At 41.6% G+C, this 232,041-nt stretch overlaps 2 protein-coding genes across 5 annotated transcripts; both read left to right on the top strand.

Annotated features, from left to right (window-relative positions):
* Positions 1 to 3,532: 3,532 nt before the first annotated feature.
* EEFSEC (eukaryotic elongation factor, selenocysteine-tRNA specific) lies at positions 3,533 to 163,382 on the top strand. Of its 4 annotated transcripts, none has more exons than XM_083727174.1 (8): positions 3,533 to 3,660; positions 5,187 to 5,599; positions 53,615 to 53,822; positions 60,901 to 60,997; positions 64,463 to 64,627; positions 98,724 to 99,365; positions 111,869 to 112,025; positions 162,505 to 163,382. In XM_083727174.1, exons 2-8 carry the CDS (start codon positions 5,290 to 5,292, stop codon positions 162,687 to 162,689), a joined length of 1,764 nt encoding a protein of 587 aa, XP_083583300.1. In that variant the 5' UTR covers positions 3,533 to 3,660; positions 5,187 to 5,289; the 3' UTR covers positions 162,690 to 163,382. The 4 variants fall into 4 exon arrangements, with proteins under 4 accessions (XP_083583300.1, XP_083583301.1, XP_083583302.1 ...); XM_083727175.1 differs by lacking the exon at positions 162,505 to 163,382 and adding an exon at positions 160,622 to 160,680 and having other exon boundaries at positions 3,556 to 3,660; XM_083727176.1 differs by lacking the exon at positions 162,505 to 163,382 and adding an exon at positions 115,387 to 115,462 and having other exon boundaries at positions 3,556 to 3,660.
* A 27,589-nt stretch (positions 163,383 to 190,971) lies between these two features.
* LOC310835697 (uncharacterized protein) lies at positions 190,972 to 210,184 on the top strand (the record flags this gene model as incomplete). Its single annotated transcript, XM_083720619.1, has 8 exons — positions 190,972 to 191,102; positions 191,902 to 192,023; positions 192,805 to 192,893; positions 195,147 to 195,262; positions 195,819 to 196,010; positions 201,390 to 201,594; positions 202,659 to 202,816; positions 210,109 to 210,184. Exons 3-8 carry the CDS (start codon positions 192,837 to 192,839, stop codon positions 210,182 to 210,184), a joined length of 804 nt encoding a protein of 267 aa, XP_083576745.1. The 5' UTR covers positions 190,972 to 191,102; positions 191,902 to 192,023; positions 192,805 to 192,836.
* Positions 210,185 to 232,041: the final 21,857 nt, after the last annotated feature.

The following is a 232,041-nucleotide window of genomic DNA, read 5'->3' as shown; positions in this document are numbered from 1 at the left end:
TATTCCACTAACCAGAAAAATAATACGACTATGAAAATTTGACTTATTGGTCTTCAGGTTTAATCAACTAACTTTGCCAACTTCTCGTATGCGTACCAACCCATGGGGTGGAGGGGAAGGAAAAGTTGTCTGAACAGCCAGTCTGCTTTTTAGCACAGACGTCATGTGATACCCAAGGAGGGAGCTGGAGACTTCAGAGTAGTTTTTTTTTAAATAGACTAAACGTTTGAGATTACAGGACGTAGCCTAGTTTCACATAAGCTTCCAAATTTCAGTGGGACATGCTGAACCCTGAAATTGTCAAATAGTATATTATTTTTGGAGAGAGGAAAATGTGCAAGTCTGTGAATGACCTTTACATTTTTAACCCATCCCAAAGGTCTGACTTCCTGCCCTTGCTCCCATGAGGTTTTGTAAACTCTAGCAATTAATAGCAACATTTTGTGAAGGAGCAGTTTAATGTATAGAAAAGGAAATTGGAGCAATGGGTGTTACATCTAATTAACAAAAGAGGGGGAAAATGTTTTTGTGCCCTCTTCTGTTTCTTTATTTATGAAGTGCAAAGGGTTGTATTTTTGTAACCTTACCAATAGCAAGTTGGGGGTTATTCCCCACCCCACATGCAGGGGTATCTTTCCTGGAGGTCCAAGAAAATTAACTGGAATGTTCCCAGCCTTCTTAAAATAGGAATGTGGTATGTGTAATACATATATCTTTACTTCCAATTCAGCAACAACAATAACAGTACAAAAAAGGTACATTATCAATTTAATTTATTCACATTTACTAACTGCCTTAAGTTCCAGTTTAATTTTTTGAATTCAGAATGCACTTTTCATGTTCATGGGCCCTCATACTATTGATACAATTGTGCATTTGTTTCATTTTGGCAATGTTCACCAGAGTTTCAGACAAAGTTTTCCAAACCTTACAGAAAATAAATCATAGGCCCCTGGGCCAAACCACAGGGGCCTGCCTTTTCCCAAACACAGGGTAATATAGGTCCCAGGATATGGTCTGAAGGTACATGAACCAACTATTTTTCTGGAGCTAAACAGCACCTAAGTTAGCAACTGCCTGGGGATGCACATGTACACCACCTTGGCTTCCATGGTAGAAGACTGCATATAAATGAAAGAAAATGTAAAAATAAATAAATATATAAAGTCCCCTTAGTTGGTAATTATTTGGCTTACTTGCCAGCAAATGAAAGGTTGTGAATTCATACAAATCCACTAAAGAACTGAGGTAACAAACCTCTTATTTTCCTTTAGGCTGGCTTCTTTACCACTACTGAGCTGTTAATTTAGATATTGGCATTTTATGGATTGTTTTTCCCAGCAGTCCTTTAATGATTACTGAATTTCTTACAAATGCATGTAGCTATCCATATCTATCATCTATCTATCTATCTATCTATCTATCTATCATCTATCTGTCTGCTAATGTAAAGAGGGGCCTATGTTCATAGGAAGGAGTACTGTTTTTGTGTTGAACCTCAATATTCACTCTGTGGGAATTAAATGTGGTATTAATGTTTCTAGGACAGCTAGTGGCCTAATGATTGGATAGAGGAAGGGGAGCCACTCCAGGAAGCATGGCAAGCAGCAGCCACTCTTCAGCTTATTGCAACGTGGAAAACCCTTCTACAAAGCAGAAAAGATAGACTACAGCATGAGCCACCTTTTTCAAACATAACAAAATAAGGTAAGCAGCAGGCAGCCCCTGCCCAACATACATGCATATGCACAGTGTGGAAAAAACCCTGCCTTTACCCTAACCTTTCTTAAGAACTTTTATAGAGGTTGGCACAGACCTCTATAAAAAGCCTTTATGGATTCCATGATCTCTCTCTTCTCCTACCATCTGTAGCCTCTTCCTTTGGACCCCACGCATCAGTCCCCACATAACAGCACTGTCATTATGCATGACAGCGGGAAACTCCTGACTATGCCTAATATACTCTTTTAATGCAAGCATTGCATCCTTTCTGGTTTGTGCTCTGGTAAGAGGACTGTATTCTCTGCCTTGTTCCATCACAGTAAACGGAACAGCCCCCTCTAACATTGCACATGCAAAGTTGTTCAAGGTGAACAGCAGGTGCGAGAGTTGCTGCAGACTTCAGAACGGCTGGGTCTGTGAGGAGGAAGAAATACATACTTTGTTTTATCAACAAGTTTTTTATTTTACTGAATTTTCCAAAATGAAGCAAAAGCGTACAGTCAAACGATACAAACTAAATCAAGATGTGTTCTATGCATACAATCAAGTGGGAGAAGGGGAAGGCAGGGGAATGTCTAGATCTATATGAGTCCACGCATCAGGGAAATTCTCATCTTTCCTAGATTTAAAGAACGTCACCTCATATGCCGCCAACTGAGGGGAATAAAGGAAACACACACACACATTCTTAACTAGGGGAGGAATGCTCCATCCCTCCATAGTTCTCTCCTACAACACAACACTAGGGCTGGATTTAGGTTTGATGAGGCCCTAAGCTACAGAAGTTAATGGGGCCCTTTATATGTCCAGCTGTCCTCTGTCAACAACAAATTGTTGCTGTTTTTTGTGTTGAATATATGCTATATGGTAATTTATGGACCTAATAGGTATCTAAAGCCATTTGCACATAACAAAATAGGTATTTTATCATGCAGAATGTAGGCACCCTATATATAGAAATGAGCAAACCAGTGATATTTTAGTGAGCAGGCTAGCAGGCGGGGCCCATTACTTACATCATAGGAGCCTACACAACACAAAACACTGTTGCTGGTTTTATTTACAGCATGTTGATTTTATTTGTTTTTTATCTTATATTTTGGAAAGATACATCCAGGTTTTTTTCTTCCTTTAATTTTTTGGGGGCCCTCCAAGAGAGTAGGGCCCTAAACTATAGCTTGTTCAGTTTATACGTAAATCCGGCACACACACGCACTTAAGCATTACCCGGCTGTTTGCGCCAGTCTCCCTAACAGCGTCGGCAATCCCAGTGGGCAGTTTTGTGGCGCCCTTCTGGCCCCGCTAAATCTTCCTTGTGCAGATCCCCAAAATTTGGCTTGTTCCTCTCAAGACATTTCCCCACAGACGCCTCTCTCCCTGCTTGGGGTCTCCCCCTCGCCCCTCCTGGAAATGCATTTCCCACTAGCATTTCCAGGCAAGGTGTGGGTCGCCTTCATCCAGGCGCAGAAAGCGAGAGGGAGGGTAGGGGCTTAGCAACTCCCCTGGCCGGGGAAACACAAAGGCCGGTTTGTCTTGCCGCGCGCAGAGAAACAGGGGAAACTATCTCCCCAATAACTTATTTGCTCCCTCTCCCCTGCATCAAGCTCCATCTCCAAGACAGGACGGGGGCGGGGCAAGGAGCAAGGCGGAGGCTTTGCTCTGGAGGACACCCTATTTCCCTCTCCCTTTCCTCCAATTTCCTTCCTCTCTAGGAATCCGCCTCTTTCGCTTCTTTTAACCCTCTGTGAGTCAAAAGCGGCGAACTCTCGCTGCCACTTACTTTCCAAGCAAGCGGGCGGGTGCATTCGCAGGGATACCGGAAGCGGAGGCAACGCGGGGCGGAAGAGGAGTGGGAAGCCTGCAGGGGGCGTGGGCTGGGGGCGGAGGGTTGAGTGAGTAGATTAGGGCAAGGGAAAGCAAGCCGCAGGAGCGTGGCCGGTAAGCGAATTTAGGGCTGTATTTATTTGTGTGTTTGTATGTATGTGTGCCTTAACTTCGGATTTGCCCAGGGATCAGGGGAATCCGAATTGACTGTAAAAATAAATAAATGCCAAAACAGAAAACCATGAGGTTGGATGCTGCATCAGGGAAACGTCACGTGGAGGACACCCACAAAACTGAGGCTCGGGCAGCCTCCAGAGTACAGTCAATGCACACGAAAGCCCAGGGTGGATAAGCCCCATGGGAGTCCCTTTCTGCACCTCCAGGGTGGGAGGAGACATGAATCATTGTAACGCGTGAAAGAAAAACCAGCCCCCTTTTTTACCTGAATGGTAAGGGTGAAGGGTGGCGGGAGAGAAAGTAGCAAGGGTCTCTCCCCGCCCCCCACCCCAGCCCTGACAGTGCACCTGAGGACGGCACTTCCCAATCTGGTGCCCAGCATTTCCCCCCCATTCCAGCCATAATAATAATGATGATGATATAATAATAATAATTTATTATTTATATGCCGCCTATCTGGCTAGGTTTCCCCAGCTAGCATTTTTGACTGAAGTTTCATTTTATAGAGTTAATTGATTCTTTTTTATTGTATCTTTGTAAACCACTTAGAGACTATTGTAGTTAAGCGGTGTGCAAGTTGTTTAATTTAAATAAATAAGAAACTTAGGAAGCCACCTTAGACTGACACTGTGTACACACTCTTGTTTCCTTCTGCTCCAGTGCACCCACACCACTGGTGTTTGAAGACGTCTGTACATGTGACATCATCCACACAATCCTTATCCTGCAGTTTCTTGGAAAATAATTTCCAGCTTCCACCCGGTTTTAAAGTGTAAACCGCAATTGTTTTGCGGTTAAGCTGAGGTGTGTACATTGCAGGTCTTGCACAGGTGCGGATGACAGTGCATGCACAGATGACAGCCTCATGAATAGGAGTTGTGGGGTTGCTTTATGAAAAAGACAATGGTGCATTGGGTGAAGACATCCCTGCCGCTTCTCTGCTGTGTACAGCACCATGCAAATGTGACTTGAAGTGCAGCAGGGGGAAAGGAACTCGCTGCATTTTAGCTACCAATGTGTACACAGCCTAGATCAGACCAAAAGTCCATCTAGCTCAGTATTATCTATTCAGACTGTCAGCAGCTCTCCACAGTTTCTGACAGGTGACATTCCCAGCCCTATCTGGAGATGCCAGAGACTGAACCTGAGGATAAAAAGATGCTCCTCCACTGAACTATGGCCCTTCCTCTAAGAGGAACTCCAAATGGTTTGTGCGGCAGTCCCCGTCATCCTTGTCCATGCATTCTTGGGCTTTTGGGAAAGGCCTGTCTAGGTCTATGTTGTGTTCATAGTAATGTGGCATTTCATTTTAGAATATGGAGAGAATGTAAGGTAATTTGTACAGCTGGGTGTCATTGGAGAACTGCTTTGTATTCAGGATGCTTATAGCAGAGCGAAGCAGAACTTCCTACTCATTCCCACAGCTCACCCACCACTTTTTAAAATTAGTGTTTGTTTTACAGTTTCCTGTGATTGGAACAGTCCCAACCTGGCCTGTGTTGTCACAGGGGTGGTGTTGCAAGCAGGACCACCTTGAAAGAGAAAAGAACTGCTTTCAAGACACCCATGGCCGGTGCAGCTGCTACTCCCCCTGTCCCGAAGCCCAGCACCTCTCATCGACTGAATATAAATGTTGGTGTCCTGGGCCACATCGACAGTGGCAAGACTGCTCTTGCACGGGCCCTTAGCACTGTTGGTTCCACTGCTGCCTTTGACCGAGCCCCGCAGAGCCGAGCTCGGGGAATCACCCTGGACTTGGGCTTCTCCTGCCTCTGTACAGAGTTGCCTCCACACCTGGGAACCGAGCCTGGCGAGCTCCAACTGACCCTGGTGGATTGCCCAGGACATGCCTCCCTTATTCGCACCATTATTGGAGGTAAGAGGCAGACAGAGGCAAAACTGCCAGGGGTGGGTAGGTTGCCTGCCTGTGCTCTGCAAAGACTGTATACTCATTTACTGATTGTGGTAGAGGACTGGTTCAACCTCCTTGTCCCCCTCAGCTCAAAGCTCCCTGTCATTCCACCACTTACAGAGACAGAGTGAGCAAGCAAGCAAGCAAGCAAGCAAGCAAGCAGAGGCAATCGTTTGCATTTCTTCTTTCTGGTTGCTTGGCAGGACCTGCAATAGCAAACCTTCCTCCCCAAGTGGTTGGAGGAAGTTGCTGTGCCGTTGTTTTTGCAGGAGCCGTTTTGCCCTTGTGATGTTATGGTGGAGAGGGTTGAATGTGTGGCTTGCTTGAATGCCTGTGCAAGGAAGGTAAATTGGGTATGGGTGGGAGGACTAGGCTTTTCTCCCCAATGTGCTCCTGTTAGTGCAAAAAGTTGTCCTCCACCACACACTTGGTAGTCAAATTGGCATGTGAGGTTCTTGCTACGTGTAAAAGTGAAGCACATTTCTCTCTTTTTCAAAAATAGAGCATAGATGATGGCTGACTGTGGATGATAAGAACAAAAAGCAATTGCAATTAAAATAATTTTAAACTTAATGTTTAATGTACTTGTATAGTTCCTTTCCTTGTACAAAATAGTGTTTTGTGACTGACAGCAAAGGAAATTGTGCCTGAAAGCTCTCCAGTTACTATTGTGAGTGTGTGTTTTTCCAATTCATTCTGTTTGGCAGGTTTTAAGATGCACAGTTTAGGGTAGCATGAAAAATGTCCTGAAAGTGAATTTGGCTGCATTTCCCACATTCGTTATTTGCAAGGTGCCCTGCTAAAGGCAGAGGGAAGAAATAAAGATAAATTGTTCTGGGATTGTGGCCTTGATCCAGCAATTTTCATTCATTCATTCCTTCATTTATTCTGCATAAAGTGATTAGTAAAGGTAAGATATTGTTCTGCCTAGTAATTAATATTGTCTAGAGAAGCACTCCTCAATGTTTCGCCTTTGAAGAATTGTATTTGTTGTTGTGTCTGGCCTTCTTCATGGTGGCACCCTGGTTTTGGACCTCCATGCTCCTTGAAACTCATCTGGCTCCTCTGTTGTAGCACTTTCGTTGCCAGCTAAAAACACGGATGATTCAGTCAAGTGTTCAGCCCTTTTCTGAAATTTACTCATCTGTGAGGGGTGATGTATGATGTGGTTTTATGTATTGATCTCTAGGGGTTTTTCTGCTACCCAATCTGCTATTCCGGCAAGAGGGCAGGGTGCAAATAAATGTGGCACCTCAGTAAAATGTGGCACCTCAGTAAAATGACTACTTTGATCACAGACACAGGTGGAGCAACCAGAGATTTTAAAAATTATATTTCCATGCATATACAGGTTCTGGATGTTTGTTTGTTTGTTTCATTTATTAGTGGCTTGCCGTGAAAAATCCTGAAGCAATTTAACAATAAAAATATCAACAATAAAAGTTTATTTAAAATACAGACTTGGATAAAAATCTTCACTTAAAAGGCTTGTTGGAAAAGGAAAGTCTTCAATTGGTTCTGGAAAGATAATAGAGATGGCACCTGTTTAAAAATTATATTTCCATTTCAGTCCTGGTTCTGAATGACATGATCTGTTTTGCAATCTGTATACCAAAGCTGATCAGTGTTGTGAAACATTTTTGATAGGCACTTCATCAAATGCAGATTGCTGTTACTTCATTGGTGGAAAAAGGCCTGCTTAAATGCAGATTCCCGTAATCTTATAGAGAAATACCTTATAGAGAAATAGCTTGTTTGGTTTTCAACGGGATGTCAAGATTGTTTATTTTGCATATAGAACTAAAGGTTCTTGGTTTTAAAAGGTTTTTGTGTATAGGTGTTCAATCACATTCTCACACAAGTTGGTTGAATTGTATGAATGCTTCTCAGGGTGGCAGTTTCTTTGCTTGAAGTTTTAAACTAAAATTATATCCGATAAAATAACGTGTCAAGATAGTTTTGCTAAATGAATTTTGTATAGCAGGATCAATCCTATTATGCTCGGCAATATCTGACCTTGTAGGTACTTTGCAAGAGAACACACTAAAACTTAAGGATAAAACTTTTATGTTTTAATAAATGCAGAATATTTGAACAGTAACAAAACAGAAGAGGAATGGAAGATGGAAGTCATATTTCATTCTCTGTGCTTACATTTTTCTTAGAGACTTTGCCCTTGAAAACAAAGCATATCATGTTTTAAATCAAAATAATTTTTTACCTACATGCTAGGAATAGAGAATGCCACAGATCGTTCCACCCCTGACATTTCTAAAAGGTTGGGCGGTAAGATTAAGTTGGTAGTCAAGGTTGGATTTAAATGGTGGGTTTGGACTCCAGTTTCCTCCTCACTGCATGTCTATCAAAGTTTTTTGTTTGTTTTTAAGATACACTTTAAATGGCCAGTGCTAAAGTGTATTCCAAGACCAGGCATGACTGTCAAGGTAAGGTGTTCTAGCCAGTCCCGTTTTCATAATTATTCTGCACATTCTTGCAAAATGTCTGCATCTCTCCAATTAGGTGCTGAGCAGTTTCTGCTAGAGTTCAGTGATAGGGGAAGCCTGCTGAGAGGTTATACAAGTTAATCTTTCAGAGGAAATCCAATCCCCATATTTTATTTTAAGGCCACTCTGCGTAGCAAAGTAGTTTAACAAGTAGCAGATTTTTTACTTGCTGATAGTTAATTTCATGCCCTACAAAGGGTCAGCGCACTAATACAGGAGAACATGATTACTTCACCTTACCCTTTCTTCCCTCCTGCCCCCCACACACAGAGCACTGCCTGCGGAACTGTTTGTTTTAGGTTAAACTGTTTTTAAGATGCCCGTTGTTTTTGCTGACTTTGTATTAGCCGAGAGAGCTTCTGCAAGAGCAGATCAAGAATATATATTGCCTTTTGTTCTTCATGGAAGTACGAAAGCCGGAATAGACTTGCAGTGTTTTAATTTGAAAGCTCCTGCTTGATCCAGATTGTCTAAACCTGTGGGAGGAACGGAGACGAACTTGTAGTTTTGTAATTCCTTACACTTGTCTGAACCTTTGACCTTTTTACTTTTGACCGGAGCTTCATTGTCACCATTTGTCCCTGCAGCTCGTTTCAAAGACGGCTGCCTACAAGTGTCTGTTTCCACTTTGCTGCTGTGTTCTTTTAAGGAAGGGTATTAATTCATACCTGATACATTGAAGGGCCAAGACTTTTGAACTCTTGCAAGGGCTGGTGGGGAGTGGCGGGGAGGAGGAGAAGGTGAATACAGCAAAAGTGGATTTTGCTGATGCAAATAACTACTGTTAAAGTCATGGAAGATTAAGAGAATTGTGGAGTTATTACTACTGCCTCAGTTTCCCCCCTCTTATTTATATTATTTGTAAGATTACCATAGTAGGCTTCCTGATTTTATCTAAATACTTGCGTTCAGCCTATCGAACCGTCCTCCCTAATCAAATCATTATTGGCCTGCATATCCAGTCATTTATAATTAGGGTGTTAGAAATGATGGAATCGTCCCCCTCACTCATACAGAGAAGGGCAACAGCTGATCTCGTTCTTCTTTTGTAGTTCGCATCATGATGAAAATGGCCCATCTTAGGCTCCTTTTTTGCATTTTCAGCATAGACTAAATTTCTACAGGCTACTGGAACTGTAAAATATGTCTCAAGGAGAAGGACCATAGCTCAGTGATTGAGCATCTGCCTTGCAGCCTTGCATGCAAAAGGATCAGAGCTGGGAAGAGCTACTACCTGAAACCCTGGAGAACAACAGCCAATCAGAATAGACAGTACTATGCTAGATAGATCAATGGTCCAAATCAGTAGAAGGCAGCATATCTATTGTCATCTGTAGAAAATGTCTGTGTGAAGAAATGGGCTAGCGAAATACAGTGCTACCTCGGGTTACATACGCTTCAGGTTACATACGCTTTAGGTTTCAGACTTCGCTAACCCAGAAATAGTACCTCGGGTTAAGAACTTTGCTTCAGGATGAGAACAGAAATCGTGCTTTGGTGGCGCGGCGGCAGCGGGAGGCCCCATTAGCTAAAGTGGTGCTTCAGGTTAAGAACAGTTTCAGGTTAAGAACAGACCTCTGGAACGAATTAAGTTCTTAACCCGAGGTACCACTGCATTACCTTTGAAAACAAAATGGAAAAAATCATTTTAAAAAGGTCTGAAATTCTGCTAATGTGCCATTTGACATTTTCAAGGCGTTTATCTGAAACAAGCTCAGTGTGCTTCTGATTGGAGGCAGATCTATGTAGAGAACTGTTGGAAAAAAGAGAAATAAACATGTGCATTCCTCTGTAGGACCAAGCTAGTTGTTAGGCAACAAACACAGGACTTAAAAATGGAGTCACTGTTTATTTCCTGAAAAACAGTGTAGAAGGAGTGTGATTTTTCAGGTGAGTGATAGCATGTGTCCTTAATTCCCTGTTGCCTTCTGTTTTTGCCTTCCATGTACCCCTTTCCCAAATTGACCTGTTCTCAATTCACTCTTTGTCATCTAAAATTGAGGAGACTGCAGAGGGAATGTGACAGCCAAGGAAGTGGTCAAGCACCCTACTTTGCCAATTTTCTCTGTGGAAATCATAACCCACTCCCGCTCATGTTTTCTGCCTGTCTCTTAGTTCAGTCCTTTTTGCAATGAAACAGCTCTTCAAGAGTGCAGTCCTAAATGCATTTACAGGGGTAAAAGCCTCAGCGCCTAGGGCTTGCCAATCGAAAGGTCGGCGGTTCGAATCCCCGTGGCGGGGTGCGCTCCCGTTGCTCGGTCCCAGCGCCTGCCAACCTAGCAGTTCGAAAGCACCCTCGGGTGCAAGTAGATAAATAGGGACCGCTTACTAGCGGGAAGGTAAACGGCGTTTCCGTGTGCGGCTCTGGCTCGCCAGAGCAGCGATGTCACGCTGGCCACGTGACCCGGAAGTGTCTCCGGACAGCGCTGGCCCCTGGCCTCTTGAGTGAGATGGGCGCACAACCCCAGAGTCTGTCAAGACTGGCCCGTACGGGCAGGGGTACCTTTACCTAAGCCCCAGTGAATGAACAGCAGTGAAACCTGTTTCTGAGTGATCACACATAGGCTTGCTCCGCTCTGTTGCAATCTTGTGCAGACACACTTAAGCAGGCTGTAAAATGCATTTCCCATTTATCAACACTTTGGTTGGGCCAGAGTTTCTGTTTTGCGTTTTGTCTGTTTTTAACTTGTAATACATATTCCTTGCTGCCGAAAACAAAAATGGATGAATATATAGAAATCTACTGTTGGCATTACTCATTTACCTTTAAAAAGCATACAAAATCCCTCTGCTCAATATGCTAGTGCACAAGAGGGCAGTGTTTGCTTGCAAAGTAGGATCTTTAGGATAGATGTGTAGGGTAACAGGTCACTGAATTAGAATTGGGAGAAAATAAAATGAAGGGCTGCATAGCTTGAAGTTCAAACTCTAATTCCGGTTCTCCTTTTCAATGACCCCCACCTCCCTTACTTGATTTAAAACAAAAAGTGGAGGACACTCTGTCTGATGAATTTCCTCTTTAAAGTATGCTGTTAACCTTGTCTGGAGTCCAGGCACCTCTCTTTTCATGGGAGAAAGAATCATGTCTTATGCTTCATTATGTAAATACTAGGTAGTGTGACTACTAAGTCACTTCTAAGTCTACTACGTCACACTCAGAGAAGACTAATTGAAATCAGTCAACCTAAGGTAGTCATTACTAACTTAATTCCATTGATTTGAATATGTCCGTTCTGAATATGACATAGTAGTTGGATACTACCCATCACTGTTGTGGTGCAAAAATATTTGTTAGTTAGGAAAATAAATCGGTTGCTCTTCTTTCACTTGCAGATAAGGGGTCAATGTTTAATATATGTTTATCTCAGGGCTTAATATATGTAATATCTGATTTGTGAAATTAGTGCACGTTGCAGCATTTAGTACAGTACTGTTGCATGCATTGATGTGTTAGGGAACATCCCCTTATAGTCATAGCAGAAATAAACAAAAGAGAGATAATTAAACACCATAACTCCCAATTGTCTTCTGACTCTCCGCATCCCCTCAGATTGCGTTTTTGGTTCAAGTAAGCTAGCAGAGGCAGAATTTAGGAGTGGCATGATGACTGTAGTGTAAAATATCCTTGGACTTCTTACATGTTAAAGCCATGAGGGGGAAGGGAGAAAACTGGAAGATATATAAATTCACAACTCTATTCAGTTTAAGAAGGATATTGATGCACTGAGACCCATCCAGAGGAGGACAACAAAAAGGATGAGGGGTTAGGAGATCAAATCCTTTGAGGAAATATTGAAGGAATTCTGTATGTTTAGCCTGGAAAAGAGATGATTGGGAGGTGACAGGATAGCCATCTTCAAATACATAGACAGCTTTGAGGATCTTCCTTACAATCAAGTGGTATATCAGTTTTATGAAATGAATAAAATAAATATGTGAAGGACTGTCATATGAATCAAATTTGTTTTCTCTTGCTGTTCCAGGGCGTAAGACTCAATATAGTGGTACCTCAGGTTAAGAACTTAATTCGTTCCGGAGGTCCGTTCTTCACCTGAAACTGTTCTTAACCTGAGGTACCACTTTAGCTAATGGGGCTTTCCGCTGCCGCCATACCACAACCGCCACGCAATTTCTGTTCTCATCCTGAAGCAAAGTTCTTAACCCGAAGTACTATTTCTGGGTTAGCGGAGTCTGTAACCTGAAGCATCTGTAACCTGAAGCGTCTGTAACCCAAGGTACCACTGTAATAATAATAATAATAATAATAATAATAATAATAATAATAAATAATAACAACCAGTTTCAACATACAAGGAAGGGTTTTAAAATATTTATTTATTTTTACTACCTGCGTGAAATATCTCTGGTTGGAAAATAAAAATAAGATAATAATAATAGAATATAAAATCTTAGCTACAACAAAAAAGAGCACACTGTACACCCCCCTGTTTAAAAACTGAGAGACCCATACTACATAAGTCGTACCAATGGTCTGGTTAAGCAGAAATTTCTCCCCGGTGCTGAAAAGACCATACTGTGCTGTTGGACACATATTTAGAGCATGGCCTCTGAAGCAGATCTTAATACAGTGGTACCTCGAGTTACAAACGCCTCAGGTTACAAACGCTTCAGGTTACAAACTCCGCTAACATGGAAGAGTTACCTCGAGTTGAGAACTTTGCCTCAGGATGAGAATGGAAATTGTGTGCCAGTGGCGCAGCGGCAGCAAGAGGCCCCGTTAGCGAAAGCACGCCTCTAGTTAAGAACAGTTTCAGGTTAAGAATGGACCTCCGGAACAAATTAAGTTCGTAACTAGAGGTACCTCTGTATTTGTGTAGGTAAATATGGAAAAGGCCAAACTATGGGAAGAACTTCCTGATGGCATGGGGTTGTTGTTTTTTTAAATAGGAGAATGGACTGCCTTGGAAGTTGTTGGAGTCTCCTTCAGTAGACATTTCTAAGCAACAGCTGGATGCCCTCTGAGGGAAATTTCCTGCATCAGCAGGGAGACAGATTATATGACTTTTGAGATCTTTTCCAACTCTATGATTCTGCATTTGTTGGTGAAGACATATTGTCGCATTACTACAGTGTCTTAAAATGGCTATTCCAGAAGTCCCCCTCGTTAGATTCATTAAGTTAATTTGTGCCAAGTGCAAAGCATATCAGATTGCACTAAGATGTTTCTTATATACTCCAATAGCTTTTAAAGTACAAACTGAGTATGTGTTTAATATAGTATACCTCCAGAATTCTGTCTAATATAGTAGTAATTATATTATTGTTATTCTACCCCCCCCCCCATTACAGATAATTCCAATAGGATCTAGGGGCGCACTTTTCCTTAAACAGAGTTTTCTAGGCAGAGATCCAGCTTTTTGGCCTGTTCTAATGTAGACGGCATTCCATAATCTGGATTATTTGTTGGTCCTTTTTTTACATTTATTCCCGATTGCCTACATTCTTGTTTCCAAGAGACCTCCATTTTGAGACAGCCATGAGCAAGCCAGGGGGAGGAGAATCAAACCTTCTCAGTGATAATTTTCAGTTGGCTTCTTGCATGTATAGTGTACCTTGGATTGCATCCTATAATGGAGAAAATTGAGTGAGATTCCTGCAATGAAAAACAAGAACAGCCCAGAGGATAGATATGATGGGAAAGATATTGTATATTCTGTGAGAAAATGTTTTCTGTGCTGTCTGTAAATTTCAGACTAAATAGCCATTCTGAAGTGCCGCTTTTCTAAATAGTTTGCTTCCGTAAGCATTACAGGCAGAGTAAATACCAATAATTCCCGTTCCCCGTGTTCTTATCTGCACTTCTACCAAAATGTTCTCGCGCAGCCTATCTAATCTTTTCAAGTGAACATCAAATGATTAGTGTTGGGTCCCAATTTGAATTATGATTTCTGTTTCAAGCCCAAGCTGATTAGTTCTGTGTTAGATTGTGACTATCAGCATTACCAGTATCTGGCGTGGCTGCAGCCCACCATAAGCTTATTTGTGTGTTTGTGTGCAAGTGTAATACAAACAGGCACATGCCTATGACTATTAGAAGAGTTTGGTTAGAAACAACTGTTTCTAACTATTTTAGAATTTGTATTTTACTATTACTGTAACATGAATTTTTGCAGATGGTGACTGATGTGAACTACAGGCTTTCAATCTTAGCAGGATTAGCACATCTCTTCAGCTTGCTTTCCGAAACACCCCCCCTCCCTGCGCATTGATAGTTTATTGGGTGCAAGCCTTTAATTTGGTCTTCTTGGGGAAGCTGGAAAACGGAATCTCCTAAAGGATAATCTTTTCTGTGATGCCCCAAAGAAGAAGTTTTTATTCCTGCATCTGCTTTCAGGTTATTCTTTTCTCTGGCTTTAATGAGACATCCTTTGATCTCCGGTCCCCTAATCTAGAGTAAGAAATAGGCAGTGTTATTGAACCACCTTTTGCTGATGAAAGCACATGCAGGCTTTGGTGTCGCTTGGTGCTTTTTCATTCCAAGCTTTAATACGTTCGCTTGGAAGTAAGCTTCGTGAAGAACTGTTCCGTGGTAGCGTGGTTAGCATCGTACTGCTTGTCAGGCAGAAATGAAAAGCAGATGCCATTGGTTTATTTTGCTTTGCTTACAGATGGCAACCAAATAGGCAGTGCTGTTTTTCTAGAAAAAGAGGTGCTGGAACTCACTACAAACACCTCCCTCCTTCTCTTAGAATGGCAATGGTGCCCACCTGAGAGTTGCCGGAACTTCAGCAAATTCCGGCTGGGGAAAAAATCCCTCCTCATAGGCTTTGTAAAGCTTTCTATTCCAGGCTTCTAAACAGTTCCTTCTTGGGTTGCATGAATACAGAAAGAATCTTCTTTTGTAAGAAGGAAAGAAGAAGAAGGCAGCCCAGCAGGTGACAGGGTTGGAAGATTTTGTAAACTACAAAACAATCCTTCCACACCCTGCTTTCAGTTAACCTGTGACACGTTGATGACTTACATAAACCTGTGCAGACAGATGGATTTTTTTACTGTTGTGCATTTATTGGAAGGTTGTTTTTGTATCTTCTACATGAACATATGTGAAGACTTATGTTGTGTCTGCACATGAGCTTTGGGAAGCATGCGCATGAAAGAGCCTATTTTTTGTCGCTGTCGCTGTTTTTGTTCTTTAAGTGTACTTTCGCTAAACAAAGTCCACCCCTTATTTCCATGGTGGTGCTGCGGGTAGCATTGTATTTCACTGGACAAGACTTCAGAAGTAAGGAAAGACTGCTTTGGAACAAAAGAAAGAAATTGTGCTGTGTCCAGGCATGTATGTCATTTACAAGTGGGAGCACTACAGATTCCTTATATTTGACAGCTGTTTTCTAAAGACAGAGCACAGTCTCTAGCTGACCGATGTTGTCATTGGGTCTTCCCCACCCCCATCCTCAGAGCAATTTTATCTCCATTGAGAGACCCCCTAAACCCATTGGCAGGTCCATGGCCTGTGTTTAAATCTCATGCTTGGGCGAAATTCTAATGAGGGTAATTGTTTCCTCTTTTCAAGTCTGTGGTCCCCTCATTAAAGACCAATACGGAAATTATGCATTTCTGTTGTAAAGCGGGAGGTCACAATTACCTGAACCTGTGGTTGACTTTGGAGGATTCTGAGTGGTGTTTGGGCAGCGGTTATCCACTCTGACATTCTAGTATGTGAAATGATTTAAAGCGTGGCTTTTAAACAGGCAAATAACTACCGCTGGTATGCCTCAATCTGCTATGGCATTTGCTTACTGCTGTTGTAGCATCTTGACTACTATTGGAGAAGGGCCATGATGACTATGCATGGTTTGGTTTCAGTATAACCAAGTGTGGAATAGTGAACAAGGGTTTACACCACAGGGTTGGGCTTCTGGAGGAGTTTGTACCTACGTGTTGGTCTATGAATTATTACAGTAGGAGCAAAAGTGTGGAATAATACTGTGAATGAATGTTGAGCTTCTGTTGCATTTGGGTCCCTCATATACAACGACTTCCATAGTACTAGTGGCTTGATAGTATTATATTTTGCAGAAGCGCACAAGCTCCAAAAGTATGCGTTTTATTCTTGTGGCATTGGATATAGAGAGGAAATGTATGGATGAAACAACATAGTATGCTTTTCCAGAACCCAAAATTGATTTATATGGTGTGTTCAAGCCAGCAGTTTCAGTGCATTTTGTTTCATTATGTGGTATTCCTCTCTGCGTTTCCGCCAGATTTGCAGGGTGGGGTGGGGCTTACAAGAAGTTAAAGTTTCAATAAAGCAAATACATTAATGCAAGTATTAAACCATTACAATCTATAAAAGAAACGCAACGTGGCATAACAGAAATGCAGAGAAGGTTTAGGAACTTGGGGACATAAGAAGGCCTTTGCAGGTCATTGATTGGATGCCATTGTCCAATAGTACTCTTTCCCCTGGGCCCAGGCCTCGGGTAATGGGGGCACCTGAAGAAGGAACGAGGTCGAACATTTTAGTTCATGAGCAGGTAAATGTGAAGGCAACTGGTTCTTAGGGATCCCAGTCCCAAGCTCTGAAGGGCTTTAAAGGTTGAAATTAGTACTTTGAAATGAGCCTTGAATAAACTGGAGCCAGCAGAGTTAATGAAGCACAGATATAATGTGGTCATAGCGTCCAATTACAGCTATCTTTCTTTCCACCATTAATGTTTGCACACCTTAGTTGGTAGAGCATGAGGCTCTTAATCTCAGGGCCGTAGGCTTGAGCCCCACCTTGGGCAAAAGATTCCTGCATTGCAGGGAGTTGGACAAGATGACCCTTCCATCTCTACAGTTCTATGATTCCATGATTTTACATACTTCAAATGCTTTCTCCTTATCAGTTCACATACTTGGATTTCTTACTTTTTTAAAACTTGAATTAGCATAGATTCACTGCTTACAAAACAAAAACAGAAGCTCTAATAATGGAAGATATCTCCGTAGTGATGGATACAGTATTATGTGGGGAAGAAAACAAACCGGAGCATGAAGATTGCTGTGGAAATTAACTGCTTGTGGCATAGAGTGTCCGCCTCCTCAGTTGCAGTCAGGTTATGAAAGAAACCCTTCTAGTTGGATACTACTTAAGAAGCAGTGATAACACTCTCAAGTCATGTGTCCTACTGAAGTATCATAGGAGGAGTAACCGACTTGGATTCCTGCATTCTTTTTCCCCTTGTGCTTCCTGAAAAGCCTCTCCAGAAGTTGGGGAATTATCCTGAGCTGCAGTGGGAAGGAGGAATCACCCAAGGTTGGGTGGAGGCAGCATGTTCAAGCAGAGCTTTCCTCATGCAAGGTGCTTCCCCCCAATTTTGGATGGTTCCCCTCTCGCCCGCATTGCTCTGTGCTCTATCTCATTCTGTTCAGGAGGTCCTCTGACCTTCTGGAGAGGCATTTCATTGGTGGTGTGGAGCACAGAGGGTTTATTCTTTGCAAATATAAGACATTTTTAACATCTGGGGGAGGGGGCTCATATGGGTCAAAATCTAACCATGCATGCCCATGGAAAAGAAGGCATTGTGCACTTAGCTCTACTTTCATCTCAGGGCCATGGGTTTGAGCCCCACCATGGGCTTCCCACCTTTAGCTCCACTTTGGACCATGGCTATAATAAAGTGTCTACAGCAATTCTCTGGGTTGATGCAGTACTTATGGGAAATGCAGATTGTGATCTTTTTTTAGTTGCAATATTTGCCAAGAGCCGCATATAGTCAGTCAAAGCGGAATACAATTAAAGCAGCAATAGAAAGGTTGTATGTACTATACAGCTTCTGGAAAACCTGGATACGGGGTTAAAAACCAGACAATTGAAAGCTGTGATGTGAATATCATAAAAACAATTTTTCAGAAATAATGTCTCTCTGGTTTCATGCAGACAAAGGTGGTATCCTATACAACAACTGAGGATTGCACATAAAAGTAAAAGTAAAAAAAGTAAAACACACACACACACCAGAGTTTTTATTGCCTCTGGACTTTTATATCGTTGACCACCCATGCTGCGCTATTTTGTTATACTAATTAGCTCTGCCCTGTTAAGGCAATGGGAGATGTTAGAGCTCTTGGCTTTCACAGGAGGTGCATTCCAATTTTCACGAAAAGGTTTTGAATGATACTTTTATCTTGTCATGCATGCTGTGTCTGCCAATTTGATCTTATGAGAGGACTAGGTGCAATCCAGAAACTTCTTACTTGGCAGAATGTCCATGAAAGGCATTGGGCTTGTTCCATATTAAACAGTTTGTTGATTGCGGCTTTAGATCTTTATTAATTGAATTCCAAACGATGAGTTTGAATTGAAATTTCCCTTCAGGAAGGGAAAGAGAGTACATTGGTAGCAGTAACACAATGAAATAATCCATATTTTGAGTCCCATTCTTGGTATTTTGGAACATACTTTCCATTTGAAATCATGTCACTTTGATGGCTCTAGTGTTTTTTGCTTCTATTTATATTACAAAATAAACAACCCACATTTAATTGTGTCAAAATTGCTGGTTAAATAGGTTCTTCCTCTTGAATTTGTTATTCCCTTCCATAATATTTCAGTTCCTTTTCTTCTAAGTATCTGGGTTGTACAAGATCACCAGATGCTGCTGCTGAATCATAGATTTGTAGAGTTGGAAAGGTACCACAAGGGCCATCTAGTCCAACTTCCTGCAATGCAGGAATCTTTTGCCCTTCTTTCACTTGTGTAGGACAACTCCACATGTGCCCTATGATATAAATAATCAGCTGTGCTGCCATGGCTGAATCTGCATAGAATTGGTAGTTGATCACGGCTAAGATTTGTACACTTACATGCCCCAAACTGAACAACTTTACATATAGACTGGAAGGTTCTGCAAGATTAAGTGAAATATGCTTCATAATGGACTCATTTAAATGGTCTAAATGTAATATACAAGCTATGCTGCTAAGTTAGAAGCCTTACAAGAATAATTACAAAGCACTTAAGGCATTCTTAGTTTTAAAAAGGGTTATGAATTTTTCTTTGTAGGATGCCTTGTGGAAGGGAGTGACGAGAGGGGGTGTTATTGGTTTGTGTTTTTTGGGTTTTCTTTGTATTCTTGTTTTTATCATGTGTTTTGTGTTTTAGACTGTATTTTTATGTTGTGAACTGCCCTGAGATCTACAGATTAAGAGTGGTATAAAAATTTAATTATTATTAATAATTATTATTATAATTTGCTGTACAGTGTGTCTGTAAGTTGCTCAGCCTTTCCTCATTCAATCCAGATCAGATAATGATTTAATTACAACTATGCTACTGTAGAGATTTGGCATTTTTATCCTATTTTTCTTGTATATGCAATTTTCAGTGCATTTTCTTAACTCTACAAATATGTTATAGGAGGCTTAGAGAAGCAAACAGGCTTTTTGATGAGGAGAACAAATGGCAGGCATCTATTCAACATGATTGCAAGAACACTGCAAGTGCAAGTTTGCGTAGGATTTCCTGAATGCTTTTGTAATGCTGTCATAGTAGTTAAGCAATAAGAAAATATAGCAATTAATTGTTCTTAGTTCTTGGTTCATAAGTTTATTGTTCTGACCAAAGGCCATGACAAACTTGTAGCAATAATAATAAAAAATGTACAGAACATCCATCCATAATACAAGCCAACATCCATGATGTAAGAGAGAGAAGATGTCAGAGACACCAACAAGCTTAAATCTAGCTTGATTTCAGATTAAACATCCATATCACCAAAACAGCTTACAGCGATTTTATCTAACTCATTTTGTAACTACTATTATAACTACTGAAGTACTTGAACTTGATGCTGATATGGAACAAAAAAGGTGCGATACAATACAAGGACTGGTAAACAACTTTCTCTGATGTAATATTTGACTATAATAAAAGTTATCACAATTCCTAATCAATTTTGGGACCTGTAATCTTACCCTTCTTTGATGGAGCCCCAGGGGGTTCTATAGCTTCAGCAGGGTTGTTGCATCATGTGCCTTCAGCCCATGCCCTGGCCCTATAGGCTTGAACTAGGGGTCTTCTTCAAGTATTTGGCCGAAGTGATATTTTTCATATGATTTTTCTAAAGACATTTTAGCAGGTTGTTTCTTGCCTGCCCACCGCACTAGGGTGTGGTATCCCTCTTTGGCATAATAGGGAGTGAAGGACACAGATAGAAAATAAGCTAAGTCTGTAATTGACAACCCACCTGAATTCTTGCAAAAAAGTGGAAGTTGTGTAGCGAAACCAGCCTTTCAGTATAAGGCATTTCAGGGGATCTTGAAGTATACATGTATGATATTTTGTACAGTGCTACCTCGAGTTACAAATGCTTCGGATTACAACACTTCAGGTTACAAACTCTGCTGACCTGGAAGTAGTACCTCGGGTTGCAAACTTTGTCCCAGGATGAGAACGGAAATCAAGCAGTGGCGGCGTGGCAGCAGCGGGAGGCCCCATTTGCGAAAGCGCGCCTCAGGTTAAGAACAGTTTTGGGTTAAGAACGGACCTCCGGAACAAATTAAGTTTGTAACCCGAGGTAACACTGTATGTTGCTTAAGTGATATCCTGCTAAGTATGCCCTATAGATTTGGGTGCATATCCCAGTGTCCATTGCCTGACACAGAATTTTGGAACCTTTGTTTGAACCAGCAGGGCAGTTTTGTTGTGACTCTCAGGAGGCAATGGCCTTAGTTCTCAGTAAGTTTTATTTTATTTTGATAGAGGGGAAGGAAATATATATATTCTTGTTATAGTTTTTGGATGTGAATGAGTAAAATCTGTTTGAGTTGTTCCTCATAAAGAGCCTCATATATACCGGTACCCATTATAGAACAGAACAAAGTGTTCAATGAATGGGAAATATGAGACACTGGTTAAGGGAGAATGTGATTAAAGGAGTAATGTTTGCAAAACTAATTTAAGTAAATTTTAGGGGTCAAGCAGAGCATAGCAGTGTATAAAAAGTAACTGATGTCAGTTCAGCTGAAATGCCACATAAGGCTTTGCCATAGAGCAGTTTGCAGTAACCAGCTTGATGAAATCTTGAAAGTTGGTAGTAGAGTAAAGCACATTGATGTCAAATGCCAGTTTGCCCTGCAGCAGGAAAAATAATTAACAGATTAATTTTCCAAAAATAAATGTATTCATGGGCACACTTTTTTCCTCCTCCATATGGAAATGAGACTGCATGCTTCTTGAGAGTCTCTCAGCTGTTACATCTTTTGCCCTCTGTGCTTTTATGTACCAAAAACTTGAGCTTAAGCAACTGCTTGTTTCTACATATCCAAGCTCATTTGGTGGTTTCAGCATTTCATTAAAAGCGATCAGTACTCTTTAATTAAACATAATTTTATCTTAGCAAAGCATTTGCTGTTAGGGGCTGTTGTTGGTTTATTGAATTTGGCCCACACTTAGCTATTTCAGCAGGTTTCCTTGTCTGAAAACAATTAATATTCAACGATGTTCGAGTGAGTTGAGGAAGCAGGAATGTTGCTCCATCAGTATTTTCCCCCCCATTTACTTGTCCCTTTTGGAAGGTAGTCAGAGATTCCAGTGGAAGCTTCCAAAGAGCCAAGGTCTTTAACCAATTCTGTTAGCGTATCAACCTGGCTGACTGAGATGTTTAAAGGTCCTTGGATGATCATAATCATATTAATATTTATTAAACCACAACTCCAGTTACCCTGTTGTGATCAGTGTTTGATCAAGGGTGCAATCCAGATGGAGTCAGGTGTCCCTGTCTCATTGAAACTGAAGAATACAGGCACTTGTGCCCTGTAGATTTCAGATATTTATGTATTTTACTTTATGATTATATTTAATGATGTTTTAATGTTTTTAATGTACACCCCCATGAATTTTTAAAATGAGCTGGCGGTTTAGAAGTTTTCATTTATTTATAAGAATAATGTAACTCCTGGACTGTACTTTGACCAGCTTTAAGAGTAGTAAAAAAACCCTACTTTTTAATGTAGATTTTGTAGGATTGAGAAGTACCAGGTTGTTTGAACTGCCTATGGGAACTGACTGCTTAGAGCTCCTTGGAGGAATGAAGCAAGATTTGAATGAGCAGAGCACATAAGCTACAGAAGAGGGTTAGAGAGAAGTTAAATGGGCAGTTTGTTGGGAGAGACTGGCTCACAATCATATCTTGGCTTAAAATGAATGTGCCCCTTGACCCATGCATAGAACCCTTCACATCTCGTTCACGAAAGCTGGTGAACAATTGATGAAGTCTTCCATTAACTATAGTTCCCTGTTCCATTCAAACTGGGAAACTATGGCTAAGAGCTTTGGAACAAGTCAGGATGTTAAACCATGGTTTGAAGTAGGCATAATGTTCTGGTATATTCTGCAGCAGTTAGTTTCCTGGTTTGGATAAAATAGTTGATGGAAGACTTTCTGACATGTTGGCTCATTCCATGGAGGAAGGAATGATAGAGTTGTATGTACTGCGAAAAGGCTCGCCCATATTTTGGCTTATTAAGCCGGGATGTGGCTGTTCAAACATTCCTAGAATATCTGCGGCAGTTTTCAAAACTAGCTAGTTGTTGTGGCTCACAAATCAAGGAATATTTGGAACCATAATTATGTGAAGCGGCTGTGGATCTCTAACAAAGATTTCTCAGTCTATGTATGCATTTGTGACTTAAAATGTAGCAAGGTTAATAGTGAAAGTTGTCTGCTAACCCCTTTGGCCTTTTATTTATGTTTATGTGGTCTGTACTTCCTTAGAATATGAAGGCAGGCAATAGGGTTTGTTTATGTAACTAGTTACTGTATTTTGTTATGCTTCTGTTTATTGCTTTATTTTTCCTCCTTTATAAAGTGTATTGGATCGTTCACCTCTCATATATTGTTCAGTTGTTCCCTTTGTTTTTCCCCTTGCTCGTTGCTGTACACACCAGAGAGGGAGTGGAGATGGTTTTACCTGAAGCCCATTAACAGTTTGGTTTCCCTGCCCCTGGTGGCGCTGTGGTCCAAACCACTGAGCCTCTTGGGCAGGGCTCAGCAAACTTTTTCAGCAGGGGGCCAGTCCGCTGTCCCTCAGACCTTGTGGGGAGCCGGACTATATTTTTGGGGGAAAATGAACAAATTCCTATGCCCCACAAATAACCCAGAGATGCATTTTTAATAAAAGGACACATTCTACTCATGTAAAAACATGCTGATTCCCGGAGCATCTGTGGGCCGGATTTAGAAGGCTATTGGGTCGGATCCGGCCCCCGTGCCTTAGTTTGCCTACCCATGCTCTTGGGTTTGCCAAACAGAAGGATAGCAGTTCGAATCCCTGCGATGGGGTGAGCTCCCGTTCCTCTGTCTCAGCTCCTGCCAGCCTAGCAGTTAGAAAGCATGCCAGTGCAAGTAGATAAATAGGTACTGCTGTGGCAGGAAGGTAAACGGCATTTCCACACACTCCGGCTGCCATCACACCAGAAATGATTTAGTCATGGTCGCCACGTGACCTGGAAAGCTGTCTGTGGACAAATGCTGGCTCCCTTGGCCTGGAAGCGAGATGAGCACCGCAACCCCAGAGTCGCCTTTGACTGGACTTAACCATCCAGGGGTCCTTTACCTTTACCTTCCCTGCCCCTGCAACCTCCCGTACTCCTATTCATGAAGCTGCCATCTGCATGTGCACAATGACTGTCTTAGATGTATAGCTTAACACAGAATGAATGTGACTTAGGTTTTCCTTTCAGATTGAAGCTGTTTTGAGGGGAAGAACACCAAACAGTGCAGTATTTCTTAAGAAACTACAGGATAAATATGTCTAGTGGGTAATGTGTGTACCGTACATGGATTCAAAAGGCATCAGTGGGAGTGCCCTGGACCCAGTGTAAAAGATAATGTGTACAGAGCCATAGTATTCTCACAATAGTAAACTTGCCAGAGTTCTTGCAGAAGCCATTATTATTAATTCTATTTTAGAGCCATTTTAGAAGATGAATGCATTCCATTCGAAAATTCTCCTGCTTAAACCCTGTTATAAAGAGGCATGTGCTGCTACCTTCCTTGCAAGGTACGGCAGGCTGCTTTTATGCAGCTGACTCGTAGGTAGAACTGCCAGTACAATTTTCTAAGTGTTTGGTCTGAACATGTGAGAATGCAGAAGCAGGCCCTGAGTTTTCTCCCTTCTAGTAACCAGCTTATGCCAAATCTGAGCTGTGGGTAAGAGCGTGTGCAAGCAAGAGCTCACCCGAAATGGCGCAAAAAGAAAATGTATTTTCCAGCTAACCTTACAACTGATAATACAAACAGTTTGGGACTTGCTGGAACACACGTGAACAAGCAGCAACATGAGCGGAGACAAAGACTGGGAAAATTTATTATTTCTGTCTCTGGAGTGTCAGGAGAGGGTCTGGTCAGCAGAGAAGGGACTCAGCCAGTCTTGTGGAAATTTGCTCTACTTGAGACACCTGAAATTTGTTATGAACGCGGAGAGGATTTGGCAGTTAATACTTGCCAACAAACCAGTGAGGTGGTACAAGAGGCATGAATGGGAACAGTCTCCTTGTTGGTTCCTGTCTGATGCGGTAACACCATCTTCTGTATTAAGAGAGAATGTTTGGGGTGTGTCTTGTTCACTTATCTTCAATGGTGTAGAAAGTTCCTGGGGGGAAAGTAGGATAAATAGTTAACAAATAAAATTACTTAAAGGATCAGTAGGGTTACAGCTGGTTCTTTGGCTGCAAACTGTATTTCAGCAAATCACATCCTTTGTGGTAGAGATGTAGATTACATAGGATGAAGGGTCTTTGCATGATTCAGAGTAGTGAATAAGCTCTGGGATTTAGTAGATGCTTCAGCCAAGATGCTTCTGAAGTGTCAGTGAGTGAGAAGGCTGGTCAGTTAAGCTGTTGATTTCATGGCACGTGCCCTTTGCAAGTGTGGGTCTAAGCTAGTAAAATAAATAAATAAATCCATGTCCCTTTTAGGGTTGTAGTAAAGCATTTCCATGCATCCTCAGTTTGCTTCCATCACAGCACAGAAATAGCTTCAGAATCATTTTCTAACTGAAAATTAAATTGATTTAAATTGGCTCTGTATGTATGTTCTCCAAACTCTGACAAAGGAAAATTGGTATGTTTATTTTATGCAAACTTGGGTTTTGTGCTAATGCTGGTGAGCAAGCACAATCAGTGTAACTTTTTTTTTACAAAGTTGTGCTAGGCTCCAGCTACCGGAACTCCTTAGCTGAATCCAGCCCATCGGCTACAAACCTCACACAAATGTGTCGTGAATATGATTCACATGAATTTTATTTACTTCTTTTGAATCTTTGTGTGCCGGATAACCAAAATCCTCTATTTTCCATTTCAAGGAGACAATTTGATTCAAATTTTTCAACTGGCTCACAGGTTCAATTGCTTTCTTTCTAATTTGAATATTTTCATTTGGTAAAACACAACCTGCTAAGTAAATCAATGGTTGTGGATTTTGTTGTGCTTTGTTCAGAGCAAGTGTTGGTTGCTTAAAATAGCCGGGTGTCTTTTATGTTGCATATATTTAAGTACTAAAATTCTAAAGGATACAGTTTTGTACAGAAAAAGTGTTTTATAGCAAGTTACTTTCTTGCTTATCTAGGATTCTTAATTTGGCTGTTTACTGTTTCCCATCAAATAACTTGAATGATGCTAGCATTCTTCAGCGCCAAGTCACATGAGCTAGGCAAAACAATGTATGTCCTGAATAGACTCTCTGTGTGCACGCATGCGTGCGCATAAACACAAACAAGTTTTTTCAGTTCCCTAGAGATATTGCCACTCTCTGTTTCAGAATCCAAATTTAGATTTGGAGGAGGCAGCAAAAGCAGAAATTGATTGTGAAATGAAAGTTGCTGTATAAAGTAGGATATGAGAGAGTTGCTAAGTGGAGGGAATGAGCTTGTGGCCCAAGAAATTCTCATCATTGCATTTGAGTTTGTGTGACATTTTAGGTTGGGCTGCCGTATAGAATAGAACAGAACAGGATAATGGAGCAAAATATTAAAAACCCACTTGTTATGCAACAGATATGCAGTGGATGCTTAAAATCCACAAAATACTGGTAAACAATTATTTTAATACCTCTTTGTTCAGTATTATGATTTCTGATACAGGCATTACCGCCTGAAGCGTCTCATGCCTCCTGTGTTTCTCTGTTTTGCTTGAAACAGAACTTTCTCATCTCCTTTTCAGCCCGGGAAAAACGGGGGGAAAGGAGTTCTTATGGCTTTACCTTGCAGCCCCTTTTGCTTCCAGCATTTGAAACCTGAAACGGTAAATTAGACTGGCAAAAACATTGGAAATATGAAAATATTCTCTCTTGTCACAGAAGGCAAACTACTTTGTTAACATGTGAAACTTTTCTAACATGAGCAGTGCCTTTCACATCTGTCTAGAAAAATGTTTGTACAAATATTAAATACTCAAAATTGAGATTGCTTTGCATATCTGCTGGAAATGGGCTTTAATAGCTTTTAATACATAGGAGCCTATTAGGTAGCACACTATTGTGCTACCTTGACTATTGTGGCCTTTGTAACTTCCTCATTAATTAAATACAGCACAATATTTCCCCTCCATACAATTCTCCCTCCAAGAGAGAAAGTATATTTGACTTATAAGGAAGAGTTTGAAAAATCCTGGTTACCTGTCCTTCTACAAATTTGATCCTAGCCTCTTAATATGTTTAGGAGGAACAAGCTTCCTAACCCTGTTTTGGTCATGTCATCAGGAAGCCAGTGTTGACTGACAGGCCATTGGAACACTAGAAGGAGCATCACACTTGGGTGAAAATCTGGACACAAAAGTTGTTGAGCGTTTGCAAATTTTTGAGCTATTTTTACAGAAAATCAGCAAAATCTACACTGCCAACATGGGTTGCCATACACCCAGATTTTCTCAGTAATTCCCAGACGGACACTGCTAACAACGACCGAATCCTGGCTATGTCTGGGAAATTTCGGATGTACAGCAACCCTATATTAGAACTATAGCAGGTAGCAAACAAGGAACAGTTGTGAATTGTGGAATTTACTGTGAAATCAGTAGCTCTTTTCCTTATTGTGAGATAATCTTGATGAGTTCCCAGGTGCTCATCCGTCTCCCAACCTGAGCTAATGGAAGTGGTCTTGGACTTTGTGTTCAAGACACTCAAGAAAATGTTTCCAGAGGATCTCAACATCCATACAGAGGTCAACAGATCCAGCCTAAAGCATGGCAGTAATGCTGGCAAAGAACCATTTTTTTTCCTGAGTTACCATTGTAGCCTCATACTGTCATCCAGTTAAGCTTCTCTGAGTGGTTTCAGATCTTTCTAATTCTAACCAGAGATGTGGTGGGTAGATAGGCAAAAAGAAAGGGACTTTGATTGCTACCTGGCTATGCTTTTGGGTTGGCTCTGGAGCAGGGTGGGGCCATCCCCCACATTACCTGTCCATGCCTTGAAGTCATTAGCCAAGGTCCTTTTGAGTCCCACAGCTTAAGGGTACAGCTGGGGCTATGCATAAAAAGGGCCTTTTCAGCAGTGGCCTCTGGAAATTTGTATGGGACCTGCTTTAATATCTTTCTGGCATCAGAGAGAAGTAATTTAAGTAGTTCTGCAAATATACTGCTTTGCATTTTTAATTTAATTCATGCTGCAGAGTTGTGCTACCTCTGTTGTTTTTAAAGTGGCTTTTTTTACTTTGTTTTGGCCCTGTATCTTATATGCTGTATATTTAATTGTAATTATGATTATTTTAACCTTGTTTTTATCTTGCATGTCACCCAGTGAACTTCTGTTTTAGGGTGACCTATAAATATTTATTATTCATTCCAGCTGTGAAGCAATGTTAAAGTGTGGAGAAAGACTGGGCTATTTGAAAGCTGTCAGATGCTTCCAGATTTTGTTTCAACTGACCTATTATTTTAATTTAACCATATTTAGGTCACATCCCTCCCTTGCCTGAGAGATATCTTGAAGATCAGTGGTACTGTTGAATTAAAAGAAAAGAGTCCTAAATGAACTTCTTCTTTTTACAAATGAATCACATTTGCATTGCTTCCTGCCAGCTCCTTTACATTCTCCTAATATAATGAAAGTTATAGAACTTGCTGATCTGCTAAGAAAGTGAAAGAAGGTCTAAATTCACATTTTTAATGCTTTCCAGCTCTTTTTCTTTCATGAAATTGTACCAGGCGTTTAGCAAAGAATTTGTCTTAAGCAGTATAGGGCCCATTCCCTTGTCCCTCCATTTTTTCACCTTGGAAGCTTAGTTCCCTTCAGTGAGTTCTACCTGTAGCTTTGAGATCCATTTTCCTTCCATCTCGAAGCAGAAGATGGGTAAGGATGAGCTTCCCGAAAGGAATTGAAGTCCTATGAGAGAGAAAATGTATGAGAGTAGCAGAAAATTATTGCAAGCAAGAGAATCAGGGCTGTTGAGAGATAAAAGATGTTTTAAATCAATTAACTGTGTGGCTTTAAATGTTCTGTAATATATAAATTTTAATTTATTGAACCTCAGTGAAGATACCTTTTTGAAGAGTCTGAAGGAAGGTGAAAATTCCCCTTCAGCCTGGGAGGAAATAAAAGCTTCCCCTCACTGTTGGAAGGAAATGCTCTCTCTTCATATCTCTTCTCTCATCAAATTTAGGGATATGGAATATTTCCAATTATAATAATACACCAGAGGCAAAAGTAGGTTCAGAAATGTACAGGTCCAAAGCCTCTCACTACTGTGAAAAAATGTTGGCTTTAAAAGGCATGTTGACATATTTTAAACTGAGCACTGCCTGTGGTTTTCTGTGGTAGGAAGAAAGCCACCATGGCTTATCATTGTATTTGTCCTTTTCTTTCAAGGAATCCATGATCCAGCCAGGATGCAAGCAGCCTTGTGTAGAAGCAGGATGCATTCCTGTGAACAAATCAGAGGGGACTAAAGTCCCCCTTGTACCACAAGGGTTGTTCTGGAAGAACTTGCCATCTCTAGGAACAGTTTTCATGGTGGGTGTCAGGGAAAGCCCTGATCCCCAAGGCTAAGTGTGTTTGTGGAACACCACACCATGGCCTATTCGATCCTAGCCCTTATCTTTCTTTCTTTGCAGAAATTCATTTTTTCTTTCCCCATTTTGTATCCATCCTCAGTTATGTAACACTCACCAACTCTGCCCGTTATATCCTCTGCTGGTTAGACCCAAGTAATAGGCCTATTCTTCTCACAGCTTAGACCCACATAATTGAACAGTTTCCCTCCAGAAGTAGATAGGAGTGGGCAGGAGCTCTGGAGATTGGCTGGGGTTTGGAGGGCATTGCTTGCCTTTCTTTGCTTTATTTTACATTCACCGAACTGACGAAGAGGAGGAAAAGGAGGAAGGTAGAAGCACAACATCTCAGTGTTGTGGAGTCATGCAGTGCAGAGAGAAGGGTGATATCAGATTAATTAGAACTGAGAGGTAGCATGTTGGAAATGATTATGGTATGCATGGAAGACGATGCCAAATTAGAATTGGAATTTTACAACTGTGTAAGCATTGTTCTGAAGAATACGAATGCAGTACAATTTCACCATAATGTTCAGTATGGATGTGGGTTTTTCTGATACCACGTTTCTGTAGAGCATAACTTATAGCAGAGGTTGTACAGAAGGTAGTTTAGGCTCTATTAGTTGATTTCTGGATGATTTTGCAGTATGTTGGATTCTGACCTCAATTGTTTAACAATAGCAGCAAAAAGAAGACCCCCCCCCATTTTTTTTAAGCTGTTAGAATTCCTGATCTGTAGTAACTCTGATGTAAATTTGCATTTGTACATGTATGTCATGCAGCACATGACATGGAGTGCCGCAAAGAACTGACTTTTGAGCCACTTTTTTGCATCTGGCTTCACTCCCTTCTCCTCTCTTAAGCCACTATTTTGCATCTGATTCTGGTTGATGGACCTTTGTGTGCTAGTAAAAAAACAAAGAACATCTCACAAACCTCACATAGACAGCCTTGTATTTAAGCACTCAGCTGATAACCACAGGCAACAAGGAACTGCATGCAGGCAAATGAGAGGACTAGTGGAGGGAGAGATGGATGCCTAGCAGGTTACCAAAGGAGGGAATAAGCAAGTGGGTTGCCAAAGGAAGGAAGCCCTCATCTTGACACCAGCATAAAAATGCCCATCACTAGTCCCCAACAGGCCAGGAATTTTACATATTTGATTGTAGGAAAGCCTTTATTTCCTAGCACAAGAATTTCACAACATATAGGATGAAAAATAAGTAAGTGGGAGGGAGAAAAAAGTTCAGTGGTCCAATGTTGCCTTTTTAAATCTTTGCAGTGCCAAACTCTCCAGATTTGCAGTCCTTTTTGTGAATTGGTTCTTCTCCCCCTTGGCATTGAGAGCAAGCAATTTTTATAGCTGTGGTCTAAACCACAGAGCCTAGGGCTTGCCGAACAGAAGGTTGACGCTTTGAATCCCCGCAACGGGGTGAGCTCCCGTTGCTCAGTCCCTGCTCCTGCCAACCTAGCAGTTCGAAAGCACATCAAAGTGCAAGTAGATAAATAGGTACCGCTCAGGCGGGAAGGTAAACGACATTTCCGTGCGCTGCTCTGGTTCGCCAGAAGCGGCTTAGTCATGCTGGCCACAACTGTACGCCGGCTCCCTTGGCCAGTAAAGCGAGATGAGCGCCGCAACCCCAGAGTCGTTTGTGACTGGACCTAACGGTCAGGGGTCCCTTTACCTATCTCACTAAGCAAGTGCTTCCCATAGAATCCAGAAATTCCATTGGCTTGTGACTATAGCAGGCTTCTCTGCCAATACCATGGTTTGAATTGTCTCAATATTGTTTTCTCCACATACATGGCAACACCTTCCATTTGCATAGGCCCAAAGTTTCCACATAGTAAAGTAGCAAAAGTTCAGATTGCCAGCTTGCACGTTCAGATCTGGTTCTCTTCATATGTATGAGGACTTTTATGAAAGTAGCAAGAAGTCCAGACTGCCTGCATCACAGGTCCAGCTTGATGGTCTTCAGCCTTCCTGTAATCATGACCCACCCCAAAAAAACTTAATTCACAATTCTGGAATGTGGTTTCCAGGCAGCTACTAAAGCTTTGTTGTTGTTCTTGAGAGTAACTAAAAGTTCAAAATTCAATATCTTCTAGCAAAAACTAAGCTTCAGACTAACTTACAAACATATCTTTAACAATAATAAAAGGGTAGTATAGAATTTTTAAGGTTTGATGCATGTTTTTAACAGCATTATTTGTGAATATATAATAAAAACATTATACATAAATAAGTGGGATGCGGGTGGTGCTGTGGTCTAAATCACCAGGCCTCTTCGGTTTGCCGGTTGTAAGATTGGCAGTTTGAATCTGTGTGATGGGGTGAGCTCCCATTGCTTTGTCCCAGCTTTTGCCAACCTAGTAGTTTGAAAGCATACTAGTGTGACTAGATAAATAGGTACCGCTGTGGCAGGAAGGTAAACGACATTCCCATGCACTCGTCACAGTTTCCTGTTGCACCAGAAGTGGTTTACTCATGTTGGCCACATGACCCAGAAAGCTATCTGTGGAAAAATGCTGACTCCCTCAGCCTGAAAGCAGAGATGAGTACCATAGTTCATATTCAAATTTGACTGGACTTAACTATCCAGGGGTTCTTTACCTTTACATAAATAATCATTAATGTCTCTAACAAACACCAACTTCTTAGGTTGCCAAATACACAAGTTGGCCCTAGTGTGTCCTCTCTTTTTAGGGTTGCCAATTTACATAAACAGTGTTTCAAGATAGAGTATGTGTTTTAACTGTGACAAGAAGACACTTTTATTTCAGAACAGTGCAGTTCCTTAATGTTTTTTTCTTGCAAATGTTGTTACTTGGGCCAAAGTAAATCTATACTTTGGCATTGTGCAATTCTTTTAAAAACTTTAAACAGTCATGGGGGTAGAAGGCTGATGAAAATTACAAATGTAGTGTGGGAGGAATTAATCCCTTTTCTTACACATTGAAATTAAATGACACCCCCTCCCATGACAGTGAACAATGGCAGCTTCCTTCCTGTACTAAATAGCAGTTTACAAGGGGATATGTGCTGCGTCAGGAAGATTTTGGGCATCACATGCCAAGACAGTGTCAAACAAAGATGTGCTTTCCTAAGCCCACATTTCCAGCATGTTTGTGCTCCTGTCTCAGCAATGCCTACGCTGCCATGTAAACAGAATGGAAGATAGAAGGCTCTCCAAGGATGTGCTTTATGGGGAGCTGGCATCAGGCCAACTTGCTGACCAACTCTGCGTTACATAAAATGTCTGAAAACGTGACATGAAGGCTGGCAACATTGACCCCACCATGTGGGAATGCCTTGCTGATCACCACAGTGCCTGGAGACAGTCAGGTTGTATATCCACAGCAAGGACTAGAGGAGGAATGACTGCAGAGAGAAGAAACACCATTGTGTAACAGCACAACGGGACGCCATCATCTGCCCCAGCTGCAACAAAACATGTCTGTCCCATATCAGTCTCTCCAGACACATCAGACGATGTTGCTTTCCAACAATTTGACTTCACCTCCAAAGGTGCATTCCTCTATTGTCTCCTGAGACAGACAGATGCCAATCAACTAACAGTAGGAAAGGATTAATCTAAAACTCTGCATTTCCTGTAACATATAGTTTGGCCCTTAGGGTTAGAGTGGGTGTAGTGCTTCCTCCCCATCCCTCTCCAGCACTAATTTCTTCCCATTTCACCTTAGCCAGGGCTCACTGTTCTCACTATTTGCTTGTGTTGGAAGCAAAACTTGAGATGAGGGATCCTAAGGCTGGCTCCAGAGCACTTAACCATTATCTCTTAATATCTGCAGGGGTTCTTGGAGTACGCCCTCCCTGGATAGAATCAATTTGATTAATTTTCCCTTGCTCCAACATCTAATCAGGTCTTATCAAGTTAGAGCAATTATTATGGGCTCTTTTCATCATAGAACAGCTTTCCACAGTATAGCTGTGGGTGGTTCATTCTGCAAGTTAGTAGTGCCCCTTGGCTTCTTGGTAAGTTGCCAGGGGAGCCTATGGGCTGATTGTAGTGCCTCATTGGTAGAAACTGTTGACCATTTATCCTGCCTGCTGACAATCGCCTGCCTGCTAGACTAATTCTTGTAGCCTTGATTTGGAATGCATGTCTAATGTGTTCCACTCGGACCTTCAGTCTTGTTCCATAATGTTACGTTTAATGGACTGTTTCAAAACTTTCATGTACAATTTGGTTGTACAAGGTAAATTACCACCCTGGTCACATTTTCCTAAGAGTAAGAAACAACAGAGTATAGATCTAACCCTCCTCCTCTCCCTGACTTTTACTGGTTTGCCCTTGGGCTGTTTTGGAGACAGCATGGCTTTGGTCTTGGGGAGCAACATTTAACTTTTTGAAGATTGCTGTTTTGATGTTGGTATTAATTTTGGAATGTCATTCCTAACTCTGAACCTTTGGGTTTGTGGAGGAGAGAGAGGACGGATGCTGTCATTATATAGATAAGGATAGCTCAAGCTGGCTCACCGTGCTTGTACACAGCAATATCCTGTGCCAGGCAGACATGGCAATAAGGCATGTTGTGCCGCCCTTTCTCCTATTCCGAAAGGTTGCCACAAAATGTTAGATTCCCAAAGTTCCACTGATGCATCTGTTGCTGAAATGCTTTTAAGGTTTTTGCACTGAAATCATGAACGTTCACCGCCTCATGCATAGCATCTGCTGGCGTTGGCTTCGCAGGCATTGCAGTACAGATCCATGCTGCTCTTTAAACCTAACATCCCGTATTGGCTCATAAAACCTCACAGAATAATTTTTGCAGGTGTAGTCATATGTTTGTACAAATTTTCAAATACTTGTTCAGTAGTGTTCTTCCATGCACTTTTCTCTTTCTTGTGATTTCTCTGCAAAGCATTCCTCTTTATCTTTTAATAGGATGCCTCAAATGCAAGGAATTGTTAAATTTAAAATGTGTTTACTAATGCCTAATTGTGAAATAATAATGACAACAATAAAATCTGAACTGTGGCATCATGCTTGTTTTCTACTTTTGTAACCCCTCCCCCCCCCAAAAAGGGTTATTTTTTGTTTCAGGGTTCTCAAACATTACTTAAACCCAGCTTCCTTCCTTTGGGTTCAGCCCCTTCCTCCCCCGAGTCCCCAAGCTTTTCCCTTTTAAAATTAATTATGAAAACATTTTGAGGTCTAGACTTTGCATTTTCTGCTTTCCAGGTTTAGTTCTGCATTTTTCTCTACTGCTAAGCAAACCAATTTTTTTGGGGGGGGGGTCCTCAGCTGATCCAGCTCTAAAAAAAGTAAAAGCAAGGCCACAGAGAAACCTTTGAGCAACAAATATGAATTTAACTTTGTTTTAAACTGATGAAAATGATTTCAAACAGGATCTCAGGAACCTGATTGTTCCTAATAAAATCTAGCTTGTAACGCTCTGTATTACATAAATTGTTATTGAAATACTCATCAAAAATATAGTGGATTACATGCTAAACTGCACAGACAGAAGTACATAAAATGTGTACATAGCAATACATTTTATGTTTTAGGACACACATGGATCTGAATGCTCCTTAATTTGTGTAAAGCTGTTGATGCTTTGAGTAGTTTTCTCCCTTCTCTGAGTTTTCTCCAGTTTCATGAAAGGATCAGAGTTGGGAGAGACAGAAGAGGTAGCTTGTGATTCCTACCTGACTTGCATCATTAAACATTACAGGAGGGGAAATTAAGGCATAGAGTTGAAGTCTGTTTCTTTTTCTTTTTGTAAATCTTACTTTTGATGGCAAGGCAGCCCTGTCGCCAGTGAGTCCTGCTTTCGTAGACTCTCCCCCCTTCTGTAAAACAATGAACACATTCAGGCACAACTCATGTTTTCAGTTATTAAAAAACAGAGCCGTCTGTCTCTGCCTGTGACTTTAATCTTTAAGCCTTTATTCCCTGTACCCCACCCCCTCTTTCTTCCCCCAACCTTTTGTTTGTGAAGTACAGAGCTACAGGATATGTGGGCCCAGAGGTTTTTTTAAAAAATGTATTGTACATTCTCTATGTGAGTACAGATGTTTATAACCCGGAGTGATGTTATTCCAGTGTTGGAGATGGTGGGAAGCTAACAAACACATTACTGGCGTCGCCTCTAAGCAGTGTTTTTGGCTTTTCATTCTTATTTAAAAGATTTGTGAGAACTGTATGGATTGATTAACAGTTTCTTGAGACTGTTCACTTGAAGAAGCCATTTGTTTTAAAGGTGAGCAGGCTCTATGAGTAAGAACGTTAACTTTCTTCACTGTAAATAAAGGTAGCAGGTACATGTAGCTGCACATAGGCCACACACTTTTTAAGGGTTGCGCTTTCAAGGTTGAACATTTACAATGCAGCTAAATGGAAAATTATTATTTCTATATTACAGTTTTTGAGCATCCACAGTGCAGATTTAGTATCCGAGAACATACATTTCCCTAGTTAATCTGTTAATTGCTATGTGGAATGTGGTTGAGTTAATATCTCCTTGACATTGTTTGAGAGGAGCCACTCACATTTCCTAGTCAGCATCATCATTTTGTGAACCTTTTCTCCTCAGTTTTGTTGAATATCTATCATCTATCTATCTATCTATCTATCTATCTATCTATCTATCTATCTATCATCTATCTATCTATCTATCTATCTATCTATCTATCTATCTATCTATCTATCTATCATCTATATCTATCTATCTATCTATCTATCTATCTATCTATCTATCTATCTATCTATCTATCTATCTATCATCTCTCTCTCTCTCTCTCTCTCTCTCTCTCTCTCTATCTATCATCTATCTAGCTAACTAGCTATCATCTATCATCTAGTAAGTACCATATTTTTCGCTCTATAAGACGCACCAGACCACAAGACGCACCTAGTTTTTGGAGGAGGAAAACAAGAAAAAAAAAATTCTGAATCTCAGAAGCCAGAACAGCAAGAGGGATCGCTGCGCAGTGAAAGCAGCAATCCCTCTTGCTGTTCTGGCTTCTGGGATAGCTGCGCAGTGAAAGCAGCAATCCCTCTTGCTGTTCTGGCTTCTGGGATAGCTGCGCAGCCTGCATTCGCTCCATAAGACGCACACACATTTCCCCTTACTTTTTAGGAGGGAGAAAGTGAGTCTTATAGAGCAAAAAATACGGTAAGTAAGTAAGTTTTTATTTATACCTTGTCCTCCCCGGTCAAGACAGGGCTCAGGGCGGCTAACTTCAAATATCAAATACATTAAAACACAATCAAACAATTGATTAAAATACAGCTTAAAAATTAGAATCAGGATAAAATTAAATGACTTATCATCTATCATCTATCTATCATCTCCTTTGGAGGCTGTGCACTCCTCCTTTCCTACATTGCCACACATCAAACCATATTTTAATTGAAATAATGGGGGATAGAAGTATGGCCTGAGTAGCAAAGGTTCTCTTTTCACACTTTATGCAGATTTCAAGTTGTGTCTTGATAACCAGCTCATCTTTGATGCTGGTTAGTGGGTCCTGAGTTGTCTGATGTGGGTTGACTTACAACAGAAAAGGCCATATTCTTCTACAGCGTCTTACATCCATCTTTGGACCTAAGTCTTTTCAAGTTCTCTGCAACGTTCTCTTTTGTTAGCTTGCTGCATCTACATAAACCCTGCTGTTGCTTTTAGACCAGGGATGTCCAGCAGGTCGATCTCGATCTACTGGTAGATCCCTATGAGGTTTTGGTAGATCGCACTGCTAAAACTGACTCCTCACATGCCCCCATGCCCTGCCCTCCATTGTTGTATGATCTCTGGAAGGGAAGACGGAGCTTTCTCTGTGCTGCTGTTTTGATCCATAGTGATTTTTGTGAGTGACTTTATCCCTTTGTCCCTTGCCTTTACCGCCCCCCAAAAATAGAATTCCCCCCAAGCTTTTTGTAAATCCCCGCAAAAAGTTCAACAACTTTGAGCTGAACCCCAAAAAACGGGGGTAGATCACTGCCAGTTTTTAATTCTGAAAGTAGACCACAGTCTCTTGAGACTTGGCCACCCCTGTTTTAGACCATCCACTCATTACATAGGTTGTCATTGCCTTGGTCTTTTTAAAATTGTAGGTTCTCCATACTAGTTCTGCTTTATTCCTCCCAAGTCGTCTCTTTGCAGCTTTAATTGTGATAAAATACTATTTGTGGTCTTGTGAGGCATTTGCTTTTAAGTGTTAGCTGTTCAGGGCAGGCAATTTCCCCTTTCTGGTCCATCTAGGATATATTCACTAAAAGGAGTTCGCCCTATTTTCCTTATTAGAAAACTTCACATAAATGTGATGTAAATTAAGACAATACATTTAATAAAATTAGTTTTTTCTAACCTATTTGCATTTCAGAACTCTCTTTTTTTTAAAGTTTCACTGAGTCACAGATGCCATTTATGGTCAGCTGTGTAAGGCCCAAGGTTAAATGCTAAGTTACAGTTAATTTTCCAAAGCATTGCATGAGCACATATGGTCTTGATACCAAAACAAAATACCTCCCAACAAGAGGACTGAAGCTTGAACTAATCACACTTCTGCTGAATATTCAGAACCAACTCAACAGGCCATAGGATAATCCTAAATTGCTCTGGATATGGCACATTCTCTGTTTGAGAAAGCATGTGTTTGCTATGTTTTTAGTTTGTGTGCCATGCACAGGTGGCATTTAAAAAAGGGTTTTGGAGTACCTCAGTGATGATTCAAGTGGGAAAGTAGGCAGCTGGATATAAAGATAAATTGATTAGAGTTCATCTTGAAACACACCCTGTGGCATAGAGTGCATGTGGATGTGATTAACATGTTAGCCCCATTCCCTCCATTTCCATTAACATAATGGAAACTGGCAGAAGTCAATGCCCAATAGATGCTTCTGACCCCTGGTCAGCCACCAGTGAATTGCCTTTTCTGCATCTTCTTCAGTTTAAACTGTTTGGGAAAAATTTTGTTACTTTCCTCTTCATGAGGACCTGCATTGGTATTTTAGAAAACATTGATCCTCAGCAGATTCACTTGCAAGCAAGTCCCACTGATTTTGGCGTGGCTTAGTTTGAGCACTGTATGTTTAGAAGTGCAACTTGAATCTCATTTATATATTTCTAAACTCCTGAATTGATTCCAGTCTTTAAACCAGGCTTCCTCAACCTCGGCCCTCCAGATGTTTTAGGCCTACAACTCACATGATCCCTAGCTAGCAGGACCAGTGGTCAGCGATGATGGGAATTGTAGTCTCAAAACATCTGGAGGGCCGAGTTTGAGGAAGCCTGGTTTAAACCTTGGAATAAGGTGTGGTTTCTCTGTTGGATCCATAATGAAAGGACTATTCATACATGAAGATTTCAGGTGTTCACCTAAGATATTTTAAGTCTATACCTGTAAGTGTAGAATATGAGCATATCAGATGTGCATATTGTACTTTTCAGGATGACAGGATCGGATGCTTTGGTGGTCAGACATATGTTAGACTGTGTAATATGTGAAAATGGCCCAAAGATAGAAAAAAATAGATATGGGTCAATTTATGTTTGTGAAACAGAGACAAATGTTTTGTTTTGAAGGCTCAAATTTGCTAGAAATTAATTGCCATTGTGTTTTTGCACATGACTTCAGCTACATGACTTTAGTCCTCTTCTTCCATGCGCTTGGGCTCATATGCTCCTCATTCACCTCTTTTCTCTAGGTACAGTCGCAAAAAGACATTATGGCCATAAATCCAGGCCTCATGCATGCGATACTAAACAATGGTTTAGCATTACGTACAACATACCCACTGTTTTGGTATTGCTTTCCGATAGCATTCCTATAACATTTTCTATACTTGAGTTTGGAATAAGAGTATAAAATTGACATGATTCAGGTAGTCACTTCTAAAGCCTCGACATCTTACCCAACAGAGCTAAAATTCTATAATTGCAGTTTCATTAAAGTTGTCCAGTCCTGTTTCAAAATCTTATTTGTTTTGCCATGTGATGTTTATTATTTCCCTTAAGTAACTGAAAATGAGGACCTTTATTGCTCCAGTGGGTGAGAGGGTGGTGACCAAACAGGACTCAAGAGGCTAAAATATATTTAGAAAGATTTATTTTAAATAGTCTAGTGAATTCATTTCCATTTGTGAAAGATTTGAGCATAATAATATCAAACAGTAATCAACAATTCATTATTGATGAATGAATATTTGGGGAGAAAAAAAACAGTATATGCAGGTGAAGATTATATGAAAAAAGGATATGAATATGCAACTTAACTCCACTGGGCTAGTAATATTTGAGAAAGGAGAATATATGGGCTTGAGCAGAGATTAAAGAGTCATTGGGGCAGTGTGATCACATAACATCCCCACCCACAAGTGTATTTTAACACCTATTGCTTAGAGGTTATTTTGTTCAATCAACAACACTGGTCTGATTGAAAGCATTGCTTTAGGATAGGTTTTCAGTTAGGAAATTTAGTTAACGTTCATGTACATTTGCTATTTAATTTTGCACTATCAATTTTGATTGGCTGCTCCATTTTTGTTAAGGCCTTTTTCGTTGAATTCTAGCAATGATTTCAGGTCTGCAGTCTTGGGATGGGTTATTTTCCTATAGCTGTTTTTACAGTTGTTTCGGCTTCCACTCTTGTTTTTAACCTTCTTCTGTTTACCTCCCTCCCACAAATTTCCATACTTAATCTGCTATGAGACGAATGGTGTGCAATTGAGGTACTTGGGGTTTACATGGAGGTACCGTATTTTTCCCTCTATAACACGCAGATTTTTTCTCCTAAAAAGGAAGGGGAAATGTCTGTGCGTGTTATAGAGCGAATGTGTGGTCCCTGGAGCCGAAAAATCAGGCAAAAATCAAATCACGCTTCACGGAGAAGGGAAACCTGAAAAGAGGAAGCGGCTGCTTTCCTGCATTCTGCCTCAGGGTCTTACTGCCCACCCTCCTCTGTTTCGTTGCTGTGTTTGCTGAAACGGAACAAAGAGCAGGGAAAGCCCCTCCCCTCCAGGCAAGCAGAGGGGAAAGCAGAGTGTCTAATTCCTCTCTGTGCTCCGGTGCTACTGGGGGAGAGGGAGAGAGAGAGAGAGAGAGAGAGAGAGAGAGAGAGAGAGATGGCTGGCTGGCTTGGGTGGGGGAAAACTTTTGCCTTTCTTTCCTCCCTCCCGTTAAATCCCTCTCCTGCATTCTTAGCCAGCAGCTTCTCTGCACACCCCTCTCATGTCCCTTCTTTATTTTTCCTTCACTCCCCACTTAAAATGTGGTTACAAAGCATAGATCCACATGGATCCTCAGGATCTTTGATTTGGGTCACCCCAATTCACCATCAGATCACATAGCATGTCCATGGCTACAGCCTGCCCCCCCAAAATCACACACCCACTGTTGCCTGGGGCTGCAATGGTGCAAAAACGTGGTTAAAAAGCATGGATCCACATGGATCCTCAGGATCTTTGCATTGGGTCACCCCAAATTCACCATCAGATCACATAGCATGTCCATGGCTACAGCCTGCACCAAAAAAATCACGCACCCACTGTTGCCTGGGGTTGCAATGGTGCAAAAATGTGGTTATAAAGCATGGATCCACAGGGATTCTCAGGATCTTTGCATTGGGTCACCCCAAATTCACCATCAGATCACATGTCTGTGGCCACAGCATGAAGCACAAAAATGATACATCCACTGTTTCATTCAGAATGTTTTTTCCCTTGTTTTCCTCCTCTAAAAACGATGTGCGTGTTATGGTCAGGTGCGTGTTATAGAGCGAAAAATACGGTAAGTTCAAGTGAGTGTAAAAAGCCCACTACATCCAGATCGCATTGGCATGCCTTGATTAAAGTTCTAGTTATAACTCCAGTTTTGATGAAAACTAATTATTTTTTCCCTATGGAAAGAGGAAATGCTGTGATTTGTTCTGCATACTTCGACTCATGTTTCTTTTTTCTACCCATAAAAAGTCATGTGAAAAATCAAGCTTGCTGCATATGCTTATTCTAGTGGATTGAATTTTTTTTTAATAATGTAAATGATAACTGCTTTGGGAGAATCTACTGCATGTTTTGAAAAGTGGTTTGTCTGTCTGTCGATCTGTCTGTTCTCTGTAGGTTTGGCTGTCACTTGAGATACTGTCACCAAACTAAGCATGATGGTTCTTTGGGTGGGGACAGCAATCATTGTTAACAATGGTCCACTGCTCACCATTTTGAATAAAGATGTTGTTGTTGTTGTTGTTTAGTCGTTTAGTCGTGTCCGACTCTTCGTGACCCCATGGACCAGAGAACGCCAGGCACCTCTGTCCTCCACTGCCTCCCGCAGTTTGCTCAAACTCATGCTGGTAACCTCGAAAACACTATCCAACCATCTCGTCCTCTGCCGTCCCCTTCTCCTTGTGCCCTCCATCTTTCCCAACATCAGGGTCTTCTCCAGGGAGTCTTCTCTTCTCATGAGGTGGCCAAAGTACTGGAGCCTCAGCTTCACAATCTGTCCTTCCAGTGAGCACTCAGGGTTGATTTCCTTCAGTATGGAGAGGTTTGATCTTCTTGCAGTCCATGGGACTCTCAAGAGTCTCCTCCAGCACCATAATTCAAAAGCATCAATTCTTCGGCGATCAGCCTTCTTTATGGTCCAGCTCTCACTTCCATACATCACTACTGGGAAAACCATAGCTTTAACTATACGAACCTTTGTTGGCAAGGTGATGTCTCTACTTCTCAAGATGCTGTCTAGGCCTGTCATTGCCCTTCTCCCAAGAAGCAGGCGTCTTTTAATTTCGTGGCTGCTGTCACCATCTGCAGTGATCATTGAGCCCAAGAAAGTAAAATCTCTCACTACCTCCATTTCTTCCCCTTCTATTTGCCAGGAGGTGATGGGACCAGTGGCCATGATCTTTGTTTTTTTGATGTTGAGCTTCAGGCCATATTTTGCGCTCTCCTCTTTCACCCTCATTAAAAGGTTCTTTAATTCCTCCTCACTTTCTGCCATCAAGGTTGTGTCATCTGCATATCTGAGGTTGTTGATATTTCTTCCGGCAATCTTAATTCCGGCTAGGGATTCATCCAGCCCAGCCTTTCGCATGATGAATTCTGCATATAAGTTAAATAAGCAGGGAGACAAAATACAGCCTTGTCGTACTCCTTTCCCAATTTTGAACCAATCAGTTGTTCCATATCCAGTTCTAACTGTAGCTTCTTGTCCCACATAGAGATTTCTCAGGAGACAGATGAGGTGATCTGGCACTCCCATTTCTTTAAGAACTTGCCATAGTTTGCCGTGGTCGACACAGTCAAAAGCTTTTGCATAGTCAATGAAGCAGAAGTAGATGTCTTTCTGGAACTCTCTAGCTTTCTCCATAATCCAGCGCATGTTTGCAATTTGGTCTCTGGTTCCTCTGCCTCTTCTAAATCCAGCTTGCACTTCTGGGAGTTCTCGGTCCACATACTGCTTGAGCCTTCCTTGTAGAATTTTAAGCATAACCTTGCTAGCGTGTGAAATGAGTGCAATTGTGCGGTAGTTGGAGCATTCTTTGGCACTGCCCTTCTTTGGGATTGGGATGTAGACTGATCTTCTCCAATCCTCTGGCCACTGCTGAGTTTTCCAAACTTGCTGGCATATTGAGTGTAGCACCTTAACAGCATCATCTTTTAAAATTTTAAATAGTTCAGCTGGAATGCCATCACTTCCACTGGCCTTGTTATTTGCAGTGCTTTCTAAGGCCCATTTGACTTCACTTTCCAGGATGTCTGGCTCAAGGTCAGCAACCACACTACCTGGGGTATACGAGACATCCATTTCTTTCTGGTATAATTCCTCTGTGTATTCTTGCCACCTCTTCTTGATGTCTTCTGCTTCTGTTAGGTCCTTTCCACTTTTGTCCTTTATTGTGGAAATCTTTGTACGAAATGTTCCTTTCATATCTCCAATTTTCTTGAACAGATCTCTGGTTCTTCCCATTCTATTGCTTTCCTCTATTTCTTTGCACTGCTCGTTTAAGAAGGTCTTCTTGTCTCTCCTTGCTATTCTTTGGAAATCTGCATTCAATTTCCTGTATCTTTCACTATCTCCCTCGCATTTTGCTTGCCTTCTCTTCCCCGCTATTTGTAAGGCCTCGTTGGACAGCCACTTTGCTTTCTTGCATTTCCTTTTCATTGGGATGGTTTTCGTTGCTGCCTCCTGTATAATGTTACGAGCCTCCATCCATAGTTCTTCAGGCATTCTGTCCACCAAATCTAAATCCTTAAACCTGTTCCTCACTTCCACTGTGTATTCATAAGGGATTTGACTTAGATTGTATCTTACCGGCCCAGTGGTTTTTCCTACTTTCTTCAGTTTAAGCTTGAATTTTGCTATAAGAAGCTGATGATCTGAGCCACAGTCAGCTCCAGGTCTTGTTTTTGCTGACTGTATAGAGCTTCTCCATCTTTGGCTGCAGAGAATATAATCAATCTGATTTCGATGCTGCCCATCTGGTGATGTCCATGTGTAGAGTCGTCTCTTGTGTTGCTGGAAAAGCGTGTTTGTGATGACCAGCTTGTTCTCTTGACAGAACTCTATTAGCCTTTGCCCTGCTTCGTTTTGATCTCCAAGGCCAAACTTGCCAGTTGTTCCTTTTATCTCTTGACTCCCTACTTTAGCATTCCAATCCCCTATAATGAGAAGAACATCCTTATTTGGTGTCACTTCTATAAGGTCTTGTAAGTCTTCATAGAATTGGTCAATTTCAGTTTCTTCAGCACAAGTAGTTGGTGCATAAACTTGGATTACTGTGATGTTAAAAGGTCTGCCTTGGATTCGTATCGAGATCATTCTATCATTTTTGAGATTGCATCCCAGTACAGCTTTCACCACTCTTTTGTTGACTATGAGGGCCACTCCATTTCTTTTATGGGTTTCTTGCCCACAGTAGTAGATATGATGGTCATCCGAGCTGAATTCACCCATTCCCGTCCATTTTAGTTCACTGATGCCCAGGATGTCAATATTTATTCTTGCCATCTCATTTTTGACCACCTCCAACTTACCCAGGTTCATGGTTCTTACATTCCAGGTTCCTATGCAATATTTTTCTTTACAGCATTGGACTTTCCTTTCGCTTCCAGGCATATCCGCAACTGAGCGTCCTTTCGGCTTTGGCCCAGCCGCTTCATCAGCTCTGGATCTACTTGTACTTGCCCTCCGCTCTTCCCCAGTAGCATGTTGGACGCCTTCCGACCTGAGGGGCTCATCTTCCAGCGTCATATCTTTTATATGCCTGTTGTCTTTGTCCATGGAGTTTTCTTGGCAGGGATACTGGAGTGGCTTGCCGGTTCCTCCTCCAGGTGGATCACGTTTGGTCAAAACTCTCCACTATGACCTGTTCATCTTGGGTGCCCTGCTCGGCATAGTTCATAGCTTCTCTGAGTTCTTCAAGCCCCTTCGCCACGGCAAGGCAGTGATCCATGAAGGGGTTGAATAAAGATGGCAGACCAAAATTAGGGATGTTTGGAGCTGTAGTCTAGCAATACCTGGATGGCCACAGATTCCCCACCTCTGCTCTGAAATCAGGGAACCCCCTCCCTTTCTGTTACTGAACATACCACTATGTGTTACAATATTCCAAAGAGGGAGTTCTTTGTCACTCTTAATGTCCTGAATCCTTTGCCCTACCTGGCAGCAATTCCCGCTAGCATATACAGTTTGTTAAGTCCAAAGTTCAACAATCAGGAAACACGGTCCGGGGTCAGTCCACATAAGCAAACTCCGAAGTCTAATGGACAGGAAACACAGTCCAGAGTCAATCCAAGTAAGCCATGTTCAAAGTCCAGCAGTCAGGAAAAACAGCCCAGAATCAACCCTGAAGCACAGTCCCATAGCCATCTTGGAGTATCCAAGCTGTATCCAAGCTGAAGTCTATCAGCATAGGCAGTTGAGCATATCCAGCACCTCAGCTCTGCTTCTCAGAGTGTACTTCCTGTTTCGCCCTACACCTCAGAGTCTGCTGTCTCATAGAGACGGAGGCCTCTCCAGTTCTGATGAGGGGTACTCCTCTTCTGGTCCCTGCATTCTGACCCCCATCTTCTTGCTGTCCTCTGTCATCCCATGTGTACTTTCCGCAACCCCAACTTCTGCTCTTCCATCCCCAGCTTGCCCTGGTGGATCCCAGTCATGGCTGCATCCCTCACTGGGATTCTCCTCCTTGTTGTCCTGCCAGTTTGTGGCACTTAAGGACCAGTGCAAAGCCCTGTCATTTTGGTAGGTGGGATGCATGTGAAGGGAAAGCCTCCATCTTGAGTGATTCTGTCACCAAGTGCAGCACTTCTATTGTGCCCTTAGGAGTGAATGGGAGCCATTCACTTATATGTGGGAAATGAGAAGTTTGCACTGAGTGGCACTTTTGGCTTGGGGACAGCAACTGCAGCCCCCAGAAGGTAGCTCATGAGAGAATGTGATCATTGGCCTGAATAAGATTCCCCCATCCCTGATTTAGGGCTTTACAAGAGTGTTGGCCAGGAAAGCTATGGAAAGCTACTGTGCCTTGTTGTAACGTTAGGAGTCAATGTAACTTCTGGCTATCTAGAAACACAGCAATTTTCTGTTCAAGGGTTTCTCTAATCAAATATCTTGACTCCTGCGGCAATTGGTGCTGGGTTTTTGTAGGAAGCAACGCAGAAATTAAGGAGTGACTGATTCCCTGATGTTCACCCCTGACATCCGGCCACCAGGGTTTAGTGACACCTTCCATATGGAACAGCATGCCTCAAAATACTTACGGGATTCTGGAACCACATTGGGAGTTCCTGTTTCTTTTCAAAATGTTGTCTGTCCAAAGGTCTGGTATCTGGTTTTGATACATGATTTGCATTCGTTTACAGAGGGTTTTTTCATGTATAGTTCATGCACTCTTGGCCCCCTCCCTTTAGTGTGGGATTTTGAAGGTTTGCATATCCTGGAAAAATCTTCCTTGTTCACCCCATCAGCTCCCCAAAGGTACCTACAAAAATCCTGTATGGCTTGTAGTATCTCCCAAGGTGTTACTATATATGAAACAGAATAATTTACGTACTTCTGAATGGGGATTTGGAGGGGGGGGAAAGCTAAGAGAGGGTGGTGGGGGAAGTTTTGTATGCACTGCATGAAACAGACAATATTTCCTGAAACAGGAGATATTAACCTCAAAGAATTTAAAATAAAATATTTATTTTATGATTTTTTTTAAAGAAAAAACCTTTAGTATAGAAGGAGAAAAGAGTAGAATAGTCAGTCTTTTTATCCTAAGTGCAGATGAAATTGATTAAACCTTTTAAAACTCGCCTCAGTCCACCCGGTTTATTAATTGAAGAATTTCCGCTTTCCCCAGAATGGGAAGTGCATATTAAAACAGCTTTGCCCCCGAATAGCAGTGATACTTGAGAACAGCACATTTTCTCTTCTGTGCTAGAGGAAATCCTAACATGGTAAAAAGCCATATATATTTTAAAATACATTCAAGGAAATGCTATTTCATTTTCTTGTAAAGCATGAAATCAAATTATAGCCCATGGCCCACAATTATTTTATTTCTACATTTTAAATTCCATTTTCTGCCATTTGCAGTGCCTGTGAAGAGGGGTTGTGCTGTTTGTGCAAAGAGAACTAAAGAGATTACCTAAACAAAAACAAAAAGGAACACAGCAGTAGCTTAAATAGGCAAGTAGTCAGAATGTTGTGCTTATGTTCAATCCTCCTGTGACATGTGAAACCTTTTAACTCATTCTCACTTGGACCCTCTTCCCTTTTCCTCTACTCGCTCAATTTTTATTGTGTTTGGAGATCAAGGCATGTACAGTTTTTGATATTGATAGATACTGATGGAGCAGTCTGATCATGTGCCAAGCTCAAGGCACCTCTTTTAGTTTTCATTTTTAGGGGGCAAAAGTTCATATGCTTTGAAATGAGTAGCTGGAAATTCATCTTTGGTGTTCGCATGCACTTATAAAAACACCTGGACATACAACACATGCCTGGAGTATTGTAGTCTCACTGTTCTAGTTGTAACAAAAAAATTCCTTCCAGTAGCACCTTAAAGACCAACTTAAAGACCAGTTTTGACTATGGCAGACCAACACGGCTACCTATCTGTAACTGTTCTAGTTGTGTGCAGCAAGCCTATTAAAAATAAAGTAACAATTCTTTTGATTCCAAGAAATGGAAGGGGAGGTCTATAAGTGATCCAGTCTTGACATTTGTAGCTCACTTAATTGGATTATTGTAAATGAGTTCCTATTATATATTTGGGCTATAAAAACAAAAACATTTTATATTTACTGATTAGGTATCCTTTTACATAGGGTACCAGTTCTGTTGGAAAGACACATGTGACTGGTTCTGTCCATGTGGGTTAAATTATTATTATTATTATTATTATTATTATTATTATTATTATTATTATTACCACCTGCCCTTTACTCTAAGTTCTCAGGGCAGATCACAACTGTTTAACTGTTAAAACAGTTTAAAACAAATTACAATCACAAGAATAGAGTGGGTCTTAGAAATATACATCTTGGGCGTCAAAAGGACAGGGTAAAGAGATGCATCTTCAACATACAATGAGAGCTGTATAGTGCAGGTTCCAGGTGTACCTCTGGGAGAAGAGAATTGCACAACTTATGAGCTGCTAAAGAGAATACCTTCTCCTGGGCCACCACCAACGCAAGATTCTCAGGGCAGTGGCTCTACCAAGAGGGCATCTTAGAGCTCTGCAATGGGAGAACCCATAGAAAAGTCTCTTTCACAAGCCCTTTCCAGACAGTGTTAATCTGCAGAGGGTGGGGGGCATGGGGATGAACATTGCTTTAATGGCTTACCTGTGGCCCTCCAGATGTGATGGGATTCCACCTTCCATCACTCAGTCCCAGGCTGCCATATGAAGGGGCTGCATGTTAGCTGTCTTGTTTTCTGCTGTTTTAGAGTCCCAGGATAGGCCATTCTGATGCTGAGGAAGTCACTGATAGGATAGAGCTCACATTCCAAGGGCAAGGCAAGTCTGGTTCTCCGTTCAGTATGGTGAACCAAGTCAAGGATGATGCTGCTGGATCTCAATCAGAGTTCTAAGGAAAGGCAAAAGACAGTACGCTTTTGGCCAATGCTGGCTAGGACTGCTGAATTGCCAATGTTGGGAAAGATTTTCTGTAATATACATTTCACTTCTCTGATTATGTCTTGTGACCTCACTCTAGTGAGTTTTTGTTTTTAGACTGCAGATGCATTCCAGGGTGAGCATATGTTTGTATTTATGTGTTTATACATGTTAGGGCTGCAATGGGCAACATTTTTTGGGTCAGGGGCTGGATTGGGTTTGCAGGACCTGCTGAGGGCTGGAGGCCAGCAGGGCTGGGATCAGAGCAATGTTCAGAGCCACCTCATTAATGTAAGAAATAACAATAACTTACAACACAGTGAATCCTAAAGCTATAATCATCTATTTGTGTGGGTGGATGGAGTGCAGTCATGAAATAGCTGTTCATTGCCATTTCTAGAAGGTGTAATAGGACTGACAGCACTCTCTTATATTGGAGAGGCAGCTAGAGGAGACTTGGCTGCAGCAGCCCATACACTACATGATAGTGTGCTGCTGCCTCCTATTTGGAAAGAAATCTACAAAGTATCCTTAATGTCTGTCTGTAGTGGTTTTAAGTTTGGGGGGGAAAGCCTGCTCTTTCCATCTTATTGATATATAGAATATATGGAGATGTGTGTTGTAGAGATCCCAGCCTCTGGTTGTTTGTTTTAAACTATAAAATACCCTCAATTCAAAAACTGTAGCTGAATCTGCATTTTGAGATCTTTTGGTCTAGCTTTCCTGGGAAATCGCTCATAGGTTGGAAATTTCCCCCCTCCTCCCATAGATTCACAATGTTTTTGTTTCTAGAAGATTTTCCCAATTTGTAATTGGTTCTATCTGATCATGGCTGGTGTATCCACAGCAGATTGTAATCGTTTTCTTGTTCAGTGATGCTTTCATGTATGCAGATCAGTCTTCTGCGTGTCTGCTTCATTCAGATTCATTTTGAGTCCCACTTGTCTGCCTTTGGTGGTTTCTGAAGAACTTTCTCATCTCTCAGATCACTTTTTATCTATATGGAACAATATCCTCTGAAAAACTGAAACAGTTCAGTTACTCTTTTTATTCCTTTTCCCCACAGTGTCTTTGGAAGATGTTCTCTCAGCAAATTGTGCAGGTTTATGGTGAGATAGCATCGGCTTGTTTTATTCCTGTCATTGTTTCTGATGTCCCTACCGCTGCGGCTGTGATAGTGTTTTCTTACCTGAATTAAAAGCCTTCTGTTCATGAGATTATATGCATAACAGTGCAGTGTTATATAGGTTCATCATCATATTCTCCTTTGTTGTTTAAGTCCTTAATACCTGTGGGAAATCTCAGATATCTTTGTAATCTTTTATTGTCATAAATATGGTTTGGCAGTGAGTTCTTTGCCCACTTATTTCATTTACAGATAGGTAGCCGTGTTGGTCTGTCATAGTCAAAACAAAAAAAATTCCTTCCAGTAGCACCTTAAAGACCAACTAAGTCAGTTCTTGGTATGAGCTTTCGTGTGCATGCGTATCTGAAGAAGTGTGCATGTGTATCTGAAGAAGTGTGCATGCACACGAAAGCTCATACCAAGAACTGACTTAGTTGGTCTTTAAGGTGCTACTGGAAGGAATTTTTTTTGTTTTCACTTATTTCATGTTAGTCAGGAGTTCATAAAATGTTACTTCGTAGGAACCCCCTCCTCTGCAAGCAAGCTCCCCCCTTATTGCACTCCCCCCGGAATGTCAGCCTTTAAGTGAACTCCATTGTCTTTCTTGACAGGCCTGTGGGAATTGCTACGTACCTGTGAAATCTGGAATAGGAAAAAAATTGACCCAGTTCCCCATGCTTGGCTTATGCCATAATAAATTTGCTAGTCTTTGCAGTGGCACAATACTTTTGGTTGTTGCTGGAGACTAAGAGGCTACCCCTTTGGAAACTGATCCTTTAGGTTTTTTTTAAATCTAAGAAAAGTAGGGTCAGTAAATAATACCTATCAAAAAGTTTGTCTGATACTTCCAGAAATGTTTGCCTTCCCCCACATGCATTTAAGAAAGAAGTTCCATATTTGTGGGGCATCCCCTGCTTCTTCCAGTGCCACGACTTTCCATTCCTGGCGTGCAGTAGGAAGGATATGCTTGGTCTGATTCAGAGATTGCAGTTTCCCATGACATTTTCCACCCTCTTAGGCTTGTGGAGATGTTCATAATACAGTTGAGCTAGAATAACGTAAGCTTCTAATATTGCAAATTTCCTATACAAAAGCAAGCCCTGTGTAGGAATTTTGTAATGGCTGAAACCACCCTTGGTCTGTAGCGGTGTTGAGGGAGAAATCAGGATGTTATGCAGTGTTCATGCCTCAATGCTTCTTCCTTAATTCCTTTCAGCCATGCTGGTCGAGATCCAATTTACATTGATGCAGGAATTATAGCTAGCACTATTCATTGTTTACGAAACACCTCAGCATTTCAGATTCTTTAGCAGTCACTGTTTCAGGTAAAGTGGTTCTTCTTTTACAAGTTGGAAACAAAAGCTGAGAGATAGTGACAGCTAAAACTATACAAATTAGTTCAGGATTCACTTAGGCCTGATGTTGGCAGTTTACAGATCCAATGTGGTTTGGTTTTTGTGAAATTCACATTACAACACATCGGTTTTATGGAATGATTTGATTAATTTTATCTGATAAATCAAAATGCCTCAGTTCTTAAGGGCTTCAATTTTGAGGAGATTTCGGTTGAAAACAATGGTATAGTTGTAGGCTTGCTATGGTATAATCAGCAACAGTTTTATCTGTCGAAAAAAACAACGTACAGGGATACCTCTGGATACGAACGGGATCCGTTCTGGAGCCCCGTTTGCACCCTGAAGTGAATGCAACCTGCATCTGCGCGTGCGTGGGTCACGATTCGCCGCTTATGTGCATGTGCGTGATGTCATTTTCACCGTCTGCCCGTGTGCAAGTGGCGAAACCCGAAAGTAACGCGTTCCGTTACTTCTGGGTCGCCGTGGAGCGCAACCCGAAAACGCTCAACCTGAAGCAACTTCAACCCAAGGTATGACTGTATACCCACTATATTCCAAAGCATATGCTGTTGTATCAGGCATTACTTGGACATTGCTACAATTAACAGGCAGCTGAATTCTAAGTTTAATGTAATTCATTAATGACATTAAAGTAACATAAAATACACCACAACATTACAAATAATGAATACTAGGTACTCTGAAAAAACATTTTAAAAGCACCCAAAATATGTAATTCATTTTTGCAACACTTGAGTATGCAGAATGGTGTATAATAATTTTCTTTAACCTCATAGCCCTGTGAACTAGGTAAATGTTGCTGTTCCCATTTTAGAGAAGGACACGTTTCTCCTGGAGTCAAAGGTTGAAGTGAAACATCATAATCTTACTGCTTAAAATTAATGCACCCCCAGTTTATGTAGATTTCTAGCATTTAAATGAGGACAGCTTTTAATGATTAGCCAAAGAGTGGTTTCACATTTTAACATGCTGAAGTTACTTGTTTTCTCATGAGTTAGTAAATAATGCACTGTGACCCATACGTCTGCTTGAATCACTGCATTGTAGTGCCCCAAAGATAATCAGAAAACATGGTGTCAGCCTGTTAAATGCACACGTGAAGCCATCCAAATGTTTGATAAGATGGAAATGGTGCTTTATTGCTTTGATTTTGTTTCACCAGTAAAAGATGGTCAGATACATTATGCTGATTGTGTATCTTGCCCTTGTGCTCCTCAGCTTTGATTACTACAGTGTGCTGCATTTTAATGCACTTTTAAGCTGAATTTTTTGAGCTCATGGACATTCTAAATGAGTGTGTATGGATATGGATAGCTGATTATATCAGGTAAATAAAGTAACCCAAGAAAAAGCAAGCAAGCTCTTAAATTCTGATGGTAAAGGAGAAACAGAAAGAAAAACAATTATGGTAAATCACGTGTCTTGGCCATAACCTTTTTTAGCACAACCTGTTTTAGCATAACTTTTAGAATGTTGTTGTTAAGGATACAGTGGTACCTCGGGTTAAGTACTTAATTCATTCTGGAGGTCCGTTCTTAACCTGAAACTGTTCTTAACCTGAAGCACCACTTTAGCTAATGGGGCCTTCTGCTGCCGCCGCGCCGCCAGAGCACGATTTCTGTTCTCATCCTGAAGCAAAGTTCTTAACATGAAGCACTATTTCTAGGTTAGCGGAGTGTGTAACCTGAAGCGTATGTAACCTGAAGCGTATGTAACCCGAGGTACCACTGTATTATTGTTAAGACAAGTGAAACTGTCTGAAACTGCTGTTAAAATGCTTTATAATTCAGTCCATATCATATAAAGCAGCACACCTTTTGAATAAGGCTATGACACATAACTACATTGTGCCAGTTCAGAGGTGCATATCTTAAGCCAAGATGTAAATAAGTGTTGTGACTTAAGCTCTGAGTGAACAGATGAAGGGGGGGGGGGGAGCCGATAGGAGGCTATACATTTCCAAAATCTCCATAACTGAGCGCCATGGCCATTGTTTGGTCTCTGGTGAAGAATACACATATTTTGACACAGCACTATTAAGTTTGCTGGCTGGAGGGATTGGAAGGAGGAGGTTTGAAGTAGCCTTAGACAAGGGATCATAAGAACCATCTCATTTAGTTTGCTCTTGTGCATTTCTAGTCTCATTAGGTGGGGAAAGCAAGAGTTGTGCTCTTTGGCCTTCCCCTTCAGTTACCAGGCTGAACTTCTGCTGTGGTGAGTCTGTTCCACCCATGTTGGTTCTCCACTTAGGGATCTAAATTGGGAGCCACCATAAGTATAGCAAGTCCCTCGGAGCAGAAGTTCAGCCTGGACTTGTGGGGGCTGCAGGGACATGCTGTTAGGATTATGATGGAGGGACGGGGCCAGCAAGCAGGGCCCCCCACTCTGTGAACATCTGGAAATTACTGAATTGGGTAAACATCTGGTGCACACTCCTGACTCCATATTATTGATCCTATTGCCACCCCTTTAAGTTTAATCTAATAGGGAGTTTTTCATGGTGAGAAGAATTTGACAGTGGTGTTTTAGCTGTTGTGGAGCGTTGCAGCATTTATAGCACATTTTTAAGTCACGACTATCAGATTGCTTTTTTAAAAAGTTTAAATTGTTCAGTTAAAATTATGTTGGGTCAGTGCGGTTCTGAAATGAGATGAGATATATTGTATTTTTTTTTATTTGATACTCTGTGGAGCAAAATTAAATTTTGATTTCTGTTTTCTTTGTTTAATTATTTTCTGCCCTAGTGTTATAATCATTTAAATATCTAGAAAATGTAGAATGTTCACTGTGGAATTTTATCTAAGCCACCTGTTTTCTTTGGTTATAACAAATATGGGTGATATTTGCAGTCACACTTTTACTGTCTTGAACTTTAGACACTGATTCCATATTTTTTTATTTCAGGGGCTCAGATAATTGACCTGATGATGCTCGTGATAGACGTAACAAAAGGGATGCAGACTCAGTCAGCAGAGTGCTTGGTGATTGGGCAAATTGCATGTCAGAAAATGATTGTGGTTTTGAACAAAATAGACCTTATTCCAGAAAGTAAACGACAAGCTGCTGTTGAGAAGATGTCGAAGAAAATGCAGAAGACCTTGGAAAATACTAGGTATGTAACCGAGCGAGCCAGATATGTACATGAAAGAAAGAGTCAGAATGACCCATGTTCTATAAAGAAAATCCCTAAATCAAAGCTATCCAGGGTAGTACCCACAGCTCAGGGGATCATGTATGAACATGTTCTGTAGATGACTGTGTAGTTTTCACATGCTTTCCATGGAAATGATTGAGAGCTATCCCACAGATGAAAAATGCCCTTTAATGATTTGATCAAAATGAAATCTCCTGCTTTGAAGGCTTAGTTATAACACTTTTTTTCCCATACTTTTTCATGCTTGCAAGTGTGTACATATCCAGCCATAAGGTGTAGTATTGTGATTGGTTTTGCATGGGTGTTAAATTGTCACTTATTTTATATGTCTAGTTACAGAGACAGGTTAGTTTGCTATATTCCTGGCCTGCTGCTCTATTAGTGCCTTTAGCATCTGCATCTAGAGATACAACTTCATTTTTCTGTGAAATATCTACAGAGCCACTATCCAGCGGCAAGTTGTTTATGAAGGGAGCTGCTGTTGTTGAAGTCATGGTTACAAGTGGGTACATAGAGTGGATTTCCCCCTCACATAGAAAGATTGCAAAGCCAAGCCTAGGAATCTTCATTCTTCACCTGCTATGTTCCTTCCCCTTCTTAAGTTCCGAGAGTTTCAGCAGAAATAGAGTATGCATTTTGAATACTGAATGTTTGACAAGTACAAGAGGACAAAATAAGTCGGCCAAACTAGGTTGCATAAACCACCTTATGTCTTACTCTGATTGCAGGATAGTGTCTTTTTGTTCCACCAAACAATCTGAAACATCTTACTGTTTTATCAGTCTCTCTGCTCGTCTTTGCCCTGTTTCCTTTTCATCAGTACACCATAAAGGTCACTGAGTTAAATTTCTATTTGCAGATTTGATAGAGACAAAGTCCCATCAGTTTAAACTGTCCTTCAAGGTAGTTGCTGGAGGGCAAACAAATGTAAATAAGCTGCGATTTTTGTGTGTGTCAACCTGTTTTATAGTTTGATTCCTCTTTATTTTGTTATTCTTTGGTAAGTAAATACTTTCACATTTGCTCTGAGCTATCTTAAAATTTCAAAGCTCTAATTTCTGATTGACCTCAAATGCATGGTAAAGAATTTTATAGTTCTGGCTGTTTGTAAAATCAGTCAGGTAATATAATATCAGTGGCTTCAGTATTGGGTAAGAATGTAATTTCAGTAATAAGGTCCATGAGACTGCAAAAACCGAGCAGAATTATTATTTTACAACAACACCAACTGAAGGATTTCCTGAAATGTTATTTACTTGCTAGAAAGTTTGGTTTACAGTACATCTGTGATGCATCTGTTATGTTTGAACATACTGGCAACAGATGTTCAGCTGAGGGGAATATTCAGGTGAGTTGTACTTGTGAAACCGAATACTTATACTTGAGTTTATCCTTTCTCTATAATGTTGTCCCCGGAAAATGAAAAGGATTTTCTAGCTTTTACTTGAGTTGATATTACTGCTACTACTTGACACTGGGTTAAATATGCAACCTTGTTATAAATCAAGAGAAAATGACCACTGTAGAGGTCAACACCCTTCAACACCCAGATAGACTGAGGATTCTGACTGTAGGGTTGACAAAAGCTGGAAATATATAGCAAGGATATAAATGTCATATTAAAAATCCTCTCACCCTCTTCTCTGTTAAACCTTTGTAGCCCTTTGAACCTCATAATTTCTCAGAAGCCATTTCACCAGGCCTTCTGGCATATCTTGGAAGTTAAAGTGCAAGTGTGTTCTACAGAAAAAGAGCTCATAAATTAGAATGCTTGATCTTCCTTCCTCCATTATTAAAACTCAGGGTCATGCAATCTCATATTTTTCAGGTGATCTCTGTCTTTGTGATTAGGAATATGATTGTTTCCATCACCAAAGCAACATTTGGCCAGCAGGAATTTCTGAAACATTCCTGATTCTTAGTATGTAAGCCAGCATACATACTATGGCTTATTGGAATGATGTAGTCATGCGTAAGGGATGCGGGTGGCGCTGTGGGTAAAACCTCAGTGCCTAGGACTTGCCGATCGTATGGTCGGCGGTTCGAATCCCCGCGGCGGGGTGAGCTCCCGTCTTTCGGTCCCAGCTCCTGCCCACCTAGCAGTTTGAAAGCACTCTTAAGTGCAAGTAGATAAATAGGTACCGCTTTATAGCGGGAAGGTAAACGGCGTTTCCGTGTGCTGCTCTGGTGCTGGCTCGCCAGAGCAGCTTTGTCATGCTGGCCACGTGACCCGGAAGTGTCTCCGGACAGCGCTGGCCCCCGGCCTCTTAAGTGAGATGGGCGCACAACCCTAGAGTCAGACACGACTGGCCCGTACGGACAGGGGTACCTTTACCTTTAGTCATGCGTAGTCCTGCTGCTCACACTGGTCAGGATGGAAGCTTAGGAGATTGTGCCTCCCTGCCTCTACCTACCAAGTTTAGTGAAACAATCCTGTGTTGCATAAGTGTTACCAGAACCTGTTAGTTTCAGAACCTTGGAGTTTATACTAGCCGACTAGCTTCCACCATGCTCCAATAAAGGTGGATGCAATAACAGTAGCTGTATCAAAAGCTTAACAGTTTGCTTAGAAAGCTCCATGTCTCATCCCCAATTCCCACAGCCATTATCTCTCCCACCTCCTTTAAGTGGCTTGTGAAGGAGTAAGGGCAAAACCTTTGTTGGGCTGGTTTTCAAGCTGAATTTTATTTTCCTTAAGAAAATTGTATTTGTGCATTATGTTAAAACACTTTAGCAAGCTGACACATTTTTCTCTAGGGTGTAACAAATTGTCTTATTTATAGATTATAATGTAAGGATTTTTTCCAGGACCGATTGGATGCTTTTGTTTGGGGAACATGCCTATTCCTCTGAAGTTTGTGGATCAGCCTCCTTGCACCAGACATCCAGATTAGTTTTTAGTAAATTTATCTTTACCTCTTAGCCACACTTCTAGTACTCCTTTTAGTGATTCTGCTCTCTGCTGGCACTAGCCCATTAAAGATGCTTAGATGTGAAGGCTGGATTAGATACTGCAGGAAGTTAGACTAGCTGCCCTTTTGCCCTGCAGTTTTGTGGTTCTTATAGTTGCCAGTTTTGGCTCTTTGAGTGAGCTGCATATATTTCTACACAAAGGGCTCCTTTCTCATTCCTTTTGAATGCATGTAGGCTCTAATGAATGTATGGGGGCTGCGGATGAATGCAGAGAGGCACTTAAGGACTTCCAATGAGTTGAATGGATTATTTGCTAAAATATTAGTGATACAATCCATGCTAACAGAGAGGCATAGCATCAAACCAGATTCATATCATGCAGAGGACAGGAATAGGAATAGGAATTGCATCCTCCTTGGCAACCCGTAGGCGACTTCATTACTGTGTACCATGAATTGTAAAGCTGGAAAGAAAGTGATGGCATTCACTCAAAGTCTCCACGCACTGAAGCAGGATCCTCTGAATCTATGTACATCTTAGACCAGGGGACGTCTAGCATTTTGACACTAGGGGTGAGAACATTTTTGACACAGGGAGCTTTTCAAGCCCCTGTAGCACTGCAACGTGGAAAGCTGTGCCTGCTGAAACCGCTTTTAGGTCAATGCAAATAGTACAGTAGCCCTAATATTCAAAGTTTGGTCTTCCCTGATTTGATGGTGGGCCAGTTTGGCTATAATGCTGAATCATTGCTTAGTGTTGCACAGGAGTAGTTTTTCTGAACCAGTGTTTCTGCTGCTTACTGTAATGGCGCAAGGCAGGGAGGTGGCAAGGTCAGAACTGTGTTGCTGCATTGGTGGGTGTGCTGGATTGGCTGTTCCTATATATATTTCATTTTATAACAAACTCTTAAAAATCAAGTTATTACATATTTCAACTGCCTTCCCCCTCTTTCTGTGGTTCCTTATATTTATAATATTTTCCCTCCATTTCCAAATTAAACCGATTTATTATTTAACACATACAATCAGTAGTTGTTTGGACATCCTGCTAATTTCTTAATCTCTTTGCAATATTTTTGTAAACATTCAATAAACGATTTCCACTCTATATTAAAAACATTGCAGTCTTTATTTCTTATTCTTCCAGTCAGCTTCGTTATTTCTGCATAGTCCAATAGTTGCCATTCCTCTTTTGCCAGGACGTTTTCTTCCTTCCATCTTTGGGCAAATAACATTCGAGTGGCCATGGCCGCACGAATAAAGTGATTTTTATATTGTTTAGGTATCTCTGGTCCCATAATTCCCCAAAGAAAAGCCTTCGGTTTCTTCATAAAAGTTGTGTCCCTGTACCATCCTGGTCTGCGACAGCATGTCAGGAGGGCGGCTCTGCCTCACTCTCTCACCACACTGGCCTCTCATGGTCTTATGGGCACAAGCTGCAGCATTCCTTGGACTCGCTCTTCCTGCTTTTTAGGCACCCGAGTTCTCCATTACCTCAAACTTTGAGGGACTTTGGTAACTTCAAAGTCCAGTTAGTGAACAAAGCACAGTTTGATCCTGGCTTGTCTGAGCTAACTACAATTTAAACTGACAAGAGGTCCCTGATTTCAGATGTAACATGGAGCTCTGGTTAATTTAAAATAGAATGTGGAAGCTTTCAATCTGCTGTTCTTGTGAGTGAATGTGTGTGTTTGTGGTGGAGGGAGAGCTGATGAGCTTGCATCTTACTGCAGCTTCTGCATATAATATTAAACTGTGTCCAGATTGGCCTATATCTGTAGATGTGGGTCTCAAATAAAAGCGGCACCCCTTCCTCCAGTTTTGTGATAAATTTGGCTGACTGGTTTATTTATTTCTGTAGCACATCTAGCATTCCAAATGCTTCACAGTGCTTACTGTATTCTTAAAAATCCCACAAGTGTTAAATTCTCCGTTGCTTCTGTTACAGATTCAGGAGCCAAGAGATTGTGATAGGCCCAAGAGTTTATCCACTAGTGACCAGTAATTTGAACCCAGTCCTTCTAGGTCCAAGACTGCATGTCTGCAAACTCTATCTGTCAAACCCAATTTTCTTAGTGTAGATCCTGTCTATCCGATATGTCACGTCTACTTGTGTGAACGTTGATACCTCGTAGGAAGTGGAGGACAGGGGAGACATCTGAAAATCTCAGGGGGAAATGGAAATTCTCACCTCAGTTGGCCACATTTGAGGCACAAGATTAAAGCAAGCCATGTAATACTGCACCCCTTCCCCACTTCTTCTCCTCTTCCTACTGGCCCTGATATATGTTTGGTGGCTCTTGTATAACTTAATATGTTTTTATAGAGTGGAGCTGTAGTCTTCTTCATTTTCCAGTGTTTTAGCAAAGGTATTACTGTGAGAAGCAGGTGTTCTGATGCCACTAAAACTGGTTACAGGGGGGAAAAGTTTGTTCCCAAGGTATGCTATATGTTAATACATTTGTAAGAGCAATATGTCATGTTTTCAGCCCTTGCCTCTGAAAAAAAACAGACACCAAGGCACCTAATTCAACATTAATTTATATGTATTAGGAGAGATTGCCCAAATGTATTTGGATAAAAATAATTGAATTTCCAAAAAGCTTTATGGTTAATCGCTCGAATTCTCAGTACACATTTTTATCGTCCTTTCTCCCTGGGAACCTTAGGCTTATGGCACATAAACAGAGAAAATACCTTGTATACAGGATTAGTGTTAGATAACTTCAGTGGAAGGGCAATACACTTGGGCTGTGATCCCAGTGGAGCCTGCACTGGAGCAGCTTTGAGAATCAAACTTCCCATGAACATTCTTGCTTTGTCAAAAAGTTCCCTTCCCCCAGGAACTTGCCCCTTTGAGATGAAAATCTGAGGCTTTGGAGCCTGAAAACAAAAAAGGCAAGGGACAGGCCTTTGACTCAGAAACTTCTTGCCAGTATTTGTTATGTGGCTGAAGTTGAATGCTTGCTAGAACTGAGCATTTACTGTATTTGTAACATTTTCCTGCCCCCACTTTTTATGGCAGAAAATGAGCTATTGTTATTCTGTTTACTTAGGTTTTTGTCTTAAGAAGGAAAAAAAGCCTTCTTTTAAAAAGTGCCAATAGTATTTGTGAGGCAAAATCTGATCGCAGGTGCAGAAGATACGTGGCAGAGGATTCAGCATCCTGAGAATGTCAGCTTTCGATTTTTAAATACCTTCAATTGCTGATTTGAAGTTCTTCATTATATAGGCGAGTCTTATATAAATATTGCTGATTCTTGCTGAGAACCCCAAGCTGTCTGAAAGAGAAGCCATAGCAGAGTGCAGACCATGTATTTTGTGTTTAGGAAGCCCAGCTCCAGTTTCTAGATTCTCTGGTTCCATACTCAGCTAGCAGGAGATGTAAAAGTTGTCTGTCTGAGACCCTGAAGAGTCCCTGTGTTGATGATAACTTCTGAAACTTGGCTACTCCTAATTTATTACTTGCCTACAAAGTAAGAAAGAGAAGGCAGAACGCATACAAAGAGACATGCTATAGCCTTGAAAAGTCCTTCACTGAATATACCATGATGCCATTTGCAGGTGGAAGTGTACTGTTATGTGATTTGATTTCTGTTGAGTTGGCACCCCTGAAAAATCAGGAAAGTGTTGTGGTTTTCCTGGTGAAAGCAGGTGGGCAGGGCACAGTTGTCTTGGAGTTTGTGGGGCTGCTCCCTGGAACAGAGCCAATGCAGTAGGATGAGGCTGGGTCAAATTAATTTTTCCCATAGTTTCTTTGGACCAGTCCTTGGACTTGACTGGGTCATTAGCCTATACGCAAAAAATGTAAAATGTCCTTATTTAGGCACGTGCTCGGGAGATTGAGGAGGAAGGTCTGGATTGGTTAGGTGCCACTCAAACTGTATTTGGTCTAGTTATGCTTTTTTAGTTTTTTAAACATTAATTGGTTTCAGGGAATATTCAACATGTTTGTTTGTATGAAATCATCGCTGGGCAGGAGGGTGTTATTACTGGAATTTTATAGTGTAGTTTATTTTCTTCTCTGAGCCACTTAGGAATGGAGTGGTCTTGAAATCTATTTTTAAAAAGAGAAATAAAAAGAAGGAGTGACTTGTCTCTGAGGTGGAATTCTCTTTTCTCAGGTTCCATGGGTGCCCTATAGTTGCCACTGCAGCAAAGCCTGGCGGACCAGAAGCTCCAGAAACAGTGACGCCGATAGGGGTTTCTGAACTAATTGAGGTATGTGTCATGGAAATGTTGTCAGTCTGGGCATGCTACAAATCCTTGTGTCTGAAGGATAGTGTGAAATGATTTAATTGGAGGGGTGTATCTGAAGCAGTAGGGGACGCAGGTGGCGCTGTGGGTTAAAGCCTCAGCGCCTAGGACTTGCCGATCGAAAGGTCGGCGGTTCGAATCCCTGCGGCGGGGTGCGCTCCCGCTCCTCGGTCCCAGCGCCTGCCAACCTAGCAGTTCGAAAGCACCTCCGGGTGCAAGTAGATAAATAGGGACCGCTTACCAGCGGGAAGGTAAACGGCGTTTCTGTGTGCGATTCTGGCTTGCCAGAGCAGCGATGTCACGCTGGCCACGTGACCCGGAAGTGTCTCCGAACAGCGCTGGCCCCTGGCCTCTTAAGTGAGATGGGCGCACAACCCCAGAGTCTGTCAAGACTGGCCCGTACGGGCAGGGGTACCTTTACCTTTACCTTTTTATCTGAAGCAGTCCCTCACCAATAGAATTAGGCAATATAATTCTCTCTTAAGAATACAAGCATGGCTTGGTGGGATGAGTGAGAGGGCCTTCTTCAGCTGCTGCACCCAGATTAAGAGTCACTTTGCCCTGTGAAGTGCCACTGGCCTCCTCTCTCCCTACTTCTCCTTCTCCTTCTCCTCGTCTCCTTCCTCTTTGCTGGTTAGTAAAGATCTTTTTATTCTGGCTGGATTTTTATGAGCTAGACAAGGTTTCAATGACCCCCCCCCTTTAGTTGCTGATTTTGTAATTGTTTGGCACTGTTTTTATGAACCTGTCATTTTCTAATCTGTATGCTCCACTGAAGTGCGTTTACACTAGAAGGGCGGGATATAAATGTCCTGATAAATAAATGACAGAATGACGGAAACCCCAATGTTTTTAAAGTCCCACAGCCCTCTTCAAACAAAGTGGGACTGTGTTGGCTGGTTCTAACCCAACTTAGATCTGCTGTGGGGAAAGCCCTGGTGGTTATATTTTAACGCAAACACATGAAAAGGTGCTCTACATGCATGTAGGGGCTTCTGTGTGATTAAGGTCTGAACACTTAAGGGTTTATGTGACACAACCTTGTGTGTACTGGACCCCTCCACTCTCCCTTGCATATGGGAGGCACTGTCAAGGGCTCAATATTGTGTGATTTTTAAAAAATGTACTTATTAATATTTGGAAAAACTGTCATGTTTGAATCCAAAAACTGATATTTCATCAAGGAGGAGAGGACTTTGTTTGTTTGTTTGTTTGTTTGTCTGTTAGCGAAGGCTGTAATTCTATTCATACCTTTGGTGAGAAGTCCCTGGTCTCAGCAGAACTTCCTTTTGAAGTTCTGGGTAGACACACATAGGATTGCACTGTTCAAAGTAAATGTTGTAGAACTAAACTTTGAGTACTTAATAAATAAACTGAATTTTAAAACTCTTTAAAAGCCAAGTTAGAAGCTACCTTATCCTAAGTCACTGCTCTATTTCTGTGACTGGTTTCCATCTTCTTCATGGTGGAAATGCCATGACTTAACTGGGTGGTCTCATGCATGTTAACTGTGTCATTCCCTGCCCTCCACTCTTCGTCCATTATTTCATGATTGTCATATATGCTTGCTGATCTAGCTGTGTAAATTGTATATGTTTTCTTTGTGTATGTGTGAGAAATCGCTAGGGGTATATTCTCACAGTTTAAGGTGCCCAAATTCGCCACACGATTTCCTTCTCTTGAAAGGCAGAAATGTAGACACAGACTTGAGATGGTGCAGATAAATTTCGTTAGTTTATTCAGAGGGTTCCACTGCAGAAAAAGACAATGCAGAGTTTTCCATGTTTCTGGCAGCAGTTTGTTTATTTATTTAATTTTTTTTTGGTCCTGGTATGGCCTGCATGAGTCAGCCTTCAAATTACCAGTACAATTGTATGCATAAGCTTGGAGAATATCAATGACAAAATATTCTTAATTGATTAGCATGTTTTTGAGGAAAAAATGTGCACATTCCAGGTTGACCAAACTACCTTTAAAGTAAACCAGTTAGAAAGTTCAAAAGTATCTTTCCTAACTGTCTTTATTTGTCCTCTATGCAGCAGCATCTAAGTTCAGTGGTTTTCCTGAAAATGTGTCCTAGATTTTTGACCTGTAAATTTACCTCCCAGGATAGTAACTTTAAAAAGAAGAGCTGTTCAGAAGGCAGTAATATATTATCAAGTTGATGCAACCACGAATTTAAAGATAACTTTGATTATAACAGAAAATACATGAGTTTGCAATATCTTTTTTCAATAAATAATGGTTGATTATTTATTGTGACAAACTAAAATTGAAATTGGTGGTGCCTAAGACTGCCCCAAGGAATGATTTTATTTAAAATTTATAGGGCTCGGTTAAATATATCCTTGTGGAGGTTTTGAGGTTTCCTCCACCCCTGTTTTTTAAGGACTTCAATCATGATCTATGCATGAATTGTGGGACCCAATTGATTATCTGTTGACTTTGTACAACCTGGATTTAAGAGACATGGATTCATTGTGTAGTCTGCAGCAAGTCACTATTTCTTGGCCTCAGTTTACCATCCATGAAATGGAAATTCTAATGTCCTACATTTCACAGAGTAGTTAGTAGCCAAATGAGGTAAAAGCACATTAGGTTACAGATGGGGAGTATGATGCATTTAGAAACATATGTGAGGCAGGAGGGAAATTGTGAGCTTTGACCTAGATCTCCAATTACAATAATATTAGAATGCCCAGATGAAATTTAGTGTGAGCCCTCCTGCATACTATAGATGCGTGCACCTGGATTTAAATCCCTTTGCAATCCCTTTCAACAGAGAGCCCTCCACCTTGCTTACTGGGCTCTGGACGCCTTCATGAGATTTTCTGAAGGCCTTATGAGACCTTCCCAGAACCCAGTAAGCAAGCCTGAGAGCTCAAAAGCTCTTTGTGCACCAGGAAAGCCAGGCATGGAAAGAGCTTTTAAGATTCCTGACTTGCACAAGCTTAATTTGTGTGATATCAGCTGGCCAGCCACCGAATGCACAAAGCAAGTTGCGATCCTGCTGTAGTCACAAATTGTCCAAGGCAAAGAGAGGAGCGGTTATAGGGATTTTGAACTTTCCATGTGTGCAGCTCTTGAGAACAGGTGGGGTATATGCATCCAGGGGACGCAAGCAGTTGGTCTTCGCTGTAGCACAGCAGTGTCTGCATTGCTTTCGGCAGGATCTTTGTCCCTGGCATTGTTTGCTAACCAAGCTGATTGTGCTGCACCAAATCCTTAAGGCAGAAAACTGAACTAAGCGTTCATATTCTGGGTAGCGTACCCAGTTCATTTGACGGTGGCCTGCTCCAACCTTGCTGCAGGACTCCTGGAATCAGAAAAAGTATACAATGGTTAAATCAGTCCTCCTCATGTTTCCTCCATTCATGTGCGATATGAAGGCTCACCAACCTACAGTGCTTCTTTTTGTATTGTGTTTAGGTCCTGAAGTCAGAGGCTTACCTACCCACAAGAGACCCTTCGGGATCTTTCCTCATGGCTGTAGATCACTGCTTCTCCATTAAGGGTCAAGGCACTGTGATGACGGGAACCATTCTTTCAGGCTGTGTCAGCAATGGAGACAATGTGGAGATTCCTGCCCTCAAGGTGAGTGTATCATTTCTATCTCTAACATCTCTATAAAAGGGAATGAGAAAAACATGCAGAAGGTAAGACTATGCTTGCTTCTCCCTTGCTTCTCGTCTCTCCATATATTTCCTAATTTACCTAACCAACCTGTGTTGCTTGTTGGGAACGTAACAAACCCTTTGGGGAAAACTGTATAGCAGCATACAGCTCTTAACATGGTATTGTTAAATGGAATCACGAAGAATGTAATTTGCAAGGGAAATGGAAGCCGCAGGCTGGCTTCTTAAAAGGGGGAGGCCCCAGAAACAAGGATATGGGAAACAGTTCAGGCAGCCAAATGGGGCAAAATCTTTGCCTGATTGTAGCAGTAGACAGAAGTGAGAAGAGAACAAATTCAGGCCATGCTTGTAGTCAAGAACATTAAGTGAACATTTTAAAATCTGCTTTCAGCAAGATTATGTGCCTGAGGACTGTGGGTTCAGTCCTTTTTGGAGACATTATTTAGAAAGACACAGGGAATCACTGGGGAAAATATTTTGACAGGGGAATCAGACAACTTTAATATTCTGCCTGCTTCGAAAAAGGAGGAGACTATAAGAAAAGTGTATGGCACTGGGAAAGTGAAGAGTTAGCTGCTGCAATAAAATGTTATATGGCACCAGCCTGTGAACAAACGATGAACCAAAGCAGAGTAATTATTTTTCCATATATTTCCAACTGAAAATGAGCAGCTATTAGCATAGTAAAAAATGTAACATCATACCCTTTGAATGTTCAAATGTCATGGACCTGGAAGAAATGTATATCCTAAAACTGAAGTTAAGTGTTTCCATTTATTCAGATGTAAATCTGCTTAGAATGTCACCCTTTGCAATCCAATCCTAAGCATGTTTCCTCAAAGGTGAGTCCCACTCTGTTGTAAGGGATTTACTCCCATTTTTGTGAGGATACGATTGCAGCCTTGGACCCATTGGAGATCAGCTTAGTATCCATTCCTTCCTTCATAGGTCCTGAATGTTACAAATGTCTCCGTTTTTGCTTTCCACCACCTCTCTCTGATTATTCTCTCTCAATCTGAGTAATCTGACATTTTGAAAACTGTCTGAAAAAAATTAGTAGTCCCCTTTCTAACTTTGGAAGGTGAATCATGTACTGGCATTTTTATTGCTAGACAATATGAGAGCCATGGCTACAAAACAAGCAAAATGACTATCCTCTTTCCATTAGGGCATCCATTGGTGGAATGGAACATCAAATGTGAGACACAATAAATGAATGATAAATGGGGCTTTTCAGATATTGGGTTGGAAATCTTGTACCGTAAACCATTTGATTCTGAAATGCAGTTTTTCAGATAACCCTTTAAATATTTGTCATAAGGAAAGCGTTGTTTCATTAGTCTGCATTTTTGCCTAAAACTAGTAAGATTATATGGAAAAGAAGGACAGCATGGCTTGTAATGTGAAGAAAGGATAAGATCAAACAGATGAGAGAGGTGTGTGTACAGTTGAAACTCGGAAAATTAGAATATCGTGGAAAAGTTCATTTATTTCAGTAATTCAACTTAAAAGGTGAAACTAATATATGAGGTAGACTCATGACCTACAAAGTGAGATATGTCAAGCCTTTATTTGTTATAATTGTGATGATTATGGGGTACAGTTGTTTCAATCAACATGCTATAATAGGAAAGGGAATTCAAATCCTAGAGTTAAATAAAGAGATAGAAAGGCACAAGAACACTGGGGAAAAATCAAGACATCATTTCTTCATTATTAGATAAGGTTCACTTTTATTGGGTTTGACAGCACCATTAAAAATCGAGTTGTTGTTTTGAAAAAAGGTTACATTATTGTTAGTAGTACGGATAGTAGTATTTTGCTTGTTGGCTATGTCTGTTCCTTAATTCAGGAGAGGGGAATCTGTGACCCTCTAGCTGAACTACAACTCCCATCATCCTTGACCATTAGCCATGTTGGCTGGGACTGATGGGAGTTGGGGTCCAGCAAAACCTGGAGGTACACAGGTTTCCCACCCCTGTTTTAGTTATGTAGAATATAATTTTAGTTAGATGTTCAGCATGCATCCAGCACTTTAGGTTTTTAGATAAGTGTGCCCCTCCACATAGACATGATTACATTGGGTTTCTCACGTATGCTGTGTGGAGTGCTAGGCTTGGATACCTGTGAGAGGTTATTCCATTCACAGGTCTACAAAGTAACAGAGGAGGCAGATTTTATAACACACTCTGGATCATGACACTCCTTGACCTTTCTTTGCCCTGACCCTTTGCTAACTGAGATTGACAGCTGGTGCCCACTGGGCATTGGGGACATTGCAAAACAGCTGCTTTCCAAATTCAAGGAACCCTCCCAGCAAATAAAGTGGCATCTCGTACCTATTCTGCTAATAGACTTCGACATCTGTGACCGCTTGAACTTGCACAAAGGAGGGACAGAGCAATTAAAAATAAACAGTGACATTCTCGAACGCCCATACTTTCTGATTGAGGTTGAGAACGCCAGCAGCACACAGATTCCTTTACACTGTTGCCTATGTAAATTGCCATCTGGGGTTGATTATTGGAACTGCAACGAGAGAAGTGTGTGTGTGTGTGTGTGTTGGCTAAAATGTTTGACGCAGCAAACCATTCTCCAATGAGGCAATTTAATACTATTTGCTCAACAGTACTTGAAATCCATCTTGAAGAGCATGAGCCTAGGATTTGTGCTTTGAAAATGTGGTGATAACACATTTCTGACTGGCCTTTGGGATTACCTTAATGATAATTAAGGTATTTAATTTGCCACATATCCAACTTAATAAACTGGAGGAGCATACATGATGTGACACAACTGCTGCCTTTTTAATAATAAAGTTTTGGAATGAGGGTATCAAATATTGTGTTCCCTCCCCCTTTCTTGAGTCGTGGCAAAAAGAAAGAATTTGCCCATTACTCCAGTCATTTAAAAAACTTGGGAGCAAACTCCTAAGTAGAAAACTGGGTTGTCATCATTGTCTTTATTTTATAGGCTAGGAAGCAATATTGTTAAGGCTGTAAAGGTAGATTTGTATGCCTTCAATCGGATTAGTTGAAAGCTATGTTTTTTCTCTTTCTCTCTCCTGCACAGCCCAGTAGGCAATCTGTTGGTGACCTTTCTAGCACTTTCTAGGACACATCATAGAATCATAGAATTGTAGAGTTAGAAGGGAAACTGAGGATCATTTACCGTATTTCAATCCCTTGTGATGCAGGAATCTCAGCTAAAACATCCATGGCCGATGGCTGTCCAACCTCTGCTTAAAAACCTCCAAGTAAGGAGAGTCCACCTTCCCAGGGACTCTGCTCCACTCTTCAACAGCTCTTACTGTCAGAAGGTTCATCCTGACGTTTCTTTTGCCGTGGCTGATAGATGGGACTTTATTTTCACAACATTGTCTTGCTGTGCTGTTGCTGCTTCTCATAAGAAAGAAGTGGTTAAAGCAGGATAATGGATGCAAGAACTAAAGAATGGCAGCACTAGATAGTATAAAAGCAAAACTGACAGGTGAATCTTTGAACTCATTGAGTTTGTGGGAGGAGGTTATTGGTTTGTTTCTGTTTTTATGTGTTTGTGTTCTCATTTTATATTTTTATGTTGTGAAGTGCTCTGTGATCTTTGGAATAATAATAATAATAATAATAATAATAATAATAATATATTTATATCCCGCCCATCTGGCTGGTTTCCCCAGCCGCTCTGGGCGGCTTCCAACAAAACACTAAAATACAATAATCTATTAAACATTAAAAGCTTCCCTAAACAGGGCTGCCTTTGTCTTCCCTTCCTCGCCCCATGCACCCCTAAAATATGTTCTGGAAGCCTGGATACCAGCAGGGTATAGGCAGAGATAATTATGCCCAGTTGCACACATGGAAATCTGTTGTGCATTTACACAGGCATTGTTGGATGACACCAATATAGATGTTATACCACAACAGAAAATGAGAGAAGTAATTTATAGCCCATGTAATACAGTAGTTTTAGAAACATCGAAATCCAGCACTATAAAGGTTCTCCTGACCTGGAAGGAACAACTTTCTTTTATTACATATTAACTCAATAAACTGCTCAGGTAAAGGAGACAAAACCATGTATAAATGGAGCTGAATGTATACACTAGTGGCCAAAATTGTGGAAACCTTTTGGGAAAAGTGTATTTTCGAGGTTTGACGGCTCTTAAAAACCCTTTTTTTTTGGAACAATATCATAAAATTATATATCAGTGGAAAGATAATTTAATGAAGAATGTAATGCCACAAAGTTTGTTCAGTTATTTGTATTCTATCAAAAGTTACATCCAAATAACAAGAAAAAGGAAGCACAGCTTGCTTAGGTTGATATGCAGTAGCTTTCCTTCATTTGAATGTAGCCAATGAGCACGTGTGTTTAGAGAGCCAATCAGGTGTCATACTGTTTTGGGAATGATCCATTCAGGTCACAGTAGGATTCAGCTATTGATGTTACAGTAATTCAGTGCCGCTGAGGCTGCTTGTGCCTCCAATGCGAGCAGTGGATTCAGAAGGACCCCCAAGCTGCTCACCTGCTCCTTTAGTAGGGAGTGCAACTCCTTCCAGAGCAGGTCGGTTCCTTAATATTTATTCCTTTTGTCAGGATATGTAGATAAAATATGAAGTGGTATATAAATTAAATAAACATGTGAGAGGATGGGAGGAACAAAGGTTGTGGATGGGCGCATAATGTAACCAGTTTAGAGATGGGGCAGGGTGTGTCTGTAGAGACCTTAAGTCCTGCTTTCATGCTTAAAGCAAACACTTTAAGAAGGTATGCTATGACCTTAAGAGAAATAAGTTCCCTTTAAGTGCCAAGTTGATGTTTTTTTTTAATAAAAAAAGTTATTAAATAATTAGAGTAGTTGTGGGAAGTACGGTAGTCTTCACTGGTAAGAGTGAAACAAATGTTGGAAAGCTGACTTATGTGTGGAGCTCAAAACATTAATTCCAAGAGAATAAAGACTTTTCTTAAGTCCAAGGATTATACTAATTACCACAGATTTATGTACTATAGTTGTATAATAATGATAACAACAACAACAATAAATTCAGAACCACATGTTAGTGAGGGTTGCAGCTCATAGCAGCTGTTTGCAAATTACAATCAAGTGGCTTGGAAAAGCAGTCATGACCCTCTACGTCCCCTTCTCCTCAACTTTAACTAAAAAAAATCCATTAGGATTCTGACTTCTTAGTTCCCGTGCAAGATCGCTCCCTTTTAAAAGAACATTTGTCCAGAATTACTTTGGTCTTGGACATAAGCCTGTTAATGAGGCCGAAGGAGGGAAACCCGCTATAGTCAATTTTATGATAGTTTTATTTTGGTTTGCCTTAGTCTGTACCATTTTCATAGTGCGCTACACACACACACACACACACACACACACACACAAACTATGAGCAAATCCAGTCAGGCTTGCAGTTATGATGCACTGGAGGCTGTTCAAACTTAATGACAAACATATTCCAGTTCAGAGATGTGCCCATCCTGGCAACCTAATACAACATGTCTGTGCCAATGTGTTTACTTTCCTCCTGGCAGTGTGTGACTCAGTGTGTGACTCTGTTCCTACAGAATGGTTGGCATGCAATGTCCTAGGCACTTACTTGTTGGTGCAACAGATCTGAAGATATGGCTATAAGTAAAACTTTTTTTTTCTTCAAAAAAGGGGGATCTGGAGCTCCCTTTGTTGCAAGTGTTTAAAGAATAAGATCGCAGCATGCCAAGAACTTCTCTTGCACAGGCCCCGTTGAAATGAACATGTTTCCCGAGATCGCGGTTATGCTCTTGCGCCACTCCCATTTGTTTCAGTAAGTTTTGTTCTGTTCCTTGTGTATTGTGCTCTGTGAGTTTTTCAGATCTCTTGTTTGTGGAAAGTTCATTGGAAGGTTCTGATGCAAGTAGCTCTTTAGAAGCTTCTTTTTATTTTACCCTCATTATTTTGGTATATTTTTCAGCCATTGTTTTGTTGAAATGCTGTGAAGTTGAAGCCAGCTCATCAGATCTATTGGGTGGAAGAAACTAATGGATGAACAGGAGAGCTTAACATCTAGGGAAGAGTAAATTTCACACCTAGTTAAAATTATGAATACACTTTTAAGTAATTGTTGGTTCATTTCCTTTAATTGCCTCTCAATTTCTGGGTTGAGGTGATCAGATTAGGCCGGGCACATTCTTTACATAAGCAAAGCATGCAGGACTTGGCAGGTGATTGGACATAATTTCTTTTCCAGATGAAGATGGTATTCCTTATCTTGGTTTGTGTGACATGCTAAGTCAAGGCTTGGCTTAGCTAAACCGTGTTGAGTGAGTGTGCTCCCAGAGACAAGCTCTCTTTGCTCTCCCCTGGTCCCTTTTTTCTTGCTTCTAAACTACATTAAGCCGAGGTTTGCCTTAGCATATTGTCCTTACCAGGGCTTATGGTTAAGCTTTCTTCTCACTAACTATAAGCTGTATTCAACCTTGTGTACAACTCCTGAGCCAGACCTTAGGGGTGAAGCAAAGTGGTTGCAAGCCTGCCTTCAGGAGCTCACATGGTCTCTCCTGGTGTAAGTTGTAGCTTTATGTCCCATCATTCAGAGACCAGAGAATTCACCTATGACTTTCCACAACCACGTGACTCACTTTTCCCTTAGCGCCGATTAAAACCTTCTGTGTTAATAAAATCATTGATCACTGTTAAAATAATAATCAAGATACAAAATATATTGTATAACAATACCTGCGTCATCTTGACTTACAACGAAGTGCCCTGCATTTGTGCTGCGTGTGAGATATAAATGAGCATAAAACGAAATTGAGATTAGCGCTTTGAGCTTTGGGGGAAAGTCGTATCGTTTGTGACTGTTGTGTCCAGCATCTGAACCTTGTAAGTCAGGTACAGTATTTCTTTTCCCATGGATAGTTATGTCTAAGGGGTGCCCTTGCCTAATTAATGTGATTTAGGAGCGGGGCTGGTTTGAAGGATGTGTTTCACTCAGGGCCAGGTTCAGGTATGGAACGGGAGAGCTACATAATACACATACAGATAGTTTGTTTCTTTTTCTTGGTCAGAGGAGAAGGAAAGAAAGAAAGCCAGAGGGAGCACTGCCAAGCTGAGCACCACTAATATGAACCATACGTTGCATCTCCTGTGCTTGTGTATTTAATGTGATCCTTTCAAGCAGGAGAGTGGCCTGGTCACTGCTGTTTTATTAACTCTTCATATGGTAAATTTGAAAACAACTGCATGTCTTAATTCCAGAGTATTTGCCTGCTTTTAGCTGCAGTCTGCTTCATAAAACGAGTGTGGAGAATCCTTTTTAAAGCAGCTTGATGGCCAGGCTGTCATTAATAATAGTGGACCATTCTCAAGAACATGCATGTTTTCCTCTTGGTGTTCACACACAGTTTTTCCTAACAGATTTAGATGCCTCCCCTCCAACATATCCATTAGCAAATAGTTGGGTCCTATTACAGAAAACTACAAGGAAAGTGATCCTAATTGCAAAGAAGTTTGGATTGGAGGTGGCGCTTTTATTAGTTTCATGCACAAGTAGGAGCAGTGTGCAGTCAGAGAGGCTTCCAAAATTCTCTCCTGCCAAATTTATCTTTGATTTAACAGTTCCAATTTTATTATCCCTGTTTAGGAAGTGGCACTACTGTGCTTAGTCTCCACCATTCTTTGGGCATTGATATCTGGAATTTGAAAAGATTGCTGCTCATCCATTGCATGCCCTTCTCTTCTTTTCTCTTTGCTTTGCATTTGGTTAAGCACAAGTAACTGGGCATTTATTTATTTATTATTTTTAAAGTGTGTTCCCCTTCCCCCGAGCATGTGCTCTTGCACAATATCACACAAGCATTCCTTTTAATTGATTGAAAGATCCCAGTGCCTTAGTTTCTGTATTAGTTCAGATTCTAATGACCAACATTCACTGTTATTTTAAAGGTGCAAACACAGTTCATTTTTTAAATAGGAAGCATTTGGGTGAATCATTCCATTCTAGATGGCAATGTTCTACCTTGGCTGTCCGGAGATGATAGGGCTCTGAATACCAGTTTGTGGGACTCACAGAAGAGCAGAGTGCTGTTGCTTGTAGACTTCCTACAAGCTTTCCACTGTGTAAACAGGGAGCTGGGCTAGATGGGTCATGGTTTGATCATATGCTTTTTTGTTTTTTATATAAAAAAGATGATTCCAGCGATGGAGTGAGGAGGGACTTAATTGCAGTTAATCTTCCCTTATGAGGTCCCCCAGGCCTTGGCCAGTTAGTGCTGGTTGGACATGAGCCAGTACCTCTCTTCCTAACACTACCCTATTCCTAGATTTGCAGCATCACACAGGGGATAAGTCTCCCGGATAGGAGTTTCCAAGGTTCATCCCAAAACCTATATGTAGTAGAAGGACTTGGAGGCTTGTGAAGTATTAATGAAGGGGGCTTCTGAGCATGTGCATTAATTAGAGGGAAATGTGCAGAAGATGTTTGACCTTGAGCTCCAGGACTTCTACTTAAAAACTAAATACTAGAGAAGGAGGGGGCACTGAGACAGAGTCTCAGAAAGCAAGTTCTTCACTGTGGGAAGAGTTGAATTTCATTCAGCGATTTTACATCTCTGATTAGAAGTCTTACAATATCATGGAGAGTCATAGACCACTCTTTTATCAATATGAATGCAAACTTTTGGTATCACCAGAGATTTGCAATTATTTGAGAATTTTATATCTATTGGTTTCAAAGGCCTACTCTCAAATCTGTATAATATTCTGACCTAGATGAGCAGAAATCCAAAGCTTTCCCAAATAATAGCTTTAAATACAGAAACATCTGAACTGTTGACTGCGTACTAAAGAAATCATAGGCTGCAACTCCCTGTGAGAGGAGGCCACAGTAGGCACAATGAGATTATAATATTATATAGGATTGTGCTAATCATATTAGTTTTAGTCAATAATTGACGATTGAAGCACAAACCCCTCTTTTACTGTTTTTTTTATTGTCCATGCATGTGTTGTATCATCTTAAAGGCATTCCTTCCTATATGAAAATGGGCAATGCCTTTTTTAAGAGGGTCCTTGTCATCTGCAGTCTTTTTGCATTTTAGCAACATTGGTTAAAATAATTTCGTGGCCAGTTAAATGTGGTGCCCAATTAAGTAGCAGACAGCTTTTAAAAACTGATGGAATTTGCACCCCAAATTACAGAAAAAGCACCAGCTATAAATAAAATCTGTAATTACTATTCCAGTGTGTGTGTGTGTGTGTGTGTGTGTGTGTGTGTGAACACAAGGATCCAAAGAGTGAGTTAGGGGCGTGGGAATATCCGGTAGTATTTTTGAAGGGGGGGATTAATACCAGGCCTCTGTTCTATAGCACAATGTATTATTGAAAGCTTTTTAATAGCAGTTTTTCATGTGGCATGGAAGAACCATTGTTCAAAAAACTTCTTGCGTACAGACAAGTTATTACATGGTTATGATAGATGCTGGTGCTGTAACTCTTCCAAAGTTGATGTTTATTCAATGCATAAAGATATGACTATATATGGTGGGTTAATGCAACAATGAATATGGTTTGGGGTTGTGTCTAATGCTGGTAACATTCAGGATTGAAATTATGGAACCCAATTTACTCATCTCCATTAATTTCATTGTGTCTACTCTTGAGTAGACCAGCATTAGATACAACTCTTGGAAATTATTGTTACTTCTCTAGTTGCATTATGGTTATAGCTGAAATGAATACTGGCATATTTTCTAATTTTGATAGTGAATTTGAGTAATTTTGAATTAAAAAATTAACTTTTGATTTTGTGAAATGTTAACCTGAAAATTAGAGTGTGAATGCTTTAACTAATTAGCATCTCTTGATTGTTTGATAGGCTTCAAATGTAAACTTGCATGAGCTGTCAACTGTCAAATTATTATTCTGTTTTAACAAACTAGAATAATAATTATTGATATACCTTTGCATATCAGTTATCAGCTGTAGGTTATCCAATATTAAAACCAAATACTAGTGGGGCTCAAATACAGACATAAATTCTCCAGGTTATTTGAATATGCAGAGAATGTGTGGAGATTTATTATCATAATTTTCATATTTTTTTTTAGGGAAAAGCATTATATGATCATATAAAAGCACATTTAAAGTTTTATGTGAATCACATATTTTGGAGCAATATCAAAAGGAAGGAAGAAAAGAAATTAAATTCCACATTTTATCAGTAAAAAAGTGATGTTTGTAAACAATGTCTTCATTTTGTTCTAGTGTTGTAGTGTACAACACAAAGCTTGTCTTTCTAGTCTTTGGGTAATCTTTATTCAACATTTTGCAGAAAGACAAGTAAACCATGAACACTTGGTATAGAAAGTATTAATATTCAATAAATATGGATAAAAGATTCAAGAGCAGACACATATCCAATACCTGGCTGTGAAGAAGACCATTCTCTCTGATTGGTTTTTACCTCTGCAATTTTTTTTGCCACATCTGGTTTGTTCCATGTTACCTGCTGGGTTACCAGGCTAAGGTTAATTAAATTGTCCCTTTGAAGCCCTTCTGCTGTGCAGTAGTATACTCTTTAGAAGAGGTGGGGCAGACTGTTTCAGTAAATGTTTGCCCCTTGAGAACTATAATCTGTTGGTTTGGTTTGATTTGAACTGAAGCTGAGACATGGAGTTATCTAGTGAAACTTTCAATCAAGACTCATTGACGTTCTGCTAATGGAACAATACTTGGATGATTTGAAATAGCATATTATGTATTGAGAGCATTGAATAAATGGTAGCAAACCATTTTAGTATACTTCTTTCTTAGTCCAGTAACATGGTTTGCTACCATTTTGTTCCTTGCCCATAAACTATAACCTGCATTTGCATTTGACTAGGATGTCAGGTTCACATCCTAGTATCACTATAATATCCTGGCCCCAACCAAAGATCATAGCCAGCACTTGGAATTGTGCTTGGAAGTGGACTGGTGGAAGTCAGTGAAGATAAATGAATATTGTATTTCTTAGCACAATTCAAAGTGTTGGTGCTGACCTTTAAGGCCCTAAAATGGCCTCGGCCCAGTATACCTGAAGGAGCTTCTCCACTCCCATCATTCAGCCCGGACACTGAGGTCCAGCTCCGAGGGCTTTCTGGAGGTTTCCTCATTACAAGAAGCAAGGTTACAGGGAACCAGGCAGAGGGCCTTCTTGGCAGTGGCGCCTGCTCTGTGGAACATTCTCCCACCAGATGTCAAGGAAACAAACAACTATCTGACTTTTAGAAGACACCTGAAAGCAGCCCTGTTTAGGGAAGTTTTTAATGTTTGATGTTTTATCATGTTTTTAATCTTTTGGGAGCCTCCCAGAGTGGCTGGGGAGGCCCAGCCAGATGGGTGGGGTATAAGTAACATCATCATCATCATTATTATTATTATTATTATTATTATTATTATTATTATTATTTAAAGCTGCATGCTCCATAAAAAGGCCCAGCCATAAATCTCCTTAGCCCATGCTATTTTTCTGGGGGTGCTCAAGAGAATGCAGTACCAGCACCTCTTTTTTGTTGTTAAAAAGTGTGGCACTTACTATAACAACTTCATGGTGAGTACTGGCACCTATTTTTCTAGAAAAAAAGCTCTGCCCTTAGCTCCTCTGTTTTGCAGCATTGATGGTGAGTGATGGCAGCCTAGCCCAGTGGACAGTGTGGGATCCATCAGTGACCCCCTAAACCCACTGCAGACAGACATAGCAATGGTTATTAGGTGTGATAGCTAAATGAAGACCTCATGCTCAGCAGCATGTGTCCGTGAGTACCATTATCTATGAGGGAGGGGCTGCACTGGGAGATGCCACTTTTGGAAACAGCGGAATAATTTTTGATCTAATTCAGTGTGACATTTTTATAATCCCACATAACAGAGAAGATAGCAAATGCAGGTTTGCAGTGAGGTGCTCACTTGGTTGTCTGTGGGGAGTAAGAATTGTGTGAAGGTCAGCATGTGATGTGAAAGCCAGTTCTCTATTCTAGCTGAATATCTGTCTCTTTGTGGATACAAGTCAGCTAAGGTCAGGGCATGGCTCACTTACAGGTCCTAGCCACCAGTTGAAAACCTGGAGTCTTTTTCCATCAGAGGCCTGCTTCTAATTTTATTTATTCCACAGAGATTTGTTTTGTAAGTGCTTTGGAAAAAATAATAATACCGTGATGGTCACATGATCATTTCATAAAGTCATTTTAAAGGTGTGAAACCATGAAGTTGCTTGAGTCTATACCTTCATTGCAGCTTCCTTCAGTTAAGGTTTGTTTATACAAGCAGCTATTATGAGATAACCAGCTATTAACTCATTTCAATCTGGTGTTTTGTTCAGTGATTAAGGGGTTATTTAGAGATAACCTAGTCAATCACTAAATAACCCTTTAATCAACTTAAAAACCAGCAGAAAGAGGAGAATATAAATATGCAATATAAGAGAGCAAAAATATGAGAAGTTATAACGTGAAGGCTTATGTAAGCTAACAAAAGAAGTTTACATTGAATTCCATAGCAAAAAAATGGAAGCTAGTTTAATGAAGAATCAAGAGAGATATGAATACAATGGAAAGCAAGAGAAATAAGATGAGATGAAGAATTCAAATTCAAATGCAACAGTTAGGTAGACCCCATAAAAGAGGATTGCAAGAATCAACTCTAGGTAGTGTAAGAGAATTGAGCAATATTTTTGTGGTATCAAAAGGAATGGCAGCTTGGGGAATGTTTAACAGTTGGTAATGACTAAGATTTAACTGTAATTTCAGTCAAAGAGAATTTCCAAATTATGAACTTGTGATGAACTTGTGAAGAGGGGACAAATAGGAAGGGTCAGAAAGAGAACTATGAGGGACAAATCAAAAGTTAAGTTTATATGATTTAAAAAAACCCAAAGGGTTCCGCAAAGAGACACTTGTAAAACAGGTGGATATATTAAGTAATGAAAAAGACAAGCCTGTGCTGGAGAGATACAGTTGTAGATTATAGGCATTAAAATAATTGACATTAAACTAACAAAGAGTGGGAGGCAAAGGAAGAAAACAAAAAAGGGCAAGAACAGAATCTATTGGAACGCCATTCCAAAAGACATCATTAACAGAAACAATAAAATAACATATTTTGTTTTATATGGCTCTGCCATCAGTAGATCTCCATTTTTATTTCCCAGCTCTGTTGACTCTGAAGCTTCCTAATTCAATTTAGGATTAGTCTTTTATTTCTTGCCTTGTGGTAGGTCTCATTGTAAAATGTGAACAACATTGATCCTCCTTGACAACTTGGTATGTGATTTAAGTATTTTAATATTGGTGAGATGCACTGATACTAAAGAAATAATAACTTTTATGGTTGTGTCGTAAAACATGTCTGCATTTTGTTTTGTTGCAGTATTTTTTACTTTGGAAAAGGGCACTAAAGAGAAATTGGAAGAGAAATAGTTTTATGTTTCAACGTTGTTACTACTTCCGAACATTTTCCACAGTATTAAAATCTTACTCAGATTGCTGTATAAATAGGAGGAGAATTTCCCCACCCCACTCCAAAGTCAGTCTGTTTTAAAGTGAATTGCAGAAATATGAACCTAGAAGAGATAGTTTTATCACACCGACTCCTCACAATCAGCTACGTACCGGATTACTTTGTCTAAATCTCTGTTAAAATAGGAATATAAAGTGAATAAAGTGCCTGCGGTTCAGATTGCACCAAATGATTCAAAACATAGTAGGCAAAATTTGGAAAAGAACTGCAAGCCCCACCTTTCCTTTCCACCACTCCAACATTTGGGAGCCTGTCCTTTTCTGTCAGTATCCTCACCTGTTCCTGGTGCCTCAAAGGATGTAGTGGTGGAGGGAGAACACTTTTGATGGAGGGGAACCCCCCCCTTTCGTAACAGTAGGTAACAACCAGAAATGCCCACCCTCAAAAAATTATTCTTTATTTTTTCATGAGATTTCTATGCTCTGAGTGTTTTTGGAGCCTGGGAATTTGAATCCCTAATAGGAAATTGTTTTTAAATTCCAACAAAAAACTTTTTTTGGGTGGCCAGTGCATTGACTCCAGTGGCCTTAAGGGTCAACAGCCCTATGTTCTCTATCATCAGTTATCCTTTCTGTTACACATGCAGGGAGCAGGTGACACCCCGACTTAGATGTTGAAAAATTGATGCTGCAGTACTGAAATAAAGTAAGCTACAAGAGATTATTTAAAAAGACATTTTTGGAGTTCTTGCACAAATTTGCCTTAGATTTTTTATAAAAAGTTTTGTAAGAAACAGAGCTTTCATTAGGAGTGAAATACTGGAATTGATTTAAATGGTGGCCTCGTGTGTCTGTATTGAAATAACGGGGGAAATAGACATTTGTAAGTTATGAAGTGCAGCCATGTAAATAGCTGGCCTGAGCATCATGTGACTCAGCCAGGGTGGTCAGATGAACTACAGGGAACTCACAGAAGCATCATGCTGTCAGAATAAAGGTATATAAAAAGGCGGGGGGGATTCGTATGTTGAATAAAAACTTGGGCCAGATAGGAGCTCTTGTCCTGGCTATTGTGATTGAGCTGCCATGCAGAGTCCCTGTGGTACACAGCTGCATAAGAAAGTGAGATTTTCAAGCTAAGCATATCTTTGGGTGCAAACACTGTGTAGGTTTGTTGGCTAATCTCTAGTATTATCGCTGTTCTTCAACATATCAGAAGAATTCACTTCACAGTAAAGTGATACAGAGGCTTCTCTGTGGAGGCACACCAATTGCTTGTGGAAGTATGTTTGTCACCCACATTGACACTTTCAGGCATCAACTGACGGTTCATTGGAACATGAATGGGATCTGGAATCCTATATTAGTAATTTTTGTCTGTGTTATGTATTACCTATTTTTTGGTATGAAGTTTTAAATGTCTCAATTTATTGTTTTGCAGTTGGTTGCATTTTGTTGTTGTTGTTGTTTATTTGTGTCCGACTCTTCGTGACCCCATGGGTCAGAGCACGCCAGGCACTCCTGTCTTCCACTGCCTCCCGCAGTTTGGTCAAACTCATGTTAGTAGCTTCTGTAACACTGTCCAATCATCTCATCCTCTGTTGTCCCCTTCTCCTTGTGCCCTCAATCTTTCCCAACACCAGGGTCTTTTCCAGGGAGTCTTCTCTTCTCATGAGGTGGCCAAAGTATTGGAGCCTCAGCTTCACGATCTGTTCTTCCAGTGAGCACCAAGGGCTGATTTCCTTCAGAATGGATAGGTTTGATCTTCTTGCAGTCAATGGGACTCTCAAGAGTCTCCTCCAGCACCATAATTCAAAAGCATCAATTATTCGGCCTTTTTTATGGTCCAGCTCTCACTTTCACACCACTATATATTTCCATTTTTAATGAACCATGGCTTATTATTAATGAACCACTGTGAATCACTCCCAATTTACTCCTCCCCACTTGTCATGAGATGTAACCCTAAGCCAAGTAACATGGTTTGTTTCTCCATGGTGTGAGTGGGGAGGGGGGAAATGAGTGCAATAACCTGTTGCACAGTAGATGGTGGTTATTAGTAGCTTATGATGTGGAAACCTGGCCTTTGTTTAAGCAACAAGTAGTATCACAAAATCCTATTGGTTTAACCTTCCCTTATTACTCTTAAAAATTGTTTTAATCTTGCTTCAATTAAAAAGCAAGCTATTGACTCAAGAACCAGGATCAAAGTACAGTTTTCTTACCTGAACATTTTAGAGTAGTCTCTCTCTAAAAGTGCTTTTCAGAGGCTTCAAATTATTTTATTCTGATGGTTTAGGTTGTCCCCCCCTTCCCCGGGAGGTGGACTTGATTATTTACATTTTGATAATCACTAAATGACTTGAAAAATTAGGATTTCAGAGGCTAATAATATTTTCAACCCCTGTCAATTATTTTTAACATTAAAAGTCAGCAGATGGAGCCAAAGACTTGTAGAAAAATTACTGGAGCTGAATGTATATTAAATTGTAAAGTACTTTCCTTTCTGCTAAGTGCTTGTGCAACAGCTCCAGTGCAACAACTTCAAAAAATGGGGGGGTGGGGGATCTCAGTAACTCTTTCAAACATCCTTAACTCACCTTACTGAACGTATACTGAATTCCATTGTGCCAATTAGTCATTCAAGTTCCTAGCAAATTGGCAAGGAATAAATTGCAGCTGAAGATGTTTTTTCCAACTGACTTAAAAAAATAACTTCACCAATGATTTATATTAGAAACAAATTCTATAGTTAGATTTCAAATGATTTATCGTTTTGCATAACATACCTCATAGGTATCAGCTGGGTGTCTGTGTGAGTTCACTGCCAGTTACCATTATGACGTCAGTTCATGATAGAGAGCAGCTTCTTTAGGACATTTGAGGGTCCCCATTCCCATCACAGTCAAAAGGAAAAGCACAGCTATACCCTGAGGATCAGGAAACCAATTGGCTCTTCATTGGTGTAAAACTTTATAGAAATTTATTACTGTACTGACTTAGGGCTTGTTCCATGCCTAGGAAGCATGGGTCCAAGAGGTTTTCTGCTTGTTTTCTGCTTGTCCCATGCTTTCTTGGCATGGATCCAAGTGGTTTTCTGTTTGCCCTGCTGCTTTTCCTGGGAAAACTTGCTCCTTACTGCTGAATAGGACCAAACGTAAATCTGTGGAAAAGCCGTTTGCTCTGATTCAGTGGTAAAGAGAGGGTTTCCCCAGGGGAAGGGTCAAGCAGAAGTGAAGATGAGCCCTTGGTGGGTGTTAATAGTTAATCACAGATCAACTGAAATAAAATCCTTTGATTTTCGCACTCTGGCATTACACTTTACTATAACATGTGAAAGAACGACCAAAACATGTTGGTTGGTCACATCCCTTGCATCCATTCAGTGTTTACTAACTTCCTTTGGATTTGTAAATAGTAGCAAGTAATGCAACACAGCAAACAAGGTTGATGGAGGACGCTTTTGCGTGTTGGGTTTTTACCATTTTCAGGATGAAAAATGATCTCTGTTACTTTTGGCATTCCCTCTGATTTTATACTGCGTGGACTGGACAGAGAATGTTTGAGTAACATTACACAGCTCTATTCTGCCTGAAGCAAGGAAATTTGAATTTTTTTATGGCTCTTTGTAGCTACATCTTTTTTAAGCTGGTTTTTTTAGCCCATCCCCTCTTCAGGGACTTGGAAGCATATAACAATAAATTTAAAATGTGTGCATGTGTGAAACCTGTATTTTCCAAGCTTGTTCCTGGCTACTTCCCCAAATTGAAGTTTGATTCACGTGTGAGAAGAGGCAATAGAATGTGCAAAGACCAACATTCTGTCCCATACATTTATTGTTTTGGCCCAATTTCCTCTTCACCTTCACAATTAGTAGTGTGGGAACCAATTCTGTACTCTGCAGTCCCATTTAAATAATGAGACCACATGAGTGGGTCAAATGGATTGATCTTTCCCATTCACACCCCCATAAAGAATTTCCATTTTTTAAAAAAAGAAGATGCTCATGTGATTGCTATTTTTTTTAAAAAAATAATATTTATTAACAGTTTAAACACTACAAAAGAAAAAAATTAAACAAAACAATACAGTACAATACGAAAACAAAGACACTACATAACACTAACACTAAGACATTAAACTAACAAAACAAAAACAATTTAAAACACATCCAATAATTTCAATATCTTATCTTTCATTCACTTGTTTCAACGACCTCCTCACACCTCCCTTTTTGTATTCCACTTCAGTTAACTGATTCAGCAATTCCTTTCCATCTTCCTCTGTTTTCTGTCCTGTAATTTATCTTAACATATTCTAACCTTATTTTTTCCCTTTAATACATTAATAATCTATTTGTACTTAGTTCCTTATAACATTTCTACTAAAGCCATATAACTTCATTCCAACATTTTTCTAACATTCATTGATTTTAGGGCATTTTTCTTACATTCATTGATTTTAGGGCATTACATGCCGTAAATTTCATACCTGTGGTCCTTAGCTGTTCCCAGTCAGCCATCATTATGTTATGTCCAACATCTTGTGCCCATTTTATCATAGCAGATTTCACCATTTCATCCTGAGTATTCCATTTCAGCAGCAAGTTATACATTCTTGACAAGTTCTTAATTTTTGAATCTAACAATTCTGTTTCTAATTTTGATTTTTCCACCTGGAAACCAACTTTTTTGTCCAAGTTGTCTCATGTGATTGCTATTGCCTAGGTGGTTGTATTTTATACATTTCCACCCACTAAGGTGTGGGGTCGTAATACAGAGTCGGCTCTCATGCTGCAGGCTGTATAGGAAAGGTGGGGTGGGTGGGCTGACTTTTGTGCTCTGGCCTCTATTATGTGATGAACTATATGTACCAAGTCCTGACCTTTAGAAGCAAAACATCTCCCTTTTTCTAGTAATCAGTGTGTGGGCTGCATGTATACCAAATTTCAAACTTGTAAATGTTGTGGAAATAGCTTGATTGTTTTGTGCTGCACACGATGATCCCTCATTCATAATGCTATATAGGACACACCGGCCCATAGGATGCACCAAGTTATTTTGGGGGGAAATAAAGGGGGGGAAAATCCCCCCCAAGCGCTCTTCTCCCCGCTGCCCGCCTTTAGACCAGGTCTCCCAGCTGTCCCCGGAACTTGCGGGGCAGGCAGCGGGGAGAAGCGCTCTTCTCCCCGCCGCCAGCTTTCAGACCAGGTTCGGGGACAGCGAGAAGAGGTGCTGCGCCCCCCCCGCTGTCCCCGGAGCTTGCGGGGCTGGCAGCGGGGAGAAGCACGCGTCTCCCCGCCGTCAGCCTCCAAACCACATTGGGAGACAGCGAGATGGCGGCGTTCCGCCTCCCCGCTGTCCCCTGACCTTGTGGGGCTGGCGCTGGGGCTCTCCTGAACCCCTCTCGCTCTCCAGGCTTCAGCGAAAGCCTGCATTCGCCCCATAGGACGCACACACATTTCCCCTTCATTTTTGGAGGGGAAAAAGTGTGTCCTATAGGGCGAAAAATACGGTATGTCTTATTTTCTAGTAACTGGTGTGTTTAGGACCCTGTGAAACCCTTTTCCCCCTCCTGAGTGTGTGGAAATGCATTAACTGTTTGCCAGGGTAATTTTTAGTCCCCAGTTTCGATGAAGAGCCTATGCTCATTTTTCTAATAATCAGGACATCTTGGACTACACATGTTGCGAAAGTTCATGTCTCTCTCTTTCTCCCATGTGGAATTACAAGTATGTACATCATTAGAGATGATTTTGCAAATGGTTGAACCCTAATGTTCTGAGGCACATGACAGCATGAAGCTCCCTCGTGTTGAATCAGATCATAGGCCCATATATCCCATTACTTTTTTATCCTGATTTCAAGCAGCAATCTTTTCCAGGTTTGCTTAAGCCGTGTCCTCTATCACTGTTCTATAGTACAGGGATGGCTCTCCAGTTGTTGTTAGACTGCAAACCCCTTCACCCCTAACCATGGACCATGGTGCCCAATATAGCTCAGTTCTTGGCAGTTGACAAATAGCGGAATAATCATCGTAGTGTGGTGTTTTTTCAAGGCGGATTTTATTGTTTGGTCTTAGACGTATTGTGTAGACCTCCATGTTATTATGTAAAACCAGAAAATAAACACGTTTCTAGAGAAGAAATTCAGAAAATGGTTTGGATCCTAAGGTGCACTTTTTCTCACATAAGGTGGGCCTTCCCAATTTCTGATTCTCCCTTCCTGCTGTGGCTCCTGCTTTGTTATCTGGAGGTTCCCTTGACCCTTAGAGTTGCTTTTTAGGTGGTACAAAGTGTATAATAAGGTGGGTGGGCAGGTAATCTCAGTTCTGCAAATGAAGTTCCACTGCTTTCTTTTGGACTTTTGGCTACTTTGGACTATTCTTTGCTCTATGGGCATATAGTGATTTTCATGCAGTATACTTTTGTCATGTTCCTGAAAGCCCTGTTCCTTAGCTGGGAGGTCTCCACTGTTGCAGATCTATAGAGTAAACTTCATGGTAAATGTTACTATTTAATGACTTCATGTAATTCAGGTGTTCATGTCTGTCACCTCATGCTTGGGCCATTTGTAGAAATCTGCATGGCCTTCAAATAGCAAGGGGCACTGCTAAACAATATTTGCTCTAGAAATGATTATGAGTTTTAAACTATAATATACATTTTATATTAATAATTCTGTAATTGATTTTAAAATGGTTGAATCTTAAAATAAAAAATGTCCCAAGGTTGTGGGGCACATCTCTTACTTACTAGGTTGAAGGCACATGTCTTTGTTAGATGGCCTGCCCAAAGATATTGATGCTAATGTGGCTGAGTTATGAGGTTAATTTTGTGCCTGTTAGCCATATGGAATTGATTGTCTTCACAAAACAGAAATACACACATTCCTAGCTTCAGTTATTCTGAAACGCTCTCTTGCTATAGCATAAAAAAGGAGGGAAGTGCTTTGAAATGGGAAGGTTGGAAACAGGCCGTTGATTTATTGCATTTCAATACTAGCGACGTGTTGAGCCTCACATAATGATAAATTGCTGAAACAGGTTGACATGTAGTAGCAAGCATTGTTATTTGCACCTGATGCACACTTTTAACCCAGCTCCCCACCCCAAACGCCTCATAAATTTGAAATTATGTAAATAGGATTTGATTAGTGTCCTTTTAACTACTTTCACCTCCTTTTGTATAAACTCCTTATATTTCTGGCTGAGTAACCTATGTTTATAGGCAGACATGGCAATATGCGTGTACATAAATGTATGTATGATTTTATATTCACTCCTTCATATGTATGCATGTACGTATGTATGGGAGCTGGTGGAAGCCATTCCATCAAGCTTCAGAGCAGGTGGAGAGCAGGGAAGCAGGTTTTGTTGAGAGAGCAGGTGGCTTTACCTTTCTCTCAGTCTTTATCTAGCTCCATCCAGTAACATCAGGCTATCTAAGCTGTTTGCATCCCAGCAGGTCATTTTAAGAATGATAACTTTAAGGCAGGGGTCACCAATCTTTTTGGACTATTAGGCACATTTTGAGTGCTGGGAGTGCAAAACACAAAATGGCTGCCATGTGGAAAATGACATGTCACAAAATTAAAGAGAGAACCACCCCCGGCAACCTTAAGCTTATCATGATAAGTCTGTTATGTCCTGCTGGTCCTGATTATGGAGGTCTCTGTGACTCTTGCGCATTCTCTCTCTCTCTCTCTCTTTCTCTCTCTCTCTTAAAAAAGAAAAAGAAAAGAAAGCTCAGAGTCTGGAGCATCTGTCCAGGGCCACTACTGGAAGGCTTCATGGGCACTAGGTTGGGAGCCCATTACTTTAAGTAACAGTATCTGAATTTGCTTTTTTTCATCCTCCCAATCAGAATAAAATTGGGAGGGTTTATGTTGTTTAGACTGAAAGCCAGAGGGCAAGGACAGATTTTTAAAATGGATATGTAAGCCACTCAGGGAGTATTTTTAACTGAAGAGGGAGGTAAATTTTAAAAATAATTTATAATTATTTATGAGTGACGAAAATCCTTTGCCCCCTAGAGTTGCTGTAGTAACCCATCTGGATGGTAAGTGTATAAGTAAATTGTTGTTGCTGCTGCTGTTGTTTAGGCTCTGTTCTTTATCCATGCATCCAGTGTCAGCTCTTTTAGGTACTCTGGAGATGGCAGACCAGAAGTGGTTGCTCCCCTTCCCAGCAAACAGTGGTGACCGACCTACTGAGAAGTTAGTGTAGCGAGTTGCTTCTGCCTTAGGCCTATCTCATTTCCTTATACATGTTCTGGGGCCTGTAAATCCTATCAGTGTCACTGTCCCCCACTGGCCATTGGGATCTCAGTATCCCTTGCTTGTTCGTTGCTCTTGCTGCACAGTCTGCTGCCACACTCTGTTGATTCCTCTTGCTTGTGCACCGAAAATACCCCCAGAAATTAGTAACTCTGGCACAGGTAGCTCTGGAAAGAGCATATCACATAAGGAGGTTGTCCCTCAGGTACTTTCTCTTTTGCATTCAAGAGGAGGGCATTGATTCTTCTGATACAAAGTTGCTTCTAATTGGCTACAGTAAATTTCACGAGATAGGGATACCCAATAGAGATGCAGGGAAATAAATTTGCATAAGCATCCTCAAGCATGATCCACTATTCTTGCCTCAGGAGAATGCGCTTGTAGTTTAGGCCTGCCCCCACTCCCTGGACACCTAGGTAAAAAAATTCCCTGTCTTTGTTGCCAAGTGACCTCGTTAAGAATGCTGAAGTTAAAAACAACAACACCAGAACTGCAAAAATGTAAATGGAAGAATTTGCGTTTTTTCCTGATGATAGCTTAAAGGTTTAGGCATGTAGGTGATATATTAAAAGATAATTCTTTAGAGCTAAGCATCTAGCATTTAAATGCTGCTGCAGTAACAGGGACAGAATGTAATAAGGAGGCTGAACTGTTTATTTTACTATTCAGGCTAATTTTAAACTTGGACAGCTTTTATTCTGCAAGTTTAATGAGTCTCCATGTTTATTATGTATAATACAGTCTTATGTACAAAGAAACCTCAATGCTGATTCAAGACAAAATATCAGAGCAGGTCTACTTCGGTGAGCTGAGAAAAAGCCTTATGCAAACAAACAGGATTTTGTGTTTGTGTGTGTTTTTTAAAAAACAAGCAGTTTTCTGACGTTAGGTGAGCCTTTATTGTCTCACAGGCTATATTGCACTACTTTTAAGTGTGGGTGGCTAGGTGTGGAAATTCATACTTGAGTTGTCATAAAGTTTGGTCAATACCTCATGAACTTTTTATTTCAAGTTAATACCAGCTACTGTGATCAATAAATGGACCTCAGCTTTTACATATGTTAGTTACACCATAAGTGTTGGGTCAGGCAATAACAAGGGGGTAGCCTGAGATCTAAATGGTTAGAATATTATTTGGTGAAATTCCTTGGTTCAAATATAGGAACAACAGAAGCTGCCCAAGAACATATGAACATCCTGCTCTATCAGGCCAACGGCCTATCTAGTCCAGCATCCTGTTCTTGCAGTGACCAGGGAGCAGAACATGAGCTAGGGTTGTCATATTTCAAAAAGTAAAAACCAGAGCATAACCATAAGGGTAAGGTAGAGGACCCCTGGAACCAGTTGAATTCAACTATGGGGTGTGGCACTCATCTCTACTTTCAGGCCGAGGGATCCGGCATTTGCCCTCAGACAGCTTTTCCAGGTCATGTGATTAAACCACTTCTGGCGCAACAAAACACTGTGACGGAAGCCAGAGCACACGGAAACACGTTTAGCTTCCCGCCACAGTGATACCTATGTATCTACTTGCACTAGTATACTTTTGAACTTCTACCTAATACTGAATCTTTGGCCCATCTAGCTCAGTATTGTCTACTACACTGATTGGAAGCGGCTCTCCAAGGTTTCCCAGCCTTGGGAATTGGTCCAAGGCAGATGCTGTTGCACCCCTCTCTGAATACTAGTTATACTGTAGTTTCTTGGGTATAATTTGGTACCAGTCACACTCGCTGGGGTTATGTGAAAATAGGTCCCATCACATTTCAATTTCAAGTTGGACATGGATCTGTAATTGGGCTACAGTTTTATTTTATGCCTAGGCCACCAACCAGTCCCTCTTTGCTCAGGTACCTCGGTACCTCGGGTTACAGACGCTTCCTCAGGTACCAGCGGTACCTTGGGTTACAGATGCTTCGGGTTACAGATGCTTCAGGTTACAGACTCCGCTAACCCAGAAATAGTATCCTGGGTTAAGAACTTTGCTTCAGGATGAGAACAGAAATTGTGCGGCAGCAGCACGGCGGCATAAGAGGTCCCATTAGCTAAAGTGGTACCTCAGGTTAAGAACAGTTTCAGGTTAAGAACAGACCTCCAGAACAAATTAAGTTCTTAACCTGAGGTACTATTGTATTTATAAATCAAGGGGAGAATATAACAGGAAAGGGAAGTGCTTGGTGTATGGAAGCCTCTGCCAGCCTATTCTAGAACCTTCTTGGTGTTCCATGGTGGCTTTCATTTTCTTGCTGCATTTTAAAAAATTCAAATTGATATACGTTCAGTGGGTCTGCATTTTTTTTTTTATTGCATGAGACAAAGGGAGAAATACTATTAATTTGGTGAAAGGATATCTTCCCTTCTGTCACATTGTAATTAAAAGCAAAACACCCATCAGCAGGAGAGAATCTTTTGGTTAATAGGCGTTCATAATATTTCAGTGCAGAATTAGTGGTTCCCCCCACCCCTAGGAGCTGCATTTAATTCCTATCATTCTGTCTTGGGTTCAGAATGGAATATTTTTTTTGAGAGAGATTTAATTAGTGGTATGATGAGAAACCCAAGCAAGGGTTTTGTTTTGAGGTGGAGGAGATGAAGTCTAGAGAGCTTGCCAATTCCCCCATCTTCATTACTATGAAAGAGGTAAACAGACAGCAATATACTTCCTTATAGGTTAGTGTCTCTTTACTTTACGTCCCCATTGCCAGTGTTAGGGAGTTCTGAGTAGTTTGTTTAATCTCTTTTGAAGAAAAGGTTAAATTTATATGCTAAGATCAGACCTTCCCTATAACTCATACAACTCATCCTGTTAAATGTTTTAATATATGGCACCACTGTTTCATTAAACAACATCCAGGAATAATTAGTTCAGCAACGATGCCTTGGAACAAAAGCCCTTGATTTAGTTTAACTTTATAAGTTAGGATTCTTTTGATCTGCAAGAACACATCTGGGCTCTTTAAGAAAGTAGAAAGAAAAATATTAAATGTTTATTAAGACTGCTGGTGAGGGTTTTCGAATGACAGTAACCCTTTGGTACCAGGATGTTATTTGAAGACAAAAAAAGGGGGGTAAATTCTATATATTACACAAATCATGACATGCTGCTTCATTATTATAAATACTTTTATTTGTTACTGAATTAATATTTTGGATTGAAGCTTTTACTTTCCTATTTTCTACCTTTTCTTGACACACTTTTTTTTTGTCTTAGCGTATTCTTTTTCTTTTAGTATTTCCCCCCCAGGTGAGCATATTTGTATAACGTTAATCATGGTGTATCTTTCCTTCCTGTTTCATGTATGTCATTTATTTAGGTTTGCATGATCATATTTGTATCATTACTACTTTATAAAGCAGCACAAATGCTACATCTTTCCCCCCTAATTGTTCAGATATTGGATTTAAAACAACAACAACAACTCTCTATCATTTCTTTCCAGAATTTCAAAATGGCAAATTCACAGCCATTTTGTGAATCTGATGCCTAGGATCAAAGCCTACTTGTTTCTTTCAAACGTTAACTGCTAGTATTTTATACTTTGGAAAAGAATAGCATATAGGGTTTTTGGTTTAGTTATTATAATTTGGCTAATTTTAAGATTACCTCATCTAACAACTGACTTGACCTTTTTTGGCCAAAGGTTTAGGAACCCGCTTAAGAATGGGTCCTGTGTTCCATTCACAGCATATCAAAAAACAGTTGATATGTCATTTCATATATTAATCACTGCTAGATTTAAAAGTTATCAACATCTGCATCTGCTTAATTTGTCATTATTTTTATAGCTAAAGCTCACAGTTTTCTGTTTTATTAAATTTCAAGCAAAAATTGCCAACGGTAAATATAAAAAATTGACACCACTTACAAAACCAACAAAACTTCTTTAGAATTACGGTACTTGTCTTTAGTCCTTTCTTTCCAATGACTCTTTTTAATGGGGTATATTTCAGTTTTTAATACTGAAGTCACAAATGAGGAAAGACAAGAGTTTTGCTTACGAGAAAGAAATGGATACAAGAAAACTGTATTTCCTGCTGTCCCCATACCTCTCCAGTAGAAGTGAAAACACCTAGCAATATTATTTTTCAGTAGTGATTTTATTTTAAATGCTGCTTTCTGTTCTCTGTATATCTTTGTAGGGAGGCAGTGTTTGCAGGCATTGTTGTTTTATTTTTAATTGATCCTTTAACTGCAAGGTTATGAACTAATTGTGACCTCTACACTCCACTCTTAATTGCTTCTGACCTACTCTGTTAAGTAAAAAGAAATAACCTAACAGAAGGGTAACCGGATCACTGCTGCCACACCAAGGAAACAGGCAAGCGTTGGGATGCTCTTTAATCTCTCTATCCACACAGCTCTCATTTTAATTTGCAAAATTGAACCCAGATCGAGAGCAGTAAAGCCTGAATACGGTAAATATTCATGCCTCAGTGATCTAGAGTAGCTCCATTACATTTCAGAGATTGGGAGAATTACCTTTTGGATTATGTATATTCATGGGCTGATTTTTATTTGAGATATAATATTACTCACATTGGGCTACATGTCACACATTCTACCAAAACCAGCCTCCTGACAAAGCTCCAAATGTTGCTTACACATAAAAAGTTTTACTTCTCTAGCCTATAGTTTCCCTTCTTTTATGCTTTTCAGCAACTAGTAATAAACAAAAATATCCTGTTTTGGGGGTGGGTGGGGAATTTACCCTCTGGAAGGTCTTCTCTATAAACCTTTCAGCCCTCTGTTTACTCTGATGTAGTATTTTGTGGACCACTTTGAAGTCTCTGGATGAAAGTGTTCCTATTGTTCTAAGCCCATGTCTAGAGTTAAAACAGAGGAATTCGGTTTATTTCATTGGAAGAATGAATTTTCCCACATGTAATTTTACAACCTGGTTTTTCCCTTGTGTATGGGTGAGGTCGTTAGGAAGAAACAGAAATATGTGACTTGAAAGCACTTTTGATAACTTAAGGTTTACTTGATATTAAATGTTAATCTTATTTATAATGCATATACTATAGAAGAACAGATTGAGTTTCCCCTTTTCTGCATCTGCTTGGTGAAATGCTAACTTAGTATATACATTGACATGGATGGACATGGCTCATTAGATATTTTAGTCAGCACGTTCTGTCAAAAGGAGTGGGATTTTCCACATATGTGCATATATTGGTGGCTCTAAGATGTTCTTATCAACATTTTACCATTTTCCTTGTATACAGTAATAGGTACATATAAATAATATGCACTTGGTCTAAAATAGGAGGGAAAATAGCCAGCCTGTATGCTGCTGTGTGGTCCATCAGTTATCCCACTTCTGACACAGTTGCGGACAGCCAGGGCACGATCAAAGAAGTAGAACTCCCTCAGCTATTTGATGTGAGGGGATTATACTGACAGTCATGTAGTGATTCACTGAAGAATATCAGAACCTTTCAACCTTCATGTTTCCCAACTGACTGCAAAGGCAGATGTTTCTTGGTTCAAACTAAATCATGATTATGATTATTGCTCGAAATTGTTCAACTTTTTGAGGAGGACTCAACAGACGCTGTTTTTGTTTTGTTGAGGTGTTGCTTTTTCTGTTGTAATTTTATTGTCCTGTTATATAAATTTCTGAATCGACGTTCTTGTACAAGTTTTCGTCAAATTAAATTGTGGGGGAAGCATTTCCACCAATGACTGTGTTCATTTTTCTCAAAAACAATTCGAATCTAGTTAGTTGCAAATGTGGGAAATTTCATGTTGGGTACATACTTGGTTTAGGAATTAATTATCAGAGATGCTATGATCAAGCCTTTCAGGTATGATTAAATGAAAACTAGATCAATAAAGCACATGCCATTATATATAAAGCCTGAAGATGACGAGTGAGACCTCGTCGAAACGTCGCCTAGACACCCCAACTTTTACACGGGAAGACACCCGAGGACACCAAAACCTGCATTCCTGTACCCGTGAAAATCTACGAAAGCATATATATATATATATATATATATATATATATATATATATTTCAAATATATACTCATTGGGTCTGAACTTGCAGTGACTGACCAGAATGAGGCCTTAGGGTCATAATGATTAACTTCTTTGTTGTACCCATCTCTGATATTTCTTCTTGAAACCAGGATCTTGAGTTATTGGCCCCAGGATGCCAATGCAGCTTGTGTAGAGATCAAACTCTTCTCACAAAGCAGACGTTGCTTGTTCGATGGACAATAAGCAAAGAAGGAAATTCAAAGGATTGACTACAGTGGATACCTAGGTGAAAGGCATCTTCTAGTTTAATATTTACGTCTTTCTCATTAATCATATTTTCCCCTTCTTCTCTTGCATGGTTTCCTCTGCCTCATGACATTTTGCACCATAATGGGTGACATTTTCTTTGGAAAAATGAAGTTTCTCATTGTTTCTCTACCTTATTGCTTCTTGTTGAAAATTTAGCTCTGTGTCCTCATTCTCCAATACATCATCTCCCGCTGAGGCCCTCAGAATGGATGTGCAGCCATCATTGCCAAACTATCAAGCAGCTATGCTTTTCTGAGAGAGTGGGCTTTTGTGTGGTATCCATTAGAGATCTTGTGTCCTCCATTATGTGGAGAAATAGCTGGGGGGGGAGGTCAGTGTCAAAGACCTGAGTCTGACCAGGCACAAGTTTCCACTTTGGTTGGATGGCTAATATGCGGCAGAAAATGCTTCCCACTTCAGGGCAGCCCAGAGTCTGCTCAACATCATCTTCATACAGTATGAAAGAAGTGTGTTATACATATTTTTAAAATAATTTGTATTTTTTTTTTTGCACATAAAATACAATAAAAGGTAAGCTAAAAGAAGTAAAGGTAAATGCAAAGCCCTCTATCTCAATTGTATCCCTTAATCCACGCATGAAAAAAGGAACCCTCCCTGGTCCCACCTATGAACTTCCCTCTCTTTTCCCAACCTCTCACCCTGGGAAATTCTCTCTACCCTGCCTTTCACACAGGGTCCTTTGTCTCCCGTCTTATAACCTTCCTGTGTGTATCTTCATTAATCCAAAATAAGGAACTGAAAGAAGCATGATAAATCTATAACTCAAATAATTTTACATAATTCTCAGTTTGAGACAAGTGGTCATCCATCTCCTCTTGTTGAATAAGTGTCACCATACGTATATGCTTTGAAGACAATGATATTTTGGGGAGTGTGAGATTCAGAGTCACTCCGTCGGTGACGTACTTTGAACATGGCCTTTGGTATGAACATGATATCCTCTGCCAATAAGCCTTTTGTGCTGTGCCAAGTCCTTCTCCTACTCATCTAGTGAAACAGGAAAGAGAGGGGGATATGTATGTGCCGAAACATCTGGAATGCCTAGTTGTATAAAACAGGCATGGTATCTTTTTTGGCTTTGGTACTTTGGTTGTGATTTTCCCAGAATCCTCCAGAGTAGTGGATAGGTTCAATCTTAAACTTAAGATGTAACATCCTACTAAGATGTATGGCATACTTGATGCATCTCTCAGAGCTAATGGTCTGTGCTGTCACCAGAGCCAAGAAGATAATGCCATGCCAGTAACTCTCTTGTCAAATTTACAATCTTTTATTCATGACCATGAAAGCGGGAATTTATTTTAAAACAGAAGGTCACTGAATTTTGTCTTTGGAGGCTGGTGCTCTGGAGACCTCCAGGGCAACACTCTCTCTCTCTCTAGAGAGAGAGTGCACGCTGGCATTAAACATACCTTTTATAGTGTATTAATGTTATATGTCAATGCAAGATTGAATTAGTGATCTGAACAATGCTCAGGGGTGCTGATAGAACTCCTCACCCTTTCATCAGCCCCTACTGCTGAAGAACAAAGCTGCAGTTCCATTTTTTTGGCAGTGAGCAAACAACCAAAAATTGGGCTGTATTTTCATTTCCCCCAAAATATGTCCACACCATTTTTCTGTCCTATGAGTATAATTTAAATCTCGCCTAAATATAGGGACATCCTCTCATTTTAATAGAGGTGGTGTGTGCATTATGTTAATGCACCAATTAAAGTTAGCTAACATGTTTTAAACTGTTTGATTACTAACTACCTTAACTATGTGTTCCAATCTGCTTTTTATTTTATTTTTTAAATTTTCCATTTCATAATTTACTAGTTTGCTGAATTTGCTGTGATTCCAGTTATTATCAGAAGGGCTAGGTTGCCTTTATCTCTTTTGTATCAGTAAGATGCAGTGACAGCACTGGAGGTAGAAGGATGCTTGGGCTCTTATCTAAAAAAGCTAAGAGCTATGGCATATGGAGTACCGATAACTTAATGAAAGTTGGATAAATAAAGGAAAAGAAGCTTCATTGTATCAGGAGAAAAAGCCATTAGTGGAGTTTTTGTATGCTGTTTTCTATTAGTTAAACTGCTTTGAAAATCTTAGTGGGCTTTTCCTTTGGTCTTCAAATAACAGGTTCTTTTCTTATATTGAACACATTTGTTTATCTTAAGGGCCTGAACAGTTTGGGTGCTTTTAATTTATCTCTCCTTTTGCATTTTTTTATCTGTGTATGAACACATGGACTTCCCCAGTCCTTCTCCTCCTCCACCAAAGCCATTTCACAAGCCTCTACATCATACTTAGAAATATTAATGTGATCATCCAGATAAAAATATTGAACATTCTTTCCTGATTTATTTTCAGGCATTACAAGTTGCCACCCCTCTAGTTAAATATGAAGCTGCTTTAAGCAGATTTTTCAACATTGGGAAGTATTTGTTTGTTGATGAGCTTGAAGTTGCTAGATGAAGTTCCATTTCTTTCTGTGTTACTACCCAAAATGGATAAAATAGGTATGCCATTTTTATATTAAAAATAATTTTTGGGATGGCATGAAACAAAGAGCTCTAGTGTGAAGGCGAGAGTCTATGTTGAACCAAATCTGTGACATCTGTGTGCTTTTAGAAAGATCTAAAAACTCCTTTTATAAGGGAGGGCTCAGGCAAGACTGCTGAAGCATGGAAAAGAGAACACTCATATACTTTTCCACACTTTTTGGGACTTGTGAATCACCACTACAGCAATAGTCATATTGGGAGCATAAGTTATCTCCTCACAGAGTGAGATGTGCATGTTATTTCTTTGCATAAAACACTGTAAGCCGTCTTTCTCCATTTCACGGGTGTGTGGGTGTGCACGCATGACTGACAGAATTTGTAATACAGATGTATGAAATATCAGTCTACACAGAACCATTCTAAAAATAAAAATGAAGCAGAAGATTTTAGATTTCAGGTGAGCAGCAGTAGCCTTCTTTAAAAACTACGACAGCAGAGAGAGAACCTGTTAAGAACCTTTCTTTCTGATGTGCTGGTTTCCTACTTCCTGGGAGTAATGTGGAGAAGCATTAAAAATGTGATTGTTCTACATGCGCTGGTACATTCCATTCTACTGCTATTTGTAGACCCACCAACAACACTTCTTGTGGAACAGCAAGATTTGGTTTTCTTGATAGACTTTTGCTTTTGAATTTGTACCTGCTTGTTTTCAGTTCATCAACTAAATCATGAAGTAGAACCATTTATTTCATGTCCATTGATTTCAGCAGAACTACTCTGATTAAAATTGGAATTAATCCTACATGTCCCACTTTGTAGCTTGCACACATATACATAGTGGTGATGCAACAACAAAACTTCAGATTTGGAACTTGCTTTCTGACTTTTAAGGGACGCGGGTGGCGCTGTGGGTTAAACCACAGAGCCTAGCACTTGCTGATCGGAAGGTCGGCGGTTTGAATCCCCGCAACGGGGTGAGCTCCCGTTGCTCGGTCCCAGCTCCTGCCCACCTAGCAGTTCGAAAGTACCTCAAAGTGCAAGTAGATAAATAGGGACCGCTCTCCGGTGGGAAGGTAAACGGCGTTTCCGTGTGCTGCTCTGGTTCACCAGAAGCGGCTTCGGCATGCTGGCCACATGACCCGGAAGCTGTCTGCGGACAAGCGCCAGCTTCCGGCCTATAGAGCGAGATGAGCGCACAACCCCAGGGTCGGTCACGACTGGACCTAACGGTCAGGGGTAGCTTTACCTTTACCTTTATCTGACTTTTAAATGTATTGAGTTCTTTGACAGAAGTATCTCTCCAGAGTGACATAGCTGATAACCTGCAAGCTTTCTGAGAAAGGAAGAAGTGCTGTATTGAGTTGTATTTAAACAATACATTGGTTCCACAATCTGAAACTGTATATTGAACGCACAAAGTTCATGTTACAATATTAAGATGCTGAAGATCTTTCTGCATCTGTTCAGATGAGTGAAAGAGACAGTGGCAGGCACACGTGGCTAATGAATAAACTGGGGGAAAATATCTTCTTAAAGGATAAATATAAGAACAAAAAGAAATGCAGTGAAAAAAGAAACCATATTAAACTGAACTGGTTTGCCCTCATCAGGCTGAACCAACGTTGATCTTTTTGAAAAGCCTATTTTAGTCTTTATTTTTCCACCCTTAGAAGTTTCTGAAGAAGAATAACTGATACAACTCTAAGCTTATTAGCTTCACTCCAGACTCCATACTGTTTACATTTTTCTCATGTAACATGGATAATAGAAAATGGACTATATCTATAAACAGTGGGCATAGCCCTGACATCACTAGTCCATACTTGTGCTTATTGTTTTCAAATTGCTGAAAATTAGAGCTTGCTTTTCATAAATCTCACAGTTGTAAAAAATATTTTAGTGGAAGGATTTATGGAAAAGTACTGAAATATTAGGTCAGAAATATAAAGAACTGGAGTAAATGGGAATTATATCTATAGAATGGAGTAAAAAAATATTTTTCCTCATTTTCTATGTCATAAGAGTGTCATGTGTGTTTCTTAAATGCATGTCTTTCTTTATGCATGGTGTTAATGCACTGATGGTTATATTTCATTAAGTGAAAATATTAAGCACATTATCTGAGACATGCTCATGCTTCTCATCATAAAATATAAGAGGAACACTTTTTTACCAACAGAAAAGGAAGCGTAGTCCAGAGGTTGACAGCAAGTAATTCGCTAGCCACCCTCTCAAAAACTTAAGAAGCAAATGTGCACCAGGTACCTTCTGAGAATTGGAAGGGCCTGCTCCCTTTCACTCCAGTAGGTTAGACAGCCAGCTTTCCGGCTTGCTTCGCGGTTTTCTTTCATGCTTTTTCTAGCACTGGAAGGCATTTTTATTTTGGGGGGAAGCAGTGGCATTGTAGGGGATCTCTATCCCCCCTTTTCTAGTCCTGCCTTTTTTCTAACTGTGGTGTGCATTCTGATGGCGGAGAAGAAGCAGCTTCATCTGCTTGCTCCCTAGACTCTCTTCCCAGTATTTCTTACATTTTGATTTTGAGGAGGAGTGGGGAGACAAAGGGGATACCTTCCCCATTTGCCTTGAGGCTTGTTTTATTGCTTTTTCTTTCCCTTTATTTTAAAAATATTTATATTTTATCACAGTAACATCCTCCAGGCAGCTCAGTGTGGTACCCATGATTCTTTTCCTCCTCATTATATCCTCACAGCAATCCTATGAGGGAGACAGAGTGACTTGGCCAAAATTGGCCAGATAATTTCATGACTGAGTGGGAATTTAATCCTGTTCTCTCAGGTCAACCAGTCAGTTGATGCTCTGTTATATAGGAATACCAGTATTCTCAATTTTGTGTCAAGCCGCACACTTATGGCAGCCATTTTGTGTCAAGCCAGGCTCTTTTGTGGCAGCCATTTTGTGATTGGTGGCCATGACATCCTCTCAAAATTCCAAATGTGCCCCTGGACCCCAAAAGGTTGCTAACTACTGCCTAGTCTAATTTGTAGAACTGCAGCAAATTCATATAAGTGAATAAAAGGAAAGTAGAAAGAGAAGGTCAGCATTTTTATTGTTTTTGTATTATAAGGTTGCTACTGTGTAGCTTAGTTGTACTTCTCAAAAACAAATCAGTGCCTTATTTATGCAGATACATACTGATCTGCTAATTCCTTTCAGCTACTATAAAAGTTACCAAATTCAAAAGAATGATTCTTAGTATTATTTTCTAGTACAAAAGATAGACAAAGCTTTAAAAAGTAATCCTTAGAGGAAGCATTCATTTAGATAATTTAGAGGGTAGATTTTTCTTGTAATTACTGTGTATCTCTACTAAAGAGCAGTGTTTAAATGTCTGGAAATACTTCTACTGAAGAGTGAGTTTTTGTTTTTTCTAAAGGCCCAGAAAAGTGGGTATAAACGTTTTTAATTAATAAAATGCTTTATTAATAAATAAACCACATGAAAGTGACTATTTTTCTTATCCTTTGCTCCCATAAATAGGTGACAAAGAAGGTCAAGTCCATGCAGATGTTTCATACTCCAGTTAACTATGCCATGCAAGGTGACAGGGTAGGAATCTGTGTGACTCAGTTTGATCCAAAGCTGTTGGAAAGAGGTCTGATCTGTACACCTGAATCTCTCCAGACTATTCATGCTGCTATCATCTCTTTAAAGAAAATCCCGTATTTCCGAGGCACTCTTCAGACCAAGGCAAAGTTTCATATCACAGTTGGCCATGAAACTGTTATGGGAAGAGTTATGTTCTTCAGCCCAGCTCCTAATGACTTCACCAAAGAACCCCTGGAGAATGATTTTGATTTTGGAAAAGAATATCTTTATCAGGAGGAATATCTTTCCAAAGACTCAAAGTCCTCAGAAGAAAACAAGGAGAATGACTGCACTGAAGAAAGACAGCTCCCAAAACAACAGTGGGCCTTACTTGAGTTTGAGAAGCCAGTTACCTGCCCTAAACTGTGTCTTGTGATTGGCTCAAAGCTGGATACCGATATCCACGCAAACACTTGCAGGTTGGCGTTCCATGGAGTGCTCCTCCAAGGGATGGAAGACAAGAATTATGCAGAGACATGTCTCCCAAAGCTTAAAGTTTACAAGCTGAAACATAAGGAAGGACAAGTGGAACGGGTAAGCTTATGTAATTTAATTTGAGGATCACCTGAGATTACTGGGCAGTAGAAGAGTTAATATAGTAAAAGAAAGTTAGAGAGGAATACAAGAGAAGGGGGATTTGACAGCTGAAATGCTGGTATGCAATAGTAGGGAGAGCAGCAGAAACCTGGAGCCAATGACGTGGTAATAGGGGAACAACAACTGGAACTAAGATGACAGAGTCATGGTCTTTGTTGAAGCCTGTGGCAATTAAAAATAGGGCTGGAGGGTATCTGTTCATGAAATTTCTCCAGAAGCCTGGTGTTTGGGGTAGCCCAGGATAGCAGAGAGAATGTTGTTCTCTCTGCTGCTAACACTTGACTTCCCTTTTGCCCTAATGTACGGTTTTCATACCAAGAGGAATCATGTAGACATGCTTCTATAGGGCTGGTGATGCTATATTGTTTTCACAAATTTTCTTTTATTTCAGTTTAGTTTGGGGCTTACTATCTTGAATAGGTTTTTTCTTTTCTTTTTTTAGAGAAAGCTGCAGCTTAGTGTTTGGTCCAAGTTGTCGGCGGGGGTGGGGGGGAGCGTGAACAAATGGGTGGTGAAATCATTCATTGCTTTTAAGAAAAGTCCAGACTCTGGTTTAATAGAAATACTGATTCAGATGGTCCCACCCTGCTGCCGATGGATGTCTGGAGATTAGAATAACTAAATTTACAGTGTCTATTCTTGGCACTGATTGGGGAAAAGGGCATTCTCATTGTCAAGGAAGGAAGAGGGTGGCTGCCCTCCCCCTCTCAATGCTCTAGGGAGGCACTAAATAATAATGCCATGAGGAATACTTTCACCCTAAAAGCATTGTAGGGAACAGGTTGGGAATGAAGGAAAGACTGCTGTCTTTAGCTTGCCAGTTTCATGGGAGTCTATTCCTGAAACACATTTTAGTGATTTTTTGTGGTGTTCCATCTCCCTCCCCCCCAAGAAAACCCCCATTGTTCAATTAATATAGCTGGGGTTGATCCTGTTCTCCTTCCTTGCTGCAGAATTTGATATGAACTCCTGTTTTAATGGCCAGTTCATCTTGAATAAAGTAAAATCAGGCAATTATATATTGTTCTAATTATAATAATACATTGCTCTCATTGCTCCATCAAAGTCTGCTCTGCTTTTTTTGAGAAATAGTAGCTATTATGCATTTGTGAGTTGTTTTCTTTGCTCAGGTCAGCCAAATATCATGGCTTCAGTAGCTTGTTATTAGGTCGCAGTAAAGAATTAGCACTTAAGTTTTTACTACAGTACTTACAGCTGTTCTATAGCTGCCACCCTTCAGCAAAATCCCCTACTTCTCACAGACCTATAGATCAGATGCCTTCAGTTAGTCTGTCTAGGGACTGCATGCTTTGGGAGAAGTACACCTTTGTGAACACACTGTTTCCACAAAGCAGACAATTGCTGCTCTTTTTAAGAGACCCTGTGAAAGAGACCCTGTGTCATGCTTACAAGCTACCGGTTTTCTACAATTACTGGTATAGCATAGTGGTTAAGACTGGCTCTTTTTACCTGCAGAATATGAAAGTGGATATGAAAGAGCCATGCAGTTGTCACCACCTATGAGGTTCCATCTTACAGACCCATGCAAATTGTGCTGTGGGTTTCACACAGTGGAAAGTATATGTGTGTGCGCTTGAAGAGACATTGTGGCCCATGTGTCAGTAAGCTCTTTGAAAGCTCCCAGTTCAAATATTACACCAGCCTCGAGCTCTCTAGGTTGTTTTAGACAAGTCACTGTTTCTCAGCCTCTGCACCCTCTCCACATCTACACTATGGGAATACAGTGGTATCTCGGGTTAGGAACTTAATTTGTTCTGGAGGTCAGTTCTTAACCTGAAACTGTTCTTAACCTGAGGTACCACTTTAGCTAATGGGGCCTCCCGCTGCCACCACACAATTTCTGTTCTCATCCTGAAGCAAAGTTCTTAACCAGAGGTACTGTTTCTGGACTAAAGGAGTCTTTAACTTGAAGCTTCTGTAACCCGAGGTACCACTGTAATAATAATGACTGGTTTATTTAATACATTTATATTTTGCTTTCCTTACAGCATGGAACTCCACTTAGTTGAGCTACTATGATTACTGAGATATTGACCTGGTTCACATGACATGCTAAGCTAATCTATGACGTAGCAAGGCTGCACAGTCTCCCAGAGAGGAGCTTGCAGCCACTTTGTTCCTCCCACCCAAGCTAAACCACGGTTTGCTTTATGTGCCATCTGAACAGAGACTTGTGATTAAACTCCTCTCCTCACTCAGCATAACCTTGGCTTAGCTCTAACTACCACCTAAAGTGTGTGTGTGATTGTGGAAAACATGATGTCCCTAACTTTGTCCATACATTGAGAAGTATGAATCTAATCATCTGAGGAAATGCCATCTGATTGGCCCAATGGGGTAAAAAGTCTCCTGCACCAAGTTCAAAAAGTGAAAGGTGATCCATAGATTCGTGCTGTGACTTCTTGGTGCGTCTGTTGTGTAAATGTTTTGCATAACCAAGATTAGATCCTGAAATGTTGTAGCTTTGCCTGTGGCAAGGGATACTTGTCAATGAGTAACTCTGCTACAGTAGGAAGAGAAGGCGGGTGGAGGGGAAGCCCTCTACCATGTTTGCAAAGCACAAGCTGCACCGCTTGTTGTTATTTTGGACTTGTTTAGTGAAAATAAACATATACCTCAAGGAGAACAGCTCCTTGCTGAAACCATACACAAAGCCCTTTGGTATGTGAAGATTTACTGGAAGATTGTTGGCCAACAAGGCTTCATGAACAGGTATTTTAACAGGGTAGCTTGGTTATGACCAAGTTTCTGTTTTATTTTTTAACCATAAATACTTTGAAGCCTGCATCTGGATCATCATGTGTGGTAACTGCTCGCACATCTTTTGCATTGTGTGGATACAGAATAAGAACTCTACTATAGTCTTGCTTATACTGTACCTACTTTCTGAAGCACATTGCTATCATACACCTCTCTGTAACCAGAGGGTTGTCTGCAACTAAGTTCTACTCAAAGTAGAACTACTGAAATTAATTGGCCCAGTACTGCTACTGGATACCCATTGAGCTTCTCTGTTTCTAATTAAAAGACAAAGTGTTAGGGTTTTAACAAGGGCAACACAAAAATTCCTTGTAGGGCCTGTGTTGGCCATTGTACTTGAGGTGCAGTATTGGTGCCTTAGTTCTTCCTTAGTTTTGCCATTTAAATTCTGTTATATATGTATGATGCTGTGTGATATCAGTGTTTGGCAGTAAACGGAACTGCCTAGCAGAACCTGCTTTTACCACGATTAATGTTTTAGCTGCTTTGAAGTCTGAACATGGGTTTGCTTGGTTGTGCTTGGCTGCTGATGGCATGCTAAATGTGATAATAACACAGCAATGAGGGCACTCAGTGGATAAAAATGCACAATGCTTTCACAGGTTAAAATCCGCAGTAAAATAGGAGCATAAGAGATGTATTTATTTTTTGGCTGCTGTTCTGTTTGCGATTGAGCAATTTTGTGAAGCTTAGGAATGTGGAGATAATGGTGTTCTCATTTGAAATACTATTCATGTTTAAAAGTGAAGAAGATGAAAAATAAGGATGAACTTTAGTGGCAGAAGGTTGAAGGATATGGTAATTTACAAAATATGGATCAACATGGTTTGGTTAATTGGTCACAACATTTTCCAGTGAAGGCAGTTCTAAGGAAAGAATAAATATTTTACTTTTAAAATAACAGTAAATATACTTGCTTTGGCTGATGAGGCAGAATTTGGCAGGGCTTCCTAATAGAAATTGTCTATGGCCATTGCTTTGGATATTGTTAGATTAAACCATACAGTATAAACGTTTTGGCTTGCACAGGAGTTTGAACAGTCATTAATTTTTTTTAAAGTTGTGTTAGAGTCACTTACTGAGTATCTGTTTTTGTTAGTGATGTTGAGGCTGATAAGGGCATAATGAGAATGTAGGAGAGATGGTGAGTTGCACATGATTGTATGAGTTTAAAAGCAGGTTTATATGCTTAGATTTGTAACATAATCCAGCTCTAGCCCTATTCAAGTGTTCTCAAAATCCAGAGATACAGCACATGGCAAGGGGAGCCATGGGGACAAGTGTGCAGGCTCTGCCCCACCACCTTCTGTGAGTTTGAGGGTGGTTATTTGAAGTGGGTCACTTGCTTCTACTTTTGGAGGCCCATGTGATGTTGGGCCCTGATTTCCAGAGTTCTCCATCACATGAGGAACTTCCTTGAGTGCAGGAGCCTCTTGCTGCAGATAATCGTTCTGCAGTTTGGAGAGGGTGATGGGCAACAGAGCCAGTGTTCTCATCTCCTTGTGTCATTTGTTGTGCATTTCCCTGTGTATTTGTGAATGCCCAGAATGCCTGAAAATGGCTTCTGTTGTCTTGTCAGTTCTAGTTGGGCATCTGATTGCTGATTCTCAGTGTTTAATGCTTTAGACAAAAAAAAAAAAAGAAAGAAAGAAAAGCTCATCCTCATGGTTTTGTATCTTATTTTCTCTGTGTCATAGCAAATATATAAATCTTATCTGCTAAAGGTTTAGAACCTGGGCTTTGCAGGATTCCAGCCTTTCTGTCTCCTCACCCAACATTCCCATAATCTTTAATGCAGTTTTCCCCCCTTCAAAATACGTAATTTTAAAACTTTTTTTTTGTCTCAGTGTTCTTGGCTTGAGTGCCATTTTTATTACAACATTGTTGAACTATAAAGCAACCTGTGTTGTTGTTACTGAACTGATTTAAATGATTTCTTTTTGGTGGCCACTTCTAGCTGATCTGGGCTGTAGCGCTACTAAAACACTGTAGGAGATACTGCCTAGTAAGATTTCATGGATTGGATAGGCTTATAGAATTAGCAGAATCAATCTGAGCTTGTTTTGTTTTCTGTTTGTTTCTGCTATAGATAATGGTTACGGTTCTGCATCTTATTGGTGTTATCACATAATCCTACAACTGGAAGGAACCAAAATGTAATCAAGTCCAACTCCTTGACTTGAGGCCAGTGATAGGGGTTATAAAAAGAAATAAAAAATTGAGAACTTTCTGGAAAATTTGCGGATTTGGGTAATTTGCAAGGGGTAATTTTACATCGGGACGCAGGTGGCGCTGTGGGTTAAAGCCTCAGCACCTAGGACTTGCCGATCGAAAGGTCGGCGGTTCGAATCCCTGCGGCGGGGTGCGCTCCCGCTGCTCGGTCCCAGCGCCTGCCAACCTAGCAGTTCGAAAGCACCTCCGGGTGGAAGTAGATAAATAGGGACCGCTTACCAGCGGGAAGGTAAACGGCGTTTCCGTGTGCGGCTCTGGCTCTGGCTCTGGCCAGAGCAGCGATGTCACGCTGGCCACATGACCCGGAAGTGTCTCCGGACAGCGCTGGCCCCTGGCCTCTTGAGTGAGATGGGCGCACAACCCCAGAGTCTGTCAAGACTGGCCCGTACGGGCAGGGGTACCTTTACCTTTACCTTTTTAATTTTACATCAGAAAATGCTCAACTTCTTTAAGGCTCTCTGTGCAACTAGCCCCACACCTACAAAGCTTCAGTGCTTCTTTTGTGAACTTGCTATGACACTAGTTGTACTCCGTTCAGACTCATGCTACTCCTGAATGTGAGCATTATATATTCCTATATAGTGCCCAGGCTTGAGACTGCCTGCCCCAAACTCTCCTTCACAGCACTGTGGACATGAAGGTTCAGGGCCAGCTGCTAGCTCCAAATTTGAACATTTTAATGCAAAGGAGGCAGGGACTTTAATGATTTTGTGTGTGAGAGAGAAATATGTAATGACACCTTCCTCAAATCCAATTTATTTCCCTACATTAAAAACCCTTGGTTGAAGTGGCAGACCATTTTCCTTTCCTTTACCCAAAAGGTTACCCATCCTGCCTTGTGCCTGTACTTTCTCTTTGCTCTAATGCTGCTAGGACTGTACAGTGTGTATGTGCTGTCCTCAGTCTTACTGTTTTGAATCCTCTTCTAGGATTATTTATTCTATAATCCTGGAGATTCCTTGACTATCCAGAAACCCAACTAATAATGGGAGTCCAATCAATGAGAAGAAGGTGACCCTGCACAGCATGAGGATTGTCACATTTTCATGAATCCTTCAGAGATGGATAGTTAGAGCAATTATGGCTATACCTAGAGAGGGAGAGGGAGAATTGGAAAGCTACTAATGAGTTCCTGTCAGGCAGAAATTAACCAAAGAACAAATACCATCAAGCAATGATGGAAGTTTTGTGAAAGGACAGACAGGCTTTGTACAGGCCTCCATTACATTCATGTGCTATATTCCAGTTATGAAAGTCATCCCAACAAGTCTCAGTTGTAGCTATAAAGTCAAATTTCTCTTCCTGTATTAGGTGTTCAAGCTCATCTTATTTCCCATATTCTACACATTAGTGAATAGACCTCAAAAACCTCGAGTTTCTGTTCAACTGCTATATTAATGTGGGGTTTGCAAGGCAAAACCACAGTTTCCTCAGTTTCTCCTGTAGTACCAAGTCCCCATCTTTATGTGCTTATCTTTGGGCTATTTTCTCCACCACCACCGGATTTAGTTTTTATGTTCTCTTGATCAAGTTCACTGTGCTTCTTCCAAGGTCATTTCCCCCCATCCTCATCAGGAGCGGCCTATCTGCCAGTAGTCCATTAAGGAAGCTTGGATATGGTCTCAGAAACTGAGCCTCTCTCGCTGACACCATCTACATAAGACATTCTAGGGAAGTATTTTTCTCTCTGTATGTAGTTCTCTGCATTTACACAGGAAGAATTAGATACTAAGGTCCTTCAACTTCCTGCCTTTTGCTACCTAATCAGATGGGATACTGTCCTAGTTGTGCTTGATGGTGTCATTTGTTCCTACATGGATGAACAAGAAGGGATAAAGATCAGTAGGCATGACAAACCACTTGTCCAGCCCATTCTAGATCCAGGCACTATGGGATCAGCATTCTCCAAAAGTTAACAGATCTGATCAGCACACAGTCACACCCTTATTTCTTAGTAGGGAGTCTACAACCTTTGTCCTTCTCTTCATGTAGGTGGCAATTGAGCTACCTCTGTTCCCGAAGCTTTGAGACTCTTCATTCCCACTTAGTGCAGCCTGCTTCACACATTCTCCATCAGGATTTTTAGAGCTTCTCTCATTGAAAAGATTTTGAAAACAATACATTAGTTCCAGTGGTTCAGAATGTTCCTGCTTCTAACAGTCACTCTGGTTCATGCACTTCCCCTGTTTGCTACAGTTCTCATTTTCTTCCCTGAGACTCTTCCTGCTTTTGTCCTTGCCATAGTGCCCCCTGTATCCTTATCTCCTCTAATGAGGCAGTGAGCAAACTTGCTCCTCCAGTCCTTTTACTTTCTCTTCCAAAAGAGCATTTAGCTTACTGTTAGCACACAAGCCTTGATGTAGAAGCTTTCCTCCTACACTCTTCTAGGTACTGCTAGGATAAGGAGATTGGAAGGTTTTGCTTCCATTTTCAGTTAACTCAACTGTGGTTAATCCTAACTATTCATTATTGAAACAAGATAACTTCATACATAATAGTTTGAAGTTGGCTTGTTTCAGTAAAACATAGTTAAAACCAGGCATAGGCAAATTCGGCCCTCCAGATGTTTTGGGACTACAACTCCTATCATCCCTGACCACTGGTCCTGTTAGCTAGGGGTGATGGGAGTCCCAAAACACTAGAGGGCCGAGTTTGCCTATGCCTGGTTAAAACTAACCCAGTTTGTGTCCAATTTTAGAAATAATTCTTAATTGTGGTTAGTTGAAAATGGAAGCAAAAGCTTCCAATCTCATGGCCATTGTGGAGGGGGCTGATGATCCCAAAGCTCATTCGTGTAAATGCTGAACCATAATTAGTTTTATATCTGAATGAGGCCTATGTATGCTTCAGTAGTCAATGAACTGAAGTTAATAAGTGAAAAATAGTTGTTGGGTTGACAGCCCTATTCCCCAACACCTTTATTAACCTTAACTGTCCTAGCTTTGTAAAGTAAATACTGCTAGATTGAATCCTCCTTAACATATACCTGACCTGTGCTCTATGGAACAGTTCGTTATTTAGATTATTTCTAGAGGATCTTTTTATCCCCAACTTTTCTTTCCCCCGCTTCATTCCTTATTCCAGTTCTCTTTCCCCACCTATTGTTTTATGTCTCCTCCCTATGTTCCTGGAAAACTGGTGCCTGTTAATTTCCAAATATGAGCAATAATGCATTTCAGAGACTGAATCTGACTGTAATTTGCATTATTCTAAAATTAGAATAGACTTTCTGGTGTCTCTGAGTAGGAGGAGGTTCTGTTTAAGTATTCTCTCCCCCACCCCCACCCCGTTGATAGAATTAAACCACGAGTTTGTGCTGGATGTCATCACGCAAAACGTAGCTACAGCATTGCAAACATAATACCGCAATGCAAATAATATTTAAATCAAAGGATTTTAAAACTGTGTACTCTGTATTAAAGTTTGTGTGTGTAAGGGAGAGGGAGAGGGACTGACTCTTCACCTATGTTAATACAGTACTATTTGTTTTTTTTCTTTCTGCAAACACAAAAGCCAAGGGGGAGGGAATATTTCATAAAAATCAATGCTATTGTGTCCTCTGGTCTAAGCCATAAAACAAGAGCAACAGAAACATTCCCTTTGAACTTGAAATCCCTTTCTAAGCTGCTGATCTAACCTAAGCAAGAGAGGGAGAATTTACTAGTCAGAAACATTTGTTCTTTTTTCCCTTTCCCTTTTCTTTTTTTTAACTCCTTAAGTGAGTTTGATGCTGCACCTCTGCCCATAAATTAAAAAAATATTATTGTAATGTAGGTCAGTGAACTGAAGCGCCACTGTACACCATGGAGGATTAAAGTCAGAAAGGCAACCCTCTTCCACTCCCACTAGGTCATATGACAATATAAACAAGAAATGCAAGGAGCCTTCAGCTTTTTCTTGACCTAATCCTTTGTTTATGCAGCACTTAAACTGACTTTTGGGGTCGTCTCTGTCTGGCATTAAAGCCCTTAAGCTTTTTGAAGTTTCCCTGAAGTTAATAAAATTAGTCTGCCTTCACGGCGAGGCCCCTGTCTGCTGCCTCAAAAGAAGAGTATGTATCCGTTGTTGTCTTTGCAGCTCTAGGTTTTTAAACTTCACATTTTATAACCAGGAAGAAACTGGAGGAGAGTCTGAGGAGAGTCCCAAAGCCCAAAAGGCTGCTCAGCTAATGGGCAAAGTGATTGCCATAGTAGATGTTCTGAGAACTCAGAGAAGATTATGGCTCTATCCAGTGATTGGCGCTAAATTGCTGGTGCAGTAATAAAGAGTTGGATTTCAGTGGAAGCAAATAATAGGCTTTTCTAAAACATTTTGTAAGAAGGAGAGGGCAGCATAAAAATAAAGACAGTTTCAACACAACAGTTGTTCACATTCGGAAAAAATGCTATTTTTTGAAAGTTCAAGTTACCTGCCAGTAAACAATTGGTGGCCATATACTGAAGCTTTCCAAACAAAGAAATAATTTTCTGTATTTCCTTAAGCAAACATAATATTGCATTAAATTGATACAGGTCAATATTAATTTTAGATTAGGTGTGATTTGTAAGACAAAATTAAGAATGAGCAATGTTTATCATCTTGCTAGCTGTACAGGTGAGCAAACTGAGTTTTGGTTCATGCTTATGCATTTATTAGGGACGCGGGTGGCGCTGTGGATTAAACCATAGAGCCTAGGACTTGCCGATCAGAAGGTTGGCGGTTCGAATCCCCGCGACAGGGTGAGCTTCTGTTGCTCAGTCCCTGCTCCTGCCAACCTAGCAGTTCGAAAGCACGTCAAAGTGCAGGTAGATAAATAGGTACTGCTCTGGCGGGAAGGTAAACGGCGTTTCCGTGCGCTGCTCTGGTTTGCCAGAAGCGGCTTCGTCATGCTGGCCACATGACCCGGAAGCTGTACGCCGGCTCCCTCGGCCAATAAAGTGAGATGAGCGCCGCAACCCCAGAGTCGGCCACGACTGGACCTAATGGTCAGGGGTCCCTTTACCTTTACCTATGCATTTATTTAGACCATACTCTGTTCAAGGTGTTTTCTAGTACTCTAATTCTGGAAATGGGAAATTTCATTTTACTTCATTTTACTATGTTATAACTTAATTCCCCTACCCCAATCCCATTTTGCCGGCTGTTTTTAGCTGCCTGTTTTCATGTAGCCTCATGTTGTGTACTGATTTTATATACAGTATATATTACTATTTTTAAATGTTGTTAGTTGCTTTTAGGACTGATGCTCAAAAGGTGAGATATAAATGGGGGGAAATAAGTAATGGCACAATCCAGTTGTCCTTTGCATCTTCACCTCCTTCTTTTCCCTCTCCTTGAGTAGCCCCCTCATGCCTGGAGAGCAGTGCTCACTGGACAGCAATGCATGCCTAAGGCCAGATGGTTTGCACCCTAAATAAAATAAATAATAAGCTTTCAAAACCAGCCACTACTGAAAAAGCTTCTCAGGTTCAACTCCTATACTTTCCACAAACCATATTGCATTTGCTTTTTGACTATGGCAATATTCTGAATACACAATTTTTACCATCCAGATTAGTTATGAGAAGAATTCTGTGCAGCTGAAAATCTTGTGTCTCCTGAATTTAAAATATTACTCTTGGTCCACCTAAAAAGGTCTGTCTGTATTGCTCTGTATTTCTTACTTTGTGGGATCTGTGCGACACAGAATTACAATATTGACTTGAAGAGAAATCATGGTAGCTTGCCATTCAATAAAGCAGCATTTTCTTATTTCCTTTCATGTCAAGACTCTAGTTATGACACTGAGGCACAGTGACTTCAGGGGTTAGTATCATCCAAAGATATTCACACCTTGGGGATTAGGCTCACTTCGTTGCACCTTTGCTTTGCCAGTGCCCCAGGGAGCATCGTTTATCTTTCCCTGTGCAACAAGCTTGCTGCCTCTTGTACCTGATTGCTTAATTATGAATCCAAAGTTGGAATGGTGACTTCCACTGGTTTAATAATCTTTAAATTAAAATTAAATACAGCTACTTTAAGAGTCTGAGTTTAACAAACTGACATGATTACATACTCCTTGCAAAGATGAATTTTTAAAAGTTATACAGTGGACCTTGGATTGCGAAGTTAATCCGTTTCGGAAGTCCATTCTTAAACCAAAGCATTCTTAAACCAAGGCGTGCTTTCCCATAGCAGCAGGGGACTCAAGTTCACAAACCAAAACACCTACTTCCAGATTTGCAGCGTTCTTAATCCAAGTTGTTCATAAACTAAGCTGTTCTTAAACCAAGGTACCACTGTATTGTCATATTGGAAGCATGTTTCCTTATATGAACAGGCAAAAGAATCTGCTGAAATGAAGGTGGTAAGGAGTTGAAATGTGGTAGACATGTCAGTAGGAATAATGCCAGGAGCCTGGGAACTGGTGCATTTGGGTGCATTTAGAAGCAGATCTAACGTGGTACATAACATATTAGAAACCTGGAGCCAAGGAAATGGCTGCTTAACACAAATATACACAAATCAGATGCACAAATATTGTGGGGGAACGGGGGACGGGACACATGGCTTGATTGTAGTACTTGTGAGAAGGATTTAAGGAAGGACCACAAACTTAACATGAGCCAACAGTGTGATGCAGCCAGAGGTGTGTATGCAATTCTAGGCTGCACCAACAAAAGTATAGTGTCCAGATCAAAGCAATTAATAGTGCCACCCTATTCTGCCTTGGTTCAACCTCACCTTGCAGTTCTTTCTCCAGTTATGGGTACCACCATTGCTTTTTTTCCTGGGGGTATGCAGGGGTATGCATACCCTAAATATTTTGGCAATCTTCATACTTTTATCAATTTACTGTATTTATTTTTCTTGATTTGAAATATAAAATGGTGATTTTTGAAGTCAAAATGAGAGTACCCCTAAACATTTTTTTAGAAAAAAAGAAGCAGCACTGGTCACCACAGTTTAAGAAGGATTTTGACAAGCGGGAACATGTGCAGAGGAGGGCAGCCAAGATGATAAAGGACCTGGAAATCAAGCGTTATGAGTGGCAGTTGGGGGAGTTGGATATGTTTAGCCTGGAGAAGAGAAGACCGAGAGGGTGATATAGAGCCATCTTCAAATATCTGAAGGGTTGTCACATGAAGGATGGAGCAAGCTTGTTTTATGCAGTTCCAGAGGGGAGGACCTGAACAATGGATTCAAATAAAAAGAAAGGAGATTCTGACAAAACACGGTGAAGAACTTTCTGATGGTAAGAGCTGTTTGGCAGTGGAACAGACTATATTGGAAGGTGGTGGACTCTCCTTCATTGAAGGTTTTTAAACAGAGGTTGGATGGCCATCTGTCAGAGATCTTTAGCTGTGATTCCTACATTGCAGGGGGTTGGCAATGCAGTATCTTTTAAAATCTTTTTTTAAAACCAAGAACTTAGATTTTGTGTTTGTGTGTTTGTTTGTTTTTTATAGCTCTGTGATGATTACAGTGTAATTGGTCGTTCACTGTTTAAAAAAGAGACCAACATCCAAATTTTTGTGGGGCTGAAGGTCAAGCTGTCTACAGGAGAGGAAGGTTTAATAGAAGGTGGCTTTGGACAGAGTGGAAAGTTTAAAATCCGCATTCCAGGTAAGTGTTTATCTTGCTGCATGCACACATTTAGTAAAAGTTTTTCTAATATCCTCAAAAATCTTGGGGAGCCCATTATTATATGCATTCAGAGAGCTTAATAGCACACAAGTGGGAGGTATTGTGAAATTGGCTCATTGTGGGAGACTGTTATTAGGACTGAGCCAAAAGAAAGACACTTCATCTGAATACAGTCTTTTGAAAAATGTCCCCTTTCTGTGAACAGGGGCAAAAAGTCTTTGCACCACAGCAGCCCGTGCTCTTCCCACCAGATACCCATTCAAAGTGTTAGCAGTGAGATGCGAAAGCATTGCCCGTGCTCAAAATTGGTCTCAGATAGCCAAATCTGACTTAGCTGTGTGATGCTGTGGCATCTATGCACTTACTATGTGACCCTGATTGACTGGGGACAATTTTAAAAAGCTGACATTTGATGGAGGTGTTTTATTTTATTTTACCCAAATGTTTTTTCTTCACACTTAAAATATTTCTGGTTTGCCTGTAGTTTAGCTTTGATTGTTATTGTTATTAATTGGAAACATATAACATTTTAGAAACATGAAAACAAGATCGTTGCTAGTCTTGCCGTGAAAGGACCTTCTGGCATACATAGCAGCTTGTCATGGGTTATGACAAGTAGTACAAACAGAAATCAGAAGCCTCTTTTCTTCTTTACCACAGAAAGGTCACTTAAGGTACTTCACTACCACTTCCTAACCCAGGTGAAGAGCATTCAAGAAAGCCTTTCAAGAGGATTTGCCAAGAGCAGAAGATACTACTTTTGTAGTACAAGGTTTTCCTAACCTTTCCAAATAACCCTTCTGTTTAAGACTAATTTCCAGTGCTAGTAATGTTACACTAAGGCACTTGGATTTCATATTGAGCTTGTAGATACCTCCCCCGCCCCCCACCAGCCTACACTATTTATATAATGAGCAGAGTAAATATTTATTGTAGGTTCAAACAGAAAAAAAGAGCATGAAAAAGTAAGCAAGTTCAAAATAAAAGGCAGCATGCAGTCACTCCTCAGGGCTTACCATGGAAGACTAAATTGCTGTTTGGATAGTCACAAAATGTGCACATTCCTCTCAATGCAGCAAAGTACCACGAGTTTTGAACAAGAGTTCCCTTCTGGCTCTTTCAGTACCATATTATAGGCTTATTATTATATAACTCCCTGGCCTCAAAACATGATCCCTCCCCACCATATTAAAGATCAGATATGCTCACCCTTCCCACTTTTTACATGCAGTACTCCACAAGAAAAGTGTTAGTCAATAAGCTGTTCCTTCACTGCCATTTGGCAGTTAATAAAGCTTGGTTTCAGCTAGTAGTTAGTGAAGGGAGATCTTAGCCATGAGTCCAGGACCAAACGCTGGCCAAGTTCAATATATTATAGGAGAAAAAGGACCAAGGAAGAGCAAAGTGGCTGTGCATTCATCTCTAGGAGCCTGCAGGTTTGCCTTAGCATGCCATGCAAAACAGACCCGTGAGATGCATACAACCCTTTGAGGAAAATCAGCACCCGTACCCATTGGGGGACAAGTCTTTTAGATTCATATCATATAGATTTTTAAAGATTAATATGCAAAACTGAAAGGAATTTGAAAGAAGGATATTCAAGTTCAGCCTTTCCCTGGGAAGTTTAGAAACGATATGATTATCAGCCTGATAAGCTCAAACCATCCTTTATTAGCTAGTTAAGTTTGGAGCAGGGGCCCAGTTTTTTTCTTGCCAGTTTCTACTGTTTTTCAAAGTATTTATTAGGAAAATTTGGAGAACTATACTGGGAAATGAGAACAAATGCATTATTAATATTCTAATAAAAATTACTGAAATACGTTTTTCAAATTGGTAATAGTTTTTAACTGATATGAAATTAAACAAAACAAAATGAGAGTCTCAACCAGAGTGGATTACATAACTGCAGTTTATATATATCATAAACTTTAACTACAATGCAATGTGATTTCTATTGATGAAACAGTTTTAAAATTTGTTCTAAACTGTGCTTAATTTGATTTTCTTGGAGAGAGAAAAACAGGTTTCCCCCCATGACTAATGTTAATTTTAGCTTGTTTCTTGTTTGCGGACCACAGTGTTTTAATTATTCTGAATAATTACAGTATATAACTGTCAGGGGTCCTTTACCTTTACCTTTTTATGTCTTTAAGATACTGATTATGAAATGTGATGTACAACCTTCTTTCGCATTCTTAATCCAAAGATCTAAGAAATGGGTGTGACAAATAAGTTTGCAAACCCATGCAAAATATTTGTGAATGCTTCTAATGTGGCTCTTCAATATTTATTTCTATGGGATTCAAAGGGGTGTGTTTCAGGCTGCTCTTTGAGCATAAGACTTTGAGGATTCAGCAGATAATAACCTGGTTTCAGAGGCTCTGGAACCAAGCAGAAATTACTTCTGCTTGCATAAAGCAGGGCCCTGATTTTCACCGATACCCACCCACTGTATCCTGTGCCACATCTTGTGGTGTTCTGGTGGGTGTCCCACTCTTGGGAACAACTTCAGCGTAGTTGTGTAGGGAATATTTGTCAAAAATTGAGGGGAAGAAAAACAAAGTTGATTAGCGATGAAGCATCTCATTCACAGGACAAAGTTTGCAGTGCCCAGCTGTGGTACACATGGCAATCTGTTCCCCAGCCTAATCTCTTTCATATATCAGAATGGTTTCCTCATTTTGGGGGGTGGGGAGCCGAGACTGAGAATTAATTCCAACCAACAGTACGTTGTTAGCTGACTTGAGGATAAAGCTGTTTGCTTACACAAATAGTCTACTTGCATGATCAGTGTACTGTAGGATCAATGAACTCATGCAAGGTCAATAACTTTCTTTCCATGAAAACAAAATCGGCAAGTTCCAAGTTTTTGTTTTCATAGAAAGGGAGCCGCAAAATGTTGTGAGATCACAGTGTCAAGTTACACTACTCATGAGCAGTCCCCCCTCCCCGGTCAGCTGGCAGCATAGCGGCAGAACTGATTCAGAGTGACATGTCCCATGGCTGTGTTGACATTTGAGCCAAAGTCTGTTCCTGACACTCCATCCATAGCCATTCTGCTTACTATATATTTCTGAAGGATACAGTTTTTCTTTTCTTTTTTTAACTCTACAAAAATGATAACTACAAGAGAACATTAATATTAATCCAAAAATATTTTGCTTGGAAAAAGAAGTCAGCTGTTCTTCACTTTTTCTGATGAGCTGCCCTCTTCTCCTTCCATGCAGTCAGGAGAGTGAAGTTTTTAAATAAGCTATGAAACCATGGTGTATAAAGCTGGCTTGTTTAACTAACCATAGTTTTTTTGTGTTTTAAACCACAATCTCTGGTTTGCATGCAGTGGCAAGCCAGGTTTCATAGAAAGTGAAACTAAACTCTGCCAAAGTCATCATCCTGGCCTTGTGAGAAGAGGAAAGGCGAGCATGTGAGTCCGAGGCTCACAGTGTGCATTTCTGTTTATGCATGTGGCACTAAACATAGGTTTAGACTTCTCTGCAAGTGGGCTGTTTGTCTGGGCAGGGGAAGAATCCCCATTACCGGCACTACACAGTTTCCATGTAGCTTGTGGGTTTTGACTGTAAACTCTCTGGGTTGTATCCAGTGTTGGTCCTACTAAAAGTAGAACCGCTGACATTCATAGATATAAGTAATTTAGGTCTGTTTATTTCAGTAGCTCTGCTCTGAGTTGAAGTCAGATTGCACCCCCACCCAGCCAAAAGAAGCCTAGGAACTGTAGTTCACCCCTCACAGACCTATCGTTCCCAGCACTCTTAACAAACTACAGTTCCCAGAATTGTTGAGGTGTGCGCACTTTATTTGTTATTTAAACGTATTGTGTATAAACAGCCTTAGTTGGATACAGCCCTCTGTCTCAAAGCACCCTAACTTATACAAGAAAGCTCAGCATAGTTTGGTGCACATGGGCTTGGATTATATTGGCAGCTGTTGACCTGTTTAGTAGATTCTTGGCTATAGTTACTAATTTTCAAATAAAATAAAGATTTATGTTTTATTTGATGTCAGAAAGCCTGTAGCATATGGGAGCTGGCAAGTTCTTATCCCAAATGAATTCTTGCCACCATGTGGGGACCAAGCAGCACAAGCTGTGATTACCTCCACATGCACCAAGCTTCTGGAGTCTGTAGAATATTATAGTATTTTAGGACTTCATTCTGAACAAAGTTAAAGACACGATTCCTTCTCACAGGTGCTAAGATCTCATTTTGGTAACGATGTCCAGTGCTGCACAACAAATCAAATCAAGATTTACAGAATTGCTTGTTCCTTTTCTCATTCACTGAATATTTTCTGGTATGGATCATGATAGAATTTGGCAAGTTATAACAGAATATTGTAGTAAGGAAGTCTCTCCACTCACCATATAGTCTGAAACAGACCTCAGTCTTTGCCACCCATAAATGCAGGCGTAGTGACTTAAACAAGGCTGTCTTGCAGAACCAAAACTGCACACTCTGGAGAAAATAGAAGCATGACTAGAAAATGGCTAGATGTTTCTGTTTCTTTAAGAGCTACCAACATTTCATTGTGGAGAAGGGTAGTAGATATGACGTTGCTTAAGTCAAATATAGTTCACATTCCATTGTTAGGTCAGTGTTGCTTTTTTAATATGTCTGTATCCTGTTTGTGGTTTTTTAAAAGAGTTTTTTTTAAAGTTTAGCTGGTTGAATTCCCCTCTTCTGTTCCTCTCCCCATACATATTATTCTACCTCTTGTTCTCTTTCATAAAAGTTCCTTTCATAGAGGCTTACTCATATAACTTTTTAAAGAAACAATGTAATTAATTTTTTGAAGATTCCTTAAACAGCATTCATATGAAACTCTCCCACTCCTCATGAGAACAAATGAGAAGTTTAAATGGTTGAGGGATGACTTCAAGCTGAAAGACATAATAGTTTCTTTAAAGGAGGAGAAAAACAAAGAAAAAAGAAAAGCACCCAATTTTTGAATCCAGTTGAAATTGTTGTAGAAAAGAAAGGCTCAAGAAACGAAAGAAACTGTTGCAGTACATTTGGTACAAGTGAATTGATTGCACAAAGAGAATACATATTCTATTTGGTAGCCAATTTTACTGTGTTGGGGAATCTATTGTTAAATAACAGATAATAGTAGAGCTGCATTTGCTTTGACTTTATGTACACATTTACCTGGAAGTTAGTACCACTGAACTTTGAGTATACATGTATAGCCTTATACTTTAAGACTCTTAGGGGACTGATGTGTTTTTGCAGGTGTGTACTACTTCATGTCATTGACACAGCAAAAGTGCATTAGTGGTAGATTTATTCTGGATGTCCACAAGTTATTCTGCTTTATTAGTTCTTCTCTGGTGCTTGCCCATGTTAGCACATTATTGCTTTCCAGAAGAGCACTCTTGCACTACAGCTCAACAAAAGTAGGACAACCCACCTGGAACATTTGTGGTATGAAAAAGTGCAGGATTGAAGCAGGAAGCTATGGAACATGAATCAGTTAGAAACAAAGGAGCATGTCCATCCCCTAACTTTTGCAAGTGGGATTGCATGTAATTGCCTTGATACCATCAGAAGCACAAATGTGCAATGAAAAGCATATAAATGTGCAATGAAAAGGATTTTTGGAGGGACCTTAACTTGCCTTTAGAAGGTAAAAGCAAGGTCCCACCCTCTAGATTAAAAATAATAGCTGTGTTGGTGGCAGCTTTTGATGGGAGCTTAAAATCAATAGGGGGTTGCAAAGGAGAGTCTTTGGTACCCTGCTTCTTCCCTATGGCACCTCCTGTCTTTTGATCCTTCTCTCCTCTTAAGATCGAATCTCCTCATAGATGTTTCCAAAATGTGAAGGAACTCGGAAAAGCACAAGAAAATGTATTAAAGGGGCTAAAGGTAATTGATTTGCTATTGAAAGAAAAAAGAAAAACTTTCTGTATGTGAGAAAGTATGTCATGATAAATTGTACAGAATGATAATTAAGCATGATTATGTACACAAGAGATGTTGATGCATTGTATAGGATTCCCCAAGAAAGTATGACACAGCCCAATCCTATCCACATTTAACTGGAAGTAAGTTACTGACTTACAGTGGAAGCCTAACAAAGTCTTCTCAGATGTAAGTTCTATTGAATTCAGTAGAGCTTACTTCCAGGTGAGTGAGGTTAGGACTGCAGCCTTACTCCCAAGTACATGTGCATAACACTGCACCTTTAGAAGAAGAGCAACACATTGTTTCATAGCAGATGCTTATTAGATCAAGATTTGACCTTGTGCCTGGACTGTGTGCATCTCCTGACAGCTTTTCCCCTTGCTGCTCTGGTAAGGTGTGTGCATAAAGGACTTGTGTAAGCAGAATCAATGACAAGTTTTGTTCCCACATCCCACATCTACCCAGCTGGGGTATGGGGTTAATACCCACCTTATTGTTCCTTCTTACACTGCTCCTTCTTGTGAATAGAGTAGAATGGGTAGAAGCTCTCTGCCAGTAAACACAAATTGTCACGAAGTGTTGACGACCAGGGTCAATTCCATTTCGTTTCTGTTACTATATCAATGACTATTAGCATTTGCTACAGAATAAATGCATTCTGGTTTGCTTTGATACATTTTGATAGTATTGCGTTGCATTTATATGAAGTTGATTTTTGGCAGTGTGTGTTTGGTTTGAATACAACAGGTAATTCCCAGACTTTCAGGCTGCTTCCCATTCTCCTGACTTGGACCTAATCAGGTTGCTGCTAGGAAAAAAATTGTACTTCCTGTTGCTGTATGGCACTTTCCCCAACAATTTTTATTTCCATGCTTTCTTAATTGAATAGCAAAAGATTGTGATACATATGTGTTGTTTAAAAGCAGCAGCATTTTCCAGTTTTCCAAAAGAAGCCATTTATAGTCAGCATATTCATAACCATAGCCAAGTGGAAATATTAGCTGTTTCCATTATACAAATTTATGGTGTGACTATGCTTGAAATACTGTGTACAGTTCTGGTCGTCTCACCTCCAGAAAGGATATTGTAGCTGAAAAGGTTTCAGAAAAGGGCAAACAAAATAATCAAGAGGATGGAGCAGCTACTCTATGACAAAAGGTTTACAGTATCTGAGGCTTTGTAATTTAGAGAAAAAGTGACCAAGAGGTGATATGATAAAGGGGTATAAATTCATGCAGGGTGTGGTGAAAATGGATGGAGATAAGCTTTTCTCTCATAATACTAGAACTTGGGAACATCCAATGAAGCAGAAGATTGGAAGTTTCAGAACAAACAAAATAGAGTACTGCTTCACATAGAGAGCATAGTTAAACCATGGAATTTCCTCCCACAAAAGTCATCAACTTGGATGTCTTTTAAAAAGGATTGGGCAAATTAATGGAAGATAAGGATATCAGTAGTTACCATCCATTACAGCTATGTTCTACCTCCATTTTCAGAGGCAGTATGCAAGTTACTGGGAATGGCAGTGAAGAGTGCTCTGGCACTGTGCTCCTTTTAGACTTTCCATAGGCATCTGGTTAGTCCCTGTAAGAACAAAGTGCTGGACTAGATGGACCTTTAGCTGCTCTTGTGACAAACTCGCTTGTAAACATGACTATTCTTCATGGTACATTTTCTATTATTTTCCATTATTTCATTCTGCTTCCATTATTGTTGTTGTTTCACTCTGTCTTGAAAATGTTAGAATGCTTTCTTCTTTTCTTTTTATAATCCAGAAAAAAACGTTGTGATTACTCTCAGCGGCAATAAAATGGTATTGTTTCTTTGCAAATTATTGATCTGAAGTGCAAATTAACATTTCTCATTTGTATAGTCTTGAGGTAGAGTTATGTTTCGGGGGGGACACCTTAATGCTTATAAAATCCTAAAATACAGTTTTCAGATTTCGGTACAAAGCAACAAGCATTGACAAATCCTAGAGATTTATCACTGGAAATTCAGCTAACTTAAACTCTGTTGACATTTTAGGAAGTATATAGTGCTGAGTCATCTTTTCTTTGCCCTTATTGTGAACTACAGCTAAAACTATATTCAGTTTTAAAAACAGCATTGAAACGGAATATGCACCCAACTTTCCCCAAGACTTCTTAGAAAGGATACCTGGTTTGCAAAAGACTTACATGTTGCATTCATTTAGTCAACAGTGGCCTGTCCTCCTCTGACTTCTGAAAGACAGTATGTTAATAAACTGACTCTAGATGGCATGAGATTTAAAGCAAGAGTGGTAAACTATGTATCCAGCAACCATCTCCTTTGGTGTGAAATGCTATTTTATTATTATTATTTTCTCACGGGGGATCCTGGGGCTTGTAGTCCAGCTGCATGATCCTCAATGGGAAAAGATCCTCAGAGCACCATTTGCTGCAGGATATGCCCATTTGCTGCTACCAGAGTCTCCTCTGCCTACTACTGTGGAACTGCTTTCCTGTGGAGCTTCAGTGGGAATGAGCCCTTCTTTCTTTCAGATGTCTTCTGAAAATGGCACTATTCAGACATTATGTCTACTGATCTTTTTGATTATTTTTATGGATATTTATAGACTGATTTTATTGTATTTTATATGCTGTAAGCTGACTTGTTATATTTCAATGGAAGAGTGGATTGTAACTTTTCAGATAAATAAATAAAAATGTGCTGCATCATTCAGAGCAATCATCAGGAGTGCTAGAACAGCCTGATTAATTTTGGAGCGATGCAGCAAGTTTTTGTCCATCTCTAAAACTGACCATCTTAGGGTTTTGGTTTTTTAGTGTGTTTTTTTAAAAAAACAACTTAAGTAAGAACACTTAATAGAATGTTTAATCTCAGTATGGATCAGGTTATAGAAAGAATGCATTTCAAACACATTCAGAAACACTTATTATCTGGAAAGGCAGTTATGGGGGGATGAAAGGAGGCTGTGTGCTGACATTTCGAGCCCATGTGCGTGCATTTACATGCATGCGCACTAGAGTCAATATGCATCCTGTCCCCCACTCAGAAAGTTAACATCTAAAAACCCAGGAGAAGGGGCTTGAGAAGAAGAAGAAGAAGAAGAAGAAGAAGAAGAAGAAGAAGAAGAAGTCGCCTTTCACTCCCCTTAAGGAGTCTCAAAGCAGCTAAAAATCTCCTTTCCCTTCCTCCCCCACAACAAACACTCTGTGAGGTGAGTGAGGCTGAGAGACTTCAGAGAAGTGTGACTGCCCAAGGTCACCCAGCAGCTGCATGTGGAGGAGCAGGGACTTGAACCCGGTTCACCAGATTACAAGTCCACTGCTCTTAACCACTACACCACGTGTAGAACTCAAGTCCCCTCTGTACTAGCTAACAAATATAAAAAGGCACCCCAGTCTTGTCCCCCAAAAGCAAAGTTGAGACAAAATGGGAAGTCTTTTCCTAGGGGTTAGCAACAGAAAATACAACATGTTGCAAGGGCTGACTGTCACTCAAGGCTCAACCTTTAATGATCCATTCCTTCCCTGCCATATTTATTTGGCACAAAACTTGGGTAGTTAGACTGATGTGGGGTTGAGGAGAGAGAAAACAAGGGGAGAAGAAGCATGTCCAAGTTGGACAGATATGGATGAAAGAGGCTTTACTAGGATTTTTAATTAATTGTGTTATTGTAGTGTTGCCAAATCAATGGTAATGGGCAAGTAGATTTTTATATCAATTGCTAATTGCAAAGGGTGGCTTGGGAGGTCAGTGAGACTGTGGAAATTTAGTGGATACAAATAGAAACAAGATAGCTTGGTTTTCCAGAGATGAGTTGATATGTGCAAGAAATCCATTACAGAACATTTTTATCACTCAGTATGCTTCCTTTTTAGGGAGATCCTGCTGTTTGCATTCCTTTGATTATGTTGCATTAAAACAGGATTATCTTGGTGTTTTGGCCATATGGTATTTAGGTGGGTTTCTTTGCATCATGCCTCCCCACCTCTTAGAAAGAAAACAAGAGCCACTAGCCACAAGGCTTGCTGGGTTGCATTTTTTCATATCTGATGTTGCTGAGCAGGAGGATTTAATCCAAGAGGTGAATTCAAAAGCCCAAGGGCAAACAACAACAACAACAAAGTTTTATTTAAAAACTGGAGATTCACTCTGCTTGTTCTTTCATAGTCTCTCTTTCCCTACCCTCTAAAATAAACAAACAAAAAAAAAAAATGAAAACCCTTAAGGGGGTACTTCAAGCATAAATCTTCCTTCCCACTTTGTAAAAATTGGCTGCTGTGACATAGACAGAAGCTGATGGAGGCAGGTTGACAAGAAAGTAGCATTTTCCTTTATACTCCTTTATATTGAGAGGATTAAACTGTGGCAATATAAAAGTATTGATGACCACAAGGAGGAGGTGGGTGATATTGTTTACAGAGGCACTGACCAGAAGAAAACCTTGCCCACCTTCTAAGTGACCCATAGATAATCTTTGAAACTGCATATCACAGTAGAGTAATCTGTTGTCTTGACTTCTAGTTGGGTCAGAACTGAGATTTATACTGTTTGCTTTTCACCAACAGATGTAAAATTGAGTGCTTCTGTTTTGGCACACCCCAGTTGCCCGTGCTAATCTATGAAAGGCAGAAACTGTGAGCAGGATGTTTACCTGCAATCAGTATAACCCTGGCACAAACTGCTTTCCCTCATTGTTTCCTCTTTTCAACCTCTTGTTCTGCTATACCTCACTTGCTTCTTGCATGCAGCCTTTACCTGGCTTGCTTATGTATAGTGTGTACTTTCTCTCTGTCAATCGGTTCCTTGCCCTTCTCTCAATTTTCCCATCCTCTCTTGATTCACATTGACGCCTGGTTCTTATACACGCTTGAATCCACAACCTGAACAGGCAGTGGATCTTGGACTCAAGATTTCTGACCCAGCTGGCCTTAGATCACAGTACTGATGAGATGTCCTTGATCATTGGCTGCCATTCATCGAGTGTTGCCTTGCCCTCTTCCAAGTCCCTGCTGACATGTTTGGCTGATGAAGTTTCACAGCAATATGCCTTTCTTGCACAGTGGTACCTTGGGTTACATACACTTCAGGTTACATACTCCACTAACCCAGAAATACTACCTCGGGTTAAGAACTTTGCTTCAGGATGAGAACAGAAATCATGCTCCGGCGGTGTGGCGGCAGCAGGAAGCCCCATTAGCTAAAGTGGTGCTTCAAGTTAAGAACAGTTTCAGGTTAAGAACGGACCTCCGGAACGAATTAAGTACTTAACCTGAGGTACCACTGTACATATTTCTAGGCTCACTCCCCCCCCCAAAAAAAACCTTTTCTTAGTGGCCAGTCACATTTTACTAGTTAAAACCCCATGTGTCTATAGAGAGGCAGCATAGACTGTCCACAGCTGCTATAAATAATTTTCTCCTTCAGCACCAAGCCAAACTGTTTTATCTTAAAGCAAAAGCCTTCATGAAGAAGTGTATGATAATGGTGCATACTCCTTAATAAAGTAAAAATTTTGTTCAGAAGCTTTATCCATTTAGCAGGTTTCTGCAGGTAACAGCTCAGTGAATTTATTTCACCATGGAACATGGTTGAGTTGCCTGCCTAAGACTAGCAAAAAAGAGTAGAAGCATTTAAGCCTCTAAAGCTCATCTGAATTCAGTGCTGAACAGAAATGCTTTCTTCTCTTGAAAAAATGTTGCTGGATAGGAAGTGGTGCCTAATAGTTATTGCTTGTCTTCTGTCTGCCTGTATATACCCTTTAACCTTACACTACACACTATCCTCATTATTCCTAGATTCTTCCTATTCCTAGATTTGTGCATTTTTTTTACAGCTGATGTTTCCATGATTGGTCAATTGCTGCTAGCAGAAAATTAGGCAGTTAATATTTGTGGTCGGGGAAGCTTAATTTCATTTATGGAGTACTCAGTGCAGATAATACTACATGCTATAAAGCAGATTGTATAACATCAACCCTCTGGTGCAACCAGTGCTTCTTATTGATTACATTTATATACTACCCGTCCTTATTCCAATAATAAGTATATTTAGGAAGAAATGAGGGCCATGGGATATTCCTTGTTTGGGCTTCATCATTGTTGGGCATGATTTCTGAAAGTGAGATGGAATCCTTTCTGAATCAGTATTTACATATGACTGTACACTTAGTGGGTTTGTGTCCATATTTGATAATTCTGTTGCGCTTACATTATCAGTGAAGTTTGGGTATGTGTTGCAGATTCTCTGCTGCTTTTCATTCGCTACAAAGGTAAGAGTGGCTTGGAATGGGGTAAGGTGAAAGCCCTATCTGTGAACAATCTAGGATAGAGTTCTGTAGTCCATCCCTACCAGAGGATTCTAATTGGCGCTGTCTGAGCCAGTCTTAATGCAATTTAGTTATCATCAAGCAGAAGGGTTTTATTTATGGAACAGGCCCCTCCAGAACTTCCTCCGACCTTTGAGAAACTGTGAATATGAGAGAGTTGTTTGAGCAGGCATGCCGGGCTGGTGTATGCATTTCTTTAATAAGGCAGGGATTGATGTCTCTTGCAGTGCAGGGGTTAGGTAAACAACAGACCCTTGGTTCAGTGCTTTCCATGTTCAACTGCTTGTTTATATGGATCTCAAAAGGTTAGGTTAGCCTTCTTGACATCTCGAGGGAGCCTTCTTAGCCATGGTGTAACTCTCAAGACATAGCATTCCATTTTAGGGGAGGCATCATCCAAATGGAAATCTCTGGCTACGGATCATATTGATGGTATTGAATTTAGTGTTCAGAAGTGCTCATTTAAAAATGTGTTTTTAAACATCTGGACCTGAACTTTTTAACTGTTCCATCATCTATGTTATCTACTTGTTAGCAATCTCCACTGTATTCAGTGGGGTTATACCTGGGGAGTGTACCTAACCTTGCAACCTATAGTCTTTCCTTGTGATTTCCCCCTCCTGCAATGCAGTTTCTGTGCAGGATCTAGCCACTTTTCTGTAAGGGAAATGTGACAGGTTCTGGTGCAGTCATACACTTCAGATATATTCAACAACAGATGTTACTTAATCATCACTCTCCCTTTGCCCCTGCCTGGTCTCAGTTATGATTTAATTTGCAAACGGTTGTAATTTTCATATTTGTATCACAACTGTTTGAATATATTTTCTCAGTCTTCTTGGGGATGAATTGTTGCGTTCATTTTAGAAATATTACTGTATTAATTTCAGTCAGATAAATTAGCCTGTAATTGCCTTTCTCTCTCAGAAACGTGTAACATGTTGCTTGTGAAAACTGGTTTTAGTTCAAGAACAAACCTTGTTTTGTGTGTTTGTGCTGGTTGATGAAAGCACTCTTTATTTTAAATGCCTGCTACACTTCACTAATTAACTTTATGTGCATGTGAAAATCCCAAAATGTAATTACTAGAAAATGTGAAATCCCTATCAGAAGCTCCCCTGTGATTTAGAAAACATGGGTGACCTTTTTGGTTCCATATATAAGGGTTAAACTAATGTGAGATAGACCACTGAAAATATTTGTGGTTGGCATGAATACCTTCAACTAAAATAAGTGTCAACCTCAGCCATCAAGGGTAGATAGTGTCAAGTTGGACAACATGACCCCAAGCAACTACAATCCCTTCTGTGCGTTGATTTCTTCTTCTAGCCTCATGACTGGTTGAAGCAGTGCATACTGCATGGATGTTGTGGTTGACTGAATGGCTGTAGTAGTGTATGGCTAGGTTAAGTAGCTGCTTGCTCCATGCCCACTTCAAGCCAGGCCCAGCCTAGTTTTGAAGGAGGCTGTTTTCTCATGTTGATTAGGGTGCATTGTGTGCTTTTGTCCCCCTTAAATAACTTGTGCAGTCTCACTTAAATGTTGCGCTTTGCATTTAATCAATATTAATATGATAACGGGGATGAAACAACTGAAGCGAGCTCAAGGAGATTATCTTTCCTTATCCGAGTGCATCCATTAGCTAGGAATTATAGGTTTCTATTAAATGAAACTGACAGATGGGCATTTGGAGGTGGCTGTGGGAGGGAGGACGAAAGAGTGAGAGGAACGGGAGAGTGCAGGGTGAAAGTTGAAGTTTAGAAAATCTCTATAAAAATGAAAACAAACCATCCATCTTGATAGTTGGCGTTTTACCCTCCTGGTGCACTTTTGTGATGCTCTTCTGATTCTTATTGAGAACATTATGCTGAAATTTAATCCAGGGGAGCCCAGAGGTTATACTACTGTGCTTTCCTAGAAATAAGCGAGAGCGTCAGGGCAAGGATTTGCCATTGACTAGAAAAGTTAGTCTTGTTCCCTTGACAGAAGTAGTGCCCTGAATATTTGGGGGGGAAGCGGAGGGGGGGATGTATATGAAAGAAACAATCTCCATTGAAGCATTTCAGACTATTATTAAACAATAAATCAAATAAACCTCCCCATCTAGGAACTGCTGCAACAATGTTAATAGCTAGGGCTAGAAACCAAGACAATAATACTATAAATAATTGTAGATGGTGAAGATAGTGGAGAGAAAATAACATAATTAAAATAACTTTACAAGATGGGCAGTTAGTTCACTGAGATGGATGGTGTAACACAATATGTTAAAAATATCTGTTGTTTAATGCAAACATGACATTGTTGATGGGAAGCATCTGTCTTGTCAGCAAACCGCTACAAATTACCCTTGCTATAGTTTCTGCACTGGAAGGATCTTTCATTCCTTTCAAGGAATAAGGAATCGTGTATGGAACTGAAGAGTAGACCAAATTCACACAGCTGGTTGGACCTTTTTAATGGTAACTGTTGGAAAGGGAGGGGGAAGGAGTTTGTGCATGTCTTGGGGGGCATGTTTCGAAGTTATGGATTAATTAAACAAATTGAACTTGACCCTTATTTGCTACTTGGGAAAAACTTTTGTGGCAAGTGATGGAAGCTTGGTTGGGTGGATCACTTAAAAAAGAAAGCTGACAATGTGTTGGAAATATTCATTTATGACTTAAGGCAGTAAGGAATGGAGATTGGTAAGAATGGAGTGTGGTAACCAAAGTATTATGGCTATTCCACTGTTATACTAAGTTGGTTGAAGGGGAAGAGCATGCTAGGGAGGATAACACAAGCACTCATAACTCATAGAGGCTCCCTTCTTGATTTAGAACCCTGAGCTTATTTGTGAATGATGTTGGTTGCATTTTTATTGTTTTTGTGTAAACCACATAGAGATATTTCTTACATTGAATGGTTGAATACATGCATAAATACATACATAAAACTACAGTTCCTATCATAACAGACTGGCCATGCTATCTGGGGCCAATTAGACCTTTGGTTTAAAACATTTTAGGAAACAACATTGGCCACCGCTGATTTAATACAAGAAATGCCTTTTTAAAAAGAGTGTAGTCACATATTCCCCACCACTGGTACAGAGGGTTTTAAAAGTAAGCATCAGCACTTGGAATTGTGCCTGCAAATGGGCTGGGAGGACATGATACACCAGTAGTTATTATCATTATTAATTAATATAATAGTTTAGCATTTCTGCTGTTTCTAAGAAGTCTTCCATGGCAGCTTCACACATAAGCATTGCCCATAATCTAATCTGAAGGTTGCCAGGCCATGGATAACTGAGGCCAGACTATCTCCATCCCGAAGGAGTCGCAGCTGGTTTACCAGCCTAAGCTGGTGAAAGGCACTTTGTGTCACATAGATTAGCCTGGGCATCCAGTCTGTGAACTTGATCCTTTAGGGGAAGTGCAACCTCATCCAGAACAGATTGAACAGCAGCTCCTCAGGCAGACAAATCACCTGCCACCAACACCTTCAGCTTGTCAGGGTTGAGTTTCACTTTATTGGCTCCTATTCAGCCTCTCACTGAAACCTGGCACTGATCCAGCACTTCCATGACTTTTGCCCTTTGCATTAATTATTAGTTATTTTATTCTTCCGCTGCAGATTTTGCTTGTTTCTCTCCTTCAGAAGTTGTTTTCATAGAACATTGCTAGTGACAAAAAAATGATGATATTGGTGGCCAAAAGAGTCACACCTAATAACTTTGTGAAATAGGTTTATTTTCCTACAGAAGTATTCAAACAGCCAGGGAGCAATCCTAGCTCCTAGCCAGGAGAGCAAAGCTAAACTGAGTTGATGGAGTCACCAGTGCACTCAGTATCCTGCCCCTCACACCAGCTGGGGTGGAAGATGTATGTTGGGTGGGTGGCTATGTCCCTTTTTTTCCTTCAAGTTACAGGGCAAGTCCTGTTTACACAAGTGGAAGTCTACTGCACAAGCCAGATATTACCGCTGGATGCCACCCAAAGTGCTTTTCCATCTCGGATGCATTTATCCCCGTTTACTACATCAAATTTTGATCATGTTATCTGATTGTAGTTTCTTGTTAACTGTGCACCCTTCCATTAAATGCAGAATTTTTAACCTTATTTTTCATTTCAATAGTTTACTATTTTGGCACTGTCAACAGAGAAATTACTCAGCAACAGATGTAATCACTATGGACTCTAGTGCAACTAATAGTTCAGTTTTAGACTCGCAAAATTACAGGTGCAATGCGAATTTTACTTCGGTGTGTGCTTATACTAACATAATTCCAGTAATTACAAATTTGAGAGAGGACAATATGATTTAATCTGGTCATACATAAGTGGTTGGACCAACAGGCAAACTCACTTGTCCAAGCCACTAAATATACTCCAGGGGCACATATATACATTCAGATTTGAGCAAAAGCCAGGAATTACACTAGGATTCTGTTTTTCGAGGTGATACCAAACAGTGATAATTATCAAACAATTGCATGTTTTTGAGCATTGGAAGATGCAGGTGTATTGAAAACGGAGATTTTATTATTATTTTTACAAATCACAGACATTCATGCCTGGTTGACCTTTGAACTAAAATTATTTTTATATGTGCTTGAAATTTGACATTTCTCAAACATTAATGTATTAGAAACATAATTATAAATCTGTCAATCTAATGATTGTTTTTTGGGGGTGGGGCTGTTGCTAATCAAGCTTCATTTTTTGTGTTAGGGATATGGGAATGGTAGACAGGAATTCATGCTCTGGAAGCACAAACAGAAGCAAATCAATGAACAAGTATGGCTCTAGGGGAGAAAACGTTCTATACATCTTGTTCTAACATAATTGGCCTTCTGTAGCAGGCATGGAGGCCTCACAAAGAGGGCAGGAGCGCACAGGCTGCCTGTGATTTGACTTAAAAGTTTGTTATGACCCTAAGCTATGTTCATGTTTGACAGCACATAACAAAAGCATATTTGATGTAACGTTAAACTTTCAAATCCCCCGCCAAGAAAATGAACAAAATGTTCCTTTAAAATATTGTCAAATGCGAAAATCAAGCAGCATCAGCAGGGACATGATCCATGCTAACTTTAGACAGCCGTAGCAACATCACAGGGAAGCATTCTGCTTTTCTCATGCATTTTTAGTTTTATTTATACAATGAAAGCAGGATGCATCCTTGCGGGTAAAAGGGTCTGTAGAGTGTGGTGTACTGTACTGTTAGGAAAACCGCTGCTGTAGAAAATGAGTAGCTTGTCATCATGATAGAGATGTATAAAATCATGCATGGTGCGGAGAAATGGAAAAGGGTGCTTCTCCCCTTTTCATTACACTAGACTTAGGACCATCCAATGAAGCTGAATGTTGGAATTTGCTCTCACAAGGTATAATGTTGGCTGCTGACTTGGATGACTTTAAAAGAGGGTTAGTCAAATTCATGGAGGATGGGGCTTATAACATCTACCAGACATGATGGCTATGGTCTACCTCCAGTGTTAGAAACGGAGATATGAAAGCTAGGAGCTAAATGGCACCTTAAACCTAGGTCATGGGCGCAACAACGGAATCTCTAGGCATGCTTTTTTTATAATAAGAATACAAAGCTGAAAATTAACGAGCCAGCTCCACATGCCAAGAGCAGAACACCTGTGTGGTATGTTATTGCTACTCCCATTTTTATGGCTATGCAACCAATGCTAGGAGATAGGCATTTGCCCAAAGGCATCTAATGGACTCATGCAACTATACTTACATTGTCCCTTGCGTTTGGAAAAACAATGTGAGCCGGGATTTCTGTTGAAGCATAGGCGCAATTGGCATTTCTGGATCCTTCCCTGGGCAGACTGTACACAGTCCACCGCAGTTGCTTTGGCATGTGGACCCCTTAAACATTTTTCAGTATTTGTATCTTGCTATTGGTCCGTATCACAGCTGGAACTAATACTCATGATATGTTGGAGAAAAATACTGGCACTGCTAACAAGAAGAAATGTGTTGACTTGGCTGCTATCAGGGTAGGGCCATACAAGTTCCCTTCTGAAATTAGGTCAGTCGGACAGCTGGATTTCTCAGAAGTGCTGCCAGCATAGCTGTTCTCTAAAGGCAGGACGGTGTAGCAGCCCTTCCATTTCCATCCACTATCGATGGTGAAGCAGCAGTCTTCTGTTTAAAAGCAGCTCCAACTTTGTGAACTCTTGCAGAAGAGGTAGAAGTAAAACATTTCCTTTAGAAATTTTTCGCACTGAGCTAAGATATCCGCAATCGTTGTAATCAGTAACTTCCTTTTGTATGGCTGGGACTTTTGAAGAACGAGACTTGCATTTTTTGGCATCAGTCAAGTAGTCTGGTCTTCATAGACTTGCCTTCTGTAGTGTCTTTGTGTTGAATGCTCTCCCTGAGGCACCAGCTAGTGTGTTAATTCCCATTTCTTCAGCTGCTGATGTATGGGCTGTTTTGTTAAACAACTTTTCTCTCTGTACAATTTTGCTTCTCTAATGTCTGTTTATTTTATTTGGTTTGCGTGCTGTATGCAAAGTCATGTTCTCTTTAATTTGTTCTTGGGACACTAAAATATCACGTTACTATGTGCATGACTGAAATGTTTCAAACTTAACAAAAAATGATGTGCTTATTTAATTTGTTGATTTAAAAAAATAGAAACAGTAACATGCAATTTGTTAATTTATTTATTTCATTTATCTACAACATTTGTAGTCTGCCATATAACAAAAAGTTCTCAGGCTGGCTCATAACATAAAATAATATTTAGTAAATGTTCAGTAATTGACTGTGTGTATATTGTTTTTATGTGTTGGAAGCTGACTTGTGAGGGCTAAGCTCTAAAAGATGGCTTGAAAAGATCTCAAATAAAACAAGCTAAGTTCATTAAAAATAAAATGGAAAAATCAGTAAAATGCACAAAGAAAGTGTAAAGCACAAAGAAAGCAGAATAAAATGGTAAAACTAAAACAGAATTAAAAGCTAAAACAGATTTTAAATCCAAGAGAAAATAAATAGCCATTTTACTTGAACTTAAAATATCACAATGTGGGGGAGAAGAGGTGCTCTCCTTAATAACTACCCACTGCACCTCACCTGGCAGGGGCACTTAGGAGTAATCCTTCAGTATTGTTTTACCATTATTTTCTATTGCTTGTGATAGTCTTTCATGCTTCTTTCACACAATAAGTCAATAGCTGTTGGGTTTGGTGGTATAATAAAGCTTCTAACACAAGTAATTCCTTATATATAAATTGCTATCAAAATTGCGTGATTTGTCTGTACTATAATACTTAAAAGCCCTGGCTTGCCCAAATTTTGGGGCTTCTGACAGTGAATAATGTGTTAAACAAAGTTAAGAAATGCTGTGCTGTACATTTGGCTGAAACATTTTTAGATTTTGGATACTCTATTCTGGAGCTCTATCAATTTTATGTTCTGTACAGTACCCTCATTTACACATAGAAACCATGGAGTAGTGCAAATGAGGAAATTGCAACCACTTTGCTCCTCCCACAGTCATTTGATGCTGCACTGAGATAAGCCAAGTCATGGTCTGGCTTTGCACAGGAGTCAGCAAACTTTTTCAGCAGGGGGCTGGTCCACTGTCCCTCAGACCTTGTGCAGGGCTGGACTATATTTTGAAAAAAATAAATGATGCAAGAGCACCACGAGCCATAGTGGCTGCTTACCGGTGTCTTGTGAGCGGCAGGGCCTTACAGTGGTGAGGGACATTGAGCGACGCATTAAAGGGCTCTGGAGAGGGGCTGCTTAAAATGGCGGCCGCTCAAGCACTGCTGCTGCTGGCACCAACAAAGCCCAGCCTCCTTCCTCCTCTAGGCAGGGTGGGGATAAGCCAAGAAGAGGAACGGAAGAGGCGCCACCACCGCCATGTGAGGGAGATGGAGGGAGAGGGAAAGAACTCGCACTCTGGCGATCCACGCGATGATTCCCAGACTGTCTGCGGGCTGGATCCAGAAGGCAATTGGGCCTGATCCGGCCCACAGACCTTAGTTTGCCTACCCATGGCTTAGCATGTCATCCAAACCTGGGTTTGTGGTTTAGATCTCTCCAGACAAACTACAAGAACAAACATTGGTTGCAGTTTTTGGTTTGTCTGGAGAAAACTAAACCAAAAGCCCACGTACGGAAGCCAGAGTATGCTAAACCATTGCCTGGTGCAGTGAAGCTGCAAAATGATCAGGGAGGAGTAAAGCAAGCATGTTCTCTTTAAGAGCTTGCAGGTTTGTTCAGTCGCAGTGAAGGTTTGGTTTAGTACATGAAGTCTGCAGCTTACAGACATTTTACTTGTGCATATTCAGCTTTATGCACTTAGAAGTTTTAAAAATAAAATAAAAGGGGGGCAGGTGTCTGGCGAAAAAGTTTTTGTCAATTGCAACTGCCATTGCACCCAATTTGTTTTCACTATACACAGTTTTGGCAATCCCGGGAGTGTAACCCCAGCATAAGTTGCAGTCTTACTGTATTACATGTGAACCACACCAGTACCTGGTCCACTGTTTAGTGGATGCAGGAATACATAAAAGGCATGATGGTGGTATAATAATAATAGTTTGTATGGAACTCCTTATCCGTAGCATTTACATTTACTGGACCTTGCACAATCAGATGCTAATTCTGTTGTTGTCACATTAACATGGGGAATATTTATGTTACTCTAGTTTAATAAGCTGTGGAACTGTGATATATTTGCTAAAAAGATAAATGTTCTAACTATCATCTTCTTCACCTGCTAGTTAAGTCTAGCTATTTAGGAAGAGAGAGAATATCTGCTTGATCATCTGAAGAAAAAAGAAATTCAGATTTTACTAACATCAGGAAGCAAAGGCCTGTTACAGATCAAGAGTACCACAGCCAGAGATAATTGTTTAAATAAACAAAAAATATTCCTTTGGCTGCCCTTTGTCTTCTCAGGTGACTTGCAAATGAATACAAATTCTAGCATGTTGCTGAATTTTAAAACACAGCCTTTCATTTATTAACTGGCTGAATGTGCATACTTGCCAGCCACATGCTGTACTGTGTGTCAGATGTATCTTAGACCCCCATATGCATATTATTGCTCTTGTAAACATAAAGAATATCCTATATGCTTCCTTTGCATGCAGATTTTCTGTCTTGGGACTGTGTTTCCTCATCTTGTGTGGCATGTTGTATACTTCCAAGTGCACATCCACATCCTAAAGCCTTTCAGGTCAAAAAGTGAGGCTAAACTTTTGAACCCAGCTGCTTCCAAATTAAGTGCATGTGCCGGGACCACCGGAGCTGGGGGTTACTGTATTTCAGGAAAGTGCCAGACACCAACACCCACACACTTGTAACTGTGCAGAAGATGACAACTACTTCTTCTAGAGCCTGAGGGATGACACTTTTGAAAATACACTGTCTTTTTTGCCCTTTTCTTGTCACTAGAAAGGACGAGTGGCAGTTCAGTGACTTCTCCCTTCGTTATGGAAATGGGACTGATACAGTAATCAGGATGCTACATATGGAGCTTTTTAAATTACTGCTCTTCACTCTTTTGTTAGCCTTCATTATTCCTGAAGATTTTTTAAGTCATAAAAATGACATTTTTAATATGCAGAATTAAAAAAATGCAATATGAAGAATACTCTTACCTTTTAAACCAGTTATCTTCGTTTCTGCTCTAGGTATTTTAATTGAAGATTAACTACTGTTAAAGAGTATACAAATTTAGGTAGTGTATATTTGAAATATTAAAATAGGCCTCAATAAAAGGTGAGAATAGGGTAGCTTGCCTATTCTAATTTAAAATTGCTGAGCACACTCACGTACAAAGAAGTCAGCAAGCTGATCTTCAGGTTCTATGGCTACACAGCTTTTTCCCCCCACTGATGAAATTAACTAAAAGTAACTTTCCCACCAACAACTTCAGTATGCTCACTAAATGTTGTAATGAAGTAGGCAACACTCCTATCCATAACGCTGAATCCTCTAACTTTTGCTTAATGTCATAAATGGTGAACCTCTTTTCATACAAATGAAACTCTTTCATAGAAATGTAGAAAATTCATTGTATTGTAATGTGAACACTGAAAACCCATAAAGTAAATCCAGTCTGCAGAAACGCACTAGTAGACCACCCATTCATTTATGCCTTTTTTTTACCTGTAAAAGAAGGTTTTTAGCCTTAGGCACCTTTCTCCCACCTGACTTGAAGACAGAGCAGAAATGGATGAATGTGTACATGCTGGACTGGCCACTTTCCCCTCAGTATCCCTTAGCCTGAAATGGCAATGTTGTGGGTCTTTCAGAGCACACTTGGCCAACTATTCTGCAGTCAGCATGTTGGCTCTGGTCAGAGTTGAAGGGACGTTGTTCCTTATTCCTGTGCTCTGTCCTAAATTGACTCTAAACCTAGACTTGATGTGAACTGCTGCAACGTGAACTACTTTGAGGATGGGAGTGTAACTCGGTGGCAACAGATGTACTTTTTATTCAAAAGGTCAAAGATCATCATCATCATCATCATCATCATTTTATTTGTATGCCACCTTTCCACATTGCTTAGGGCGGCTTACAACATGGCAAGATTTACATAATTACAGAAGTCATAAACAATAAATAAACCACATCAAAAAAATACACAACCAAATGGAAAACAATTTCCACATAAATCAAAATGTAAAACTAAGAATACAGCATTAAAAACACAGTTTAAAATGACGTAGGTAAAAAATAAGAGCAATTTTAAAAAACCAACAAAAAAACACCAGAGCCCTCTGCCCAGCAGCGGCAGTCCTTTATGGAGCCCATCAGGCCCCGCCCTAGACCAGGTGGTGAGTGGCAGATCAATATGTGGCATCTCCATGAAGGGCTGGAAATGACTCTTGTCTGATATTCTGCGTTTGGCCGAAGGGAAAACCTCAATAATATTGTATTACATCGCAATTTTCCAACAAGAATTGTCCTTGAAGAAGAAGAAATTCCAAAAAATATTTATAACCACACAAAAACTTTTTGAGAGCACTTTGAAACCTTTCCCCTCTTTTGGTTTCTTGCTTCATGTGTCTCCCCACTACTGCAAACTCCCCCCCCCCCCGCTAGTCATTGTAAATGAATCAATGGTCTGACCCAGTACAACATACCTTCCTACACAGTCTCATAAATTATTGTTAAATATTATTGCTATACAATATACTTTCAGTTCTGGGGGATTTGTGCCTTGGCAGGGCTTAGTGAAGTGTACTTGTAATGTGCTTTCACACAGAACTAACCCAAGAATAAAAATTCAGGGCGATACTTGTACTGTATATTTGATAAATCAAAAGAATACGAAAGTACTTGTTTAGGGCTGAATAAAATTAAACACTATTCTACACAGTTGGGGAGTGTGTATGAGCATTCCAACCATGTGGGTGTGTTCAATGATACAGGTTTTCCCCACCCATTCAAAACCCTGAGATGAGGAAGGATCCTAACTGGGTGGGAAAGGCCTTTGCAATTTGCCCTACCCATGTGGTTGCCCAATTCACACACAGTTGGGGAACATACCACTATAGTAACCTAATTGTAGTTTGGTCTCTTTTATCCAATCCTGCCATACTATTTGGATTTCAGCCAATACTTGTTCAATTGAAATCCAAGTAGTTAGCTGCCCAATGCTAAGCCTTAGTTTTCCAGCTATAAATGCTTTGGGAACAAACATGCTGAGTCCTGTGCTAGTGCAACATGGCAGCAAACATATAATTGTAGCATTGCAGGCAGATATGTTACTGTAAAGGTTTAATATTGAAGACCAAACAGTCTTAAATCTAAGCACTCAGGCTAAAATGGTCTGTAGAGTAAGATGGCAGCAAACATATAATTGTAGCATTGCAGGCAGATATGTTACTGTAAAGGTTTAATATTGAAGACCAAACAGTCTTAAATCTAAGCACTCAGGCTAAAATGATCTGTAGAGTAAGAGTTTTAAGTCAGAATAGAATGAGTAAGCAGATTTACTCTTGGGTTTGACATGTCTGCTATTCCTAGTCAGAATGTACTTGAGTGATAAGCAGCTGCATCAAAAGGTCCAAATACTCTGTGCTTCAACACCTTGATGTCCAGACATCTATAGCTGAACTGTTGTACGTTTCCATAACAGTGTCACGAACTATTGGAAGCAGCCTGTAGGTTTTTCCTACTGCAAATATATCTTGACTACCTTGCTACCTTAACTAACCACTACCTCTCTGTGTGCATACTTAAATATAGGAATGTTATAATTGAGTTGAATAAAGTGTCTGCTAAGGGCAAAATCTCTATCAGTTATCTGCTTTCCTATCTTTTTAAAAATACATTTTCTTTCACAGGAAGGTAGAGAAATGGGACCAGATTTGTGGGTAGCAAATTTCCCCTTTTTCCGATGGATTAGCAACAGCTCTCAGAATTACTTGATAGATTTCCGGAGCAGAGGAGGCTACAGCTGATCAGTTATTCTTTCAACTTGTATGTATGAACAGAGGAACAACAAACCTAGAAAGAAGAGGGAAGGGAGATAAAATTAAAGTGCAGATATTATTCTCCCTCTTCTAAGAAATGTTTTTGATTGATTTGGGAAATAGAAAAAAAAAAGATGGGCTGTCAAGTGAATAACAGTTGCTATGTGAATGCAAAATAATTAGTTTGGTTTAAATGAAGATTCAAATCAGATACCTTCATTTCACCACTACCTTCTCCCCTGGCATTCAAAGAAGAGTTCTGAAATACATGAATTAGCCCCTTCCTCCTTCCTCCTGCCCTTCATCCCCTAGTTTGGGTTGTCTAAAGACAAAATTATGATCACCTAAAGACATTCTATATAACCATTGGTTTAGGCTTGACTTTTACTTAATGACAGGAACTAATAGATTAGAGCTAGCGGACATGATATGGAAAGCTCCTTACCTTTTACAAACAATATGTTCATCCAATCCATCCTCCCCCTTCTTCTGAGCTGCCTGGGATTGGGCTGCCAGGTTTCAGAGTTTGACCCAAAGTTTCAAGCTCCATCTTCCTTTTCACAGTATGAAGGTGAAGGAGTTAGATCTTGAAGTAAAGAGTTGAAAGAAAATGGCCAAACTCTTTTCTCACTGGGGCCATTCCCTTATTCTAAAATTAAAATCTCTCGCTTTTTACCATGTCGGTTCCGTCCCATCCCTGTCCTCCCCCCTGTCCCCCGTCTTGCTATATATCTCCTTATATTTCCTTGTAGAATTGGTGCACCATGGTGGCTAAGAGATTGAATGACAAATCAAATGTTTCAGGTACAAGTTTTGCCCCTGCCACGAACTCACTAGAAGACAGAGCACTGTCAGTTTCATCTCCCCATTAGCAACATGGGGGTGATAATGTTGACCTACCTTACAGGGCTATTGTAAAGACTGCAACATGAAAATACTTCAATACTCACTCTTCATCAACATTATTTTTCCCTTTGGGGAAGAGGCAGGCATAAAGGAGGACAATAATTCTGCATTGTAGATCAGCTAGAGGCTTCCAGTCTGTCTTGTGCTAACATTCCCAAGTACATCCAGGTTCTACCATCTGTTCTCAGAGGCACTCTGGCTGATTTTCAGATCTCGTGATTTCTAAAGACTGCAACTTAGCCCTGGAACAGTGAGGAATCTTACTGGACTTGTGGTTGTGGTTCCTAGGGTCGCCCTTCAGCCTGAAGGAAACTCTGTCCCATTCTTTCTCCTTTGCTCTGCAAGGCACCAGGATTTAAATTCCTGGAGACTTCTTTATTTGGATTTATCCTCTTCTCTCAGAGGTTTCTGCTCCATAAATAAGTTGCCCCTCCCCAAAGAGCCTTGAGTAGCATACATGGATATTCCCACCAGGCCCAGTTTTACTTGCTTTCAGTGGTAAAAAATGTATTATGTGTTGCCTTTGGTCCCACCAATGCAAAGTTGGGGAACCTGTCACTCCCCAGATGTTGTTGGATTACAGTTTATATTGTTTCTGGCTGGGGCTGCATGGAACTGGAGCCCAACAACATCTGTAGGACTACAGGTTCTCCAGCTGTAGATAAATTGTAGAGTTGGAAAGAACCATGAGGGTCATCTAGTCCAACCCCCTGCAATGCAGGGACCTTTAATTCAACGTTGGGCTTGAACACACAGCCCTGAAATTAAGTCTCATGCTCCACCGACTGAGCTATACCTCTGTAGCTCCCACCACCAGACTCTAATCTTCCATCCATTCTTCCTGCCTGCCTGCTACTTTGCTGCTACTTCACATTATTATTTCCATTGTTTGCAACAACTAAAATACCCCCCCCCCCATTTATCTCCTTTAACCTACTGGCATTTTACCTAACGCTTCTGGCCCTAACAGCTGCTGAGTCTGTCCTGAGGAGGGTCATCTGTGCTTCCAGGATTGTGTTTTATTCACCTTTAACTTCTTTGGGGAAAAAGCTGTTATCACTGAGCTGAGACATCACAGGACCCAGCAGTTAGCAGCCACCAGCAGCTGGAAGGATGGGATGAGAGCATTACACGAACATCTAAGACTCTCCGTCTCCACCATCCCGTAACTGACAGCATCAGCTTCTCTATGTTCTGCCAGGCTCCAACAGCCTGGAGTATTTGGTGAAACTTCTTTCATCATGTAGAAAAGATCGAGCTGTACATCTCTCTGTGGTTTTATTTAAAGGTTCGGCAATTGGCTTTAATTAAAAATGCATAGAAGGAATAAACTACCCAAGCAGGCAATGGCAAGAGCAACTTGAAATGCAAGGAAGAAAATGAATGGAATTAGACAGTGGGCTACAAACACCCCCACCTCCACCAAATATATGCACATGCGGTATCTTGTAATGAATTTCCATCACAAGCCAATATTGGCTGAAAAACAGGGCATAAATATAATTAATCTATTGTTGTGGGGTAGTGAAAATATAAAGTTGCCTTGTTAGAAAATATAAAAAAAATCTTGTTTGATCAGCCAACAGCCTATCCAATCCAGCATTCCCTCCCCTGTATAGTTCAGCTAGATTGATTTTAGGATATTCTCAAGCAGGGTTTGATAGGGATTCAACTCCAAACCATTGTTTGATGCTATGTTCAGTAGCAAACATGAGCCTCATGCCCATGCGCTTTCTTCTCCACCTTTGTTCTCTTCCTAGTTTATGAGAAACCATAGCTTGCTGTTTCATCCTAACTGGGCTTGCCGATCGGAAGGTTGGCAGTTCAAATCCCCATGACGAGGTGAGCTCCCATTGCTCTGTCCCAGCTCCTGTCAACCTAGCACTTGGAAAGCACGCCCCTGCGAGTAGATAAATAGGTACTACTGTGGCGGTACCTACCTAACAGCATTTCCATGCGCTCTGGTTTCCGTTGTGGTGTCCCATTGTGCCAGAAGCAGTTTCATCATGCTGGCCATATGACCTGGAAAGCTATCTCTGGACAAACATTCGCTCCCCCAGCCTGAAAGTGAGATGAGCGCCGCAACCCCATAGTCGCCTTTGACTGGACTTAACTGTCCAGGGGTCCTTTACCTTTTACCTTTGGGCAAACCACAGTTTGCCTTCATACCTGAACATCAAGACCTTCTTTGATTCTGATTTGTGACTGAATTACGCTTTGCTCAAATCGCAGTTGGCAGAATTCTGATGCAACAGCAAATTAGCAAACAGCAAATTTAACTGGGAAAGCCTTGCTAGGAAAAGGATGGGACTCCTTTCCCCCTACTGGTGCATTGTGGTTTCTCCTTCACAACATCCCTCCAACATAGGGAGGAAAGAGGTTGGGAATGTTGCAGTGTCTGGTACTTGGATCTAGGACAATTGTCAAAAATTGAACATACCAATTAAGGCTTAAGTGCCTGCTCTATGCAAATGTGTGGGGTAATGGTTTCCCAAGAGCTGCATTTTGTGAAGAAAAGCAGCTTCTGATTATTTTGAACAGAGAAGCAACGGCCTGTATGTGTGTTTCACCCTCTCCTGTCTGGTTTTCCACTCCAGATCCCCCCTTATCTCCCCCCCCCCCCGGCAGCTGGCAGGTATCAAAGTCTATGTAAGAGGTATGTTGTTGTTGTTGTTTATAGGTAAAGGTAAAGATACCCCTAACCATTAGGTCCAGTCGTGTCCAACTCCAGGGTTGTGGCTCTCATCTCGCTTTATTGGCTGAGGGAGCCGGCGTACAGCTTCCAGGTCATGTGGCCAGCATGACTAAGCCGCTTCTGGCAAACCAGAGCAGCGCACAGAAACGCCGTTTACCTTCCCGCCGGAGCAGTACCTATTTATCTACTTGCACTTTGATGTGCTTTGGAACTGCTGGGTTGGCAGGAGGTTGTTGTTTATACAGATCCCTAAATAGAGGGAAAGCAGTGAAGGAAGGGTGGGGATTTGGGGTGGGAAATGTTTAAGCAGCTTACACAATCCTGCTGCTTCTCTGCTCAAAATTACTTCCTCCTGAAACTTTCAGGGTTTCTTTACACTTGCTGGCATGTAGCTTAGTTTGCCCCTCACTTGGAGACACACACACACACACACACACACACACACACACACACACACACTGTGCATGGTCTATCACTTTGGAAAAAGGACATAAACAATCTGATACCTTTTTATACTATTAGAATGGAAGGGGGGAATGAATGTATCTTTAAGGATTCCAGCAATTAAAAGCACGCTGTTGGGTTTGGCTCAACCTACAAGATATAAATAGGGCACTATGTTATGGAAACTTCAGAAGTTTTAAAAGTCCATTTTAGGAATAGAAACAAGGCGCAATAGGACTTATTGTGAGGGGTACACTAGCAAATTGTCAGGCTGCTTCAGCGTGCAACAAAAGATTCCTGATCTCTTTATAGTAGAAAGTTATAGGGAAGGAATTCATAGGATATTTAGACTGAAAACTTTGTAGTGTTTAATGTGTTCTTGTGGCATACTTCATTCATCCTTTCCCAATACCTTTTTTGTCATGTAATAATTAGTTTAAACTTTCATCTACTTCTGTGGATCAAGACATTTTCATGTAACTTCAGGATTTTTGTGTATATGTGTGTGTGTGCTTGTGTGTGTTTTCAATCTTTCTTCAAAATACTGGTTGTGTTTTTTATATAACAAAAAAGCACCCATGAATATATTATAATTTCAATTTTCATGGTGTGTGAAAGATTTCTGCACTAGGTCTTTATTGTTTTTGAAGAATTCCTCACCCTAGTTAAGAAGCTTAATATAAATTAAAGAAGGTATTAAGGAACATTAAGACATCAAAATGTGGAGCGTTCTTTTCCTTTCGATTGCTCCAAATGCAAACAAGTTGAATAAAATGCAATCAAAGGGCCTGTTTGGAGAACATTGAGTGGCTTTATAGCTGTGTTGTGGAGAACCTCTGGTAAGAGCACAATTCAAATAAAAAGGCCTTTCTTTCCTCTTCCTAATTCTCTTTGTTGTGGTGACAACAGAGTACAAGTCTGATAAAAATTTAATCACCTTATCTTTTTAAAGCAAATTGCATATTTGTTTACACACAATATACATAACATATAAAAAGAAAAGGCTGCTATCCAGCCTTCTCCTCCCCCCCTTCTCCTAATCGCATTAAAGGCCCTTGCCTAAAAGTGTAAAAAAATTAATAATATAAAAATTAAATGTTCTTTATTCCGGAGTCCCATTGTTCAGGATTGCTTTAAAAGGCAGCCCAGGGGAAGATGAATATCGCCCAACTTAAACCCTGAACCAGCTCCAAGCAGCAGATGCCTCCAGATAAGTCTGCAGAGTTGGGCCAGCTTAACCGGCTTCTGTGGTGCCTACTCTGCATCAAGAGTTTCAAGCAAGGTGGTAGGATTACCAGCCCACAAATTTAGCCCTTTGATTGGGAGTTGCTTTGTAACAAATTGGCTTTTGATCCTGTGTCAGATCTGCCAGCCTGAATCTCCCCCCCCCCTCAAAAAACACACACACACTGGTGTTGTAAGAGCTTTTGTACTGTTTCCCTCCCCTCTGCCTTTTTATTACACTTCCCTGATGACTGTTTAGCCCTTTGCACTGTTGAATTGGTCTCACCTTAATGGAGAACAGAGGAACACCTTGCTGTAAGTCTCTATGGTGTTGGGGTCAACTTTGAAGGCAATGCTGACAAGCAACTGCTGCTGTATAACTGGGATGTGCTTGGAAGGGACGAGAGTATTCATAGATATTATCCAATTCCCCACCCCCCATTAGATAGAGACAGTTGTGTGCTTGTTTCATTTTATGTTACTCCAGCTAATAGCTGTGTGCAACTACTGTGTGTTGGGGCTCAACAACAAGGCAAAATGGGGTGATTCTACTTTTCTGTACACTGTTTTTCTCTGTTTCTCTCTAGGACCATAGGCTTCATAAGAAGTGAGGCTATGTAAATCCTGCCTACAGAGCTCTCGATAGGTTTTTGTTTTTTGTTACGGCAGAGTAGTGGAATTTTTTTTTTTTTTAAGTAAAAGCTTAATTTAATTCTTTCTTTTTTAAAAAGAGTCTACTCCTCTGCTTGGAAAAAGCACTCCACAGTTAGTATTAAGGGCAGCTTCACCTTATAATGGCTATTGGAAAATGTCCCTCACAACACCAGAAAAGACTCCTGTGAACCTGCTGTTTTAAAAAATGTACAAACTAATATGGATTCTGGAGCTTTAGTTGGTCTATTACAGATATTGCCCTAATACAGATCAGGGAGGAAAGTGTATCCCTTTTGCTTCTCCACAAAAGCCCCTGGACTTATTTGTCTGTAATTTAAGAGTCTTGATTCACCCTGGAGTAGTCCCTGTGCCTACAGATTTAATCTGTTTCTGCCAAATGGGGGAAAGTTATAGTCATAGTTAGATTCTCAATAAAAGTGAATGGGGAGCACAGAACCTCACTTCATACAAAACAGCTCGGAACCCAAATTACATATCAAAGTGGACAGAGTGCAGAGTGAGTCAGAAACAGATCAGATTTTTTTTTTAAAAAAACCACACAGTTACAAGCATTGGCCATTGCTTGCTTAGAATATATAGCACCATATCGATCACCATCATGCTACCTACTACTACTACTACTACTAATAATAATAATTTTTTATTTATACCCCGCCCTCCCCAGCCAAGGCCGGGCTCAGAGCGGCTTACAAGCAATAATAAAAACAAGATGAATGATTACAACTTAAAAACAAAAATAAAATACATTAAAATAATGGAACATTAAAATATTAAAATGTAGCCTCATCGCAGGAGGAGAAGGAAAAGAAAGAAAGAGGGGAAAGAGAGAGAGAGAGAGAGAGAGAGAGAGAATCAAATTGGCTCCAAGCCAAAGGCCAGGCGGAACAACTCTGTCTTACAGGCCCTGCGGAAAGAAATCAGATCCTGCAGGGCCCTGGTCTCATGAGGCAGAGCGTTCCACCAGGCCGGAGCCAGAGTTGAAAAGGCCCTGGCTCTGGTTGAAGCCAATCTAACTTCTTTAGGGCCTGGGACCACTAGGGTGTTATTATTTATGGACCTTGAGGCTCTCCGTGGGGCATACCAGGAGAGGCGGTCCCGTAGGTACGAGGGTCCTAGGCCGTGAAGGGCTTTAAAGGTCAAAAGCAGCACCTTAAATCTGACCCTGTACTCCACCGGGAGCCAGTGCAGCTTGAAAAGCACTGGGTGAATATGCTCCCATGGCAGAGACCCCGTGAGGAGCCTCGCTGCAGCATTCTGTACCCGCTAGAGTTTCTGGGACAGCTTCAAGGGCAGCCCCGCATAGAGCGAATTACAATAGTCAAGCCTGCAGATGACCGTCGCATGGATCACTGTGGCCAGGTCGGGGCGGGAAAGGTAAGGGACCAACTGCTTGATGCGGCGAAGGTGGAAAAATGTCGCCTTGGCTGTTGCTGTAACTTGCGCCTCCATGGAAAGGGAGGCATCAAGGATTACACCCAAACTCTTAACGGAAGGCAATGGCACTAATTGGCCCCCCGCAAGAGAAGGGAGTTGGTCCCTCATCCCCATGCCATCTCGACCTAGCCATAGGACCTCTGTCTTTGAAGGATTTAGTTTCAATCGGCTCCCACGAAACCATCCAGCCACAGCTTCCAAGCATCTGATCAGTGTGTTCGGGGCCGAGTCAGTGTGGCCATCCATCAGCAGATAGAGCTGAGTGTCATCAGCATATTGGTGACAGCCCAGCCCAAAGCTCCGGATAATCTGGGCAAGGGGGCGCATAAAGATGTTAAAAAGCATCAGGGAGAGAATTGCGCCCTGCGGCACTCCACACACCAAGGAGTGGCGTGACGACATTTCCCTCCCTAATGCCACCCTCTGTCCCCGACCAGAGATAAAAGAGCACAACCAGTTATGGGCTATGCCCTGTATCCCTACATCTGCAAGGCGGTGGTCCAGAAGATCATGATCGACCATGTCAAAGGCTGCTGACAAATCTAAAAGGATCAGCAGTCCTGACCCGCCTCGATCCAGGTGTCTACGGAGATCATCTGTTAGGGCAACCAGAGCCGTCTCCGTCCCAAAACCAGGACAGAAACCGGACTGAAATGGATCTAATGCCGATGTTTCCTCCAGAAACCTACCAAGCTGTTCAGCAACCGCTCTCTCAATTACCTTACCCAGGTATGGAAGATTTGAAACTGGGCGGTAATTGGATAGGTCTAAGGGATCTAATTAAGTTTTTTTTAAGAGTGGACACACCACGGCTTCCTTCAATTCCCCTGGGAATGTCCCCGTGTCAAGGGACAAATTGATAATTTCAACCAGGGGGTCCGCACAACATCTGGACACTCCCTAATCAGCCAAGACGGGCACGGATCAAGGAGGCAGGTGGTGGGCCTACCAACTTGGAGGAATCTATCCACATCAGCAGGGAGTATTCGATCAAAATGGTCCAACACTGGACCTGAAGTCAGTCGAGGGGCCTCCAGTTCAATCACTGTATCTAAATTGGCAGGGAGGTCACGGCGGAGCAACAGGACTTTCTCCGCAAAAAAACTCGCGAATGCCTCACAGCTGTGGGTCGAATTTGTGCTTAAATTTGGTTGTCCTCCTAAGGACGTTATTGACCTAATTATTTTAAAAAGTTGTGCCGGGTGAGAGCTAGCGGATGCAATGGAAGCTGCAAAGTAAGATTTCTTAGCAGCTTTCATAGCCATCTCATAGGCTTTCATAAGCGTCCTATAAGATGTTCTTGAGGCTCCGTCACGAGTCCGTCGCCATACTCGCTCTAGCCGTCTGAGATCCCGCTTCATTTTCCGGAGCTCCTCAGTAAACCAAGGGGCCCGGTTTCGACGGGGTCGCAGAGGGCGCTTAGGCGCGATCTCATCAATGGCTGCCAAGAGCCGGTTATTCCAGTCCTCAACAAGGTCATCTAATGAGTCGCCAGGAGGAGCAGGGTTCCGCAAGGCTTGTCGGAATCTATCAGGATCCATCAGTTTTCGTGGATGAGCCCAAATGGGTTCGCCACCCGAGCTGGGGAGGAGCGGTAAGTCTATCTTGGCTTTCAGAGCGTAGTGATCAGACCATGGCACTTCCACAGCAGGGAGCATGATCACATCTATGCCAGCCCCAAAGATCAGATCCAACGTGTGGCCTGCTTGATGAGTGGGGCCCAAAACAACCTGGGAGAGCCCTAGTGTTGCCATGGAAGTCACTAGGTCCAGAGCCTGTGAGGAGGGAGCGGCATCGGCATGGACGTTGAAGTCTCCCCAAACCAATAGGTTTGGGAACTCCAAGGCCCAGCCCGCCACCACCTCCAGCAGGTCTGACAGGGTGGCTGCAGGTGTGCTGGGTGGTCGGTACACCAGCCAGACAGCCAAACTCTCCTTGGTGCCCCACACGAGACCAACACATTCAATGCCGGAGATCGCCAGTGATGGCAGAGCTCTGAAAGAGCAATCCTCCCGGAATAACTAAACATCTAAATCAGTTAACAAGTCCCACCCCTTTAAATATTGGCCAGGATTCAACTAAGTTGCTGTGTGCATGGAACGAGGTCTGCTTGCACAATGAGATTCTCTCCCACAGCCCTTAAATCTGTTTTGGAACATTGGGGGACCTCCAAAACAGGTTAAAGGGCTTAGGGAGAGATTGGAGTATACCTTGTTCCCTTTGTGTATGCCCCACTGTGGAGGCCAATTCTGGATCCACACGTCCTTCCACAGTGGGGACATTGGTTTCCGGGTGGGAGTTGATCACGGTGTGGATTTGCCAAGCATGCTTTCCTCCTAGCATGTTTCTCCCTTGTGTCCTGAGTTCGAGTGTCTTCAAAGCCCATGACACCTTTGGTAAAGGCTGTTCTCCAACTGGAGTGCTCGCAGGCCAGTGTTTCCCAGTTGTCAGTGTTTATAATACATTTTTTTAGATTTGCATTGAGACAGTCTTTAAAGCTCTTTTGTTGACCCCCAGCATTACGCTTTCCATTTTTAAGTTCGGAATAGAGTAGTTGCTTTGGAAGACGATCATCAGGCATCCGCACAACATGACCAGTCCAACGAAGTTGATGTTGAAGAGTCATTGCTTCAACACTGTTGATCTTTGCTTCTTCCGGTACACTGATACTAGTTTGCCTGTCTTCCCAAGTGATGTGTAAAAATTTTCAGAGACACCGTTGATTATCCCTTTCCACACTGTAGAGTGCAAATATTGGCCAATTGTCACCATTGGCAATAGAAAGTGTTCACTGGAACTTTCACTTCCCATTTGTCTCATAGTGCTTTCCGAGAATGAATTTTCATACATTAGTAAGGGATTCCTGTAGGCAATTTTGTATTTGCCCCCCCAAAGTTGTTGTTTTTTTATATGTATAAAAGAACTGTAGATTCCCTGTATAAAAGACAAATAATATAGCTTTGAGGTCCCATCATTGTTTCACTATCAACATTTTTCTTGCTAATCTATCTTTTTTGACAAAAATATGTCAAAGACAGAGGTGATAGTTGATCTTAAATAAAAGAAAAAAATAAAGCCAACCCAAGGTCACCCTTGCTTTTAACTGCAGCCCTCCGATCAGCAAGCAGGCACTGAAGAGTGGCAACAAATGCACGCCATCCCTGAGATAATGGAAACTAATTATGTCTGATAAAGCCTAACCTCTTTAAAAACTTTCCATTGTTGTTCCCCACCAGGATTACATGGAGCACTTGGGATGCGTCCTAATGTTTCAGCTAACAGTGAACTAGAGACCCTGATTTATCTAGTGCTGGACTCTTAATGAACAGGAAGACTGTGAGCCACAGATCCCATGTTGTTCTGTTCTTTGCAGATACTTGCAATACCACCTGTTCTACGTGCTTAGCTTCTTCTAACCCACCAAGGTCTGTGCTCTGAAGACTTTTTAATGCCAAGGACAGGCAAGCAGCTAATGCAAGGTCATTGGGGCCTATGCAAGCCAGCTCTGTTGTTTTGTCTTCCCATCTTTCCTAGGATTGATAAACTCTTCTCCTAATAAGCTGGATATCAGCCACACCGGGGTTTTTTGAGCTCAGCCAGTAGGTAGCATCTGGGCTCAATAGCTTTGCAAGTTAAACACTTTATATTAGTTGCATACTTGAGATTTGATAATTGCACAGTATGGTTCAAAATCATTGTTTTGACATACATTATTTTATTTCATCTATTCCATTGAATGGTGATGCTCAACATTTTAAGAAACTGGATCATCTTTCCCCTGCATGCTTTACTTTTTTAAACTGGGTACAGGTGTAGAAGTGCATACTTCAGCACTTTTTACAGGTGTGGGCAATTGCTTTAGATTCTTTTATCTATTACATCTATTAATGTTTGATGTCTCACTGTATTTTTATATTATGTTGGAAGCTGCTCAGCGTGGCTGAGGCATATTAGTACATGGGATATATTATTATTATTATTATTATTATTATTATTATTATTATTATTATTATTAATTACAGTGTGCCCAAATAATTGTGCAACTAAGCAGAATTACAGTGATATTTTTCCAAAATATTTTCTCTCTAACTCTATAGGCCTATGTTGTGCCTTTTAGTTTAGTCCCAGTTTATATACCCAGGAAAATCAAAAGGTATGCTGTTTCCTATGCTAGCTGCAGGGAAGAAGTTATGTATTCAAATGAAATCTTCCCAATGGCTAAAGAATCCCCTCTTCACTTAGAAAATGAGCATGTCATATATATATATATATATACCATCCTTTCCCCTGTCTTGAGGCTTTGGACAGAGAAAGAGGTGGTGTGCCAAGCAGGAGTCTTCTTATTGTTTGTAAACTTTTTAATGTTCTCCCCTCCATCTTTTGCCTTTGTAAACCTTGAAATCTAAGCTCTGTTAATGTGCAGTATATGAAAGTAAGGGATTGAACTAAAGTTGCCACCTTTAATTGAAGAAGATAATAATAGTATACCATCTACAGCTGAGGCTGCTGAAAACTACTCTTCCCAAAGACTTCCACTTCTGTTATGGGAACTTCTGAACTGACCTCTCTGAACTGTTTAGTGTTGTAATTATTTAAACATAGTAGCTGCCTTTCAATTACACAGGAAAATTAGATGGCAATTGAAATTGTGTCAAGGGTGCCTGGGGACTAGTTACAGTACAAATTATCCTAAACTGTTTAGCGAAGCCTTGTTCCCACTGTAAGGGTTTAGGGGAAAGAAGGGCCCTTCTTTGAAAGTCTGGCTCTGCACATGAAAGTGACGCCAGCAATTGGAAGCAATTTGTGGAATTGTTTGATTACATTAATTATGGCACCAGCAAACAGTGCTTGGGAAACAGTTGTGTTTTCTTGCATTCTTTCTTGATTGCTAGCACTGAAAGCCAAGATACAAATGTGCCTTTAAGGACTGCTGGAGAGTTCTATTGTGTAGAATTGGCACTGAGCATGAAAGAGTTGTATCCCTTCTTGATGTGAGGATTTTCCAAACACAGCTTTGGCCAGAATTTACCTAAGCTGTTCCCCTGCTCTCAGACAGCTTCTGTCTTTTTCATCAAGAAAGAGAACTCTTTCTGTAATAACCAGAAGCACAGAAAAAATTCTGTTCTAGCAGTGCAGTTGAAGCAAGAATTTGTACAAGAGGATTTTGCATCCTTAAAGCCACCACAAATATAAACAGCTGTGCTTTGCGTCCTAGTGAAATGCTTCAAGGGGGGAAATTGTGTGTGTTTCTAGTGCACCACGAATCTAGGAGTTGGTGGGCAACTAAATATTTTCATTACTTTATTTTCATCACCTCCCCCCTCCTTTCCACAGCATTAGAGATGCTGCTGAAGTTCTCCTGAACCAGGCTCAGGAGAACTTTGGGGGCTCCTTAAAACCTGCCTCAAAGGAGAGGCAAGCTTTACAAATCCCTAAATTCTCCAATTCATATTGAAATCTGAGCAGGAGAAGAATAACTGGCTTCTTTGTCTGACAAACGCTTTGAATAGCCAGGCAAAAGATCTTTGCCAGCTAGGGATCATCCAGCCTAGCTTCAGAGACTCCCTGCAGAGAGGGAGAATCAGGTATAGGAAATTCTATAGGACACTCAGAAGTAACTCCTACTGTGTTTATAGAAATTACTTCAATATAGATGCCCATAGGATGGCAACTTTAGTTACTGGAAAGCATAAGGATACTAAATAGTAATAAATATCCACTATCCCGGTGAAGAACGGCAACTCTGTCCACAACAAAAAGAATGTATTAATCTTTCTCTTCCCTCTCCCCTCCCTTGCAGCCCCAAATCAGCTGTTCCCAAAAACACTTCAGGGAGCTTCACCTGAGACAGGACAAAACTGAAGTGGAAGGTGTAGTGCAACTCTGACATCAGCCCCACTTTAAGACTTCCCAGTGTCTCTTACGTCCCATCATGTTCAGGTGGAGAAGCCAAGATCCCAGTACACAAGCTGAGGAAGGACTGCTGCCTAATACCCCATCTCCCAATTGCCCCAAGGTGTTAAGCAGCTTTGTTTGAAGTGAGTGGCGGTCCTGCAATTGGTTGGGCTGCCCTAACCCTAGGTGACAGATATGTGAGTGGTAGCACACAGTGGGAGAGAAAAATAGAACAGGACAGCCCTTTCCACTGGGCAACCCACCGTGCAGGGGTGCACTAGAGCGAAGTGGTGCAGTCCAACACCATAGGTTTCGTTGATACGGCTTCTACCACAATAATGGAAGCCTTTTTGGTAGGGGCGCCCGCCCTGTGGAACACCCTCCCATTAGATGTCAAGGAAATAAACAACTATCTGACTTTTAGAAGACATCTGAAGGCAGCCCTGTTTAGGAAAGTTTTTAATGTTTGATGTTGTCACTTTTTTATTATTAATATTCTGTTGGGAACTGCCCAGAGTAGCTGGAGAAACCCAGCTGCGTAGGGTATAAATTTAAAAAATGTTGTTGTTGTTGTTGTTGTTGTTGTTGTTACAGAGGCAAATAATTATTGGGGTTGTACTCAGCTAACTTGAATACAAAGTAGACTTATCAAAATTCATGGACCTACTTTAGTCATGGCCATTATTGCCAACTGGTGAACTCTGAGCAAGTATTAGTTGAATGCACCCCTTGATTTCTCTTCCAGCAGCCCTTTGCACCTTGAGTGATATTCTTATATGCTACCATTTTCAAATGTTGCTTTCATAAACTCACCCAAAAGTCATATACTTCTTTTACTTCTCGTTGTTTTTGTCGGCATACACTGTCATATTTGTCAAAGCCAGATGATTCCTTTGGTTCAATTACTGCCCGTTCAGCATTCCATTTGTCAGGTTGTTTATAATGTGATAATCCTGTTGAATGTTGAGCTACTGGAATGAGAGCTGGTATGCATAATCGGGGCACAATTCTGTATTTCAAGTTTAAATGATATTTGGAATAAAGCCAATGTGCACATTCAGGATAGCATGTTGCAGTTCAAGAATGAGCCCCAACTTGACCGTCTCCTGCACCACACCTGTTCAAAAGGGGCCAAGGAGGATGTGAAAAGCAGCCTAGCTGATTCATCAGAAATAATGTTGGTGGGCACTTTCTGGACAACATGCTGTGTTTCAAGAATGAAGCAAAGTTCAGCTGGTGGGCTTGTTTTCAAAGTGCCAGGCAAGGTGTAGAAGACAATTCAATATTATATTGTCCTTGAACAATCAAAATGAAAGTAAATGTACCCTTGATGCCGAATTTCAACTATAAATCTCAGTTCAACCACTATGCCCTGTTTAAAACTCTGCTCTACTAATTTTACATATATCTAGTCAGGGCCTGTGCTTTTCTCAATGAGAAACTTATTTTGAGCAAGATCTTCCCACCCCACCGATCACTTGGTGGTTGGCAAACCCCCACCTCACCGTTACCCCCACCCTTCATGGGTGCATCACTTGAACACAAGCAGAGTGAGGACAGTACTTATTGCCCTCCTTTTAGGGAGAAATCCTGGGAGAAATGGCAGTGATTTGCCAGAGTAAGACCTGATAGTGCTGGTTTCAAGGAACGCCCCCCCCCCCCCCCGCATACACTTTGAACCAAAAGTTCTCGTATGAGAATTTCCCCTCAGTCTAGCAACTGCTGTGTATAAATGCCCCAAATTCAGTTCTTGGGATAGTCTTATATGTATAATAACAACTTCTTATTTGTGATTTATCTCCATAACTAAAATGTTTTGAATACTCTGGAAAAAAGAGGACATGAATCTGAGGTAAAAAGATATCAAGTCATTAGAAGTAGGTTTCATGTGAATAGCAGGGTCCAGATACATCGTTTGTATACATAGAGCAGTAACACACACACACACACACACACACACACACAGAATTTCTCAGGCTGGGAATGATAGTAGTAGCTCCCATTTTTATCCGTATTCATAATCTTAACAGGAAGGCAGATGGAAAAAAATCACTCTCCTCTGCTCAGGAGAAGCTCAGGCTAAATCCTGATTCTGAGAGAGCAACGCCTTTCTTAGAATGAGTTTGGAAATTCTTCAGGCAAGATAAAAATATTGCATTATATGCTTGGACCTTCCTCACTCATGGATGGGCAGGGGTATAAAAACTGAGTTGGGTTTAGAGATTGTGAAATATGACATCTGAATTGAGCCTATTTGAATCAGAATAGAATATCAATTGAAATTTTCAGTTCTTCAGAATATTTGCAGCATTCAAATGAGGTCCGTATGCAGTGTTGTAAATGTTGGTGTTAAAACGGGCTGAGGCTTCTAAACATCTAAGGTGATGCTGAGTTATTTGTGTTGCTATGTTCAGATAGCAGTACTACATGATTCTCCTTTCCCTCTTGTTGCAATTACAGGTAGGAGTTTTCAGCCACTTGACTACACTTTCCCCACCTGACCCCTTTCTGGGGTATAGGAGGAAACTTCCCACCTAAGGTTTCAAGGATTCCAGTTCTCAATTTAATCAGCTCCTATAGGGCTGACTTACTCGTTCCTGACTGGACAGAGGGTTAAGGTTGTTAGGGTTCATTTTAAGGAAATCCTGTAACTGTGGAAAATGGCTGTGAATAATCCATTGTAAATGAGGACTCTTTCTAACCCTTCTTTTTGGATTTGTTCAGTTTTCTCTCTCCCTTAGGGAGAGGGAGAGGGAGAAAGAGGCATGAAAAGTCTTTTTTTCTCCCATTTGAGAGCAGTGCCTTTGCCTCCCATAATTATTACTTCCAGTATCAAAATTGTTTTATTAATGAGTTTTATGCTCCTCAGTCAGTTTCCTGTCACATATGAATGCAGATGGGAAGCAAGAAGCTGCTGTTGGCAGAGTTCTTCCAGCCAGAGTGTACAAAGGAAGTTAATTGGGCATCCCACTTACAATAGTGAGGGATGGCAACATTCCTCGCGAACCTCCAATAAGTAACATGACTCTGAATTCCAGAAAGGAGTCAGATAATGCCTTGTGTAGATGCTGGCAGCAAATCAAGAACAGGCTTTAGAGTTTCCTGACACTGGTGAGCATGTCTAAACTAGAAAGAGCAATGGGCACATTACGGCGACAATAGCCCCAATGCAAAGTGGTGCTAAGCAGTTAGCGTAAAGAGGGCTCTGCTGTTCAGCCGATTACCATGGTGTGATATGAAGGCCTAAGTCCTGTCTCTGCAAGACTGCAGGGTCTGTGTAGGGATTATGATAAGCCTGTTTCTCTTACTGCCATTGATATAACTAAGGGCAGGGAGACAGGGCTGCCTGAATAGGCATCATGTCAATTGTATGTTGCACAGCCCCTAGCACAGTGTTGATGGTGTTAAATATTACTGCTGTTGTGAAGTAGCCCTCAGAAACAATAGAATGGCTTCCAGCTGCAGGGATATACATACAGTGGTGCCCCGCAAGACGAATGCCTCACAAGACGAAAAACCCGCTAGACGAAAGGGTTTTCCGTTTTGGAGGCGCTTCGCAAAACGAATTTCCCTATGGGCTTGCTTCGCAAGAAGCAAGGGCTGTGTTTCTCCGCTCTCCCCGGAAGTCAGGCGGGGGGGGGGGAGCAAAGACTTTCGCCCCCCGCCGGCCTTCAGAAGAGGTCGGGGGACAGACTGTCCCCGGACCTGGTCTGAAGGCGGTTTCCATAGGAACGCATTAATTGATTTTTAATGCATTCCTATGGGAAACCGTGCTTCGCAAGACGAAAAACTCGCAAGATGAAAAGACTTGCGGAACGAATTAATTTCGTCTTGCGAGGCACCACTGTATAACTAAATATTGTGGTGTGCCTGTGTGCATTAGCCACACATTGGTCTGATTCAGGTATAACAGTCAACCATGGTTTCCCACTGTATGAGTGACCCACATGCTCCTCTTCCCTTCCTCTTTCACGCACCAGAGAAGCCTGAAAACACCCACTTCTGGTTTTAAACCAGCCATAGTTCCTGTGCTGTCCAAACTAAGGGAAATGTGGTTTGTTTAAATTACTATAAGTGAGAACAAGCGAGGATCTGAAACCACAGTTTGAAGTTGGCTTGCTCTCATTAAATGTAATTTCGATAGACTACTATTCCCTGAGTTTGAATATCACCAGGATTAGTTGTGCCTGAACCAGGACTTGATAGATTAGTTTAGATGCTGCTATCCACATCATTCATTTTGTACTAACTTTCCAAACTAGGTATGAAGGAAGCATGGCTAATGATCAGTTTAATAATCTGAATATAAGGTTGTAGAATCTCCTCTTATGGATATTTTCAAGTTGAACAGGCAAGTAATAGTTGAGACTTACCCTAAGACAGGTTATTTTAAGAGAAAAGGAGAGCAAACTATCTTTGGACTGGTTCTGTGATTCCTTGATGAACCAGAAGTGCTGGACCTAGTGCTTTTTCGTGTATAATTGCCATTGTGCATAGGGCTTTCAAGAGAGGCATTTAAAACATGACGTTTCCACTGGTATTACATGGGTGTCAGTTCCCTCCCTTTGAATTTTTGTGTACTGGGTATGCACCTTGTATCTCTTCATGCTGTAGGTGTCTACAATCCAGTACACACTGTATGCTGATGCTGAAATATTTGTGATACACCAGCGCTAACAGTGTTCATTGAGTTTTTCAACCTATTTGCTTGGAGATCATTTGACATAAAAGGGGCTCTTGAAATGGGGCTCTTGATGGGTAGTTTGAATCTGTGTTTGAGTGCAACTGTCATCACATTCGAAACTGGCACTTTTCATTTTCTGATACTTAATACGGTCAGTGCACAGACTTCTCTTTGTGGGTTTGGAGCTCAGCTGTATAAATTTATCCTCTCTCTCTCTCTGCAAAAGCTCAGTCCTTACATATATTATGGCACCTGTTCACAATATTCTGATTAGCTAGTGGCTTGGCTGTTATCCCCTTCTCAACCTAGGCAGGCACAGAAAAGATATTGGATTGTCTTACTTCTCCTCCCAGTAAGTAGAGGTCAACTTTCTACAATTTTTCCACAAACTCAGCGTTTTTTGTTTGTTCAACCTTTAAAAGGGGAGGGGGCAATCCTTTCCTTTAAAAGCTTGGCTGATATAAAGCACCAAGTGGGACAGGAAAGAGAGGTGAAAGATAGGACTTCATAAGGAGTCATGGTTAGTTTAGGAAACATGTATGGCATCCCAGGAAGCTGTAGGGAAACCAGTGTTAGGATGGAAGGAGAGAGGTTGTCTTAGGAAATTGATAAACTGAAGCTGGAAAACATGGTTAAAACACTGCAGATATTGATGAGTGGAAATCAGATATTAATGAACAGCCTTTCTATCCAATGAATGGGAGGGAGTTACTCATTTCAGGGTGGATATTCTAACTCCTTCCTCCTCCCTCCCCATCCCTCATTCCCCAGCCCACAATGGGTTGATTCAGATGGAAACTGTCTTCACCAGGCCTGCACAATTTGTGACCTGCCAGGCTGAGCACAGCTAATCAGCCATGTCTTGCAGCTTGCCAGAGACTCATTAAACCTCCAGTTTCTGCTGCCTGTCTAGAATCCCTGAAACAGAGGTGTTGTCGAGCACTTGACAAGTCATCATAATACATACCTTGTATGTTGCATTTGTCTTGGAGGGGAATGGGTCACAAGGTGGGCAGTCCTGCCTTTTTTTAGCACAGCTGAGCGATTGGGACTGGGGTCACAATGTAATGCACTCCCTCTTCTCTCCAGAATGAATTACCCCTCTGCCACCTTAATGCATTTAATGCATATCCTGGTTTCAAATCTTGGTGAAGGTTCACTATGGGTCCTCAGATATGATTAAAAGTGATGAGAGATGCTGCAAGGGAGGAAGTATATCCTGAGTATATTCTCAACCTCTTGAATGATGGGTAAAAAGAGGACCAGTATTTTATCTGAATTCTCTCAATTGCCTGGTTGGCATGGCATAACAAGCCAAACTATGGCTTGCTGGATCCACACAAACATGGGGGCTCCTGGATAGGAGTTTGCAGCCACTTTGCTGCTCCCTAATAATTTTTGTTCTGAAGTAAGCCAAAGTTTGGCTTAATGTGTTGTGTGATTCAGGCCCCTGAAGCTTAATCAGGATGGAAGTGGAGAAAAGTTTTTTTATGTATAAAGTGAAGTAATGAGAGATATAATGAATGCTGTCTGCAGAAAGAGAATCAAATGGTGCTTAGTCTCCAAATAAAAATTACATCTTAATGGGTGGAACAGAATAAATGTTAACCTACATATGGGAGCCACTGACCTCTGATTATACCCTTTCAGGGTTTGTTCAGTGAATGGAAATAACAGTTTGCCAGTTCTTTATGACAGCAGAAAAGTGGGGTTCAACTTCTCCCCCTTTTCAGCATTGTCTAGTTAATTCATGAATACAGAACATTACCATGAGAAGGTTTGGAGGTAATAAAACTGTTTTGCCTAGGCAAATAATATATATGACCCTCGTAGGCAGATGCTGAATTAGGGACAAAACGACCCCGTCCAGTAAAGCATCAAGGGAATTTAGAGGCCCAGTTTTAGTAGCCCTTGGGTTCTTCTGGCTAGTCCTGATTAGGGAGATACAAAATATCAAGTGCTAGATGATGGAAGAGAAGAATTATTAAAAACAACCTCTGCCATTTTTTTGCAGTTGATTCCCTGAAGAAATAAAAGCCTATGTTTTGTTGTGTGTAATTTGAATACCAAATTACTCTGGTTGCATATGTTTATATTCAGTTGCACACTCGTGCTGAAGATGAAAATTTGCATTGCAATTATAAAAATCTGGGCTACAATTTATTTTCAGAAAAGAGTTAAAGGAACCAAAGCTGTATGTTAGGAAAGTGTTGTGCAACTTGAACAGCAGTGATGAAACTTCTCCCCCTGTATCATGAATAGCCAACTTGGTGCCCTCCATATGGTACAGACTATGGCTCCCATCGGTCCTGACCACTGGCTGAAGCTGATGGTAGTTGAAGTCCAGCAGTATCTGTGGGGCCCCACTTTGGCATTGCCTGCCCTAGCTTAGAATTCCTCCAGCACCACAGGGTTTCTATTTAAAGCTGCAATGATAACACCTTAATATGCTGTGAAATAGATACTAACCAGGATCCTAGGAGTAGGGTGGCTCCTTCCTCCCACCTTCAGAGCAAAAATGGCATTTGCCACAAAGGAGCTGGCCATGTTTGCCTCTCTTTTTTCAACATGGCAGGAAGGAAGAGGAGCATTACAAATTGTGAGTGATGTGCTGTAGAGGGCATAAGAATTACTCCTAGAAAGGGGCACACAAGAACGTGATGCAGGAGTTGTGTGTCTGCTGTTACAACCTGCAGCTCAGAGCTGTGATGTGGTTTCATATTGGTGCAAAGCTTAGGCACCACCACCTTGAGGGAAAGCAGTGAAGCATAAGCAAGCAGAAGCTACTCAAGTGTGGTGATAGGTTAAGAGCTATGGTGTTTATATTGCTAACGCTGTACAGGTTAGTCTGCTGTATAATAATATATATGCCAATAGAACCGAAATCACCTTATGCATTTTGAGGCAAAATGGGTGGGGAAGAATTTGCTAAGCTTCCTGCTATCTACCATGCCCATTAATAATATTAGTATATGTAGGTATTTCCGAGCAATGTGGGCTAGTTGCCTGGTAGAACTTTGCAGCTAAATTCTCTTTCTTTCTTTTTTTTCTTTCTTTCTCACATGGACCTTTTCAATTTAAGCCATTAGCAAGTTGGCAAAATAAAGTAATTGTCCAAGAGAGGAAGGGAGAGAAATCTATTAACATTTGCTACAAATCCGAGTAGTACAGGCAGCACTTAATTAATGGAACAGATTTCTCACTATGTATTCAAGCTTACATAGTCATTGTTCAGAAGAGATTAGACCCTTAATGTAAGTAAGTTAAACTAGACCTCAATCTAAAAATATCCGTCATTTCAGCTATTAAGGGGCTGATGTCTTCTTCGGTGAAGGATATATTTTCCTTCATTTCCTTGGTCTTGTAAAATGTAAAGTATGCATTGTGTGTAATGTGAGAAATCCAGCAAGGTAGATGAAACCTAGATTGTACCTCCCCGCCTGTCTGCTTGAGCTTTCCCTCTTTGTGCTGCTCGGTGTCACAGAGCCTCTTCAGCCCATAGACCTCCTGGCACCAGAGTGGGGGGAGGGGAAACTACCACATGCCATTTGTCAGGGTATGATGCCAGCAGCCACCTAATCTGTTTGCAGAATAAGGGTCATGGAATCTGATTAAGTAATTTAGATACCTAGCAGTAATACCTGAGCGGCTTTTGGCTGGAAGCCTGTGATTTCACTTGCTCTCGCGAGCTACCCTATTTCTTCTACCTCCCCTGCTTTAAAATGCCTTGGAGATAATTGCCTACCTGAATAGGTGTGGAAGCTTACTATGGAGTGCTCTTTCCCCACATACCCCCACCATCACCACACCACATACCCTGTTTCTCCATAATATGGTGTGGAGCACATTTGTGAAGCTTACTTTACTAGACTGTAAGGCGTGAAGGCTGCTCCCTGCAAGGCCTTTTCCACCTGGCCCAGGGGGGCGGGGCCCACACTCACCTAGCCCTACTGAAAAGGCTCCTCATGAGGCCGGAGGAACATTGCCTGGCTATTGTTTCATTGATTTAATAGGCTGTACACCGTTTTGAAGTTTTTATTAAAAATATAAAGCGGTATAGAAATTTAAAAAATAAATAGACATCTTCTTTCCGCCTTGTGCACTTCTGCTCTGCTCACTCTTCCTCATGTAAAACAAAGTTGACTGGATGTTTAGATTTTCTCCCTCCTGTCCTTCATCTGTTACATAGGGAGGAATTCAATGTTAAGCTCTTTTTATTGTTCTGTCAGCGCAAGCATTTCTCCTGACCCTCCAGAGCAGAAATAGGGGAGATGGAGGAGAAGGGTGGGGGGAGCCCTGTTGCACTGGTGAGAGCTCTTGCACTGTCTTCCACTAGCATGCAGAATCATGGCCATAGACTCCGACTCTACTTTAATGTCTGATTCACATAGCCTGGGGCTTTGGTGCCTTAAGGCCTGTCTTGAGCACATGAGCTTATTGGAGTCAACAGGCTTTGTTGCCTCTGCTATTTTTGCAGCTTAGCCACAGTAGGACTTTTAAAACCGCCATTCCATGCCTCTAGGACTACTTTCCAGCAGGGATTAAAGACTGGTTTGCATGCCACATTAAACCATAATTTAAAACAAACAAACTATGGTTTAGCACACAGCTGAAAAATATCCATTCTGATTCTGCCCCATTCTGCCATGCTGTCAGGAAGGAAGCCAAAGTCCAGTTTATTGGGATATTTGAGCCCAAGCTCAACCATGAGGTTTGTTCATGTCCAATTAGACAAATCATAAGCACGTGTTTGGATATGGTGACAAGCAAGACCCTGGCTTGTTTCTCAACAGAGCTGGGGAGGAGTGGAAGAAGAACTTTCTGTAAGATTTTTATTTTTAAGTTGATTAAAGTCTTCTGTGGTGGTCTAAGTTTGATTAGTGAGTTTTTTATGTTGTTGGTTTAACTGTGTGTTTCATTGCTATAATTTATTTTGAGTTCCTGGCAAAGCAGTATATAAATATTTTTCAAAGTATTGCACAACATAGGGCAGGTCCAGAAATTTCACATCATAAGCTATTGTTCAGTATGCATCAGTTTTACATCAGTATTTCTACTTAATGTAGATGGCACACCTCTGTGGATACACACTTTTAAATAACTACAGGGACGGATTTGAGAACTCTGACTCAGAGTTCCCCGACAAGTAAAGACACGTATGAGGGGGATGCCTATAAATACTTAAAGTTTTGGCACGTAGAAGCCCCTCCTGAGAAAGCTCTTTTTAAATGAATAGGAGACATTCAAGAACACATCATCACCTTTTCTTTACAAACTAGGAACTATAAAGTATTTATTCTTCTAATTTCAAATAAATTCACTGTTAGGTAACACAATTCCACAGTGAGGACTAGCTTCTTTTTCCTGATTTTTCTTTCTCTTCCAAACAGACAACTGCTTAAATTATTAGTCACCATTGGGAAGCCGTTTTTAATCATCCAGATTAAGAGGTCAAGCTCCTGGTATGCATAGTCTCACAGACCATTGAACAAGGGATTGGGGCAGGAATCAAATTTAGTTTGTGAGTTATACTAGGTTCACTTGGTTAATGGTTGCTTCCAAAAACTGTGTTTTATAAGCCATGAATAGTAGTCAAGTTTTACTCAGAGTAGACTCATTGAAATGAATTAACATGACTAAATTAGGTTCGTTGATTTCAGTGGGTGGGATTCACCTAACCAGTTCCATTAGCAGGATCCCTTTCAAAGGACTTCTGCTTTCTCAACGGGACTTCCTCCACTTTCCTCAATCATTGGAAATATCTCCCGCTTATACCTAAAAATGTAACATGTGAAGAAGTCCACATAAATCATGCTTCCTAGCTGACTTGAAATACTGTAATTTTGGAAAACAATTTTTTAAAAGAGGTACTTTTCCAGACCATGCTTGCTATCTTACAGTTCCACACATTATACTGATTGTAGGCTCAACAAGAAGGCACTGGCAATCACAGCTCTCTAGTGAATGAATCCAGATATGTGGTTAGTACATTTAAACTTAAGTTTTAGATATTGTTGTTTATCCTGTTTCTCCTCAAAGGAGCTTGAGACAGCATTCAGGTGAATACATTTTTAAAAAAAGCAATGCTGAGTAGCCCTCCAATCATGTTTCCACATAACTTAACAACTGCTTCAGGATTTATAAATTAATACTAACAGGTGGGAAATTGTGTTCCCATGACTATGTTTCAGTCAGGTAATCCACGAGGCAGCTTTCTGCCATGCCATGCCTGGAAAAAAATGGCCATAAGTACTGAAAAGAGAAAAGTTAATGGACTTCTAGCCTTACTACTGTTGCTTCTGCCTTCCTTTAGGCCGCTGCAGCATGCTGCACCTGCCACATGGTGGATATATCTGCCTGACAAGTATGAAAGAAAGAAACAAAAAATATTTCCGGTGCTGAATCGCCACAATCAGCTGTGAATGGCCATTTAGTTTGTCTGCAGTGGAACAGATCACCTGTGCTTGTAGACGTCCTGTCTCCAGTAAATCATAAGCATCTCAATCTTTTTGTCGAGCCAAGATATGAGAATCTGTCTCTGAATTTCAGTATGAGGGGAGAGAAGCTGATTAAGTGTTTGAGATAAGGTTATGTGACACTGCAGGTTAGAAATACCTGAGCTGAAATTGGCTCATTGCCCAAGAACTACGTTTTCGGAATATTCAGCTGGGTGGCACTGAATATGCTTGTAAAGAGAGTTCTCTTATCCCACTTCAAGAAATAAAAGACCTCAGACTCAAGGGCAGGCCCTGGACACCACTTATTCTCTCTTGCTCTGCTGCTTTGATTACAGTGAGACTACCTGTATATCTCTTTAAAAGTCTCCAATGTGACAAGTTAAAATAAAGACTTCAGAAGGGCAGGTGTTCCTACTCATAATATCTGAACACTTACTCACCAGCAAAGTGTTTAAACTTACAAAATACATTCTTCCCTTTAAAATGAGAGTATAAAAACGACAAGCATAATAATTCATATTGTGCTTCTGGAAAAACTCTGGATTATGGAGTGATACACTTTGGCATATACAGAATCACAGTTATAAATTCACCCTCTCATGTGTGGGTTATGGGCAAATGGTGGCAACTGTATTTTCTGGCTGAATTATAACTCGTATACCAATTTTGACCGTGTACCCATTTCCTGCAGTAGTCTAAAATGGAAGCAGGCAATTGTATTAGTTTTCTTTCTTTCTTTCTTTCTTTCTTTCTTTCTTTCTTTCTTTCTTTCTTTTTCTTTCACTTTTCATCAAATGTCTTAAAATATGGAACTGTTTGTCTTTAAGATATTAGGAGATCTAATGCTGCCACTTCAAACTGCTCACTTGATGGAGTAATCTCTCACCAAAGACATTTGTACACTTGGAAAACTAGTGTTTTAGATAGAAGGCTAGGCTTTGTCACTGACATCCCAGACTTGTTTATTTGTTTGTATTTGGAAATAGGAGTTTTGTTTTATCACATCCCCAACACAGATTTTCCACCTCGTCTGCTGTTTGTGAGTTTTAGGCCTTCAGATGGTGAAGACAGTGATTCTGAAAGAGGCTAGAGTGTATAAATGGACCTTTATGTGCAAAATTGCTGAGCTGTTTTGAGGAGATTTATTTATTTATTCTGTTAGTCAATGAGGATCTGAAATGAGGTGATAGAATTGCCAATTCTCCCAGATTTACTGGACTGCTGTTCCTACTTTGGAATCCTGCGGGGATGATCTCACGTTCAAACTACTTTGAGATTGACATTAATAATTTTGAAATGTTTGCCCAGAGGTTTTTCCTTTTTTAAATACGTATCTTTATTCTTTTCAGATGGGGTGAGGCCAGAAACAAAGGCACTTCTGACTGCCACCTCTAAGAAGAAGCCCAAGGCAGGGAAGGGAGATACAGGAAAAGAGGATGAAAGCAGCAAGGTTGACTCAGTCCAGCCTGTTCATATCACTCTTCTCTTTAAAAGATACGTCTTTGATGCACAGAAGAAAATGATTCAGTCTTGAGAAACATTTGAGGTGTCCTTTAAAGGCTGAACACCAAAAGGCATTTCCCATGGACTCTAGACCATTCTTATTGGCCTTACAGATGCTTTAGATATTTCTGGCTTTGCTGTTCCAATCTGCTGTGCTGCAGGTAGATGGCACCTGTTGAAACTATTAATTCACAGCTAATGCAAATACTTCTGTATCATTTGTATTTTATATATTAATTTGAACTTTCTGATGCTTTGTGATTGTCTGTAGATTGAACCCATAAGTGAAATTTCACCACCCTGACTTGATGGAAAGGCAAAGTGTAAACACTGTGCATGTTGAAACTAAATTGGATGTTTAAATTCTTTTATGTTTAATAATCCAAACGCGCTGTTTGTAAGGCAGGGATTATTTTGTAAATGAGGTTTGTATCTTGAGTACCATTTATAACTGGCTTCAGTGTCAGAACATCCTCAGGGATGTACATAATTTCATGGTATACGTTGTTAACCTTTTCTGTTTAATGCTTTGATATAATACTTATACACAAGCTTTCTGAATCTGCTGGTTAATGTTTTTGTAGGAAAGCTGAGAAAATAAGCAACTCTGAGCTACTCTTAAGAAGTTTTGCTGAATGTGAATGCTGCTCATCATCTCCAAAAGCAACTTAATTGTGATTACCAAAGTGTCAAATTGTGAGAATAAATATTTTAAGTGGCTTGAGGTGAGCAGTTGCTTTATTTAAATATAAAAAGAATAAATTGTACTTTTGAGGTTTTTAACTCAATCATTTGGTTCCACATCCTCCTCTTTTTCCCTAAGTATTTAGACAGAATCTTGAGCATAGGACACCAAACCTGCATTTTGTGTGACCTCTATGCAGTGTTTCCCCCCCCCCTAAAAAAATGTTTAGGGGTACTCTCATTTTGACTCAAGAAAAATAAATACAGTAAATGGACAAAAGTCCAAAGATTCACAAAATGTTTAGGGGTATGCATACCCCTGCGTCCACCCAGGGGAAAAAAGCACTGCCTCTATGTATGTTGGCAACAGGGGAGGGATAGGTCATCCTGACGGTGATGTGGAGAGTGAATAGAAACATACTGAAATTTCAGTCACAAATTGGGATTGCCAGGTCAGTGTAGTGTCAGTGCTGTAAGAAAGTTCCGTAAATTTGTTAGGCCAAATTTGTTCCAAGCCAATGTGTTGTTGTTTGTTTGTTATAGTTGCTGTTGTTTGTTATAAGTTCAGAGCCAATTTTGCTTTGAATGAAGTATGTGCGTAACCAATTCCAAGTGATATGTGACAGGTCTTGTGAAAGTCAGTTGTCACTCTGACTATGTTAAGATTTTTGGGAGTGAGCGTTTAAAGGGACTGCACATTTAGAACTAGCACTGGAACACCTCTCATCCGTTGTCAATATTTCTTTATCATTCTATTGTTTATATTCATTGATTGTATTGCTATGGGAAAAGAAAAGCCAATAGAATATTAAATGGGGGGGGGGAACAATTTAAAAAAGAGTTAGTACTGGAACAAAATAATGGTCTGCAGGCAGACAACATTTCTTTGGTAGATTCTTTTGGGAGATGTTAGTGAACCATATGTGGAGTACGGCAGCAGAGAAAGAAAGAAAAGGGGGGGAAGCACCCACTGCTCAGAAAATTAATTATTTTTCTGTTGTTGTTTAATATAGCTCTTTAAATGTGTTGTGTGACATTTTACAAAATACGAGAGGACCCAACTCCTGTCCTGGCAAGTTTACATTCTGAAATTCAACTCAGGGAGATAATGGAGGGAGGTAAGAAAGAATATTTCAGTTATATATGCTTAGGCTTAGTACAACGTAATGATTTGTGTCAAAATCTGCTGGCTTAATATTGCCATTGCTTGCCATTTTATTATTTCTAATCACCACAGTGCTGATTCTAAGCATTCTGACCTTAATAATCAATAGAACTTGTTTGGCAGTAAATACATTTACAACGCCTGAAACAATTACGTTTCTGAAAAATTAGGACACTGGGTTTTCGCTACTGACTTTTAGATCCTTTCCAATAAGGAAACAATTGTTTTGTCATATTCTGGTGTATTTTTGGCAGTAGTGATGAACTCTAAAAGGAAAACAAATGCTAATAAACATTGAGGACATTTCCTACTAAATAGCCTTGCAACATGGCACATTTGGTGTCTAACCTAGTTTGGTCAGTGCTCCTTTAAATCAAAACTGAGTAAAGTGCTGTGTGGAATGATCTTGAGCGATTTCTGCTGAGTGAGTGAGTCCCAGCCAAAGCTTTAGCACATCCCTTAGGATTATGGGGTATGCTTTCAGCATAATCCGTGAGGAATTAGGCAGGCGAATTCAGTTATTACTTAGTATGACTTGTGCTACCAGACCCACGGAGGGGAAAAAATTTATCTCTGTAGAGGAAAAATTGCACTTTCTTTTCTTGTCAGAGTCCTTCATAGCATACTTGCTATATGCTTCTGTGGATGGTCTTGGTATAGTAACACAGATGTGTGCAGTTCTTATGCACAGTTATAGTACCATCTCAACCCTCTGGATCCATGGTGGTTGTGTTTTTTTATCATTTTATGTTTTGATGACATGGTCTTCATTAATAATAACAGTAGCTAGTATTAGTTACAGATAGGTAGCCGTGTTGGTCCGCCATAGTCAAAACAAAAAAAATTCCTTCCAGTAGCACCTTAAAGACCAACTAAGTTAGTTCTTGGTATGAGCTTTCGTGTGCATGCACACTTCTTCAAAAAAAATTCCTTCCAGTAGCACCTTAAAGACCAACTAAGTTAGTTCTTGGTATGAGCTTTCGTGTGCATGCACACAAAAGCTCATACCAAGAACTAACTTAGTTGGTCTTTAAGGTGCTACTGGAAGGAATTGTTTTTTTTAGTAGCTAGTATTTATATTGCACTTTTCTTGCATATCTCAACAATTGCAATATTGTTACTTTTTCTGCATCTTACAGATATAAAGGGCTGGGACAATAATGGCTTGCTTGAAGCCACCCACGGAGCTTACAATTTGGGACTAGGATCAGCCAGACCCAGGTTCAAAATTTCCACACAGCCATGAAGCCCAAAGGGTAATCTGAAGCCAACCCCCATCTCTCAGTCTAACTGACCTCACTGTTGAACTGAGGATAAAGTGGGTGAGCAAAGAATTTTATGCATCAACCTTTTGGGGAGAGACAAGTAAAATTTCTAACACATAAATGGATGAGCCGAATTTGAACCCTTGACACCCAGCTTACGCTCATTGTCAGTGCCCTGCATCAGTTTTCTGTGTAATACCTCTAGTGGTCCCTGGTGTTTCATCAAAGCAAACCTTCCCACAACATTGTCTTATGCGAAACAGGGTCCTGGCAGATGAAACACCAAGGAAACAGCCCATTAAGATTAGGGTGTGTGTGTGTTCTGATTTGTTCCCCAACTTCACCAGCCAATCATTCTCTTTCCCTTCTTTTATCTCCCTCCCATGATAAAACAAAAGCTGAACAAAAAATTAGGGAGAAGTATAAGCTGTTAGAGATGGACCCTCTCCCCCCAAAAAACACAACCACCTCCTTGACTCCTTCCAGACATTCCCATTCTTTTGATGTGGCTTGATATAGAGTCACAGGAAGTGCTAATTCCAGGTCAGGAGTTCATGTCGAAATCTGTGTCAGGGAGAAGACTAGACTTGATTTTTTTCCTGCTCCATCAGTTTTTAATATGCAGGCGGATTTTAAGTATCTTTCTTCATTGTGCAGTTCTGAAGTGGTGTAGTCCCAACTTTTGTGCGGAATGTAGCATGTAGAATGAAGCTTTGCATAGGTTCTCAATCACAACGAAACAGGAGCTCAGAAGTGTGGACAACATGCTCGACTGAATTCTCATTCTCATTCTCATTATTTATTACATTTGTTAGTCGCTTTATCTTGCCCAAGGCAACTGAAGTGATTGTTAATGTAAACATGGTCAATCCTGGTTAATACAGTGGTACCTCTGATTACGAACTTAATTCATTCTGGAGGTCCGTTCTTAACCTGAAACTGTTCTTAACCTGAGGTACCACTTTAGCTAATGGGCCCTCCCCCTGCCGCCGTGCTATTTCTGTTCTCATCCTGTGGCAAAGTTCTTAACCCAAGGTATTACTTCTGGGTTAGCGGAGTCTGTAACCCAAAGTGTTTGTAACCCAAGGTGTTTGTAACCCGAGGTACCACTGTATAGATTCGCTTCTTGCCATTCTATAGTTTGTGGTTCAGCAAATCTGCCATTTATAGGACAATGAATGCCAACCATTTCTCTCTTGAACATTTATTCTATTTCTATGTATTCTTTTTTTTTTTTGTCAAGGAGATGTAGGTGGCTTCCAGAGGATCACTATTTTCAGGTGGGATTCAATCGCATACAAGCAGATTCAGGTTGTGCAATCAGAGTTGACTTGCAGCTCTTGCCCAACAAACCCGCTTCTCCCCAAACTGGATTCTTTGTGATAAGGAAAGTGACAGGAAAATGCACTGGAAAGTGTGGGATAAAATTTGCTTGGTGCAATATGGCCTAACTTCACAAACAAATCAGAACTAATGCTCAATAAACAGCCGGGCATCACCTCATCAATTCCCACAAACAAATTAGGTTGAATGCTCAAGAAACAGGTTGTCTGGAAGCAACCATAGTCTGTAATCCACCGTGGGACTCTGCCCTTTAGAAAACCATTAGAAGCCAAGACTTAATCTTTGAACATATATTCTAATAAAAAAGGGAGTACCTGTGCCCATGTTTAGAGTCCACTTTTTGCACCATTGTGCAAACATCTGGAATAGGGGCAGAGCATCTAGATCAGCCTTTCTCAACCTGTGGGTCCCCAGAATGTGGAACTACAATTCCCATCACCCCTAGTTAGCAAGGCCAGAGCTCAGGGATGATGGGAGTTGTAGTCCAACAACATCTGGGGACCCACAGGTTGAGAACCGCTGATCTGGATGAACTTAAGTCTTTTAGCTCTCTCTCTCTCTCTCTCTCTCTCTCACACACACACACCCACACACCCACCCACACACCCACCCACCATAGAAAGAGTTCTAAGACTCCTGTTGTACTTCAGTTTAGCTTGAAAAACATCCTAATGTTCTCAACTTCTAATTCTATATTAAACCTCTGGGTGATTCTGTATGTCCCTCCACCTTGCCTGCCACTATGAACTTACTTATAAAGGACAGAAAGCTAATAACTGCTTCCCCCGCCCTCCCCATCTAGTTAATTCTGAAAGGAAAACAGAAGTGCACCCAGGAACTTTGATTATAATGTACTATTACCACTGATCTCTGGCTACTGTCCTGAGGCTGTTGGATACACATTCAGAAAATGAGTGAAATGGTGGAACCAAATGATTACAGGAAAATCAAAGCTTTTAAAGACATTTGTAGGATGAACAGATGTTCAAACGTTCTTTTATTTGGGCTCCAGACAGACGCAGCTGAGATTTTGCTTTCATCCTGGTAATCGGTGCATTATGGTGTAATTTGTAAAAATGGCATTAAAAATATTAACAGGGTCATATTGTGATCTACTGACTCTGTATCATTAAGCCGTGAAGCTCAAGAATGGCAGCAGGGAAAACGAGTTAAATGTTGTGGAACATGCTGTACTGCTAGCATATTTTGCAGGAGACAATGCTCCATAATTACTGCAAAAGTAAAAGGTTTGAAAGAGATGTTGAGAAAAGGCAGAAAACGCAAGATCCATGCTAATGCACAGGACTTGGTGCATCCTGGTTTGAGTGGGAGAGTTGGGGTTTGTGTGGGGGAACCATACGTGAAGTTGTTTTCAGGAGAGGATAGTTTTTCAACAGCTTCTCTCCTCTCCTGGAATTTATTTCACCTTAATTCAGGGTTTGATCCTATTGCTGCTTGAACATGATCACAGAGCTCAATTGCTGCTTGAACATGATCACAGTAATGATTATTATAAATTTACATTTGAGTTGCTCTTCTGTTTGCAACACTCAAAGTGATTTGCAATAAATGAAACCAGAGCTTAATAACACAGATGGAAATGCTCTTTATTTTGTCACAGTTAAATCAGTTAACATTGAGACTGAAAAGAAATCCAAGTCCTCTTAATTGCAGGAACTTATGACAAATTCCATAAGTATAAAATTATAACACCAGAGCCTTTACCAAGTTGCTTCCACACCAGAGACCTCTAGAGCTGCTGAGGCATTTGTTTTCTTTTCCCATAATTGTCTAGAAGAGGAATTAATATAGAGGTTCCCTACAAACACTTAATAGAGCACTATTATCCAGCAATGCCCTTCCTTATAGCCAATATTATTCTCTGTCGTTAACTCACAAATAAGTTCCATTCAGCAAAAGTCCTTTCTGGTGTTAATTGAAAGCTTCCTGTGTTCAATTTCAGCTTGTTTTTGTTGCTTTCCTGCTTAGCATGGCTGTAAGATTAGTGATTAAATGCCCCCTATTTAGCCCCCTTCTGTTCTTCACTGCAAGAGGGATCTTAAATTACTAGTTTTCCCCAGTATTTCCCCTAATTTCTTTCCGTTGTAGTAAACAAACTAGATAGAAGCTGTCATTTTTACACCTTACATGGGAAACATATGCAATTCCATGGGAAACTTAATACAATAACCGATAACTAAACTTCCTGTGAAACTGACCTGCTGTTGCTTTAAACCATGATTTCTTGTTCATGTGGCACAGCAAACTACAATTTGTGGAAGGTAAGACTAAACTCTGGTGAAATCCGTCTCCCAGCCTCACATATGCCTGATGTTTGGCTTAGGCTGCTTCCTGCTCATACAGGTAGCACTAAACCATGCTTAGGGGAGGGGTGATGAACTACCTTTTTGTTTGGTGCTTTTGAGAAGAGCTATAAAAATGTCTGTCTTGTTCTATGTTCTATAGCTTGGTCAACATGATAAAATATATCAAAAGGAAGGAAGAATGCGAAGAATACTGGTTGTACACAGTGGGTTTAAACCAACTCACCTGGCCTCTCCCTGACACAGTTTTTCTATGGTTTTGTAAATAAGCAGAATAGAAAACATAGCAAAGCTTTTGCTTGTGTGTACATTGAATTGAATAAATGCACATGCAGTACTTTAAAAATAAGATGGAGAACTATCTGGAAGAATGGGTAAGACAATCAGTATGAATGTCAAACGCATCACAAAGGTTGGACCTGGGTCAGAGGCAAGAGGTGCTGAGATCTGGGCTTCAGCTACAGAGGGGGAAACACAGAGTCCTGATTTGTCTATGTGTTTATATGCAACCTTAGGGTATTTTAACCATGACATCCAATGCACTTTTGAGCCACACCAGTGTGAAAGCAGTTTCAAGAGGTTCATTGCCAGAGTAGTCTTCTTCCCCCATGAATTTTCATTTATCTAGAGAAAACCACTCCAATATTTCAGTAACCCGAAGTTTAAGGATCTCCAAGCATAAGGATGTACCTCTTCGCTATTGCCACCAACTAAAGCTATTGTGCTTTCTGAACATTTTAAATTTTTAAGCCCATTTATCCTGTTGGCAATTATTACATTTTCATGGAGTTCCCATATCACCCACAGTTTAGAGTAATGGGATGTTTTATTTTGGCAATAACTCCATTTTGGGGGCTTGAGCTATACATGTGGGGGCTGTGAATGTAAAACCACAGTTAATATTTGTCTCATTAGATCAGAAGCCACGTCCTGGGGATTAGACTGTGTAATGCACCTATCCATCTCTGAGGGAAATGGAGTCCACATCATCATGTCAATATTCTTCTATTTGGTTCCTTTATCTCTCTCAATACAATTAGAAAACAGCGAAGAGTTTATTTTAAAAGAATGAGAAAATAATTAAACTCCCTAGGTAATAATAATTCAGTGCACTAGAAACTTTAGTTGTTGCATTTTGTCTCTAGAAGGTGAGTTCTTAAGAGTTCTGTGCTATTTGCATAAAATGCCTTTCATGCAAGACAGAAGAATGAATATTTCAGATCATAAAGCAAGTGATGGCAGCTGTTCTTTCTATTAACCACATCACCTATTGCTCCTGGAACATTCCTGTAGGGGTATGCAGTGAAACTTGAGGTAAATTCCAGAAACCTGAGGTAGTTGTTCATTAATATTTGAGAATTTTGAAGTTAAAGCAATTTGTGTGTTGTTTGTCTATTAGTTGTGCTGGTAGTTGTTCCACTTTGTCCCTCTAACTAAGGGCCACATTGTTTTTACATGGTGGTGTTATGGTAAGCTTCTCAGATTTTTAGATTGTTGTGTGCGGTGGTCAGTCTTGTGAAGCCTTCAACACAGCTAAAGATCATGGCTGAAGGAAAACTTTGAAAAGGTGTATTGAATCCTGACCACAATAATGAAATTTGGTAAATAGCAAGTGTTGCCGGCTTCTCTGCCATGTCAAAATGATTGCATTGAATCAGTCCTAATGTATTTCAGAGACTTTGGAAGCTCTATGCCAGGGTTGGGGAACCTTCGGCCCAGAGGCCAAATACAGCCCTCCAACCTTGGGGACACTCCCCCTCCCCAGCCACACCTCTCACTGGCATTCCTTTGCACCTTCCTTGAGTGTTGTTGCTTGGCTGGGATGTATTAATGAACTCTCATAATGTCTCTTGCTTGCCTGGATTGAGAAGAGACAGGGATGTGTGCTTGTGTGTAGAAAATCTACTGCGCAAAGGTGCAATTTACAGTTGTTGCCCTACTCACTTTTGCCTCCGACTTCACCTACCACCAGTATGCGGCCCTCAGAAGGTTGTCCAGAAGAGGCTGTGGCCCTCAGGCAGGAGTAGGTTCCTCACTCCAGCTCCCCCAAAATGAAGGCACTTACACCTCCCATGAAGTCTTGAGTGAACCACTAGAGAGCAACTTATGAGAAGCAGGGCAAGAGTGAGGGGACTGTGGGTGCTGTGTTTTCACAGTGCTTGAATTTCACACACACAGGTTTTCTAACACACACACACAAAATGGTGTGCAATTTTAGGTTTAACATTCACACAACAAATACATGTCAAATTGGCAGTTAGTTGATGAAAGGTGTAAGAAACCTTGTACTTCCTAGAAAGTGTTGACAGATTTTTGTTGTTGTTGTTACACCTGATCAAAATATCTGAGCAAACGGGAGAACAGTACAGTTCTCACCATTTGGCAAAAACCATATCCAGACATTTCTCCTTGTTGTTTGAAGGGGTAGAACAGATCTGTGCTTGCTGGCCGCTCTCACCCTGTCATGGCCCTTCTGCCGGGCCCTACATGTTGGTCGGAGAACATCTGAAGTGGGGCTCCTGCTCTTTGCATGTAGATTCTCTGTGTTATTTTGAAGCCTACATAAACAGGGTTCTAAATCACCTGAGGAGCCTACACATATAGAGGAGGCTCCCTGCTTTGGATTTCTCCTCCCTTGTGCATGGAGAGCAGTGGGGCCTGGCAATGGAGGCATTAGTGTAGGTGAAAGCCCAGCAAATGCATCCCCGCTCTTTCCCTCATGCGATTCTAATCACGCAAGGGAGACGACTTCAGCGGGCCACAGTCTTACAGATAACTGTCTCCCTATGAAATTATGCACACGTCATGCTAAGTTACTGCCTTGAAAGGACATCCTGAGGGCAGGATGCCTGGTATCCTGGTTCCTATTCCTGTTTGATTTGATGGGTTGGCAGAGTTGTCCACAGGCAGCTGGAGAGACGGGGCTTTCTGAGCTACCTTGCACCCTAACAAAAGAGATTTGTTCGGAGAGTGCTATTTGTCTCATGTTACTGAAATGGGTTACAAGGGGTGGGAGGCACAATAGCTTTGTCCGGAATCATTTACTTCAAATGCTAACACAGCATGCTCTTTGAAAAAGCAACAAAACCTTCTTCAGTTGGTACATAAAGCCTGCTAATTTACAGCATTAGTTTTGCCGGCTAGTTCTGTTTCTTTAATTAGGAATTTTAATTAGTACATGCTGCGTATTAAGATGTCGGAGCTGTTACTGGCAGTTCAGCATGCAGAAGGATCATCTGTCTCTCCAGGGCTACTACATGGCAGGGATTAGCTGTGCACCCTTCTACCTGCGGGTGTCTTTCACTCCCTCTGCCAGATCATCAGCAGCGTTACTCTGAATAATGCACACGTGCCTAATCAGCTCTTGCGGGTTTCAGGTTGGAAACAGTAGGGTCCTGTTATTTTCTGTTTCAGGATAATAATAAAAAAATAGAACAAGGGTTAACACACATAGAATGGAAATTGTGTGTAAACAGTTACGATTGTGCATGTTCGTATAAAGTCATGGAGACTGTGCACATATTGAATACAAGGAATTTGTACATTGCCCAGTCTATATGCATCCTATGTACAGGATATAGATAGATAGATGATAGATAGATAGATGATAGATAGATAGATAGATAGATAGATGATAGATAGATAGATAGATAGATAGATAGATAGATAGATAGATGATAGATAGATAAATAGATAGATAGATAGATAGATAGATAGATATAGATATAGATTTATGCATACGCATACACACATGTGTGTGTGTGTGTCTGTCTGTCTGTCTGTCCGTAAATAAAATAATATACAGTAGTACCTCGTGTTACAGACGCTTCAGGTTACAGACTCCGCTAACCCGGAAATAGTGCCTCGGGTTAAGAACTTTGCTTTAGGATGAGAACAGAAATTGTGTGGCGGTGGCAGCAGGAGGCCCCATTAGCTAAAGTGATACCTCAGGTTAAGAACAGTTTCAGGTTAAGAGTGGACATCCGGAACGAATTAAGTTCTTAATCTGAGGTACCACTGTATTCTAAAGCAGGGATTCCCAAACTTGGGTCTCCAACTGTTGTTGGACTACAACTCCCATCATCCCTAGTTGACAAGACCAGTGATCAGGGATAATGGGAACTGTAGTCCAACAACAGCTGGAGACCCAAGTTTGGGAAACTCTGTCCTAAAGACACCACAGTCTCTACTGACCTTCGTTCCAAGTAAACCAATCACTTCGTCAGCACTGGAACCGCTGGAGCCTCTCACCGCTCGGAGATTGGGGTGCATACAACAATAGTTTAGCTGCTCTGGGAGTCTTTGGGGTTTAAAGTGCTGGTTATTACCATTTAAACCTTAACGTAGCCTGGACTTAAAATGATCAGACCTGTGGACATGCAAAATGGGGCCTTTTTCAGTGATACCCAGCAAACTATGGAACTTCCGGCAGAGATTAGGCTGGCTCCATCTCCAGGATCCTTTACGAAGGCTCTCAAAACCTTCCTCTTCACCTTGGCTTTAATGGAGGGCTCCCTGGATATTTCCTGTGAATTGTGGCTTATTATTTAATTGTAGTGTATCTTGTATTGTGCACTTTTTTATTGCTAGGTGGAGCTGGTACTTATTGGAGCTTGCAAGCTGCTTTGTGAAGGAAGTTCCTCAAAAAAGCTGGGTATTTAAACATACAAAATAACTGGAACAATGGTCTTGGGAAAGCAGAATAGAAGGAAACTCTAGACGCAACAGGCTGAGGTCAAATCTGTGCGTTCCCTATTATTTATTTTATTAATTTAAAATAGTTACTTGTAGAGAAGAAATCGAGATATTGGTATATGATGAGGATATTTATTTATGGTAAGGAAAAATGCAATATTTAGAAATCTGCTTCAGATTTTTCTAGCTGCAGTCCTAGAATATCAGAATCTGGAGGCGCTCCCACCCAAGTTTTGCTTGGTTTCTGTCTCCACAAACAAGAAGTAACTCCAGCAGGCATGGAAGACTGTGCTAGCCCCCACAATCAGTACTTGTTGATTAATCAGGTTAATAACTCCAGTTGTTTTAGTAAAACCGTACTCTGCTCAGATCACTTGCCTGAATTTTCTTAGGTGCCTGAAGAATCATAATAAGTGTATTTGGTGGAACATTTCTTTAAAATATTTCTTAATATCTGCATCCCGCCCCAATCACACCATAGAGTAGGGGGAGAGGAGTTGTTTTGCTTCCGCAGCCTCAAGCCCCTACGTTTTCAGTAGTGTTCAACATGTAAGACATATTTGTTTGCACAAGAGTCAAATTCCTCAGCTTATTTAATGTGTAAAAATTCCCATGGGGTAGCCATGTTAGGCTGTAGACGCTAGGTCACTGGCACCTTAAAGACTTTAGAAATTTATTATAGCACAAGCTTGTGTGGACTCAAAAGCGACATCTTGATGGAGAAGATTGTAAGTGGGCAACTGAATGGCAATGGGATGCAAAAACTATAATAGAATCATTACATTGTAGAGTTGGAAGGGACCCTGAGGGTAATGTAGTCCAACCTCCTGCAATGCAGGAATCTCAACTAAAGCACCCATGGCAGATGGATGTGAATTAGAGCTTAATTTTTTGTTGTTGTTGAATAGGCACCTGGGCTTGAGCATCTCTTCCACATTGTGTTAATATTTTAAATGCCAGTCAACCTATCACTGTATGTTCTGTATATAATCTCACCTCAAGGTCATGTGATACCCAAATAATCCCAGCAGAACGTTCTACCTAGGCCCTGGAAAATGGCCATTAGTTATGCTTACTGCCCTTGTTCAGATTTATATACCGTAGATAGATTATACATCCAAAAGAGCTGGAAAATGTATATTTCCAGTTGTGCAAGCAGGAATTAGCCTCACTGTATTTTACACGTAAACTAACAAATGAGGGGAGAATCTGAGCAGCCTCTGGGGACTGGGGTTTGTTTGCCACTGGGCTACTCTATCTCCAACTGGCATCGGCGGAAACCTGAGTGCGCCATTAACGCTCTGCAGCCTCTATTTGCTGAGGCACTTTGTGAACAGAGCCAGCTTGTTCTGCAGACTGACGTCCCTTTATCTTTTCTGTCCAACCATCCCCTCCCCCTTTCGCAACAGGGCAAATGATGACACTGGAAAATAAAAGCCTTGAAACTTGGGCTCCTGATTGGTATCCTGCACCTGTTGCGCTGGTGACGAAGGGGTCTGTGGGCTTGCTTCGAACTAGAGGAGTGTGCAAATACATGCCAAGGGCCTAGCGAAAGGGTCTGCAGTTACTGAGGGAAAACAGGTTTCTTCAGTGGCTATTGCATGAAAAACAACAAGGAGCCTTGTGCCGCCTTAAAGAAACTAACAAATGTATTATGGCCCCTGCTTTTGTGGACTTGAGCCCACTTTGTCGGGTGCCTTTAGTGAAATCTTACCTGGCAGATACAGAAAGGAGAAAATTGTAAGGTATATGAATGGCAACAAAATGCAAAGATAAAAAAAATAAAAATGACAATCAGTGGGAGGAATTCACCACCACGTGCTTCTGATTGTTCTGTCAGTGCAAGCATTTCTGCTTGCCAGATGGAACAGACCCCCTCCTTCTCCCCCTGTGCACAGGTGTGGGGGGTTCCACGGATCCTCCAGTGTGGATTAGGGGGAGGAGAGGGGGAAAGCCCCCATTGTGCTAACAGGAGCCCTGGCGCTGGTTTCTGCTACTGCACAAGGTTTGTGAAGTCTGGGGTAGTGATCATGAGAGCTTTAATTTTTGTTGAATGGTTGCACCTCTTAACCGTAGAAAGTTAGTGATATTTGTAATTGTCGGTTCAGCATTCGGCAGTGCAGATGCTATCAAACTGGGAGCTGTAAGTTAGGACAGAACTTTGGTCTTGAAGCAGAAAGAGCTAAGTTCAAATTCCCACAACTGTGAAACTCACTGCATGGTCTTGGGCCAGTCTACCCACCCTTACATTGGAATGTTTGTTGCCCTGAGCTCATGAGAAGAAGACCAGGGAATAAATGGAACAAGAAAGGGCTTGACTTGCGGAAGTAAACATACCGGCAGCTGTTCCAGTGACATCAGTGAAATCATTTGGTTATAGACACTGTTTTTGGTTTTCAGTCCTCCAGTACCAATGAAGTTAAGCCAGATCCTCCTCTTCCTTTCTGATCATGGTAACAAATCCAGAAGCTTATTTCCGTTCCTCATTTTTCCCTGTCATTAACATTTGTTCTTAATCCATGCTACCGCTTTAGCTTTTTGAAACTGCTATTTTGAACACAAAGTTGTACAGTCCTGATACTGTGATGCCTACGGGAAACCTAATCTGAGAGGAGTCTAGTACGGTATTACACCTTGCTCTGCTCTATGTGCTTTGCCCTCTTCGCCTTCACGTTGAGGTGCTTTCAAGCAAATGACAACTGCCAATGAAAACTTAAAGGATACTTGGTATATTAGACCCATGCTATGCTTGCTATCAAAATTGCTTCTGTGTAGTTTGGGCTCCGTGCAACTGCAAAATCACACAACAGCTGCAGATCACCTGACTTGCTATCTGAATTTGGTCAGATGCCATTATCAGTGGCCTCCAAGAAGGCAAGCCACACAAACAGGATGAATCCAAGTGGTTAGCCCCTTTCATATAGTATGGCAGGTGTGGGGTGGCCCTGTTGTGTGGGTGCAGGCTTTGGTGGGAATCTCACCACTACCATATTATATGGGGAAGTCCAGAGAGGTATGTCTGGGACACTTCAGAAAGCTCTGGAGAAACTCAACTTCTTATTTGATTCCCATGGCTAAGATATAGCTTTATGATGTACTCACGAGCATTGCTGGTCATGTTTGAGCCTGGATGGGTATTTATGATAACTGCATTGCTTCCATACCTACTAAGCATTATACAGTAAACCCCATCAAGCCCAATGAAGTACACCTTAAGATAAGATAAATTTGTATGTTTTAATACAAGAATGCATAGGAATCTGTGAACTTGGGGAGATTTTATTTGGAGATCAGTTTAGCTGAAAAGACAAGGATCACGATCATGAGGCATGAACCTTTTAGGCGTATCATTTTATGTGTTGGGGCTCCTTCAGACTTTATGAAGAATGTGTGGAGGTCAGGCATATGTGGTCCTGCTCCCATGAAAAGGGTTATGGTTTAGGAAATTGACATGGAAGCATAGAAGGGGTCGTCTTGGCCTTATAAGATCTTTTTGGCTAATGCAATAATTTCCTATTTTTTCTGCCGGCCCCCTGCCTTTCCCTCCTTGTTCTGTGCAGAGCCTTGGTTACCTCCTGGCTTGTGTCTTTAGAGGTGTCTATGCAGTGAAAGTCCAATGATGGGAACATTAGAAAGGATTTGGCAGCCCAGCAATCCCTTTAGTTCAAAATTCTCTGGCATGCTTATTGCACATTGCCTGCCAGGTAAGTGGATCATCTGTCCTTTTTTGGCCTAAGCCGCTTCTGTTACTTTGTGTGGTTGTCATTCTTAAGCTATGAAAAATAGCATGAACTATTCCACAATGGAATTTTCATTGTCCCATTTCCAAGGCCTGTTGGGAGTTTCTCCTGAATCGTTATATTCATCACCTATTATTTCCAGGCTGAATTCTCTTTGTCCACCCCCACCACTGCAGGTCTCCAATCCACTCATCCTCCTCTCGTCAGATTGTGAATGTAGCTCTTGTGGCAGCAGCAAATAAAAACAGAGTAAAAGTGGTATAGGACTATGATTCTTCCTCATATCCCATCTATCTATTTATCTTCTGGTAGTGAGTGACGTGAACATAAGCATTCAGCAAAGGCCTGACATACACAGTTCAAACATTCTGTCATTATCTGGACATAAATATCCCATTGAAAAATAAACACCTGGCATACACACACTTATATAGAATTTTACTGCTTTCACATCTGTGTGGTATATTTTTCCAAAATGCTGCAGTTCTTCTTTTATTCCTTTCCTCATCTATAAAACCTGGAGTGCTACTCCTATAGTGTATGGTAAATTCTTGGCTTAACAATGATTCGGGTGCCTATATATGTGTGCTTTTTCATCTACTTGGCCGCTGATCACCTCTTTCTGAAAACCCTAAAAATGCTATTATTAAGATTTTCTGTCGCACCTGGAGATGCCAGGGATTGGACGTGGGACCTTCTGCATGCAAGTGAGCAATGGCCCTTCTTGCACACATTGCACACAGATCAAAGCCAAGGGGCATGTGCAGAGGTCCAGCTTAAACTGAGCCTCTCCGTAACACCCATAACATCTAGTTGTATCGTCATGAATTAGTGGAAAAGCACAGAACACACATGTAATGCTGCCTGCCTTCTCTGTGAGGTCTACGCCATGCTGTCTGCAAAGCCATTTCTGAGGAGAAGGAAAAAACCTGTGGAAAGCAAATGATTGGCAGTAGCCCTTTAGATTTCTGTTGTTAATGCACCAGTAATAAGATAAGCCTTATCTTTAAATGTTCATGGAATCGAGACTTTGATGGAAACAGGCTTTTGGGTTAATATATTTTTGATAGATAAAGCAGAATAAAATGGAGAGAGCAGGAAAGCCTACTGTATCTGGGGAAATGCACAATTTTATTTTATTTTTAAATCCACCAAACCCTCTCTACCCAGTGTGGTGTGTGGTTAATATATGTATATAAATTGTTTGCTTCTCTGTGCCTTTGCAGTGTCTGTGCCTTGTAATGAGTGGGAGTCATCCAAGATAAAATCTCTCTCCCTATGCCATTGAAGATGACAAATGCCATAATCTCTTGCACTGCTGCTGCTGAAGTCCAGTGAGGGCTGGGGTTTCCTCCAATTGTTAGTAGACAGGAGGGAGAGGGGGTGTGCAGTGGACACTTGGATTTCTCAACTGTTGAGTGTTCGTTAGCATGGAAGGGACCTGATGCCACTAGAACACCAGCCCACCATCTGATCTGTTTAGCATACCAGCCACAACCTAGTCACAAGGTGTCCAGCATAGTAGCCCCACCTTTCAGCAGCAGCCAGAGTTGGAATCATACAATTGTGTTGGAAGGGACCCCAGGTGTCATTGAGCCCAACCCCTTTCAGTGCAGGAATCTCAGCCAAAGCATCCATGACAGATGGCCATCCAACCTCTGCTTAAAAACCTCCAATGAAGGAGAGTCCACCACCTCCCGAGGGAGTCCATTCCACTGTCAAACAGCTCTTACTGTTAGAAGGTTTTTCCTGATGTTTAGTCAGAATCTCCTTTCTTGTAACTTGAAGCCATTGGCTTGAGTCCTACCCTCCAGAGCAGGAGAAAACAAGCTTGCTCCATCTTCCATATGATAGTCCTTGAGATATTTGAAGATAGCCAGATTCTCCTGAGGAACTAGCCTATTTCATGCCAGGGACATTCTGTAGTGCCTGCTTAGTGAGAAGGGCAATGCACTGGGCAGAAATTTATGGGAGAGTGATGAGTGTTAGTCTTGAGGCTCAATAATTAATTGTCCTTGTTAAGGCTCTTCATTCCTCAGCAGGAAGGTAGAGCCTAGGAGGAGTTTGATCTGACATGGATCTGGGGACTCAGTTGCTGGTGGGACTCCACTGGAACAAGTCATGATCTGTCCAGGGTACTGAAGCATCCATCTCTAACTACTCTTCTCCTATTACGAGTTCTAGTGTTGGTGTTGTTGTTGTTGTTGTTGTAAAGATACACACTCCATCTCTGTTTGCTTCCCACTTGGACATTACTCCAGTGACTGCTGGATCTGCTTCTTCTAAGGCTCTCCATTGACTCCGCCTTGTCAGGGTTTTTTTTTTATTAAAACATGTGATTGGTTTGCAAAGGTTGTTTGTTATAGGAGATATATCTTCAAGAAATAGGCTGTGGAAATTGTACAGTGCAAATCTTGGATGTGCACCTGAAGACTTGTATGTCTCCTGTAAGACATTCTTGTTGGTGAAATGTAGGTAAAATTCATAATCATTATTTTGATTCTTGCAGCAGTAAAGACATAAAGTGCTAGGCATGGATCTTAGCTTTTGCAAGGTATGGGAAGGGAAACCCCAAACTAAATTCTGTAAGATCACCTGAAGCAGAATACATTATTTTGCAGGAGGGATTCAGTCACATACTGGCAAATTGAGGTTTGTAACATTATAGCAGATTAAAGCACTCTGGTGCAACAACCCCGCTTCAAACAACCCCAGACTTTTGTAGTAAGGAATGTGATGGAAAAATGCACTAGAACATGTGGAATAGGGATGGATGCATGGATGCATGGAAAGTTGTGTAATATCCACACAAGCAAATCATGATGAGTGTTCAATAAACAGAGAACGTTGAATAACCTCAATGCAAGCTTTATGCAAACAAATCAGGATGAATGTTCAGAAGGTCATCTGAAGTCATGGTTAAAATGTTTGATTTAATAAGCCAATGACCTTTCATTTTCCTGAACACGGTTTTTGTCATCAAGAGCTTGGGGCACTTCTGTGTTAGCATTAGGTGCTCGGTCTTAATTGAAAAATAGCACTATGGTAGAAGGGCAGTGCACAGCAACCAGGGCAGCTGAGGAGAAGGCTTGCACAGCAGCTTCCTGACTTCCTCAGAACTGTGATGGAGAAAAGCAGCTAAGACCCTTTTAAGTAAACCACCTTTTTCTAGATAACTACTCCTGTGCTAGCATTGTAAGGGAAATAAACAACCTGCAAGGAAAAAATATATATTAAGAACATGGTACAGCTGGGGAGGACATTTGTCACTTGTCATAATCCCAGGCACTGCCCAATAGCGATCCTGCCTCAGCTCACATTCATCACATTTTTCATTTCCCCTGAAACTCAACATTTCCTGTTGCACAAGAGTCAATCTAATTTTACTCATCAGCCATACTATCGATTCAAGGAGATGGATCTATCAGTTGCTTTACTGTTCTCTCTTACAAGTTAAATAATTCCAGGACTCAAGTTCATTCAGAATGGCAGAACATCAGAATCTGAGCTGATAACCCCATGCACCCACCTCAAGGTCCAGCAATCAGGGGTCTGGTCAATAAAACCGATGTTTTTAGTTCTTTATTATTGGAACTAACTTGTGACAGCATGGGTGCTATTCAGTAGAGGGGCACGTTTACATTGCTGTAGAGCACTTAGAACATTTCGCATGACTGTAACAAGTACTCAGGTCTCTTTATGACTGAATTATGAATGTTGTACTCCTTTTTGAAAGTTTCTCTAGGCTGTAGGCACATGTTTCAAAATGGGTCTGTTTGGGGCCAGTTCATACATGCTTGCTCATCATCAACTGTAGCATCAAGTGATGTCTTGAGTGTGTGAATGAGTCATTGTACGTCATATAACATAAAAAAAGCTTTTGTAGCAACCGCCAAGCACAATGCTTTTTGTTGGAGTATGTTCACACACTCATCTTTGAGTAACCAACTGTTGCACTGGCATTCGTCAACCAACCAGGCCATGGTTTCAAAGTATTCTGACTTCACCACCTCTAAGCCATTTTACAGATTCATATCTTGGAAACCTCCTATAATAAGAACATAAGAAAAGGCCTGTTGGGTCAAACCAAAGGCCCATCTAGTTCAGCATCCTGTTCTCACAGTGGCCAATCAGATGCCTATGGGAAGTCTTCAGACAGGACATGATGACCACCAACTTGGATGGCTTTAAAAGAGAATTAGCCTTATTCTCCATGAATTTGTCTATTACTGGCATGATGATTATATTCTGCCCCCATTCTCTGAGGTAATCTGCCTCGGAAGACCAGCATGGAAACATTTCATCATGTTAAACCGCTACACAATGATATACCAAGAGATCTGAATCTCCCCTGGATTATATGCAGGACAAAGGACATTGAGAAGGTGTGCATGATGGCACACCATCTCATGCTACCAGTGTTCTGTTTTTAAAATGAGCCATGCAAATTTATATTGAAGACCTGTCTGTCTACCCACAGTCCACCCTCCTCTCACTCTGTGTCAGGAAGTGACGGATATCCAGCAACATTAGTTCTGTTATTGTACAGTGGCTGCTGGAAGGGAAGATGTGCTGCTGTTTGACCGTTTGTCTGGGGGCTATTAGTAGTTATCCCAGGCAAGCAGAAAAATGGCCAAGTGCACCTCCCTGAAATAGGTTGTGTGGTTATTTCGTGGGGAAATAAAACCATCTAGCATGGTTTCCTTGATTTTATGCTGTGGGTGTTTGGGACATATGCTGTACCTCAGAAGCATTTGACGTCCTGTTGTTGTTGTTGTTGTTTAGTCATTTAGTCGTGTCCGACTCTTCGTGACCCCATGGACCAGAGCACGCCAGGCACCTCTGTCCTCCACTACCTCCCGCAGTTTGGTCAAACTCATGCTGGTAACCTCGAAAACACTATCCAACCATCTCGTCCTCTGTCGCCCCCTTCTCCTTGTGCCCTCCATCTTTCCCAACATCAGGGTCTTCTCCAGGGAGTCTTCTCTTCTCATGAGGTGGCCAAAGTACTGGAGCCTCAGCTTCACGATCTGTTCTTCCAGTGAGCACTCAGGGCTGATTTCCTTAAGAATGGATGCGTTTGATCTTCTTGCAGTCCATGGGACTCTCAAGAGTCTTCTCCAGCACCATAATTCAAAAGCATCAATTCTTTGGCGATCAGCCTTCTTTATGGTCCAGCTCTCACTTCCATACATCACTACTGGGAAAACCATGGCTTTAACTTTGACGTCCTAGCATTCCCCTTTCTGGTGCTGCCATTGCCTTTCTCTGCTGCCAAGCCCCCTGGGACTGGGAGCCCCATCCTTGACCTTGAAGACACAGGGCACACCTGTCAGGATACTTTCGGCAGCTGCGGCTGATTCCCAGGAAGGCAGTGAGACAGAGAAACAGCAAGCCTTTTCAGTTCTGTTTAATAATACAATTTACAGAGACGAATTCAAGATGCACCAATTCAATGCCTAACGTTGGCCAGAGTGACGCTCCACCCCGCTTCTCCATTACTTCCCTATTCATCTGACGACTCCTCCTGCCTCTGATGGTGGCTGGTATGTGACAGTTGCTTCTGAGCTCTCTTCTGCTATTCTCAGCAAACGCCTGGTTTGGGGGAGGGTACGGGTTCTGGGGTACTCTCCAGACACAGCATCTCATTCAGCCGGTGCTGAGGCTCTGCCTGCTAAATGCTATCCACTTCCTCCTCCTTCTCTCCCATTATTTCCCAACTTTTGCCCTTAACTCCCTCCCTCCCTGTGCCAAACCACTCCTGGAGGTCTATGCTATCTGCCCCTTCCTCCTCTCTAGGCGACGCCTGGGGTGGCGGTCTCCACCATTCTTCTTCACCTGCCCAGTCCCTGACAGCACCACTTGGCTTAGGAGGCCTGAGTGAACAAGCCAACATGGGGCCTTCCTGCAGTTGTGCGTGTGCATACGCAGGTTATGCGCAGCTGGATCAGGGAGCCACCTAGTCCTCCCCATCTCACCTTCCCACTGATATGCCCAGTGGCTACCCAAACCCACTGGAGCACTTTATCTTGCGCTCGCTGCTGCTGCTTTCTTTATTTATAGGCCTCCGGTCCCGATTGCTTTCCCAACAGCCCCCTTGCACTAGGTAGAGCCAGGCAAGAAAAGCGAGCGAGCGAGAACGAGCAACTGCGGCAGAAAGTGATTAAAAAGAATAATTAGCATTTGCCCTCGATAAATGAGCAAAGGCATTAATTAGACTGATTTACTCTTGGCTTTTTCTCTCCTCCCCCCCCTTCTCTCCTCCCCCCATTTCCACTTGCAGTATCCCCCCTCCCCTTCTTTATCAAATGGCAGCCTGTGACTGCCCCTTTGGTACGTTTTCATCAGCTTTCAGTGGTTGTCAGAGCTTAACACCCTCCTTTCCTGGAGCCCAGGCAGTCTGCTGGTGCTAATGGATATGGAATGCAGCCAGAGCTGATAGCTGCTAGATCTCCACTGGCTTACAGGTGTTTCCATCCTTGCTGCCATATTATCTGCCACCGTGTTCCCTTCTTTCCCTTCTCCTCCTCTTTTCTTTCATTCCCTTTCTTCTTCCCCTCACCCCCTTCTTCTCGCAGCCTTCCAGAAGTAATTACCTTTTTTTTTTTTACTCAGGCAGTTTTCTCCTCTCCTTCCCCCCACCCCTTTTTTCCAATTTTGTTTTATTTTATTTTGTGCGATGTCCCGGTGATCAAATCAAAAATTTTTTGGCATGGTGACAAGCAGCGATGCTGCTGCTGTTGCCTGCTTGAATGTAATTACTAGGATGAAAGGGAGAATTTTAATTAAGATAATTCCCCCCCCCAACACACACACACAAACCTATTTTTGTCCCTGTATTACAGTGAAGAACAGTGGGCTGCGTTTTTTTATTATTATTATTTATTACTTAGGGATATTTGCATTATATCACATTATTTTCCAGTCCAAATGGAGACAGAATCAAGGGGGTATGAAATTTTATTTCTGGACTTGCAAATGTGGGCTTAAATGCTTCACCGATGCAACTTGGGGAAAGGGTGCAGATTTGTTAAATGGACACATTGCTCTCTGTATATTGTGGGTGAAGCCACTTGGAAGCACCCATGCTCCATTTTCCTCCAGCTTTCTCAAGTATTCCTAGGTAGTAGGGACGGAAGGCCCTGTCAGTTTCAGTTCTCTCGGTTTCCTGTTTCCCCAGTCTTAAATCCAGTTCTCGACATTTTGCAGCCATTTGTTGATTTACAGAAAGTCACAAAAATTTGTCACCACTTTCATACAAATTTCTTGTAATAAACATATATTTATATACAGTTTTGACAAACATACACATTTTTGCAAACAATTTCCTAACATAATTTTTGGTGTCATTTTTGCCAGTGTATTATTTCTGTTTATGCCCCTAATATATGATTTTTTGTAAAGGTTGCTAGGCGAAGCAGCAAAATTCTTATAAGGGCAAATTTCAAAACATGGCTGTGTTTCAGTTTGCATATCATTTTGGAAAGTGCTAATTTGATGGATTTAGCTTCAAATCAGACCTGAATCAAACTTCATGCTCAACCCCAGCAGATAGTGCTGATTAGCCAGTGCCTATGACTGAAAAAGGTAAAGGTAAAGGACACCTGACAGTTAAATCCAGTCGCAATGACTCTGGGGTTGCAGTGCTCACCTCGCTTTACAGGCTGAGGGAGCTGGCATTTGTCCGCAGACAGTTTTTCCAGGTCATGTGGCTAGCATGACTAAGCCGCTTCTGGTGCAACGGAACACCAAAACCGGAGCAATGCACGGGAAACACCGTTTATCTTTCTGCCAGAGTGGTACCTATTTATCTACTTGCACTTTTTGGAGTGCTTTTGAACTGCTAGTTTGGCAGGAGCTGGGACTGAGCAACGGGATTCGAGCATTGTGGGGATTTGAACCGCCAACCTTCTGGTTGGCAAGCCCAAGAGGCTCAGTGGTTTAGACCACAGCACCACCCGCATCCCTGTGAGAAACTTACTCATTTGTTATAGAGCTAGCAAAGAGCAAACATATCAAGATGGGTTTGTGGGGATGTGGGTGCCATTCCTACTGTGTTATAGATAAGGGGTCCTATGGGATTGTGCCTCCCAGCCACCGTATTTGTTTCTGGACTGATCTATGCCCACAACTGAGGGAGGGACCATAGGCTTCAAAGTCAGTATTGTAACTTGGAGTGATGACATGAGTGTGAAGACACTGTACTCTTAGGTGTATAGTGTTTGGACTTAGTTATTTTTAAAATTCTAATCTCGATTTTGATTTGCATAGATCAAGAAACAATTAGCTTTTAAAAAAGACTTTAGAATTTGCTTTTATAGGATATGGTGGTGGCAAACAACTTAGATGGCTTTTAAAAAGGGATTACACAAATCCACAGATGGACTATGGGAGTTTTAGTCTTGCAACGTAACGCCAATCCTGGCCCAGCTTCACTGGCTGCCAATAAGTTTCTAACCCTAACCCTAACCCTAAGTGCTGATCTTGACCTATAAAGCCTTATGTGGCTCAGGACTGCAATACCTCAAGGACTGCCTCTCCACATATGAACCAACCAAGACCCTGCAATCATCATCTGAGATCCTTCTTAGTGTCTCCCTCCATGAGAATTCTGGAGGGTGGCAACACGAGAACAGGCCTTTTCTGCGGTGGTTCCCCATTTGTGGAATGCTCTCTCCAGTGTTATTTTTCTAGAAAAAGAGGTACTAGAACTCACCATGAAAGCCTCCCTTGTTCTTTTATAATGGCAGTGGTGCCCACAAGGGAGCTGCTGGGAAGGCTGCTCCACTTCCTTGTGGGGTGGTATTGTGGCCAGGTCACGTGACCCCCCCGCATGCAGCAGGGGCTGGGCAAAGCCCCCGTGTCATTGGGGAGTCCCCGGCTGCATCACGGCCCCCTGCCAGCCAATCCGGCTGGCCAGGGGGGCGTGGCTTAGCACTTTTAAGCAGCCATGCGGCCATGTGATCTCCCTTGTTGTTCCGGCTTCCGTGGATACAAAGTTTGTAAGGTTTGTAAGGTTTGGTGGTTAGGCATTGGTAAAACCTGGTTTGGGGGAGGGGAGGTGTGGCCATCACCTGCCCCTCCATTTTAAGGGTATTCCGTTAAAGGGATCCAGGGGTGTGGATCTTGTCCAAAGCCCGGGTAGGGGCTAGGGCCATGCCACAACCCTATTGGGGACCCTGGGGGAGCTCTAGTTAATGTACATCAGCAGGGCTCCCCTTATTGGTGGTTGACCCTTACTAGAATCCCTGCATGGCGGGCAGGAGTCAGATATAGTCGGTTCAATTCTAATGCCTAAGCCAATACTGCTCACATTCTGTAACCAATAAAGTTGTGGCCTAAATTTACCCATTAACCTAATATACTGTGTCCAGGTGTTATAATTCAACATAAGTGGGGAGGCCTTGGGGTCTTGACACACAACTGAGTTCTGGCTGGAAAAAAGCCCTGGCTCTCCCCAGGAAGGCTCACCTGGCACCTTCACTACATATATTTAGGCATGAGGCAAAAGCATTTCTCTCATCCCAGGCCTTTGGCTAATTAAACAATCTATGGTGTTTCAAACTGTGTGTGGGGATGGTGTGGTGTTATTGTTTCTGTTTGTTACTATGGTATGTATTCTGTTTTTTTCATGCTTTAAACTGCCCTGTGATCTTCAGATGAAGGATGGTGTAGAAATCTAATAGATATTAATAGCAACATCTGGAGGGGTGCAGGTTCCCCAGTCCCTGCCATGGGGATACGGAGCACCACTGTGTGCAATAGGATGCTGGCCTAGATAGGCCTTTGATATGATCCAGCAGTGTTCTTCTTACATTATGAACATAGGAAGCTGCCTTATACTGAGTCAGGCCGCTGGTCCATCTGTCACAATATTGTCTACCGACTGGCTGCAGCTCTCTGGGATTTCAGAGAAATTCTCTCTCAGCCTTACCTGGAGATTCCAGGGATTGAACCTGGGACCTTCTGCATGTAAAGTAATGTTCTACCACTGAGCTATGGCTCTTCTATGGAATAGTTTAGGAACCACTTAATCCTGAAAAGCTACTTTGAAGAGTAGATGACACATATACAGTAGTAGTACCTTGGTTTTCGAATGTAATCTGTTCCAGAAGACTGTCCGACTTCTGAAACGTTCGAAAACCAAAGCATGCATTTCCAGAAGCATTTATGTCTGGAAAACTCAATAAGGAAGCATTCGAAAACTGAAGCAGTTACTTCTGGGTTTTCAGCATTTGAAAGCCGAAACGTTCAACTTCTGAGACGTTCGAAAAGTGAGATACCACTGTATATCATATTTGTAAAACAACAACAACAACAATTTAATAATAAGTCTCGCAGGCAGGGAGGGAGCAGAGTCTCATTACAAGCTTAATTCAGAAGTGCCTGAGACTAAAATTCATGGCTGAACTAGACCAGTGCTATTTTTCTAGAAAAAGAGGTGCCAGAATTCAACATGAACGCCTCCCTCATTCTCTTATAATGGCAATGGCGCCCACCTGAGAGGTGCTGGAACTGAGTCCCAGTGAGTTCCGGCTGAAAAAAAGCCCTGCATTGGACATGGTAAACTCCCGTTGAAAAGGATTTGTAAGGAGTCTTCTTGGATTTGCTTGTAATGGCTGGCCACAACTAAAAACAACTTTTTATATATATATAAAAAACCACCACTCAGTAATTAAAACCAGACCCAGCTCTGTCCTTGCGCTGTGCAGGCGTGCAAGTCTAAAGCATTCATGACACAAGTTCAGGTCAGGAGGGGAGATGGAGAGAGGATGGGTAGGAGTGACAGCAAGACAGTCTCTCCCAGTTCCACAGTTAGTCTCGTAAACATCTTGGTTATTTCTCTTAACTTTTATTATCCATCCTCCCTTGCGTGCCTCGGAGAGCAGATGGCATGAGTATTAGGAAGCATCTAAATGCAGTTCAGACAAATAGCCTAGGGGAAAATGTGGTCTGAAAGTCACGAGCTGCATTGCAGAAAGCTTCTGGAGAAGATTCCAGAGTTGGTGCCGCAAGCACAGTGGGGGAATGGATGTAGTTAGGGTGTTCTGCCTGGGTGGCACCACCTGATGCTAGGGCTTTGCTGCAGCAGGGAAGCAAACCTGGGCAAGAGGTCATCATCCTGATCGGGCTGCCCAGCACGTGGTTGATATGAGCCAAATGTTCAGTGGCAATACCCTTTGTTGCCGCTCAATGCAAGAACGTTGCAAAATTAAAGAGTTCTCACCAATAGTATATGTCTCTCCATTTGGGCACCCCATCACTATGGGGCACCCTTGAGTAGCTGCTAGGGATCTAGTGATCCAGCAAATCCCTCTGACAATGTTGGGCAGCACCATTTATATTTTCCATAATGCCTTCGGTGGGAAATTAAAACAGCACCACTTAGCAGTTATTCAGAGTCTTCTGCTTCAAGAGACTTTTGCTGAAGGGGGCAACCAGAAGGCATTTTGCTGAGTTTCTCTCAAACTTGGAGCCATGCTGGCTGGGACCGAGTAGAATTGTAGTTCAAAACACCTGGTGGAAACCAGGTTCTCCTCCACATTGTCTGCACAGTCGCTTTTGCACCATGCCTGGGAAAAGCCATGTCTGGATGTATCTTCCTTGAAGCTAAGCAGGTTAGAAAGATAGGAGAAGTAGTCCAGGTAAGAGGTGTGGAGGCATGCATAAAATGGCAGAGCAGAGTGAACCAGCTTCTCTGTAGCACTCTTGTGCTATTCCCATTCATTTCAATGACATTTGCACAAAAGAATGTCCTTTTGGACTGATGCTGCATAAAACACCATACATTTGAAGCACATTTCCTCCTCCACCCCAAGAGTCCTGGGAACTGCAGTTTGCTATGGGTGCTGGGAATTGTAACTCTTTGAGGGGTAAACCTTGGTGTGGAGGAGGAAATGTGCTCTAAATGTGTGGTCTGTATGCAGCCTGGGCCACATCTGTAGATAGCTTTTCCTCCCTTACTTAGCTACCTTCCCTCTCCCCCACCCCACCCCGTCCCCTGCCTGTGGTAATTGTCTTTATGAAACATATATTTTAAAATAGTTGGGCAGGATCTAAATGATCACCTTTATCTAATTGATTAATGGTAGGATAAGATGCCAAGTTGGCATTGGTCTCAGATCTTTAAGGCCAAGGCTGCATTCCTTAACACATTTCATAGGAAGCAAGTAGGCATTTACTTCAGAGTAAGCATTCTCGGCATCGCTCTTAGAACCTTTTCGGTGCGACACAGTTACCACTTTTGCAATGTACACTTATGAATTTATTTGATGGAAATGATAGATTGCCTTTTGTTCCTTCCGAGAGAGATGGAAATTCTTCCCCATGGGCTGCGGAAGGAGGAACAAGCAACACAGAGCAAACGAGACAGCCATTTTATTTGAATCTATAAGAATAAATTTAGATTCATGCAAGACTCGTTATCAGACTGCAAGTTTGGGGGAAGTGATACATTATGCTGCTCTGTCAGGTTCTGTTTACTCGCTAATCCCATGATTCAGCACAATCCTGAGTTCTGCCAAATATTCAGCCTCTCTTGGAGTCCTGTGTGATTCAAAAGTTTGCTTCTAGCATTTTTAGTACAGGGTGATACAAAAGTTTGTTTTGTTCTGCTTGTTCCTCTTTCCACAGGTTATGTGGAAAGGCGACTTTTAAGATGCGCAGTGAGAAACAAACTCGAGTGAAGGCATCTACGCTGGGTGCAAAAAAACAAAAACTACCCGAGTAAAATACAGTGACCCGATGCATGTTCTCCAAATGTAAATTTTGCCAGGAGAGGCCCTTGGACCAGAAGCAGCGAGCTCTGTATTTAAATGGACAAGGTGGTTTCCTTAATCTTGGTGGGAGGTCAGGCTGTGGACAAACCAATGAGACACAAAGGAAATCTCACAGAGGCCACAGCATTACACTCTAAAGCCCTTGGGGTCTCTCAAGCTAGAGAAGGAAACAGATTTGAGAGCTGGCAGCCATCCACTGCTCCTCGGGGGCACAAAAAAACAAAACCTACCGTCTGTTTAGCAGGAGCATCTTAGCTTAGCATTTGAAGCAGCCTTTGAGAAGGGAAATGGCCGTTTCCTCAGCCCACGAGCTTTGCGTACCTGTGCCGGCTGGGTGGCTGGGGCCGGTGTGCTTGCAAATGGGTGACAGGAACAAATCCCGGCTGTGTTAACGTTTTCTGCACATGTTCACCTTCCTCTGTCCCCGGCCTGCTTGGGTCTCACCAAGGTAGGCTCTGTGCCCGAGGTGAATGCGCTGGGAAGAATTTACGGGAAATGTTTCACGTTTTAAACAAATAAATCAGTGGGTATTCCTTTCATGCCTGCTGTCCTGCTCTTCCCATCCTGTTAAGCTAAATATTTGCACAGTAGTATTGGCGCAAATGTGGGGGTGGGCAGGGAGCTGAGCGAGGAACGAGTGCATTTCATTTGGGCGCTTGTATATTGCCATCAGCTGCGCTCTCTCTCTCCCCGTCTGTGTGTTTTTCTAAGCGAGGTCAAGACGAGTTTCGCAGTCCGAACGGTTCACTGCAATTCTCTACAGGATATCCTCGTTTTACTTTAATGGGGAGGAAATTAATGAAACATACAGGCCCTGGGGCTTTGAATACTATACATTAATATTATCCCAACTCATTGTGGTATGCACTCTGTCTCAGACTAAACTTTACACTGGACGGAGGAAGCTGTGATCAGATTCAGGTGCCTGTGAAATTTAAGTTGGGGGGCTGGGAAGTGTGGGAGGAGGAGGCATGGAATGGGGGGGAAGAGAAAAGCAGGACTTAAAGTTGTTTCCTTCCGTTTCAACTCTCATCAGTGTGAGAAGCAAGGAGGGCCGGTTGAGATCAAGTCAGTGCACAGCAAACAGGGACGTTTTGTTCCTTGCATAAGGGCCTTTGAGTACCAGATGCTTGGGGCAAACAATGGGGGGAGGGGGTGGCTTTAGAAAGGGATTCATCAAAATTAATGGAGAATGTGTCTATCAAGAGCTATTAGTTCTGATACCTAAGCAGAGCTTCCATTTGCAGGGGCAGTCTACCTCTGAATACCAGATGCTGGAAGACCAACAATATGGGAGGGCTGTTGCATTCATGCTAGGGACATCAGAGAACTTCATCAAAAATTCCTGCAATTCAGAAATTCGTCAAAGGTCAGGAATGGAAATCACACAAGCGAATACAAGCAATATTCACTAATGATGGTGTTTTTTTGTTTTGTTTACAAACATTATATAACTACATTAGTTGTTGGCATAATTGTTTTTGACATTGTTTTGAAACACATGGTATTAATCACGTAGATTTCGATTATAGTGGATAGTTAAACAAATAATGCAGGATTTCGGCAGAAGCCGAGCATAAGTCCCGTGGAGATGTCCTGGAAAGGCTGGTCAGGACAGGAAGGAGGGTGAGAGGAGCTCAAGGAGCTGGAGTCAAGATGATCCCGGGAAGGTACCTTGCAGGTTGTCTTGTCCCCAGGAGGTCTCAGAGTTGTCAAAGCTGGAGATTTTGGGCACAGAGACAGACCCCAGAGAGGAACCTAGTGGGTTGTTGGAATGGGGAGAAGCCCACTCAGGAGCTGCCAGATGCTCCCAATCAGCTCCCTTTCCCCCAAGAACCTCCTCTCCTTCTCTTGTAAATGAGTCTCCACCTGCAAGGGAGGTGTCAGAGCACAGGTCTGGTTCTGAGCCAGCACAGTCTCCTCCCCTGTTGCCTACAACACAAAGACACCACTATGATAAGACCGCTCAGACCCAACCCACTCAAAGAAGTGTCCAAATTTGCCCAGTCCAAATATGCTGTGCATGCCCCACTCCCAGGGGGCGTGTCAATCATTGTATCAATGTCTCAGCACGTCTAAGCCATGCAATACAACTGCTGCACCTTTACCCCTTGCAGAAGCAACAATCCAGATTTGATCTCTTCATTTAGCGAGAGCCAGGAGGAAGCTGAACTGCAGCAAAATGGAAACAGCGCAGATTGCAATAGACCCAGGACCAGATGGAAATTTCTGCCTCCTTGTAAGAAAGTAAAAACATAAGAAGAGCCTGCTGATCAGGTCTATCTTGTCCAGCATCCTGTTCTCACAGTGGCCAGAGGCCTGTGGAAAATCTACAGGCAGAACCTGAGCACAGCAGCAGTCTGCAAACCAGAATATCCCGATGACTGGTGTTCAGAGGCATAGTGCTCTGATACTGGAGGCAGAACATGGGCTTGGTGGCTAGCAGCTGTTGATAGCTTTGTCCTCCATTAATCTCTCTAATCCTCTTTTAAAGCCATCCAATATGGTGGCCATCACTGCCTCCTGTGGGAGCTCGTTCCATAGTTTAACTATGCACTGCATGAAGAAATATACAAGAGCATCCCTGTTTTCATTTGTGAAACAATTTCCTTTTTTATGCGTCTGTTGAAGGTGCAGGAGCTCTCTCCTTTCCTGCATCTGTTCTCCTTAGAGGGTATGCAGAGAAAACTTAAGATATTTGCAGAATGTCTATGGCATTTGTACAGCTGGGTTCCGCACAGCATAATAACAGAGGACATGGAAGAAGAGAAATGTGGTTCACCACATTTCCCCTCAAGAACGATTGTGGATTGATTCCTGGGGAAATGCGATATTCTCCCAACAGAAGTGCAGCCATGAGAAAACTTTTCTGGACCCCTCATAACAACAGGTCATTTATTGCATTAGAACAAGTAGATTGTGTAGCAAGGCCCTCAGGCACTTACCTGTTTGTTTAATATATTTGTATAATAGAATCTCTGATATGCAAGTTCTAGAGGCATGTGCCCAATCCTGTTCCTAGCTACTTATAAGTAATTCCGACTGTGTTCAGTGGAGCTTTCTCCCAGGGGGAAAAAGTGCCCAGTCAACCCCAACACATTATTGAGCAGGCCAATCCCATGCAGTGACCCACAGGCTCATGAAGATGGCCTGATGCAAAAGTGGACAGGGCTATTCCACCCTTAATAGAAGAGGGAATGTTGCACTTATGCCTCTACACAGTTATTAAAGGTGCAGAAGCTACACACAGGAGAATCTGGTGGGCTTCATTTCCAAAGCAAACTTATCTGATCCAATCCCCCAGGCCAATTTGTAAATTGGATCAGGGGTCCACCAGTGTCAGCACATTGCCAGATTCCTAGATTTCTTACGGATTTCCATTGTGAGTGGTCCAAGGGCTGCCTCTTTGACTCATTATTTGTTTTTTAAAACAATTACAGTCACCTAGCAAGTGACTAGCTAGCGCGTGGGGCTTCTGTCACCTTGTGCATTGAAAACCATTTAATCATATCCCTAGGAACGGCAGGAGTTGATGACATGCTGCTGTTCTCAGTAAGATATCTATAGAGCCAAGCTTTCCAAACTGTGTGTTGCGACCTCTTAGTGTGTTGGCTGCAGTGTGTTGCATGAATGCTCCCTACACTCCTTCCGAGGTTGGAAAGGAGTGAGTTTAACCTCCGGTTTGCTAGTAAAACTAAATTACTGTGTCACAAAATGGTGCATGTCTAAAAAAGTGTGTCACCAGCATGGAAAGTTTGGAAAGCTCTGGTATCGAGGGGAAAGGAAACATGGCTGCCCCCACAGAAACAGGACAGGATGTTTCTTCATTTGAGCCCCTTGCGAAACTGGGATGTAACGGATTTGAATGAAGCGTCCATCTCCAGAAGAGGGTCTGTCCTCTTCTCCATCTGTCCACTCTAATGTGAACTCAATGGGGAACAATCTTAAGTAACTGTAGATTGGATGTGCAATAACTTGAAAGAAAGTCACCCTGAGTTCATTGGGCTTTGCTCACCCATAGATGTGCATGGGATTGCGGCCTCACCCTCATTCATGGGCTGCCTCTCATATTACGATGTTGTGGCACAGAAGTGCTCCCAGAATTTATTTCTCTGACAAAAAAGAATTAGTAAGGGAAATATAAAGATTATTAATAAGCATTATGACCTCTGAGGAAGAGATTGTTATTCCTGAGCTGAGCAGCATAGCTAAGTCTTCCTATGGTTCCCCTCGCCCTATTTAATGGAAGAGGTGGTAACCATAGTCACCTCAGGTCACACAGGAAGTTAATTGGCAGCCTAAGATCTTACTAGGATTTCCATTTACTAGCTATTTAAAAACGTCATGTTTAAAGGTTGCTTCCATTTCTCTGACTAGAGATCTTCAGTGTATAACTGTATCAGGCCCAGACCTGGCAATAGTGCTTTCAGTAATTGTTTTCTTTATCTTCTCCCCCGCCGCCCACCCCCCTTGGTGGTGCAAACCGACTCAGATTACAGTATTTGGTACTATCCTTCCATCAAAAGGGAACAAAATCCTTCACGTTTTTGACTGGGAGTTAGAGGAAGAAAGCTTGTTTGGAGAAATCAAGAAGAAAGAAACTGAAAGGTCGCCATGGCTTCTCTCTCTCTCTCTCTCTCTCTCTCTCTCTCTCTCTCAGGAATTATTGCACCATTTCCCTCCTCTAACTCAAATGTTCAAATGCTGGACATTTTCTATAGGTCTAAGAAAAGCAAAGGAGGGAAAATCACTCCTGAATCATAAGGTTCCCTCCATTTGATTTTAAGCATTACTGATCTGTTTGCCTTGTGGAGAGGGGAGGGGGGAGCCCACAACTTGAATATTACCACATTTCACAAACTGAAGGCTCTGCCTTGGGATACAGGGACAATTTATTAGTGGAAATATCTTTAATTAATTTGTGCACAAGTTCGTGTTTTTCTTTAATTCTTCTCCCCAGGCTCTTGACCCATAGTAATGAAATCTGAGAGCCCTTTTCAGAAAATGACTTTCTCAGCATTTTTGTTCCTTTTAAAGTTAAGTGTATCACATAATGACCATGAAATGTTATCCTTTATTAGGAACACACTTTTCACTGAGAGTCTTCAAATAGACTTTATTACCAAGAGCTCTGCGCTAAGCTGCCATCCGCTTCCTTTGCCAGATTTGAAGAAGCCACTTCGTGTGTCCTAAAGCCTGTTGAGAGGATTTGCTGGACATCCCGGACGCCAACTCCGGGAAGTAATCAGGCAGCTCAGGGCTTCAGGGGCCCAGAGGCAGGCAGTGCAGTCAAGGTGTGCAGGCTGACTGAGGACACTGCTCTGCTGGTGCACAAGCCAGTGGTCAACAGTCACAGGTGCTTGAGATCACTGGACTGGTCTTCCACCAGCCAAATGAAGGCCAAGGAAGGTGCTCTATTAGTAGAGGTTAAGGGGATGCAACTAGGGTGCGCAGATGCAAAAGAGGGCAGGGAAACAACCCCTACCCCAGTTGTGTGGAAGAGGGAATTTCAGCAGCTTAATAATAATAATAATAATAATAATAATAATAATAATAATATAAATTTACTTATACTCCACCCATCTGGCTGTGTTGCCCCAGCACATATAAAAGAATAATAAAATGTCAAACATTTAAAAACTTCCCGATACAGGGCTGCCTTCAGATGCCTTCTAAAAGTTGTGTAGTACATTATCTGATGGGAGGGCGTTCCACAGGGCGGGTGCCACTACCGAGAAAGCCGTCTTCCCTCTAACTTCACTTCTTGCAGCGAGGTAACTGCCAGAAGGCCCTCAGTGCTGGACCTCAGTGTCTGGACTGAACAACTGGGGTGGAGACGCTCCTTCTGGTATAAAGGGCCAAGGCTGTTTAGGTCTTTAAAGGTCAGCACCAACACTTTGAATTGTGTTTGGAAATGTACTGAGAGCCAGTGTAAATCCTTTAGGACTGGTGTTATATGGTCCCGGTGGCCACTCCTAGTCACCAGCCTAAACAAAATTTGCTTGACTGATTAAAAAGGGGGGCGGATTGGTTGACTGATTGATTGAACAACATCTGCTAAAACTGCTTCTTCTGTGCAACAATTAAAAGGTACTGAAGCTGTGTCCTCTTTTGCATCTGGTCCTCCTGGCTGGGACAGTTTTAGGGTCATCTGTGTTGAAACTTACTTCACTTCTGCATATCATACATTCAAGATGAATGATTAGACGAAATACTCAGTTTTTCAACAACTTGAGCTAATCCCAAATACCAGTTAAGCAGGATTCAGAATTGTTAGACCATTGTCTCTAGTAGCGCACATCAGGGATAGCCAGATGTTGTTGGGCTCCAACTCTCATCAGCCTCAGCCAACCAAGGATGATGGTATTTGTACTCCAGCATCTGGAAGGCATCACATTGGTTACCCCTGATGTAGTTTTTTTCCCCACTGGCCTCTGTGTAGCTAGATTACTTCCTTTAAGGAGAATAGGGACTAGAGCTAATTTGAATTCTGTTTTTAGTTCTGTGGGGTGAGGGCTCCTAATGTAAACTTTCCCCAAGTGTTCTAGGCAAGTAAAATGAGCTTTGGTGGGTGGGTAACACCATCACAAGAGTAGATTTCTCCCCCCTAGCCTACACATGCTCCTTGAAACATGCAGGGATATTTTCTAAGCCTGGAAGGCACGTCTAAACTTTTTCTAACAAACGCATGGGGTGGGGTGGGTTGGAAAGAGAGCATGCTCTGCTACATGCTCTCACTGTACTTTGTTCAAATGCTGGAAAGGAGCTCCAAAACAGATTAGACAGAACCCTGAAAGATGGGTGTATCAGCGGCTATTCATTGTGATAGCCAAGCTTCGAGGCAACTTGCTCAGAAACAATATACTTGCAATCGCTACAGAGCAAACAACATTGGGGTAGTTATCTCTATCATACAGTACATTGTTTATGGACTTCCCATGTATGTCCAACTGGTTGCCGTTCATCTTATCTGAAGAACCCAGGGTTTCAGTGTTTATAGGCGATTAATCAGTTGGGTTCATCTATTAAAAAGATTTTAATTTGCTAAAGAAAAATAATGCTGTAAATGGCTTTTAAAAATGAAATGGACAAATTCATGGAGGATAGGGTTATCACTGGCTAGTAGCCATGATTATAGCTGTATGCGGCCTCCATGATCCGAGAAGCAGTATATGGCACTTGCTGGAAGCAAGAGCAGGAGAGGCCTTTGAACTTCATTGCCCTCCCTACTAGTGAGCTTACCAGAGGCAGCTAGACAGCCACTGTGAGAAGCAGGACCTTTCATCTGATCCAGCAGGATTCGCCTTTGGTTTTGTGCCTCAAATTAATCAGCCAGCAACCTTTTTTTTACATTTACTAATCCTTATGAAAACTGTTAATGGCAGGAACCACTTGCTTCACAGCATCCCTCTCTTATTTAAGTGCAATTTGGAAGAAAAGAAGGAAAGCAATTGGGTGTGAATGTGGGTGGGGACCAGAAACTTGCATTTCGTAAAAAGCTAAGCTGGAGTTTTGAGCCTGAGCATCACTCCATGTTTGCCTTGTCTTCCTTGTCAGATCACAGGCTGGGTGTGCAAACAATTTGTGTTGCTTTTGACAATCGACCACAGGATCATTGACTGCATGTGCTTTTCGTTTGGATGTTTCGTTCAGCAGCTGTTCTCATTGACATAACCCTGTTATGGCTGTCTGTGTTTCCGTTTGATTTGCTCTTGCCCAATGTTTTGTACCAGTCAGCTCTCCTTGCCAACTCCTCTCTCTCTCTCTCTCTCTCTCTCTCTCTCTCTCTCTCAACCTCCTACACCGTTCACCCCCAACTGCCACCCCTTGACCTATTTGTTATTTCAACCTCCAGGATTAAACTGGGACCCCAATTGTTATCAGGAAGATTCAGGAAGGTGGGTGAAAAAGGAAACATAATCTTATCTGAAAATAGAAAATATGATAAGGGCCCCCTATCTTGGAGCTGCAGTGTCCCTCGTGGTGGGGCTGCAGCAGTTCCTTTGAACGTAATCGCTGACACCATCTCTGCTAAATCACCTTTCACACAGCTCGAGCCTTTGATACAAAGGCCTCTGGCAAAATTAGAGCAGGATTCTATTAGACCCCACAGCAAAAAAGTATTTAATACTTTGCTGATCAGAATTATACTGGGGCAACCAACTATAATTGCTATAATGGGAGAGGGGGTTTGTAGGGGCAGCATCAAGGTGGAGGCGGTTTGCATGCCTACTTTCTAGATGTACAAAGTGTGGCAAGGGGGTGGTTTGGCAGCAAGCAGAAGAAAATTACGTGGGCTGGTGCATATAAAGGATACTTCAAAGTCTATCTCCCAGAACTGGGCAAAACTGTAACTGGAGTATAACCCATACGTAATCAGATTTTCTAACTTGCCATCTTTGGGGTGGACGTTTTTTTTTACTCCACTGTAAGTTATGTCACGTCTTTATTTTGTTTAATCTCAGTCAGAATGGATGTAATTGTCTTGTATCCACACAGATGCCAGCCCTTTTCACACTTCCCCCTGCCAATTTTGAAAAGTCAACAGTTTGGCAAGCTTAGAATCATAGAATTGTAGAGCTGGAAAGGACCACAAGGTTCATGCAGGGATCTTTTGCCCAGCTTGGACTTCTTCTGGAACACAATCTAGAACTATAAAGTGAATACATTTTGAGCAGGTTTTAGGACCAGAAGTGTTATATATAGGGAGTGTATTCCTGGAAGTATCATTGATTGGAAATACTGTAGGATGAAGCAGGCATGGGGGGGGGGGTCTGTGGCCTTTCAGCTGTTGTTGGACTACAGCTCCCATCATCCCTGACCATTGTCCACACTGGCTGGGGCATGTGGAATTGGAATGCAACAATGGCAGGGCGCGCGCGTGCACACACACATGCACGCACGCACACACATATACAAACACACGGTTTCCCAGTGCTTTATCTGTTTTTCTTTATAACATAATGCAGTAGATTCCATATTCCCATAGATCACCTGGTAACTAGGTGGAGATATGCTTCACTCATTTTGCCACTGTCTGTAAACTCAACAGGCAACTGCAGCCCATTATGACTCTGTGGCAAGTGTGTCTCTCTGGCACATGTGTTTTCAAATGTTTGACACATTCACAGTATACATTTGTTGGTGGAGCTGTACCCTGGTAATGTGTGAACTGGCCCTGCATTTTCTTTACAGCGCCAGACCAAAAACCAGCTGCAAGATGCAACAAATTATTAATGTGCAGATCTGAGCAAGTAAGCATGAGGACCGGGCTCTCAGGGGCTTTTTATATGCTAAGAACATGAGAAGCATATACTGTAAGAAGAGTCCTGCTAGCTCAGACCAGAGGTCCATTGAGTCCTGCATTCTGCTTCCAGCAGCAGCCACCCAAATGCCTCTGGTGTTAGGAGCAAGCCAGCAAGAAATCACATGGAGTAAGTGAACTCAACTCTTACTTAGAAGAAACAGGATCTGTTCAGGAGTGCCATGCCTAATGAGCACAGCAACTCCTCTTCAATAGATCTATGAGGCAGTTGTGGAGACTGAAGAGCTTTGCCTTCTCACAGCTACCTAAGCCTCCTTCTCTCCCAGGTCTTTGCCAAGCAATATGAGACTAAACTTGCCTTTGCTCCTGCCACTTCATGCCTCTCCTGGTCCTGGGAGACAAGCAGGGAGGGGAGCTTGTTGCAGCAGGAAAAGGAGACACCTGCGCCTCTTCACCAGCCTAACTCACCTCTGCCCTCCTGCTTCTGCTTCTGGACTTTTTTAGGCCACAGATTCTTCCTCCTTACTAAACCTGTTGCCTCTTCAGTTTCTGACACCTCCTTCTCCCAATCTCCTCCTTCTGACTACTCAGACCACCCCTTGGGGGTTGTTCAGCTGGTGCCTCCCAGCATTCCTCTGTGTCCAGCCAATCCATGACATCTGGTAAGTCCACAGGCATGACTTGAAGACAACAGGTTCCCCCCAATGTTTCTCCCCACCAGCCAGACTTAGTGCCATACTGCCTCTGAATCAAGCAGTTTCATGTAGCCATCATGGCTGATAGCTATTCATAGCCTTATCCCCCACGAATTTGTCAGATTGTCTTTTAACACCACCTGACTCATGGCTAGCGCCACATCCTGTGATGACAAATTCCATAAATGAACAACAGAGTGTCCAGTCACGGTTCCTAATTAAAGCCTCATTTTTAAAATGGCTGTTCTTCCTGCTCAATTTAACCCAAACTATTTTTGTGTCTTCTCGGAACAATTTTGTTGTGGAGAGATGAAGGCACTGCAATGGCATTATAGTATGTCATGCTAATTTCATTTTTGAAGCCAGAAGTATTGTTATTTTAAAACATTTATAGAGCTTTCAAATGCTTTTTTTTCTTCAATTCATCCTCGCAACAGCTTTGTGCAGTGAAAGCACAGAGCTTCATCCTCATTAGGTACACAAACTGAAGCCTACTTCTGCAGACAGATCTCCTTTGTTGGAATGGGATGGTGTGGGGAGAATCTTTGCAAGGGGGGAACCCCCAAATTTCAGGTGCTTTAAATATATTGTTAGAGAACTGCAGTTGCTTTGAATTCATCTCGCCTAAAAGGTCCATTAGAAGTCACTATTTTGGCTTCAACAGGCAGCTAGTATAGACCTTGCCTGTCTAGTATAGACCTTTCAAAGGGTGGAGTGCACTCAGTTCTTATATAGAAAATTTGCAGCACCTATGGCTTTTGTTTCCGTTCTATAGTTTCCTGTTGCTGCAAAGACACTCTTTCTGTTTTCTTCTTAAGGGTCAATGGAAACCATTGTTCAGGAGCGCAATATACAAGAGGGACATCATCCAGTTAAGTGCAATCTATTCTCGAAAGTTACCCTCCTGTGAACCCACTTTGGTCTTTCTCTGGTGTGGCCAACCCACTGTCCAGAATCCCTTACATCTCCTCCGTAAACAGGTAAGAGGAGATCCATGGAAGTTGTGCCTGTGCATTGTCAGCGTTGTAGGAATTAGAAACTCTGAGTCAGGTAGCCATTGAGAAGAAATAGCTCTAAATGTTCATGCATTGTTCATAGCGTTTCTTCATGCATTGGATTGGATACACTGGATTTTTTTCACCTTTGATCAATGGCAACTCAATGGCAACTCAATGTGTCAACTGCCTTCATTGAACACCATAATATTTGAGCTGATCTGAAGCAATGTGAAAGTGATGCTTGCTCTATAGTGGTTTAACGCATGATCACCCATTTACACATGCAGGTTATCGCTTGCTGAACATGCATGTGTAAACCAACCCACAAAGCATATGTGTATTTTGTAGTTTGGATATCCAAATCAGAGTGCATAAAGAAATCTCTTCAGAACCAGCTCTAATTCCGAGTTCAGTCTCCTCCTGTAGTTTCAAATAAGAAACTGTCGTTGTCTGATGGTAATTTTCGTTACTGCTGTTAGTGAAGACTGGTGTCAGGAATCCCTGGAACTGTGAAGCCTGACATTTTAAAACTCCCGTATAGTTAGCTGGAATAGCAGATTCCATATCATGATGCCTTGCCAGTCACATGCCAAACCAGCATCCCTTGGTCTCCACATTGCTGTCAGGTAGGAGCAGCCTTTCTCCTATTTCTCACCTTATGGAAGGAACTGCTGGTGTTAATTGCCTCTTCCTCCAACATTCCCTGCCTACAGGGGACCCTCCACATTGGTCATTTGCCCTTCTGTCAATCAAGATCATTTCAATTAAACAGCATCATCCTTCCATTGCTTTGTCACACATCTTTCAATTATCTCCAGAGGCTACTGATGCCAAAGTGACCCTAGGCAGAAGTCTGCTGCAACAAAGTGATGCACCTAAAATGTCTAGACTGCAAAGAATAGAAATACAGATTCAGTGTTCTGAATTTCTCAATATGAAACCTCCTGGATGAGTCCTTAGTCAATGCTGGTGAGGTCTGAACACCTTGTTAGATTGATCATGTGTAGGTTCATGCATGCCTTCACATGTTATTTGTGTGATTGCAGTATCATGTGCAGACTTCCTGGTGTGAAATTGCCATGGCAGTTCAAACACTGCCAATGGACCTTTTCTATTTCCACCATTCAACTGAAATGCAAGCCTTGCCAACGACGTCAGTTCACATATTCACCATGAGTCATCAAGCGATGAGCCATCAAGTCAGGTACATGCATTTGTGAATCAGCCCTAAAGTAGTTCAATGCGACAGAATTTGAGGAACCTCCTAATGTGGCACCTCTGGAACCCAGGCACCGAGAACCCAGGGAATTTCACTAGAAGCTGCATGGCATGTTGACTCACGAAGCCTGAAATGCAAATCCACACAAAATGATTCAGAGTAAACAAGGGGAAATAAAATCCTGCCTTGGAACAACATTAGTAGCAAAGGAGGGAGAACTTCTGAATTTATTTTACACCTCCCCCCCCCCCCCGATAGGATCCTTTTCATGTTAGGATGAGAGTGGAACAAGTGAGTCTTGAAACACAGGCTCCGCTTCCGCTGCCCAGTCTCCCACCCTACAGGCGCTCTCTGCACGATGCTTCTTACCAGAGGGGATCGCAGGGCGGTTGCTCAGCCAGTAACCTTCGTCTGCTTCCTGCCGAGCTTTCTCTCAAATTATTTTTTTATCAAAAAGGCCCAGAAATTTGATAGGAGAGATGAGGAGATGGGCAACTACCAGGAAGGATAATAAAGAAGAACTGTCACTTCTCTAGCGGGAGCTTTGTTGGGCCTGCTGGTTTCTGCGATAAAGACACAGCAGCTGTTTTGGGTTCTATATCAAAAGGTTGATTGGGCTGCTTGATTATATACGAAGCATAGATTTTGAAGCTCAGCTTAGCATTCCCCGAAAGCGAATCAGTTGCGGGGTAGGAGCTTGACATGTTTGTTACAATCACCACAGAGCTTTGCTGAGCTGGTTGTGGCTCGAGGGGCGTTTGGAAGTACTTTGGGTTTGGTTTATTAAAAGCAACGTTGGATTGAAAGAGCTGATTTCATAACATTACTAAGGATTAATATTTTGATTACTCAAGGCTTTTGAGGCAACGTTTCAGTTTACCCTTTCATCACCCCGTGCTGCTGATTTAGAAAGAAAACAGGGGAAGGATACATGTAACCGCCTATCGTGTTGGGCTGCTGGCACGACAGTTTCCTTTTCTTCAGGGCTGTAGTTCGATGGCAGGGCATCTGCCTTGCATGCAGAAAGTCCCATGTTTATTCCCTGGCATCTCCCAGTAGGGCTGGGAATGTCTCCTGTCTGAAACCTTGGAGAGTCACTGGCAGTCAGGGCACACAATACTGAGCTCAATGGCCTGCCTCAGTATAAGGCAACTTCCAATGCTCCTGTGTTTCGACTGCTTCACACAACCAGGGGGTGAGGTGGTTTGTTGTTGTTATTGTTTAATAGCCAAACTCCATTACGTGAAACAGTCCAGCACTTAAAAGTGGAATGCCATCTGTGATGATGTCTGAATGGAACTCGGTTGCCAATAGCTGAACACATGAGGGCTGCTCACGTCTGTGGAGAGGTGGGATGAGTAAGGTCAGGTATCCCCAAACTCGGCCCTCCAGCTGTTTTGGGACTACAACTCCCATCATCCCTAGCTAACAGGACCAGTGGTCGGGGGTGATGGGAACTGTAGTCCCAAAACAGCTGGAGGGCCGAGTTTGGGGATGCCTGAGTAAGGCCATGCCTACCAAGCCCTGCTGTTGGTGTGGCTTCGCTCTCAAAGCCCACACCCCTGCCGCTCTGCCCCTGGTGCCCACGCCCCTGACAACTACATGCCTGTTGTCTCCACCCTGAGGTGTGGGCATCAGCACAGCAACAGTAAGGAAAGGAAAGCTGTACCTATATAAGTTTTCCATCCAGCTAGGAATCTTGAGCTTAAGCATTTAGCATTTAGCTGAATGTGTTTATGTTAGGGGGCTGGGTCACTGGGTCATAGAATCATAGAACTGCAGAGTTGAAAGGCTCGGGGGGGGGGGTTCATCTAGACCAACCCCCTGCAATGCAGGAATCTCAGTTAAAGCATCCAAGACAGATGGCCATCCAACCTCTGCTTGAACACCTCCCAGGAAGGAGAGCCCACAATCTCCCGAGGGAGACAATTCTGCTGTCGAACAGCTCTTACTGTCAGAAAGTTCTTCCTGGTGTTTAGTTGGAATCTCCTTTCTTATAACACAAAGACATTGGTTCGAGTCCTACCCTCCAGAGCAAGAGAAAACAAGCTTGCTCCATCTTCCATGTGATAACCCTTAAGATATTTGAAGACAGCTGTCTATCTTGGGTGTGCAGTTGTCATGGGCAAGGGGTTTCCTTTATTCACCATCCTGCTCTCCCGTAGATGCATGGAGGGTAATAAATGATAAATCATCTACATGTGATCAGAAACCAAGAGTTCTGTTCAAGTGTTGTAGTCTTATGTTGATAGCTAAGGGGTGGATCCTGACACCATAATTCTACCTCCTGTCTAGATGCATTCAGTCTACCTAGAATGAATGCCAGAGTGGGGGGAGGCTTCAGCTGGTTCCCCCTCTTTTTTCTACTAAGAAGCTTCCCCCACCCCCAAACATAGTTTTACTGAAGTTTTCAATTCAGGAAAGAGTAACATGCATGGCAACATGCCATTCAAACAGGCAAAAATGATCCTTTAGTAAGTTGTGGCACATATAAAGAATAACTTTCTCTCTATACATACACAATGAAACAGAATGGAGTATACATGCGTTTGCAAAAGCAATTACAGTAAGCAAATCATTTGAATTAAGAAAGTAATAGAAGGTGTTTCAGTAGCAAACAAACACAAGATGATGCTATGAAGGGTACATTAAATAATCAAACAGGATAAAGACAATACAGAATAGAACAATTAGCCACAAAGAGCTCTCCACAAAGGCTTTGGTTATTAAGTCAGTGCTTTTGTGTGCCTACTCTTCGCCAGACTTGCTCTGAGGAAGCTGTCCAAGGAAGTCATTCCTGCAATGGGGCTAGATGGATCCAACCCTCCAAGTTGGTAGGCTGATAGATTTCTTGGTCTTAAAAACCTGCATGTAAATACATTATTGTGATCCCTGCCTCTGAGAGAGCCTAACTGCTTCCAGGGGGGAGAATTGCAAAGAAAATTGATTTATTTTTTAAAACATTATTTATTTAAAAAGGTATGCATTGCCTTTTAGGGAAATTTGTCCCTACAAAGCTTACGGTCTCCAACAAAAAAAACTCTACCTGACTATAAAAATGCAAACTACAGCGCGAGAACAATAAACCTGCATCAAAAGTGAAGTACAAAAATAGAACATGAAACATAATGAAGAGCATAAAAGGGTAGGAAAACATAAAAAACCTAACAAGAATTTAAAACTGCGGAAGTAAAATGCCTTCATTGTCTTCATAATGCCAGCCAGTTTGTCTGCTGGCTTCTGTGTCTTCTGGAGGATAAACCAGACTGAGTGGAGTGAGGAGGTGCCACACTCAGGTGGTGGATGAGGAAAGGCAGCAGATCAGCCCCCCAGTCAGCCATTCAGCATTATTTAACACTCTGGAATACTGTCAGCTCTTTGCAACTGCAGCATGAGAACACTGGAAGAGCTCATTGGATTCAGGCCAATATCCCATCTTGTCCAGCATCCTGTTCTTACCATGACCAACCAAATGCCTGTAGGAGCACCACAAGCTGGACAAAGGCACTCTCCCTTCCTGGGGTTTCCAGCAACTGGTGTTCAGAAGGGTCCCCCCCCCCCTTCTGACACCATTTTGAGCGTGGTGGTTGCCTGCACTGCTGCCATTTTGCCCTTGGCAAATACTATTTAAAGTTCAATACAACCAAAACCATTAGGGTTACATACAACCTTAAAAGTTACATAGCACTTGCTGCTACTGTAGGAAAGCAAGCACTCTTTGAAGCCTCCTCGCATGCAAATACTTTGCTCTGAAGAACTGATGTGGTAGGGGGACAAAGTCCTTCGATCCGCTTTGATTCCGCAAACTTAAAGTTTACTCCAGCCGCTGTGGTAAGTCAGGGAGATCTGTCAAAGTGGAAGGAAGAGACGCCCGAGGGAAAAACGTGTCCCTGGTCAGTGCCAAAATGCTTCTGCAAAATTCAGCAGCCTGTTGACAGAGCAGCCATTGTAGTGCAGCCCTTGGAGGGTTATGGAATCTAGTTGGCTTCCCGAATCCCCTGGGGCTGGATGCAAGAAACTCAAAGAAGTTTTCCCTTTGCTGCTGCCATTTCATTTTTTCCCAGCCCAAGGCAAAAGATTGGGGGAAAGCAAGAAAAAACCCAACAACAACCCAAAAACGCTGGCTGATTTGAAGTTCACTCAGTGCTGCACATTCCCATTGTTCCCTTCTTTCTCTACCAATTGTTTACATTTAAGCCCCAGATGTTGCTGTGCGTGCATTTTTACTTGCCAAATGCACCGCATTGCAGGGTTTGCAGTCTTTAAAGAAAGAGTTAAGTGATCACTCTTCTCCCCCAAGTCTGTAGAAGAGGAGAGTTTGGAGGAGAAGGGCAAACATATTGCAAGTGATACAGGAGGAGGTTCAGCATGGAAGGGCCCGGATACTGTAAGCATAAAGACACTTTGAGAATGCAACCTGCTTGTTTGTGTGTGGCTGAAAATGCTTGACCACGCCCTGGATGATTAAACGTTACAGGTATTCTGATTCAATGCAGCCACGTATTTTGATATGTACTCTGCTACTGGTGGATTTCAATAGAAATGCTAACCCAAATTCACTTTGTTCCTTTTAGATAGTCATCATGAGATGTGGGGGGAGCAGGGTGGTTTGGGGAAAGAATCAATGGGACCAGATGCTTTTTTGAATAAGATTCGAAACTTCAATTATCCAATTAAAAAGGTCTTGGCTAGCAAGGCTGGGAAAGCCTGAGGCCTCAGAAAGCCACCGCCAGAGTAGACGTTACCAGCTTAGATGGATCAGTGGTCTCACTCAATATAAAGAATCTCAGATGAATGCATCCTGCCCCACTAGTGCTCATTTAAAAACCCGGGTGTCCCTGTCTTCTGACACACATGCTGTCTCTTGAACTCTGAAACCATCTATGTTATGTAAAAGATGCCTTCTTTCCAGTTTGTTCCTTTGGTGCTGATGTTGTTTCTTTCTCCATGTCTAGAGAAGAGAGGAGGGGGCTTTGCAGCTTCTAGCCTGAGATGCCTAAAACCACAAAGCGCTCCTTTGAAGTTCAACTCCCTCCTGAAGTTTCTCCCCCTCTTGCTTGTGAAATGCAGATTTTTTGTGCATGTTAAACAAATGACCGCCTTGAGCCAAAGGCTTTTTTAATGGAAGGTATGTGCTGAACTGACTCCTTCCAAAACCACTCTTTTACTTTATTTTAATAGCAATGTCATGTGTAATGGTTTCTCTGAGCCTTGTTGTCATAGCTTCTGAACCACCCTGCTTAATTCTTGCTCGGTACGTTTGAACATAAAATTTGCTTATCATTCCAGGGCATGTGAACAACGGCAAATAACAGGGTGTAATTACCGTGTTTGTTAAACAGGATCCATTTGAAGCTATTGAGAGATGTTTCTTCTCCTTTTCCTTTCCCCTCATGTGGCTTTTAGGGCTCATCCATGCTTACCTTCGCCCCAGCTCTTTCCAGACACAGGTCTGCACTTTAAAACTCAGTGACCAAGTGCTCAATGACATGGAGCTTTAAAGCATGAACATTGGCGTGTCCACCTCTGAAGGGGAACTGCCTCCCTTGTGCATGAGGTTTCCACTGCAAGCACAAGCACCAGCTCATCCTCTTCCCCGAGCTCAGTGGCGGCGGCGTTTGGGGTGGGGGGAACGTGACGTTCTGGGATCATATCAGAATCCAGGATGGCTTCTGTAATTCTTGGAACATCCCAGGAAAACCAGGACACTTGAAGGGTATGCGGGTTCCATAGTCTCTAGGTAGGGATGGCAAAGACTTCTTTCTGGAAAACCTGGGAAGCCACAGCTAGGTAGGGCAGATAATACCAAGCTGGATTTGACTATTTTTCTGACTCGGTATACGGCAGCTTGCTGTGTTCCCACAGGCTTACAGAACTAGGCTTAAGTCGCATTTGGCAATTTGAGCAATTAAGGATGTGACCCTGTAGCGCTTCCCGGGAAGTACGCTCCACTGAGCTCAAGAGGCCTTACTCTGTGACTGTGCTCTTTGATGTATAGATAGAGGAAGATGAGATACGGATATTAAAGGTTCATCCTTGACAGGAGAGTTGAATGCAACGCCTACGCTGCTGTGGCCTGTTGTGCTCTGTGTGTTGTGTAACTTAGATGCCAGATGCAGGCTCTCCCTGTAATTACTCATTTAAGCGAGAGTGGTATCAAGTGACTTTGCTGACAGCCTTGGAGCTGCTGACCTTAATGTATTTTAAAAGTTTATCGGATACTGAACCTCAGCTAACCCGTGGCTGGATCTGGCATAATAATTTCCATAATCCCCAATTCATTATCTTAAGAGGGAACGTATTGTTTTCCTAATTAAGTCCATGCACACGCTCCGCTTCTTCCCATGCAAATACACTGTTGCACAAACTAATTAAAGAGAATATACAGCTATAAGGACTCGAGCTGTCTTTTATGTAAGCTCTTTAAATGGTCGAAAATCTCTTCCTCCTGTTCCTGGCAAATAATAATATAAAAACTTGCAACGAAACAATGAAGCCATCTTGTTGGCCGGCTTGTTCAGAATCAAGGCTTTGTTGCTTGCCTAAGTTTTGAAGCCCCATCTGAGATCAACATCCATTTGTACTAAGTGTTGTTTTCTGTGCAGAAAAAAGGTTGTGTGTGTCTGGTGTTTGTTGACCTGACCTGCCTACCTTACAGGGTTGCTGCTAGGATTACTTAGATAATGTATTTGAACACTCTAAAGCTCTATATGATTTTACCTTTCGAAAATTTGCTCTGTATTTCTAGATGGTGTTTTAACACGTGCTTTGAAATCTTTTCAGCTCTGATTGTATGTTTGGGTTTATTGCTCTGTTGTTATATAATTATTTATTATAGTGATGGCTTTATTATATGCCCCCCCCCCGGTTTGTGATCTGCTCTGGATGCCCTTTAGAGTAAGAAAATAGGAAGAGTCAAGTCTCACTAGTTGTGTATCTGTTTTGCATCCCAGATTCTATCCTGCCTCAAACCCTGGAGAGCAGCTGCCAGTCACTGCAGACTATACTAAGCTAGAGAGACCAATATTCTGTCTTAAACCATTCCTAGGTAAAAAGTTTATGATTCTCTTACAGGTCTTTTTCCTGCTTCTGCCAGTATATGACCAAGGGCAACCAACAACAAAAATAAGGGCTAGCAGATTGTGTTTACTTAGATGCCAGAATTGTAGGTCTGTTGTGACTGGCCCTAGACATAGGTAAAAAAAAAAGTAAATGACCCCCGGACGGTTAGGTCAAGTCAAAGGTGACTATGGGGTGTGGCGCTCATCTCGTTTCAGGCTGAGGGAGCCAGTGTTTGTCCACGACAGCTTTCTGGGTCATGTGGGCAGCTTCTGGTGCAACGGGACACCGTGACGGAAGCCAGAGAGCATGGAAACGCCATTTACCTTCCCGCTGCAGTGGTACCTATTTATCTACTTGCACTGGTGTGCTTTCAAACTGCTAGGTTGGCGGAAGCTGGGACAGAGCAAAGGGAGCTCACCCCATCATGCGGATTCGAACTGCCAACCTTCCAATCAGCAAGCCCAAGAGGCTCAATGGTTTAGACCACAGTGCCACCTACATCCTAGCCCCAGGCATACATGAGCTAATGTCAAAGGTCAGTTGTGATGAGGGCACAGATACTGGGCACAGATGACATCCATAATCTTAGGGACACATTGCCTCTGAGATCATGGCCGTTGTGGCTGGTCAATAACTGTGATCACTGGTCTCTCATACACTGTCTTCACATGCAAGCATATGGTAACAAAAAACTGAGTGTGCCATGGCATGCTGATGGGTAACTGTTTATTGAGAGTTTGAAGTTGGTGGTAAATCAGGAATGCAGAACCTGTGGCCCTCCAGATGTTGTTAGACTAAATTTTTCATCAAGCCCCAGCCAGTATAGCTAATAGTGAGGGCTGATGGGAGTTGTAGTCTAGCAACATCTGGAGAGCCACAGGTTCCTCACTCTTGTAATAAATGCAGAAGAGGACTGAGGTGAAAGTTGGCACGTACTGGAACATGAGTTGAGCTACAGTGGAAGATAAACCAGAGTAACTAGGTGAGAACTAAATATAACAGGAATAGAGTAACAGGAACACATCCTAATAGCTGGGGTGTGAAACATAAATACAATCGCATCATCTAAACATGTGTGAGAGCATATTTTTCTTCGTGCAAATGATTAGTGGCTTGGGGGTGAGTGCAGAAATCATGTATTCTTCATGCTATTTATATTTCCTCCCTGAGCCATAGAGTTTAGGGTGAACCAAGAGCACAAAATAGCTAAATGAACAACTTCATGTTCTGCATTGTATGGGCAGACATAAAACTGCACCTACTTGGGTTCAACAGATTTTTTACATGAGGATTATGGGAGCGAGTTGCATTTTGCGTAGCTAATAACTGAAGTAGTGGAAACAGATGCCTTTCAGTGGTCAACATCTTGCACACACTACAAATAGTTCCAAGTGCTTTTCTTAACTGGCATCCTCTAAGCAACCATAGTTAATTTCCTTTTTTCATCTAGTAGCTAAGCCAGGATTTTGGGGGTAAATAATCAGTCATTGATAGTCTTCTGATGGCAATAAAGTTATTTGATTGGGGAAGTGTGTTGCATTGTTGCCAGATAAATCAATATTCTCAGCAGTGCACAGCTGCTTTGATCCACAAAGCAGCCCATTGTTGAAGCCCATTCAGCTGAATGGTTATAGTACTGGTGGGGTAATTTGAAGACTCATGACTTTGGCATGTCTCCCTTACATAAGAAACTGCAAACTACCAGTATGGCTCTGCAAGGGATTGTGGGTATATCATATGAGAGGTTTTAGGCTCTGTAACACACTATCGTCAGCACTAAGATACCTTAAGGGAAGTCATGAAAGTTAAACTGGTATAAAACTGGCTGATGTGCATGGATTGAATGCGCCCTTAGCGTGCTTTTGATCTCCAACTTCCCATTTTCCCCAATCAGTGATGTAACTAAGGTCTTGCATAAAGGCTGGCACAGAGGTTGGCAATTGTTTGCATCCATCTGTCTTGGGAGACAATGGAGGAGTGCACCTTTGTGGGCAAAGTCAAACCATTGGAGAGTTACAGCGTCTGCTGTGGCTGTAGAGGCCAATTTGGGAGAGACATGTTTTGTTGCAGCTGGGGTAGGTGAAGGCTTCCGGTTGTGCTGATGCAGATGTTGGCATGTCAACTTGGAAAAGAGAGGGCAGGGGAACAAGCATGAATTGTGCCAGTCATTTTTATTTACATGTCTCTTCCTTTCAAGTATAAAGTGGGGCAAGAGGTTCTGATTTTGACATCCAAAGGGGTGCAAGGGTGAGAGGAGCTGAACCATCCCTGATCTTACTTCTTCATCTCCCACTGCTTCTCCACTGTTTGCTTTAGATGTGAAGGAAGGAGGCATGATGGCACCACCTATAAACATGGCTGACACTGTCACACCTAATATCTGGTCCTCGGTTGAGTCAGTTGTCTCTGAACCCCGACTAAATGAGAAGAAGCACATTTCTCTATGCCAGAGACCTGTTGTGAAACTCAGTGTTTTAAATGATGCAGGGTGCTGAAGCATCACACACCATTAATAGGTGTTTTGTGCTAGATATACTGATTGAGTGGTATTTTGTTTTTCTGCTATATCGAGCAATTAGCAGGCGTTTCCTCTCTCCTGGAAGGAGTAGTGACACCATATGGTGGAATGTAGGATTTCCCTGACTGGTCCGGCTTTGTGCTTCATAGATAGGCCTTCCGAAGCGGCAAATTTCATAAGGGCGCCCCTTTGAAACGGAAAGAGCAAAATACATTTTCTCGTCTCTGTAGCAGGCGTCCATGAAGCGGGAGCAGGATGCCTTGAGGCCCCAACAACAGAGCTTCAAAACCAGAGAATGAGCAAGCATGCCGTTTTCCAGTCTCCTCTTATCTGATGTAGTCTCCAGAACAGACAGACAGGACTCCAGCAGTTAGTATGAGGGGAATGTGGGAGTTGGTAAATATACTAAGGCACACAGAAAATGAAATGAGCCTTCATTTCTAGGATGCTTCCAGCTCCCTAGTCCTCAGTTGCAGCAAGTGGGAGCATCCTTGATTCCACGCTCAAGAGGAGAGATGAAAGAATGCCCCATATTTGACACTTTGCGAGTTGGCTGAACCCTACAGCATGGTCTTCATAAAAATCCGAAGTCCATAGCTTCAAAGCCTTTTCTTGACTGGTGAAAGCCCTAAAAATTCCTGGAAGGACTGCCAAAGGCCAACAGGTCTTGATTCCATCAACTGCTTTCGGTTAGAGCCGGGCTCTGTTATTTATGAGGGCCAAAGGGAGGCGAGATGATTCCAGATGGGTGGCGGAATCAAATATAGCTGTGATAAAAATCAAGGCACTCATGCGAAAGGGAAAACATGTCTGCAGTGGAAGGACTGCAGCAGGCACACACATTGCGGCTCCTCTTAGGGTAGTTAGGAATAGCTTGGTATCCTTCCATGGAGTAGTCCCTGTGCTTTGTCACAGTGTTGCCTATGGGGGATTGTGGCTCAACCACCACAAGGTGAGGGAATAAAATGGCAGGTGTTTAATGACTGCCAACCAGCAGTTAGGAATTCTTGAAGCAGGAAGTGAGGAGCAAAAGGACTGGGTTGTTAGAATATCACTGCTTAACTGTTAGGATGGTAACACGACAGCACCTCGGCTCTGGCAGAAAATGCCACCAATTGTTAAGTGAGGACTGAATGCCTTGTCCTTTTTCTCATACATAGTTCTCTCCAAATGCTGTGCTGGACATTGTGGGTAGAGCTTCTTTGGCATGAAGAGGAGGTATGGGGAGAGGCAAAGAAATTCACCATCTTGGATGGGCTGGTGAAATTCAGAGAAATTTTCTGCTGCCCTACTTAGGGTCACCTATGTACCCAAAAGAACAGTAACAACAACAACAATAATAATAATAATTTTATTATGGGTGCCTCCAGACTGTCAATATTTTGCAGGAGGGATTCAAGCACATTGGAACATTAGGATTGTGCAGTTAAAGTAAATTAAAGAGCTTTGTCATCCTAGCGCACCAAATCCACTTCACACGGACACAGCATTTTTGCAGTTAGGAAAGTAGCAGGGAAATGCATTGGAAAGTGTGGGGAGAACAAATGGGCCCCTGCTGAGTTTCTCAGCTTATCACAGGAATATTGTGCAACTTTTGGTGACATTCATTTTGTTCCAGGTTCAGTTCGAAGTGCTGCTGTTTGACCTTTAAATGTCAGAATGGTTTGGAATCAGGATTTCTTTTCTCCTGTGAGCAGGAGGAAGCCCTGCTCTATATATAGGCCCCAGGGTCTCCCCTGTGGTGGCTCCAGGATTTGGACTCTCACCTGCCACAGGAAGCACAGAAAGCCCCCTCCCCCTTACTGCTTTCTGCTGACAAGAGTAAAAGCCAGCCTTTGAACAGGCATGAGGATCATCAGAAGCTGTCTTATACTGAGTAAGACCATTGGTTGATCTAGCTCAGTGTTGTCTGCACGGACTGGCAGAAGCTTTCCAGGATTTAAGCCAGGGGCCTCTTCTCTGCCTTGCCTGGAGATTGAATTTGGGAAAGTTCTAACACAGCTACAGCCCTTCTGGGTTAAAGAAACCTCTGGTTTTTGTCTCTTAAGGCGTTTATTATTGCCGCTGCTGTTTTAGTGCTGGGTAGTTTATTGCCATTTTAATAGTTTTATATTGTTTTGTTGGATTTTTGGTTTGTTGGGGTTGTTAGACTCCTAAGAGTCCTTTTTCGGGGGGGGGGAGGTGTCAGACTGGTTTTCTCCTCCTTCCATGTTTTTGCATCAGAGGCCTAAACAGCCTGTGATCTGCCAAACTCAATGCAACCCACTAGGTCTGCATTGGGACCTGACAGGTGCTTGTCCAAGCCCAGCCCAGCCTTCTCTTTTTTTGTAGCTCTGTGCAGGCTGCAAAGCCAGGAGGTCTCTGAAAGTCCCAGTGGGTCACCCACCCCCCACAGCTGGTGAACTGTGATGTTCAGTTGTTGGGTTTCATGCTTAGGTAGTGTTTAAAAGCTACATCTAATGAACGAATGAGCACACAGTCATTTATTTCTACTGACCTTTGTTTTTGTTTCCGTATGTGTTTTCCCACATCCTTAAGCTGCATCAAGCTCAGAAACTTAATTTTAAAAATAAATCCCGGTTGGAATCAGAAGGACCCTGAGGGGTGGATAGGTGTTTCTGCCAAAGCTACCCAACATGGCAAAACTGTGAAAATATATATATATAGTTTCAATTAAGTAATCTCAGGGCCTAATTACACATCATATGCAAATGCATATAATGAAACCCTGCTAACAACCTTGGGGGGCAGGGAGAGAAGCTGCTTTGGGAAGTGCAATCTTATCTACTCAAAAGTAAAACCATGTAAGTGTGTGCAGGATTGCATTGTTGCAGGTAAGGAAGTGGCAAAGGGTCAAGAACCTCCATCCCTTTGCTGTTCTTTTGCTCTAAATGGGCTTTTCTCTTGCAGAGAGAAGGGGGGGACATTTGAGTTTTGGGGGACACATTTGTATCCACAATTTAGTTAGGCTGTATTCTTAACCCCACTTACCGGGGAGCAAGCCCCACTGAATTACGTAGGGCTAACTTCTGAGTGGACATGTTTAGGAAGGATTATACTGTTAACCTGTTCATCAGTCTGATACCTTAATGCTCCCCAGTAGTGTGTCAATTATGGTTGTTTCTACTTCAGTGTCAGCATAGAAAATACTTGGGCAATGTGTAAATTCGGGAAGGGAGTCCGGAGAAGTACTGGACAGCGGTGGTCTTCTTCATGACTTCCAGCACCTCTGAGACTTGAATGCAATGTACACACAGGGGCATTCTGGGTAAATTAAAATGCTGGAGGCTGCCACAACTGCCTCACCTGGTGCTTCTCTTCCCTGTGCCTGGCTGACCCATCCCTATGGTAGTCTGTTACCACCCACCACTGCCTATCCCCATCCAACCCTGCTGTCAACTCTGCACCCCCATTGAGAGGGACGTCAGGGTATAACGCGGGGGGCATTTTGCCCAGGACCCTTTCAAACCTTATGCAAGCCCTTTAAGTGTCTTTAGTAAACCATGCTGCAGCTGTTCCATGATAGCTGTCTCATTGCAGCTATCCCATGGGCACTTGCTTCCAAGGAAAGGCAATCTGCCATGAAGTTAACTCTTGGGTGATAAATGGGAAGAAAGTGCCTGATCAAGAATCCACAGGGGTGGCTTGAAAGAAGCAGTGTATACATTTCAAGTAGTGTTGGCCTTTGGGGAGAGTGGTTGGCTCGGCTTTCCTCCCCTCCTCAACTGTAACAAGAGGAGGGTCTTTTCCTCCACTGTTCAGAAAGCCCACAGGACAAAAAGCATTTCTTCTTCTTTGGTGTGAACCAAGTCATAGCCCTTCAGTAAATAAGTTGTTCCAGGGGGACCATGTTGTATGTGATCATAATTACATTCATTTTTTTTAATAATCATAAACACTCTTGTTTTCTAAGACCCAGAAAAACTGATTTCAAACAATCAATTTAATTTGAATGGTGTGTGTGTGTGTGTGTGAGAGAGAGAGAGAGAGAAAGCGCACTTTGTTTGTTTAGCATCTCTCCAGCCTTATCCAAAGAGAACCAAACAATGCATTAAAAAAAATACACACACAGGAGGAAGAAGAAACAAGAATGAGGGGGAAAACATTGGAGAACTTTAAAAGACTCTAACGCTAGGAAGGTGGGATCAGCTAATTTGTCCCTCTTTTGTGTCATTTATTAAGCCTTTTGTTCTGGAACGCATGGGTTCAGTGGGAAAGCGTTTTTGATATATAATGTATTTACTTTTTGCTAATTAATTAAAGCAGTATTCATATGAAAATGTCGGCTGATAATGGCTTTCACAGCAACAACTGTGTTGTTGTTGGGGTTTTTGTTGTGCTTTTTTTTAAAAAGTAGCAACTTTTTAATTACAAATTGACTGGCAGAAATATATAAACCCCAAATATTGTTTCGCTGATTTCCTTTTAACTGTGTTACTCTTGCTTGATTTATCGGATTAGGGCTTTTCACACATAGTGCGTACAAGATATTGTTTTTAATGAGAAATTAAAAGATTACCAACAATACCCATAAACCATTAAAAACACAAACCCTAGATGAATGGTAATTAGACGGAGTGATTTGAGACTGATAAATTGAAAGCAATTAATGTATTTGTTTAGGATTTAGGAGATATGCTGTGAGTGTTGCAGAATGCATCTAAAAGGTTCGGATTTGGAAGTCGGTGACATATGGAGATGCTCTCCCTGCTCCAAACCCTTTTCTGGTTTTCAGCATGTTGTGCGTATTGCTGCAGCAACATCCATTTGGGTTTTCTCAGCCACTTCTTTTGCTTACTTACTAATTTTAAGTAGTCAGGCCTGTTTTTCAGTATTTTGGACCTCTCTCTCTCTCTCTCTCTCTCTCTCTGTGTGTGTGTGTGTGTGTGTGTGTCTCCCCACCACACACACATGCCATTACCTTCTGGGTTAAGCCTTGTCTGGAAAGGGAAGCCTTTACAACTTTGCAGAACAGTCTTCGCAGCAAAGGACCAAGGAAAGGGAGTTACTTTATTCTGCTGTGACCAGAGGGCATAATCAAGATGCACACCCAGCAGTGGATCTACATTTTTGGGTGCCCTGAATCTTAAACAGTCATGTGGGCTCCTTTGCAGCCAGCAATGGGGTCTGGGTAACCGCGGTTCTCTTCTTCAGTGGGGTTGCTCCATAACTGATCATCACACTTTTACAACATCTGTGCTGCTGACTCTCAAACTTTGGGATTATTGAAATATACACAACAACAAAAATGATCAATTTGAGTTGTGCTATTCAAATTGGGTCTACTAGACCCATTTTTAAAAAAGCAATGTGGACTTAAGTCACTTCTGTGGCCCCTCTGGAATTAGGGGCCCTGAAGCATAACCTTCATTAGTTTCATAGTAGAGCCATCCCTGTGCACACCTACATTAGAAGACATGTGGAGAGTAACCCAGGAGTTTCTGCTTCCTTCTGAGAGAAGTACTGCAGCTTCAGGAACTGATTCCAGAACCTTCCTTGTACACAGATCGTTTCTGTGTAATATATACCCAGATACATGCGTCTATTAATTTTTAGATTATCTTTTCATGTATCTTCATGAGTGTGGGTCTTCATAACACATCTACCCTAAAATGAAAAACAGCTCTCACCCTATAAATACTTAAGCAAGATAGGAAGGTGACAGTGGGGAGGAAGAATCAATTGTGAGGCTGTTTGTTTCACTGCCTACCTTGAGAGAACAAACCCACCCCATGGAGGAGGTAAAGTGTCCAGGCTGTACCTCAGGGGAGGCTAACCTGTGGCCTTCCAGACGTTGTTGGACAACAACTCCCTTCAGCCACATCTGTGACGTTAACATAAGACAGAGTGCTGGAGGTAAATAGTTAAACAGGTTGCCCAGTCACTGGGGGGTGGAGTCAGTGGGACTATAAAACCAGTTCTGGAAGGAGTTTGTTGGGAGTTGTTGGTGGGTAGTTGGTTGGATTTAGTGGGTTGGCTGGTTGGGAAAGGCAGTTGGTAATAGAGAGACAGTTAGGGCAGTGGGTTCGTGAGTGTGGGGAGGTAGAAGAGCTAGAGAGAGGAAAATAAGACTAAGAAAGTAAAGAGCAACAACGTTTGGAATGCCGTAAAAGTTTTGTTTGTGTCTGAAATAAAATGCACTCTTCTTTATTAATTGAGAAGCTGACTGAGACTGAAGTGATTTTACCAGGGAGGACCTGGTTGGTGGCAGCGGATTAGTGGTGTACTGGTCAATAGTCCGTGAGACGACCGGGGGCTCCGTACGAATGCCACAGCATCTGGTATGGCCAATGGCTAAGGATGATGGGAGTTGTAGTCCAACAACATTAGGAGATCCACAGGTTCCCCGCCAGTGGAAAAGCGCATAGCCCTGGTGCTGCGGTCTCCTTGAAAACCATGTTCCTTCTTAGCTAGTTCAAGCAATCTTCCAAAGGGACCCTGAATAGCTCAGTCAGTAGAACATGATACTCTTAATCTCAGGGCCACGGGTTCAAGCCCCACGTTGGGCAAAAGATCCCTGCATTGCAGGGGGTTGGACTAGATGGTCCTTGTGGTCCCTGCCAACACAACAATTCTATGTTTCCCCCATTCCATCTACTCGCAATATGGCAGGCAGCCCATCAAGAGATTCAGAATGCTTGGGAATGCCTGTCTTTACCGTAAAGGTTGCTTCATCCTGCTGCATGGCAAGCCTTAGAGGACAGGCAGCAGTCATATTTTCTTTGGGGCTTATCCTTCAATGTCTTGGCTATGGCATGGCTCCCAACTGTTGAAGAGAAACGTGATTGCAAAGTTCAAAGGATCCGAGTCCCTTTATAGAAATCTTAGTAATTAGCACCTTGCTGCAGAAAAAAAATACCAGAACATAATCTTCCAAATTAATTTGAATTAATATGCAGGCCCCCCCCCAAAAAAACTCTCTGTATTTGCAGAAGTGTTGGGCAGTTTCCGAGAATATTGTTAGTTCTTCCTAGTAGCCAGAGCCTTGTTCCATAGCCAGTGAAATGAACAGAGGCAGGGACAGATACTATTGCTTTGCTGGCCTGCTTTCTGGAAAAGGTGCTTTTATGACACGTGCTGCTATAGCACAATCTCTTTCTCACTCTGATTCTTACCCTACCATGTACACTATACGGTTCTTAGAAGTCCATTCCTACCTCTTTGTGAGATTGTATTGCAATCTGCTGTTCATAGCGCTGAGGGCTGAGGGGGAGAGGCGCAAGGTAGACGGTGGTAGAGACACTCAGTGAAGGGGGGAGGCTTCCCTGTGCCAAAGACAACAGTATCAAAGTTGCACGTTTCACATGCAATGAGCAAATGCTGTTCAGCACACCAGAAAGCTCAAGCAATGGCATTTTGCCATTTTGGAAAGGTTATCAGTTGCCTATTGAGTTGTCCTGATGTTTAGATACCCAAAGTTTGGAGGTTTTTAGCTTTTTTTTTTTAACACCCCCTTTTTTTTCTTACAACAAATCATTTTGGGAAGGAGTGGTGAAGCACACAAACACACTTTGATGCTTCCTGCATCTTTACCACTCCAATGTCACCCTTAGCAGTTTCGTGTTTTAAAACAGTATCGCATTGGAAGCCACCCCCGCCAGCTTCGACGCAGTGTGTGCCTTCTCTTGCCGCTGCTGGAAAAAACTGGGCAGTGACTTTTACTAAGGCTTATACAAGTTTGGCACATCTGTGCAGAAGTGTGTGCTGCAACTCATCAAGGTCTGCAACGGAATATTAGCTTCACCTAATATTTATCCGACCCAGCGAGCATCATTTTAAGATCAAAGCCCTTTGGAAGACAGGGTTTTCCTCGACTTCCTCTCAGGATGCACTCTCGGAGCATAGCACAACTGTCTCCTGAGAGGAGGAGCCAGTTTCGTCTTCCCAGCTTTCTTTCTTTCTGGGGGTTTCATCAGGCTGTTGCATAGAGTTTCCTAGAGGAGGACAATTGCGGAGGGGATTCCAGGGGGGCTGGTTTTGAGCAGAGTAAAATGGCCCGTGAATCCTTAAGGGCCCGATTCAGGTCTAGAACACTTCTGTTCCAGGCTTACAGCACTCTGACTTGCCTCTCAGATTGGTTGATGCTGCTGGTGATGTGCAAATCCTCTTGTGACACCAGCTTGAGCAAATCCATGAATGTTGAGATTTTTGGAACTGCATTTAGAGATGATATCTGACTGGGTGCTTGGATATTCTTGTCTCCAAATGGTAGAGGATGGGGAAAGCTGTGGCCCTCCAGCTCTTATTGGACTGAACTCCCTTTGACACCCCCCCCCCAATCTAGTACGGCTGGTAGTCAGGGGTTATGGGAGTTTATTTATTTATTTATAGCCCCTTTCTGAAAAGGCAGCCCAGAGCAACTTACAACATTAAACCCTTAAAGCACAAGAGAATCAAGGAATAAACAGCAATAAAAACCAGCAAAATTTCATTACAGCAAATTACCGGCAATGACTCATCCCAAGGCCTGGGTGAATAGGTGAGCTTTGAAAACACTTAATGGTCAGGGTCAGATCTTCTTTTAGAAAGTAAGGAATTCCATAATGGGGCTGCTTGTACAGAGAACCCTGGGTAGTCTCTGCATACCCAATTTCAGGGTGGTGCAATTCAAACCAAGAAACCATCTCCATCAGATCTCAAAGTGTGGGCAGAATTATATGGAAGCAGGCATTTTGCCAGTATCTACGTCCCAAGCTGGTATGGGTTTGTTGGTGAAGGCTGTTTTACCTAGCTGCAAAATGGCTAGTCCCAAAAGTCCCGCAATTCCTTGACAGCAGATCTGTCTTCGGGGCACTTGATGCAAGGCCTCATCTCAGCCTGTAACTTGTCGCTTGTCATTGACTCTGTGTCTGCAGCCTAGCACAGTCAAACACATTCGGTTCCTGAATATTGCTGGCGAAAGAGGAGCAAATTGGAGACATTTGACTCTAGCCTTTTTTGTTTTGCACAATAGTGGCAGGAGCCAGTCTAATAACAACAGTGCATAGAGTTGACGTGTGACGAAAGGAGAGGGGGTTAATGTCTGTTGGTCTTGCCTCTGACCTCCACACACCCAACCAAAAGTCAGAAAAGAACCCAAATGTCTACAACGCATATCATGTCGACTCAGTATGTTGCATGATGCAAAGTCCCTAAACAGGCAGGGAGAGCCCATGTGTCTACACATTGTAGTGCATAGGCTCTGTTCTGACCTCCAAGTGACTGTGGTGGAGGTCAGGGTGCAGGGCAGCCACGCAGTACTTCTCCCTGCATTCATTGTGTAGAAAGGGCATACGTGAGCAGTGAAAAGTTGAATACCCTTTAAAAACTTGGAATACCCACGGCTACTCTTAATTCACTCCAGAGTTTACCAATCACGCTCCACCACAGAGGTCATTCCAGGGGTAACTCCTGTTTTATACTTGTAACCTCTTATCTATTACATATAATCTCCCAGATGATTTTTTTTCAAACTTGCGAAGTTCCAGATTCAGGGCAGTGGGTTGTACAGCAGGAAGCTTTTTCCTGGGCATGCAAATTATTAGTGACGTGGCATTTCCTCGCTTTGCTTGGATCCAGATGGCCATGTGTGATACAGTGGCTGCTTATAAATTCATCACAGGGTGGCATGGACAGTTATGTCTGCTGCTGCTGCTGCTGCTGCTGCTGCATCCTGCTCCATAACGAGGCAAACAGATGTCATGTCCTCCATCTTTCCATACAGTTGTACATTGTTGGCCTGGAGTTATTGGAGGCCCATGGGCATGGTGCCCTCTGTGGATCCCCCTTCCTGAGTGAGCTCCCCTGAGTGAGTATAGCATCTAGATCAAGGGAAGTAATAGTGCCACTGTATTCTGCTCTGGTTAGACCTCACCTGGAGTACTGTGTTCAGTTCTGGGCACCACAGTTCAAGAAGGACACTGACAAACTGGAACGTGTCCAGAGGAGGGCAACCAAAATGGTCAAAGGCCTGGAAACGATGCCTTATGAGGAACGGCTAAGGGAGCTGGGCATGTTTAGCCTGGAGAAGAGGAGGTTAAGGGGTGATATGATAGCCATGTTCAAATATATAAAAGGATGTCACATAGAGGAGGGAGAAAGGTTGTTTTCTGCTGCTCCAGAGAAGCGGACACGGAGCAATGGATCCAAACTACAAGAAAGAAGATTCCACCTAAACATTAGGAAGAGCTTCCTGACAGTAAGAGCTGTTCGACAGTGGAATTTGCTGCCAAGGAGTGTGGTGGAGTCTCCTTCTTTGGAGGTCTTTAAGCAGAGGCTTGACAACCATATGTCAGGAGTGCTCTGATGGTGTTTCCTGCTTGGCAGGGGGTTGGACTCGATGGCCCTTGTGGTCTCTTCCAATTCTATGATTCTATGATTCTATGATTTTCTCACTCACTTTCTACTAGGCTGTGTAACCTACATCCTGGCGCCAAGAGCAGCTGGCATGGTGCAGCCCTCACCACACTGGCATGGCTGCAGCTTACCTGTATGGGACTGCAGTGGGACAGGATGGGATAAGGTTAGGGCTTGGAGGATGCACTGGCAAGGGTACAGATTTGCTGCAGCAATGCACCTGCCAAACCCTGACCTTGCTGCATTCTAGCCCCATCCAGGTAAAGGGCAATGATAACAGGTGTTGAGACGACAGCTGTGCCCCACCACACTGGCTGCTCCTGCCTGGGTCCCATTTTCCACTGGACAAAACTATATACCTGTCTCTCTCACCATCTTCCTTCAGTAAGTCTGCTGCTGGTGCCTTTTTATCCCTCCCACATTACAAGCCTACTCTGGTCTGCTGCCATTTTTTGATCTGCATCGGCTGTTAGGATTAGGTGGGAATTTTATCATGGTGCTTTAAAAATCTTATTTTTACAACGAATATGGATAGGTCACAAAGCCAAAAGGTTACTAAAGATGGCAGACTACCAAAGACATTTTTCGAAATGACAGACAACATGGACTGGATTGATATATGGAGGACAAAGAACCCCTTGGGGAAAGAAGGAACATTTTTCTCTGAAGCCCAACTGACTTGGACAAGAATTGACCAAATATGGATTTCTAGAGGTCTGGCTCCTAAGGTGAAGAAAGTGGAAATCTGCCCAAAGACCTGCTCCGATCATAATGCGTTGAAAATGGACATGACATTATTACCAACCGGCTCCTTTAGATGGAAGATGAATGACAACTTGTTTAGAGATCAGGAGATTATTAAGAAGGCCAAAAAAACAATAAAGGACTACTTTGAGATAAATTTGAACACTGCTGTGGAAAAAAGAACAATCTGGGACGCAAGCAAAGCTGTGATGAGAGGGTTCTTGATACAACAGAACGCCATAAAGAAAAGACTACAAAATGAGAAAAAGGATAAGATTTTGGGGAAAATTAAAGAGTTAGAGAAGAAACTAAGAGTAAATCCGAAGTCACAGCCGATCTTGAGAGAAATTAAACTTCATCAGGCACAATATTCCAAACTGATAAATCAGGAAATAGAATGGAAGATTAAATTAATGAAACAAAAAACATTTGAATCGGCTAACAAATGTGGGAAACTGCTGGCTTGGCAGTTGAAGAAGAGACAAAAGTTGAACATAGTAACAAATTTGGAAATAGAAGGAAGATACATTCAGAACCCGGTGGAAATTAGAAAATGTTTCCAGAAATATTTTAAGAAATTATACACTCAAGGGCCACAAAATGAGGAAGAGATTGCAAAATTTTTGGAGAAAAATGGACTTAAAAAACTATCACAAGAAAATAGATCACTCCTGAATAGTAAAATAACACGTTTAGAGATAGAACATGCCATTCAGAATATGAAGCTGGGCAAGTCTCCAGGGCCAGATGGCTTGACCTCCAAGTATTATAAGACATTAAGTGACTTTTTGATTCAACCACTGATGGAGGTCAGCAATGAAATTATGGAGGGAAAGAAGGCGCCTGAATCGTGGAAGGAAGCTTTTATCACATTGATACCAAAATCAGAAACTGAAAAGACACAACTTAAGAACTACCGTCCCATCTCCCTTTTAAATGTGGATTATAAAATATTTGCTGACGTTTTGGCAGGAAGACTCAAAAGAGTTTTAAATGAGATAATTCATAAAGACCAGGCAGGCTTTCTCCCAGGAAGACACTTGTTTGCTAATACAAGGAACATTATTGACATTTTGGAACTTTTGCAAACAAATATTAATACTAAAGCAGTTTTAATTTTTATAGACGCGGAGAAGGCCTTCGATAACATCTCTTGGAAATTTATGAAGGGGAATTTAAAAGAAATGGGAGTGGGGCGGGGTTTTGAAAATGGGATTGACGCCATTTACTCAGAACAAAAGGCAAAACTGATAGTCAACAATGTGGTTACAGAAGAGTTTAAGATTGAAAAAGGGACACGACAGGGCTGCCCGATTTCCCCCTTGCTGTTTATTTCTGTCCTGGAGGTGCTCTTGAACTTGATTAGAGGGGACCGGTTGGTGCAAGGGATTCAGATCGGAGCGAAACAATATAAACTTAAAGCTTTTGCAGATGACCTTGTTTTGACATTGCAAGAGCCAGAATCTAGCACAAAAAGAGTGTTACAATTGATTCAGGACTTTGGTCGGGTAGCGGGCTTCAAACTAAATAAACAGAAAACTAAGGTGTTGGGAAAAAACCTGACAGATGCAGAGTCAGAACGGTTTCAGAGAGAAACAGAACTAACTGTGGTTAAAAAAGTAAAGTACCTAGGGGTAAACATAACAGCAAAAAATCTGAGTCTATTTAAGGACAATTATGAAAAATGTTGGTCTGAAATTAAGAGAGACTTGGACAGTTGGTCAAAATTGAAGCTTTCTTTGTTAGGCCGAATTGCTGCTATTAAGATGAATGTATTGCCTAAGATGTTGTTTTTGTTTCAAACATTGCAAATTGTGGACAAGACGGAGTGTTTCAGGAAGTGGCAGAGAGATATTTCTAAATTTGTCTGGCAGGGCAAAAAGCCCAGAATTAAGTTTAAGATATTAACTGATGCGAAAGAAAGAGGGGGCTTTGCCCTGCCAGACCTAAGGTTGTACTATGAAGCCGCAGCTTTCTGCTGGCTAAAAGACTGGCTACTTCTAGAGGACACAGATGTGTTAGATTTAGAAGGTTTTAACAATGCATTTGGTTGGCATGCATACTTATGGTATGACAAAGTTAAGATCAATAAGGCCTTTAAGAACCATATTGTCAGGAAAGCAGTGTTTAATGTCTGGACAAAATACAAAGACCTATTGGAAAATAAAACTCCAAGATGGCTATCACCTCTGGAGGCTAAGGCCCGAAAAAGACCCAATATGGAGGCCAAATGGCCGAAATATTGGGAAATAATAGAGAAAGAGGGCAATAATTGGAAATTGCAGAGTTTGGAAAAAATGAAAGACAAAGTGCGAGACTGGTTACATTACGCTCAGATTCAAGAAATTTTTAAAAAGGATAAAAAGTTAGGATTCCAGGTGGAGAAATCGAAGTTGGAAACAGAATTGTTAGAACCTAAGACTAAAGTACTCTCAAGAATGTATAACTTGCTGTTGAAATGGAATACACAAGATGAAATGGTTAAGTCGGCCATGATAAAGTGGGCACAGGATATTGGGCATAATATTATGTTTGAGGATTGGGAAAGGTTGTGGACCACGGGGATGAACTTCACGGCATGTAATGCTCTGAAGGAAAATGTAATGAAAATGATATATAGGTGGTACATGACCCCAGTTAAACTTGCCAAAATATGCCATGTGCCAGACAATAAATGTTGGAAATGTAAGGAAAATGAAGGAACATTCTTTCACCTCTGGTGGACTTGTCCCAGGGTGAAGGTCTTCTGGGAAATGATATATAATGAGCTGAAAAAGGTATTTAAGTATACCTTCCTTAAGAAACCAGAGGCCTTCCTCCTGGGCATTGTCGGCCAGATGGTGCCAAAGAAGGATCGAACATTCTTTTTGTACGCAACAGCAGCAGCAAGGATACTTATCGCCAAGAAGTGGAAAACTCAAGATCTACCCACTCTGGAAGAATGGCAGATGCAGCTGATGGACTATATGCAACTGGCTGAGATGACTGGCAGAATTCGAGACCTGGGAGAAGAGAGGGTTGAAGAAGATTGGAGGAAATTTAAGACTTATTTACAAAAATATTGTGATTTGGTGGAAGTTAAGTAGGATGTTTGATCATAAATAATTGGCCACCACAAAATCGGATCGGAATGGGAGGTAAAGTGAGATTAAGAGAAATTAATTTGCAGAGGATTATATTTAAATAAGTGGTTATAAAATTTACAAATTAGTTGATAAATTGCATGGGAAAAAAAAAATCTATGATGATGAAAATGGTAGCGGGAGATGTGAGGAAGTCCAAAGAAGTTATGAAACTCTGTTAAAAGTAAGGTTGTTTATTGTCTTTGTACTTTATTCTGTAAAAACCCCTAATAAAAAATTATATTAAAAAAATAAAATAAAAATCTTATTTTTAGAATTGTTTTTATATGCTTGGTTTTAGAGGATCAGGGGAGAGCGTGAATATATACAAATTAACAGCTGTCCAGTACAAAAGCTGGTATGGATCAGCCCCAAATGCTAACTGGGATTGTTACAGAATGCCTCCTTCTTAGTACCCCGAGCACTGTACTCTAGGAAGTTAGTGCCTCTGCACTGTGTAACCTAAAAGATATTACTTTGATTAGTACCCTGACTTTATAGAAATAGGTTATCATATTGAGATTATTTGGGAGTTGGACCTGTGCCTTTGGCTTTGGAACCTATAAGGACATGAGAATGGGTGATGGCATGATGACAGTAGATCTATTCGAGTAGAAGGGGCATGAGGAATGCACAGGGCTCGCCCTGCCCCTTTGTAAGGACATAAAATGAGAGATAGACATTGTGAGACGGTGCAGAGGATGGTGTCCCCCAGCTGATGTGGGAATACTGGGAATTGAGCTTGGAACTTTCTGCATGCAAAGTGGATGTGTAATCACTGAACTATGATCTTTCTTGTGATTTGCATGCGGCGGAGGTGGATGAAAGGGTGCTGGGATGGGGCTGGTGGGTATGGTCTTTCTTCCCACTCCTTGGGCTCCTTTGGAAGGACAAGCTCTAAGTTTGCCTGTCCTTATTATTACTATTACTAATAATACTGTACACATGTGGATGGCTAGCAAGTAAGCAGCAGTCAAGTACAGTGCATTCGAAAGTGAAGCATGCCTAGGGTAGTATTTGAAAACTTGTGAAAATCAGATGATTAAATAACTCACCTGTCAGATTTGTTTTCCCCTAACCTGAGCTAGGTAACATGGTGCCCTCCAGATACTGTTGGACTACCATTGGCCATTCTGGCTGTATATGGTTGAAGTTGGAGTACATGTGGTGGTGTCATGAGGAGTGGATACAAGGGAGTGGAGGGAGGCACCAGCAGGGGAAGAAGACTCAGAGCCGGGGGTGAGGTGGTGGTGGTAGGATGATGATGAGTGGTCAGAGCGAGCAGACTGGGAGGAGGAGGTGTCAGAAGCAGAAGAGGTAGCAGGGTTTAGTGAGCAGGAAGAGGCTGTGTCAGAGAGCAGTGCAGACTCCAAGGCTGAAGCAGAGGCTGAAGCGGAGGGCAACCAAGAGGCAGAGTTGAGACAGGCTGCTGAAGAATCCAGGGAGTCTTCCCCTCCTGTTTGTGACTGCTTGGGAAAGACCCTGGAGAAGAGGAGCCTTAGAGAGCAGTGGGAAGATGGGGGCCTTCAGTCCTCTCAACTGCCTCATTGGGGCAAGACCTACTGGGAAGAGTTGCTGGAATCACTAGGGCTGCACTGTTCTGGTTTCTTTAAGCGTTAACTTCACTGACACCATGCTTTTTATTGACGACCTTTGCTTGACTCCAGCTTCTGACAGGTGGGCACCATATTGGCTATCCCTACCCTAACCCTAAAACAAGGCAGCCCTGTTTAGGGAAGTTTTTAATGTTTGAAGTTTTATTCTATTTTCAGTTCTCTGTTGGGAGCCGCCCAGAGTGGCTGGGGAAACCCAGCCAGATGGGCGGGGTATAAATAATAAAACTGTTGTTGTTGTTAATTAGACAAAATATTTAGTCACATCACAACATGCACAGTGAGAGTTCGCATAGCAGTTATCCACTCATTCCCCACCGCTTGGCACTTGGTTTAGTTTATTGTGCAGCACTCGTCTAAAAACTAAATCCCAGTGACTTTTCCTCAGTGTTATTGCAGAAGTTATCAAGAGTGATAGATGCCTGAATGTGAACACAGGCTAGCCTAGATAAAGCATATCAAACTCGGAAGATTTCATTTCACCCAGACACTGATCAGAGGCTGTAGCTGAAATAAGGGACCTGGCCACTTAACTCCTGTCTCCCCCCACAGAGGCCAATATATTAAGAGAGAGAAAAGGGTGGGCAGAGGAATTGTTGAGAAACTTGTGATATGCAAACATTATCTGTCTCTAAAATATTGGTCTGTTCCACAGCAGCTAGGATTTGGTCTCCCTGTCAATGGATTAGATGCAAGGGATCTAAAACAAAATGCTGCTACAAAGAAAAATGAAAAGCTAGCCTTTTCTTTCCCAAATGCAGGCTGAGCAACCCAGCAAATTCTTTTTTTCGGGTTAATCTACACTTTTACAACCTGATAACAGGCCGGAGCTTTCTTCTAACCACCCTTGATTGAATTTGGAAGGTTTCTTCCCAAGAGGAGAACCTGTTCGGCTTTTATTTCTGTAAACATTATTTAATGCACATCCCGCACACTTACTTCCAGTTTTGTTTTGTTCTGAATTTTGGAATTGTGTGTGTGTTGGTGTTTTTATTTATTATTAAGCTAGTGGTTTTTTTTATATAAAAAATAAAAATAAAAATCAATTTCAACAGCTGGAATTAATTTTCCTGTTCCTGAGTCTTCACTCGGGCCTGTCACAGAGCAGGAGGCTTTCTATTAGCATAAACATAACTGAAAGCTCTGGTATTTGCATTAATGTACTTTTAACAAGTTGACAGGCTTCTGGCACATATTCCTGAGATCTGAGAAGCAAGGGGTGGCGAGGGGGGAAGGCTCCATTATACCTTACACTGGCTGGATTGTACGAAGCTGTCAGGTAAAAGAACCCAAAACCCTCAGGTTTCTTTTCCCACTAAAGAAAATGTGGGGCAAAGTATCCACTCCTAAGCAGGTGCACAAATCTGACTGTGTGTGTGTGTGCGTGTGTGTGCACGTGCGTGTGTGCTTTCACACTAAAACTCCTTGCCGCAAAGCTTCTCCCCACCTGAGGAGTACTGAAGTCCTTACAACTGAGATCTTGGATGAAGGGTAGTATACAAAGTTAAATGAATGAATGAATGAATGAATGAAGACTTGCACATTAGGCTTGCTGGAGGTACTCCTAATACAAAGTCTCTCCTTTTGTTTGCTGGTTAAATTTGTATGTGTGTGTGTGTGTGTGTGTGTGTGTGTGTGTGTGTATACATACTATAGAGATGGATAGTATACATACTATATACACATACATACATACATACATACATACATTCTGTGTGTGTGTGTGTGTGTGTGTGTGTGTGTGTGTGTATCCCTTGCAGACCACATTGCCTGGAGACAGGCAGTCAAGTCATGTATCCATAGCAGCGACCGGAGCAGGAATGTACGCTGGGAGGAGCACAGAGAAAAGAAACGCATGGTGCATCTGCAGCGACAGAACTGGGTGCCTTCATCTGCCCCAGCTGCAACAAAACATGTCTCTCCTGCATCAGCCTCTACAGCCACAGCAGGCGCTGCAACCTTCCAACAGCTTGACCTCACCCCCAAAGGCACACTCCTGCATTGTCTCCTGAGGCAGACCGTGGCCAACATCTATCTATCATCCATCTATCTATCTATCTATCTATCTATCTATCTATCTATCTATCATCTATCTATCTATCATCTATCATCTATCTATATCTATCATCTATCTATCTATCATCTATCTATCATCTATCTATCTATCTATCTATCTATCTATCTATCATCTATCTATCTATCATCTATCATCTATCTATCATCTATCTATCTATCTAATCTATCTATCTATCTATCTATCTATCTATCTATCTATCCATCCATCCATCCAGAGAGAGGTGTAACTCGAGCCCCAATAGATTTCAGAAGATATTTCAAGATATGGGGTTATTTAAAAGTCGAGCAGCATTCTTCAGTGCATTGAAAACTGGTGGTGCTATTCAGGGCAACTTTCCAGGAGCCACATGTCAGTGGTGGGCGGGGCCAGAGGCTAAAGCAGGTAGAGCAGCAAATGTAATTTCTCTCTTTGTACATTAGAGTTGCTTCTGTGCACTTACATGCCCCCTATCTTTCATCCAGAGAAGCAGGAGGCATTATCAGAGTTCAGGGACATATTCTAGCCAGGCAAAAAGGAAGCTGCAAAGCAAGGGAAGTGAGGAATGTGGGCCAGGAAGAGTCCCAAGGGTCAGACAGAGAAGCTTGGAGGACCACATTTGACCCCTGGGCCTCCCACCCCCTATTTTAGACCCCTAGGTCTGCGCAAGGCAGAATATGGTTTTGCTTTAGTAGCTTCCTTAGTTTCAGCCTCATAGTTTCACCCACAAATGCAAAGACGGCAACACCTCAGGAAATGTTCCGCTTCGTGTTTCCAGTCCTTCTTTGCATCTCACATTGGTGTATATGTTAGCCAGGGCTATGGTGCCTCTTTTACCTTCCACCTTCACCTTTCCCCATGCACCAATCCAATCTGCAGGAACTGAGGCCCCCTCAAGCCCTGGAATTCTGTCAAAGTACCTGAACTGTAACGTGAGGCGTCCATCCTGTTGCAGCCCTGGGATCGCCACAGCCCTGGCTCACAAATAAGGCCTGCCCATGTGTAGGCAAACACCAACAGCTGGGCTAGATAACATGCAGATTATAAAGTTACTCTGTGGTGGCCCTAAGCCAATGGAAAGAAGGCCTTAAGCTATCAGACATGAGGCTGAAGTTGGGCTTGGCAGGAATACCCGAGATCCTCCAAGTTATTTTCATAAGGTTTGTATATGTCCCCTTTTGAACAGCTTATTTGTTGAGCGCCCGACCCAAGCATATACACAGAGTATTTTCACATTAATGCCAAGAAAAATGAAGCCTGGAAAGTGCCCTTTTAATTCTGTGGAGTATAAGCAGTAACAAGGCCTTCTGCACGGCCAGATCCATTGCAATATTTGCTAATATTTCTACTGTTGTATAAATACTTGTCCAGATTTTCTCACTGCCCTGAGAAGTCTCCAATATATATTAGACAATCAAATACCTTACTCATTTGTTACTGTTGTGAGCTTGAGGAGAGGTACAAGTGTGTGTGAAAATGAAGAGAGCCATATATAGGAAGAAAAATAATGATGATGAAACCTGATAAAGGCTATTTCTTACATTAATTTAGGATCAGATGGGGAAATAGTATTATTCCCCGTGTAACAGGGCTTTATCGATAAGCACCAGCCCATGATGAAAAGTAGAGGCAAAAGCAGCCATCAATGGGAGAGAACACAGGAAATGAAATGTGAAATTTCACTCTGTAAAGTATTGATGATGCGTGAGGAGGAGGAAGCAGCAAGTCTGTACTTCTTGACGAGACTAAAGGGATTTAAAAAA

This window comes from Podarcis gaigeae (assembly GCF_964106915.1).
Source record: "Podarcis gaigeae genome assembly, chromosome: 2".
Taxonomy (NCBI): domain Eukaryota; kingdom Metazoa; phylum Chordata; class Lepidosauria; order Squamata; family Lacertidae; genus Podarcis; species Podarcis gaigeae.
This window is presented reverse-complemented; position numbering and strand designations above follow the sequence as displayed.

Excerpts from the sequence above, each read along its gene's own strand:
- EEFSEC (XM_083727174.1), top strand. The coding sequence starts at position 5,290 with ATGGCCGGTGCAGCTGCTACTCCCCCTGTCCCGAAGCCCAGCACCTCT. Across the intron at positions 53,823-60,900 it reads AAGACCTTGGAAAATACTAG|GTTCCATGGGTGCCCTATAG; the intron begins GTATGTAACCGA and ends CTCTTTTCTCAG. Across the intron at positions 112,026-162,504 it reads GTTTAAAATCCGCATTCCAG|ATGGGGTGAGGCCAGAAACA; the intron begins GTAAGTGTTTAT and ends TATTCTTTTCAG.